Consider the following 272016-nt stretch of genomic DNA (forward strand, 5'->3'; position numbering starts at 1 on the left):
TTATCATCCAATATTTAAAAAATCTAAACCACACAGTTGTTAGACTTATTATTAATCTGTGTCTCTCTGAGTATAACCTTCAATTCTGTGGTTTTAATGAAGGGGTGACTCACATGACATGCCTCACCATTTACAGGGCAGCGTTTTAAAAACAAGGACAACAGAACAACCTCAAAATATCTTCAGTAAGATGAAGAGTTTTAATTCCACCATCAAATACAAGAAATAAAAAATAGCTTGTTGACATATCTGGAATGAAAAAGTAACTCTAATTAGCTCACAGCTAATTATCCTGATGGACTTGACAGAAATCATCATGTGGAATACTTAAGATATGCAGAGTAAATAAAAAAAATATTTTGTAATTATGCAGCAGAGGATGCACATCGGAGTGAAGAGAAGTGTGATGTTGTCATCTGCATTACAAGGGATTTAAAGGGAGGAACCTTCGCCTGAGTGAGTTCTGTGAAGCTCTCTGCTCAGTGTGCCAGCTCATTATTTTTCTGAGTAAAAAGGAGGAGAAACAAAGTGTCGTGTTTGTGAGCATGTGTGTGTTGTTGCTGTTGTTTTTTTGCAGCACTTGCTTCATGTTTGTTCTGGGTCCAGATGTGAATCACCTCAGTTTGATGTGGTTTGAATGACAAGCGGCATAATTCACCCTGGAGAGCAGGTGAGGTCAGGTGTACAAGCTGATCAAGAACAAAGAATCATCGGTTTTGGATTTGCAACCTGCAATGTTTCATCAGGACTCAAAAGCACAAGTAAAGGAAATTGCCATATCTGATTTCATGTAGCTGCAGTAAAAAAGTACCTTACAATACTATATTTATATACACACAATATTATATATATATATATATATGTGTGTGTGTGTGTATATATATATATATATATACACATATATAAAACTTGTTTTAGAATAGATAAATACATCTCACATATACATATACACATTCATCATAAATATAAATATATATATATATATATATATAATTCTACTTTTAGTTATATATATATAATCCATTGAAATATAAAAATATAATATATAAATATAATCCATTAAAAAAAATCCTAAAATCAATTCTAATTTATTTTTGTTATGTAAATAATATATAAAGATATATATATATATTTAAATATATATATATATTTCTGTTTTATATATGTATATACATACTGAAAATTATATAATTAAATTTATTTTTCCCCCCATGATCAGTGTTTGAAATTTGTACATCATTACCTTGTGCCCTTCAGTTAAAAAAACAATACAATATTGTTAATATTACCAAAGGGATTTCTGTCACACATTGTGTATTTTGTTTCGTCTCCAGCTGATGGATACATTGTCACGATGAGTCAGTGACGAGCTCGTGAGTCAGTCTGAAGCCTCCTGAACTCCACAGAGCTGCAACGCTCAGCAAACATCTGCCAGCCTGTGAAGAAAAATAATCATGCAAATGTAAAGTAGTATTTTGAGTACTGCTCGGTAAAGATTGGTTCACCTGAATTAAAAAAAATGTATATTAAAAAAACTGAAGATAGATTTGGTTTTATTTGACATATCTGCCTCTGCACCGATACACCGGAGACAAAGAGTTTTATTGGAAAAGAAAAAATCTCATTTAATAAATTCAAAAGCAAACTTTTACACAAAACACACAGCAGAAAGCTTTTATAAAGACTTTTTCTTCAGTAGAAATTGTTTCTATGAAAACTGTTCAAAGGTTTGTATTGTGATGGAGACAGAAGCTCTCGGATGGAGTTTACTGAGGTAGGAGTAGCAATCATGAACTGTAAAAAATACTCTATAACCAGAAAGCCCTGCATTGAAAATGTTGCTTAAGTAAAAAAAAGTGTTACCAAAAGGGGGAGTTTAGATTTTTTCAGTGTGGTTGTATGATTTACTTATTCATCGTCAGTTTGTTACCTGCAGTAGGTGGTATAGGGATGTGCATTTCAGGCAAAAGTACTATTCGATAATCATGGGGTACTAACCAATTAATATTCAAATATTCGATAATAATAACTTGTCCCACCGTGGAAAACAACCTTTCCTCGGTTTGTTTCTTCTTCTACAGCTTGGCATCTAGCCCGCCACACTGTGTATCATTAAATGCTACTATGTTTTTTTCAAGATAAGATGAAATATTAAATTTTTTTCTATGATTTAACGGCTATTTGAATGTTTGAAAATCGATGCCCATCCCTAGGAGATGTTCCAGCTTGGAGAAACTTGGCAGGAGTACCAGCACAGAAGCTTAACAATGTATTGCTAAGTGAGGAAATAACATGTATTTTAGACCCCTAAAAAATCAGTATCAGTTTATGCTATATTTACAATATTTTCACTTCCTTACCCTGCTGTCAGACGGCCCTTTTCGATGGGGAAATTAAACTGTTATCTTCGCTCTCTTCAAAGCCACCAGACAAAACAAACTTCGATAAAATTTTAAGTTGGACAATTAAACTAAATATTTTAAGTTTTGTTTTTGAGTTTGCTCAACTCTGAATTCAGATTTTTGTCAACTAAACTATAATTTTTACTAACTTATAATTTTACATTGTAATAACTTTAAATCCTTACTTCTGCAATGTGCTGAAGTGGCAGGATTGTAACGCCGCTATGAAATGTCATAGTGGGGCGGATTAGCAAATTTGGTACACTCATTGCTGAATACATGTTTAATGAATCTGGATATTGGGCCATCGAAAAAAAAAAAATTCTGATGGCTGTGACCACCGGTCACAGCCATCAGGCAGTAACCACGGCAGTAACCACCGGCGGCCATTTTTACAAATGGCCGCCGGTGGTTACTGCCGTGGAATGCTTTGCCTACCCTACAGCTGCTGTTTCATGTTTTCAGCACCAAAAATATAATTTAGAGACATGTTAAAGTGACAAAAGCTTTATTACAGTCTAATAGAAAAGAACATTAACTTTGTATAACATAACACAAAAAAGAGGACAATCGGCACGGCCTCGAGACACAAATTCAGACAGGCTTCTCAGAGGTTGATGAACATGCTTTATTATGCTTCAATGGTGCAAAATTAACTTCTGTAATAAAATAAAATGAAATCTGTACAAACTTGTAACAAAATAATAGCTCTCGTAGACTCTTTTCAAATAAATGAATAAATAATATGAAATAATGTTCTAAATATGAACTCTTCTGTTAGAAAATCTAGCTTCAACAATATATCTCTTAATAACTGCAATAAGATAAATAATAGAAGAGTCTCACAAAGATCACAAAGAGCTTTGAGATCTCCAGCACCTTTATTAGACACTGAGACATATGTGCCAGCATTGCACACGGTGCACTCCGCCTCCCACCTGTCCCGACCGGGACGGTACGTCGGAAATTTTTATTCGTGCACGTGTACTTGTCCTATGAAAAACAGGGAACACTGGACATTTTCATGAATTTATAAAACCCGGCCAGACGCCCCGGACAGGACGTAAAAAGTGGACATGTCCGGGCAAAAGAGGACGCTCTTTTGGTCACCCTACATTCACAGGCTACGGCCTCCTCTTTGGCTTGTATTCTTCTGTTGCTCCTTAAAAAGAAAAAATAATTTTCAATATTGTATGACCTGCAACAATAAAAACAAAACACATTTAGACAGAGAAAAAAATCATACATTTTAAAAATTCTACTAGGGTCACTTGTAGCAGGTTACTCTTTCTGGCAAAATCCTTGTACTGAGGTGTGTGACTTAGTCAGGCGGCTTAGCCAAATAAACACGCCGGACAAAAGCACCACATTTTTCCCACATACTCTCTATCATTATAGGTTTAACTTTTTAGTAGGAGACACTTCATCAAGATTGCGGTGATGGCAGCCATATAAAGTCTATGAGAAATGCTATATTTTCCAAGCCACTTAGAAGGTCAATCTTGGTGTCAAAATATACATTTTCTGGGTCCAGGAATCATTTAAAGCTATTGAGAATATCACTATGATTATTTGATCAAATAGATATGTTAATTTTCACTCAGACTGGGCAACTCGCTTCAAGTGCTGCAGCAGGAATCCTGAGTTGAAAATGTTTGGAATCAATGGTCACAGGAGAGTGTGGATTAGCTGCCATGTACACTGCTCAAAAAAATCAAGGGTACGCTTTCATCTCATGTCAGATCTTGATCAACAAATTATTTACAGTGAGTCATTTAGTGACATTCTCAATAGCTTTAAATGATTCTTTGACCCAGAAAATGTATATTTTGACACCAAGATTGACCTTCTAAGTGGCTTGGAAGATATATTGGTTCTCATAGACTTATGGCTTATGGCTTATATGGCTGCCATCTCCTATCTGCAATCTTGATGAAGTGGCTCCTACCAAAAGTTGAAACCTTTGGTGATAGAGAGCATGTGGAAAAATGTTGGTGCTGTCCGGCTTGTCCCCTTTCTTCTCAAATCTTGTCCTAAGCCGCCTGACTAACTGTGATGGAGTTATAAAATAAAGAAAAAAGAAAAAAAAGAAAAAAAGAACCACATGGGCAAAGGAGACATATGACATGTAGTGCATGTGTTCGTGTGTGTGTGTGCAGAGAGAGATGTCCCCATTCCACAGGACATAATTTAACAGTGTCTTAATAAGCTTTCACACCCAACAGCCACTGATACATGTTCCAAGCTAACTAGCTAGCTTAAGTACCTATTTTTGCTATCTTGCTAATTTACTTTTCCGCCAAGGCCCATGATGATTGTTTTTCTCTTTAGCCTTTATGATGTTCATATCATATTTTATTCATAATTATAACAGGTGAAATAAAATATTTAGACATACCTTGATGGACAGTCCACTGCACTGCTTGTCCCAGGAAGCAAATGCTAGCTAGCTCATTTGCTAGCTAGCTCGATGGCTAGCCGGATTGTGGTGGGGCAGGAAAAATAACTGAAAGAGTGTCTAACTGGATTATTGTTAATTTAATATGTGTATTTACATTTTTAATTTACGTTTGTATATTTAGTTTACATTTTCTAAATATTTTAAGAAATAATTTAAATATTTTTTGTAATTTTAACGAAGAAAATGACTGCTATGGCCACTAGGGGGCGAATTTGCGATGGCCTAATATACAGATTTGTTTGAAACATATCCACCAACACATCCACCGAATTGTGTGCTTCTATCACAAAATAAGCAATTCTTGTGATTTATTGAGCTAATCCGCCCCACAGGGGATGCACATTTTTGGGCGGTGCTACCCACACGTTTAGCCCCGTTGCTCATTCCATGAATGCACGATCCTTACAAGCTGTACCTCGTTGTAAAGGTGACTAATCAGGCTTTCCAACAATATACAATTCATCACCAGTTGGTATTAATAAAAGGGCATTTTTTATTCATCATTGATTTATTCGAATAACAAATGCCTGCCACGGCCACTAGGGGGCGCTTTTGAGGTGGCCCAATATCCAGATTTGTTTGAAACATATTCACCAACACATCTACCAAATTTCATGCTTTTATCACAAAGTGAACGATTGGTGTAAAATATTGAGCTAATCCGCCCCACTATCAGCAGATGTTGCAACCACAATTTTAAGTTAGCATTGATACGCTAATGGCTACTCTTGTAGCTGTAACAAGCAGCGCTGCTAGCATCAGTTAGCCGCTAGCATCAGTTAGCCGCTAGCTTTCGCTTATGAATTTCGCGGCTTTCCCGCATTTCACAACAAAGAAATAAGAGTTAGCAGAACTATTGTCCCTTGTTGTGAACCGCAACTTAAAGATATAAGTAACAACAACTCACAAACTTGTTTTTGAGCATACAACTGGCTTCCTTTGTTGTGCTAACTTACATTATTGCCCTAAATGTCAGAAATTTATATTTCAAAGTTTTACCAACTTAAATCACTGTTTTAGGCAAAAAAATACAAGTCCGCTTTTTTTGCAGTGTAGAGCAATTACTCTTTGGAATAATCTGCCTCACTACCTCTGTTGCACTGAAAGTAAACAGGTATTTAAAAAGAAACTGAAATCTTATTTTATACAAGCTGTAAATTGTTAAATGTTGTTCTTACCTTTTCTTAGATTTTCTTGTGTATATTCTGTGTTGTTCCTGTGGACCCCAGGAAGACTAGCTGGTTACTAAGGTACCAGCTAATGGGGATCCTTAATAAATAAACAAACCTCAGACTCTCGTGTACTGCAGGCTAAAATTACTGTTTTTGTCAATGGTGTCTGGTGGCTTTGAAGAGAGCGAAGAAGTACCTCTTCAAAAAATCTGAACTATCCCTTTAAAGTATCAAATATTAAAGTACTTCATGCAGAACAATGGCCCCTGTGAGTGCTTCAAAATTATTTTCAATTTAATATTCAAAGTAGGGATGGGAATAATTAATCGATTATCAATTAATGGTCGTTAAGAACTTGGTCGATCACATGGAATTTATTTATTTATTTTTGTAAACACACTTTATTGTTTTTAAACACATTAACAATACAAAACACAGAAACAGAACCCCCAGCCCCGTTCCGACAGACAGCACACGCTGTACAAAGTTAGGCAAAAAAAAAAGGGTGAAAATAATCATAATGACCAAGACAATAATAGTGACATAATCATTTATAAAAAGAAAGAAAGAAAGAAAGAAAGAAAAAATACAGTTCTAGTTTGTCTCCAGTCTGCAATAGGCACTCATGATCGCCAGTCAGAAAACTGTCCCATCAACAGCAGATTTTTCAGATCTGCAGGTATATAATCAAGGAATGGTGTCCAAACCATTTGCCTTTACAGCAGCTTGTAACCTTTCATGAGGGAGTATATCAAAGATCACCACGTGGAATTTTTAATCGATCTGCGTAGTTTTTAATTTTAATTTGATCTATGACTATTTTCTTTGAGCAAAACTAACTTACTGTATCAAACCTTGCTAGCATGAATTACTGAGTTAAATTTTATCCAAAACTTATTTAAACACAAAACAACTAACCTGAAATCTAACCTCATGCCTCTTCGGGGGCTAAAACATAAAACATTTGACTCCTTGACGTTATCTTTACAGTTTAATCTCACTTGAGTTAGTTTACGATTGACAGGAAGTCTCTTTTCAAAATAAAAGCATCCTTTATCAAAACAGGCATTTGCATAGTACTGTGTGTGTGTGTATATATATATATATATATATATATATATATATATATATATGTATATAATTTTATTTTTATTTGTATTTATTTATTTATTTTGCCCATGTATGCATGTTTTTATACCTAGTTGAGTAGGTATAAAAACATAGCCATTAATCGATTAATTGATTGTTAATGCGTTAATGTTATAGATGTTCGAGTTGGTAGGTTTCTTCCAAATGTCCATCCCTAATTAAAAGTAAACTTTACTGTATTTTCAGCTGAAACAATGCAACATATTCTTATCGGCTCATTATAGGTTTGATATGGATTAAATGGCTGGATTAATCAAAATGTATTAAAGAGTACAGCATGTTGCTCTGAGTTGTATTACAGTAGAAGAAAAAAGATGCAGAACATGAACATAAGCATTCTCATGAAAGAACTTTATGATTGTTCTAAATTATGATACAGTGTTTGAGTAAATGTACGTCTGCTATTACCTAAATAACATTAGGGGCAAAGTGAGAAACTACTTTAATAATTTGGTTAAATTAAGCCTAAAAAAATGAAGTAGGCATGGTATTAGAGGATTATTTTTGCACATTTCTGTTTCAAAGTACCTCTTGTAGGCATGGAACTAAACCATGAAGCCAGCGATCACAAACACCTCTGGGTAGTTTATTTTAGTTTTTGTTTCAGGTACATACAAAGCTTTCCTGGCAGCAGAAATCAAAGCACGAGAGACAGAAAGTCACTTTTAAACTTCCAGGTAATTTTACAGAGTTGAATTAGATGACAAGAAAAGCTGCAGCTCCGACATTGTAGCCTTCTCAGTCAGAAATATAAAAAATATTGATTCTGATAGAGCAGCACAAAAAGAACAGACTCAATCAATGTTACAGAAAAAAAAATTCTTGTAGTGTTGGATGCCGAAAAATTGCACTCAATTGATTCTCTCCAAATAAAGCCATTCAAGGCTTTTGTCTGTGCTCACTTCTGAGAAAACCTCCACTGAGTAAGTCAGCAGCTAGGAGGGTGACGTCAAACCCTCCTGAAGATTTAGATTGAGCCTTAAAGAGCAACTTGAACGGGTTTAACACTCGGTGGAAACCTTTTATGCTCTCACTCAGGTACGATCTGTACAGATGTGGAAACCTGGCACACAGGATAAATTGCAGCATAAATCAGAGACAAGGTGAGCAAAAGTGTCCTGGTGTGAGATTAATTTACACTCCTCCCTTCACTCCACCCCCCAGAGTGCTGAAATATCTATTCAGTGGAATTACACAGAGGCTACATCATGGTTTTTCCTCTCTGAGAGATGCTTGTAAATGCTCGTATGTCATCTTGATGCGCCTGTGTTTGATGGATTTTCTTGGACCAATTTGTCTGACTTAAACTGTGAAATTTGTGCATAACACTGGCCCTGGTTTAAACATTAACATCCCACTTGTTCTATCAGTTTGATTCATGGTTTAATCAGTTATTTGCAACAGTATTTTAACAATTTTATGCTTTTTATTGCACATTCCTCAACATAAGTTATTGATGTCAGCAGCAGAACCCCTGAGGGTCTGTAGCTGTTATGCTCTGGATTTTATTTTCTTATTTTATGATTCTCCACCAAAAGCTAAAATCTCATTCATGCAATTTGTATAATAGTATATTTAATATCAGTAGAAGTCATAACCTAGTCAATTAGGTTCAGAGTTTGCATTTTTGCATCTACTGGAGTGAAAATACAACAAAGGAGTTCTAAAAATAACTTCCAGCAGGGGTGCAAGAGTTAACATACATTTACATTTGCTTACAAATAATGGTGTTCATACTTAAAGCATTTCTTCATATATTTTATATTTAAAAAATGATAGTGAAGTAAAAATAATAGTACAATAAGCAGGTATAAGCAGAAGTTCAAATCCAATGAAAATGTTTTTTTCTTGCACACTTAAAGGGATTCTGTGTGTATTTTTAAATTAATTTTGTGTTTCTTTCACTTTCATTTGGCATGTACCGTAAATATGACACATGTATCACAGTGACGTTGACCTTTGACCTCTTATCAGTCTAATCACAGTCCAAGTGCGCATTTGTGCCAAATTTAAAGGAAATTGCTCCTGAGATATCACATTCACAAGAATGGGACGTACTGTACGTACAACCTGACTGCATGAAAATCAATCCTTTCCTCTACGCACCAAAAATTATTTTAGTTTGAAAAATTAACTGGACAAAAAAAGGCAAAATTATTAATTTAACTACTTAAACCACAATGCAAATATGAAAGTAATTGAACTACCAGCACGCCACTGCAAAACATAATAGGCTACTACTTATTAGTGACTATTCACTGTGGCGGACCAGAAAGAGACGTTCTGCTGTATTTTAAAGGGATAGTTTGGATTTCTTGAAGTGAGGTTGTATGAGGATCTTACCCACAGTTGATGTGTTACCTGTAGTAGATGATGGTCAAAGTGTTACCTGTTTGAGGAACCAGAAACTCTCCAGGCAGGAAATACACTGCAGACGGGGCCTGTCATAAAACATATTTTAATCACCTAAACAAAGTCCTACCCTAAAAATATGATACCCGATGTACACTATATTAACAATAACTGATTTGTGCTATCCACAGCTGTTTCATTTGGGACTACTTTTTCTCAACTGTAGAACTTCCATGTTCCTATGACTAAGAGCAGCAGATCGTCTGTTTTGATCTGAATGCAGTCGCTGGTTTATGTAAAATAAAATAAAAATGAGTGATTATGACAGCGAAGATGAAATTCTGTTCAATTCTGACAAAAAGATATCTTTATCAACCAGAATATACAGTCATGGAAAAAATTATCAGACCATCCTTGTTTTCTCCTTGCTTTCTTGTTCATTTCAAGCCTGGTACAACTAAAGGTACATTTGATTGGACAAATATAATGATAATAACAAAAATAGCTCATAAGACTTTAATTTAAGAGCTGATATCTAGTCATTTTCGATGGTTTTCTTGATAATGATTTTGGTTATTATCAAGATAGAGTGAGGGGAAACTTCTGTGGAAACTAGACCCCAAGATGAAGCCCAAGAAAGAGCCCAAGTTGCGTTGCTACTATGAGTGGGACTTGAGTCAGTCCCCATCTGCAACAATACATTCATTCATTTCCTGCCTGGAGAGTTTCTGGTTCTCCAAACTGGTAACACTTTGACCATCATCTACTACAGATATTACAACAAAGGTGGGTAAGTGCCTCATACAACCTCACTTCAAGAAATCTGGACACTCTTCAAAATACAGCAGAATGTCTCCTTTTTGTCCGCCACAGTATATAGTCACACTAATGAGTCATAGTTTTACTATGTTTTGCAGTGGCATGCAGGTAGTTCAGTCAATCAATCAATCAATCAATCAATCAATCAAGCAATCAAGCAATCAATCAATCAAGCAATCAAGCAATCAAACTTTATTTCTATAGCACTTTTCATACAGGAAACACTGGAGGCAGGTTAGAAATTAATTAGAAAAAATAAATATTATTTTTTATTTTAAATAAAATAAAATAAGTTAAGATAAGATAAAATAAAAACAAAAATAAATAATAATAATATTAATATCAATAAAAAGTAATAAAGACAGATAAAAATATTAAAATGATAAAAATTTAGATAATTAAAAAGTAAAGCATGATATATATATATGTGTATAAATATATATAAAAGAGAAGATGTTGTAACACTAAAATGCATGAGGAGAAAAATATTTTAAAATGGTTCATGTTTAACTCCATTCATATTTGCATCGTGATTCAAGGAGTTAAATTACTAGTTGTTAAGTTAAGTTAAGTTACTACTTGTGCAGTTAATTTCTTAAACTACAAACAATTTTGTTGCATAAAAGGAAAGGAATGATTTTTCTGTAGTCAGATTGTCCGTACAGTACGCCTAATTCTTGTGAATGTGACATCTCAGGAACTCTTTGAGGGAATTTCTTTAAATTTGCCACAAATGGACGACTGGACTTGGACTCATAGATGAATTGATTTGATTTTGGAGGTCAAAGGTCACAAAGGTCAAAGGTCAAACAGAATACATTGACTGTGAGTAAGTACCTCATACCTCCAAATAATCTGAGCTATCCTTTTAAGGTACAAAATCTTGATATAAACAAATAAATTGGTTAATTGGTCGACACTATAACATTAAATTCCTCACTAACTCAGAGCTGCAAATGAATCAGAAATTATTCTGAGTGCTATGGGTGGCTTCGTTCCCTGTATAACGAATGATTTTTGGTTTGTTTTCAACAACAACAAAAAACACAAGATGAGACTTGAATTCCTCCCTACACCCCAAATAATGTCAGAGAAAGAAAAGCACATCAGAGAGTTTCCTGCTCTCAGGAGTCCTGACCCAGGTCTACCATATCTGTATGCATAAAAAAATCTATAGCTGAAAAATGCTGCGCTACAGTGAAACCACGCTGTAAGTAGTCTATTCAGCAAGTCAGACTCCAGCTCCATGTTTGATCTCAGCAGAGCGCGGGCTTGCAGAGGAGGTATTTTCTCTTTTCTTACATTTCTGAAGATGTTTGACAGGAGACAGACCGTGACAGCACCTGACACGTCTACTCAAATGAAGTGTGCAGTTAAAAAAGGGAAGCTCTTTATTCGGCGTATAATAGAGGGGAATGTGTCAGTTTCCACTCACTGCCAAAGCTGCCATTACACTGGCAAATCAAAAGAAGAGCGTGTTTAACTCCCTCACACTGAGCCAGGCATGTCTGCGTAGCAACAGGCTGACCCCGTTTCTATGGTTATGGTGTCCCTTCTGCATTTCTTCCAGGACAACGATGGCAAGAGGAAGAAAAAAAAAAAGAAAAAGGGACATGAGCATGTGGGCGCAGCTCAACCTACAGCAGGTGGTTCATTTAATCACCACAAACAAAGAGAGGAAGATACGAGCAGAGGTGCAATGTAACTAAGTACATTTACTCCAGTATAGAAAACATCCAAAACAAACATTTAGGTTTTTTTTACTATATTGGATTCATTTGTACCTCTAGATTTCCCCTAAATTCACTAAAAGTTAGCGTTTTATTCGAGTGTAGTCTAAACCTTGCACCATATGATATGTTTCACATGTTCTATATTGTTGTTGCTGTGAATAAGATTCATACTTTTGTCTTCAAATACTAATTTCCATTAAGAATGTATAAAAACCTTTGAATGACGTTTTCTCAAAATTATTTTTTTCTCATGCTCCGAGCCATAAATCTCAACTTCAGCTCCACTTACAGACACCAAACTGACCAGTTTTTATTCTCAAAGTTTTTTACGGAGAGGTTTGTCTATATATCATTCATACCCTGTTTTATTGAACATTTTGTTCCTAAAAACATGATGTGAATTGTTTTTTAATGGCTTTTGACATCATTTTCTGATATATGAAATGATAAAAGAAGATATAACAATTTCCTCCAGGAAAAACAAAATTAAATACTATTTGCTTTAGCCAATGTTCAGATTTATGTCCTGAAAACATATGCAAATTAGCACATATTTAATGAGCTCATGCCTCATTTGCATATCAAAATATAACATTTCAAAAAACTCATGATGCAAAAAAATATCATCTCAATGTAAATAACAAACTAGGCAAGGCTTTCATGGTGATATCTATAAGTTTAAAAAAAAAAACCAACCGATTCACCTGTAGTGTCTCCTTTTGAGTAAAATATTGAGGTATGTGTACTTTACTTGAGTATTTCCACTTAATGTAACTTTATACTTCTAATTCACCACATTTTAGAGGCAAATATTGAACTTTTTTCTCAACTACAATTGGCTGCCAGCTTTAGTTACTTTTCAGTAACATTTCTTCGGAACTTTTCGCTCGACATTTAGCATGAAAACAATAATCAATTTAAAATGATTTTAGAAATTAAACCTCATAACAGTTAAGTAATAACCGCTGCTTACATAAATTAATAAAAGAAAAATCTGATAATATAATTAGAATCTATAAAATAATCTGAGTGGGTCCATTCTGCATGATGAGTACTTTAACTTTGGATACTTTAACCCTCTGGAGTCCATGAAAACACCTGCACATTACTTCTTCATGACGTGAAGACATAACAATGAAGCAACATTGAATCTTGCCATCAGCTTCTCTCTAAAGTGTTTGAAACTCCATGCCAGATTTTTTTTTTGATGATATTCGGCCAAGAAAAACCAGAGATATTGTCAAATATATTTAGTATAAAATATTTAACTAGATATTATCCTCATTTTACTTGTTATATGTTATATATGCAACCTGTATTCGTACTTGCAATATTTAAAATTCTGTGTTTTGAAACATAATTTTCAAGATGAGATTTTATGTTTTCCTTAGATTCTTTTGGGTTCAACATTTTGATCAAGTAAGTCTAAGTTAAAAATTAATTATCAGTACATATAGGTGAGGAAACGGTGAAAAAACTGATACCAACATGGCATGGTGAAGATTTTGAACAGACATAATAGCCGAAGATTTCAGAGGGTTAAGTACATTTTGATGCCTATACTTTTGTACTTTTACTTCAGTAAGTTTTGAATGCAGGACTTTTACTTGTAGTGGAGTAATTTCACAGTGTGGTATTAGTAATTATCCTAAAATAAAAGATCTGAATACTTTTTCTTCCTCTGGACACGAGCAGCTAATAAATGTGATTCAGCACAGTTTACATTCTGCTATTTTGAGTTAAAGGGGTTGAAGCGAGTTCAAAAAAACGATGATTCAGCTCTTAAACTGAAACTGATCAGTGAGTACCTCCAGGTACTTGACTTCTCTTCTCCTCCCAGAGTGTCAAGTTTAGATGCAGCCTTCAGGTGTATCCGCCTCGACGGCTTTCAGCTCTGAAAACCTCCTGAAAGACAGCTTGAAAGGAGGGACTGTCAGTTTGTGCAGGATTTCGGGGTTTTAAAACCTCTGAGTTGAATGAATAAAGCTGATAAATGATGTGATTTTATTTCCAAGTTGTTCCTCTACGTCCCCTCCTTCTCTCTCTCGGCTCAGTCCTTTCCTTCTTTCTTTCTTTCTTTCTTTGCCTGCTGTTGCCATGCAACAATCAGAGTAACGAGAATCATTATTGAATAAGTCATTAACTTCAGGCAATAGTTCAAGAGGGGCATTTCAGACCTGCAGGCATGATCTTACTCTTAATTTATCAAACCAACTCAACGCAAGATTGTGTGATTTTTTCCTCCCGTGTGCTGCAGCCGGCGCTCTGTCAGTCTGTGTGATGAGTGGTTATGACAGCTGATAATAAGTGGCTGCCAGACGCTGATGTAAAGAACCGCCGCAAAGGCTTTTCTTCCTCCTGGTCCCCTGTGTCCACTACCACACCCAAGCTCTTGACCCTGAGTGACCCCTTCAGCAATCCAATTCCATTTCCTGCTGCCAGCTGCCCTGAATGATTACTCTGACTAACTCCATTCATGGAGGAAGGGGGGAGGAGTGTGTGTGTTAGTGTGTGTGTGTGTGTGTGTGTGTGTGTGTGTGTGTCTGTCTGTCAGCTGAGAGAGTGTGTGTCTACCCGTCTGTCAGGGTGTTTTTTTAAAATGTTTTTTTTGCAGGAGACGCTCATTCTGTGCACAAGCCTGAGCGATTGGCGGTGTGTTCGTGTGCGTGGGATTCTGTTCGCTGCTGTGTGTCGTTTTTTATTACAAGTTTGATTTTGTGTCTGGGAGAGTCCCCTGGCAAAACAAACACAGACACCAATTAAAGCTGCTGCAGTGTCCCAGCCCTTTTACATCACTAATAATGCGCCTGTAGAAGAAGAAACACGGCGCTCTAACCCTCCTCATCCTCACCTCGGCTACAAAGCAGCGAGGCCCGACACGAACACGCTATTAGACCCAGACTGGTTGTTACACGTGTCTGTGTTTGTGCTACGAATTTAACCAACAAAAATAAAGAGAATCTGAATCTGATAGCAGCTGTTGCATTGTTTGCTTGTGATGCCACGGAAATGCTGCTGCCAATCAAAGCCCGATCAAACCGCACAAACACAGTCCTGCTGGTTGGCCTAATTAAAAATGTGTTTACTAAGTGGAGATTAACACACCACTAAATTAAAAACAAGTTGCACCACACAAACTAATTCTTACTAAATATTTACACCGACTAGCTGGCAGGTGGAACAGATGCATATTTAAAATGAAAGCAGTTGGCCGATAATGCTAGCTTGCTAATTAATGACCCCTATAAATCAATCAAAAAGCTTTTAATATTAACACAAACTCAGAATATTTTAGGTTGCATTTCCTCCTAAAACCTCCCAAATAAGTGAAGCTAATGTGGAATGGTTTAAACCTGCATTCTTTCTACTAACCAGCAGGGGGCGACTCCACTGGCTGCAAAAAGAAGTCTGATTGTGTTGAAGTATATGAGAAAATTACTCTACTTCTCATTTGATTTATCCCTTCAGTAAACATTTTCCTAACGAGTTTATGGTCTCAATCGTTAGTTTTAAGTCTTCTTTAGATTTTAAGCTACATTTCCCCTAAATGGCAACCTAAAACCTCCTAAATAAGTGAAGCAAACGGGAAAGTGCTTTAAAACTGCATTCTTTCTAGTGTCCAGCAGGGGGCGACTCCACTGGCTGCAAAAAGAAGTCTGACTGTATAGAAGTCTATTAGAAACTTACTCTAATTCTCACTTGATTTATCACTTCAGTAAACATTTTCATAATGAGTTAATGGTTTCAATCGTTAGTTTGAAGTTTTCTTTAATACAACATGATGTTTATTTAGTAAATGATGGTCGTATAGAAGTCTATGAGAAACTTACTCTACTTCTCACTTCATTTATCACTTCAGTAAGCATTTTCATAATGAGTTCATGGTCTCCACTGGCTGCAAAAAGAAGTCTGATAGTGTCGAAATCTATGAAAAAAATTACCTGACTTCTTACTTGATTTATCACTTTAGTAAACATGTTCCTAACGAGTTGATGGTCTAAATCGTTTAAAGTCTTCTTAAATACAGCATGATGTTGATTCTGTAAATTATGGTCCCATTTAGAGTAAAATAGATGATTAAGCAAAATATATGTGTGTTTCTGTCCTTTTGACCCTTTCACAGTGTGTGTTTTTTCAGTTAATTGTAACATTTTGGTCACCTAAAGCTAAACTAAAGCATTTGGTTAGACTAAAAGACACTCAAAGGAGTTGATTGGCTGTTTGTTTTTGCACTTTGCTAACCAAGCTAATGTTAGCTGATTAATTAACTCTACCCTTTAATCTAATTATGATCACTTCTGGTGCAAAAAAGAAAAAAATCAAGATGGTGAGAGTCAAAATGGCAAACTTGAAGCTTCAAGACAACAGTCCACAAACCACTGGGTGAACATGGCGGCCACAACCACTTCCTATATACAGTCTATGATTTCCCACTCCCCAAAAAAAGATCAAATTATTGGTGCTAATAACATTAACATAAATTACATTATTAAGGTTTAAGATATCAGAGTCATCTACACTTAATAAATACGACATATTCTGAACATTCATAGTTCTCCATGAATGCTCATATAACACAGACTAATTCACTGTTGTGTTGAATAAACCTTTTTCTTTGGACTCCAACTGTTCTCCTTTGAAGTTATGTTTGCCACAGCTCAGTGACTTCCTGTTCACACTGTTTCCTGGCAACAGAATACACTTTCTAAAGTCTTTACATGCAAAGACATATTTCAAAAGTTCCCATGTTGAAAAAAAACTATGAAAGTATCACACAGAGAGAAACTGTGAAAGTACCAAAACCCTTAATCTACGGAGAAATGAACACAAACTGTGACTTCAAACGAGCCGTCGGGACTTCTTTAAGGTTCTGATGTTTCAGCTGAATTAAATATATGTAGAAAGTTCAGCTACAGTGCCGTTAAAGTCATTCCCCAGCTGCAATGATGGTGCAGAGATGTGAAGAGTGCAGAAGGAGAAGACCCCGAAAGGCAGACTGGGCCTTAAAGAGACAGGCACTGAAACAGAGCGTTTTAGAAGGAGGATGAACACAGTAATATTCAGATAATCTGTTTGAGAAAAAGTAATAGAAATACACATGTATTAAAGAAGCCCAAACTATGAATACTTGTATGAACCTAAAAAAGCAGTTTAATATGTCCCCTTTAAGTTTTAATGGTGCAACCACTCTAATAGTGAGATTGCTGAGAACTTTAAAGAGACAAAACATTTAGAGATGATTCATGAATAGCTTCTGCAACAAAGCAGTTTATACATGTTTTTAAATTGAAACTACCGTTATTTTATGAATAAGATTATTTTTCTTCTAATTTTAAATATGTTTGTACGGAAGCATCATTTGAAGCAGTGATGCAGCAGTAAACGAAAAGGTCCTACCGTCTCATCCAACAATGTAAACAAAATTTATATTTCAAGAAAGCTTACTTCATGATTTTGTCAGCTGGATTACAGGAAACCTATTGGCCCAATTTTCATAAAATTTCAAGATTGGGTTTGTGTGATTTTGCACAAGAACTTTTGATGCACGATTCATTTGATATCCTACCAAATATGGCACCTGACAATCGGTTCTTAAATGTTGGAGACACTTTACGATCACTCTTTAATAACATTGTTAAAGTTGTAAAACACTTAAGTTTAGGCAACAAAAAGAGAAGTGGATTAGGGCCAGAAAAAAACAAAAAACATTATGCCCTTTGAGAAAAGAGTCGAAATGGTGAGATTAGAGTCAACTTTTTTAATTTTGGTAAAGTAGACTGCAAACTGCAACCTAATTATCCTCAATACGTCTAATATATGTCTAACATAATTCAAATTAATAACATAAAAGCACATTTCCCAAAACAATAGTTGTGGTAGCTACTACCAAAAATATCTCATTTATGTGTCGGAGGATTTTAGCTCTACTACACCCTTAAATATTGTGGTTATTGCTCATTTTATGACATTGATGAAAATCAGGTTGTAGCTTTTTCAAATTTATTCTCAACATTTCGACTTTTTCCCGAACTGCATAATGAAAAAAGAAATTCCTCCTCTCATTATTTTTTTCTCCTACCTGGCCCTAATCCTCTTCGGTATGCTTGTTGCTTATTGAGTCACATATTTTAAATAATTTGACAAAACAAACACGTTTTTTTCAGGTTAAAGGGACTTTTCACACTATAATCTAAAAAACAAACATTTTTTCCCTCTTACCTCTTGTTCTATTTATGACTCTAGACTATTTTGGTGTGAGTTACTGTCGGCTGTAGAGATATCTGCCTTCTATGAAAATAATGTAACTAGCTGGCACTCAGCTTGTGCTGCTCAAAGTGCCAAAAATACATTTAAAAAACTCAAAAGAAATGTCTCTTTCAGGAAACCATGACCCGGTTACTCATGTAGGAACTACTTTCTTTTATCCAGCTCCACCAAAACAAGCTGGAAAGATGAATAGCACTACAGGTCAGTAGGGAAATCTGTATTTTGGATTGATTAGTTCTTGAACTCTGAAACAATAGTTGCTCAATAACATGAGATTAAATAGACTGCTATAACTATGGCTCAATGGAGCTGAGGTTTCTTTATGATGGAGAAAATAGCTACTTCGTGTTGTGAAAAAGACTTTGTTTTTTATTTCCAGGGCCGTTGTGTTGGCTGTAATTCCCATAAACACAGACAATGCTATAAAAGGTGCATGAAAATTAGACATTTCAAGCGTGGTTACAGACAAATCTCCAATTATCTGACTCCTCAGCGGTAAATGTCAAGTGTTGCATTGTCAATCCCTTAGAACAGAAGAGCAACATTCTCTCTCTCTCTCTCTCTTTGAACTGAAAACAAAAGATGGGAAGAATGGTTTCCCCACAGACGGACGCCTCGATAGACCGGAGTGCATCGCAGGTTGTGTTTTTTTTTTGTTAGAAGGCCTTTTTGCTTTTACTATTCTTTACCACTCTCTCCAGTCCCACATGCAACAAGATCCCAGCTGCTCTCCTGATGACAGAAAGAGGCAATCTGGTAAATGCAAGAAATCACCAGATGAATCAGGTTGAAACCCTTCAGCAGAAAAAAAAAGCACTTTTTTTTCTCTCATGCACGCTGGACACCTGTGATGTACCCCGTCAGCATTAAACGAGCACAGACTGATAATAATGTTAGCTTGCTAATTAGTTAGTATAAATGAATCAAAAAGCTTCTTTAATATTAACATAAACCAAGATTTTAAGCTACATTTCACCTGAATGGCAACCTAAAAACTCCTAAATAAGTGAAGCAAATGGGGAAGTGGTTTAAAGCTGCAATCTTTCTAATGTCCAGCAGGGGGCGACTCCATTGTTTGCAGACACTTGACGATCGCTTCACACGATCACATTGTTAAAGTTGTAAAACACATAAGTTAAGTTCTTTCTAATGCCCTCCAGGGGGCGACTCCACTGGTTGCAAAAATAAGTCTGACTGTAAAGAAGTCTATGAGAAACTTACTGTACTTCTCACTTGATTTATCACCTTAGTAAACATTTTCATAATTAGTTTATGGTTTCAATCGTTAGTTTTAAGTTTTCTTTAATAGAACATGATGTTTATTTAGTAAATGATGGTCGTATAGAAGTCTATGAGAAACTTACTCTACTTCTCACTTGATTTATCACTTCAGTAAATATTTTCATAATGAGTTTATGGTCTCAACTGTTAGTTTTACGTTTTCTTTAATACAACATGATGTTTATTTAGCAAATGAGGGTCCCATTTAGAGTAAAATAGATGACTAAGCGAAATATATGTACGTTTCAATGCTTTTGACCCTTTCACAGTGCGTTATTTTCAGTTAACTGGTCACCTAAAACTGTTTTTCTTCAGCATTTGGTTGGACTAAAAGACACTCTAAGGAGTTGACGGGCTGTTGGCTAACATTACAGATTAGCATTAGAAATCAAGTTAATATTTCATTAAGAGGTCAGCTGATTCCACCTATTTAATTACATTAACGAGGCGAGAGTGAGGGAAGGTCGTGTGGAGGATAATGCGATCCTGCCGGCCGTAAGCACTTCCACTCTCAGCCTTTCTGCACACTGTAAGCATTGGATTGTTCATTCACAGCATCTTCTGTCAGAGCGGTCGATCCATTACTTCCTACACCCTCCAATGCAACATTTCACTCCAGCGTTGCACCTGGAACTGTTTGGTTTTTGAGAAGCGGGTTAAGTGAGCTTGATTGAGGCAGTTGTTAAAATGCTCTGGGATTTTTTTTTAAACTGATTCACAAGCCTCCCACGAGCAATTAAGTATAACACCAATTACCAGGAGAGCTTTCCCCCAGGGGTTTGTTGATCCTCTCTCTGGCTCTCTCTCTGTATGCTTTTGAACATCTGCAGTCAAAACCCCCGAGTGTATTCAGCGTAAACTGAGCTTCCCCGACATCGGTACTCAACCACAAAATCTAATTACACCTCCTGTGGTATTACTATTTGCGTTTCAACAAGCAAACACAAGCATCTCTTCAGCATGTCACAATTATATTAAACAGAATTTCTTTGGAGTTGAACACGGATTCATGCAATTGTTGCTTTTTCTTGTAAAAAAAAAAAAAAAAAAAAAAAAAAGCCCACATCTGCACAGCTTCGTTAGTTGCAATTCAGTGAAGTGCTTTTTCTGACAAGGTGGAAAACGAAGGCGGTGGCAGTGACACCGCTCCCAGTTCAGGTTTGATTTCCTTTGCAGCTGCGGTAAACACACAAGCCTTCAAAACATAACAGTCTGCACCAGCATGTCGACACGGATCCACCGAAATAGCAGCATCATTAGAAGCAGTGATGCAGCCGGTAAACAAAAAGAGTGGATCAGAGATCATCATAAGGCAAACCACCATCCCATCCGACAATGTAAACAAAATAGATATTTCAGGAAAGCTTATTTCATGTTTTACCTCTTAAAAAACATAATGACTGTGTACAGCCCATCACCAGGTACTTTAAACTGAATGTACAGGTTCAAATCTTAATACAATACTAATGCACGACAAAGAGTCATCACCTCCGCTTTCATCTGTTTGTCAGCTATTGGCCCAATTTTCATAAAATGTTATGATTTTGCACAAAAACATGGCAACATGGCAGCTGATAATTGGTTATTAAATGTTGCAAACACACTTGATAACTGCTAATCTCAACACATTGTTAATGTTGTCAAACACTTAAGTTTAGGCAACAAAAGCACTTGGTTAAGGTTAGGAAAAAAGAACAGGGTTAGGCTTAAAAAAAACTTCCAAGAAGGAGACGCAAACACCAGGCACCTGCTTGGAAGTCATCGGTTTGTTTGGGCCATCCACGGTAGCTGACCTAAGTGGCTTCATCAGTGTACAAGATTTAGTGAATTTTAGTGGAAATTTAGTTACAACTTCAGTGCATTACTTTTCAATTGGATTAACCATGAACTGTTCATGAACCCTTTAGATTTTGGAGTAGATCCGATTTTTACCTCTTTTTTTTAGCTATCAATGAGAGAAAGGTTTTGGCCTTGGAGGAGTCTGTGTCCTTCTAGTAGTTGCTGTAATTGTTCCTCTTTTCCATTTGGCTTTGAAGAGGTTTATTCCAGTGTCCACAGAGCTCTTTCTGTGGCGGAAATAATGCATTTCAAAGTAAATCTGAAGATAAAATTGGGCTTTTGTCACCTGGGTTCACCAAATTAAGTTGTAAGTTAAGTTGGTATCTTTCAAAACTACAGGCTTTTTAAAACAAAATTCCCTCCGTGTGTTTTCCTGCTGGTGTTTCCTTGCTGAGTTAAAGTGGAGGGACATTAACAGATAGAAACAACAGGAACTTTGAGAGATTGACATCACTAATGCCACATTCATAACAATTTTAGCTCTGCATGGAAAACATGTGGCCTCTGTTGACTGCTGCGACTCGCACCACAAATAACAGTGCCGAGTCGTAAAAAGCTGTTAAAGCCTTTTATACAATAAATCTCTCTGCAGGCTTCTGATGCCTTCAAACTCATGAATCTATCACTAAAGCAACAAATCACCACCAACTGAATATCCTTTTGTATGGAATGAACATTGTGTATTGAAAGAAAACTACTTGGTAATGTTAAAGCAACAAAACAACTTAGGTAGGTTTGGGAAAAGTGTTTTTTTTTTGTCCAGCCCGACACCCCAAAAAAAAGTTTTGCAATATTTTGTGTGGCAAAATTGCCAATTATCAATATATTATTATATGAATTATTATTTTTCTAATTTTTTAAAATTTATGACAGTGGTAGTCAGTTGCTCTACTTTACAGTTATTTATTGCATTTTGCTGCAATAAAAGTGAGATGAAAAGACTGAAAACTTTATCTTCTAGATAAAATAAACACATTTTTCCTTTGGAGACATAATAATGTATATATTGCAATAGTCAAGCTGCAACATGGCAATAATATCTTATTGTGACAGATAATTTTGCATTGTACTGTAGCTACTCCTCACTTGGACTTTCTGGCTCTTTATACTACATCGACTGACCTTCAGAACATTTGCTGTGAACGTCTAATGTTGTGGCGTGTAAATGCCAAGTGAAAGCCAGAAAATACTGATCAATAACATGTGAAAATGGTTAAGAAACTGGCAGGTTATTCACAAGCAATCTGGTGATACCAGGCTGTCCAAACTCTCTGCTAAACCCTGATTTTAGCTTTAGCTGCACTTTAAAATGCATGTTTTCCTTTTACATTGAAACTGGATTAGGCCTGGATCTGTTCAGGGCTGGTATAGACAGACGGGATGATTACAGCGAACAATAACTCTGTCAATGCACAGATTGATGTCAGTATTGTATTAAGACAGGATTGAAAACATTGAAAAAATGTCCATATCAAGCTCAGCTGTCAGAAATAAAAAAGGCATTAAACCCCATTACATCCCAGATAATAGGACAGCACGAGAAGGATTTTGCTGAGTCTTTTCCACTTGTCCTGTCCATGAATTCAGCTGATCACTTCTAAATCCTCATCAGCCGCTGACAAATGTGAGCAGGATTCCCGAGTCGGGCTGGAGCCTGCTCTCAGATTGATCGAGCCGTACAACTTGGCTGCGTGTTTGGAATATGCGAAAGCTTTCCTCCTCATCATCTCCCCTTTCCACATGGAGATCATGAGCAGGGTGGAGAGCAGCACGCCCCCGAGGGTGAGCAGGCACAGCCCCGCTATGACACAGCGGTCCAGATGGGCCCCCACCCTGGCTTTCTCTCGCTCCAGGCGCTCCATCTCCCGGGCGGACACGCTGTCCGGGTCCACCCTGACGTCCCTGGGGACCGTGTAGGAGATAGCGACCAAAGAGATGCCAGTCACCAGGCATGTCACTGCGATGATGAAGCCATAATCCACTGACTTTCCCGAGCCTTCGGAGGAGAGGTCGTCATCGGAGAGCAAGTAAAGTTCCGGGATGTCCTCTTCCTCCTCCTCCTCCTCCTCCTCGTACAGTTCACTGGAGGAGCTCTGACTCAGTCTGCAGGTCTGTGGACTTGTCCCTATCAGCTCATCATCATCTTCATCACCCCTGAGTTTGCAGGTGAAGGATGTTTCCGTTTCCTCTCTCTCTTCCGCTCTCCGGCTCTCTGTCCGCGGTGCTGACGCCGCTCCTTCACCGGGATCCAGCCACTTTCCGCGGCTGATCTCCTGCTCCTCCTCCTCCTCTTCCTCCTCCACCACACTTTGCTCCTTTAAACCCAGGGAGGCGTCTCTCGGATCGGGTTGATCAAAGTAAAACAGTTCGAGATCAGCCATCTGAGCACGGGGCTGGGTTTCCCTCTTTGTCAAGCCCATGCGTCCGCCTCTGTCAGTAAAACATGCACAAAAAAAGATAAAATAAGATGTTTAAACTACCTGAGATTATATTTCCTGCAAGCTTTTGCCGCTGCCAGCCACTTTATATCTGTGTCTGAAGTATTTGCACATGCACGCATCTTTCTCCTGGCTGCACCGCAAGCATTTTAAAGTACAGCTAAGCAAGTCTTAAATTAATTCCCACGACAATATACAGCAACACAATGCCATTTCCTGTGCTCACTAACACTTTGTGGCTTCTGCAAATCGCCGCCACTAAAACACTTAGTAACCATGCGACACGCTGATGAATCTAGCGCCTAATGCGCTTCAGTAATCTGTTATTAAGCAATAACATGCGGCTTGCAGAGTACCTCTGTCCCCGGCTGCGGCTGCTCGCATCTCTCCGGCAGCTTTCTGCTCCCCGGTCAATTAGAGGGAGAGCTTTGGCAGACCCCTCCCACGGACTGAGCTCCGGCAGACCGCCTCACATAGTGCTTATTACCGAGCCAACTTCACTGTTCCCCGACACACGCACACTAATCAGAGGAGAGTCTGCAGGCGGCGGAGTCTGCACGGTGCGCAAATGAGTGCAGATATATTTCACATTACTGTGCCACCTCCTCATATAAAAAGAGGTTATTACGAGCAGCTGCTAGTGGAACAATCATTAGTTTATAAATGCTTCATAGATCAGCTGTAAGACATTTCACAAGAGCAACTTCTGAGTTGCCAGGTTGCAGGGGAGGCATTTAGTGGTGGGGTTATCACTTTTTTTTTTTTTTTTAAATCAACAGCACTACAGACTGTAGTTAAGTGCAAAAGAAGTTAAATGTTGTGTGAGGCAATATTGCCAATAAACCAATAAACAATATTTTATTTTATAAATTATAATTTTTACCAATAAAATGGTAACTTGTTGTTATTTGAATAATAAAAACAATTGCTTGTTCAGCCCACTCCTGCTGAGTTAATGTTTTTTTTTGTTTTTAATATTTATGACAGTGGTAGTCAGTCGCTCTGCTTTACAGTTATTTATTGCATTTTGCTGCAATATAAGTGAGATGAAAAAACTGAAAACTTTGTCTTCTACATAAAAGTAACAAACATTTCCCTTTGGAGACATAATACACAGCTGAAAAAGGGAAATATATCGGAATACTCATACCGCTATGGCAATAATATCGTATCGTGACTGATCATTTTGTATTGTACTGCATCTACTCCTCACATGGACTTTCTTACTCTTTATACTATGTCACTTTTTTAATAAACAGCAAGACTGTAGTTAAATGCAAAAAAAGGTATGGGGGCAAAAACATAAACTCTACAGCTCTTTGTGTTATTTACGCCATTATAAAGCAGCATGATGTGCTCACTTTGTAATAAACCACCAACACAAATAACTAAACGCTACATTTTGCATACTAACATGGTGTTTAGCTGGTGCAGTGGTGACAATATTCACTATCTTAGTTTAGCTTGATAGCATTCAGACTTTTGCTAATTACTGAGAAAATTAAATCTGAAATTAAACCTGATGATGGCACTGAATGTACGGGACCGTTGTGGTGAAGAAAGAGCTGAGCCTGAAGGCAAAGCTCTCGATTTACCGGTCCATCTACGTTCCAACCCTCACCTATGGTCATGAGCTTTGGGTATTGACCGAAAGAATGAGATTGCGGGTACAAGCGGCCGAAATGAGCTTCCTCCGTAGGGTGGCTGGGCTCAGCCTTAGAGATAGGGTGAGGAGCTCAGACATCCGGAGGGAGCTCGGGAGTAGAGCCGCTGCTCCTTCGCGTCGAAAGGAGCCAGTTGAGGTGGTTTGGGCATCTGGTAAGGATGCCTCCGGGGCGCCTCCCGTTAGAGGTGTTCCGGGCACGTCCAACTGGTAGGAGGCCCCGGGGAAGACCCAGAACATGGTGGAGGGATTATATCTCTCGCCTGGCCTGGGAACGCCTCGGGGTCCCCCAGGAGGAGCTGGACGTTGTGGCTGGGGAGAGGGACGCCTGGAATGCCCTGCTTAGCCTGCTGCCCCCGCGACCCGGCCCCGGATAAGCGGACGAGAATGGATGGATGGATGGATGGCACTGAATGAGAAGCCAGAGGAACATCATAGTATATTGTAGTTCACCCAGAGGGAGACATGAGTTTTCATTCATAATCCATGCTGTGGTTGCCAATCAATGAATCCATAAATCAACCAATCTTATTTTTCTTACATGGAAATGGTTATTTAGCAGATACCTTATTTTCAAACAGGGATAATGTAGAGTAAATATCTGTATGTATGTATGTATGTATGTATGTATGTATGTATGTATGTATGTATGTATGTATGTATGTATGTATATATATATATATATGATGTATATTCTTTATATTTTTTTATATAGAATTCACTTTAATTTAACATCCAAGACCATTAAGCAATTGATTAAAATTGTAAAAAGAAAATAATTATATAAAAAAGTCCCATTATATAAATTTAAGATATTTTTAATGGCATTTCCATTCAAGAAAAACCCTGTAAAATAATGCTGTTTTTTTCTCATCTACCTTTCAGCAACAAAGTAAATAAATGTATAATAATAATATATATATATATATATATATTATTATTATTATACTATATTTTAATATAATAGATATAACATGTAATCCTGTCAATTCCTTTATTGAAAAAAATAAAATTGTTGGACCAAATTCTTAAAAAAAATGGCTTCAATTGGTAACACACAGATGAATTCAGTTTCTCTGACTTAATTTCGGAGATACTGTGTTAATACCACTTAATTTATTTGAATGTTACCAAATCATCGTCATTATTGAAATTTTTGTTTTTTAGATTCAACTTGTGCATTTTTCACCACTATACTCACGCCTCCTCCTTTTTCTGTGAAACAAGGGACAACACAGCTCCTGATGTCTCATTGGAGATCTATGCAGGTGCTGAGGTCGTCCTGTCCTCCATCCAACTCCGGCACATGGAAATCTATCTATCTACATAAGAGTCACACAAGCCTGTCAGAAACATGACATGACAAGTATCATGAGCATTAATGCCACTTTAAAGTGTCATTAATGTTCATGACACATCTCGTGTCATAAACATGACGCGGGATGTGTCACTCTTATGTAGACACCTTCAAAATAAAGTGTTACCATATCTTGCTTAAGTCATAAAGGCATGTTCAAAAACTTGACTAAGTCACATTTTATTTTGACTAAGGCATAATAAATCCGCGTCAGTCACACACTTGACATAGGCCATTATCTTGAAGGGGTAAAATCACATTATCTGATCAACTGAGGATGTAGGCGATTTTACCATAGGTGGCTGGCATCATTGATATGATTTAGGCAAAAAAACAAAACAATTTTGACACAAAATGACTATGAAAATGGTGATTATTTTAACAGTGTGACGATATTTCACTCATAACCTCAACTGTTAACCTCATGGTGGCACTAGAGGAAAAGACATTGGATCATTAAATTTATTAGGATTTATCCTCTTGGTACCATTAAAATCTGCACCAAATATCATGATAAAAACCCATCAATAATTGTTGAGATTTCACAGCTACAAGACCAGAGTGGTGGCCTGATTGGCCTCCATGCAGCCATGTAGCTAAAGTGGCTAATAAGGGCTATTACAATAAATCAGCACATCAGCAGTTTAAAAATATCAATAAATAATAGATTAATGAATGCCCTGCAGCTGTCAAAGGTCAAGGGTCCATTATAAATCATCAACTAAACTGAGCGTCCTGCTGCGGGCGGAAAAACACAAGTCAGAAAGATTTTTCACAACCTGGCAACCAAAAGTCATCAGAAAGATAAATATGTGTTATCTGTGACGTATCAGTCAATAATTTATTAACCACTAATAGAGTCATTTCTTACCAACCCTTCAGGGGTTCATATGAAAATGTATTTAAAAGAAAGAGTAAAGTCACTGTTCTTTCTCATGACGAAGGAAGAAATGTTAATGAGTTTACTATAATAGGTTATTTGCTTTATTGATCACTGAAGAGAAAGTCTTCCTCTTTTTTATTAAGGTCAAAGGTCAGCCAAAGGGCAGGAGCAGCTGATGCAACAACAACAAAAACTCAAACAAAATCCCTTCAGCTGTAGACAGGATTTTAGAACAATGTCCTCATCCTCAGATTTTTCATTTAACTTTCATTTTAATAGTTGTTTTTCAAGGTTTAAACATGTTTCCTATTCTACTAAGACATACTGAAATTGTTGTCTTTTTTTTCCTCTTAGAATTAAATTTACAAAAATACGCTTCCTTTCTCACTGAGAGTAAGACGACTGTATTGAAATCACTCTTGTGTCTCCAAGTTGTTAAATATGCCAGCCAGCAGCTTGTTAGCTTAGCTTAGCACAAACACTGGAAACAGAGGGAAACAGCTAGCCTGGCTCTGTCTTAAGTTCTCTACTTAACATGTCAATATATCTCATTTGTTTTAATCGGTAAAAACTGATGTTGGTTGGTTGATTTTACTACCTTTAGACAGAACCAGACTTTTTTGTTTTATTTCCAGTCTCTATGCTAAGCTATGCTAAGCTAAGCTAACTGCACGGCAGTTAAAAAAACGGGGGGAAAAAATGACATTAAAAAACAGTAAAAAGTAATTTACTGACAAATAACACACACATTATATGTTAAGTTTTATTTTTATAATTATTTTAATTATTAAAACCCATAGAACAACATAGAATTCACTGTAATTTAACATCCAAGACCATAAAGCAAATAAATAAAACTGTAAAAAAGAAAGAAAGAAATAATTTTAAAAAGCTAAAATGTCCCATTATCTTAATTTGAAGATTTCAACTTCCATTTTTTGGTTAATATTTGTAATAATAGTAATTTACTAAAAACATTTTTTATAAATGTATTTTTATTCATACAATTTATTTTTACAATTTATTTAATTATAACTTTACAATTTTTGGTAAAAAAAAAACAACAACAAGAAAATCCCTGCACAATAATACAGTATGTTTCTTGAAATGTAATTGTTAGTGTTATAGTTGTGTTAGTTTATTAATTCTTGAATTATTATTTGTTTTATTATTAATTATTTTTTTTACAGTGCAGCTTTTAAAGAAACAAACAGAAAGACAAGTGGCTTTGATTTTCTCATCTCACTTTCAGCAAGAAAGCAAATAAATGTGTTTCCCAAAATGTTGCAACACTTTAAATATAATGGGTGTAAAATAATCGAATCACTCTTACACCAGTTTGCTAAATCAACCGAATTCCCAGCAGAAGGAAAAAAATGTAGATGACTTGATCTCAGTGTGCCTCAGCGAGACGGGATCCTCTGGTGGGAGAACAGTCTCATTAATCACCGAGCAGTCTTCCTTCTGGGAACGCTCTCAACACCATCATCGCTATAAGATGCATTCAGACAGTATCACTGCAACAGAGAAACTGATCCAAGTCCAGGGAAAGAACGGGATTCTCCTGCTTTGAAACTGAGTGTTTGCAAATCATTTCCCTGACTGGCCCATTTTCAGAGCAGCACCGTGAAGCTGGAGGAAAACTTTGATAATCAAAACCATGTCAAATCCCGTACAGGCAGCTGAGTGAGGAGCTCATATCTCCAGACTGGCAGCTTTTCAGGAACTAACAAACACATCAGGTTCAGACGACATCATCGTGGTCTTTTTTTAAAAGTTTAACAGAGAAGTAGCCTCAAGAAATATCATTTTCTGACCCACAAGAGGAGAATTTCACCCCTCTGAAGATTAAAATTAGAAGAAAAAAAAAGGTTTTTAAATGACAGCTACAATCTGCAGGCATACAGATATATCCCACTTTCTGATCCCCTTACAGAAATCCTGCAGCTCTCACACTCTCTGCAGAGCACTGGAGCATATGTAGGCTATAGGTAGCCAAAGGTTATGATTAGAAGCGCTTCAATGCTTCGCCGTTCAAGGTCATTTGCTCTGTTTACTGAGATCAACCGCCCGGATGCTTGTGGGCACCGGACACGAACTGTGCGCTCTGCACGCTGTACATTTAGCGGTCAGGACCTTTTCAGAGGGAGGAGAGTGTGAAGGGGACACGCTTCAGGGTGGCTTTAACATTTCTGACAGAGAAAAGGGGAAGGGAGACAAGTTTAAAGCAACATATTTCACAGCTGTACAACAGCATATAAAAGTCCAGTCTGCAGAGAGAGGAGAGCTGGAAAAGACCTGTCTGTGTGACACTTTAAATACCTTATACAGAATTAACTTTGACTATACTAACTTTATATAGCACCTTTTTAAACACAGGTTGTAAAGTGCTTAAAAAGAGCATAAAAAAATAAAATGAAACACAATAAATACAAATACAAATATTACAATAAAATACAAATAACATACTAATAAATAAAATTTAAAAAAAATTAAATAAAAAAAATGAAATGAAATAATAAATAAAATAGAAATAAAAATTCAACCAATGATTGATTAATCTCACAATTGACTGAAATCTGAAATTTTTAAAATCTGTTTTGAAGTCAATTTTCTATTTAAATCACACTTTTTTTGTGAGACAGACTGAACGCCTTGAGAAGCAAGTGAGGAAAAAAAACACTTGGTGATCCATTTTCAAAGTGATATATATTGTTTTTTTCTTCTGTGTTTATAACAGTTGAGATTTTGCCAGGATCATGTTTGAGTGTCATTTTTCATCTGTGAAAACAGGTGAAATTTAGCTTTGACAGGTAATTTTTTAGTTTTAGCGGGATAATTTTGTTTTTGTTGTTGTAATACCAATTTCAGCCACAAGGTGCTGAAGTGCACCACTACAACATGTTCTTAATAATAGGGCTGTTTCCACCACCGCTCAACACCTGGAATGAGGCGGGTCTCACTCCCCGAAATGCCCCAAATTTGAATACGAGCCGTCCGGAGCGGACTTTTGTCGGGACTTTTGTCGGGACTTTTGTCTGGACTTTTTTCATCCCTGTTGAAGAGCAGGGCCTTTTTTCTCCCCTGAAAAAAGCCCGGTTACTGATTGGATAGATCGCTATAAGTGGGATGTGACGCAGTAATCGACTCCACAACCACATGCACCATTTGTAAAAGCCAGTGAAGCAGTGTTGGCAACTTAGCGACTTTGTTGTGTAGTATATTTTATGTTACTTGTAATATAAGTGTTCTGCTTTACTAAGAGAAGCCAGAGTCTGGCCTTTTGTTCAGAACAGAACTGTAACAACTGGTTCAAACCAGAATAATGAAATATAGGATCTGGGATTTGTCAGACAGTAGAGGCGTTGGAATTTGAATATAAACAGGTATAGATTATATCCTTTTAAGGTTAAGAAGGAGACTTAGCAGCGTGCTCGTGCCCGGTAAAACTTTTTTCAGAAGCCTTTGAGATTGGACAAAGTTCTCCTCCGCTGTACCTAGGCAGTGTATTCTGATGTTTGATAATAAAGAAAACCAAAAGGAACTTCGACTTGGTCTTTAAGCCATTTTTTCTCACTCAGAGAGGTTTTACACTACAGTTGCTATAATTTCCAACCTAAAGGAAACACAGTTAATAGGAAGAAACATTCCAGGTGAGTTTTAATTTCTCCTCGTACTCTAAAACACAAGGTTTTGTTGCCAAAATGAGTATTGCAGAAAAAAAAAACAGATCTTGACCTTGATCCTGGAAAAAAAAAGTAATAATAAAATAATCACTTACTGAAACATTTGTTTCTCATCTGTTTGTCATGTAATGTTGGAAAACAATGTGCCTGGCAAAACTTTTTTTTTTACCTGGTAAAACTTTTTCCCACACCCGTTCACAGATTTTAAAAAATTAAAAAAACATTTAAGGAACTTGGAAAGATCACCCTGACATATTTTAATCAGGTCCTAAATCATAAACACAAGAGAGAAAACTATTAAGAAAATAATTTTTTCTCACTTGCCTTTCAGGGCTTTAGACACAGCCTTCAAAAATTAATCTATTTCATGCCACATCGAGAATGGGCCTCACTCTCCCCTCACATTTGTAAGTACTAAAATCTTTAATAGCTGATCATATTTTTAAATCAAAGCCTGAGCACCATAAAAACAACTCGAGTAAGCAGAAAGAAAGAAACACACAGGACGCTGCTGTCCATATCCTTCGTTGTACTTTTTGCCACTGATTTTATGATTTGGTCGAGGCGTCTTCAACCCAGTGAAGGGAAATCTTAAAGGTATACTATGCAGGAATTGTCGTTTTGGAGCAGGTTTTGTCCTAAATGGCTATATTTGCATTTCCTCAGTGCCGTGTCCACTTTGTGCGAAAAGGATGCCCAAAAACTAAAAAAAATTGCAGAAAAGAGAAAATACAGTCATGGAAAAAATATTGGACCATTGTTTTCTTCAATTTCTTGTTCATTTTAATGCCTGGGACAATTAAAGGTACATTTGTGTGGACAAATATAATGATAACAACAAAAACAGCTCTTAAGAGTTTAATTTAAGAGCTGATATCTAGACATTTTCCATGGTTTTCTTGATAATGATTTTGGTTATTATTAAGAAAACCATGGAAAATGTCAAGGGTGGTCTAATAATTTTGTCCATGACTTTACAGGGTCTCTGCAGAAACAGACATCACCACACACTTGTAGCTGTAGATAACTGATGATAATGAGGGATTGTTTTTGTATTAATCACTAATATTTCAGTGTTTTAAAGCCTGCTTTCGTCACATAAGTGTCATCTTCAGGTGTCCACATACTTTTGGCCAGTAGTATATCCCTCAGAATGGTCTCAGCCTTCGTTATGCTGATATTGTCACATTCAGACACACTGACAACGCTGAAAAAAAAATGTTCCCAAAGCAGTTGGCTTGTCTGAGTTTTCTCTGGCTGCATTCTTTCATCTCCCTGACATATTTTTCACGCTTTACTCTTCTGAATGCTATAGAAAAACTTCTTCTCTTCTGCCCAGTGATTGAAAAACGTCTGACCGTCAACTCTTTTCTCGCCCGCCGTCTCTCCAGGCGGCCAAAGGAGACGTGGTGATGCTGATGCTGATGTGGGCGATAAACCGAGGTTTGATCCTCCTCTCCAGGCACTGTTTGACTGATGGAGTTAAAGTTGCTGTACTGTACACACTGCCCACAGTCTGCTCAGTGTTTACTGTACATTTGTCCTACAGCGTTGTCTTTAGTGCAATATGTGCAGCACTTTAAGATACAAGGTTTGGGAAAACAAACAGTTTTATTGTTGTGTGTTTAAGGCCAGCAGTCTGTGTGTTCTGCAGTAAGTATTCTGCAGACAGAACAGTTCGGTGCGATACTGATAGTAAACCTCATATCATATGGCTTATGTGTGTGCTTTTGTTGCAGAAACTGTGTTTAATGTGATGTTTTCATTTTTGGAAAAAAAAAAAACCTTTTACCCTCCCACTGTCCCTAAGTGGACCTTTTTGTTTTTTTGTACTCCAGATCTTCACTTCTGCCTTTGTTTTGACACTCAGAACATCATTTTAACTAATGCGGCCACTAGAGGGCGCTGTAAACTACAAACATATATATGGGGCATTTTAAGAAGCTGCATAAATGACCTTTGGGGTCTTTTGTGGGGGGGGGGGAGCATCTCATGTGAGTGCTTACCTCTATGGAGTCTTCAGCTATTTTGTCCATTTTTGAACCCTTTCCATGTCTTTTCGTGTCTTTGTATGTCTTTTTGTGTCTTTTTTGGTCATTTTGTGTCTTTATGTGTCTTTTTTTGTAATTTTGTGTCTTCTGCAGGTTTTTTTTTGTCATTCTGTCTTCTCATTTTGTGTCTTTTTTTGTCATTTTGTGTCTTTTTTGTCATTTTGAGTCTTTTTTTAGTCATTTTGTGTCTTTTTTTTGTCATTTTGTGTCTTTTTTTGGCATTTTGTGTCTTTTTTGAGTCATTTTGTGTTTTTTTTTAGTCATTTTGTGTCCTTTTTTTGGTCATTTTGTGTCTTTTTTAGTCCTTTAGTCCAACATAAAATGGGATTTTGAATCTTTTTTTTACTTTCAAAACACTATCATGTACAATAAAAAATTGACTCCAGAGTTAAAAGGTTAAAGGGACAGTTCACCCCAAAATCAGAACCGTGTACCCGGTGTAGATTGGTAGGAAGAAAATAGTTCCTACTTGAAACTTGAGTTTTTCAAATGTTTGCTTAGGTTCTTTGAGCACCGTAAGCAAAGTGCAATTACTTTGATTAAAATATGGAGAAGGCAGACATCTGTAAAAATTTGACAACTTACACCAAAACATTCTAGTTTGTTAAATATAACTAGAGGAAAAGAAGATAAAAAAGTATAATTGATTTGGGGGTGATTGAAATTGGAAACATTAGTTCGCAAAAATAATCTCAGCCAAACAATGTCAAATTACGACAAATACCACTGCATGATGTAGAGATTTTTTTAAATCTAGTTTCATCATGTGGTAAACAAGTTATTATTTTATTTCCAGGGCCTTTGTGCTGCCTGTAATTTCAATAAACACAGACAATGTGAACAATGATATTTGAAAATTAGACATTTCCAGCATGGCCATAGACAAATCTAAAATGATCTAACTCCTCAGGGATAAATGTCAAAACATCTCATCTAAATTGATATACAGCACTACAGGTAAGAGCAAAAATAGTGAGTCAGTGAATCCTGGAGCACTGACTCATAATATAAACATGATGCTGCAGCATTAGAGGCACTACAGTTTCCTGCCATCCCGCCTATAGCAACCTTTAATACATAACCATGATTGTGCCATGTCAGAAAGAGTCATGCATACTTTCATAACACACACACACACACACACACACACACACACACACACACACTGAGGGCCTGAGGGGCCTGAGCTGTCATCAGTCCGATTCTAAACATGGCACGTAACATGGTCCACATGACAAACTGCAGCTGGAGGTTGAGGAGGAAATGTCGCTTCATTAGTCCAATGTGGACCCAGAATTGCAAATATATATATAAGAGTACATACTTTGAATAATTATGCAATAAAAAGTCAACATGAGCAAATCAATTCTGAGCAAAAACATATTTATATATGGTCTAATTTCAAAATAAAATAAAATGTAGAGATGTAGTCCTCTGTTGCATTAACCCTCCTGTTGTCTTGGGGTCTTTTTTGACCCCAAATCATTTCCCTTATACCATTAATAAAGGTTAACTTCCATATAATTTATTAAAATTTTCAGCAATTGTGCCCCTCTGCATTCTTTATAGATAAAATTAATTTTTACGCGTTTTATCAATTTTTTATAGCACCTGTGGTCTTCAGGGACACAAAAGGAACAGCGAGAAAGAGGTCGAGGTCAAAACGTACATTTGCACAGATTGTCCATTATGCATATAAAGGCACATGCACACACTCACACACACACACACACACACACACACACACACACACACACACACACACACACACACACACACACACACACACACACACACACACACACACACATACACACACACACACACACACAGGCACACATAGTCATAGACACATACACACACTCAGATAAACACGCACTCACACCAAGTTAATCAGACACTCACACTCAGTTAAACACACACTCACAGGTACATATCTTCTCACAAGGATGCACAAACACACACTCACAAGCACACATGCATGTACACAGTCAAACTTGTGTGCTAGTCTAATGTCATGGGCTCCTTTTTGACCCCCGAGGACTAAAGTTGCATGGTTGACGGGAGGACTACATAAGGGTTAACAGGTATTTAGTGGCCGCTGAGTGTATGAATTGAATATAAAGTGAAGTAATACTACACATGGTAGTGAACATCCTACACCACATAATGTTAAACATGACATTAAACATTAATCTAGTATTGCCCAAATATTGCATAAATGTCAAATAGAAATGATGCTGATCTACCTGCACAGTGCTCTGAGTGCCTTTGAGCAGAGCAGCAGAGCTTCTCCAGCTGCAGCCTCTGTGCGGCTGACTGCACAGTGTTTTGGTAGTGATGTGTTCTCTTGAGATGTTTGTGTGTGTAACCTAATCTCCCCTGCATCCTCATCCCCCAGGCAGTAAACAGAAAAAGAGGAAGATTCATCTGTCTAACTACGACTTTAAGTGCAGCGTCGCAGCGAAATAAAAACTAACCACAGAGAGACGTATGGAGATGAGAGATTCTGCTCCATCACAGCCCGAGAGAAACCACCAGACTATTCTCATGAGATATTTTTCTAGTAACACTGCTGCTCTGTTGTTTATGATCTAAAGTGATTTGTCATTTCCTCCAGAGATGCTCTGAACCAGCAGGGCCCGTTTTATTTACGCCATCCAGCGAAGTGTGGCATTTTACACTGACGGATCCGCTGTGAAGCCAGAGCACAAGTAAAGCTAAGAATAGCTGATGGGAAGCCAGCAGCAGCAGAGGCGAAGACGCAGGTCCAAGGTTAGACTAGGACACAGCAGAACAAGCGTACAGGAAGACACGACAGAGTCAGGCGGCCTTTCAGCAGGAGGGAGGACGTCTTTGACTGGACGCACACACACATGCGTACGTCTGCAGGATGGCTCGTGTCCTGTGGTCACTAATCAGAAGAGCTGAGTCAAGCTGCAATGCAAAGCTGAGCTGAGCAGTCTGACTCCTCTCTGTGGTGTCACTCAGCATAATGCTCAAACAGGTAAATCATAAAACAACATCAAGCAAACATTCGCCCCGACAGCAGAAGCACTGAGAGACATTATGAGCCTGGACATGGACGTCTTTCATACAGAGCAGCAGGACACACACACTTTGCAGTAGTGTAGATGCTGTTTTCTGTCTCTTTGTTGTAATGTTGTGTCTCCCTTTATCTGGTAACCTATCAGCTATCAGTCTAATGACAACTTAGCCTCTGGGGGAGAGGGCCAATATGTATACCTGGGTTTCCGGTGTAGCCAGCAGATAGCAGATAAAACACTGGTGGACACAAAGGTGAGGCAACATTGGTGCCTGTTTGAAAAAAACAAACAAAGAAACGACATAAAAGTGCTCCCTTGGATGCCTATGGTTAATAAAACATCATAAAGTGCCCTCTAGCGTGTCCTTCTAGTGGAGAAAATTTGATGAAGGCTGCTCTAAGTTAGCTTCTAGAAGAGAAAACATGATGCAGTGCACTTAAGTGAAAACATGAAGTATGAGGGGCCGTATAGGCCATAATTCATAACTTCCCTCTCAAGTACACAAAAAATACCTCATACATTCACTTATTACCTCTCACATACACCTTTTTAGCTCTCATATACACTTTTTTTGGGAGACTAAAAAATAGTGTATGTGAGAGCTAAAATAAAGTGTATGTGGGAGCTAAAAATGTGTATGTGAGACCTAAAATAAAATGTATGTGAGAGCTAAAATAAAGTGTATGTGGGAGCTAAAAATGTGTATATGAGAGGTAAAAAATAGTGTATGTGAGAGCTAAAAAAAATGTATGTGAGAGCTAAAATAAAGTGTATGTAGGAGCTAAAAAGGTGTATATGAGAGTTAAAAAATAGAGTATGTGAGAGCTAAAAAAAAAAAGTGTATGTGAGAGCTAAAAAAGTGTATGTGAGAGCTAAAATAAAGTGTATGTGAGAGCTAAAAAAAAGTGTAGGTGAGAGCTAAAAAAAAGTGAATGTGAGAGCTAAAATAAAGTGAATGTGAGAGCTAAACATTTTTTTTTCAGAGCTAAAAAGGTGTACATGAGAGGTATGTTTTGTATATCTGCAAAGTAAAAGAGTGTATGTGAGAGGTAAAATTTGTTAAGAGACGTATGAGAGGTAATCTTTGTGTATGTGAGAGGGAAGATATGAATAATTGCCTATATGGCCCTTCTTAATAAAGGGTGCGTTGATACATCCAATCTAACGCCTTACTCTAAAATAAGAGACATTTACTTTGAAGAGCACTCTATTTCCAAAAATTATGAATTAACAAAAAAAATGTAAAAACAGTCACAGAATGCCCAGAATACGCTTTCTAGGATTATCTTAAATTAAGAAGATGAAGAAGAAAATACAGAATATTGTGAATCTGAACCTATGGACAACAGAAATCAGAGCCTCTCTAAAGTCCAACTCCTTGCTCAAATTCAAGTTGTTAATCAGACTATAAACAATGACACAGAGGAGGAAGTCTATGACTGGATTGTGTCTCTACATAAGAATTCAGATACACTTTAAAAAGCTAGCTGATGGGTTCCAAGCCTGCGTTTCACCAAATGTTTTCCACTTCTTTTGCTCTCCACATGAGCTGCCGATCTGCAACGAAAGCCTCTCAAACGTGATTGTTCAATACTACTTGGACTAAAAATAAAAACCAGAACGAAACCAAAATATGATTCTGTTCTTAGAGATTACTTTGCTCTCATTCTGTGTCTCTTTGTAATCGTTTTGGTCTTTATCAAGTCAGCTGTTGTCTGTGTGTCTGTTTCTTGTTAATTTCTGTCCCTTTCTGTCGTCATTTTGAGTCTTTGTGGCTGTTTTGCCTCTCTTTGCAGTCATTTTCTGTCTCTCTTTAGTCACCCTGAGTCCTGGGCACAGACATGCAGAAGGCCTCGCTATATTACCTACAAGTGACACAGACTTTACAGTTATCTAGCCTGGTTTTATTGTTGTTTTATGTGTCTTTATAGTCATTTTGAGTCTTGTCTTTGTGCTTGTTTTGCACCTTTTTCAATATGAATCTTGTTGTGTGACTTTACAGCTTTTTCTGCATTGCTTTTTTAGTTGTTTTAGTCTTTTATAGTAGTTTAGAGTCCCTTTTTTGTGTTTGTTTTGCACCTTTTCCACGTTGAATATCTTTGTGTCTTTGCAGCTTTTTCTGCATTGCTTTTTTAGTTGTTTTAGTCTATTTGTAGTTATTTTATGTGTCTTTATAGTCATTTTGAGTCCTCTTTTTAGGCTTGTTTTGCACCTTTTTCATTATGAATCTCTTTGTGTGTCTTTGGAGCTTTTTCTGCATTGCTTTTTTAGTTGTTTTAGTCTTTTGTCGTTATTTTATGTTTCTTTGACTCTGTCCCTGGGTGGTGCATGCTTCTTAGCATGACATTTTGCAGGTGGGGGTGTGCCTGTTAGGCCCATTAATTAATCCATCCTTGAGCTAAACTGCAAGCACAAAAGAAGAGTTAAGGCTTCTGTAAACTTCTCAGTTCACTTCACTGTTAATTCATCGAGAACAAACTTCCCCATCCACAAAAACAGCAAATGCAAGTTCACCCATCAATTATTGGACACGTTCCAGATTAAATTTCTGGGTTTTTGGAGCAACACAACTGAACTTTCCGCTGCAGTTGCTTGTTCGATATCTGTCGAGGGAGGGAAGTTTTGTTTCAGCTTGCACAGAATAAATCGGGCCAAGCTGTGTGTGTGTGTGTGTGTGTGTGTGTGGTCTAAACAGTTGCTGCATCATATTTCTGGGAAGTTTTTTTTATTTGCTTGCAGTTTTGTAGAATTCAGACAAATCCTGCTTCAGAAGCAGGACAGTGTGAAATGGAAGTGTTGGTAACAGCTTACAGCGAGTGATGAGGAGTGTAAAAACATGCCAGAGTGTGAAAAATGTGCTGTTTTAAACAATGGATAATAAATGTTTTATCATTTCTTTAACATCAGCCATGATGTGTAAAGAGGAACTTAACGTTGTCGGGTTGTAAGCCAAGAAATGTATAATTTTCCACGTTTTTTGACCTGAAACTACTTTGAGGAAACTGCAAGATCGATGGTTTCATGCAGTTATATCGCCTAAGTGAATACTCCACTACAAGTAAAAGTCCTCCATTCAATCCATAAATTAAAGTATTTAAGTATCATCTGCAGAATTTACTTAAAGTATGAAAAGTTAAAAACAATTATATCAGACTTTTTTTTGCAATAAAATTGCTGCTTCAGGAATGTCTATGCTGCATTTTTCTGCTGTAGATTTTTATGGTTTGTGTTAATTTTAACTCCTTTATACACTTTTGGGTAGTTTAATCTGCAGCAATGCATTATAATCTATGAAATCATCATATGTTTGCAGCATTGGTGTTCTTGCATCTCTAAAAAGTAAAAAAAAACAGCCTGACGAGCTGAAGAAGTAGGAGGATTTTCTAAAAACATACAGGAACATTTCAGCTATTAGAAAAAAAAGCCAAAAAATAATTTGAAAAGTTCTGAGTAACTAAAGTAGTAGAAATTGGAATATTTGCCTCTGGGATATAGTGCAGTAAAAGTGTTAAGTTGCATAAAATACTGGGTACAAATAGGTAAAATTTGTATTTAAGGTTCACCACTGGTAGTCCATATTTTTTATTTCAACATTTAAGGAGAAACTCATATGTAAAACTGTTTTTAAACAGCATTTTTCTCATTCAATTGTGGGGCTTACAGCAGCTGATTTTAACACTGATTCAGCTAAAAAATAATTGATGCACCAATTTACAGGACTTGAGACGTCACTGATGTTTTCCACACATGATGAACTTCATTTTGTTGCTGTGAAGGTGATCGCCCCCTGTTTGTGTTTGTGAGGCATGCATCTGTTTAGCTGTCAAATCAACACTGCATCTTTATGTTGTTAATCATAACTTTGTGACATTAAATTGCACATTAATTGAGATTCACACCAGCCTTGTATTTACATCTACAGTGGAGCTGTGAGAGATAATGTAAGCTGTTTTCCTCTCTCTAGCAGAGTGTGCAGCTTGAAACAACACAGTAACTTCACGGAGCTTCGCCCTCCCCAAAGACAAACAGAAACCACAGGAAATAATATTCCAGCTGATTTGTCTTTTGGCAGCTCTTCAAACTTTACTTTTATGGACCACTTGAGCGTTTCAGGCAGGAAACTGGAGAACATCCAGGTTTTTACCAACATTTTTGACGCAAGTACAAGAGCAGACAAGAGGAAAAAAACTTCACTACAAGGTCCATTTAGTAGCTGTTCTGGAGCTTTCAATCATGTCACATTATCAAATTATTTAAATTTTAAGTTTTTTTCTCTTTGTGAGCTTGTTAAGAACTTCTCATTCATGCTGTCTGGAAAGCTGCAGGTTTACAGTTTATTCTTGTCAATAAAACAGCAGGTGAGAAAAGTTCTGACTTGATAAATATTTTTTGTGTCTTGTAGCGAGACACTGCAGTCAGTTTTCGTCTATTTTGCTTCCAGAACATGTTTTCTTTCAGACTAGTGGAAAGAAAACACCTCAAATAGATTTAGGTGTTTATTTTATTACACTTTGTCTATTTGTGACTGTAGATTGCTCCTAAATCCACCAAAAGTAAGCATTTGATAGTGCCTTTTTGGCATATTTAAACATGACATTTCAGAAAAGTTTTAATACAAGATTATATTGTCTTAATAAAAAGTAATCAACTGGGGAAGTTTCATGGTGATGTTGTATAAAACTTAGACACTGGTTTATTTGCACTATTTCTGTTTACATCTGACCACATTAGGCCTTCTGTGTTTTTTCCTATATATACTGTGTATATATCTGCATATATTTAAATATATTTATTCATTGATGTTTATACCACTACATGCAACAACTTATTTAACCAGTTTAACATGCTAAAATATATTTTCTCCAATGTGCCAAAAATGCAAAATACTCTCAGGAAAACAAACACAAAAATATATATGAATAATAAATGCCAAATAGCATGCAAAATGTATGTACATGTCTTATTTTTACATTCTTTATTCTGTCTTCTGTATCTTTGTGTTTATATCTTGAGCTGCTGTGAAGACTAAATTTCCCCACTGCAGAATACATAAAGTGATATCTTATCTTATCTTATCTTATCTTATCTTATCTTATAATGACCTTACAAAGGTAGAAGATACACAGACTTGCACTGTGGCGCCTCAGTCTGGCTGAAAGCTGCAGAAAACATTCTCGATTTCTCTCAGCTCTATCTTTTCTGATTCATCCTTTTTTTAAATTTGAACGAATATAAAATGTCTGATTCAATACTTTGATTCTATACTTTGTTTTGCAATGACTTGTCTCTGTGGAAACAGTGTCAGAGATGTAAAGCTGCAAGAAAAGATATAAATACATATTAAAGGTATAATATGCAACTTCCCTGCATTGAAATATCTAAAAACAAATCAACCTATGTTATATATTTGTGTAGTAGTGTTTCAAGCAACTTTTTATCCAGTTTCAAGCCATTTTTTTATGATGCACTTTTTAGATCTTGGTGGGTTTTTTTAAAATTACTTTATTAGTCCCAAATTGGGGAAATTCAACCTCTGCATCCTTTTTTATACAACACAACACTGGTGATTTAAAATGAGACAGTGTCTAATATGCAGCAGCAATTTGTTCCAGTTTTGGAGCTGCAATGGCATTTCAGTCATGGGACGTGTGTATTTTAAGTTATCAGAGAAAGAAACTTCCCCCTTTTTTTAGTTGATTTTTTGGCTGTTTTAAGTTTTTTTTTTTGGTTATTTTTCAGAGGGATTGAGAGATACAAAGTGAGAGGGGGAGATAATGCAGGAATGGGTCTGAGCTGGACTTGTAAACGGGTCCACTGCTTACGAAGACTAAGACTCTGTGGTATGTGACACAGTTTTTTGCCAATTTTATATCATCTGGTTGTTTTTTTTTGCAGAGGAGACCTCATCAAATAATTGGCTTCCAGTTAAAACCTCCTGAACAATGAACATTGAAGGAATCATGAACGGTAGAAGCTGACTGCAATGATCACACACTACTGTACTTAAACTTCCTTTATTTCAGTTTTAACCCATTTAGGCCTAAAACGCCTGGGAAAAATGCCTTTAAAACCTCTGGGCGATTTTAAAATAATCCCCTAAAACCTGAAGGTTTTCTGGAAATTCAACGGAAGTGTCAACGTCTACTAGATAATCGATTTTTCAGCCTCTGTAGCAGATAGAAATGAAAAATATTTTAGAGAGCTTATACCTGTTTTATCTGAGCTCCCTCCGCTATAGTCGTCTTCCGCCATGATTTCAGTTCTAGAAAAGTCTCATGTTGCATTGCGACACTCCCACTGTATTGTGATGCATTTCATTGGCCAAGAGACCGAAAATAGGTGGAAAAAACTACAAATACTACAAAACAATGTATCTGCTTTCCCGGCTTTAATTGTAGAATAACGCAAGATCGCCCTCGGTTTTAATGGTAGAAATGCGATAATGCTTTCCTGGCTTAAATGGGTTAAATGTGCATTAAATTGCATAAAGTGCATATTGTCCCTTTAAATGTTCCCCTTCGATTGCATTTAAATGAGTACTTTCCACCTTTAGAATCTTAGTTAGAATTTCATGAATTATACATGTGATTTCCACTGCCCCCCCTGCAGCTGAACAGCCTTCTGCTGCGGCCGTGAGCACACACTAGGGCTTCCCTGGAGTTTGCACAGTGACCGTCGGTGTGTGTCGTGTCCGGGAGCACCGTGTGGACTGCGAGGGAACAGGTGGTAGGCGTGAAGAAGACGGAGAGCTGTCTTATCTGCAGGACTAATGGTTTCTGTCAGGGGAGGTTATGGACCGGACCCCACAGTGTACTTAGTATTAATAGAGGGAGGTCAGCGGGCAGCTTGTTTATGGCCGACCTTGAGTCACGACTGCAGTGTGGGTGTATGTGTGTGTGTATGTGTGTGTGACAGCCATATGGGTCTCTGTTGACTCGGACTGACTTCCTTTAAAATGACCTGCCAGCGTGTCAGTAAATCAGAGCAGCCAAAGGTCATTTCACACTTTAAAGCACTGTTACGCTTCTGCACAACAGTGAACGTCTGCAGGAATTCAACAGCAATGTTTGTTGTTGTTATTGTTTTCAATGAATAATTATTTTTTGATTTACTGTACAATATGAGAGTAAGCGTATGTGTTCAATTGCTGTGCACATTGTTTAACAGCAGCATAACTCAAAGAAACTGACACATTTTATGGCTCTTTGGGAGGAGACACAGGCGCTCTGATATATATGTTATGGGCATAAATGGAGCACAATATCATCAGGCTCAGTTTATCCATATTCATGAAGTACCTGCAGAGGATATCATCGTCTTTCTGCATCTTTATGGCTTTAGACCTGAGCACTACTTGTGTTGAATATTAGAGAACCGCAGCAGAAACATGCAGCTCTGACTGTTTTTATCGGAGGTAATGGACTGTAGACCTGAGCGTCATCAAGTCCTCCAGCTCTGAAGGGACACATGTTCCCCCTGCTGGCTTCAGGTTGGAAGCAGGCGCAGCTTCATCTGCACATTCGTCTCGTCTGTTTCTTTCTAAATATAAATCTGAAAGAAACAGAATTATTGTGCAGAGAGCATTACAGAGAGCAGTTTAACCCTCTGAACCCCAAGCTCACACTGGCCTTGTATTTTAATTCAAAATATAAATTATTGGGTCTCTACATGTTATACATATTGGACTATTTGCATTTTTGCAACCTGTCCTGTCCTCTCCCCTCTGCTCTGTGTAAATAGATTTCTGTCCTGCAGCTCTGTGGTATCAGCACAATCATGGCTAGAAGTGGGAACAACTCAAAAATGTCTTTTGTGGACAATAACACAGTTATATTGACATAAATCATAATAAAAATTTTATTAAATTGAATCTATACAAAACTTTTCCAAGTGCCCACAAGTTTCATGAATTAAACACAAAAATTTGTCATGTGTCAACCATGACTTCACAGTGTCGCTGAGGAGCAGAATTTAATGTTTTTAACACAATCTAGTAATTACAAATGGTTTATTTTTGGAGACGTTTTAACTGAGTGCAGAATGTTACAATAATTGATTATTCTCTATTGGTAAATTATTTGATTGCTTGATTTCTGCTTCTCTGTTGTTTGACTCCCTGGTGTCTGTCCCTGTGTCTGTCTCTGTTCTCTGTCGCTGTGCGTGACGCAGGTCACTATCAGGTCAGCCTTGGTAAATATCTCTCTCTATGCATTTATATTAATTAGGCAATATGATTTTGATACAATGATTATGTTTGTGTGTTAATGTTGATTTAGAAACTGTGATTACTTTGATTACATATATTCCATTTGCTTAAACTGATTAAGATTCTATAATCACAAAGAATATTATTGTCTGTTTTATCATTTTTAGACTTTAAAATAACAAGTAGAATATTTGGGCTCTTGTTATATCTCTGTAGAACATAACAAGGCAAAATGTTCGTCATAACAAGTTTGTTAGCAGGTCAGCATGGCCTTGCTCTGGGCAGCATTGATTGTATGCCCAGGTGGCCTGACGTGTGACTGTGACAAAGACTGGCGAATCAGCGGATGAAGAAGGCGGAACTTCCTGGAAGAAATCGACCAGCATGTTTTGTAAACAAATGTTAGTATTTTAATGGGTTCAGGGAGAGAGACGTGGTTCAGACTTCACAAACTGAAACCCATCTGTTTGTATTCAGGGACATGGAGAGTGAACCCGGAGATCTCTGTATAATGCAAATTTTTTGACGTATTGTAATAAAACTATGTTAAACTGAGAACTTGGACGTCCTCCTGCTCATCATTTCCCCATCAACGATCTGCGCAGAAAAATGGTGAGGTTTTTCTGTTGGTGACAGATTATTTAATTTTCAAGGTTTCCTCATGTAATTTTTCTAACAAGAATTAAGTGATTTTGACAGAAATACCACAATTTTAAGCTTCATTTTAGTTACTTATTTTAACTGGAACTTTCTTAACATATGATCTCCTCAAGGGAAGTTCAATTTTGGACAATAATGCCTTTTTCAGTTTCTTCCAAAATAAACAGCATATCTTTTAAAGAAAACATACGTGGGATTCAAAGGTTAAGGTTGAGGTTTTTAGAGGCTGATTCATACGAGTGACTAAAATCATGATATAACTCTTTCTGATTCATCAATTTCTGACATCTTGTTTTGATTTTTGTTTTTTTAGTTCCGTCTCTCACAAGTCTTTCAGTTCTATGGATGTGTGACACTGTTTCAATGAATATGAAGAATTCAGATCCTTTATTTAAGTAAAAGTCCTAATACCACACTGTTAAAATACTCTGTTCAAAGTCTTGCTTAACAATGTTTCTCAAACAAAAGTAAAGAAGCACCGTCAGGAAAATTAAAGTATTTATAGTAAAAGTACTGAATGCTGATTTTTTTTATTATCACTCATGCATTAATGGCTTCACTGTTGTTTTGGTTGAGGTGGAGCTCATGTATAAGTAGAATGTATACTATACTGTATGAGAGTGCATCTAATCTGCTGATCATTTTCTCTATCAACTGTTTGGTTTGTAAAAATTCTAAAAATATTAAGAAATGCCATCACATTTAACCAATGGTCCAAGACTTCATCATTAAAGTAAAAGCAGAAAATCCTTGTTAAGCTGGAAACTTGTTGTGTGGGATGTTTTTCTTTAAAAATGACTTAAATTGTCAGTTAATTTCCACAGATGTTTCACACCAAAACAGTGCAGATTGATAAATAGTTCTACAGAAAGAGGACAAAATGGATTTTTGATTTCAGGGTGAACTGTATCTGGGATGAATTTATGCAATACTTGTAATGAGAAACTGGAAATAACGGACAGACTCTTAATTAAAAAAAATACTAAGGTATGCATGAACATTTTGCAGGTTAAAAGCATCTTCAGCCTGCACATTTCTGTTCTGTAGAAAGCCTTTATACTACACGGTCGCTGATAAAGGTGGAATAAAATATTTTCTTTTTACCTCTTTCCATGAAATTATGTTATAATTCTGTATATCTTCTCAAACTTTACCAATCTTCCAAACATATCACAATGAAAATTAAACCACAAATAACGGAGTATTGTGTCTGAAAACAAAATTATTCTAACTTTATGTGTGACCGTGTACATTAAGTTGCATTGTTTTTTTTTTTTTTTGTTGAGAATTAATGCAGTTTTTCTTTTCTTGTCTTTTAGCCTAAATAATGTGTCTTACAAGCTTCAGACTTTAAAAGTGTATTTGTGCTGCAGCATCTTCATTTTGGGTTGCACTATCCTTTCGATACAAACTAAAATACAGTGAATTTTCTATTAATCTCAGTGTGGATAGCATAGTCTTTATTTGTTTACATCTCTTTCCAAAAATTAAGCAATAAGCCACGAGAGACTGGGTCGTGCCAAACAACGGCCCTCCAATAGGACTGTAACCCGCCGCCTCTCGGGACTCATGGGTTTATTTTACAGCAGCTTTAAAAGCAGCTCAGTCAGTCAGAATCAACTATCAGTTTATGATGCTCATTTAGGAGCGAAAAAATTAATTACAATTGTAGTTTAGATTATTAATCTGTATTTATATTACCGATCAAAAGTTTGAGGTCACTTAGAAATGTCCTTATTTTTTTTAAAGAAAAGCACACATACAAACATACAGTGTAGACATTGTTAATGTGGTAAATGACTATTAAATATATTGTCATGTGTTCCAGTGGCACATTGTGTTAATCCACGTTTATAGTGCTGAAAGGCTCATTGATCATTAAAACACCTGAGCATTAAATTAGCGCAGCTGAAAAACTGTTTTGTGTTGATTTGAGAAGCAATAAAATGATCCTTCCTCAGTCTGGTTGAGTATCTAGAGGTAAAGTTGGAGATTTGTACTGATTAAAATGATTATTTCTACCCTTGTCAATGTCTTTTTCATTTTTTTTTTTTCGATTCATTTTTCTAACTCATTTCATGAATAATGTTAATAATGTTGGTTTGTTTTCATGGAAAACAACTTTTGAGCGCTAGTGTAGATAGTCATGGAAAAAATTACTAGACCACCCTTGTTTTCTCTAATTTCTTGTCCATTTTAATGCCTGGTACAACAAAAGGTTGTTTTCAAAATGGTTTTCTTGATAATAACCAAAATCATTATCAAGAAAACCATGGAAAATGGCTAGATATCAGCTCTTAAATAAAAGTCTTATGAGATATTTTTGTTGTTATCATTATATTTATCCAAACAAATGTACTTTAATCGTAGCAGGCATTAAAATGAACAAGAACTTAGAGAAAACAAGGGTCTAATAATTTTTTCTATGACTGTATATGATCGATATCTGTCAAAATAAGGGGAAATGTAACTTTAAAAATATACATTTTGGGCTGATTGAGGTAAAAGGTGGAGTGTGAGTGTGGGTGCTGGTCAGGTGTGTCCTTTGGGTGGCAGTAAAACTCTTCCACATATTCCCTTCAGCTTGTTTTCTCTCATTGCTGCTATGATTTAAATATTGCAATCAAGCAAAGAGGTTTAAACCGGAGCTGTATATAATGGCTCTGTTAAACTGTGTATTAAAAAAAACAAAATAATAATGAGCTTCTGATAAATCAGCATTGATTCCAACATGAATAAGTGCAGAGTGTGTGCAGAGGGCCTGACAGAAGCTTCTCACTCTGTATGTCTGTGACAGATGGCTCAATGTTTCATCTCTGTCTTCTTATATGGACACTGTTAACCTCTCCACTGTACAGTAAGGACAGAAGACTCCTAATGAGGATACATTTAGAAAGTACTCCAGTAAACAAATCAGCCTAATTAACGTCTCCAGGATGAAAAAAGCTGATGAATAAAGATGAAAAGAAGAAAAACTGCGAGCTAAAACCGACTCTTCCTTCATAGCTGAGAGATAATGGGAATCATGGGAGAGGGAGGGAGGGAGGGAGGGAGGGGGGCGTCGTTATTATGTAATTCCCCGTCGTCCCGGTCCACCTGTTGCTCAGGATGGATGGCTATCAGCTTCACAGCGTGTGTGTGTGTGTGTGTGGTTGTGTGTGTGTGTGTGTGTGTGTTGGCTTGATCATCAGCACTCTCAGCTCAGTTCGTGGAGGACGAGCACAGTTGGTGTGGAGGAGAGTTTCCCACCTCCACACTGTTGTGCAGAGAACAGGCAACTGCAGAATCCCATGTTGTTGGACGGCACGGCAGCTAATACAGGTCACTGCAGATCTGTCTTTTTGTGCTTTTCATGCTGGCTGCACAACAGTTTCAGCTTCAGGACCTCACTTTAGATTAAAGCAACTACAAGGAACTTTTTGCCGGTTATTAAACAATCTCAATTTAATTCTGACGCCTCTACATGAGAATATGAGATTATTGGCGATTTCTTTGTAGTTATTCCAACTAAATCAGACAAACTCATGCAGGTTCTCCAGATCCTCCTTCAGCTCAGACTAACCCGCTGTGGACAGACCAGATCTGGCTACACAAGCTGTGTTTCCGAATTTGAAGCGGAATTTTGAAATGTTGCATTAAAGAAAATGTGAATTTAGGGTGAGTTCAGAGCAAATAAACAAATATGCATTTAACGTACTTTGGTCAGAAGCTTTTATGCACATTTTTTAAATGTTTTAACAAAATTTGGATGTTTCCATCAAGCTTTAAAATATTCATTGATGAAACACAACTCATGCCTCCTTCGACCTGCAGTTAGAGCTCCAATAAGATGCATCGGAGCTCCTGTCACCTCTGAGAAGCCAACAGTAGCCGTGTTTCCATTAAAGTTGAAACGAATGTGCAGCTAAATTTTGAAATGTTGCATTAAAGAAAATGCGAATTAGGGACGTTTCCATCAACTGGTTTAGAGCGAATAAACAAAGATGCATTCAAGTACATTTGTCAGAAGCTTTTAAGCTTTTATTTTTCTGGAAAGTTTCATCAAATTTTGATGTTTCCATCAAGCTTTACTTATGTGAATCTGCAAAATGTGCAGAGGAATTTGTTGTTGGAAACACGACTCCTTTGACCAAAATTTTGAAATGTTGCATTAAAGAAAATGTGAATTAGGGACGTTGCGATCAACTGGTTTAGAGCGAATAAACAGAGCTGCATAAACTTACTTTGGTCAGAAAATGGAAGCGTAATGTATTGCTGTAGGCTAATCTGTCAATAAACAAGAGAAGAGAAAAAAAAGAGGTTGCTAATCGGATAACTTTGGCCACCTACGAGAGAAGTGGAAAAAACGTCTTCTTCTGCTTCTTTTTGATTTTCCAGCAGAGCAGAAACAGCTGATCAGTCACATGAGTTAAATGTTTTTCGCTACATCAGAAAAATTGTTTCCCTCTCCTGTTAAGTGCATGAACTATTTTTTGATAAAGATGAAAAAAACACCTCAAGGGAGCATAAAAACATTTTCGAAGGTTTTATCAAATTTTGGTGCTTTCACACGTGTCTCAAAAATGTGCAGAGAAACTGGTTGATGGAAACACGACTAATGCTTCCTTCGACATGCAGTCAAACCTCCGATAAGAGGCTTCAGAGCTCCAACACTGACATGGAAGAAGCAGAAGCAGGACCATCAGACTCTGCTGCAGTAAATTAAAGGTTTCCAAATACCAGTCTGGTGGATATCAGGAGTGTTACGAATACTGCATGACCGTCATCAACACATTTTCTTTTGTTGGGTATTTACACAGTGTGGTATTAATACTTTAAAGAATCAGAGTACTTCTACCATCACAGACAATTAATTACGACATTAAGTTACTGCAAACTAAGATATTATAAAGATGTGTGTCAGATTTGATGGTGAAAGAACAGAAGATGTACAGAAGATGTTGCAACATATAAGACTGGAAGTGCAAAAACAAAACAAAAAACATTTCACTTAAATTTTGGTCACGTTCTCTGGTGTTTTCTGGGAATTTCAGACTTTGGAATCGTCAAAAACTTGTTGTATTGTTTTTTAAGTGTGATATTTCATAGGCTGCTTCCAGTATTTTTAGCTGAAATATGTTTAAATGTGTTTACTTTTAAGCCAACAAGCTTGGATAATAATTTAACACTTCTTCAACTGAAAGTGTTTTCTTCACAGAATTCAAATGGAAACTCTAATAAATCTAATAGAATAACTAAATAAACAGACTTTGTTTTTGGTGTCTTGTCAAAAACACTGGCTAGGACCATGATCCAAACCCTATCAACATATTTAACATACAGAGACTACTGACTGAAGTAAAGAATGAACCGTAATAAAAAAAAAATTCCACCACTACAGTTGATGTGCATATTGTATAAAATGTAAATATATACGTTTTCCATACACAAATCACAGCTTTTACTTCAAATACAACCCATATTGTTGCTTAAAAGCTTATTTACTGTTATTTGTTTCTGGTATAATTTAGTTTTCAGTAATTACAAGTAAACATTGACTCAATAAATAGCTCCATCTGTTAAAACTGCATGGGTGGAATCAAGTGCTTCTGACTCTGGACCCCAATTTAGGACATTTTAAAAAAAGCACAAATTAAAACAGGAAAAAAAACAAGGATTAGAGCTTTAAACTGAAGAACAAAAGTATTTATAGTGATGAAACACAGACTTTTTAAAAAGGATTTGTCAGTATTTTTTTTCCTAGATTGATGCCACGATCCATCAACTGTAACTTGGAAATACACCAGGGTACAATCAAATGTATAATATTTTACTAAATTATTTATGATTATGAGATGAAACAGTTGTAGTCCTACAAAAAAAGCTGCACAGGCGACTCCACCAACCTCCAAAACAGCATCAACTTTAAAATAAGAAATGAGAAACTGCCTGTAGCTTCACCTAAAGGCATGCAGCCATCGATCAGATCTGTCACAGAGACGGCACTTCATTCCTTAATGCAGCATACTTTATTAAAGTGGCAGCCTGTTGAGCTGCTGGGCATCAGATGGGAGACTGACAAACAAATCTTACAAACTGAATTCATGATTTTAGCGTCTGAAGATGCAGATAAACGACGCAGAGACTACAGAGACAGAATGAGAGGAAACATAGAGCACAAATCCATGTTTAAATCATCTTTCTAAGCAGACCTAACACTGATTTCTGCAGCATTCTGTAAGTAATAAACTACCTAAATCAGAATACCAGGAAGACACATATATGACATTTGGCGTCTGAGCAGCTTTGTTGATGGGGGAGGTCTGCTGCCGAAAATGTAATGATGGGCTAATCCCCTCGCATGCGTAATGAGAGCTCGTGCCAACAGCAAGGCTCAAAACCAAAGCGCCATCTGCCCGCAGCCACTTTGCTCTGATGAGAACACGGAGACGCGTCGCTTTTTACGCACAACGCGACCGCGAAGTGACACCAGAGTGCGAGCTGCTCTTTGTCACTTTATAATGCTTTCATGTGCAGCACACAACGGGCTGCAATTTTGAGCTTTTAAGAGATTGATATACACTTTCCATGGAGCTGCAGAGTTGACTGAGCTCTCGCTTCTGTCGCGCGTAAAACCTGTTTTTGATGCGTCAGGAGGAAACAAACCCGCTGCAGAGTCTCGTTTTCTCGCTGAAATTAAGATGGAAAACTTTACAACAGCAGCTCCGGAGCTGAACGGCACCCTGGGGGTCTGGACGGACAACAGCATTCAGTACAAAGTGATAAGTAGTTTGCTGCTTTTCGTGATTTGCGCTTTAGGAATCGTTGGCAACGTTATGGTGATCCTGGTGGTGCTCACAACCAAACACATGAGGACTCCAACCAACTGCTACCTGGTGAGTCTGGCAGTGGCGGATCTGATGGTGCTGATAGCGGCTGGGCTGCCGGCTATAGCAGAAAGCATCTTCGGATCTTGGGTGTTTGGCCACTATGGGTGCCTGTGCATCACCTACTTCCAGTACCTCGGCATCAACGCGTCCTCCTGCTCCATCACAGCGTTCACCATCGAGAGGTACATCGCCATCTGCCATCCCATTAAAGCCCAGTTTCTGTGCACCCTCTCCAGAGCGAAAAAGATCATTCTGTTCGTCTGGGCTTTCACTTCTCTGTACTGCGTGATGTGGTTCTACCTGTCCTACACCCACGAGCTGGTGTACGACAATGTCACCATCATCTCGTGCGGCTACAGAGTGCCCAGGAAGTTTTATCTGCCCATTTACTTCTTTGACTTCGGCGTCTTCTTCGTGGTGCCGCTGCTGCTCTCCGCGGTGCTGTACGGACTCATCGCCAGGATCCTCTTCCTCAACCCGCTGCCCTCCGACCCCAAAGACAAGAAGAGGAACGGACAGAACAACCACACCAACAACAAGAAGACCAGCTGCAAGAACTCCCGGCACTCCAGCTCCACCGCCACCTCCCGCAGACAGGTGGGTGCTGCGTAACTGTGTTCCTGAGGTAAAAACAGGAAAATTTACGCAACTACTGCGTTACTTAACTAAAAATATGTGGCACTTTTATTTAATTTTTTTAATTGAATACAGAAGCTAAAGCCTGTAGTTACTTGTTATTTCATAAGCACGATTTTACACAAAACGTATGAAAAAACTCAAATAAAACATATGAAATTAGAGAATGTCTATAAATCCAGATTTTTACTGCAAAATGAACGTGTGCGCCCCCCCCCCCCCCCCCCCCACATCATGATATGACCCTATCAAGATTTGAGAATTAATAAATACAAAGTTATCTTTGTGTATTGTGCATTTTGTCTCCTTTTTGGCAAATAATTTTAAAAAAAGAAAGACAAAGTGAGAATGGAATTATTAATATGTTTATTATTAACATTATATCAATATCTTTTTTTTTTATCAAACAACACCTCTAATATATATATATATATATATATATATATATATATATATATATATACATATATATATATAATTAGTTCCAATTCCACCAAGTGCAACAGTGAAATGCTCATTTAAATGCATCACTAATAATACTTCACTAAAATAACTAAATAATATAATATATATAAGTACAACACTCAATTAGGCATTTTTCCAGCATGAAGTATTTTTTTTATTTTAATACTATAATGTTTGTATGCTGCATCAATTAAAGTACTTAGTACCACTGTAAATTATTAAAAATAAACTTACTTACTGATGCACCAACTAAACAAAAGGTCTTGAAAAAAACCCAGCACCAGGAATGGAAAACAGTTCAACAAAAATGCCACAAAATTCTAGAAAATGATTGAAATTCAGCATTTTTTAACAACTGTGCATGAGACATTTTTCCTCTTAATAAAAAAAACCAAAATCCTGTTTTCTCTTAGTACCCAACTTCCAGGAAAAATATGCTTAGCAGGCCAAAAATAAACGATTTTTCATTATAACAGAAGCTTTTTAATCCGTATATTTGTTACCAAGAGATAAAAGGCAAAAAAAATAAATGACTTAAAGTCTTAAATTATGACATTTTTTGTCCATAAGTCGGCACAAAAGTTACTCCTTATATCCACATTGTTAAGCTTTTCTCTCTAAAGCTAGGATGTTAGAAGTGTAATTAAAACCAGATAATTTCAAATACTTTAAATGAATCTGCCGCAGTATACACATCAGCCAAATTAACCACAGCAGATTTGTATCTGTTAAGAAAAAACACAACATAAAAAGACAGAAAAGAGCTACGATGGACCCTTTCTTCATAGCTGAGAGATGCAGGAATCATCAGAGAAAATGGGGGTCGTTATTATGTCATTTCGCATGATATCACCACACATTTTTGCTTTTCACGTGTCATTTCACACGGCAGCAGTGCTATGGAAGTCAGGTGAAATAATATAAAGAGCAGCAAAGTCCGTATACGGAGGGATGCATGGACGGATTTGACCTCCTCTGGGAGTTTTATTGCAGCAGCAGTTGTCATCTTCTCCTGTAACGCCCCCTGCAGGTGACCAAGATGTTGGCTGTGGTGGTGATCCTGTTCGCGGCGCTCTGGATGCCGTACCGCACTCTGGTGGTGGTCAACTCCTTCCTGGACCGGGCCTACCTGGACAGCTGGTTCCTGCTCTTCTGCCGGCTCTGCATCTACCTCAACAGCGCCATCAACCCGGTCATCTACAACGCCATGTCCCAGAAGTTCCGCGCCGCTTTCCGCAAGATCTGCGGCTGCGGGAGGAAAGGCACGGACAAGCCCGCCGCCTACAGCGTGGCGCTCACGTACAGCGCCGTCAAAGACACGTCGATGGTGGAGAGCACCGATCACTTCACAACGGAGCTGGAGGAGCTCACCGTCACGGACGACCTGCTGACGGATCAGAAGATGATGTTCTCAGACTCGTGTGTGTACGGGAAGGTGAATTTCAGCGACGCATGAGGTGCATTTGAGGCGAGTCGAGCGTTTCTGCGGGTCAATAGAGGATTTAAGAGTTGTTTAATGGAGTCTGCTGAGTGGGAATATTGTTTCCTGAGTGCCTGCTGACCTTTTTAAAGCCAGGCTGCTTCTGCGAGAGATGTAAACACAGATTACAGCCACTGATGCGTAATGACAGTCTTTGAGGCTCAAAGTTGACAGTGATTCAGGACATTGTAAAGCAACAAATATCGTCAGATAAGCGCTTTGTTATTGCATAGCTGTTATCTTATCTTGGATCTACCCATATAATATACTGTGTATGAGCCAACAACACATGAATGTGAACAAAAACAACGTTCCCACTGCTGATAGATGTTGTTGTGCCACAAACCAGACCAGCAAAGACTCATTTAAAGTAGCACAGGGCAGAGTGACATGCAGGCGGCGCCAAAAGTCAGTAAAAGGTCTATGACACAACGTCAACTCCAACGCCCAGAAATCCTGCAAAGGAACCTCTGACACACTTATGTTTGCCAACACAGCTGGTCAGTGATGCTTCAACACCACAGGATACCAAAGAGATGTGAAAAGAACAAGAACAGCACTTGGAGAGCGCAGACCTGGTGCATTCAAGTGCTCCTTGGACGGTCCCATTTCTGGAGTTGTTCTTCTAACTTTGGTGTCTTAATAACCTTTATGTCATAAAGGATGCTGCAAATAAATTGTTTCCAGTGTTTACGTGGCAAAGAAAACGGATCAGGTGAACCAGGAAACTCATATTTCCCACTCATTCTAGGACCACATGAATGCAGCACAAATCTTGCAACGTTCATGAAGAGAAAAATCACTTGTGTATCGCCCCGTGATTCGAATCTGCACCAAAATTTAACAGGCTGTTCCTTTACCCATGACACATCGTTCTACCAAGTTTGATGAAAATCGGGCTGGTAGTTTTTAAACAATCCTGCTGACAAACAGACAAACCAAACTGAAAACACAACATCCTTGGTGGAGGTAATAATGCCAACAAGTCCGGCCTGGAAGAGTGGAATTCAGTCCCTAATTCACCATTTTCCAACAGTGAATTGATTGCACTGTACATACTAACATTCAGGATGGATAATTTTACTCAGAGATTGGGACTTAGGCTGAGAAAAGAAAATGTTTTTAATCCTAAACAGACTCTCACCCTGTGCAGCTTTAATGCCCTCCTGATGGCCCATTAACCAGTGCGTCACACCTGAACCTTCACGGACAGAACAGCCTCTATTTTTACTGTGAAGGACACGTACACGGCCTCGAGCACGTTGTGCAAACCGAGACAGCCTGTGCAGAGTGTGTTCTGGAGGCTCTTGATGGCGCGCTGAGTTTCTCTGCAAAGTGTTCACTAGCAGAGACGAGAAAGTTCATAAAGCACTTTGTAATTTAGATTTTAAAAAGTGCCATAATGAAGTATATTATGTGTTATTATAGCTACCACAGCACCAACATGTTCCTAATAAGGCATATTTTTTACAGGTCTGCAAGTTGTCACTGATGCTTTGCTCTTTAAAGGAAAAAAAATATGTTCTGCATTAGATATTAAATGCTTCTTCGTTCAGAAATTAACTTTCTATATTGTAGTTTACAGTGTTAGTGTCCACCTACACATAAGGGATCCACAGGACATGATGCATATGTGTAATATTGCATCAGTGTTTAATTTCATCTCACTGGAAAATCAACATTGTAGGTGGGACTAAGAAAAGGGTCGTTATTCTCCTGTGTCAAGGCCAGATCTATTTAAAACCAGTTTAGCACTGTAGGTGTGAATTTCCTTTTTCTTTAAGGTAAACATTTCATTAATTGTTCCTAGCAACCGAGTAACTGGAAGATGTGCTCTTTATTGAGTAGTTTCACCACTTTCTAACAGGAAAAAGGCTGCAGAGAATCTTCCACCTATTCCTTCCACTTTATTCATTTGTTTGTTTGTTTAAAAAAAAAACCTTCAAAGAGGACATATTATGCTCATTTTCAGAGTCTTACTTGTACTTTAGGTTTTACAGGAACATGTTTACATGCTTTAATGTTTAAAAAACACATTCTTTTTCTCATACTGTCTGTCTGAATATACCTGAATCCACTCTCCCTCTGTTTTATTGTCTCTTTAAGACCGCCTGCTCTGATTGGTTTGTGAGGAAAATTTGTCACATATCTATGGCAAAGGTAGAGATGTTTAGAGACATTTCAGTTCATTCTAATGAGCCTTTATGTGACATAGAAAAAAGTCTGAACGACTTGTTAAATCAAGTGTTTTGTCTGGGTTGTTTTATCTCAGTTTGTGGATTGGTAGGCACTCCATAACCTTTTCCTAGCAGCAGATACGACTCACTACTAACTGGTTACAACGAAATAACCTCTTTCCAAACATAAAATTAGCATAAACTGGCCAGTCGTAAGACATTTAGTAGTTCTGTCTGACTCTGGTTTAGTGGGAAGAAACATTAAAATTCCCCCAAAGTACTTTATCTCCAGACTATCTTTTTAACCAAATCACACTAATTTAGACTATTCCATGTGATCTCCTTAAAAAATCTAATAAACAATGTAATATTTTTCACTGAGCCTCTCCTCAAGCTGTTTTGATCTCACACTGTGAAACTCTGGTTTAACCGACTTTAACTGAAGAAATACAGCAGAGAATCTCCACCAAGGCCTTCTCCTCATTACATATTAATATTTACAAAAATACATGTATAAATACAAGATTTTCTCAGTTTTCTTGTAGTCTAGACTCATAGAGTTAAAGGCATAATATGCAGGAACTGTTACTCACTCGGCTTGTCCTCCCCAGCTCAATAAAGTGAAATCAAACCCAGGATTCACTCTTGTTTTGGAGCAAGCTTTACCAGTTTTGTCACTATATTGGTTCGTTTTTTGGCACTGTGTCCACTTCTTCTGTAGCTTTATGCTCGTTGGGTGACACCTAGGAGTGTCCCTAACAGAAGAAAATAAAAAGAGGAGATACAGGGTCTCTGCAGAAACCACCGCACACTTCTAGTGGCTTCAAGTGATGATTGAAAGAAAATATTTCAGTTTATTCATTATTTTTTTTACGGTAAATCCTGCATAGTATATCTTTAACCCTCTGAAACATTTTCTTTTAAAGAATACATTGTTTATTGTAGAAAGAAGCAAAAAAAAAAACAACAGGTGTTATCTTCGAAATTTGCACTTTCAGACAGTCCTTAAATGGATCATCAATTATGAAAGTTTCCGTTAGACAAAGTAACCAAAACAAAGCCTACAACTGTGTTAAATTTCTGTCTTTATTCTACATGTCTAATTTAAAATAAAGCGTTAGAATAACTACACCCTGTTAAAAATATTACATTTTGCTCCTCAGCGACACAGTGAAGACATGATTGATTCTGCTGAGACGAACGGTCACGTGACCAATATTCACTGAAAATTTGTTTACACAGAGCTGAGAAGAGAGGACAGGAGAGAGGCTGGAAACATGGTTGTGGAGACACAATTTTTGTCTTATATTCATGAAACTTGTGGGCACTTGGAAAAGTTTTGTACATAGAGATTCCATTTAATTTATTATTTTTTATGACTTTTGTCATTATTATTCTGCACAAAAGACATTGTTGAGTTGTTCCCACTTCTAGCTATGATTGTGCTGATTCCATAGAGCTGCAGGACTTTATTTTTAATTTTTATATATTACAGTGAAATACAAGGCCACAGTGAGCAGAAAACAGTCTGAGGGGTCATACGGGGGTCAACTGTTCCAGTACAGCCTTAGTTACAACTTGTAAACCTTTCTAGAATATGCCTTATTAGACAATGGTACCGCCTTCACTATTAAAGTCTTCTTCTCTAATAAAGTTAGAAAAAAGCTTTATTTTTGTTGAGCAGCAGCAGTGGTTGCACCTCAAAGCTTCACGTTAAAACAGAGTGTAAATAGTGTGACAGAGATTCAGTGTAACATAAAGAACATATTGATATATTTCACTATAAGTTCCATCAGTGTTCAAGATGAAGCAAAGTGAAGTGAACGTCGTGCTCTGTGTTTCGTATCGTGAAAACTGTGGACTTAACAAACCGCCGATTCGCTCCGTCTCGCTCTTTAGTTGTCAGTGACGCGTGGCTGGATGGACGTGTGATGTTTAGACGTGTGGATGTTGTGTGGCGTTTTCAGCCAGATCAGTGGATGTTTATGAATCTCCGAGCACAGTCTGCCTCACAGGGGAATATAATTGGGCAGCAGCAGCAGCAGAGGGAGATGTTCTCGCTCTGAAACAGTGGTTTCAATCACTACCATGTGTAGAAAATGTCAAATACCAGCTTCTGTTTAATGATTGTACCGACACTGTAAATGCCTTGAGTATCAGTAGATTCATGTGTGTTCCCCGTGTATTTAAAGTGATTGTTATTTATGGTTCTGTTTGTCAGGCGGAAGTTATCTGCATATATTTTTATGCCACTCTTGCTTTCCTTCTTGCCCATTAAAACGTTCTGAATATTATTTTGTGATGTGCAATTTGGAAGCTGCTGCCTTGTTCTTGCTTTTTAGAATAATGTGATGCTGTGAATATGTTTAATGGTTACTTAGAAATTGCTAATTTGTACATTTTATCTTTATCTTCCAAATAAAGTTGTTTCTGGAATTAGAGAAGATGTTTTTTTTTGTTTTGTTTTTTTTTTTTAGTGTTTTTTCTTTACATTTTCTCCTTCTTGAGTAGAGAATTGCATTTTTTTTCCCCATGAGAAATTAAACTGGTGACACAAGCATCCAAGATTTTTCTTTGGAAAAAAATATTGATATGAACTGTTCCTCCTGATCAACAAATCCATTTAAGTCCCTTAAATTAAATGTCTTTCTTGGACCTGTTGCTCCACAGTGACATTATCTTTATATTAACCCAAAAACTCATAATGCATATTAAAGTAAGACTGCATAAAAGAAGAAATAACCCATTCTTCCTATTTCAAATTAATGGTTAAATTCCTAACAAATAAATCGCACCCTTGCACTGCAAAACTAGAGTCTGCTAAAGAATGATAGCGACCGTTCTGAAAATATTTTAGTTTGTTACAACTGCTGTGGAAAAAATGATATACACACTTTAAAGCTGCTCTGTAAAATGCCTCGTCTCTCTTCAGCTCCCCTACAGTGTCAAAGTGTGCAACACTAGCTAATGAGTCCAACACAAAATCCATAGCCGTGTTTCCATTCGGGTAAAAAGTTGCTGGGAAAGCTTCAGGCCACGCTCTCTCAAATGGTCGCTCACTCGGCATGTCTCCATTACAAAAAAAGGCCGCAGAGGGATTTATGAAACTCCAGGTGAGGTATGGTTGTCAATAGGCACGTAATCGCTTAGCGACAGTTTCGACCATGACATCACATATGGATTTAACACAGGAGACGCGCTAAACGTAGACAATAAGGAAGGAGACGCAGCGATGGAAGGAGCAGAGCTGCTGTGTTTCTTGTCGCTGTGTTCATGCACATGGCGACAATGATCATGGACGAGAAGAGACAAATCCTCGAAGAGCAGTTCTTATTGTTGTTACTACTCGCTACTTCGCCGGCTATTAAAAATGGCGCCTGTTGTTTTGGGTTGAGTACTACATCACATCCGGCTTAGCGTTCTATCCAATCAGCAACCAGGCTTTTTTCAGGGCCAAAAAACGGCTGGTCAAACGGCGGTTTGGGTCAGCTGACATTCAAATTGGGTGCGTTTCTGCGAGGGAGACCCGCCTCATTCCGGGTATTCGTCTGTAATGGGCTAGTGAAGCCTGTGTGGCCAAACAACCAGCTAGGATCAAAATCAGTGGGGCTTTGATTTATAGAGGGACCTTCATTTGGTTTTGGTGTTCAAAACTGACCCCAAGCTTACCATTTTCCTTAATGCTATCATAATACTATCTGAACTAGGCTACAGTGGCAGGAAAAAGTATGTGAACCCTTTAAAAGGACCTAGTTTTATGCAATAATTTGTCATAAAATGTGATCTGATCTGCATCTAAGTCACAAGTATAGACAAACACAATGTGCTTTACCTAATATGCAAACATGCAAATAATTAGAATATTTCATGTTTTTATTGAACATATCGATTAAACATTCAGAGTGCTGGTGGAAAAAGTAAGTGAACTCTTAAGCTAATGACTCCAGCAATTAAAGTCAAATCTGGAGCCACACTGTATGTAACTTGGCGATCTTGCCAAATCAAACATGATATTAACTTTGGATTATGACAGAGTTGTTTTTAGACAATGTTTAATTATGTAACGGTACAGAGCAAAGGTTTGTGCTGTGATGTAGCTACGCAGCATGCATTTGCTATTGGTAGCTTTGTAATGTTAGCTCAAATAATATGCAAACCACCAGCTAGTTAGCATCACAGATCAACATCATGATACGTGAACATGAAATCAACATGATGCCAGTCAATCACTTTCAGCCTTTTGCATGTCATGCCACTGTTTTCAGATGCTCAGGATGCTCGCTCGTGCCTATACAAAGTGCAAACTTGCACACAAGCAACCGGATGCTGCAGTTCACTAAACGGCTTAACACCTTGTTTGTAAAGTAAAAACTATCTCACAGTGATGAACTGACAGAAAATGATCACTTGACTCCCACTCTGCAGTTTTTGCTCATTCTTTGATTTCTTTCCGGCCTGCAACTTGTTACTTTATACAGTTTTCATTCACTCTTACCAGCCTTGTGTTCAGCAGCAGCAGGCAGCTGTTTTCAGCAAGATAAAACAATAAAAAATACACTACACTACCTGCTTATCACCAAGAACCAGACTAAACTGCAGCAACCAAAAAGCAGCGACTGGATTGTGACCATAGTGGAGCATTTCTTTCCATATCTTTCCTTTATCTCCTGGATCACAAATTACCTGAGACTACAGTATGTCAGGTTGGGGAACTGTTTCTGGGACATTAATGAGCAGCACAGGGGCTCCACAAGGCACTGTTCTGGCTCCATTCCTGCTCCACACTGTACACAGGGGACATCAAATACAACTCTGAGTCCTGCCACATCCAGAAGTACTCTGACGACACTGCTATTGTAGCGTGTATCAGGAATGGACAGGAATCTGAATACAGGAATCTGATAAAAGCCTTCAGTGACTGGAGTCACAAGAACTATCTCCTACTGAACACCTCAAAGACTAAGGAACTGATCAGAGATTTCCGCAGGTTCAAGCCCCCTCTTCAGCCAGTGAATACCTGTGGGGTGCACATCGAGGTGGTTCCAAGTTATAAGTATCTAGGTTGGCCCGTGGGCCAATTGCGGCCCTTGTGACGATATTTTGTGGCCCCCACCTTGATATGAAAGTTTAATGTGAGTTTTATATGAATGGCACTTTACCGTGTTGTGTGTGGAAGGTCCCTCTAATTACTTTTTTTTGGTAATTTTGTGTCTTTTTTTGGTAATTTTGTGTCTTTTTTTGTAATTTTGGGTCTTTTTTGGTAGTTCTGTGTCTTTTTTTGGTCATTTTGTTTCTTTTTTAAGTAATTCAGTTTTTACTGTCATTTTGTGTCTCTTTTTGGTCATTTTGTGTCTTTTTTAAATACTTCTGTGTCTTTTTTGGTAATTCTGTGTATTTTTTATAGTAATTTTGTGTCTTTTTAAAGTAATTTAGTGTTTTTTCAGTCATTTTGTGTCTTTTTTGTAATTTTGCATCTGTAGTAAGATGCTGCAGATGTTTTTATCAGTCTGTGGTGGTAGTGTGTTGTTTTATGCTGCAGTCTGCTGGGGAGGCAGCATCAGACACAGGGATGCAAGGCGGTTGGACAGACTGGTCAAAAAAGCTGGTTCTGTGGTTGGAGCCAGGTTGGACACACTGGAGGAGGTGGTGGAGAGATGACCTGTCAACATGTTCAAGGCCATCCTGAAATACCCGGATCATCTGCTACACAAAACCTTTATGGACCAAAAAAACAGCAGTGGACGGCTCCTCTCTCTCCGTTGCAGGACGGAGAGATACAAAAGATCCTTCGCTCCTACAGCCATCAGGCTCTCTCATTCTAACAGACTAACTGGATTTCCCCTCGGGGATAAATAAAGTAATTTTGAATTTGAATTTAGCAGGTAAAAACCCAGATATTTCCCTCAGGAGTAGGTGGAGACCAAAAACAGAGCTAAAAAAATGCAACTATTGGACTTAAATTTATCAGGTGAACAGAAATATGAAACTCAAAATACAGTAAACATTAATGTTGCTCTGTATCTGCTGGATGACTCAATAGATAACTGTTGTCTGACACATTAGCCACAGCAATTGCTCTAAAAACAAATAAAGGTCAGGGTTATTTTATGTTTCCATATCCTGACTATTATACTGTTTATGATAACATTTGACATTTAATTGTAAATACTGTTTATCATTTGATTAGAGTTTTAATTATGTTTTATTTATTTGTCCCACAGAGGCAACAAATCAAATGCATGTTTTCTTGACAGCTCCTTAGACGTTTAACTGTCAGAATGGAAATTTACTGCAAGTGTTTCAGAACACGGCTCCCACCCCCATCCATCACTTTGAATTATAGACGTGACAATAACACTCATTTGCATTCAAATCAATGGACACAATTCCTACATTTACCTTCAGAGAATAATGTGAAGACATACACACTGCACTTCTCACAATAAATGTAAATTATGTTACCGTATCTACAGAGCATCATCTAATACAAATTCAGCCTGAGGGCAGTTTCTGTTAACTTCTGATTTACCACCATGGCCAGGACTAAACTGCGTGAGAGGAATTTGAAAAAGCTCCATACAGTTTCTCTGGAGTGTGAATAATGTTTTGATGTGAGCCTTCACCTACCTGTCACCTGTTGGTCTGCTACCGCCTTCAGATTCACGAGGTGAGAGGCTAAAAACTCCTTAGAAACAACTTTTTTTCTCATATCTTCTCAATATTGAATGTTAAGAGATAAAAATAAGAAAAATCAACTCCACATGACCTAATGCTCTTAAATCTGCTCTTACCCAGGTGTGTTGAATCCCACTTGATTATAATTGATTAATTAAGTCATTAAACACTATATAAGGGCAGGTGTTGTTCTGTGTGTAAATACTCTGACACATGACCAAGAACTGGACAGTTTACACCAAACAAACAAACAAAAACTCTTACTTCAGTAAAAGTACTAATACAAAAGTACTAATACACTGAAAAAAATTGGAAGGACATTTACTTAAAAAAAGCTAGGCAAGTTTTTCCACACAGAAAGTGTTTGTAATCTTTACTCAGGCTGTTTCTAATATTTATTTAATAGAACCACTTTTTTAAAATGAATATACACAAGTAAATTGCAGATTCACTCATGTCCCTCAATTACATTTTACTTGGAAATATCAACTAATTAAGCCAATGAACTGGTTTAGTGGATATTACTTGGAACAAATGATTCAATTTACATACAAAACTGAGGACACATAATAACAAACAATCACTAAGTAATGCACTACATGAAAAACTGCTATTTTAAATTAAAAGCACTGAATTCGAATTTCTTTGTAAAATGTATATAGATGATTGAAATAATAATTACAGGGCCAAAAAATATTTTTTTTCAGTGTACCACACTGCAAAATGACTCCACTACAAGTAAAAGTAAAATTCAAAACTTACTGAAGTAAAAGTACAAAAGTATCAGCATCAAAATGTACTTAAAGTATCAAAAGTAAAAGTAGTCGTTATGCAGAATGACCCACTCAGATTGTTAAATATATTATACAATTATTATCATTGATGCTTTTGTTTAATCAGAATTTTTATGTTCTCAAGCTAGGGCTCATTTGAACTATCTAATATACTGTAAAGAGGTTTAATAAAAAAATGTGTAATCATTTTAAGTTGATCATGTTTTTTATGTTAAATCTAAATCTGAAAAGTAACTAAAGTTGTAATGTAGTGGAGTAAAAAGATCAATATTTGCTTCAAAATGTAGTGGAGTAGAAGTGTAAAGTTAAAAGGAAATACTCAAGTAAATGTACTTAGTTAGATTCCAACACTGGTAACAATAATAAGAACTTTGGCAAGAGTGATATTGGCATACTGTTGAATTAACTTAAACAAAGTAAACAAGTCATTTTCCAGAGTATCAGTACTGGTGTTACAGGGAAAATAAAAAACCCAGCTGAGATATCCATCCATCCATTATCTTTAACAACTTATCTGAACTGTGGAGCCAATCCCAGCTGACATTGGGCGAGAGGTGGACTGTCTCCAGACTGTCACAGGGCTGACACATAGAGACAGACAATCACGCTCTCATTCACTCCTACGGGTAATTTAGAGTCACCAATTAAACCTAAGTACATGTTTTTGGACTGTGGGAGGAAGCCAGTGAGAACCCGGAGAGAACCTACGCTGACACAGGGAGAACATGCAAACGCAAAATTACAAATATCTATTTGTCAAATGAAAAACGTGTGTCTTTTTGCACTGGACAAACAAATTGTGGACTGTGACAACAAGATGTCTTTTTCTTATCACTACTTGTTAATTTTTTCTACTAAAGACACGAGCAAACATAAGAAATAATGTGTGAATCCTAGAAATACACAGGTTTAGTTAATCGAATTATAGTTGGTCTGTTGCTGACTAGTTTGGTTAAGAGAAGAGCACTACCTAAAAGAACTCATTAACATAAAGAAATATTTGAAAAGACACAGCTGTGCCACCAAAACTTTTAGATTGACAGGTGATTTATGGCAATTGCAGAGCAGAAACACCAAAGCAATTACCCATTAACAACAAGGAACAAAATCCACAAAAAAACAACGTGTAGATTATCACTTGAATGATGCTCTTGTGTGACAGGTTATAATTAGCTGAGAGTCTGCGGGATGCAGGTCTTGAATTAGATGAATCACATTAATGCCCCTCTGGAGGTTAAATAACAGTCCTCGCTATAATATGAAGTAGTCTGAATTTAGCTTAATCAAGTGTCAAAACAGGCAAGGTGCAAGAGGAGGGAGCGATGAAGAGCGAGGGAGAGAAGTACAGTAGAAGAGGGCAGGAGGAGAGAGGGAAACGAGGGAGGAGGAGCAGAGAGACGAACGTTTGATATAGAGGTAAAGAGAAGAAACTTTCTGCCTCATTAACTCTGAAATAAAAGTGTTTCAGCCCAATAAAAAAGAGGCTTGTTCTGTGATAATGGTGCTGTAATGTTCGTTATGGACAGAGACGGCAACAAAGACGAGGGGTGGTGTAATTACAGCTCTCCTGCACCAAGAGATCGGCCTCAGCCTTTATGAATAATTACATGTGGAAGAAAGCGCACTCGTCCTAAAGTACAGTGTTTCATGTCATAAAGCTACAGCACTGAAACTTACAATTTAAAGCTTCTGCCAGGGATTGATGTGCCTGTATATGTCAAGGACAAGGCAATACTCTGTTTTTATTATTGTCGACAAATCTCACAAAGTGGTCGTACTGTGTGTGTGTCCAAATCCTGACACACTGCTGCACTGATATATAACAGAGGAATGAGCCACGCTGTGTGACAGCTTCCTTCATTATAATGAATGTGGGAGTTTATTTTCTGTCTGTCATACATTCACACTCCTGTCGCCATAAATACTCACCACAGCCACAAATGTGTATTAATCCACATGTGAAAATAGTCCTGTGCAAATCTTGGGACCTTCTTTTTTTCTGCAAAAAACAACTCACAGCTTATTTTAGGATATTTCTAGTCCTTTTAACCTTCTGAAAGCCAAGCAGTGATTTTAAACTGTTTTTTTTAAGAAGCATCTGATCAAGAATGAAACATAAACTATAAGTTTGTTGTTTTTTGCAGGATTTTGTAAACTGCAACAGCGGTTCTTACTTTAATTTAAGCGTTGATGTCTCAATGCATTAAAAATATGTATCGTTAATTTTATTTTTATTGGAAAATCACTCACTTTCTGTTAGAGGTGTGAATCATCAGAGGCCCGATACTTGAGTCACAATACGATATTGTGATTTTGGTATTGAGTATTGCGATACAATATATTGCGATTTAACGGTTTAACTGCATTTTGTGTCCATAAAATTAAATTCAACCTTAAGTCTGTATCTGAATCTTGTTCAACCAAGATTCGGCGTCCACAGTGATCAAGATGAGCAGCACAGGTGTGTTATAGAGACATGTAGTCTGCTGTTGTTATTACACTTGCCTAGAGGGCGGAGACCTATACAGACGTTAACAGTGACGTAATGACGTGGCTCTAGTTTAGAGCCTGTGGAAAAGCAAACAGGTTCAGAGCTGCTGGTCCACAAGTTGAACCAACTGCGAACAAGCACTTATACCACACTGAAAAAAAATATATTTTTGGGCCCTTTAATTATTATTATGTCAATCATCTATATAAATTCTACAAAGAAATACGAATTCAGTGCTTTTACTTTAAAATAGCAGTTTTTCATGTAGTGCATTACTTAGTGCTTGTTTGTTATTATGTGTCCTCAGTTTTGTATGTAAATTGAATCATTCGTTCCAAGTAATATTCACTAAACCAGTTCATTGGCTTAATTAGTTGATATTTCCAAGTAAAATGTAATTGAGGGACATCAGTGAATCTGCAATTTAATTGTGTATTTTCATAAAAAAAAGCAAGTGGTTCTTTTAAATAAATATTACTTAGAAACAGCGTAGTGAGTAAAGATCACAGACACTTTCTGTGTGGAAAAACTTGCCTAGCTTTTTTAAAGTAAATGTCATTTTTTTTCAGTGCAGCTCCAAACCGGCTCTGAAACTACTTTGGTCGAAAAGGGGTATAAGTGGCTGCAGATTTATATTTACTTTACAGACATGTTGATGTTTGCAAGAATGTCAGAATAATGAGAATTTTGTGTTACTCACTGTGCATAAACTGACTATACATCTCCTGTAATTACTGTAAACATTACATGATATAAACAACATGAATCAGAAAGTGAAAACAAGGTTGTTTTTGTCTGTTTCGAGTGTTTCTTTGTCGTAATGCTCCCTGCCTGTGGAGAGACGACCGCGTCTGTGTGACATCCACAACATCTAATTACTCTCCCTGCGTCTCGCGATCACATCGGGGAGGATCTTTATTCATTATCGAAGAATGTGCAATCAACTCAATAACCATTTACCTACAGATTCTCCTACTGCGGGTTTGTTTACTTTAATCGTTTAATCATTTAAAAAGGTGATAATTACACCTGCAGAGAAAAGCATCATCATCACGAGGAGCCCAACTTTAATTACAAACCAATTGTTTTTTTCTCGAGGAGGCCACTCAGTTCTCCTTAAAGATGATTACATACTGGTCCTGAATTTAAAAGATGTATTTATACTAAACTAAAAGGGTGAATATTTTAATGTCCACCTTGGGTGTTAACATGCACCCTGATAACCCAGGTTTGATCATATATATGATATACTATCCTTTAATTTCTATGCAACACAGACAAAGCTGCTTATTCAGTTTCCTGCACATGTAGTTTAATATTCAGCAGGTTTCTCTGCCACATGCAGCCCGTCTGTGCTCAGCAGCTGACCATGAACAACAATACAGCGTCTCCTCTGCGGCCTCCACCATTACCGCTCTCACAATTTCACTTTCATGCCAGCATGATCACATTGTCTATCCTCATATCCTTTTCTGACAAACGACCACATCACTTGGGTGAAAGAAGCACCTGCACACACTGATAGACACTAATCAGAAACACAGAGGAAGATAAATTATGTTTACATGGTGTATTTTCAGTTTTCTACTGGGAATGCTCTTTTTCTCTCCTGATATGGATTCAACAAATGGGCATAAATCTCCATCAGTCAGGCTTTAATTATAATTATAATTAACAAAGTTATAAAACTAAATGAATTAAATTTAATCAGCTGCATTAAAGCTGCATTTTTTTTATTTCATTGACTCATTTTGTTGCTGCATAATCAGTTATCGTCCTGATTTAATTACGTCTGATGCATTACTGTAATATCTTCCACAGGAGAGCTGAATGTGTACCTGCATTATGTGAAAATACAAACACCGAGCCAGCTGCACGTCATCTCAGGAAACTAGATTTTTAATTTAGTGCCAGATCATGTTTCCTGACCCTGCAGCCGCTGAAACTCACTCAGAGGGACTGATTAAATTTCTTTAAAAAGCACGGCCGTCAATCTTGAAAACGCTCTTTTAATAAAGTCCTCGAAAAGTCAGTTTTTTAAAAGACATGTGGTGTTTACCTGAGCGAAGCAGTGTGGAGGTTTGGGAAATACAGACACCGAGCGGTAACTATCCTCCATTACTCAATTCTCTGTGGTGAGATGTCTTGATAAAGTGTTTTTCTTTTTCAGTGCCAGAGTAAAGACAGAGGCCGTCCTCGGGGGCATCAGTGCCTCTGACAGAGCGCCTTTAAGTAATCTAGGGATGCTGGGAGAGCTAATAAAAACAAGCAGTGCAGCTTAATGTGATTGCACGCCAATAATCAAATAAAAACTGAGAGTAAAACTGGATTTTCTTGAGCAAAACAAAGACAGAGAAAAGGGTGATTACCCAGCAGCCTGTAGTGTGGTTGAGCAGAGGAAAACAAATTGCCTCAGAAACTGGCAGCACTCGGGGGAGCTGGGGACACACAATTGCAGATAGCCTGCAGAAAATTGCCCGTCCTGATGAAGACTATTGAATTGTGAAGCCAAACCGCCTCCGACTGCGACTCACACTGATGCACCGTTTCAGTTCGCACAACACTGGCAATTTCAAGCTTGATCAATACATCGGTTAGAGCGCCTCTCCTATAATTTCTGACGATCTGCAAGTTTTCAGCAGACAGCAAACACAGACTGGCTGCATTCTGTTTACGGTCGCCTCGGGCCGAGCATGAAAAGGCGCAGATATGGATCTATTTCTTGCAGGAGTCGGAGGTGATGTTGTGTTTAAGCCTCTCGTGCCTTTTGGGATCTAATCCTGCAAAAAAAAGCCTTCATCCCTGTATCTCCCATGCTGGTGTCTCTCTCTTGTTTTCTTGTGGTGCAATCAAAGAAAACATGTTTTAAAAAAGAACATATTTTTCTTTTTACAATAAAGTCCATTAGTGTCTCTCTTGAATCTTTTTTTGCATGGTCGATTGTATGACTGGGCTTCTTCTGGGTTTCTTAAAATGAGAAAGAGAAAATGTCTCTGCTGAAGATGCAAAGAAGAAAGCAAGATTCTGGCATAAAGATGTGAATAATAGTCGAACTCTAGGCACAACATATACAAATTGTTATAGCATTTTTTTCTCTCCAAGCATTCTGGACCCCTCTTCTAAATGTCCCTTTTTATTATTTTATTTTTTATTGTATTTATTTATTGTTTATTAGGCTACTGTTCACCCCTCCTGTTTTCCTTTGAGGGGAGAGAGTTGTGTTTGCTCATTATCAGTAGTATTTATTGTATTTTGTTTATTTTATGTGAATGTGACTCTCTAGTTCTGGGTGGGGGGGGATCTAAAAGGGGGAACAATGGGTGAAATGTATCTGTACCGTTGAATATGTATTATGTCTTGACAACCCAAGAGATATACATGAAAAAAGAAAGATGTGAATAATAATGCAAATCTCTGTACTTTCTTTCCAGGTTTCTAAGATGCACTCTTGTTCAATAGCGTCTACAGTATGTGCAAACATTCTCAGAGCACGTATGAGAAAGTAGCATTCCCATTTCACCCTTCACCTCCAGCAGGAAAAAAAGGAGAAAATTAGAAAACTGGCAACAGCAGACATGATTGAATATTAAGGCCTTGAGATTTGAGGCTCCGAGTCCGTCTGATCCGTCCTCGATCGAGGCGAAGGCAACAGGAGCCAGCCCGATGTGTGAAACATGTTTATGCAAATTTATGGAAATGACTGTTCGCTTCTTTCTTTCATACTTCCACAGTAATGATTGTAAAACGAGCCAAGGAGAGGGATTTCCTCAGCGTCCTCCTCCTCCTCCCCACCGACCATCTGACAAAATACTACAAACAAACCGGCGGCGAAACACAGCCAGCGATCAGGAAACCAGTTGTTCATTAAGAGGAATGTATACAATTATATTTATGAATGGGGATTCATTGCGTTACAGATGTGTGGGTATAATGCATCAATAGGGCGCCACAAAGGTTAAATTCATATTTATGAAACATCCAGAAGCATCAAATGAGACTCAGCCGACAATTAAGCAATTAAGGGAATGATTTATTTTCTTAATGAAGTCCTGGAAACATTCAGCTCGGGTGAATCTCATTATTATAATTTGTCTTTCAGAACATGATTCCTATACGTTTTTGTCTTCTGGATATTTTGCAACACAGAAGACTTGAGGGAGGTACAGACTTAAACATAAAGAAGTTTCTTCAGAAACGAGGGAATGAGATGACAGCTAACGAGTCCCAGATCTAATTGTTATTGACCTTTAGAACAAAGAGGTTAGTGGAGGTCAGGATGTAGAGTCTCTCGTTGGTCGCCCTGAAGCCGAGGATGGGTTTATCAGAGTCCAGGCTGGCCACCTGCTGCTTGGCGACCTGACCCACCTGCCGGCCCTGCTTCCTGTTAAAGAGGACGGTTTCCACCGGCGCCGGCTGTCGGTAGATGAAGGCGCGGCGGAGACACTCGCACAGTGAAGCGTAGGAGAAGTTTGGAGCGCAGGTCGCAAACTTTTTATCCCGTTTGGACGCCTGGACGTAGCCTAAGAAATAAAAAACAACAGAATGGTGAGATGAGAGACATGTAATAATCACTCAAAATAAAGTGCTGCAGGAATGAGTCCTACAACCTGAAAATGTGTTAATATTTCTGCATTTTAAGTCAAATGGGGGTTTTTTAACACCCAATATACAAGTGCATCTCAATAAATTAAAAGTTTATTTATGTCAGTAATTCAATTAAAAAAAATGTAAATAACACATTATATAGATCCATTACACACAGAATGAAACATTTCATGTCTTAGTTTATGTAATTTCTTCTAATTATAATGATTATGGCTTACAATTAATGAAGACCTAAAATTCAGTGTCTCAAAAAAAACACAAAAACAAATACGACATAAAACATGTCAGCAGAAACCCCTCATGTGCATTTTGAATCATTTCCATGTCTAACAACTGACTGAATGAGACCACAGAAGTTGTCGGGGACGTTAAATGTCACCCTCAGTTTCATGGGGGGACGTTAGAGGCATGTGCCTGATTTTTACTTCTGCTGCTTACACTCACCGGCCACTTTGTTAGCTTGCAAGGTGTACCTAATAAAGTGGCAGTGAGGTCTTCTGCTTAAAGGTTGTATCAAGTGGCTATTTGAGTTATTGTTGCCGTTCCATCGTCTCCAAAAAGTCTGGCCATTCTCCTCTGACTCTCTGACCATTCTCTGTAAACCCTAGAGATGGCTGGTAGATCAGCAGTTTCAGAAACACTCAACAACAACAACCATGCCACGTTCAGACCTTTCTTTCCCATTCTGATTAGTGGTCCACCGATATGTTTTTTTTAAGGCCGATGCCGATGCAGATTATTTTGACATCAGTCTTAACCAATCCCTGATATGTGCTGCCGATTTTTTTGGGCCAATTCTTGAAGCCGATATTGCCTTTCCTCCCTCCATTTACAATGATAACAAATGTTATACAAGTGTCAATTTAAACAAAAAAAGAAACATTTATTCACAAAACAAACAAATCATATTAAAAGTTGGATAGCAAACAATGTGTGTGTTGTTCTAGGCCTGGAGGTGGTGGCGCCTCAGATGAGTCCACATATTTGATGTGTTTTTATTTTTTCCGGTATCAGCAGCAGCTCACCAGAGAATGGCAGATGTTGCACCGAGCCTTGCCTGGTGTTGGCTCAGTGAAATGGGCTAATTGACCGGCGAACGCACGCACGTATCGGCCGATGTCGATACAAGTAAAAAACGCAAATATCGGCACGATATATCGGCCGTCCGATATATCGCTCTACCTCTAATTCTGATGCTCGCTTTGATCTTTAGCAGCTCCTCTTCACCATGTCTTCATGCCTAAATTGACTGAGTTGCTGCCATGTGATTGGCTGATTGGATACTTGCATTAATGAGCAGTTGAACAAGTGTACCTAATAAAGTGGCCAGTTACAGTACAGAGAATATCTTGCTGAAGAAAACTTCTAAATAAACTTGATAAACTTTTATTTGCCACAGAGTTTATTTTCCGCAATAATCCAAAATCCAATAGAAAAATCCCACAGGCTTTTTGCCGAAGGAACCAGGAGGATGTTAACCGCCGGGTTAGCCGACAAAAATACATCATCCTTGCAGCACTCTGTCAGGAGCTGCCTATAGCAGAGGAACAAAGCTGTTCCACTAGAGCAGTTGGGGTTAGAGACGTGGATTCTGACATTTTTTCGCTCATCAAGTAGTCATGTAACAAACAATACCAGATTGAGTAATCGTATTGAGAGCAAATCTACCATGTTAAACAATACTCTTTATAATTGTACAAATAAACATCAAATGATAAAATCAAGGGCATAAAGTAAAACAGTCTCTTTTTAGATGTTTGATTCAGTTTTGTTTTTCTCTATTTTCTCTCTTCCACTATTGCATTTATTTCCTCCAGAACCATAAAAACATGTTATACAGAGCGTCAGAAACTTCCTAAACCCATTAGGGTGACTCTAAAAATAAAACACTATAAATGGACTTGGAAGAAACTAGCTAGCCTAGCAACCATAATAAGACTTAAAACTACCCACAACGTGATGCTGAGTCGTTCCATTTAAAAAGAAATAATCTGATAATGTGAAGGATACAAAACATTAATTGTGTCGTCCTTGAATGTACATAAACGTATGCATTTAAGAAAAAACATATATTGAATTCATACAAAGAAAATACAGTATATTTGACCTGCCTTGGATAAGAAGCACCACTTTAATTATCCATATGGGAAAAAATGCACAAGGGAGCAAAAAATCAATCTAGTTTGTAAACAGACTGCATTCAGATCTACACACTTTAATTTAAACAGCCCATTACACAAACTGCCCTTAAAGATCCTTGAGTGTCTCTACAGCATATGGCAGCATCTGTCCTTTGACCCTTACATTGGAGAAAGAAAAAAAAAAACCTTTAAGAGGAGGGAAAAATGGAAGAAGCTTTGCCAGACAAATCACTTTACAATTGTCCTCTTACGCAGTAATCCATTCATGCAGCGATGGAGGCGGATGCCCTTCAGGAGCATCAGTGTCTGACTCAATGACACCAGTGGTCAATGAATCTATAACTTGTGACAAGTCCTATTGGAAGTATCAAGAACAAACTCAGGGGCACCTTGTGGCGATGAGGCCAGCTCTGCCCTTTCACCGCTCGGATTTATTCGTCCAGGGATTCAACTTGGATTGTTATTGAATCAACCTTCCAGGAACAAGTCAATTTATGGGACGTCGCTACAAGGTTGAGAGAACATTGGTTGAGCCACAAATATGATGCGTTTGATGATCGGGTGCATACAGGTACATCTCAAAAAATTAGAACATTGTGAAAAAGTTCAATATTTCTTGTCAATTATTTCAGAAAGTGAAACTCAAGCCTGTATTTCTTGTAATTTTGATGATAATGGTGTCAGAATATTACTTTTGCATGAATTGCTGCATTAATACGGCATTGCAGATCAGCCTACGGCACCATGTTGCTTTGATAGCAGCCTTCAGGTCATCTGGGTCTGGTGTCTCTCACATTCCTCTTGACAATAGCCCATAAACTCCTATGGAGTTTGCTGGCCAGTCCAGCCCAGTAACACTATGGTCATTGAACCAGCTTTTGTTACCTTTGCCAGTGTGGGCAGGCGCCAAGTCCTGCTGGAAAATTAAATCAGCATCTCCATAAAGCTTGTGGAAGCATGAAGTGCTCTAAAATGTCCTGGTAGATGGCTGCATTGACTGTGGACTTCAGGAAACACAGTGCACCATAAGGACATGGGACCTCAAAGCACCACTGACTGTGGACTCTGGACTTCAAGCTACTTTTTCACAATATTCTAATTTTCTGAGATGTACCTGTAGTTGCAAAAGCTGGAAGCTTTAAATTGTACTTAAAAACAGCAGGAAGAGGAAGAACAGAGTCGTTTCTCTTGTATTTGGTGCAGCAGGAGAGGAAGATTTCAAGTGTTGTAAAGCTACCAAGGTCATGATGTAGCTGAAATAATAAGGTCTTAAAGTTTTATTCACAAGGAAAAAGTGATCGGGGGTAGAGAAAGGAACGCAGCAAATGTTTCAATCCTTCAAACTTGCATCATACTTACACCTCAATTAAACTTCAATGAGTCTATCGCATCAGGTCCTGAACATAAGAGTTAAACAACACAGAAGAACATTCATGAATATTAACAGTTAAATGAGTCAGAGGAATGTGATAAATACTGAAAAGAGGTGTTTTTATGTAACGCATCACGTAACGCATACAGTAAAAAACCAATTAGCGCTGAAATAATAAATTGGTGATTCAAGTAGTTGATGAGAGGGAGAAAATAAAACAGCAATGTTTGTAATGGATTCTTTTGCTGGTTCTAGTTGCTCAGATGAGAAGATTTGTATTTCCTTTCAGCTTTATATCAGTGTAAATTAAATATCTTGGACTGAACAGATAAAACAAGATGTTTCATATATGGGGGAAAAAAACACCTTACCCTAAAAAAAATTCTAACAAAAGGTTTCTCAGCTGTTTCTTGTAGTATTAGATGTCCTTAATAACAAACTAAAAGTTTACCAAAATCTGACTACAAGAAACGTGTCATTTTCCAGATCGCGTCCAATATGGGCAGGAAGCCACCAACACTAGGCAAAGCCATATGAGAAAGAAGAAATATGGAATTATTAAGGGAAATTGTAAATGTAAGTAATAATACAAGTGAAGCTAATAAAGTTCAATTAAATGTATGCATGTTATTCATTTTTCAGAATATATGTACTGTATGTGACCTATATTATTGAGTTGGAAATTACGTAAATATATGGCAAAAATGAACATATATTTGATCAAATAATCATCTAGTGGTATTCTGAATAGCTCAGAATGATTCATTGACCCAGAAAATTTATATTTTGACACCAAGATTGACCTTCTGAGTGGCTTGGAAGATATATTGGTTCTCATAGATTTTATACAGCAGCCATCTCCGATCCGCAATCTTGATGAAATTGAAACTTATTGTGATAGAGAGCATGTGGAAAAAATGTGAAGCTTTTGTCTGACGTGTCCCCTTTATTTAGCTCAGCGGCCTGACTGAAAGGAGTAGTGGAAATGGGGCATTTCTTGGAGACAACAATTGGTAAACTTTTAGTATGTTTCTAAGTACATCTGATGCTACTGTTAACCACTGAGAAACCTTTTGTTAGAATTGTTTTAGGGTTGAACCATATTTGCACCTGGCCATTAGTTGCAGCCTAACAAATCAAATTAAAACGGCATCACTGATGAGGCTTTTCAGTCTTTTTCGTTTTCCCTAAATTCCCTAAACTTTCATTATTTGCCGCCAGTGAGCGATCGTCATGCTCGTCAAACGAGAGAAAAGGCACAAAAGACCTGACGCTCGATGAACCGAGCTTTTGTTCACCGAAGGTCTCCATCGCTGCTGAAAAACAAATTATCTTTCACTTTTAAAAGCTGATTAGCCACTTCCTGTGTGCTGAGATTTCCCATCTGACACCAGGGTATTTCAATAACAGGAGAAAGGACATTTTTTTTCTGTACGGCAATTCAACATACTCATTCAGAGTAATAAGATTTGTTTTTATACAAAATACTGGTGCGGAGCGTAGCCTTGACCAGCAGAATCAATACCAAACCAATTACTGCGTTATGTAACTTTGGCTCTAAAAATAATATTTCACTCTTAAATGCCTTTTACACATGAACTTAATGTTTGTTTCACCAGTGCAGGACATATATTGATCCATATGGGGATATACAGACTGAATGATCCACTATAATGCTGGTTATGTTCAAGAGGTTCTTTCTATTGCACCTTAAATAAATACTTCACCCACAGAAAGACCATTTATATATCAATTATTCATTCTGTGGTACTCTAAATTCTTGAGGTGAACTAGAATTTATTTTTTAGTGTTTTAAATAGTAAGATTTAGCAAAAATGCATGAAGTACTGAGCATACGACTGGAAAAATACAACTTGGATTTTAGTGAACGAGTTGTGGAAGAAGATGTTTCAAACTCTTTGAACCCCAACAAGCTGTTTCAGGATGTTTCTTGATGTGTTTTCATTGTACTCACTGTGGCCTTGTATTTCACTGCAGTACATGAGTCCTGCAGCTCTGTGGAATCAGCACAATCAAGGCTACAAGTGGGAACAACTCAACAATGTCTTTTGTGCAGAATAACACACTGATATGACATAAATCATTAAAAAAAAGGGGGGGGGTGGAGTTTAATTTCTCTAACTAATTCTTTTTTTAAAAATTGGAATTAGATGGAATTTATATATACAACACTTTTCCAAGTGCCCATAAATGTCATTAATATTGGGGGAAAAATTTGATCTCCACATTATACATATTGAATATTTGCATTTTTACAACCTCACCTGTCCTCTCCTCTCAGCTCTGTGTAAACAGATTTTCAGTGAATATTTGTCACGTGACCGTTGGTCTCAGCAGAATCAATTATGGCTTCACAGTGTCGCTGAGAAGCAGAATTTAATGTTTTTAACAGGATCTGGTTATTCCATAGTGGTTTATTTTTGGCAATGTTTTCAATTGGAAATGATTTCTACAGAAATATCACAATTTTTTAAAGCTTTGTTTTGGTTACTTTTTCTAACAGAATCTTTGGTAAACTATGATCCAGAAAGCTCAAATTATGATAAGAATTCCTGTTTTCATTTTTAAACCTGCCAGCGGGATGTGGGGTTCAGAGGTTTATATGGTTAATATGGTTGTTGCTCAGTGACGGCTGACAAAAACGTTGGAGGAGCCTTGAGCAACGGATGTGAGTGTTTATGCTGCTAGAATGGTGAAAGAAAATTCAGTTGAGTCCGTAGAAAACATGCCTTCAACTCTGAGTTTCCCTTGTAACATTCACCTCTTAAAGAGCCTGGGGCTGATCAGTCTGAAATCCAACAACAATCGAGGAAGAAGAGACTGATTTCCTTCCTACTCTCATCAGCAGGTGGGCAAGACCTGCAGCTCAGAGGTGAGATGGAAGCTAAATGTGCCTTGTTGGTCTTTTTACAATGTTTTTTAATCAAAACAGAGCTGTACTGTGCAAAGAAGTGAGCAACATTCCTCAAAGTAGACCCTATATGTGTTAATCACTGCACCATGTTAATTTGCATTGTCCTCATCAAATGAACACATACATTGGTAAAATAAATAGTTTTTCTTACATTATATAAATCATTCTTTTATAATATATCGTATATTGACATATTATTGATCTATAGCCTATGCAACTATGCATTGTATTATGTTGGTGCATTCAGTTTTTAGGATTGTGACACTATCTTGGGCCAATTATTCAGGCAGTTTTCGCTTAATTAAGTAATTTATACAAATTTTAGTATAAAGGATAGTTATTATAAATATTTTTTTTACAGTTTGAAACACCTAAATTGACCTTACCTAAGCATGTTTTATTACGAGGAGCTGTATTGAGAGTTAAAAAACAGTGTATGTGAGAGCTAAAAAAAAGGGTATATGAGAGCTAAAATTAAGTGTATGTGAGAGGGAAGATATAATTTATGGCCTATACGGCCCCTCATATTTTATCATAAGAAATGTTAAGGAAAATTAACCAAATGTATTTTAACATTTTAATGTATTTAAACACATTGGTGTGATACCTCAGTAAAGGTTTGCACTTTTTTTTCTTCACATTTTTGCTATAATCCCACTGGAGAAAACCACACTGCTGCCAATGGTTTTTCATTAAACGAGCCCTAAATTTACTTCAATCAATCAAGGATTTCCTCCTCTTTCTCTGTTCATCATTGATGCATATGTGAAAAACACTTCCTTCAAGGAAAGTAAAGTTTCCTTCAACAAGCCTGATTGTGATGTTCCAAGATGCAAACAGTCAGTTTTCTCTCTGAGCTGCAGTTTGACTCACTGAGATCATTTCTGAAAAGACTATCACCGGGGATTCATCTACTCTCACAAACTGGATGTTTTCCAAACAGAGGGGGGCAGATTGGCAAAAACTCTGCAAAGACAAATGAAGATGTCACACCTGTCAAAGCTGAATTAAAACTCGCTCCAGATGCTGTCGGGAGATGGATGAGCAGATAAATGAAACGAAGACGAAGATTGAAAGAGACGCGACTCCAGAAATGAGTTCACTGGCTGATGGCCCGAGTGTTTGATTTGAGATTTGGAGTCAAATTAAAACAACAGTCTCAACACATCAGTCAGCGCCGGAGCTCAGAGACACAATATAATCCAGTTAACTTCTATCACCTAGACCTCTTTGACTGGTTTATATGCAGAGCAGAACAGAGATCTGTTAATGATCCTGTTCTTAGATATCACTCTTTGTGTCCTTGTGGGCTGCAACCCTGTCAGTCAACTCCCTCTTGTCGTTAACTGCAGTTTTATTGCTGCCATTTAAAACCTTTTTTCTACCGTGCAGCGCTGAAGACACAGCAGCAGCGTGACAGCGGATGTAAACAGAGTTAATAGCTGTAAGAATGAATTATTCAACTCCAGTTGTCATAATTCATCAAACATGAAAATGAAGGTGGGCCTCTGCTGAGACTCTGACACACTGTGACGAATGTACGGGCAGGAAAACCAGTTAAAAGGTAAAGAAGGTGAGATAGATGTGTGAGCAGAGGAAACTAAATCCCGTTAGGGGGTCCGGTCACACGCTCCCCTGAGAATATGATCATTTCTACTGACTCTTATGATGACTCTGGTGCTGCTCACAAGCTAAAAGAACGACAAGGTTGAGCAAAATAAAGCACAAAGTATTAAATTAAGAGCTGATATTTAGCCATTTTCCATGGTTTTCTTGATAAAAACCAAAATCATTATCAAGAAAACCATGGAAAATGGCTAGATATCAGCTCTTAAATTAAACTCTTATGAGCTATTTTTGAGCTATCATTATATTTGTCAAAACAAATGTACCTTTAGTTGTACCAGACATTAAAATGAACAAGAAATTGGAGAAAACAAGGGTGGTCTAATCATTTTTTCCATGACTGTATCTCCTGCTGTATCGAGAGTAACGAGTAACGTTCACAACACGGCAATTCACACACGGGTATGGTGCATTCAATAGCACAGAACAGCTATGGTGCATTCAACAGCGTGGGACATATGAAATCTTACAGAGAAACAAGTTATTACTGAATGGAACTTGGTTCAATAAACAAGTTAACAAAACATTAACAGTGTGGGCTTTCTAACAACAACAAATCTCATAACTTGTTTAATTTGGGTCTTGCATGCCTTAAAAACACTCATATACATTTGTTGTACTGTTGAGTAAAAATATTTTCTATATTCATCTCATTTAATTTGCTTTGTTATTAACTTTGTATGTTAATAAAGTATTGAACTAATCTCTTGTTTTTTTTTCGTTTTCAGGACAGATGCTTTAAAACTGGCAGTTTAAAAACAATATAAAAAACCGTGATAGCAATCGAGATTGGATGATATGAAAAAATATATCGCAGATGTACCTCCACATATAACATGCTCACAAATTAAGTGTGCAGCCCTACCAGGTGCGCAACCAACAATTAACAATTATTCTCAAAATGATTATTCTTCGTATCTGATCTGTGCCTGAAACCATGTAAGCACCTTTTTTGGATTAGATTCGTGGTTGGCATGGTCCATCGTGGCAACTTCGTGTCCATTTCTTCCACACAGCAGGGGACAGACTGATGGTCTGGGCTCGCTCTGCACTCTGACTACACAATTAACTGCCTCCGTTTCTACAGTCGATTGCTGCCGTTTGTTGACAGTCGATGCACGTCCGTCCAAAACCGTGCAGAAGAGCATTTCTCCACGCTGGTCAATGAGAGATTCTGGTCTTTTTCTAATCACACACAGAACAAATCTTAATCATCTGCCCGTCTGCATGCTTGTATGTGTGTGTGTGTGTGTGTGTGTGTGTAAATGTGTATCTCTCGCTCTCTGTTTAGCCAAAACTGACAAATATGTGGAAAATTATAATATAATAACAAACAGCTATTTCTAATAAATACTGTGGATAGGCAGATAACGAAATTTCATCATGGGAATTGAAACTGAAATGGTAAGTTGCACATTATTATTATTATTATTATTTTATCATCAGAATCAGATCATTTATTACATATATAATATATGCTAAATATTGTTTGTAATAGATTCAGATGTGTGTTTCCTTGCCAGATTTACTGAGCAAACAGACCACACACAGAAACTCCCTGAAGATCTTTTGTGATGTTTGTGCTCCATTATCTTTCCTTGTTGTTGTTTTTAGTCGTTGTTGTGGTTGTTTGTCTCTGTTTCTGTGTTCTTAATCATCTTTTTTTAATTGCTTTTAGTCATTGTAATGTTCGTTTGTATTATATTGTATTGTATTGTATTGATTGTCTTCACTCTTCACTCTCTATGTCTGTATTAGAGTATATTGTTGTGGTAGTTAGAAAGCAGAACCAGGGAAAGGTCTGCAAATAAGGTACAGCTAGAAGATCTACAAACACTGCATTGCTTGCATTTTATTCAATATAATAATAGCTGTGTTTCCATTAAAGTGGAAGCGAATTTTGAAGTGAAATTTTGAAATGTCGCAATAAAGGAAATATGAATCAGGGACATTTGTATCTACTTGTTAAGAGCGAATAAACAAAGCTGCAGTAACATACTTTGGTCAGAAGATGGCAGTGTGATGTGTTGCTGTAGGCTAATCCATCAGTAAACATTAGAAGAAGAGAGAAAAAACAACACCAAGAAGAGGTTGTAATCGTGAGAAAATGGAGAGAGGTCTTCAGGAATTAAATTTAATTGCAATTTTATAATTGTTCTTTCATGTCAGAGCAGTAACAGCTGATCAGTTATGTGAGTTAAATGTTCGCTACATCAGAACTAATCAGTAAAATCATTTACATCCCTTGTTTAGCACATTAACTATTTTTCAAAAAAACAAAAAACACCTCAAGCGAGCGTAAAAACTTTTATGCACATTTTCAAAAGTTCAAGTTTTAGTTTCCATCAAGCTTTTCTCATGCAAATCTCTAGCCTGGCTAACGCCAGACTAATCACAAATGAGATCAGTCTGGAAACCAGCCTTTCATTTCTCCGTAGAGGAGGCGTGGTTTACGATCCTCCAGAGCCGTTTATTGGGCGCTACTATTGTCTATCAAAAGCGTCTGTAGGAAGCTCTTAGCCAATCCTATCAGTTATTACCAGATGACGTATGTAGAGCGACAGAAATAGATCTTTACATAGCCAGGCTAGCCCTCAAGCATCTCTACTTTGAGACTAAAATGCTCAGTTGAGCTTCTGCAACATTCTACCGGCGGTGTTGGGGTGTGTGTGTCTGTGAGAGAGTGTTACTGCTGCTTTGCTTCTCCATTTCTCGCTTTCTGCAAGATTCTTTATTTTTATGCCTTATTCCCCCTCATGTCATTCAGCCACACACATCCACTGATTTTATGGTCAATAGATGAGCTGCTGCGGGGCTCTCGGTGGCTCCGCTGTCCCCCGGCTCGTATCGAGATCACCGCCGTTACAGCAGCGATCGGTAGCGGGGCTAGTTGGTAGATTAGGCTTTGGCCAAATCCTGTCGGAAGCAAGGCTAAAACATCCTTTTTTGCGGTGAAACAAGAGTGTAAAGGCAATTGTTGTTTTTCTTTTAAAATAAACTTTCGCTCTAAACTATTTAAAATGCTGTCAGCTAGATCGAAAGAGAGCTTCGCGTCTGCTGCAGCCATGTTGGATCCGTAAGAAAACTACAAAACTACAAACTTCCGTCTGCCAAGTAGTACGCGTTATCGTCTTGCCGCCCCTCCCCGCTCTGTGATTGGATCCCTAAAACAGGGCTAAGAAACCTCCGTAGTTTCCAGACTGTGTTGCAGTTCGAAATGAAATCGAGCATGCAAGGCAGTATGGGTATACCCAGGCTAGCAAATATCCAAAATGTGCAGAGAAATTTGTGTTTATGTGCATTGTTTATCTTTGCTCTTAGCCTCTATGCCTGTATAAGAGCAAACCAGGGACAAGGTCTGCAAATTAGGTACAGCTAGAAGGTCTGCAAACATTGAACTGGCTGCATTTTATTCAATGCCTCATTCATCATCCCTGTCAAAAAATAATTGAATAAATAAATACATTTCTATGGAAGTTGAAGGTTGGTAGGGTTCGCATGGAGGGTGCAAATGGACACAAACAGATTAAAAGGTTTAAAAACATTATTCTGCAATTGATTCACGAAGGAACAAGTGAGAATTTATAACAGCTGTGACCACGTTTGTGCGAGTATTCACACAACCTCACGAACACCAAATTCAGTGTCCAAGGGCAACAACTGTGGCTGCCAGAAGGGCTATCAATGAATTCAATGTGTTTCTTACTTAGTGTGTTAGAGTGGAAAGTACATCATTAATACCTTAACAAAGGGGACATAACCTATTATATCCAGATCCAATGTATATTATCAGTTGGTTTAACCAGTAATTTTTTTTTCATAAAAATCTGATATCTATATCTATATACAGGAAAATAAAAGTGAACTAAAATGAGAAAAAAAATCAATCAAAAACATAACACATTTTACATAATTTGTCAAAACTTTTAGGAAACAATGGTTGTTTTTAGAATATGTTCTGCTCAATATTGACGAAATGTGTAAATGTAGAAATACTCAGAAATCTTTTTTTTTAAATGAAGTTATTATATGTATAAGTCAAATTAAATACACTGTAGGTGGGAAAAGTATTTCATATTTATTAGTCTTTTGTGGTTACACCATTTGACATTTTGCCAACCCTTATTTGTCACTGACCCATATGTTGTGTTTTCTGTGCGGGGGATGCTGCTGCAGATGCAACAAATACATTAATGAGTCGGAGGTCTTACCCAGGGCGTTGAACGTGGCAATGTGCTCCCACATGTTGCTGGGCTGGTCGGGGCGCGGCTGCCACACCAGAGCATCCACGTCGTGTCTGAGGCAGAAACACGGCATGTCAGACGGGTTCACGTCCACCGTGAACAGGTACTGATGGCTGCCCAGGTTCACCTGCACAGACACGGACAGAGTTTTACTAAATGTTAGTGAAGATTTTTCAATGACATATAATGAAGGAATTACTTTACGATTTGTCCTGATGTAATCAGTTCAGGGTTCGTACACTTTAGCAGTGGTCAAATTCAAGCATTTTTCAAGGACTTTCAAGTTAAATTTTCAAGCTTTTCCAGTATCTTACACCTGTTGTAAATACTTACAACAGGTGTAAGTGCTTACATACTAAACGAGGGAGATTTCACTTAACCATGCCAACAGCGATGGTATTACACTTTTAGGAGCAACGGTCTTCAATTCAGATAGACTACTCATTATTTTTTACATTGAACATGTGATTATCTATAGTCTATACATGGATATAGTCAGATTGCAAGAGGAATACAGTAAGAATTTCAAGCATTTACAAGCACTTTATCCAAAATCCAAGCACTTTTTAAACTTTGAAAAAACAACACTTAAATTCAAGCATTTTCAAGGATTTCAAGCACCCGTACGAACTCTGTCAGTTGTGTGGTAATCATATATCCTTTATTTCCAATTTATCTTGTTGTTTCCTCCCTTAACTTCTTTTTTCTTCTTTCCTTACTATATGCATTTCCTTCTTTCCTATCTTTCTTCCTTTCTTCTTTGGTCCCCTACTCCCTGTACTTTCTGTACTTCATTCCTTTCTGTCTTTGTCTTTCACTTCATGCTTCCGTTTTTCATTACTTACTTATTTGCTTCATTCCTTATTTACCTCCTCACTTCCTCCCTTACTTCCTTTTTTCTTCTTCCCTTCCTTCTTTCCTTCTTTCTTCCCTTTCTTCCTTCATGCTTCCTTGACACTTTCCTTTCTTCTTTCCCTTCTTTCTATCTTCTTTCCTTCCCTTTTTAGTCCCTTACTTTCTATCCTTAATCTATTTCCTTTCATTCTTCATGCTTTCTTTTTGGTACTGTACTTATATACTGTACTTCCTCCCTTGTTTACCTTCTGGTTCTTCTCTTTTTCCTTGCTTCCTTTCTTTCTATCTTCCTTCCTTCCTTCTTTAGTCCCTTACTTTCTGTTCTTTTCTGTACTTCATTCCTTTCCTTATTTCCTTTCATCCTTCATGCTTCCTTTTTTCATTACTTACTTATTTACTTAATTCCTTATTTACCTCCTTGCGTCCTCCCTTACTTCCTTTTTTCTTCTTTCCTTCCTTCTTTCCTACTTTTCTAACTTTATGCGTTTCCTTCCTTTCATCCTTCATGCAACCTTTTTGATACTGTACTTATATACTTCCTCCATTATTTACCTCATTGTTCCTCTCTTTTACCTTTCTTCTTTCCTTCTGTTGTTTCTGTCTCCTTTCCTTCCTCCTTTAGTCCCTTGCTTTCTGTTAATCTCTTTCCTTTCTTTTCTTTCATCCATCATGCTTTCTTTTTGGATACATACTGTACTTATATGCTTCCTCCCTTGTTTACCTCATTGTTCTTCTCTTTTTGTGTGCTTCCTTTCTTTCTTCCTTTCTTTCCATCTTCCTTTCTTCTTTAGTCCCTGTACTTTCTGTACTTCATACCTTTCCTTCTTCCCTTTAATCCTTCATGCTTCTTTTTTTAAAATTACTTTCCTTATTTACCTCCTCACTTCCTCCCTTTCTTCCTTTTTTCTTCTTTCCTTCCTTCTTTACTCCTTTTCTGTACTTCATTCCTTTCCTTTCTTTCATCCTTTTTGATACTGTACTTATATACTTCCTCCCTTGTTTACCTTGTTCCTCTCTCTTTTACCCTGCCTTCTTCCTTTCTTTTTTGCTTCCTTTCTTTCCATTTTCTTTACTTCCTTCTTTAGTCCATTACTTTCTGTACTTAGTTTCTTTCCTTTCTGTCCTTTCATCCTTCCTTTATGATACTTTACTTGTATACTTCCTCCCTTGTTTACCTTCTTGTTCCTCTCTTTTTCCTTGCTTCTAGTTTCCTACTTCCTTTCTGTGCTTCCTTCCTTTCCTTCTTCCCTTTCATCCTTTGTGTTTCCTTTATTAATTACTAATTTTATTAGTAATTTATTTACCTGCTTAGTCCCTTCCTTATTTCCTCCCTGATACTTTCTTTTTTCTAAATGTTCTTCTTTACTTCCTCCTTTCTCTCTTATCGTCTTCCCTTCCTTAATACACTTCCTTTATTTGTGGCTTAAAGAATAAACTTAACTATTTAACTATACTATCTATTTTTGTTGATTAAGAAGTCTAGTTAGAAAATCCAGGTTGCTCTCCATGTTTCTCCCACATGGTTAAAAATATCATTAAATTGCGAGATCACGATTATCGGCTCTGTCAGATCTTGAATCCAGCAGGCCATTACTTGTGAAATAATCCCCTACTGAACAGAATGTGATAACAGCTATAAAAGTCCATGTATTTGCACCACATTCTCTTCACTCTGATGGATGTACTTGACATAATTGCATGTGTGTGTATGTGTGTATGCACTTTGAAGCTATTCTGGTCTGACTCTAGTTGTTTTGGAGAGAAAATGACCGTTGCTGTGACATAATCGCTCCTCGACACCTGACTGTTAACACCGATCCGTCAGTCGGAGTGAACCCACACCCAGCTGCCAACACGTCTCGGAGGCTGTCAGCCGGCGCTGTCCTCCCCGCCTTGACACGCACTTGACAAGCATTGAAAAAACTCAGCATAAACCGGCACATATGTTGGTGGTTGATGGCTGTGCACAATGACAAGTCTTTTAGCGAGCCATCACTCCTCCACTCTAAAACTCATTTTCTTGCCACTTGTGTTTCGACAGCCGATCGCTAGCTCTTGAGTGGAGCCTGAGCGTGTGAGAGTGGACTGACAACGACACCAGTGACTGCCCGGGTCACGGTCTGTGAACAATCACAAGAAACAACAACACATGAAAACAATCAATAAGCACAATGCTGACTTAAATCTGATGATTATATCCATCATGGAGGGCAGAGTGTGTGCAGGTTTCATGCAGCCAGGGTTTCCAGGGTTTTTGCTGTATTCATTTATTGGCGGCACCAAAGACTGCATACGGGTTAGACTGCCTGTTAGAGCGAAAGGCTAGCTAACGTTACTGGAAGAGAACAAAGCACACTGCGGCCAGTTAGCCTCCACTTGTTTTCACGGTGCTTGTATTTACTAATCGTTACGGTAAGCAGTGTCAGACTTGCCTTCAAAATAAAAGCAAACAAATGTAGCTTTTAAAATAAGAGCAAGTGGATGTGTTAGCAGAGTGCACCACATAATTTACAAGAACACTGTCAAAATATGATGCCTTAAATAAAACATAGATAAACCCTTATTCTCCTTCACAATAATTCTCTAAAATATGCAATGATTGAGAGGAAATAGTGGCATTAGAATGTGTGTGTGAGAGGCCAACAAATTAAGGCTTTTAAGGCGTCCCTACTTTGTTTGGGTCCCCCCATAGTCTGATTTAATCCTGTGGGAAACACCATTTTAAAGCTTGTTTTGTAGTCAATTGTCCTTTTAAATTGCTGATTGATATTTACATGCACATACCATCCAGAGGACAAATAAGCCTTTACCCCCGCTGCTGAAAAAAGTCCTTGAGGAAACACTCAAATCCTCATCAATCAGGAGAACCAGCTGCAGTGAAATTGTGAACAGCTAGCTGTTGATTATTATTTTATTTAGATTAAAGATAACACTGTGGTATGTCAAGATTTTGGGATCTAACTTTTTAAGATCATCACCAACATCTGCCACCAATAAATTTGTGATGTTTCATTCATGCTCCTCAGAGTTAAATGTCTTTCAGGAAATAATTAATTGATTAACAAATCAGAAAAAATACTATCATGATTCATGTGGAAATTGAGTTTGAGAGCCGATTTCTCATCTCAATAACACAATGGCTCGTCTTTTATTCATTAATTCCCAACAACCAACGAACATGTTTTAAACAATCAAGGTGCGGGACCTTAAAGAGACAGCGTCCCTATAACATAGAACAAGACGCTACATTTATGTGTCATGCAAAACGCACCTTAGATAACGTATAACTCACAACACAGAACACCAAGCATGTATAGCTGAGTAAATAACACAGTATGGTGAATTATGTCCATAGTTTCCTCCACAATCAATTAATTGTAACAATTTGAAGGTTTCAGCATCTCAAATCTGAATAAAACTCAGATTCAGGAAAAAATTTAGACTCTGCTGGCAAAATAAATAAAATCTGACCTTTGTAAGTATCTCTGGATGCTCAAACATCAAACAAAACATAAAGGTTTTATAATTTGAAGATGACATGCAAAACATTCAAGAGAAATGCTTTTTTTTTTACTTAATTGCCATCTGTGGGTGGCACATCCTACCCACGGGTCTTCCACTGAAACACTGAAAAAAAGACAGCTGAAAGCAACACAAACACATAGATTTAACTCGTTTTCACCACAAGTGTTTTAATTTTCAGAATCATTTAAAGATCATTTAAAGATCTTTTCATTATGAAAGAAAAAGTACACTTTGTTGCTTTCAAAACTTCAAGAGGAAGTCTTACTTTTGATGCACTTAGAGAAGGAATACAAGAATGTGTCTGAATGTTTTAACACAAAGATGGAGTTATGTATAAGCCTTCATACTTTCAGAAAATCTTCTCCTTCAACAGAATAATGTTCTCAGCTCTTACTCACTGGTGCTGATGCTGCTGTGAGTGGGCGTGGATAAATTCTCTGGTATTACAGTTATTGATTACTGAAGCTGGAAAGTCTCTGCCACCTTTATTAAGAATGACATCAGCCTGAAGCTGCAGGATACTTTGAGATCACTTTGTTTTCCTTCTCCGTGTCAAGACCTTTCCAGAGTCGGTGACTCAGCATCGTTCCTGTGTGACTAACACAGTGCTGCGTCTGGCCTCCGTCTTAGAGGAAATGGTTTCATATTCAGATATACTGCAGCTTGTTAATGGTCTCATTCTAAAAAAGGAAAAATCCAATCATAAGGTTGTTTTTTTTAATCTCATTATTTTACAGCACACCTTTTGCAGCAGGTCTGATTTATGTGTTGAACATGTACAGCAGAAGGTTCAGGTCTTCTCTTATAAACCAGTGCAAAACCTGTATAAAAAGTTAATAATCTGAGTCAAACTAACAAGATGCACATAAAAGAAATGTTTTTAGTTTCTATTCAAAGCCATTTAAATGAGGAGGATTTGCTGTCAGCAGCAGAACAAAGCATCGGATTAGACTCTAGAAACCAGAATCTAAATTCCTGTTAATTCCTTTTGTTACCTGCTTAACCGAGATACGCTGTTCAGAATGGAGAGTGATCAAAAACATGAAAGGTAAGCTCACTTATTAGGGAACAGGGGATTTTTATTAAAGGCTGTGGATGACCTGAGCACAGCAACAAAACCTCAGGTGTTCTCCTGCATACTGCACGACTGTTCAATGGATTTAACGCCTAAACATATTGTGTAAAGCACAACATAAGCTTGAGTGAATTGTAACCTCTTTCTGTATAATTACTCATTCACTCATTCACATTCAACTCAGGTTGCAAGGACAGGTCTCCAGACTATCACAGGGCTGACACAAAGAGACAGACAACAATTCATGCTCTCATTCACTCCTACAGGCAATTAAGAGTCACCAATTAAACCTAAGCTGCATGTCTTTGCTGACACCAGGAGAACATGCAAACTCCACACAGAAGAGCGGCAATCAAAGCTTTGACTTTGATACTTGAGTCACGATACGATATTATTGCAATTTTAAGCATTTGCGATATGGTGAGTATTGCGATACAATATATTGCAAATTTACTGTTTAACTGCATTTTGTGTCCACAAACTTAAATTCAATCAACAATTCTTTTGTCAAATAAGAGAAAATGCTCAGTCTGTTTATCTCACTTAAGTCTTTTTATTTCTCCACAATGAGAGTCAAACCCACAGACTGACCAACAAAATATTCAGTCAAACTGAACTCAACTGAAATCAAACATGTATGCACGACAACAACTGCAGCATTTTATCAAACTTTCCTCAACTTTCACATATCTGGTTCCAGTGTCTTTAGCATGTAGCTAAAACCATTGTAACTTTGCAGCTTTATTCCGACAACTTCCAACTTCCCGACATTTGCTGCCTATAGATTCCTTAGATCTTCTTGTTTCATATGATACCAGTCTCCCCAGTATATCCATAAAAATGAGCCCGCTACGCTACGGTCGTAACACTGAATATCGATACTTGGCGGCCAAGATTCGATACAATATCTCCACACAAAATATCGCGATACTAATGCTGTATCGATGTTTTTCCCCACCTCTACCCAGTATAAATAATAATGCAATTGCAATACATTAAAGAAGTAGGAGTTATCCTTCAGGGCTTTCTGTTGGAAAGGGTCTGTTTGAACCTGAACCATCGACACGCAGGTGGCAGAAAGCACATTTAAAGTTGGATTGCAATCATCATAAACGCATATTAAGTAAAAACTGAAACATCTGATTTTACAGATTATGTCAAACTATTTTATTAGAATTCTTATGCAAAACAAAATTTAACAGCCAAAGTATGTTGTGCAGTTTTGATACTTTTGGTACGTTTACTAAAAAATAAAAAGATCGTTTGAAGAGTCAGAAGTGTTTTCATGTCAGTTGGTTACAGTTTAGTCAGAGCTATGCAATATTAAATCACCCATCTTTGCTCACTACATGTGATCCTTTACGAGTGTGCATAAACTACAGGTTCTAAAACTTCTTTTTAAAGTTCAAAAAGGGGAAATTTGGTTATGGGCAATGAGAATACTGCAAAAAATCCACATTGTGCATCCCTAGTTCTGTCAAAATAAAATGTTAAAAATGTGCTCATCTTTGGTGTAGCTGCAGGATTACTACATTGAGGATGTAGTCATGCGAGTCACTTCTGACAGGTCTGACACACAATTATATGTGTGGCTTGGAGAGACATCGAGGCTTTAACCATGTATGAAGAGCTGCGTTTAGAGCTCCTCCAGGCTCAAAAAAGATTGGTGAGATTACATATGAAATGTGATTAAATTCTGTTTTGTGGTGTTTTCTGGTGTCTTTTTATTTGTGGTAGCGCTCCTAGACCGCCTAACACGTCACAGTAATGGCAATAATATTTGTTTAAAAAGGTCATTTTAAGCCTCAAGAACTTTTAATAATTCCATGTTTTTCTGTTCATTTGTGAGCAGGGTTGCAAAGGGGTGGAAATATCTGGTAAATTTCCAGAAACTTTACATGGGAAGTTAAGCTGGGGAATATGGTGAATTTTGAAAAATGGGAATTATGGAAATTTATGGGAAATGTATGGGAATTAACTGGAAATTGGGGGCAATTTAAACAAACTGTATCATATCCAAACATAAATATAAACAACAACAACAACAAAAAGTTCAATTCAAAATGTTAAGATGTAACTTTATGAAGTCCAATTTCAGGAATTCCAGGAATTTTTAAAAGTGGAAACTTTCCATGGGAATTAACAGGAATTTATGGGAATTAACAGGAAAAAAACAGGTATTTTCAAAATTGAAGGTCGGCCCTTAACAGGAAACTTAAATATAGTTTATTTATGGGCCATGAGAGCTGCGAGAGTACTGAAAAAACCCCACAATCATGCATCCCTAGTTCTGTCAATATTAAATGTTAATAATGTGCTCATCTTTGGTGTAGCTGCAGGATTACTACATGTGAGTCACTTCTGACAGGTCTGACACACAATTATATGTGTGGCTTGGAGAGGCATCGAGGCTTTAACCATGTATGAAGAGCTGCGTTTAGAGCTCCTCCAGGCTCAGAAAAGATTGGCCTGATTACATATGAAATGTGATTAAATTTAATGACATGTTGTGCTTTTATATTGTGTGTCTTCTCTTTCATTTCTCTAGCTGCGGATCCTCCAGTGAGACTGAAATACAGGTGGTGTTGATTGAAAGACACTATATATATTCTTGTTGTTTGGGTTACATGATTGATGCACTACTACTGCCGACTCTGTACAGGTAAATACACAGGATGGATGACCTGTTGGCAATCTGGAAAAAATAAAAAACCTTTTAGTGTATACTTGTTCCGTTCCATCAAAGGGTTTATAGGCTTTGCAGGTGGAGGAAGTGAGAAGTTTGCTTGACGAAAGCCAAAGCGAGGCCAGACGTCTGTAATAACAGCTGAAATGCCAACTATCTGTCATCATTATCATCCAATCCGTCATGTTCCCGTACGGCTGCTGCTGCTGCTGCTGAGGCTCACTCGCCTTTGAAGCGAAAGGACAAGTTGTTGTTTATTTAGACTCTCTGCTGCCCGAGACGCTGAACTTTGTGTTTTGTTTGAGTGTAAAGAGACGAGTTGAATCAAAAAACAGTGGCACACGGTGACCTTTGATATCACTCAGTCTGTTAGAGATCATAAATTTATGATGTTCACAGTAAACCTTATCTGTATAGCCTTAAAGTGCGTTCACACAAGATAGAATCGTATACACATAAAAATGACTAAATATAAAACACAACACCTGATAAAAGATTCAATAGATTTACTGTAAAAAGGCCTTATTGTAAGGAGCGATTTAACCCTCTGGAGCCGCTTATCACACTGTTGTGCCAAATCACATGAGCTCATGAAGTAAAAACAAAGCAGCGAGGTCAGTGTGTCAGTTCAGGAACCCAGACTTTTTTTACTTGGTCTATACCCAGAGGGGCATAACCAAAATCACCATGAACAAGTTTTTCTTAATTTTTGTTTGCTACAGGCAAAGTGAGTTATTGCATTAACCCTTTGATGCACAACATGGGTCTGAAGTGACCCGACTACGTTTTTTTTTCTATATCTTTGCATTAAATTAATTTAATCATTCCTTCATTCATTCAGTATTCCAGGTTTTCCTCAAATAACTTGTTTTTGATCATCATACATCCTAATTTTTTGTTTTAATTTCTTACTTAATACAAAAACTATTTTTCTTCATAAAGTATGAACGGAAAAATGGATATCATGATCTGTTGTAATAATTAAAAAAAATTCAAACACACAGCCAGCATGAAAGTACATGGGAAATTAATGCGGGTCATTTTTGACCCATGTTGTGCATCAAAGGGTTAACATGGAAAAACATTTGTAAACCAAGTACGTCACAGTGGTTTAAGGAATTAGCTTTATGTTTACCCCTAGAAAGAATTACATATACACTTAAGAATAAACAAGAGGTGTTTCAAAGAGTATGGGGATGATTTATACATTATATTAAGAACAATAATCTGGCCCATTTAATGAACAAACCTGAAGCAGAATAACTATACCCTCTGCATATCTATACTTATGTCCATTTGCTCTACACTGTTCTCTTAAAGAATGTTACCTTTGGCCGCCATGTTCATATATGTTTGTTGTTTTGTATTTTTCTTGTGACCTATGTGCCAATTTTGTAAAATAAAGCTCAATTAAATGTTGTTGAAAAAAAACAACAAAGCAGCTTGTTTTCTGCCGACAGCTTCCCTCAAAAGTACCAACTTGAAGCTCCACGCCAGTTTTTGTTTGATGATGATAGTCGAGTAAAACCGGAGATAAGTTCAAATATACAGTGCTTAATAATATAACCAAAATCATTATTAAGAAAACCATGTAAATGTCTAGATATCATCTCTTAAATAAACTCTTATCAGCTATTTTTGTTGTTATCATTAATATTTGTCAACGCAAATGCACCTTTAGTTGTACAAGGCATTAAAATGAACAAGAAACTGAAGAAAACAATGGCCTAATATTTTTTTTCATGACCGTATACACTCTGAATTAACATTTAAGACAGCAGCCAAACTTTTTGGGGAACCGGGGTTGTAAAATAAATAACTAATATTCGATTTTCAAAGTTTCCTAAATCTCCTTTTTGACAGAAGGTGGGAGTGGAGCCTGCAGTAGTTACAGTTATATATGGCCGGCGGATGTGACTCAGCCTCCCTCTGGAGAACGCACATTAAAACCTTTTGTCGTCTTTTCAAGCGGGATCAGAACCAAAGAGAGAAGCACATCGACAAAAGTAGAAAAAAAATAATAGGCAGTGCCACAATTTCAAGCTGAAAGGTTTTCTACAAAAAAGAGGTCAGCGTGTGTCCTAGTGGGCAGGCGAGCGACTGAAGCATTAAGGCGGATACAATGAAAGAGGGGAAGTGAAGAATAGGAAGGTAAGGCTTCCTGGATGAGATAAACACACACACACACACACACACACACACACACACACACACATTTATATACTCACATGTCCACACACATGTGGAACAAACACAGTACAGCTACTATTACAATCCAGCTTATTATAGGTTACTAAATGGAGGGAGAAACATTAAAGGGGTTGTGTTGAAATAAAGCCACTGCACCTTACATTCAATACTCATCATTAGCCTTTCATTACACCATGAAAGGGCTCGTTTCTGACTGTTGGGAAAGTTTTTGTGATGGGAACCAAAAATTATTTTGTGCAAATGAAACAGAAGGAACTGAAAGAGAAGCGTCGGTGATGAACAAACACTAATGTCCACAACTGAATAGAGCCGCTACATGTCTGCTTTTGGAGAAGAAAAACATTCACTCATGGCATTTACAAAATACAGAAGTATGGTTGTTCCAGCTGCTTCTGGAAATATTACATCCCAAGCATACAAAATGACGATTTTAGAGCCTGTGTTGTCAGCTGTGGACGTTTTTTTGTTTTTGACAAGTTTTCCGGTCTAACACGTCACATTACAACGTAATTTTAAGCCCTTAAGAATTTTTTAATAAATGCATGTTTTCTGTTCATTTGTGAGTAGGGTTGCAAAGGGGTGGAAAATTTCCAGTACATTTCAAGAAACTTTCCAAGTTAAGGTGGGGAATTTTGAAAATATTGAAAAATGTGAATTATGGAAATTTTGGTGAATTTATGTGAAATTTGTGCGAATTGACTGGAGATTGGGGGTAATTTAAACAAACTGTATCATATCCAAACATACATACAAAACAAAAAAATAAAAACAGTCCCATTCAAAATGTTAAAATGTAACTTTACGTAGTCCATTTCCAGGAATTCCAGTAATTTTCATAGTTTAAAAACCTTCCATGGGAATTAATGTGAAACCAGTAATTTACAAAATTTAAGGTTGGCCCATAACAGGAAAGTTAATTATAGTTGGGGAAAATATATTTTAGCATAATTTTGACTAAAACAACAAGATTTCATGCAAGTACACTTGAATATATGCTATTCCTCAATCACATACACATAGCACAAGGCAGGGCGCTGAGACCACGCCCCCTAGTGAGACCACGCCCCCTAGTGAGACCAAGCACCCTAGCGAGGCCACGCCCCCTACATGCACTGTGCATTCCTCCATCACATGTTCAATTAATTTACATGTTGAGGGAGGGAGAGGGGCTCTTTTCATTCATTTTTTTCTTTTAAAATTTTGAATGGGACTTTTGGGGATTTTTGGAGGAGGGAAGGAGATTAATATTTAACTTCAACATTCATGTTTTTGTTGTTCAATGAAATAATTGATTGTTCAATAAAATAAATAAAACTTGATAAAGTTCTACTAACAAATAAATTTGTTGACGTCATGTTTTTTTAATTGTAATATTTTGCATGGATGTCTGCTTGTGACAAAATTTAATCATATTTATGTTTGAATATGATACAGTTTGTTTAAATTACCACCAATTTCCCATTAATTCCCATACATTTCCAACATGGCCAACCAAAGTTTCCAATTTGGAATACTTTCAAAATTCTTCAGCTTAACTTCCCATCGAAAGTTTCTGGAAGTTTACCTGAAATCTTCCACCCCTTTGCAGTCTTATTTGTGAAGCTATTTCCTCTGACTGAAATAGATCACCTTCTCTTCCAAGGAGGCTGCAACATGTGACTTGAGTATTTCACCTTGGGGACAAATAATGGCTTCTCAAGATTTTTCCTCGTACATTATGAATGGAGGGACGAGGCAGGCTCCCATCTTCATCAACAATGGCCGTTTTTGAGCAAAAAAAAACCTTAAACGATTGCGGAGCCTCTTTACACTTAGAATCCTTCTCCTAAAGGATGCTAAAACTATTGTGTCTTTCTGAGTTCACCTGCATTCTCTTGTTTAATGACGTAAAGGACAAGTCCCTCAACTACTTCCTCAAGGATTTCTCCCTTTTATTCTGAAAATCACTCAAAAAGCCATTTTAACTCAAACTAGACAATGTCCCACAAGATGCAAACACACGTACGATGAATAAAGAGAGAAGTATAGTGCTTAATGCTTAAATAAACAGGAAATTCTATTCAATATATATCAGTATGCAACGCTAAGCCAGCTGTCCTGAATCATCAGCACCATCCACACAGGAAGCACATTAAAAAAAACACCTTCTTGAGGAGAGAAGGTCAAACATCATCCAGCTTTAGCCATGACCACCTCCGTCTGCACTTCCCACATCCCACAACAAGAGCAGCACTTTCTCTTCTCACAATTCTCTTATCCTGAAAATGAATGCAGAGCTGGATGCTGAGAGCAAAACAGCAGGATGAACAAGTTAACTCGTCAACTGCTATTTGTTTTTTAAATGTGCATCAGTAGTTTGACCAATATCGTTATTGTTGGCGTCATGGTAATGTCGACCACAGCTGCTAGAGGTGTGAATCAACAGAGGCCCCATGATACCATTTTATCCCAATACTTGAGTCACGATACAATATTATTGTGATTTTGAGCATTTTGCGATATGGTGAGTATTGTAATACAATATATTGAGATTTAACTGCATTTTTTGTTCAGAAAATTTAATCCAATCAGGAATTGTTTTGTCAAATGGAGAAAATTCTCAGTCTATTCATCTCACTTCAGTCTTTTTTATTTCTCCTCAATGAGGGTCAAACCCACAGACTGACCAACAAAATATCAAACATGTATGGACGACAACAACTGCAGCATTTTATCAAACTTTCCTCAACTTTAAGCTTCACTGCTCGGAATTTTTTAGAATGAAACATAAAAAAAGTCTAACTTTGCAGCGTTATTGCTTATTGCTTTGTTTCATATGATACCAGTATCTCCAGGATATTCCTAAAAGAGAGCCTGCTACGGCCTCCGGAAAAAAACAAAAACGGCAAAAATACTGAAAGACAGCCAACCGCCGAAATGCTTGATATCGATACTTGGCGGCCATGAATCGATATAAAATTGCCACGCAAAAAAACGTGGAACTATGCTAATGGCCCTCTAAGAGCTACTGTAAATTAATGCCCTTACATATTCTTTTACATAATGTTTGATTATCTTCAACTTTTCTTGCCGTACGGCCAACGAAATGAATTGGATCCATCAACTGTATGACTCATGGAAATCTGAAGCTGCTCTGACACATTATGCAATGACATTAGTGTGACAGTAATACTGAACAATTTATTGGAATTTTTATCAGAATCCCAGAATGGATTTGTGAAATATCCACATTGCAGGAGACACAAGTTTTGATAAAGGTAAAATATGTGTAAAAAAATATATAATTCTGGGTTATCAGGCTGCAGAGATCATATTTAACAGACTTAAAAGAGTCTTTGTTTGATATCACACCATGAACATTTATATATATTAAGAAAAATTATGCGAAATGATAATCCTTTGAATGTTGTGAATCATACCGAGTTGAAATATAAGTAAAAATAACTGCAATAAGAGATTTTTTATAATAAGAAATTCTTCCTAACTGGTTTTCATGATACTAGAATTTCAAACTTTGATACAATACAAGTATTTTAAAATTTTAAGTAGTTTTTAAAAAAGCAACAAATATCACAGCAAAAAAAAAAAAAGTCCAAGTCACATAAAATAAGCTTTGTTTTTTCTTCCTGTAGAAAATAATGTAACATCCACAGGTTGACAGGTTAACTTTCCTCCCTGTTGTTTCATCTGTGCAGCCTTGAGCTGATTTCTATTTTCATAGCTTCAGTTCTTCCAATACTATCAAATGTTTCATTAACAGAGATTGTATTGATTTAAATACGTAGTGTGGACAGAGTATTGAATTATTCATTCAACCTGAGTCAACTGAAAACTTTATCTCAAAGCACTTCTGTGCACAAGTTACACAGCTGTTGTCAACATAAAGAATTATTGTTTGTTGGAGTATTTATTCTGAGGACAGACTGTAAACACTATTATAAATGCCAACAATGGATTTTATAAATCTGCTGTGACCTTTTTGCGTAAGAAGCAAACGCTTACTGCAGCTACCCAGAAGAGTTTGATCAGAGGATTGTAGGAAAATATCTATTTCAACACGTTGATAATGAATAAAAGGCTTTTTATCAGATGGAACGATATGCTCCGATAAAGGTCAACAAGTCCACGCCTTCCTCTGCACAAAGAGTCGCTATGAAGCTCAGCTGCGACCTGAAGAACAATAGAAAAACCTGGAAACAACAACAATGTAAAAAAAAAAGGAGGCGGAAAAACAAGAATGTAGACTTCAAAAAGAAAACCTGATGCTTTACACTCAAAACTTTGGCTTTTGATGTGACTTTTCAATTACATTACAGCCTCTATAACCAGTCGACAGCCTGCCAAGTGATGAATACGTTCTCAGAATGAGCATTTATAAAAACAGACATCAGCTACAATGGTTCAGCTTCTTGATATTCGAGTCATGAGGAGGGTTGATGGAAATTCCTGCCTGCTTCTTTTTTACTCTTGCAAACAGTTTTTTTTTTTGGCATAACTTTGATTTTGATTTTGATTAAATATCAGAATTTCAAACTTTGGTTTGCCTACTTTTACTGACTGAATTTTTCCTCACACATGATGCATTCAAGAACCATTGGAAAGATGGAAAACCAGCAATTATATCTGTTTTAACAGTTTCTGTCTATAGGCACATTTCCATTAGATACATTTCCCTCTAGTGAGCCACTATGGGTGTGGCTTGCTCGGGAAGTTACTTTCTGAGCCGCTATCTTAGCAACTACTAACTAGTCGACGCTGATTGGATACGGTTGAGGCGGGATATGACGCCAGTAGAACTCGACACAACCACAATTATTATTATTTCAACACAGAGGCCGAGGGGAACACCTAGTGGGCGGAACCACAACACTCAGCCACTTTCCAAAAAGTACTCAGAAAGTACTCAAAAAAGTACTCAAAAAGTACTCAGTGGAAACACGTCTTATGGTAAGTGGTCTAACTCTCAGGGTTCAGAGGATTAATTTCTGGGCACTTTTACACTCAAAATGTTTTGAAAAAGGCAGAGCTACTCCACTCAGTTTGGGCTTTTTTCATGCATGTGAGGCAGCTTTATCAAGATATTCGTTTTAATGACCATAACGTTTAAAAAAAGGAGGCAGAAAAGCAAGAATCTAGACATTAAAAAGAAAAACCTGATGCTTCACGCTCTGTTTAAAACTTTGACTATTGATGGAAACGTGACTTTTAATTTACATTAAACGCTCTATAACCAGTCGACAGCCTGCCAAGTGATGAATACGTTCTCAGAATGAGCATAAAAACAGACGTCAGCTACAATGGTTCAGCTTCTTGATATTCGAGTCATGAGGAGGGTTGATGAAAATTACCAGCCTGCCTTTTACAAGTGCGAACAGTTTCGCTTTTGGCATAAATATGGCTAATTTATGGGCATATTTGCACTCAAAATGGTTCGAAAAAGGCAGGGCTACGTCACTCAGTTTGGTGTATTTTCATGCATTGGAGGAATGAGGAATCTAGAGATGAAAAAGAAAAACCTGATGCTTCACACTCGTTTGAAACTTTGGTTATTGACGTGACTTTTCAATTACATTACAGCCTCTATAACCAGTCGACAGCCCTGCCAAGTGATGAATACGTTCTCAGAATGAGCTTTTATAATAAAAAGAGATCAGCTACAAAAGTTCAGCTTCTTGATATTCAAGTCATGCTTGCTTCTTCTTTACTAGGGCAAACAGTTTACTTTCTGGCATACATAGGACATGTATAATAAAGGGACTTTGATTTTGATTAAATATCAGAACCATTGGAAAGATCTAAATCAAGCGATAACTCATGTTTTAACAGTTTCTCTCTGTGATACATGGTGTCGTCTTTAAAGATTCTTAAAACTAAAACAGGCTTTTCAGACCCACTGATTGACTCGGGCTCAGAGAGTTCATTTGTTGGCACTTTTACACTCAAAATGGTTCAAAAAAGGCACGAATACTCCGCTCAGTTTTGGGTATTTTCATGCATGGGAGGCAGCTTTATGAAGATATGTTTTTTTAATGAAGATAAAGGTAGTAAAAGAAAAGGAGGCAGAAAAGCAAATATATAGACATCAAAAAGAAAAACCTGAAGCTTTAAAACTTTGTTTATAGAGGCTGTAATGTAATTGAAAAGTCACGTCGATCAATAACCAGTCGACAGCCCTGCCAAGTGACATGTTGCACCCTGGTGAATACGTTCTCAGAATGAGCATTTATAGAAATAGACGTCAGCTACAACGGTTCAGCTTTTTGATATTCGAGTCATGAGGAGGTTTGATGGAAATGAGGAGCCTGCTTCTTCTTTACTGGGCCTTTGTGGGGCTCTTTGGTCAAGTGGCTTGTTAAAGGGGCACTGCCGGCGCTGGCTCGCCCGCTGGGGGCCGGGCTGAATAAGAAGCTGGCTCTCATAACGGCAGTGAGCATCAGGTAGCCAGCAGCGTACTTGAGGGGGAATGAGGGATGGTAAGGAGTCAGAAATGACTCAAAAACGTGAAATGTGAGGGCTCGGGCTCGAAGGATTGGAGCATCAGAGTGTTTACAAGTGAAGGAGAGAGGTGTTACTCACCACCTGAGTGGGCTTGAGTGATTCTCCGTCAAAGTGTGTGAGGCTGGAGCTGTCTTCTGGGAACCCATCACAGTCCTCCAGCTCCTGAGAGTTACAAGGGGGCTTGTCCCTGTCAGGGTTTCCATTCTGGGATTAAAAGAAAAGAAGAAACAGGAAAACAAGACTACAGTTAAACTTGTTTAGCATTTATTAACATGTAAAAAGGATTGATTTGCACTCAAAGCAGTGAGTGGACCCAGATGATACTCGTGAAGGGTAAAGGCGAGAAGGAGAGGATGTGGCTAAAAAATGCGGTGCAAACATGAGACCGGAGGCGACTCTGGAGACTCGAGTGTGACGATGTGTAAAAAGACGTCAGACAGAGGAGGAGAGGCTGGAGAGGGAGAGGACGGAGACGAGAGGCCTCAGTGGAGGGAGGGATGCTAAAAGCTAGAAGAGAAATGTCTGTGAGGTCATGAGAAACCCTCCTGAGAACACGAAGCAGAGCCGGAGCCCTGCTGCATCAAACTTTTATGTTGGAGTAATCAAACACATACTGCTGACTGATTTAACAGCGCTGTGACTCAGGCAGACATTTATCAATAGTGCAACAACACATACTGTGGAGATTTATGATGTTATACTAAGAAATGGTATTTATGGGTGTATTTATCTATCGCAGGCACCGTTACAAATCAGTTAGCAGGACTATTTTATCATAATAAAATACATATTTGTACATATCTCTACATTTACATTTACATTTAGTCATTTAGAGCAGCAACTGTAACAAAAGCAATTTCCCCCCCAGGGATCAATACAGTATTACTGATTCTGACTCTGATAATACAGTGATTGTTCTTTTCATAATTTATATCTAATTCACTCTGCAGAGATAGATAAGGAAAACACATTTCCATCTTGTTTTTTTTAATTAATTAACCAGTTTCCAATTTTGTTTCTACTACATGAACCATATTGACTATATATTGAAATTGAGAAATTCACTTAGAAAAAACACTTAATATTAAGGGTGTCCAATTCCTGATAAATTCCTTATCATTTCTATATGGGTTTCCATGGAATAATTATGTAAAGTTCCACTGAATATAGAGAAATTGAAGATGATATTTAATTGGTGTACTTCCAATTAAGTTATCTTAATTAACAGCTGGTGATACCTAGTTTTTTTTTTTTAGTCAGTACAAAACAGATCAGCTGACAAACAAGCACATAAATGTGATACAATATGGTTACCGATAATAAATAAATAGCAAATTAATATTTATTTGGGGTTAAAGGAAACAGTTACCCTATATTGTTTTGTTCGTTTATGAAGTTACATACATCCATACATTACATTGCCAAGGAAATTAGTCATAAATTCATTATTAGATTAAATAAAATCTTTTTTTGATGATTACTAAAATATCATTGATACAAAACATGTATTTGCCTATTGGCAATTTCAATCAAATATTCAACAAAAAATTGTATAATATAATAAATGTCTTTTTAATATATAAAAGATATATATACAGTACGATGCAAAAGGCTGTTTTGATAAAGAGACTTCCTGTCTATCGTAAAACTAAATCAAGTGAGATAAAACTGTAAAAAAAAAAACCCGTCAAGGAGTCTTTTTTGTTCGTGGAAAAAAATATTAACAGGGTATGCTTAGTACAAATGGTTAGTTTTTGGCATAAATACATGTAAAATAACATGACTTTTACTTTTAAATATCACTGTTTTAAGCTTTGGTTTGGTTAATTTTACCGACAGAAGTGTTCCTTACAAATGATGCATTCAAGACCCATTGGAGAGATGAAAATCCTGCGATAATTCCTGTTTTTACAGATTTGTCTGTGGTAAATGGTGTAATTTTAGAGATTTTTAAAACTAAAACAGGCTTTTCACACCCACTGAGGCTCAGAGGGTCATTTATGGGCACAGTTTGAACAGTTTTGGTTTTTTTCATGCATTGGAGGCAGCTTCATCAAGATATTTGTTTTAATAATGACAAAGCATTAAGTATCACATATCTATAGGAGTCTTATGAAAGACACATCAGACAATAACTCTCATATTAAAAGTGAATGGGATATGGAACTCAATACAATGACATAATTACACATGGGAAGATATATGTTTAGCAAGTCATAAAGGGATCTGAAGTCAGATGTGGAAAGAATTTGATTGGAAGGTGAAAATGAGATTCTTTAGGACATCTCTTAACCCATTAGGCCTAAAACGCCTGAAAAAATGCCTGTAAAACCTCTGGGCGATTTTAAAATAACCCCCTAAAACCTGAAGTTTTTCTGGAAATTCAGCAGAAGTGTCAACGCCTACTAAATAATAGATTTTTCAGCCTTTGTAGCAGTTAGAAATGAAATTCAAAAAGTATTTGAGAGCTTATACCTGTGGCTTTCATGAGAAATTGAGTTTATTTGTCCAAACCTTCAATAAAGTTTTTTATAAAATCAACAAGTTGCATTGTGACACTCCCACATGTATTCTGATGCATTTCATTGGCCAAGAGACCGAAAATAGGAGGAAAAAACTTAAAATACTACAAAACGACGTATCCGCTTTCCCGGCTTTAATGGTAGAATAATGCAACATCGCCCCCGGTTTTAATGGTAGAAATGCGGTAATGCTTTCCCAGCTTAAATGGGTTAAGGTATTAAGGTTTAAAAACAATGCCCCCAACATTTGCTGGAGAAACTGTGGCATGGTGGGGGACCATACCCACATATTCTGGGATTGCTCTGTGATACAGACATAAGACATTAAAGAGGAATTGGACAACATTTTCAGGATGGATATCCTTATGGGCCCCTTCATTTTCTTATTGGAGAAATTACCTGAAAACTTGCTTTCTAAGGACCAATGCCACATGTTACATATTGCAATGATTGCAAGAAAAATCATCACTATTAACTGGATGCAGCCTAGTACCCCTACAAAAGCTCAGTGGATACAAAACATCAAACAGGTCTATACAATGGAAAATATAACTGCTATTTTACAGTTGAAAGTACCACTGTTCATAATGAGATGGACCCATCATTCTAGGCCTTAATTAAGAATAATACTTTAAACTTACTGTGTGAAAAGTGGGATACCATTTGGTCTCTTACTAAAAAGATTTCAATTTGTACTCGGACAAGAGCAACACAACTTATGATTTTACACATATATCCCCTCACCGCAGACATTTCTTCAACCGTGCTCTCCCCTCTGTGTCTCAAGTGTAAAACTGAAGTGGGAACTTTAACTCATTGTTTCTGGTCTTGTCATAAACTTCAAAGATATTGGGCTGAAATTATAAGAGAAATGGAGAGAATTTTTCATAGAGGAGGGTATGATCAGATCTCACGTCTGCTCTCAGCTTGTGTACGCAAATTTGAGTCAGTGTGAAGTCCACACGTCTGAGTCGGAGAATTGACCTTAGATTATGGTATCGATGCCTGGAGCTGATCAAACTCTGTGGTGTTTTGATTTTTTAAGGTGATAAAGCAAAATTTTTCATTAAAACATAATCCAAAAATAAATACACCCTGCGATCGTGAAATTCTTTAAACAGAATACCAGCCGAGGATATTAAATGTTGTTGTCTTCTGCTGTTTACTGTTATCCAGCTCCGACACCGGAGCGTCAGCGCCTCTTTTACCAGCGGTGCTGCCCGAATAGAAACATTTCCACTCAGCGCTGCCACACGCTCCTCTGACTAGGACATCATTATTAGTAAATGTAAAGAGGTGAATAATATATCTCCATCATAATAATAGCAATATTTGGATATTATATAGATTATTAGGCTTTATATATCACAATGTAATTACTTAAACCTCGTGTTTAATGGTCCGCTACTTTGCTGACAGCACCACTGATTTCCTTCTTTTTCACTTTTTATGCTGCCAAACAAAACCAGTTTGTTCTGATACAGCTGTTGGACGTCAGCGTTTCACTTTCTGCCTCTGAGAAATTCCTCTTCTTTTGGAATTAAAACTTACTTTAAAACATTGTTTACCTCCTTCAACCAAAAAGCTGTGAAAACTTCTAAGTCCGTGCTCCAAATGTAAAATATTCAGTGTACTTTTATTTCATAAACCTCCGTCACTGCATATGTCTTTATTATGTCTATATTGCCCCTATTGTCATTTGTAACAGTGCATTTTGCAAATAAAGCTGGCTTTAGGGGTGAAAAAATCCTCTTTTTGGCCGTATTGCGCCCTTCGGTGTCGTAAACTCTGAAGGCGAGCCTTCTGAATCGGGTATATATTAGGCCGTGGTATTTAAATTACGCTTGTTTCGAGCCGCCACATTTATCAACAGCCGATCATTTTTACGATGTGATTGGCGAGATACAATTGTTTGATAAATCACACGTGAACCCTGTCGTAAGACGAAATATATACTCAGATCTGCGCTCGCTTGATAAATGAGGGCCAGTGAGTGATATGCAATGGTTTATCGACTCTGATTCTATGTAAACAATATGTGTTGAAGGTGACCTTTTTATTTTTAACCTCTCATTGAGAGTGTTAAAGTGTGTGTCTTTGTGTTTGTATTGTATTGTAATGCTAAAATTGCCTGCAAAAAAATAATGACAAAGATTAAAAAGATTAGTATCTGAGTTCTCAGCAGGAACCTACCAGGTCTTCCGAGGTGAGGAACGTCAGTCTCTCGTGGATGAGAGCAGCTTGCTCTTCGCTCACCACGTACTGCCCTCTCTTGTCACCCATCACCAGCTCCGTCCACATCGGCCCCTCGCTGCGCTTCTGCAGGGTCACCTCCAGGCTGAGGACACAAACACAAATAAAAACACGTCCCTTCTCTTTCAAAGTGCTGCTAATGGCTGAGTCATATATATGTAAATGATGAAGCTTGTGCAAAGACATGCAGCGTCAAAAAGCTCACGTACTGATTTATCGTTTGTCACAAGCTGCCAAAATCAAAAAAACTTTGGTTTCACACTTTAAGAAAGCGCCTGAGAGTGTGATTTTTGTGGACCATACAGAGAAAACGCTGCACTTGACAATGAGAATGATGCAATCAACCAGTAAACATCACATCAGGAGCAGTCTGGTGGGCTAAGATGCAGTTTTGATGAGAAAGGTCAGAGCGGAGCTTGAAGAGTTATTCAGGCTGACAGGACTGTGGCCGCTCTGCTTTTGACACAAATTATGTTCCTCAGCAGCAACTGGGAAGTGTTTGAAGTTGAGCAGAAGAATAAATCGAGGAAGACGGTACAAAAAAACCCTTAAAAGAAGCCTTAAGATATTACTTTCTGTCCTCTACACACCAACTTTTTGTGCTGATATTGAGACTAAAGTGATTTATAAAAAAATAAATTCAGTTTCATTATCTGCAAACATCTCAGAGAAGCATGAGCAGCTCTTACAATAGACTCTTAATGGTACCTATGGAGGTTAACAAATCAATAAAAAAAGATGACGAAAGAAGAAGAAAAGAAGACATTTTAAAAGGCTGCTTTAAATGTTTCTTATTGAAAATAAATCCCATTCAATTCTTAAGAAATAAAGAAATAATTGGTGTCCTTGATAGTTGTCTTTTTTTTCAATGAGATTCTTCAATGTAGGTTCTTCATTGTGTTTTATTCAGTTGGAACTCGTCACCTCTCAGTCTGATGACGACAACGGTTCATATTTTAAGGTTTCCACTACAGCCAGTGAATATCCAGATAACAGATAATGGATTTCCCAGATATCAACGTGCTGGTCATTGTTTACACTCCAAGAAGCGCCTTGACATGTGAGAACAGAGTTCAGAGATGACATCTACAACTGGACTGATTCTCTGATAATGAATGAAGAAAAATAAAGGAAAAAATGACGTCAACCAGATGATAGCCGACGTTCCAAGATTGCATTTTCAACCGTGCATTCAACCTTTGTTGTTCTCCTCATGGCTGGTTTGTCTGCATGCAACCAACACCCACTCACACGTGATTGGTCAACACTTCTCAGACTACAAACAGATACCAGAACTAGGGATGGGCGTTTGGAAGAAACCTTCCAACTCAAGCATCTGTAACGTTAGCGATCAATTCATTGATTAATCGCTATATTTTTATACATCCTCCAGGATGTATAAAAACATGCATACATGGGCAAAATGAAAGATAGATATGAATAGTACTATGCAAAAGGCTGTTTTGATAACGGATGCTTTTATTTTGGAAGAACGAAAAGAGGAAGTCTCTCTGTCAATCCTTAAACTATGTCCAGTGAGATTAAACTATAAAAATAATGTCAAGGAGTTCAATGTTTTAGGTTTTAGCCCTGAAGAGGCATGAGGTTAGTTTTCCCAGTAATCTTCATATTTATACAGCTTTGTGTTTAAATACTTTTTGGATCGAATTAAACTTAGTAGTTCATGCTACCAAGGTTTGATACAGTAAGCTAGTTTTGCTCCAATTAATCTTGTATTTCTGTGTGTTTTAAAATTGTTATTGCAACTTTCACTTTGCAAACTGTAGCTTTATCCAACTTAATTCTCAGCTCATTGTCTTATTGACGTATTGACGCAGAACTGAATACTCAGCTGTGTTTCAGTTCAGTGATACTGATACGCAGTCAGATATACAATTAAATAAAAAAATACACAGATCGATTAAAAATTCCATGTGATGACCAAATTCTTAATTGTTAATCTATCTATATATCCATCTATCACTCCATCCAACTGCTGAACACATAGTTTTGTTATTTTAACTGTTAGAACACAACCACATTAACACACAAGTACTTTAATTTTTGTTGCCAAATTATGAAAACCAAAGCTCACATCTCCCTAAAAACCAAGGTCCAAGCAAAGAAAAACAACTGTGACGTAGAGAGTCATTGGAACAGTTTGCCGGGCTTTTTATTTCAAGAATCTAGAACAAAATGTTTTTAAAAGCAGCTAAAGTTGCTGAGTTTTACTCCAATGGTAAAGTCAAATTTGAATATGGACTCCTGGAAGAGTAGAAACAAACCAACATTTCAGATGATATGCTTCTCATAGGTTGCAGCTGTGGAATTTGCATCATATTATTTTGTCTTTCTTCAGATTAAATATCGTGTTCCACTTTAAATTCACTACCAGGACACCTTAGCCTGTTCATTAACTGGCAGCGTTTCACTAAATTATGGAAACGAAGCCAAAATCTGAATAAATTAGAATAGAATCAGAATAACATCTCCTTCCTTGTTTAACATATGTTTGCATATATGCATTTTGGCCAGAGCGATTTCATCTCACATCTTTCTGTCAGCTGAGTTTATTCAGTCACAGTGCACCATTTGGATCTTTCCATTAGGCAACGGCAGCATAATGAATGAATGTGCTGCATGCTGGTGCTTTATCATGCTTTTTGGTCCTGAATGTATGAAGTACTGATGCATTATGGTCCGCTGAATAAAGCTGAATGGTGAAAAGGTAGACTGTATCGTTGTAGCCGCAGGACAGGAGTATAGGAGTACATGGGGAGACTATTAGAAGCATCGGCCAGAAAATTAGAACAACAGAAGTTATTAATTATATTACTTTAAGTCTACAGTCATGGATTAAATATTAGACCATTGTTTTCTTCAATTTCGTGTTCATTTTAATGCCTGGTACAACTAAAGGTACATTTGTTTGGACAAATATACAAAAATACAAACAAAAATAGCTCATAAGAGTTTAATTTAAGAGCTGATATCTAGACATTTCCCATGGTTTTCTTGATAATGATTTTGGTTATTATCAAGAAAACCATGGAAATGTCTAGATATCAGCTCTATTTTTGTTGTTATCATTATATTTGTCCAAACAAATTTACCTTTGGTTGTACCAGGCATTAAAATGAACAAGAAAGCAAGGAGAAAACAAGGGTGGTCTAATAATTTTTTCCATTACTGTATATTAGGTCTATATGCAATAAGAATGTGGTTTTGAAAGAATTTAACTGTAATAATTGTGTAATTTTGTACACTATGTGTCTCATTGTGTATCATATTTTATCATCTTCTTCTATCTCTCCTCTTCTTTCCCTTTCCATCTTCCTGTAAAACAACATCTCTGTGCTATAAAAAAAAGGTTTATTTCTGCCGTTATGTAAACCAACAGTTAACACAAATCTCTCCAGGGCACAGAAGTCCAGATAAGACTCTGAAATCCCACAACGTGCCACGTGAAGGCATTGGCAGATGAATGTAGCTAAATATGTGATCAGAAGAAAGCTTTCGTACTGTAGCTTCCCTCTACATTTTAAAGAGCCTTGGAACTATAGTTGTCTTATTTAGTTACTACAGTATGAGTCCGGTCTTTATTACCTTAGCTAATTTAATAAGGTTTAACTTTGGAGGTTTACACATCATTTTCGTATCTTATCTTTATCTTTTGTTCTTTCTTACAGATTTCTTATGTTGGCTGAGTAGGGAGAAGCACAGTTTTAAGTAGTTTATAATAGAGATATTATTATGAATAACATGTGTTGCACTTTTAAACATTATTCTTCATGATCCATTATGTATTCAGGCAATTAGACAACAGCCACACATTTTCCCCATTATAGAATTATGGTTAACTAGAAAGGCGTCCCTTGAGTGCAGACCACCTCCATGGCCAAGTGCTCTATCTCAAAATGTTGACAAAAGAGGAAAATGATTGCTGTATCTGCCTCATGAATTGGACCAACTCTGATATTCAATGGTTTCTTCGTTGACCCGTGCTACACTCTTCCACCAAGTTTCATGAAAATTGAACCAGTAGTTTTTCTGTAATCCTGCTGACAGACAAAAGAAACATAACCTCTTTTACTTGGTGGTGGTCATCACATTCAATTTGGCACTTATGTTACACTGTTGTTACATATATACACATTTGTACATATCTCTATTTACTTAAAATGTATTTCTAAATGTATATTGTTATTTCTTGTTGTATGTATCTCTAATTATTTAAGACTTGTTGCATTTGTATGTTATATTGCTGTTGTATATTTAGCATTGCGCTCTTTTTCGTCTTTATTTTATTTACATACTTGATTATTTCTAATTCTATTTCTTACACAGCAGCAACTGTAACAAAAGCAATAAAGTATTTTCTGATTCTAATTCAATTCTTTGCTCATTAAAAAGCGTGAGGAAAGATGAAACATTCAATAAACTAATTTGTTGTTATCAGAATTTTAACTAATATTTTATAGTAGATTTGACCTATAAATTACCGTACCAGTTACCTGAACAACATCTCAAAAGTCCAGTTATATATAATTATTCACTTACTGGATTGTTGGTTTTTCATGATGCACAAAATTCAAATTAATTTCTTATTATCAGTGTTAGTTTCAATTAAATGGACCATAGTGACGATGGGCTATATATTGAAAGTGATAAAAAAATTAAATAAATCATTAAATATTATAAAGTATATTATTTGGTAACACTTTATATTAAGGTGGTCTAATTTCAGATAAATTCCCTATAATTTCTTTATGTATGTATCATGTAATAATTATGTAAAGATCAACTAATTATAGAGAAATTGAGATAATATTTAACTGGTGCACTTCCAAGTAAGTTATCTTAATGAACAGGTTCTGTAACGTAGAGAGTATTTTAGTCAATACAATCAGATCAGCTGAAGATGCAAAAATGTTAAAAATAAATAAATAAATAAAATAAAATAAAATAAAATAAAATAAAATATATAAATAAATAGCAAATTAATATTTATTTTGGTTTAAATGAAACAGTTCTTTGAAGGGCATTCCTATTTTTCATACATTTTTTAAATTATTTTGATAAATTACATAGTTCCTCCACAAACCTTCCAAGGAAAATAATCATAAATTATTTATTAGATTACATAAACTAATTATTAATATAGAATTTATTTTAATCAGTGTTGAGGTTGTCACAAAAATATATATATATATTTCACATTTAATTAATTACTCCCTGTAAAAAAGTATTTTATTTCACGACTTGTCACATAATCGCCAGTTAATAATTTAACATTCAACCTCACATATGCCCACATATAAGACTGAATCTATTGTAAATATTCTGAATCATATCGCGTTTGCAGTATTAGTCAAAATCGTAGCAATTACATATTTTTTTCCAAATCGTGCAGTCCTAGTGATTACTGAATTTATTTGTATATTTATGCATTACATTACTGAATGACAGACAGATTAATGTGATTTCAGTAATACTGCAAGTAAATGCAGTGCCTGCCTTCATGCCTCAGAAATGTAATAACTCTGGGTTTCGGTTCAGCAACAGAAAAAAAAAAATGTTTTTTTTAGGTATAAAAATAGCCAACCTACTACGTCAACCTGTGCACATGCTGCAGCCTCAATCTAAGAATGTGAACATGGGCCTTCAGAAGCAAATATCATTCATACTCTATTGTGCTGCTGGATGTTATGAAATATGTCCTTTTTTGGAAAACAATGACAAGATATGAAAGAGCCACAAAGGGCAGCTTCTTAATTCAGTTCCGGACGGAGGAGAGCAGGATGATGCTTAGATGTCTAAAAAGAATAAGCCACTGGTATGGAAAAACATGCTCTATACACACAATAGGAGTGCTTATTTTCTAAGTATTTACATTGTGAAAGGACATCCAGATGCAGTCTGCATGCATATACAAACACACACATAAATCCTTCTCCCAGGTAGATTACCATCTAGGAAAAACTGTCTATTTTACATTCTGTTTGGCCACTGTAACATCCTTTGTGTATCTGCTGAAAAACACAGTCAATACCCAGAATGAAGCTGTGATTTTCTGAGATATTCACAGCTTAAAAGGGCATCTAGATATGCAGAGCACAGAAAGAGAGAGGGCCACTGTATGGAGTTATCTCCCACCAAGCACCAAATGTCAGTAAAATGTTATCTTTGATACATAAGAAGGGGATAAGCTTGAAGAACACAAGATAGAAAAAATAAAAAAGGATAAACACTCATGTCCACCTCACATTCACCACAGAATCAGATTATTTTTCCTTTCTGCACAAGCCTTTTCAAACCTTTATATTGATCAAGGATGATCAGAAATCTAACAAACAGGCCATGTAACATGTTTTTACTTTCTAAATGGAGCATCAAAGGACTCGTACTGAAGAGACAGGAAGCAGATAGAGACACAGATGAAAGGTCTTTAAGTGGAGGATATGACTCAACTCGTACTGACGACTGGTTTAATAGATCCATGGCCTATTAGGCTTCACTGGCCTTCTTTTGTTGGTTGTTGTTTGTGACACTGAATCACAGTTGATGTAATTCGAAAAGGCAGAAAAACTTGAAGTTCAGCAGTACGGATCCAACTGACGGATCCATTTCTTTCTGAGCAAGTACACATTTTGATAATCGGAAACGGATATCTACAAATATTTAAATTTGTATTGAAAATTGAAAAAAATCAACATGTAGAATAACAAACACTACAAATTTTTTTTAAATACCATGAATTGGGGCTGCACAATGGTGTAGTGGTTAATACAAATCCGGCTCTACTGTGTGGAGTTTGCATGTTTCAAACACATGTTGCTTAGGTTTAACTGGTGACTTTAAATTGTCCATAGGAGTGAATGAGGGCATGAATAGTTGTCAGTCTGTAAGTGTCAGCCCTGTGACAGTCTGGAGACCTGTCCAGTGTTGTATAGTACAGTCACAAATTCTTGAGTCTGAGTCAGTCCTGAGTCTGAGTCACCAAAGAAGAGCCTGGGTCGAGTCTGAGTCCAAGTCCTAAGTCCCCAGTGTTTGAGTCCGAGTCCCAAGAAAATCCTTCAAGTTCTCCATTCTGGCACCTTCAAAGAGCTGATACACAAATAAAAAAGGTCTATATTAAGCATGATGACACATTGCAGGGAGTTAATTTAGTTCTTCATAACCCACAAAAACTGAAAAAGCCATTGGCAAAGTCAACTTTTATCATGTGGTTGTTCCATTTCTTTATATGCATTGTTGAAAAAGTTATGTTTTAAATATGCTCCAGTCCCAGTCCAAGTCTGAGACATTAATGTGCAAGTCCGAGTCCATCCCTGTCCAGGGTGTACCTGTTCCCGCCTCTCGCCCAATGTCAGCTGGGATCGTCTGCAGCCCCCAACTAAGTGAATGTTTAATTAAATGCTGCAAAAGACAACTGTTACTGCACTTATAGACCTTTTCTTTAGTTAATCCCTCGACAGAGAGAGAGACAGAGACAGAGAGAGAGACAGAGAGAAAAACTCTCCTTTAACTGAAGCCATGTGGGTGATTCTCATGAAGCCAGTCTAAATTATGTCCGTGAAGATAAAGGACATACTTTATTAAACTAAATATATTTCACTTTTATATGAATGAACAATATAACCAAAATTAGGTAAAATTCATTGTTTTGTGTTAAAATAATATTTTCTATATTTTTAAACATGTTTTTGATTCACAATTTCATTACTGTAATGCGTTTAGGTGAAAATGTTATGGTTTCCCCACACTTATATACAATACATATTTAATAAGTTTTCTAAAAATAAATATACATTTGTTTGAAATGTATAATTTAACAGAATATAATCAAACAATGGTTTTTGACAATGTATAAAGAACAAAATCTGAATGAAAATTGATGAGAAAAAATGGCTATGTGTTACGGTAATGAAAGAATTGTTTGCATTAAAAATGTGTATATTTTAATAAAATACATTTTGGTGATACCAGCTACCATTGAACACATTTAAGTGCTTGCCAAGGAAAAAAAACAAAAACCTTTCGTTGTTTTGTTTTTATTTAAGAATGTGTTACGGTAATGAATTTACCTCACAGTGTCTCTAAAAATGTCAGAAAATACCTTAAAATTATTTAAAAAGATTATAAATTCATATTAAACAGTGCCTTTAGATTGTATAGGTTATAAAGGGTCAAAGAAAATATGTATTCAATGCTCTTGGGTTATTGCTATGAGCTGCACCATGTTCATGAGAATCACCCAGTTGTTCCTGTATAAATCTCTGGTTTATCACTGTAGTGTATTAACTCCCCTGTAGACTGAACACTGACAGACAGAGTGATGTCTGACACACACACACACACACATATATATATATATATATATATATATATATATATATATATATATGACCGACTCCAACGCCGGCTGCACATCAGTGAGTTCACATTATACACATCTGGTGTATCGTCCCTGAGCTGCATTCATATAATGTGGTCACATCTCGCCCACCTGCAGGCTGCGTCTCACTCCGTCTTCGTCTCCTCGCAGTCATACAAATGCACGCCCAGTAACTACTAATAGCAATATTTGCTGTTTTATGTTCGACACACAGCTTCACTTGTTCACTGCAGCAGCTTTGACCGTGAAAGCCACAGCAGCAGCAGCAGCAGCAGCTACAGTGGTGTTGATTGGCAGATGGTGTCGTGAGCGGGACAGAGTGAGCTTATACCTATTATATCTGAGCTCCCTCCGTCGTCTTCTAGTCGTCTTCCACCGTGATTTCAAAGTTCTTGAAAAGTCCCATGTTGCATTGCGACACTCCCACATGTATTCTGATGCATTTCATTGGCCAATTTGTTCTCTTCTTTTGGCCAACAATGGCTCTTTTGTTAGTAAAGGTTGCCGACCCCTGTCCTAGACCATTCTGATATTCCTAAAAATGCTGACTACTGCAGCCGAGTCCACCACACACTTCTAGTAAGTAATAAGTGAGAGGAATGACTTTCGTGTGCGTCTGAAAAATGTTTTTATTTTTTCCCTCTGCCTTTAAGTAGTAGGTGAAAAGCTAAAGCTGTGCTCCACTGTCCTCTCTGTCTGAAGCCTGTTTTCTCTCCACAGAGGGCATGATAACTGTTTCATAAGTTTCTAAAGTTTTCCCTTCACCGACTAACTGTATCCCCGGTCAGGGCCACCAGAAGCCTGCAGGAGTTCGTTTCAGTCTTTCAGACTCTTTCCCAGTGGTGTTGATTTAATGTATACGGCTTCTTGAAATACATGGGGTCTGGCTCATTGCCTGAGGCCAATTTACCTCGAGAGAGCGTACGAGGACACTGTGACCAGATTCACACAGACACACAGTGGCAATTTACTCGAGCTGCACTGAATATAATATTTCATTCTAAGGTTCTGAGCATCAAGGCTCATAATCTGTCTCAGGTCTCTTAAATATTCAATATTCCACACATTCATAGAGATGTGGAACAAGTCTCTGTTCAGACTATATACAGTTATATTAAATAACATCTATTTCTTTTCTTTTTTACAATTAGCTCTTGAAATGATGAAGACACTTGCAAATGACAAGATAGTAGAAAACGTACTTTGATGTTTAATTTTTACCTGTTAATCTTAAGATTTCATTAAACTTGTTGTTGTTTTTTACAAAATTAACCGAAACACTGATAACAGGGAAGATCTTGGGTCGATAATAATTAGAGTAATTATGAAACAAAATTTAAATCTAAACTGAATATTAAATTAGGTTTGAATTGAGATCAAACACTAAGCTTGTTTAATCAATGCTGATCTATGGATATTGGTGACTCTAAATTGCCCATCTGAGTGAATGAGAGTGTGATTGTCTGTCTCTATGTGTCAGCCCTGTGATAGTCAGACGACCTGTCCAGGGTGTATCCCGCCTCTCGCCCAGTGTCAGCTGGGATCGGCTCCAGCACCCCACAACCTCTAAGCCACGGAGTGCCCAATTAACTCATCATGAGGTTTCCCTTTTCACTACAGCTGTTTTAAACCTCTGAAGTCCAGGAGATTTTGGTTCAAATTTGTCAACTTCCTATGCATTCATTTCTGTCTCTGTTTAGCATCTTTCAGTCTGTCCTTTGATCACATGCATGGTTCCTTTTTCTCCACACAAACTTGGCTATCAGTGAGATTTTTCATTTTATTTTAACTTGCAAAGTATAAAGCTTTCATCCAAAGCGTCTGCTAAATTACATTGAAGATTGTAGACATTGTATTTGCATGTAAATTAAAAAATAGTAATAGTTTTCATTGTAGAAAGAAAATTCACAATTTAAAAATGGTCTAGAAACATAAATGGCACACTGTGAAAGCTCCTATGATTGCACTTTCAACTGGCTTTCTAAGCTTGTCTACATATCATATACAAATAAATAAAGTAATCACTGTACCGAAAACATGTGTATTTTCAATAAATAGGTGGACTCCAGAGGGTTAAAATACGAAGATCAAAGAGCAACTCAGAAACTTTGCACACCTTTTATCATTCTTGATGATCCAGGCGCTGGCCTCGGGGTCTACAGACGCGTGCAGCTGGCCCTCCAGTAAAGGAGGGAAACCCTGAACTCCGAGCCTGATGTGGTCCGCCTTCAGCCTGAACTGCACCTCCTCCTTGGTGACGCCCTCGGGCATGCGCACACACACGGTGATGTCCTCTGCAGTCTGCTGCCAGAAGTAAATGGGATCTGAATTCAAATAGGAGAGAAATATATGGTGCTAAAGTTAATGACAGTCCTGCGCCAGCTGTAACAGAGTCATACATAAAACATCTAATACAGTGCAGGAGATGAAGGGACTTTCTGCTGAATATTCAGCGACGCTGCAGATGGAAGACTATTAAAATAAATGAATTAGCATCCCGCCAAGGGGACCGCCAGGGCCAAGCTCGGAGTGAAGCTATTAAGCCAATTCTGCTGCACAATTTGACATTTTAACCTGCAGTGCTGGGGAGAAATATCTTGTCAGACCTAAACTTTTGCAGATTGTGTTGTGCTGCTTGTAGTAATTTACCCGCAATCATTCCTTTGCTGGTTCATTTTCAGACTGAGGTTTACCACTAATGGTCTGAATTTGTAGGAATTGAATTAGATATAAACAAAATATAAAGACTGAAATCATATTAGATATAAGTGACAATTTTGGGTAGCAATTCTAGACTCTGTACAAGATGATTTTCACAGAAAAATCAAAATTCACACTGAAATACGGACGTGCAGGTACTGTTCAGGGAATCTAAATGCTCAGATGGTTTTTAAATCTGAAGATGCAGATTATAAGATTTAGGTAGAAATTAGATCCCCTTTCATAAACAAATGTCCTGAATTCAAAGCCCCCTAAAACTTGAAAAAAGTATTTCTTCATATCATTTAATATTCATAAGCAACAATCAACCTTAAAGAAAATAAACTCCTTATTTAGAACAAAGTTGGACAGTGGAACATAAGCAAACAAACACATAAAGTTTTGTTCAGAAAGAAAACAAAGCAATTTTCTTCCTCGCATCATTCATCTGAATTTGACCGCCGGACTGTTTGTGTTTATATAACAGCCAAAAAAACGTAAGGACGTTAACTGGAAGACCACAAACAGAGGACACAACGGCCGCGTGTGTGTGTGTGTGTGTGTGTGTGTGTGTGTGTGTGTCTGTGTGTGTCTGTGTGTCTGTGTTCGACCTCTGACTGAACCGAGAACTCACCAGAGACTCTGCTTCGTTCTCTTATTTCCCTGCAGTCTTTGTTTCCTCTCGTCTTTGTTTTCTTCTCGTCTCTCCTTTGCTCTGGTCTTTGTTTTGTTTATCAAACAGACTTCCATTGAATCTGAATGCAATCATGCTACCTCTTATATATGCTTTGCATTTTGGTCTGCAAATACACTAAGTGTCAATTTTAAATATAAATATCTCTGCTGCACAGAAGCACATAATGACCTCTTCAGACCAGTGAAAAGAGCACAGACAGAAACACAAATAGCGAAAATCTCTCCTGTGCATAATAACCGTAAGCATAATAACTGCTCTGCCAAAACAATTATTGCTATGCGCAACAGTAAAAAAGGTAATTAAAAAAAAAAGGTTTAAGGGCTATTTATTTACGATATTTTGAAACCCACAAACACCACATTGCTGTCATTTGTTACCTTGTTACCCCCATCAGTGGATCTGTGAGGTTTCAGTCCCGTTTATCTGCTGGTGAGAATAATATCTCAAATCCTGTTAACAGATCTTAATTAAATTTGGTGCAACGTTAGGCCGACAGCCAAGGAGCATGTTAGCCTTTATGTGGAGCCAGGTCAGGTGCTGAGTCAGGATTTTTAAAAAAGGATTTCTCAATTTTGTTATGGCAAGTAAGCATTTCTCTGATGAGCTGCTGCTGTTACTTGATTTAAAACAAATCTGTCACAAGCGTCACTTCAACGTCTATTATTACTATAGTATATATATGTGATTCAATCAAGATACAGATACAGATTTTTACATTTTTATAATTCAAATAAAAATGAAGAGGGTTGTGCAGCACTGGAGACTGTATGCAATCTACTAAAAATAATACAATAATATATAAATAATAATAATAATAATAATAATAATAATAATAATAATGATAAATAAATAAATTACTTGATCAATTAATTAACATGCCAATGAATGTTCCAAATATAAATAAATGTTTAAATAAATGTTTGTATCAACTAAATATTTAATTCTTATTTTTATTTCCTTTTTAATTTGACATTTTATTAATAGTATTTCTTTCTTTCTTTATTTTTTTACATTAAAATTATTTTTAAATGTATTTATTCATTTTTTTCAGTTAAAGTTAAATATTTATTTATGCATTTATTTATTTCTGTATTTCATTATTTTCTCTATTTTCCCCATATTTATTTTTTTTTTAAATATTATTTTGGTACAAGAATAACATACATTATTTATCAAGTTATTTATTTGTTTATATTTTTTCTACAGCGTATACCCTCCTATCATAGTGCTTTCTATTTATGAAAGTAATAGCTAAACATTAACTAGAGTGTAACAAGTTAAAGTTATGGATGTTTTAAAATGCAACACTAAAGTAGTCGATGCATTGGCACATAAATACATCTTTTATTGACCCTTTTCACGAACATGACAGCTGCATTTCCGCTTCTTCTTTATAACAAATCGAGCGAATCTGTTCTCACCATTGCCCACATTGTTATGAAGCCAATTTCTTTGCTGCCTCTGACTCAGCACTTCCACTGGCCTCCAAAATCAAATCAGTTCTACTTTGTGGTGCGTGCGCTTTGATAAAACACTGAATAAGTCGTCACAGAGAGAGCTGTTTTGTAAATGCTGCCGGTGGTGGTGAGGACAGATTTATACCGAGAATGGAGCTGAAGTCGGGAGACAATTTTTGTTAAAAGTCTTGAACTTGTGTCCAACAGTCCACAGCCTGATGAAACGACTTCAGCTGCCAAGCACATAATCATAAATGGAGCAAACAATCCCATCTCCAATCTGATCGCAAACTATTTTGCAGATTGAATCACATTCTGAAGGACGAGAGAAGTTGTTTCCTGTTAAATATTTGGAGCATAAAGTCCCTTCGAATCAGTCTTTTTTCCACAAAGACCTTTTTATCTGCTGCTGATCTAAAGGGAGATTCAAGCATATTTTCTTCCAGGCTACAGTTTTTTTTCCTTTTGTCTGAGTCATTGCTTCAGGTTAAAGGTTTTCTCCTTGCTGTATTGTTGCCTTGAGGCATTTACAAAGAAGCAAAGTACAGTGAACCCCTCACTGAACAGTTCACCTCACCTCATTTAATTCAGAAATACTGCTTCGTAATTTCTGAACAACGTACGGTCACCACCTGCTACAAGAAAGACCTGAGGGCTTTTAACAGGACGGGACATATCAGAGAGGCAGAGAAGATCCATCTCCCTCACACTGAATTAATAGACACACTGTAAAAAAAAATCAGCAGCTCTGGTTGCCAGAACTTCACCGTAAAAAAGTCATGGAAAAATGACTAGACCATTGCTTTCTTCAATTTCTTGTTCATTTAATGCCTGATAGAACTAAAGGTACATTTGTTTGGACAAACATAATGGTAACAACAAAAATAGCTCATAAGAGTTTAATTTAAGAGCTGATATCTAGACATTTCCCATGGTTTTCTTGATAATAACCAAAATCATTATCAAGAAAACCTTGATATCAACTCTTAAATTAAACTCTTATGAGTTATTTTTGTTGTCATTGTTATATTTGTCCAAACAAATGTGCCTTTAATTGTACCAGGCATTAAATGAACAAGAAAGCAAGGAGAAAACAAGGCTGGTCTAATATTTTTTTTCCATGACTGTATATGTTAGTCCACCATGGTGCTGTTATTTATGTCAAAATAGACATAGACAAAACACGATTTATTGTGAGAAACCAAACAACTCTATGTGAAATCAGACATCAAGCAGAACCCACAGAGCCTGACAGAATGATCCTTTGCTCCCTTGCCACATTTTCCGCCACTGTGACAATCTGACTTTGAGATTTCTCGTCACATCAGACTCCTTACATTAAATTGTCAAATAGTCAGGTAATCATGGTCAGCTGTAAACTAAACAAAGTTTAAAATGCTTTGAAAAACATAATGAAAGAACTATAGAAGCTATTTAGATAAGACCAAAGGGAAAAAAACCCTGAGGTGAAGCGTCTGACTCATACATAGACAACTGCTGCCAGTTTGCTCATATACAACACTCCTATAGAGAGTATGTACCAGAACCGTCATATACAACTATCACTCTGTGATTGCTGGCAAAGCCTGAGTGCTGAAAAAGGTCCAATTATGATGCTCCAAACCAACAAACCTGCTCCAGATCTGGCGGGGACGTGAGGAGCCGAGACGTGTTCATTATCACCTTTTGTTGTCGACTGAATCAACAAAGGAACTAATGAGACGGGGAGAGAGGAACTGCCAGATCGCCCATTTTATTTCCCAAACCTTTCCGATGTTCATCATTTTATCTTCTCTGTTGGCCAAACTGCTGTGCACACTCATCTAATGACAACTACTTACAGAAATGATCCAGAGTCACACTTCAGTACTTTTAGCATTGGTATATTTATTCTGAGTGTTTTTTGTTTGCTGTGAGACTTTCCTAACATTCACTTTGCTGTTTTCTGGATCTATACAGTGAATATATACTATATCTGCCCCTCCTCTCCATCAGTAAGTCACCTCCACCTCTCCATCCTCTCTCATCACTTACAAGCTTTGAAGATGCCTCCTCTCTTGACATCTAATCCACTCCTTCCACTTCGAAAGGAGAAAAACAGAGCGCTGATAAAAGGATCGGCTAAAAAGCTGCCATTATACTGCTTCTGAACCATCAACACACACACACACACACACTTTGCCCTGTCTCGACCACCCGAGGTCTTTATTAATATCTTTTAAGAAAGAGGATGGCTGTCTGTCTGCTCGGTATAACTGAGTGTAGAAACAGGAAAAAGGAATAAAAACCGGTTGAATATGCACATGTGGTTCAGTTCAAAAACTGTTTTTTGTGAATTTAAGTAAAAGTTATGATGTTAAATTCCCTGAAATAATATGGTTGTAAGGTAAAGCCAAGTCAAGAATCTAACTTTGTAAATAATCATAATTACTGCTGAAAGATTTGTGTTAAAAGAATAGTTCAGCATTTTGGGAAACTCCCTTATTTGTGAACTCTCATATCGGCAAGTGAGCTTAGCTTAGCATAAAGACTGGAAACAGAGGGAAATTGCTAGCCTGGCTCTGTTGAAAGGTAAAACCTTGGGCTGCCAAAGTTAACGTGATAATGCAAATCAAGCAATAATGGCTGAAAATGCTGTTTTCTGCCCCTCAAATATGAGATTTCCAGCTTTTTTCTGATTCATATCATATAAAACTGAATATCTTTGGGTCTTGGACTGAAAACAAGACATGGCCTTGACTTAAGAAGCTATCTTAAGGAAACTAGTTTTTTTATTACTAGACATTTTATGGACACCTTTATTCATCCATAAATTCAGAAATTAACTGGCAGATTAATCCATAATAAAAATAATCCTTAGCTACAGTCCTACTTGAGTCAATATATAAAGTAATAATATTTTTAATTGAGTACGATTTTACTCACCAATGATCAATCTTATTATTTCACGGATTAGAAATAAATTATTGGCAATTTCAGAATTGTCTAACAGTCATTTAACAAGTATGAACAAACTAATATTGTTTTGTTCAAGTGTCTAAAATGTGAGAAAGTGCTACTTTTCACACATTTGGTTTTTGGACTGTTGGTGAAAGAGGAATTTGAAGAAATCATTTTGGGCTCAAGTAACAGGCATTTATCATTAGTTAGACATTTTTAGAGCAAACAGTTATCAACTACAAAACAAATATATTCAGTAGTAACATTCAGCATTAGAAAAACTAAACAAAAATTCCCAATTCTTATGATTCTATCTGACTAAACACAAACTAAAGAGCCGTTTTAATGCACCATTGCCTGCGAGTGAAGAAAGATTATGCTGCGGTGTTGTAGCTGACACACAATGTGAGTACGAGCAGCAATAAATAGCCTGGAAACACGTCCATGGACAGACACAGATTAGCAGATCTGACAGAGACCCGGTCTGATTGGGAATATTCTGCAGCCTCCTCGGGCGTTTCTATGGCTACAACCCAGCTATTCAGTTTGTGTCTCTTAGAGGTAATGAGCAGAAAAAGCAAACGTCGCTTGACTGAAAACAACCAGATGCAACTGAATGATGAATCTTAACCGGAAACAGAAATGCAGAGAAGTGAGTTGAGATCGTATCATGGAGGCCAGATGATGTTTGCCTTTCACTCTTTCTCAGCAGTTTAACAGACAGGCTGGGCTGCTCTGTGGCCAGTTTCACACTGTGATCTTAACGAGACAAAAAATTAAAAAGCTGGCACTTTCTCGCTATAAATATGATCAATGCCAAACCGTGTCAAAATCTCTGTCAGTGTTTTCTCAAAGTCTGAGGAAACATGAGTCAGACTGTGTCGAATCCTCTGATGTGACATCACGACTTTTTATAAATGAGTTTTCTGACAAAGACAGAGCCAGACGCTGAAAAGAAAAGAGGGCCTTGAGATATGCTTGCTGCAATTAGTTCTTTGCAAAAGGTTATAAAAATATCAGAATTATATCAAAACACAGTTACATGTACAAGAGTTCACCTTTACACAAGTGTGTGAAACTAGAACACCTACTGACTTATTTGACTTGATTACACGTAAAGGCAAGCTATTGGTTTATTTGTTATAATATAGTAGCACATCATTATGAAGGTTTTTATATACAACTTGACCTATGGATTAGGGAATATTTGGACCTAAAATCCTATTTCAGCCTTAGTTCAATGTCCTTAGGCTCTAATCTAGAGCCTGTGTGTATTTGAGTCTGAAATTGTTCCTGATATCAGAAGGTTAAAATGAATCGATTAAAACAATACTTGATTGAATTTCATTTTGTGGACAAAAAATGCAGTTAAACAGTTAAATCGCAAAATATTGTATCACAATACTCACCATATCGCAAAATGCTTAAAATTGCAATAATATCATATCGTGACTCAAGTATCAGGATAAAATCGTATTGTGGGACCTCTGCTGATTCACACCTTTAGCTGATACAGTAATTTTTTTAACGGAAATTAAAATAGACCTTTTCAATGTGGATTTTTCACCAAATATGAATTTTGGAAGGAAAAAAAACCCTGATATTTTTGGTGGTGGAGACCAAAACAAAACAGAGCTAAAAGAAGAGTGAATAGTGGACTTATACCGGTCAGAAGGAAGGAGACAAAGATCCAAACAAATATCACTAAATGATTGCTAACACAGTATCCATAACAACTTTATAAAGTAATAACATGCCAAGTGATCCTCTCACCCCATGTGCCAAAAAAGAATTCCTGCAGATCTGCAATGGCTTTGCTTTTTGGAGAACTTTGGTCATAATACCCGGTAGAGTTGTGATGTAAAGAAGATAAATCTATCACACTGTAATTACTTTTAAGCAGCGTGCTGGCAGATTTCCCAGCAGCAGCTCTGACCCACCTGTCTTCTCCACCTCCATGGGCTCCGGGTCAGGCAGCTCCACAGGAAGTCCGTCCACGTGTGTGAAGGTGAACGGTTTCTCCGAGGCCACCATCAGGCCCTTCCCCTTCGGCTCCACCGCTGCATAGTGCGGCACCGACTTCCCCCTGAGGAGCCTCCTTTTCTGCACCTCGTACTTCTTCTCCTGACCTGCACATGGAAACCAAAGGATAAAATGTGTGAAGCAATCTCGTCTTTCATTAAACTCTGACAGAGAAAAGAGACACTATCTTGACACGTTTCATGTCGGAGCTGAAGAGAGCTCAGGTAATTTTTCCTGGAGTCCCAGGAGTTCATGTCGCTTCCCTCAGGGCAGAGACGAGGAATATACAATCTTTGATTCCATCAGTTATTAACTCTTAAAATAACTGTGGAAATAACAAATTGGATACATGAAAAATATAGCAATAAATTAATATACACACTGAAAAAAATAGATTTTTTTGGCCCTGTAATTATTATTTCAATCAAATATATAAATTCTACAACGAAATATGAATTCAGTGCTTTTACTTTAAAATAGCAGTTTTTCATATGGTGCATTACTTAGTGATTGTTTGTTATTATGTGTCCTCAGTTTTGTATGTAAAATGAATCATTCGTTCCAAGTAATATTCACTAAACCAGTTCATTGGCTTCATTAGATGATATTTCCAAGTAAAATGTAATTGAGGGACATGAGTGAATCTGCAATTTACTTGTGTATTTTCATAAAAAAAAAATAAGTGGTTCTATTAAATAAATATTACTTAGAAACAGTCTGAGTAAAGATTACAAACACTTTCTGTGTGGAAAAAGTTGCCTAGCTTTTTTTAAGTAAATGTTTTTTTAAGTGCAGAAATACCTAAGTAAATAATAAAATCAATATATGTTTTGGATTTATATATATATATATATATATATATATATATATATATATATATATATATATATATATATATATATATATTTCTACATTGTTATTTATTATTTATGTTATTTCCACATTTATTTCTAGAATTCAACATGCTTTTATTTATTTGTTTATACATTTTGTAATTTCTTTTAACTTAGAAATTTAGTAATTTTTTATGTATTTATGTACAATGTCAGAATGTAAATAAGCTGAGCAGAATATAAATAAGTAAATGTGGAAATTAATACATAATAAATACATTTTGAAATAGATGCATACATGAGGGAATGTTAAAATTAATGTGGAAATAAATTAAATACATGAAAAATGTTGAATTAAATGAATACATGTATAAATAAATAAAAATATATAAATAAAGGCAAAAAAAACATGGAAAATCTTCTTTTACATTTATTTAATTCTTCATTCTGGCATTCCTGCATTCATTCATTCATTTTTCCCTAAACTTTCATATATTTATTTCCAAAATTAATTATACCTATTTGACAAAATGTAAACAGTCTGCAGCCTGCATCGACTAGTGTATAGTGTGGGTTTTTTTCATTAATTGCTATTGTTTTATTAATAGCTGTATTTCTCACATTTGTTTTTTACTTGACTACTGAATACAAACAAAACTGCTCACTAATCTACTTTTTAATGACCTCTGGATGTGCAGTTATTGCAGGGATATCTCTGACTTAAAAAATCCTTTTAAGTCAAATCAATAGGAAGCTAATTCTAGCAGAAGTTTAACAGAAATGTGTAGAAAAGAAGTAAAACATTGCAATGCTCTATACTGAATTGGCTTGGGCTGTATTATGGTGTACCAGGCTATTAGAAACCACAACGTTGTGAGTTTCAGCGCCGTCAAAATGAAATATGGTGCTTTTTCAGTCCGTTTTAGCTTGTCGTTGTGTATTTTTTTAAATATGTAATATTAACTTTTAAAACTTAAATGACTCTGTCCTTATTTGGGTTTAACTCTGATGATAAAAAAGAGCCAGCCAACACAGACCAAGCTTCTATTTGGGCAATTTTTGTCATTTTCTTCTCGAATTCTACCTCGGAAGAATAACAGAGAGCAACTGAACACAAATACGTTCATATATACTGTATAACTCCATAATGTCAGAAAGGTATGACAGCATGAAAAAAACGGATACTGCCCAAACCTAATACTGAAGATTAAGATTAAAGCTGAAGCTAATAACTCATTTTAATCATCTTTAAGTCCAAATTTGTCTAAAAATAAATATTAATACAATTTAGAGAGTTTTACATATAAGAAGCTGAAACCAGCAAATATGTTTTTGCATACTTGCATATATTTCCTGACCAGTTACTCATCAATTAATCAGCCCTTTATCTTGGTTTTATTTAAGTTGTTTTAAGCATTTATAGCTTAGTCTTACTGAATCTCACTATTCAATGTCTCCCAACCACAGATGGACGATCTCATCTAAATCTAAATAATCTAGAAACAGATGAACGGATCTAATACTGTCTCTGTATAAGTTGTTTATTTTATCACTTTTTTTAAAAGCTTGTTGGCTTCAAATGATTTTGTGTCACCACCATTTCTTCTAATTATCTGAAGTTCAACTAAATAAAATATAGATTTTGAGTGGGAAGCCAAAAAAAACCCCAAAAGACCAGACTCTCTTGATGTTGCTGTCACAACAGATTGGACAGCTGCTGGCACTCCAAAACAATTTTCTATCTTATACCTGCAACCAACAACTCATAACACTTCATACAAACATCCACAGAGCCTCTTGTGAACTCGGTGTCACGGGACGGGAGAAGCCTTTAATATGATGCAGGCATTATTTGTTTTTCATGTTAGCAAATATGGCATAAATCCTCCTTTAAGAACACTACACAGGCATATTGAAAATGCTAATACTTGTATTAATCCTTTTGTTGTCTTAACTTCCTGTATACACCACTTGTCCTAAGGGTCAAAAAGGGTCACTAAACCTCTTAAATAAAACCGATTGATTGAATTTTAAAACTCAAATCTATTTTGCATGAAGAAACAACCTGTCAGTCATCACAAACCTTGTGAATATATAGGGTTTACCCTATATACAGTGCAGAAAAACTGGATTTCATCAGTGGAATCTACTAGTTTTTATTACAGCACTTCTGTAATTTTTGGTTTACTGTTTTACCAAAGGGGTTTATTTTTATTATTTTTATTGCTAAAGATACTGCATAGGTATAAACATATTTTTTTAGCAAGCTTGCATGAATATGTGCCCGCATGCATGCTTGCTTATTATGGTTTTTGTAGTATGAAAATGATTTAATAGCTGCCTAAGACGAGATTTGTACCCTGTTGGTGTGCAGCTTTCATGGAAATATTAACAAAGGCAATGTTTTACTTTTTCTCATGTTGGGGTCATTCTAGATAAAGTTATTTAATTTCAAGTTGAAAAAAGAGCATTGAAGGGGGTTTCCTCTGCTGTTAAACATAGTGGCGGGTCATTTTTCTCCCCTAAGACAACACAAGGGTTAAAATATATTGTTTGACAAAGTTGATTTTGGAGACTAATAGAGTCAGGGAAAAAAATTATGAGACCACCCTTGTTTTGTTCAATTTATTGTTCATTTTAATGCCTGGTAGAACTAAAGGTACATTTGTTTGGACAAATATTATGATAACAACAAAAGAGTTTAATTGAAGAGCTGATGTCTAGACATTTTCCATGGTTTGAAAATGATTTTGTTTATTATCAAGAAAACCATGGAAAATGGCTAGATATTAAACTATGACCTATTTTTGTTGTTATCATTATATTTGTCCAAACAAATGTACCTTTAGTTGTAACAGGCATTAAAATTAACAATACATTGAAGAAAACAAGGGTGGTCTAAACATTTTTCCATGACTGTAGTCCCCTCAAATAATGCTGTATAATAAAAAGGTAAAGCTAGATTAAAAGTGAACAGCAGACAGAGCTGATAATCACTAACAAAATGTAGATTTAGTCAAACCTGGAGACACTAAACAAACAACAAAAGATTACTCCACAGCTCGCAGATATCAGAGAGATGCATCTTTAAATCCAACTTAATGAGGAAGCGACTCTCCAGAGGCTGCTGGGTTTTTTTGTCTATACGATCTTTGAATCATTAGTTAGTGTGTTGTTGTTTTTTCTTTTTCAGCAAGAGCCAAGAACTTTAATGAAAATTCTTCTTGCCAATGTTTGCTTTAGAGTACACTAATCTCATCTGGGACATAATAATTAAACTGCATTAATGGCAGACCATGACTAACTTCCTAGTGTGGTTTAATTAACAAGGATTTCTGTCGTCTGCTGGGTTGAATGCTGTAAAAAGGGAACATGGAAATGAAATAAGCTTGAAATGTAAATCCTAATTCAGACCTAATTATATATGACATGCTTGTCTTCTCTTGTTCGACTTCATGCTCAATTACTAAAATTATGATAAGCCAGTACACCACCCACCATGTCCCGCAGTGTTGGCGACTGTGATCCATTCCAGAGACACCGAGTATCCACTTCCTTTGGTTTCCTGTGGGTCTTTCTGGATGCGGAGCAGCAGGACCTCCATGGTGTGGACTTTATCCAGGACATGTGAGATGCTGTGGAGGATGGTGAAAGGCTCCCCCATGTCTTCAGTGAACAGTGGCTACGGGGACAGAACCAACAAATACATAAATACATTTGAACAGTTAACAGTGGGCAAATCTATTAGCTGGCACTAGGGATGGGCATTTGGAAGAAACCTGCCAACTCGATTATCTATAATGATCAATTAATCGCTACATGCATACATGGGCAAAATAAAAGATATATAAGTAAGTAAGTAAAGTTTATTTATATAGCACCTTTCACAGATAAAATCACAAAGTGCTTTACAGAAGATAAAAAGAAAGAAATAAGATAGGAGAGCATAAGACAATTAAAACACAGTTAAAACACAACTTAAACACAATTAACAATTAACACAGTACCATGCAAAAACCTGTTTTAATTACGGATGCTTTTATTTTGAAAAGACGAGAAGAAACTTCCTGTTGATCGTTAAACCAACTAACGTGAGATTAAACTGTAAAGATAACGTCAAGGAGTTTATGTTTTAGCCCCCGAAGAGGCATGAGGTTAGTTTTCACAGCAATCTTGCATATTTAACTGTGTTTTGTGTTTAAATAAGTTTTGGATAAAATTAAATTTAGTAGTTCATGCTAGCAAGGTTTGATACAGTAAGCTATTTTTGCTCAAATTACTACTCTTGTATTTCTGTGTGTTTTATAATTGTTATTGCAACTTTCAGTTTGTAAACTGTAGCTTTATCCAACTTCATTCTCAGCTCATTGGCTTATTGACGTACGGCTGCAGAACTAAACAACGCTCAGCCGTGTTTCAGTTCAGTGATACTGATACGCATCATCGCGTCATAGATCAAATTAAAAAATACACAGATCGATTCAAAATTTCATGTGATCGACTAAATTCTTAATGACCATTAATCGAATATCAATGAGTTATTCCCATCCCTAGCTGGCACCAATGTTAATGTAATGAATCTAACGTTTTCATGCGAGTAGAAGCGAGATTTGGTTATCTGCGACACAGTAATATAAAATAAATGGAGATTCATACCCAGTCAGCCGCATACAGAACCACTGAATGCAGCTGAATGAATTGGTGCATATTGATCTCCAATAATAACCAAAAGTAATTAATGAGCATTTGCCAATTTATTTCTCTTTGAGGATGTAGTGGACTCAGTTTTAAGGCTACCAAGTAAGGGTGGGCAATATGGCCCTAAAAGAATATCACGGTATTTCAGAGTATTTATGCGATAACAACATTCTTGACGATATTACAAAATACTGAAAAATAGAGAAAATGATTATTTTTTTAGTCTGTATAAATAAATAAAAATCGTACAACAACAACAAAAAAATCAACCATAAATCTAAAATGTAGTGTAAAGTGCAAATCTCAACAGTTGCCAAATACAAAATAATTTACTCTTGACTCTTGAGTATTAGTAAATAATAAAAATAACCATCTTGGGGGTAAAAAAGTAGGAATGTTGCAAATATCGTGCTATGCATTTTTTTACTCATATAAAAAATATACCAGTATTATCGATGCAAACAATACGATATGGCACACCCCCCCACTACCAAGTCATGATATCTTGTCAGGTAGATTGTCGTGGATTTTTGACCATTTTTATTGATTCTCAACTAACAAAATTTAGCAACAAATCTGTGTGACAAATGGGATTAACCCAAAAATTGCTGCAAAAAACAGCATGTTCTGAACCTTTATAATCAATTCATATTTATTGACTTATTAATTTTTATTACAGATCTATGACTAGAACAACTAAATACACTGCCTCTCAAATAAGTAGTTAGTATAATAATTCTATGTGGCTTCCACTGTTGACCTGCTGTCCCCCCCTAAAAAACCTATCAATTCTCTAAAGCTGCTTTTTTATGTTGAATATCACTGTAAATTGAATATCTGAAGTTTTGCACAAAAGCAGGAAAAAAATCTATTAAAACTTCGACAGATAAACAAATAATGAAGACAATCAGTATTTGCAGCACTTCTGATTTGAAAGGCTCAGAGCAATTCTGTTTTCACCTTGAAAACCTGTTTTACTTTGCTTTATTCAGAGACAGGAAGCTTGTTCCTTTTGAAATGAATAGAAGAAGAAAAACAGGCTACTTAGCATGAGTAACGGTGACTGATCACCGTGTCAGAGGAGTGGTCCACCTCACCTACAATAAGGACCACTGCCATTAACACCACACTGACTTTATAAAGTTAAATAGAAAATGTTTTAGAAAATAAAACTTGTCTCTTCAAGGAATAAAGGGCTGAGGTGCTATCACACAAATTAAATACATTTAATGAGCTCATTTGACCTACAGATGAGCTATATCCTGTGAGATGGAGTAATGCTTACAGAGAACAGTAAATATAGGCCAGATGCAACTGAGTGATAAATAGCATTCAAATACAAATAGACAAACTTTTTAGCTTCCCACGCTGTGAACCCCTATTTTAAGTTTTCACCCTCAAGAAGACCAGCAAGTCGTTCCTTCCAAATACCGAATGCACAGCCTCCTTTAAAGAAGTGTGAAAGACAGGGGCATCACAACTCTGTATACTTATCGACTCTTCCAGCTGCGTCTGTTTATTAAAGTCATGTTTGTTGATCTTATATCTGTCTTCAATCATATTTTTAATATAGGCTGCGTTTAGTGTAGCCAAAGACACCTCTGTGGATATTAAAGCGAGACACTGTTTTTTTCTTGCAATGGTCAATTTTGAGGTTTTTGGCTATTTTTCTCCCATTACACATCTTCTTTTAGAATAGTGGAAAGAAAACATCCAAAACAAACATTTAGGTGTATATTTTACTATATTCGCGCCTGTTGATTTCTCATAAATTCACTAAAAGTTCTCATTTTATTGCAGCTTGTAGTAGTATGAACCTTGTCATCACAGAATTGTTAGAAAGCTCCAACTCTCCTGCACAATATTATGTGTTCTACATGTTCTATATTGTTGTTGCTGTGAATTAGATTCAATATTATGTCTTCAAGTAGTAAGTACCATTAAGAATGTATAAAAACCTTTAAAGGCCGTTTTCTCAAAATTAGTGTTTTTCTCATTAATCTCAACTTCAGCTCCACTTACAGACACCAAACTCACCATTTTCCCCCCTAAATTATATTCTGAAGGTTTTCACAGAGAAGTTTGTCTATATATCATTCATAACCTGATTTATAGAACATTTTGCTCCTAAAAACATGATGGAAATGTATTTTCTGTATGGCTTTTAACAGATTTATGAATTGATAAAAAGGAGATTTACTTCTTTAAAAAAAAACCTTTTAATCTAATTTATCAACAAAATAAAATAATTACTTTGAGATTTGTTTTGTCCAATGATCAGATTCATGTCCTGGAAATATATGCAAATTAGTGCATATTATATGAGTTGACACCTCATTTGCATATATAAACATAACATTTCAGAAAACTTGTAATGCAAAAAAATATTGTCTTAATGTAAATAAACTGGGGAAGCTTAGAGGTGATATCTATCGTTAAAAAAAATGACCCGGTTCACCTGTAGTGTCTCCCCTTAAGGATTCTAACTAAAAACTAAAAACTGTGAAGTTATTGCTGCCAAAGGAGGTTCGACTAGTTATTTAATTTAAGGGTTCACTTACTTTTTTTACCAGCACTATGAAGTTTAATGGATATGTTCATTAAAAATATGAAATATTATAATTGTTTGTGTGGTATTAGGTTAGGCCCACTGTGTTTGTGTGTACTTGGGATGCAGATTTTAAGACATTTTAAGACAATTTAAGGCAGAAAACTAGGTAATTTCAAAGGGTTCACTAACTTTTTTTTATCTGTAATCAAATAAAACTATTAAAATATTCATTATTATTATGACGCACCACCTCTACTGTATATTATATGCGAGAAGAGAGCTTGATTTATTAACCTAACCCAAATGTAACATACTATAAGACTTGAGGAGATTAAAGATATTGTTGAATGTTAATATAAAGTTTAGAATAGCCTTTAATTCCATTACAAAAATGAGGATTTATCCCTGCATTATCCTTCTATGCTTCAATAAAAGGCCACAGCATTAACTGTTTGCGTCAGCTGGCTTTAAACGGTCTAAACTGTGCATCAGTGAGGAGATATTTGTCCTTATTATATCAATAACATGCTAATTCAAACTAGTATTTCTAAATCAGTGTCCACAGTTGTCTGGTTGAAGGAGGTGATGTGATGCAGAGATGCTCGACTTCCGTGCGACTGCATAAAGATTTCTGGTTCATGAGTCTATTTATTACCGGTGTCTTCATAACACACACGCACACACACACACGCACACACGCACACGCACACACACACGCACACACACACACACACACACACACACACACACACACACACACACACACACACACACACACACACAAACACAAACACACACACACACACAGCCTACAGTGAAAGATTCAATACGGCTTGGCAGGGATCCCTGAGTGCTGAAACTTAAAATTAGAACATTGGAAGTTACTGACTCGAGGGCTCAATTCTTCATTACAAATTCCACTCTTGAACTTTGCTTTCAGAAGTGCATCAAGTGTGCTTGTTCAGAGAGCGAGCTCTCATTTGTAGCCAGTCCCAAATGCAGCCTGTTAACAGGATAAAGTGCACAAAGACTCGTCTTATCAAAGACAGCGGCTAAGCTTTATGAACACAGAAACGGCTTCTGAAGCTTTAATTTGCATAACTTTTTTTTTTTTTAAATCCTTCTTTTGACGAGTTTATATACTGAACAACAGGACAGGTCACAATGCAAGAGCACATTAAAAGGGCTGCACACCCTCTGAATCTCCAAATATTATGTAACCACACAAAGACAAATTTTCGGCTTTTGATTTGGACAACTGAAATTAAAAGCTTATTTTGATGGGTTAACAATTCAGTATAGAAATCGTGAAAACCTCTACGAAACAACCTACTCTTGGTTGCTTGGGTCCGTTAGTTCTATAACTGATTTTTCTTGATTCAATGTCTCTATGGTTTATATTAATACTTCTCCCTTCAAATACACAATATGTACAGTTCTTTAAAGGTGCCAATATTGCAAAAAGTGAGATACCCACGTCTTTTAATTATCAAGCAGGTCTAGGTGCTATATAAATACTGTTATACTGTTCATTTGGTTCGTCCGAATCAGAGTGAGATTTATATATTTGGTTGACTTTGTATTTAGTCTGGTTTTCTTTGACAGTGCATTAAAAAAAGATTTGCAGAGGGCGTGTATGAAGGTGGAAGGCTGGAAATATCTAAGCACTATTATTTCTTAATGGTTGGAAAGTTGGTGGTGGAAATTGCAAACACAGAAATAAACAAAGCAACACGGAGCCGATTGAAATACTGCTGTCGAAGTTTGTTTTCACCTCAACTTTGCACTGATCTATTGTGCACATGAATCCTTTCTCCTCCAATTATTTTATAAACGTCATGCTTTTGTGGATTTTATTCACCATTGAACCACACCAGAGTTCGATTAGAAACCGTGCCTTTAAACGAGCTGCCAGGACTTCTGTAAGGTTGTGATGTCACAACTACAGGTGCTGGTCATATAATTAGAATATCATGAAAAAGTTGATTTATTTCAGTAATTCCATTCATAAAGTGAAACGTGTATAATGATATATTTCTGTGTCTATGTGGAATGAATGTAGGCTATGCATTATACAAGTTTTACTTTTTGAATGGAATTACTGAAATAAATCAACTTTTTCATGATATTCTAATTATATGACCAGCACCTGTACATATGGGTAGAAAGTTCTGCTACGTTGTTGTGACAGTCATTCTCAAGCTGCTATGACAGTGCAGAGATGCTGAGAGTTCAAATGTGAAAGACCCGGAAACACCGACCAATCACACCGGACTTATTTGGAAGGGAGGGGCTTAAAGAGACAGGTGCTAAAACTGAGCGTTTTGGATGGAGGATGAATAAAGGTGTATTCAGACAGACAGTAAGAAAAATGACAGTGTTTTTTTTAGCTATTAATGCATGTAAACATGTTCAACTTCTCAGGTCTGAACATAAAAATTAACATAATATCCCCCTTTAAAATGTGCACACAGTACTAGAGTAATAAACTATTTATTCTTTATTTTCTGGAATAGGAATCTACTGCATCGTACATGTCAGGTTAAATAAAACCAGTCTGGCGATATTCTTTATTTGTCTTAAGAGACTTAAACCAACAACCATTCGATTGTCTGTTTTTCAGTATTTTTCTGAACAAAACGACTCAATGAGGAATAAATATGCATTTGGTGAGGACTATTTTCTACCACAAATTAATATAAATCTCAGTATGTCGGATGGATTTATATAACCAACAGGGCCTGTGTTCATCATACTGACTAAACATCTCTACAGCAGTGTGGCTCAGTGATGTATTTTTAATCTTTTCTGGATAACAATGGAGCACTATGGCACGGGGAATTAAGTGATTTAAGCTTTGGATACACAGACAGATGCCTATCAAGACGTTCTTCTCCCAGACAGCGAAGATTTTTAGAAATGAAACAACTATCAAACGCTGGCTTGTCACCAGCTAAAGTGTCTGCTGGCATAAACAAACTTATTTGTCACTGTCAGGATGAATTACCTTTTTATTAAACTAGTAACGCTCCTGTGGGACCTTGATGGTGTTATTTAGTGACTCAAATATTATATCACCAGTTGTTGGGATATCTGACATAAGACACTCACTTTCATGACATTCAAAACATCACTTATCTGGCCCAAAGTTGGCTTCGTTTTTTGTGGACAACTCATCCATTGAGTGGCATTATTAAAAGTAAAAATGATAATTAACTGTTGTGTCAAACCAAAAAAGCTGATGAACAATTTATTAAAGTGGTGCATGGTGACATATCTCCTTTTCAACAATATATATATAAATATAAATGAGATACAATATGCAGGATTCCTGCTTAGCTCAATGCATATTTTGTCAAATAGTTCATGTCAATTTTAGACTGATTTTAGACTAATTCATGGAGATAGTCAGGGCTTTAGTACAAAGTAATTATGTTCATCTTTGTTGCTGCTATTCCATTTAGTCACCAATACAAATCAATAAAGAGTCATGGATTAGTTGCTGTCCTTTTACCGTCACACTGACTGCTAGATTGCATTGAAACCAGGGTTACAAAGTTGGAAACTTTCCATGCGAATAAACTGGGAAATAATTCAATTGAAGGTTGACCTAATAAATATAGTTGGGGATATATACTTTATACGAGGAAATCCGGTCGGTTGAGTCAGTGATTCTCTTTTAAATCTCTTCTTAAAACATACTTTCATCAGAGAGCCTTTCCTGATTTTACCTGAACTTTACCTTCCCTTGAACTGTCTTTTAATTGCACAGAACTATGTCATTTTCTAACATTATTTTTATCTGTTTTTTTATGTCTGTTTTTAACTTGTCTTTGTAAAGCACTTTGTAACATGCGTTTTGAAAAGTGCTCTTTGAATAAAGATTATTATTATTATTATTATTTAGCATAATCTTGACTAAAACAACAAGATTTAGCAGTAGGGTGAGTATGTTCATGTTGTTCAATAAAATAATTAAAACTTGATAAAGTTCTACTTATAAATAAATCCGTCAAATGTTTTTCTTAATTGTATTTTGCATGGATGTCTGCCTAGGGCAAAACAAAACGTTTATATTCATGTTTGGATATGATACAGTTTCAGTTAATTTCCAGTTAATTCCCATTAATTTCTACAAATTTCCATAATTCCCATGGAAATTTTATGATTTGGAATATTTCCAAAATTCCCCAGCTTTACTTCCCATGGAAAGTTTCTGGAAATTTACCCGAAATGTTCCACCCCTTCACTGAACATCTTTTTCACTGAAATATACCTTTAAAAATGCCTTTTTAGAATAATTCTTTATGAGACATAGTTTGGAAAACATACAATTGGTTTACCGATTCTGAAAGCTGAAGATCTCATGTTTTCAAAAAGTATAACATTTGTATCTTCTATAAATAGATGACTATAATGTATCTAAGTATGTTTGGGGCTGTGTGAATCCTAACAATTTCAAAGAAAGCTAAAACGTGGAAAGCACAAAACATAATTTGAGTATGTGTTTGTGTATAGCTTAAAGCATTAAACTCGGCTGTTACACTTACTTCCCACTTCATATTGGAGCTGCCCTCTCCCCTCTTGCCGGTGCGGAGAAGGTAGAGTCGGCCGGCACCGTCAGCGAGGGCCGCCCAAGTCGCCGAGGTGAGGCTGAGGGACGCGCAGAGACGATCCTCACGCTCGCTGGAGTCAGCGGTCACACGGTAGACCTCTCTGGGCTTCCCCAGGGCCGTGTCCTGGAGAGACAATACAGCAGAGCCATCAGCGTTAGCAAAACACACAGATACTACAGTTACTGCATCAATCTGACCTTTGATTCATGGTTTTATACAGGGTTCATACACTTTTTCAGTGGTCAAATTCAAGCACTTTCAAGGTCCATTTTCAAGCTTTTCCAGTACCTTACAACAGTTGTAAATGGCATGTTTTAGATGAGTACTTCGATACTAAAAGGGGTAATTTCACTTAACCATACCACCAGCAATGATACTACACTTTTACCAACTAAAAGTAGTTCTCTTTCATAATATTTCGTTCGATGTCTCACTATCACTATGGGATGCACGCCCCCGCTGCAGACCTCAGAAGCATTAATCTCAATACGCCAATCCTGATTGGCTGGTAAACGTGTCCGTCCGTCCGCCCGCGGTAGTCCCACCTCCTATAAGTACCGCCTGCGGACGGGAACACGTCATTCAAACACCTCTTCTCACCCGGAGCATATCTTGCGTCCAAGGCTGGCTAGCTTAACTGTCTGTAGACGGATCTTATTTAGCTTCTGTCGCCGGGCGCTAGCTAGTTTTTTGGACATTTTATTTGCTTCGTCGATCATACCAGATCGATTTCAGTGCTTCCTAGCCCCACCACGGTTTGGTCAGCACTGTCCTCGGCGCCACACCAGGCAGCTCGAGTACCGAGTGTCGGCACACCAGCCGGTCCCTCGGTGCAATTAGCGTTAGCACACCAGCTAACCATCCTCGACTCCCTGCCTGCACACCAGCTCGCACGGAATGGAGGTGAATACCCCTCACACCAGAGGGCACAGAGACTCAGCGGCCCGCTCGTGCCGCTGTGGGAACAAGATTGCGAGCAGGGATCCACACCAGGTCTGCTCGGGCTGCCTAGGGCTGGAACACGCCCGGCTAGCTATCGACGTCCCCGGCTCGTGTCAACACTGCGCGGTGCTCACGGTCAAGAGTCTCCGCCGACGGCTAGCCCGCCAGGCTAGCTTGTCTGGATTCGACCCCTATCTCCCATCCGACGGCGCCGCCGGAGACGGAGAGGAAACGGGGGTCGCTGCGGTGGCGGTACCGGAGGCTTGTGCCAGCTGGGGCTCCCAGGCTGACCTCGCCACGGTCTCCCCGCAGGAGGAAGACGTCCTGGAATTGGACTATGGGGACGATGATGACTGCGCCTCTGAACTCCTCATATCAGAGGATGAAGAAGAGGACGACGTCTTCATCACTCCGGCCGGGGCTGCAAAGCCCGCGGTCTCCGTTGCCTTTCGGGATGGAGATGAGAGTAGCTTACCAGCCTCTCCCCTCCCCAGCTCGGACATGCTCGACGTGTGCAAACGCGCTGCTGCCCGGCTGGCCATCCCCTGGCCTGCTGTCGTAGCTGAGACCACCAGGTCCCGCTACGAGGGGAAGAAATTGCCCCTGGCCAGGAGCGCGACAAGGCAACTTCTCCCCGTCTTCCCAGAACTGCTGGATGAGGTGGCGCGCTCGTGGAAAGACCGCCCCTACAGCAGCAGGAGCCCGGTCCCCGGTGCCTCGTCCCTCGACTGTGAAGCGATGGAGAGCCTGGGCCTGCTCCGTATGCCTCCGATGGAGCCACTCGTCGCGGCGCACCTCCACCCGCGGCTGTCAGCGTTGTCCTCCCGGAGCCCCAGCCTGCCGTCTAAGTCGGACCGTTTTCAGTCAGCCCTGACTGAAAAGGCCTACAAGGCAGCTGCGCTTTCGGCCAGAGCGCTCAATGTCCTCTCCCTGCTCACGGCCTACCAAGCTGAGTTGTGTGAGGATTTTGTGCAAACTCAGGACCCGGCTGCGTGGGAGGAGATCCCGGTCATTACCGACCTGTGTCTCCGTGTCCAACGCTGCGCGGTCCAGGCCACGGGGAAAGCGATGGGGACCATGGTCCTGCAGGAACGGGCGCGGTGGCTCAACCTCGCCAACCTGTCGGACAGGGAGAAGGACGACGTCCTGGACATGCCCATTGTCCCGGAGGGGATTTTTGGCTCCGCGTTGGCCTCAATGCAACGGCGGTGTAAAGCCAAAAAGAAGGAGGATGAGGCTCTTCAGCTCTGCCTCCCCCGTAAGCCCCCTGCGCCCTCTCCACCTGCGCAGCGTAAAACCTTCGCACAGGCTGCTTCCCAGGTTTCACGGTTTAAAGTGCCTAAGCAGCCAAGACCCCAGCCTGCGCCGCCTTCCCAGCCAGGTCGGCCCAGCTGGCCCAGAAAACCCTCGGTCCCGGCCGCGGCTTCGCCGGCCGCGGCTTCGCCGGCCCCGCCCGCGCAAGCTACCGGCCAGGCCAGGAAAAAGAAGAGAGCGGCCTGACCGCCCCTCTCTCCACCGGTGATGCAGCTGGACGTTCCCCGTTCTCCAGCCCCACCTGTTCGGCTTTTCAGCGTGTGCCCGGGGGCCCCCCACGCCCCCGCCTCCCAGCCGCCACGGCCTGCGCCAGAGCGAGCCGGGAGAGATGGACGTTTGACGGCGGAGAGTTCATCGGTTGCCCCTGTCTTACGTCCACAAGCACGCACACACACACACATTTTTTCAAAGAAAATAAAGTGTGTCCCGCTGCCGCATCCAGGCCGAGTGCCGAGGGCGCAGCTAATAAAAGCCAAAAGAATCACAATGAGCAGCGCGGTGGCAACGCTCGCTGTTCCCCTTCGGGTAAAAGCCGAGGCGGGGACGGCGGGGCCGCCGCGCTGCCCACCCGGACGGCCGTCCACTGTGCCGTCCGGGTGCCGTGCCACTGTTCCACCACAGGAGGCCGCCACCGCACCGCGGCTGGGGCCTCTCGTGGTGGAGGGGCTGCGGTGCGGGACCACTCTCTCCCTCAGGTGGGAGAGATGGGCCGCACTCGCAGCTCCGCCCTGGGTGTTGAGGACGATTTCGCGGGGTTACAGGTTGCAGTTCGCCGCCGTTCCTCCGCGATTCGCCGGTATAATACACTCTCAGGCTCGGGGGGAGTCAGCTCGTGTTTTGCAGGAGGAAATCCTCTCGCTGTTAAACAAAAGAGCAATTTGTGTCGTTCCCCCCGCACAGTGTCAGAGCGGTTTTTACTCCAGGTATTTTCTGGTTCCCAAACGGGGGGGGACCGGTATTCGCCCTATCCTGGATTTACGTGCTCTGAACAAATTTCTCAGGAAATACAAATTCAGGATGCTTACACACGCATCCCTGTTGCGCCTTGTGCGGCAGAACGATTGGTTCACTTCTGTCGATCTGAAAGACGCGTATTTCCACGTCCCGATCTATCCTCCCCACAGAAAGTATCTGAGGTTCGCTTTCCAGGGGATCTGCTACGAGTATCGCGTACTTCCCTTCGGCCTGTCTTTAAGCCCGAGGGTGTTTGTGCGGTGCACGGAAGCGGCGATAGCCCCGCTGAGACGGCAGGGCATCCGCCTGGCCACGTATCTGGACGACTGGTTGCTGCTGGCACAGTCGGAACGGGAGGCCAGAGCGCACACGCGTATTCTCATGCAACACCTGGTGGATCTGGGTTTCGTGATAAACGCGGAAAAGAGCGTGCTGTCCCCGGCGCAGGAGATAATCTTTCTGGGATTATCCCTGGACTCGGTGTCTTTCACGGCGCGCCTCTCGGCGGAGCGTGTGAGGGTCTTCAGGACATGTCTCGCGCTTTTTCGTCCGGGGAAATCTGTTCGATTCAGGTTGTGTCTTCGGTTACTCGGGTTGATGGCGTCGGCCATTCTCGTAGTCCGTCTCGGTCGCCTCCACATGAGGGAATTCCAGCTGTGGGTGGCCTCATGTGGGCTGGACCCCGTGCGTCATGGCGCACGGATGGTGCCGGTCACGCCGGGGTGCGCCAGGTCGCTGCGCCACTGGCGAGTCCCGTCCTTTCTGACCCGCGGGGTACCCATGGGCTCCGTTCTGTCCAGGAAGGTGGTCACTACGGACGCCAGCCTGACGGGATGGGGCGGGATTCACGAGGGCCGGTCTGTGAGGGGCGTCTGGAGTGTGGGCCTCCAGCGGTCTCACATAAATTTTCTGGAGCTTTCAGCGGTGTTCCTCTCCCTGAAACATTTTCTTCCGTCTCTCATGGGTCATCATGTCCTGGTGAGGACGGACAATACGACGACGGTGGCGTATATCAACCGTCAGGGGGGTTTACGCTCCCGTCAGCTGCACATGTTGGCACGCAGACTGATCCTGTGGAGCTGCGGTCGTCTCCTCTCCCTGAGAGCGACGCATGTTCCGGGAGTCCTGAACACGGGCGCGGACCTGTTGTCCAGGGGCGCGCCAGTGTACGGGGAATGGACTGGAGCAGTGTGTGTGGAGCAGTTGTGGTCCCGTTACGGTCGGGCCGCGGTGGATCTGTTCGCGTCGCGAGAGAACGCGCAGTGCGCGCTGTTTTACTCTCTGCGCGGCGTGGATGCTCCCCTCGGCATAGACGCGTTAGCGCACGCCTGGCCGCACGAGCTTCTTTATGCGTTCCCTCCCCTGGCCTTGATACCCCCCACTCTGTCCAGAGTGAGGGAGCACGGCCACGCGCTGATTCTGGTAGCTCCGCATTGGCCTGCGATGCATTGGCTGGCGGAGATATATCGGTTGCTGTGCACCCAACCCTGGCAGCTCCCGCTGCGCAGGGACCTGCTGTCGCAAGGGGGGGGGATGGTCTTCCATCCGCACCCGGAGCGCCTGGCGCTCTGGGCTTGGCCCCTGAGTGGCTCAATCTGTCAGCTGGGGGTCTCTCACAGCGAGTGATTTCCACTATTCAGAGTGCTCGAGCCGCCTCCACTAGGTCTCTGTATGACTGCAAGTGGAGGGTGTTTGAGGAGTGGTGCCACAGAAACGGCCACGTTCCTCTTCAGTGTCCGGTGGGGGTGATTTTGTCATTCTTGCAGGACCTGATTGACAATCGGAAGGCTTTCTCCACGGTTAAGGTGTACTTGGCGGCTGTTGCCGCGTGCCACGTGGGGTTTGGGAAGCTGACGGTGGGCCAGCACCCGCTCGTTTGCCGTTTTATGAAGGGGGCGCGCAGGCTTCTCCCTGTGTCCAGGCCGCTGGTGCCGCCTTGGGACCTGGCTGTGGTTTTGGAGGGGCTCAAGGGCCCTCCGTTTGAACCACTGGAGGGGGCCGACTTGAAACACGTGTCTCTCAAGGCGGTGTTGTTACTGGCTCTGGCTTCGGCGAAGCGGGTTAGTGACATTCATGCGCTCTCGGTGCACCCGTCGTGCACTCAGTTCTTCCCGGGGGATGTGAGGATGACCTTGAGGCCCAACCCGGCTTTTGTGCCTAAGGTGGTGGGCTCATGTTCTCCTATTGACCTTGTGGCCTTTGCTGCCTCATCTGGTGAGCTGCGGTCGCATGCGTTATGTCCAGTCCGTGCTGTGCGCACCTATGTGGATAGGACTGGGGGGTTCAGGAGGAGCGATCAGCTGTTCGTCTCCTGGGCTAGTCCTCATAGAGGGAAGCTTATTACGAAGCAGCGCCTGTCCCACTGGGTGGTGGAGGCGATTGCTTTGGCCTATGCGGGTCAGGGTTTGCAGCCACCTGTGGGTCTGCGAGCGCACTCGACTCGGGGCGTGGCTACATCCTGGGCCTTGTTCAGGGGAGTGTCTGTTCAGGACATTTGTGCGGCAGCGAGTTGGTCCTCGCCTCTCACTTTTGTCCGCTTTTATATGTTGGACGTCTCCGCTCCTTGCGTGGCAAGCGCGGTGTTGATGTCCTGATTGGAACAGATTGTTTTCCCTGAGGGTTGGTGGACGCTGGATAAGCTTGTCTGGCAATACGGGAGCAACCATATCCCATAGTGAGACATCGAACGAAATATTATGAAAGAGAACTTTAGGTTATTTACATAACCCCGGTTCTCTGAGTAATATGAGTGAGATGTCTCACCAGACAACCCTTCTTGCTTGGGCGGGTGAGAAGAGGTGCTTATCTTGAATGACGTGTTCCCGTCCGCAGGCGGTAATTATAGGAGGTGGGACTACCGCGGGCGGACGGACGGACACGTTTACCAGCCAATCAGGATTGGCGTATTGAGATTAATGCTTCTGAGGTCTGCAGCGGGGGCGTGCATCCCATAGTGATAGTGAGACATCTCACTCATATTACTCAGAGAACCGGGGTTATGTAAATAACCTAAAGTTTGCTAATCTCATAAAACATACTGGTATGGGAATCTAGGGGCTAGGAGCAAAAGTAAGCTCACAAAAATCATCAACTGGCAGCTGGTGGAACTAAACACGACCCAAACTAGAAGTAAAAGCCCCACAAATACTTCAGGACCCCCCACATCCACTAGGAATTAGAAAAACTCCCTTCAGAAAGAAGATTCAGGGTAGAGCAACAAGAAACATCTCAGAAACAAGAAGACGCAGGCGAGACGCAGGCGGAGCAGTCTTCATTTCAGATAGACTATACGCTATTCAGGTTATATACTTTTTTCCATTGAAAATGCTGTTATCTATAGTCAGATTGCAAGAGAAGAGTAACAGTAAGAATTTCAAGCATTTACAAGCACTTTATCCAAAATCCAAGCACTTTTCAAACCTTGAAATTCAACAAATTCAAGCATTTTCAAGGATTTCAAGCACCCGTACGAACCCTGTTTATATCTATGGGTGCACGATTTATATTTTTATGCATTATTTCGATCATTACATTATAGCTGATAAATTATCAGCCAATAATTCAAAGCCAAATTGCTCTACCAAAGCTTATACAAGTATGTTTATGAGGTTTTGATGCACTTTACTATACTGTGTTTTGGTTAGATAGAACTTTATTAAATATTTAACATTGATATACATTACAAACATTGCACAGTCAATTTTATAAATGATAACTGAGAAAATAAAGAATAAATAGAAATAAAATAAATTGAAAAATAAACAGCATTACTGTTCAGTTTCAGTCAAATGCTGAAAAAAAAAATGAATAAATGAGTAGTAGCACCATTTGTAAATCACGGCAAGCAACATTTTCTGCATTATATATCGTATAAAAAAGGCTTCCATAACGGCACATATCGAACAGCATATACACCGATATCAGCCGATCTGTCGGGCTCTAGTGACTAATTTATCAAAGTCGTTTGTGTCTCTTAACTAATAGATTAATTCATAAAAGCATTGGAATAGTAAAAAAAAATGCATTTTGTCTCTATGACTAAGGGAAAAGGTTGTCAAATAATGTAAATTGTGTGATAAATATGGTCTCCCATAAAGTTGGAATAAAATATATTTTTTAACCTCTTTCAATGAAATGATTGTGACAATGTGATTTATTCTTGACAGATAAAGAGTATATCTTCTCAAAACTTTAGTAATCAATCCCTTCCAAACATATCACAATGAAATTGAAACACATTAACAAATTCTTCTTGCTCACCAGGACATGTATGGATGGACACAATGTTTCAGAACAACAGCTCTTGTTTATTTTCTTTAAACTTAAACATTCAAGAGACTCCCAGTTAAACTTTAAAGACATTAAATGGGTAAACATTCAGGTTCTCTCTCCCGAGGTAAACTGTGCAGCATACAAGCATGAGCAAATAAGTGGCACAATATAATATTATAATATTCTTAATATTGTAAACAAAGTGACTTTCATGCACCTCTATACTACCGTCTTTTTTTCCCACTATTTGTTTTCTTTTTGAGATATTATAAATAATCGATAATGTAAAATTGCACATCGTCTAAACCAGTTGTGGAAAAAGTATTCATATCCTTTATTTCAGTAAAAGTACTAATACCACACTGTGAAATTACTCCACTACAAGTTAAAGTCCTGCATTAAAAACTTACTGAAGTAAAAGTACAAAAGTATCAGCATCAAAATGAAGTATCAAAAGTAAAATTACTCATTATGCAGAATAGCCCCACTCAGATTGTTTTATTTATTCTATATATATTATTAGATCATTTGTATTTATGCATTTATGTAAGCAGCGTTTGAATTTTGTAAAGTTAGGCCTCATTTTAACTATGTAATATAGGCCTACTGTTATGAGGTTTAAAATGCATAATAACTTTAACTTTATCATGCTTTTCATGTGAAATCTCAGCCTGAAAAAGTAACTAAACTTGTCAGCTAAATACAGTGGAGTAAAAAGTACAAGACTTGCCTTAAAATATAGTGAAGTAGAAGCATAAAGTTACATAAAATTTAAATATTCAAGTAAAGTACAAGTACCTCAAAACTGTACTTAAGTACAATACTTGAATAAATGTACTTAGTTACATTTCATGGCTGGTCAAAACAACATTAACGATATTATTGTAGACGATATACAGTCATGGAAAAAATTATTAGACTACTCGATTTCTTGTTCATTTTAATGCCTGGTACAACTAAAAGTACATTTGTTTGGACAAATATAATGACAGCAACAAAAATAGATTTAAGAATTTAAGAGCTGATATCTAGACATTTGGAAAATGGCTAGAAATTGAAGAAAAAGGGTGGTCTAATAATTTTTTCCATGACTGTATGTCACCCACTTCTCGTCTGAAAACAAAAGTATTCCAGCTTAATGGGCGACAGTGCATTTGTCTTCCCAGCTCCCAAACTATCACATGGCATTGTTCCATCAGTCCAGCCATGACTCACAAAGACTCAAACAGACAGTTAATAAGAGAGGGCTTTGAACTACGGGGGGAAAAAAGAGAGAAAGGTCACTGCATTGATATTGAAAGGGACACTTGAATCCCATAAGAAAATTAACTTAGCGATTAACATCTAATAAACACAGCAATACTCTTGTTAAAAGGCCACAGAATGAAGAGCTGAGCAGCATGAAAACAACATGGACTCATCAAGGAGAGCTGAAGTTACCAGCTGTCATGTGGACGCCCATGTGGCTCCGTTTCACATGATTCACGACTCTGTTATTAGTAATAGACAGATATGCCACCACATGAGCATCAATTACTCATTGCGTGAAGTAACAGTGTTTCAAAAGGACTGTGCAGCAGCTGCCCTGTTGTTGCCATGGAGCGTGACACTGCGTATTATATCGCTACCTAATGTATGATGCACCTTTGAGATCATTTGCTCCAGCTTCTGTGCCGTTAATGCCCGGCGAGATCCGCCTCTGTACAATGTACCGGGGCCACACTTTCCCTGCAAATGTACGCAAAAAGCCTTCTCAGGGACGATAATTACCATGTGATGGTTGTAATTAGAATTTGAGCAACGCATTTTCATAAAGAGTAATTTACTGAGGCCACTGAAAGCCAGAGATACTGTCTCACAGGATTACAGCCTGATGATCATCATTCGGGCCAGTTCTGACATAAAAAAACACTGATGTGGCACCAATTACCTCTAATCATGGTCAATGATGTCTTCGACATAAAAGGAGTCTGTGCTGAAAAGGTCATTGGGCTGATTTTGCTCCTCGTCTCAGCATCTTAGGTTTTAGGTAACAAACCTGGATCAGCAGCTTGAGTTAATTATGTGATTAACCAAAGACGTACAAGAGCTTCTTCAAAACTTTATCTTCTGTACACTTTTATTCCATCTTCTTCCCATTGTACGAATCAGAACAGAACATTGTTTCTTCTCACTTCCTCTCTAAATGTCTAATTAAGCATCTTAAACAAGATTTAAGACAATTAGTATGAGCCACATTAATACTGCAGCTTGTAAAATGTTAATATTGTGAAGATTTTTTTTTTTCACCTGCCAGAAATGCATCGTGGGCTGATGCTGCTATTACACAAGTATTGAGTCACCACCTGCTGGTGTGTCAGCTGCATTAAAGCCCACCAACGACTCCACTGTCACAACATCTGAATCACAACCGGTTTATCTGACATAAAGAATAATTATACAGCAAATTGGCCTTATTTGGAGATACTGGTGGAAGGATATGTGCAAAAGGAAAAACCAGGAGGATTTAAAAAGCTTACCAGGGTGACAGTGAGACTGAGAACTCTTCCTTTGCAGTCCACGAACAAAACGCTGTCTTCGTACCACGGGTCTAAGTGGAGGTAGTTGTACATGCCAAAAGCACGCATGTGTTCCAGCGTGTACTGAGTGTCCTTCAGCTTCACTTCCTCCACAGCTGCAGCAGAGAGGGAGAGCAAAAAGTTTAAAATAAGGCATAAAAATGAGAGAGCACTCGATCATCTTTGCTTTAAACAGTGTACAAAGCAGATTACCATATCTACTGTTACACAATAAAAAGATACATTTCACCTCTAATAATCTCAGTGTCAGTCAGACTTCCCTTTTTTATTTTGTACATACTATTTTACGGCAGTATTTTACTGTGTTGTAAGTGTTTTCAGGTAACAAGCTACATTAAACATATTATTTATCCATTATTACATTGAAACAAATAAAAATGTTTGTTACGTAAAAGAGGATGGATTTTCAGCATTGTAATATGATGATTACTAATTTTGATTTCCAAGAATTTTCATGTGAAAGTAGCCTACAATAATGTGAAAACATCAATCTAAACTAACTTTATTATAGAGTATTTATTATATATAATTATTATCAGGTTAACACCACTAAGGTCACCATATTATCATTTTAAAATCCAAATAAGACAAGTTTCGGAAGGAGATTACTAGATCTACTGTTACACAATAAAGGGATACAGTTCCCCTCTATTAATCTCAGTATTTTGATGACAAATAGGTGGCAGATGATGAGGCTGGATTTTTTTAAATCATTTTTTGTACACACTATTTTACGGCAGTATTTTACTGCCCGATTTGTGGTTAATACACATAAACTTCCATTAGTGTTTTCACTCATATAATTTCTCGATTATCACCTTGATACAAAGAAAAATGTTTGTAACATAAGACATTTTCAGCACTGTGATATAATGATAATATTGTGATTTCATGTGAAAGTAATGCACTGATACTAGCCTAAAATACTGTGAAAACATCAATCTACACTAACTCTGAGTATTTATTATATATAATTATTGTCAGTTTAACGCCGCACTAGTGTCACCATACAGCCATTTTAAAATCCTAATATTAAGTCTAATATCACCCAGATATGCCCATTGTGCCTGGTGTTGCCTACTTACCTACATGTATCGACTTTTTTAACATATTCATTAGCAATCTCAGTGTCAGTCCAACAGTATTTGGATGATGAATAGGTAGCACATTGCATTTTTTAATCATTTTTGTGTGACTTATTATGTCTAATAAGATTTAAAAGTATCTAAAGAGCTGTTTGCAGACACATTGTTTTAAGACTCTTGAAATGCATTTCTGCAGCTGTGGACAAATTAATGGAAAAACATACCAACAGCAGAACATCCCTTCCAATCAGCCATTTATTATCCAATTACATTTGTCTGCTTGTACCTTTACTTTCATGTCCTGATCCAGAGTTTTTCACTTCTTCACAATTTTGTGTGTGTGTTATATATGGACACGTCAGCGAGCTGTTATACATAAGTGAAGGCAAATGTAATCAAAACAGTGATGCATAAAACTTTTAATATTTAACATTTTTAATATTTAGTTTTTGGGCACCCCAAACTGCTGGCTTTCCTATTTCTATTCCTATATTTTATGAAAAAAATAGTGTTCCAATGTGCCCAAAGGCTAAACATAGTTTAAGAAAAGGGCTGAACAGGAAGCTCAAATAAATATTTGTTATATATGAGCTCATAACATATTAAATATCAAATATATGCATGCATATGCAAGGTGAAAAAATAATAATATGTGGGTAGTTAATACACACAATGTTAGCATTTCATCCCCTTATTTTCCTGACACTGCATATTGATAAAAGTCTGATTTTTCATGTGAGCTAAAATGTTCAACAGCTGGAGTTGCATACAATACAAGTCTCTGTACTATACTTAAAGCCTTGACAGCAGTCAGAATTATTCTCATGGCATTTTTTAATTGTCATACTAAATATATTAGTAATTTAATTGATAATATTTGGGCACAAGAGGGTGTGTGGTGAGCCAAAGGGATTTTTCCACATGAAGGGCATTATAAATCCCTTACTACCACTGCTGCATACAACATGAAGTCATACCTGTATGTTATGTAAACATTGTTGATACGTATTGAATAAAACTAATTATCTTGATAGTTATGTTAAACTTAATGTTCTTATGGACCCTATGAACCCCCTAAAGTAAATGAAAGACCTTTAGCTACTTGGCTAAAGCTAGAGCAGCTTACAGTGTCATTACTTATTACTATATTATGTTGCAATAGCCTTCTATGAAATTAGGAAATCAAGTTAAGTTGAACTTAAGCATGTTAATACATTTGCATTGAACATCATGGTACATTTTATGTTTACCTTGTATACTCTTCTATAATCATGTAACTCTTTTATAATCATGTCTTGTACTACTTAATATATATTATAATCATGTTAATATACATTATACTCATGTTAGGATGAATTACTTCATGTTATTCTCTGTATAAATGCTGTAATGATGTAATTGTGTAATAATTGTTTGATTTAATGTGGACCCCAGGAAGAATAATCTTCATCTCTTTGAAGACTAATGGGGATCCAAAGAATACAATAAACAATACAATTACTTGGCATAACAACAGGACGTTTTAAATTATTAGCAACCAGTATATGATAACAACTAAGCTTGGTTATGTTAGTTTCCAGCTGTGACAGAAGTGAGCTCTCAGTGAGGTATCAGTGCTAAGCTAACACCTGCTAACTGTCCTGTAAGTTAGTTTCTCACCTGCATCCAGCTCAACGTTGTACGTTGGTATGGCGTCCAGAGATAACCTGTAACTCTCAAAGCTGGGGTCCAACAGCTCCCTGTTGACCTTCAGGGAATAATTCGACGCAGCCATGTCTGATAAATATGACAGGCTTGTGTCTGCAAGTTGATGAGAAGCAAGAAGATGATGTTGAAGTGAAGAAGTCACACGTTTCCTGTCTGGGCGCACCCGGAGGCATTTTCACAGCGGACACGAGCTGCCCCGGGTGCTCATGGGAGTTTGAGTTCTTTGAATTTCTGTTGACGAAAATGTTGGTAATTCTTAAATTTAAAAAACAGCAATGATACATTAAGTTGTATTAACAAAGACGCATTCATGTGGAGAAAACGGCGATATCTGGGCGATTTTTTTTTAGCAAAGACGTTGTCGGTTTGTGCTACCAACGGCTGCCGAAGCGGAACCGTTCAGCTTTAAACGTTTCTAGACGGGACGGGTAAGTGAAGGGATTGCGTGTCCACCAGCTGATCCGTCTCGACAAAAAGGTAACGTCCACTTGATAGCTAGCAACATAAAACCAAATTTCTCGCTAAATTCACCTGAAATCGTTGAATACAAATGGAAAGTGCTGCTGTTTGTGTTTGATTCGAGGCAGATCATGAGCAAAGACTCCCAGATGAGGGCTGCAATAAACCAGAAGCTGATAGAAATGGGGGAACGGGAGCGGTGAGTGAAGCTTTTCTCTTCAGTGGTTATGTTAAAGACAGCAGCGGCTATTTACATGTCGTCACCCTGTCAAAATAACTCATTTTTTCAAGTTTTGCAGGAAACACAAAAAACTTCACCAAAAGTGTAACATATGACATTTATTTCACTCAAAAAGGATGTAACAAAGGATGGCTATTGGCATTGTAATAACTCTGTGTGTAAATTATGTAACCTAAGAGAAATAAATAACTTAGGCAATTTTTGAACATGCCTTTGTGACTTAAGCAAGATATGGTAACACTTTATTTTGAAGGTGTCTACACAAGAGTCACACAAGCCTGTCAGAAACATGACAAGACAAGTATCATAAGCATTAATGTTACTTCAAAGTACATCCCATGTCATGTTTATGACACGCTCATGTCACTCTTATGTAGACACCTTCAAAATAAAGTGTTACCATATCTTGCTTAAGTCACAAAGGCATGTTCAAAAAATTGCCTAAGTCACATTTTATTTTGACTTAGGCATAATAAATCCACTTAAGTCACCAACATGACATAGGCCATTATCTTAAAGGGGTAAAATCACATGATCTAATCAACTGAGGATGTAGGCGATTTTACCATAGGTGGCCGGCGTCATGAGGAGATGATTCAGGCAAAAAAAAAAAAACAATTTTGACAAAAAATGACCTAGGCTATTATTTTAACAGTGTGACAATGTTTAAATTATGTCAACTTTATTGTGAATGTGTGGCTGCAGGTTGAAAGAATTGCTCAGGGCGAAGCTGGTGGAGTGTGGATGGAAGGATCAGCTCAAAGCACACTGCAAAGGTATTATATGTGTGTTTGTAACACTGCTTCCCTGAAACTGCATCTAAATATAGTATTATAAATTTTAATAAACACTTTTGTGCAGATGTGATCAAAGAAAAGGGTCTGGAGCATGTCACAGTGGAGGACCTGGTCACAGAAGTCACACCAAAAGGCAGAGGTACGAAAACTCAACAGCAGGGGGTGCAGAAAAGTCTATTTTTATTCATATTATTAATTTGTTTACTAATTTATTTTCCAAGGTATGAGGCTCATTTTCAGTTATGCTTTTTTAAAATATTTCTTTTCTTTTTTAAATATACTAATGTTTTAATGGAGCGTGATCATTTTAAGCATGTTTAACTAATTAAAAGTTGGGTTTTTATGTAGTAGCAAAACTAATGGCAATTGAGTTTCGTGTGAAAATAAACAAGTTTTCTTAAGTCTTAATAAGAAAAACAAAAATGTACAAAAATAATAATCCTACTCAAGTAGATGTGCTGTTAAAGTGCAGTTTGCTTCCCTGATTTATGATTATTACACATAAACTACAACATGTTTTTGTCCGTGTAATCATTATGCAGCTTGACGTTTGGTTTAAAATGACTTTAATATTAGTTTATACATTTTCTTAGTTATTTACTGCCCTGATTCATGGTTATTACACATAAAACTTTTACTTTACTGCTGAAACGTTTAAAAACAAAATAGAGGGTAACAAATACAATAGTCACCAATAAACAATGTTCCATTTAATGTAATCGTTCAGTCTTGGTTTTGAATATTTCAGGCATAAAATTGAAAATGCATGATACTAAAATGTGTACCTAAAATTTAGTCTCACATCAAAATGTATTCCAGTACAAAATCACAAACGCAGACAATATATACTAAAATGTTGATGATAATAGAATGTGTCACTGTATGTTTACATATCACCACTTTGTTTCTCTCCCGTGTGCAGCGCTCGTACCCGACAGTGTGAAGAAAGAGCTCCTGCAGAGAATCAGAGCTTTTCTAGCTCAACACGCAACCTTGTGAAAGAGACGATTCCCGTCTAGACATTTTTTTACTCTCCGTAGATCCACAATTAAAATCCAAACTGATGTTTGTTCTCGTTGTGAGCAATGCTGAAGTGTTATTTTTATTTTGTATTGTGTGTTTTCATATTGATTTTAGTTTTGTTATGCAGCAGTTTTGGAAAAAAATAAAAGTCATGCCTATTTTGGTCACTCAGGTTCCCCCTTGTCTTTTTATTTAAGACCTGTTTGACTTCATGTCTTTGTTCAACAGAGAAATGCAAATCTATTTTTCCACTCTGCACCGACAGCTTCATGATGGATTTCTGTTTTTCTACATGACAGTAAGACAGAAATGTTACAGAGTGCTTGATTATTGCATCATTTAGTTCCCTCACTGACAAGTTGTACATTGATCTTATATATATATATATATATATATATATATATATAATATATATTCATAAAAACGACGCCACCACTACGGTGAGAACCCAGTAAAAAGTCTTTAACATGCCCAAATAAAATTTCCACAGCTTCCAAAGATTAATGACATTTATTGTAGTTTCTCAAGTCAATCGCATTTGTGCGGTCAAAAACTGCTTCTCCCAGGCATCTCACTAACAAATTAAGTAAATGCACATATAGAGGTGTGTGTGTGTGTGTGTGTGTGTATGTATGTATGTATGTATGTGTATATATAGATATATATATATATATATCTATATATACACACACACAAGAAAAAGAAAATCACCTTAACTCTTTACTTGAAGATTTAGCTGTCCAAGGAAAAACAGAAGAAAATTTGAGGGAAATTCTAAAAATCAATATTTGTGTGTGTGTGTGTATGTATATATATATACATATATGTATATATAAAAATATATATATACATATACGTATATAAAAATATATATACATATGTGTGTATATATACATATATATGTATGTATATATATATACACATATATGTATATATACACGTGTGTTTATATGTTTGCACACAAAGTAGGAAATGTAAAGAAAGATCACTGAACATCTGATCAACATGTTTGTTAATTAATAGCAAGTAACGTGATTAATTAGTTAAAGTAACACTAATTACTTTTACAACTATAAAAGTAACAAAAAAGGAATTACTTTTCCACTATTTTGTGGTCTTGAAGTAATAAGCATAACTAATACCAATTATTTTATTAATAAACAACTTTTAAAAGGTTTCTTTATAGGCCTACACATTCTTTATGTCGTTATTGTTTTTTGTTTCATTTCTTGGGTTGAAAATCAGATTATTTTTTAAAGCTTCCATGCTTCTGATACTATTTAGTGTTTAATTAAACATTTTTAGGTTTTTAAACATGGTTTCAAAAAGTATTAAATTGTTGATACTTTTGACAACCTTTGTATATTTCAAGTGTATTTTTGTATTTAAAGTGTTCACAGTCGTCCAGTGCAAACTTTTACTTTCTGCATAAATCAGTATATCGCTGTGGCCAATGAGCTCATGCTGCTGCAGTTATGCAATGTGTCCTTTCAGGAATTGTATTTTTAGTTTTTTCAGAGGAAGTTGACGCTCACAAGCCTTTCATCACTGTCTGAACCTGCCAGACAACATATCTGACTTCATGGAAAGAATTTGTCCCTTGATGTTGCAGACTTTAGAAAACACCAACAGTTAAAGGGTTAATTACACTATTAGACTGTTCCACGTGTGCAGCGTGGGCAGTCAGAGAGCTTGTGTTTGTCCCTGCGTGTGGTGGTTGTTGTTGTTGGGCATGACAGCTGTCAGTGCCTGTTGTTTTTCCAACATACTGGAACATTTATTGTGAGATTGATTGTGCAGAATCCTGCTGAATGCCAGTGAAAGAAAAAGGGAAACTTGATCATATATTCAGAAGATTTTGGCGCAAAACATCTCTTATCTAATTTAACTATTTGCTTGTGTCATTAAAAAAATGTCTAAAATATTGAGGTTTGAAGTTTCCAAGTTAAGGAAATTATTTAATATTTTGGGGATCACATTTATTCACTTTCTTGGTGACAGTTCTATGAGAACAGCTCTAAAACCCACAAGCTAACATTTCATATTACGTTTTTTTTATTCATACAAAACTCAAAGTATTGTCATAGCTGTCACACTTACTATCATTTTTATGGCTCAATATTTCATTTGACTACTTTAAACACTACAGAAAGCATGAGATTCAAGAATTCAAAGGTTTTGTTTGTCGCATATACAAACAGTATGTGTCATGATATGCAAAGTAGCATAAAACGGTCCAATTAATATTCAATTATTTCCCCATAGTAATCTCTCTCTACCACTTGAGGCTGCTAAAGCTGCAAAGTTGACCTCTCGTTTTATTTCTCTCACTCATCAGCTGATCAGATTTCTGTCTTTAAAGTGATTTGACACTACATCGCTTTGTTTGAGCTCATCTGATTCAAAAGGAACCAAAACTTTTTTCTTCTTTGAATTTCTGTTGATTTTACTTATTCTACTCAGTAGGGGGGGTTATGTTCCTGTGTTATTTGCCCTCATGCATCTATTTGTTAGGGTTTCATATACAATTTCATATTTGTAATACTTCCCAGTATTTTTTTTTATATTCATAGCTCAGTGATATCAGCTCCACTGTGAATCCTGCATTAATTCAGACGTGGCCCTTTCTCATGATTATGTTATTACAGACAAAGAAAAACTTCCAACATTCAGACTACCACCCTGTGATTCAAACCATAAATAAAATGAAAAAAGGTTTATATACTCTGCAAAACTTGAGGCAATGCATCGTATCCGTTTTTGTGCAGGTTTTTTTCAAATCTCTATCCAACAGCCTGGATTTTAATTTCTCACTAAAAGACGAAACACAAAAAGAACAGACCCAACTTTATGCCACAAGGCAAGGTCAGAAATCAATGTGAATTTGGTGAGTTAGTCTTAATGAAAATAAAGTGACTAGTTATTAAACCACAAATTATAACTGTAATTTTAAATGCACTGTACTGTAGACATTCTGCAAAAAATGAATGCGTGGCATGCTATGTTCACTCAGTTATGCAGGTGTCTTTTAAAATCATGGCAATCAAAGACTAATTAAACAATTACTGATTTTCATTCATCACTCAAAAGTACAAAGTAATAAAGACTCAACAAACAGACTCACAGCTTCATATGGCACAGGAACTTTATTTAGAACACTTGAGCAAAAACACAGACATTTCAGGAATTTTATTCATAACACAGCCAAACTGGCATTTTACAGCATAAACATTGGGATGTATTTAAGACCACAATGAGATTATCTGTCCTGTTTAACATGTTCTTTCTAATACGCCTCACCCTCTACTTCACTCTCACCCTCCACAGATTCATCTCCAACCTCCTCATAATCTTCCTCCAAAGCTGCCATGTCAGAGAACTCTCTCTCTCCTCCATACCCTCAACCTGTACATCAGATCAAACTTGTGATCAACCTGATCCCAGGCCTCTGAAATGGCAGTGGTGTTGATCAGCATGCACACGGCCCTCTTCCTTGGCCAGGTCTCCACTAGGAACTACAGTGGGAGGCTGGTAGTTGATGCCCACCTTGAGACAAATGGGGCACCAGTCCACAAACTGGACTTGGTCTTAATGGTCAAGTGGCTTAGGACCAGATTTGAGAAGAATAGGGACATGTCGGACAAAAGCACCAAATTATTTCCACATGCTCTCTGTCACCAAAAGTGTCAACTTTTGGTGATAGAGAGCATGTGGAAATAATTTGTTTCAACTTTTGGTAGGAGCCACTTTGTCAAGATTCTGGATCGGAGATGGCAGCCATATAAAGTCTATGAGAACCAATATATCTTCCAAGCCATTTAGAAGGTCAATCTTGGTGTCAAAATCTACATTTTCTGGATATTTTCATAATTTAGAGCTATTGAGAATATCACTAGATGATTATTTGATAAAAATGATAAGTTAACTTTCACCATGTATTTAGATAATTTCAAAGTTTCTAAGCGGTTGGACGTATATTGATATTAGGTCATATACAGTGCACGTATTCTGAAAAATGAATAACATGCATACATTTAATTTCAACTTTATTAGCTTTACTCATATTATTTGTTACATTTACAACTACAAAGATCTTTGCAATTCCATTGTGCCTTCATGCATGAGCACCTTGCACCAAAACCGCTTGCACCTTTACAACCACACTTGACCAGTTCACTGCAAAGCTTAGAACATATCTATTTGATCAAATAATCATCTAGTGATATTCTCAATAGCTTTAAATGATTCCTTGACCCAGAAAATGTATATTTTGGCCCCAAGATTGACCTTCTAAGTGGATTGGAAGATATATTGGTTCTCATAGATTTTATATGGCTGCCATCTCCGATCCGGAATCTTGATGAAGTGGCTCCTACCAAAAATTGAAAGCTATGGTGATAGAGAGCATGTGGAAAAAAATTGGTGCTTTTGTCCGACGTGTCCCCTTTATTTAGCTCAGCTGCCGGACTATAATGGTGGAGATGGCAGCAATAACATATTTGGGCACCACATCACCAAGGCAGCAGGCCATGTATTTGCCATGGTGAGGGCCACATTTCCCCATCTGATAGGTTGGCTCAAAGCAGCAAGTTAGTGATTTCTGACACTGTTAACTGCTCATGGGAAGCCTTTTCAGCAGAGATGACGGTGGTGGCCAGAGGGAAGTGGATACATTGGTATGGCACCAAGTTGGTCTGGAACTCATACCCAAAAAGCTATAAGGAGTCTGGTTGTTCTGCAGGAGTGTTGAAGGAAACAGATATATCCTACCAGAGCAGGGCGTCCCTCTCTACCTTTAATAACTCCTGAAGACCCAGCTCTTCAGAGAGCATCTTCTCTCCTAGCACCACACGACAATTCAACTCCTTAAAGAATTGTCACAAGAACTAATGGCTCTTATTGCACTATTCCTTGATTGTTCCCATTTTTTCCTGTAAGTTGCTTTGGATAAAAGCGTCTGCTTTTGACTAAATGTAAATGTAAATATATAAATGAAAAGAGCTCATAAGACAATGACAAAGACTGGCAGTGATGATTAACACTCTCATCATAAACTAATAATACACTGATACCTTGTATGCTATGAAATCACTTCCTGTCTTCGGTTTGCTCCGATGTTGTTGCAAAATACTGTGTTGAAATCAAAACGTCTGTAAATATTTTTAAGCTGCAGAGTGTCATAACTCAGATTGTTGCCACAAGAGTCCCGATTAAGGAGCTGCAGTACCGGGCAAAAGTTTGGACACACCTTCTCATTCAATGGTTTTTCTTTATTTTTTATTATATTTTCTACATTAAAGATTAATATTAAAGACATCAAACAATTAGGAATTATGTAGTAAACAAACAAGTGTCAAATAAACCAGAATATGTTTTAGATTTGAGATTGTAGACACATTTAGACAACAAATTCTGGTTTGTTATTATTGGTTTTATGCATTTATGATGTGGTTATTTCCAATTTAAAACATCTAGGAATCATATTTTTTACAGCATGTTTCTAAACTTTGAATAAAAAGGCTGCAGACAAAATAACAGGAACAATATTTTCCTGTCACCATCCATTCCTCTGCTGCTCTGCCAGTAATTTTCCACTCTCCTCCCCTCTGCTCACTCTCCCTGCTGGCCACGCCCTTCTCATCAGCCAACTCTGTTCACCTGTGCACTCAGGTGCTCCTCATCAGCATCCAGCCACTATTTAAGCTACACCAGCCCAGCACTACAGCGCCAGATTGTCTTTGTAGTATGCAGAACTTTCCAGCGCTTTTCCTCGGCTTGATTTCCTGGTTCCGACCCTGCTTGTTCCTGACCCAGAATCTTCGTCTCTGCCCTGGATATCTAACTGCCTTCCGTCCCCGACTCCGAACCCTGCCTGTGAGTTCCTGGTGTTATTTTGTCTGCTTCTGTTGCCACTCCGGCTTCTCCGTGGAGGATTACTCTTCGGCCAGCTTTTGCTTTGGACTTCTGGACTGCAGCTCTGTCTATAGACTTGTCAAGAAATACTGTGTTCCTGCCTGCTGCCTAGTGCAGTCATCTGTTGTTCACTGTTGCAGTAAAATAAAGAACATAAAAATCACAGTAGGACTGTACTGCGTTTGGGTCTTCCTGATTTGTGACATTTTCCAATGCCAGAAAAAAATAAAAACTGAAGAAAAATTATCAGCATTCTCAGGTTGTATTAATATTTGTTTTTATCCTCATGTGAGGCCACCAGGGTCATGATGGTGAACCAGTTTCTAATCTTAATAATTGTGCTTATTCTTGGGCCTGTTTTTGCTGTTCTTGTTTTTTTCTTTTGTTATTAGGTAGACTGGCTCCTTGAGATGAACCAAAACTCAGTGTTGAAGTAATCTATTTAAAATGATTGGCAAGTTTATTGTAAAAGAGTAAAGAAAAATAAGTAAAAATGTAACTACATAAAAATATATTAAGTAGTTACAACAGAAAATGCTGTTTACATAGATAATCAATAATAGTAGTACAATAATATATTTGTAACATATAAAACAATCTCAGTGGGTCGATTCTACTTTTTACTCCATTTAGCCACCAGCTTTTATTACTTTTCAGGTCCAGCTTTATAAAAAAAAAAAAAAAAAAGACATGATACATTTAAAGTGATTGGACATATCTTATAATTAAACCACATAACAGTATATTAAGTAGTTAAATTAGCCCAATACAGTGCATCAATACAAATAAACTTATAATATATTTAGAATAAATAAAAAAAATCTGAGTGGGTCCATTCTACATAACGAGTACTTTTACTTGTTATACTTTAAGTACATTTTGATGCTGATACTTTTATACTTTTGAATTGTGAATGCAGGATTTTTACTTGGTAAGAGATCTGGTCACTTTTTCCACTCTTGTTTACTGGTTCAACACATATTTACATCCCAAAAATTGTTCAGATTATCTTACATCATGCAAATCATGCATCACTATCACACCCTTGACAAAATCACTTTTTATAGTTTCACTACTTCCCCTTCACTTCCATTAATATTTTGTATTTTTAGATTTCCATGAAGCCGTGTGACTCATCCTACTTTTTGACCCAGCTTTGCTCTCTGACGGGAAATGGACAAATCTGTCTGTGATTTCAGCAACACGTTCAGTCTGTGGTGGTGGTTTAATTGCATGACTAGCAGCAGAGTCTCCTCCTCCCAGCTGCAGGTGAGAGGCGGGACACTGAGCAGCTCTATAAAGAGTCAGTGCACGGAGCTGTGTGCTAACCTGAGCGTCTCTATCTCTACCTGGACACCTCACACACCCAACAGGCAAACAGCGTTTTTAACAGGTGGGCTTTTTTCATTTTTAATCACATTTTAATGCAAAAAATATACTTAATCACAATTTTGATTGTGGAAATATATATTTTTGGAATATAATTACAATGTGACTGTAATCAAATGTGTTTTGGTTTGGGGTTTTTTTTGTTTGTTTTTTAACTTTTTTAATTTGTTTTCTCATTTCCTCTGGATTTCCATTTCTTTCCTTCAGATTTGTGTGTATCATAACAGCCCGAAATGAGGCATGAAACTGCCTTATTCTGCCGTTTACAGATATTACAATGAAAATAATTATTTCTGTTGTTAATGTTTGGCCCATAGACTGTATGATTCATTATTATTATTATTATTATTATTATTATTATTATTATAGTCTTTATTGAGAATTAAGGAACATTACAATCATGAGGTCAGGCAAAAAGTGAGTTTAAGAAATAAATGTCATGAAACAAAGAACTAATCAGGAGAAATAGTAGTAAAAAATAATAATAATTTAAAAAAAAGAGGTAGGCTACATACATCACGTCACGCAGAGAATATGAAGTACATAAAGTTCATATAGTCAAAATCATATAGTTATTAAAAATTAAGGTTATACATTCATCAGGCTGTCATAATATTGAAGAAATAATTCATTTTTTTTGTCTTTTAAAATTCTGTGAGATTTAAGAAGATAGTTGAATTCAAGGAGAAACACCTTAAACTTTGGCTTAGCTTTGAGAAACTGTATGATTTATTGTTATTTGACCCAGCAGCTCCTCCACAACATCAGGCTGCAGGTGAAGCAGCAGGGAAACCTGGGAAATCTCCGGGATGGGGTCCCCGATGAAGTCGGCGGCTCTGCTTCTCGCACTTTGTTACTTCTGCAGTAAGTAGAAACTTAAAAAGTACCTTTATTGTGAAAGTTTGTTAAAATGTGCATTTTTTTAATGGAGTTCCTTTGGTCTATCGGTAAGTTTGCGCCTTTTTAAAAGGCGTAAATTGTGCAAAATTCCCTTCAAGTCACCGCTTACTCACTCCTTTTATTCTTGCATTGTCATTTTAAGTTCTTATATTTATTTATGTATATTTCAGGTGCTCAACGCGTTGACTACGTAAATCCACGTCGAGGCAGCATCAATGGAGGAACACGACTCCATATTCAAGGACGCGGTAAGAAACTGAGGCCTAAAACAGGATAATAGCTTTGTTAACTTTTAATCCAAAACTGTGATGCTCAAATTTTGTTATGGACCATTTATCAACAAAAATAAATGTGAACAATGTTTTTTTTAAAGAAGCTATTAGAATTTAAATATGACACATGCATTTATAAGCTATTGTGTCCACTGCAAACAAAAATATATATATATTCCAGAATTGTACTGTATTATTTCACAGGTTTTTCTTGTCCCCCCCCCCCCCCCTACTTTTAAGTGCAAATGCTATATAAAAATCCTTTTATTACAATTATTAACTATAAAATGGAGTTTGAAATTAATATAATGATATATTATTGATTTTTTTTACAGTATTATTACATTTCTTAATGGCCTTGAATGTAAAATTACAGTGAATTCTATGTTTAAAAAATACACATCATATTGTTGAATGTAAAATTAAGTTTTTGTTTTCTTACAGTTACAGATTTAATATAAAAAATGTAAAGAATTGTAAAGGAAAAAAGAGAGAAAAAACCCCCACTGTCAAATAACAATTAACAACTATAATTTATTTTACAAATAATTTCTTTAAATACAGATAATATAGAGTAAATATCTGTATTTAAAATATATATATCTGTAGAATAAGTGCTGTGTATGATCCATATTTTAAAGACATTTTCTGTAAAATAGCATACAGTTGTTTACTGTTATTTGACAGTAAGTGTTTGGCAAGTTTTTTTTTGCCAGACTTTTAACCGTTTTGTTTTTTTATGATTTCATTTGTTTACAATGTAGTTACAGTAGTTGTGGATTTTTTCTTTCTATACTGTCAACTACTTATCTAAAACTTGTTGGACTTTAGCTTTTTTTCATTATATTAAACATTTTCTTGAGTAGGACTCATCCTATTTGCTTATTGACTCCTTTACCCAGAAAAAAAACCATTTTGAATTTATCAGTATGCGTTTTTTTTTCCCCCTCAGGTTTTGCTCAGGAGAAACAATTCCAGCTGAATCCAACAGACGACACATTCGGGAACCGTGTGACCCTGGTGTCAGATACCCGCTCGATTCCTTGTGATGTAGAAAGAGACTCAACACACTACAACCAGATCATGTGTTACACCAGGTAGGCACACTTTTTATTGCATTTTCCATAAATCAAACCAACATAAAGAGGTCAGCATGTAGAATGTACAATAATCTACAACATAGTGGTCAGAAATGGTAAACTTCGGTCATAGTACAATAAGAGTAACGCAATAAGGTTCTGGGAGTCAGGTTATGTATTTAGATGGGATAAAGAGAGTGTAAGTTTGTAAACTAACAATAGAAAGGGAGCTGATTTAGAAGGGGAAAAATGAGAAAAAATGCATTTAAAAAAAGTAAATAAATAAAATATAATAAAAAACATAAGTAAAACAATAAATACGTTTTAAAAAAGTAATAAATAAATTAAATAAAAATAGAAATAACATTATGGGGGAAAATAAATACATAAAAAAATAAATAAGTAAATAAATTAAATACAAATAAAATAGCATTTGGGGAAAAAGTAATTCAATAGAATAAAATTATAATAACATTTGGAAAAAAATAAAGAAGTAAAACAATAAATACATAAAAAAGTAAATTAATTAAATACAAATAACAATAATAATAACATTTGGAAAAAATAAATAAGTAAAACAATAAATACATTAAAAAAAGTAAATAATTAAATAAAAATAAAAATAAACATAACATTTAGAAAAAATAAATAAGTAAAACAATAAATACATAGATAAAAGTAAATAATTAAATAAATAAAAATATATAATAACATTTGAAAAAATAAATAAGTAAAGAAATACAAAAAAATAACTAAACAGATGAACCGGCCCCGGATAAGCGGAAGAAAATGGATGGATGGATGGATAAACAGATGAAATACAAATAATAATAATAATGATAATAATAATAATAATAATAATAATAATAATAATAATAATAATGATAATAATAATGTACAAAAATAAATATTAAGGGAGTCGCTGTAGGTTCTCGAAGTACGTCAGAAAAAGGGCCCCACACCATTTCAAAGTGTTGGTCTGAGTTACAAACTGAGTTTTTGGGTTAAAGTTAGGTGCACTCCAGCGAATATACACATTTTAAATAAGTTACTTGGTGGACTCAGAATATCTAAAATGATGATTTGGTCCATCTCAGAGCCATGCCGAAGGGTAGATACTTGGTCCATGTCAGCGTGAACGGTATTCCCATTCCTGAGAACAGTCTGCGTCATAACAGCTTCAATGTAAGTATGCAGCGGTTACAACAAAGCAGTAAGCTTCATTTACAATCAAGCAGTCACATTCAGATCGATTTATAACAGGTTTAACAACAACTTTTTCCATTCTCACTATAACTGTTTTCAGACCGTCTGGTGGCGCACGCCTACGATCAAGACACTGAGTCCAGTCAGCGGTCTAGCGGGTACAGTTTCTTTTCTATAACATGGAGTTAATTTACAGAGTGCTTTTTGTATTTTTTATTAAACATACTTCAAAATCCCTGCAGGCTCCGAGGTGACGGCCCATGGAATGATCTTTTCTGATGTCTACGGAAGCAACACAGACAAGAGCTCCAACGGCCTCAACGTCAGATTTCTGAGGTACTGAAATAAAATAAAAGGGTTTACTTGAAATGTGGACATTACTATAAAGATTTAAAAGTGGGAGGCAGAAAGACGAGGCAAACGTCCACCTCAACCCAAAGATAAACTGACTTGATTTTAGTGGTGAAAGGTCAAAGGTTAGAGATACTTCCAACTCCTTTATAGTGTACTTCTATTCTTACTGTGTATACTTGTACTCAGTTGTATACTTTTACTCTTTTTGTGTATTGATCTGCTTCATTTGTTTATACGTTTACTCCTTTAGCATATACATTTAATCCTTTTGTGTATACTTTTACTCTTTTTGTGTATACTTTTACACCTTTTACTCTTTTTGTGTATACTTATACTCTTTTTGTGTGTACTTATACTCTTTTGGTTTATACTTGATTCTTTTTATGTATACTTTTATTCCTTTTGTGTATACTTTTTCCAACTACTTTTGTGTATACTTTTACTATGTTTGTGTATACTTTTACTACTTCTGTGTATACTTCTTCCTTTATATATACTTTTACTCTTTTTGTGTATACTTTTTATCCTTCTGTGTATACTTCTTCTTTTATGTATACTTTTTCTGGTTTTGTGTATAATTTTACACTTTTTTGTGTACTTTTACTCCTTTTGTGTATACTTTTACTCTTTTTGTGTATACTTTCCAACTACTTTTGTGAATACTTTTACTAAGTTTGTGTATACTTTTACTCCTTCTGTGTATACTTCTTCCTTTATATATACTTTTACTCTTTTTGTGAATACTCTTGTGTATACGTTTTCTCCTTCTGTTTATACTTCTTCTTTTATGTATACTTCATCTACATCTACACTTTTGGTGAATTTTTTTTTTGTGTATACTTTTACTCTTTTCGTGTATATTTTTACTCTTTTTGTGTATACTTTTACTCCTATTTTGTATACTTTTCATTTTATTCATTATTTTCTTTTATATTTTATTACTAATTTGTTATGTGTTTGAAATCAATAAATTGGTCAATATGCTCTTGTAATCAATCAAAGAAAATGATCCTCTGTGTTTTGCAGAAGCTACATGGGAGGGATGCCATGCGAGCTGCTAAAGCCAAACTCAGATGAGCTGTAAGTCTGGATGTGCCGAAGATTTCATTTTAGTAATGAAACAAAGAAAAAACCCCACTGCAAAATAGACGGCTCTATAGAGAATAAACATTTTCAGATATGTGTCACAGCAACTTCAGCTTCAGAGAAGTGAAGCTATGTTAAATAAACTGATGTAAAGCTAATAAAAATGCTTTTCCTATTATTTTCTAAAGATATGGGTTAGAGCTGGACTCTGAAACCTCTTGGTGGGGACGCGTGACCTGTAAAATGACCGGGACGTATGTTGGTAAGCTGTTTTTGTTCAGAATTTCAACTTTTATCAGTCAATTTCAAAACTGTCATTTATTAACAATGTTTTGTTTCCAACAGGGCATCAAAACTTAAGCTACATTCTTGACAATGATTTTGGAAGGTAAAGCACTATTAAAACATTTGAACATTTGAAATTTCTGCACCTCTTTACATTTTAACTTTGGTTTAACATAATAATAATAATAATAATAATACACTTTATTTATAATGTACTTTAGATTAAAGGAAATCACAAAGTGCTACAGGTTAAAAGCATAACAGTCTAATTATAAAAAGCATTTTAAAAAAAGGATAAAAAGGATATGAAACAGCTAAAAAAAGAAAGAAAAAATAATCTAGAAACCATCCACATACACGCACCTTTAAGATTTGAGAAAGATCTCTAACCACTAGGTTTATTCAACATGAAAGTGCAGCTATAAACTGAAAAATGCATTGATATAAATCCTTTTTTTTTTTTTTTTTTTTTTATCTTTAGGAGTTTACCAGAAAAGAACCTGTACAGAGTTTCATCTGTGGGCAAGCTCTACATGTTTCAGACCTTTGCAGGTAAATTAGACAGAAAGACATTTGTTCACAATGAAGTATTCCCTCTGTTTACTTCATTTCAGTGACGTATTTGTTATGTTTCTTGTTCAGAGGTGACAGCAGTCTCCCCGTCCATGGGCAGCGTCGAGGGAGGAACCCTGTTGACCGTCAGCGGCCGTTTCTTCGACGAAACTGATCGCCCGGCACGTGTTCTTGTTGGAGGTAACCAGACTGGAAACAAAAAAACTCCCCAGCTAAATCCAGTTTCAGACACCATGACAACTTTTCTGATATTGTTCTCACACGGTACAAAATGTTCAGCATGAATGGATGAATGTCGCGCATCTCCACAAAAGAAAAAAACCTGGCACATTGTTGGGTTGATGGTGATAATCCCTTTCAACACAAACAGAATGTGTGAATACTTTGAGACACAACAAACAAAAGGAAATCAAGAAATCAAGGAGTTGTCACACGATAGATGAAAGAATCTCCTAGAGACATGACAGAACGTGACAAACAAGCTGGTGTTGTGTTGCAAAAGGCGTCATGAGTCGTTTAACATGTTGTAACAGTACGTGTCGAACAGATGATGATTGTACTTGTATAAGTGTTCTTGTTCTGACACAATCATCATCGGAAGGAAAACTTCTTAGATGATGAACTCTGACTAATTCAAGGACTTGGTTTTAGTCAGTCAAAACTACTTTTATGCTGATATTTTCATAATTAAGTTATGAATATATTGTTTTGGTTATACAAAGGGCCCTGCACTGCATTAAGGTAACTTCAACTCTTATGGCCTCCTCGAATTTACTACCCTCTGGTGACTTAGTGGCCAAAAATGTCCATGCACACAAAAAAAAACCTGCTATTTAATCCCCATACATCAATATTTTTAATGCTTTTTTTCCACAAGTCTCTTAAACAACTTTAGAGTTGTTCAAAACTACTACATTCAAACATTTTAACTCTTTAATAATAATTATAATAATACATTTTATTTGGAGGCGCCTTTCTTGGCACTCAAGGACACCGTACAAAAAAGATAGAAAAGAAACAGCAATAAAATTCAATAAAATACACAGAATTAATAACAATACAATACAATAGATAGATTGGACAGGGTAATTGTCATTAGAGGTAATAGACAGTTTTAAACAGATGTGTTTTGAGTTGTGATTTGAAATGAGGGAGTTTATATATTTGAATTATTCCATAATGTTTTGTTTTTTTTTAAACACAAAAAATGAATTATTTTCCATATAATAAATAGTAGGGGGCTGGGGTTTTGATGGTGATTAGAGTCTTGGATATGTCAAAGATTAGATTAAATTAGATTAGATTAGATTGGATTAGATTAGATAAAAAGATTTTTTTATTTTATGTAATGCCAGATACCCCCTCTGGTGACCTACGGGCCCAAATTGTCCTCACACACAAAATCTGCTATTAAATCACCATACATCAATATTTATTTTTTTTATTTTTTTTCATAAATCTCCTAAACACCTTCAGACTTGTTCAAAACTACCAAACATTCACATCATTTTCAGAATTTTAACCCTTTATTTGCCAGTTTATATATTTGAATTGTTCTATAATTTCTTTGAAAACAAAAACAAAAACAAAATTATTTTCCATGCAATAAATAGGTGGGAGCTGGGGTTTTGGTGCCGATTAGAGTCTTGGATATGTCATAAGCAACAAAATTGATTTGATGGCATTTTTTTTTTAAGTAGTGCCAGATACTCCCTCTCATGACCTTTGTGGCCAAAAATGTCCACGCAGACAAAAACTGCTATTAAATCACCATACATCAATATTTTTTTCTTCTTTTTTTTCCATAAATCTATTAAGTCTTAGATTTATCAAAGTCTGACAAGTTCTTAAAAAAGATTTCCTCTCCTTATTACAAAATGTTCAGAATTTTCTCGAGCTGTAATATGATCTTTAGATCCCAAAGTCACATTTAAAATGTAGAAACTGTTTCACATTTCCAGTATTGCAGCTTTCTGGCTAACATATCGGAAGGTAAATAGCCTCAGCCTGAGTCAAAACTACGTTAGGTCAGTTATCTTCTTCAGTAAAGAAATACTGACGGAAATAAGAAACAAAAAACGATCTGAAATAAAAAATAAATATTGGCTTAATCTAAACCTGCAATCAAGATTCTGATCTTGCACTTAGACAGAGACTATAAGATGAACAAAAATAAACAGACATACTCATAAAGGCAACAAACATGTAGCCACACTCCCAGAAAAATATGCACATACACATAAACAAAAAAATCCCAAAAATACTCTTTGTGACTTTTTGTCTCTGTAGATTTCTCTCAAATTCACCCAAAAATACCATAAGATAAGGCCTCATTTGCATATTTAAACATAACATTTCAGAAAACGTGTAACACAAAAATGTTTTGATGTTGGTCATCAACTTGGGAAGTTTCATTCAAATGCTTTACCCGGGACGCAGCGAGACAAAGTTTGAATCCGGCTCATAGTTTTCTCCATTCATTCACTCTGTCTCTCTGCCTCTATCAAGCCATAAAATGGCCAAAAATGTCTTTAATTCACCTGTCGTGTTTTCCCTTGAGCACTGGAACACAGCAGTGCAGCATGTCACTATACAATGTGTATTATACTCTCTCTCTTTCTCTCTCTCAGTGCAGCCTGTCTGTTATTGTGTTTGTGTCTGTTGTCGTGAGCAGCTTTCATTCTCTGATGTTTTCCTCCAGGCCTGCCGTGTGAGATCGAGAGTCTGTCCGACAACAGAATTACGTGCAGGACGCCCAAACACGAGATGAACAGCAACGTGCCTGTCTACCCAGGTGAGACACACCTCCCTGTCTCCTCTCCCTTTGTCCTTTTGATGTGCTGAAACAAAACGCTTGTCTTTATTTTTTTGCTGTGTCATTATCGGAACAAAGCATTAACTCCAGGTGACACGTTGATCACCGGAAGAATTTAAAGCATCTGTCATGCTCGTCATCACAAACAGTGGTCCTGCAGGACTCACGCCAACACTTGTCACAATTCATCAAGACTCAGGACTTTGATGTGCTGTGTACCATGACAAGATAACTTGTTATCTGACTGCGACACGAGCACATATTTTTGATGGTACATCATACAAAAGACCTTTGATGGAGCTGATGTCAGGAGCAGATACCGGTTTCTAAAACCTTTTGTATCAGGAATTCCATCAAATAAAAACATCTTATGTTTGTATTATCATCTGAGCTGCTGCATCAATTTCTTGATTTTTGTTTAATTTCAAGATTGGAAAAAGCACAACTCTCTAAGTCGGGATTCGATCGGCACACCATTGGTCTCATCAGATAAAGGCTTTGAAATAAAATATCAGCATCAGTGAGAAATACAAATTTTCGCAGATATGATGCAATGTTACGTGTCTGCCCAATATCAGCGGGGACCATCATGATAACAGCAGGCGTAATAGTAAAACCTGCTGACGTCAACTGTGACGTCTACAACATCAAAAGTTGTCTAAATACTTCTTTTTTTTTTACGTCTCTGGACTGAAAATGAAATTTCAACGGCAGATCAGTGTTCAATTGTAAAAGAAGCAAAATAATCCTTAACCCTCCTGTTATGTTGCGGCTCAAATTGACCCATTTCAAAGTTTAAAAAAAACAAACAAAAAAAAAAAACAGTTAAACGTTTTTTTTTTTCAGGATGAAACTTCTTCTGCTTGATTTAATAAGTGTAATCAACTTATAAAATGAAAATAGTTCAATTCACATATTTGTGTGTCAATCAATATTATCAATGTTATGTTATCAATGTTATCAATATCACTCCATAAAAAGTAAAAAAAAAGTATAATACATTCTTTTTGATCAATGTCATGTAAAACTGGTAAAAAAAAAAAAAAAAAGGTTAATAATGGAGTTAAAAATGAAATATAAACAATGTTTATTGGGATATTTTAGTTTCTGACACTTTTGGATAATTAAACAAATCAAATTGACCCAGGAACATTATTTCTGTCACTGAGAAACGAACATAACAAGGGGGTTAAATATGGATACTTTTTATTCCTTGTGTGGTTATTCATATGATTTAAGAGTTTCACAGTTTGCCACACATCCACTGGATAATAATTTCTAATTTGAGATGCATTTACATCCGAATATTCTTTTTTATAAAATGTCAGAAAACTGAGAAAAATGCCCAAAGTGCGGGAACCCAAAGTGATGTCTTGGAACATTTTATATTGTCTGAAACCACAAAATCCACAAAGATGTTCAGTTTAATATCATCAGTGGTGGAAGAAATATTCAGATCCTTTACTTCAGTAAAAGTACTAATACCACACTGTGAAATACTGCACTACAAGTACAAGTCCTGCATTCAAAACTTACTGAAGTAAAAGTACAAAAGTTATCAAAATGTTTTTAAAGTATTAAAAGTAAAAGTACTTGTTATGCAGAATTGACCCACTCAGATTGTTTTATATATTCTAAATATATTATTAGATTATTTGTATTGATGGATTTATGTAAGCAGTATTTAATCTTGTAAAGGTGAGCTCATTTTAACTAGTTAATGTGTTGTTATGAGGTTTATTAAAAATGTTTTTCATGTTAAATCTCGACCTGAAAAGTAACTAAAGCTGTCAGCTAAATGTAGTGGAGTAAAAAGCACAATATTTACCTCAAAATGTAGTGGAGTTCATGTATAAAGTTATATAAAAAATACAAGTAGCTCAAATTTGTACTTGAGTTAATGTACTTAGTTACATTCTACCACTGAATATCTCATTTCAAAGAAAAGCTGCAAGTTCCTACATTTGAGCAGCTGAAATCCATGAATGTTTAGCTTTTTTTAGCTTGAAAACCGATTATCAAACTGTTTGTTTAATCGACAGATAATTTCATCTTGAACTTTTTGATTGATTGATTGATGGATTGATTGAGAATTTATTTGAACACAAAATAAAAGATGAACATTTAAAAACAAATGAACAACTTGGGAAGTTTCAAACAAATAAATACAAGACAACAACACAAAATGAAACAACAACGAGACTCAACACTTATTTGTGTTCAAAAGGAGTGGGAAGAAGCCAAAGCTTATTAAATCCCACCCCTTTAACTTTAACTTTAATACCACACTGTTTATTTCTGTGTCGTATCCTCTTCAGGTGGAAGAGGCTCTTGGATGGAGGTGTGGAACGACACACGACCCAGATACCTGACGGACATTTGGGACTTGAACGAGAACTCGACAGGGTACTGGGCGGGCTGGGTCGACACCTTTCCCCACGTCTTTCCTCATGAAATCCAATATTTCTGCTCGCGACTCAGAGGCTTCTTCGTGCCTCCAGTCACCTCCAACTACACCATCTACCTCGTTTGTGACGACCGGTGTGAACTCTACCTCAGCAACTCCAGCCGCCCAGAGCACAAAGTATGAACTCCTGTTATCATCTGAGAGAGACATTTACATGTTGTATGGAGGGATGGTCGTTAAGAATTTGGTCGATCAAGTGGAATTTTTAATCGGTCTGGGTATTTTTTTTAATTTTAATCTTATCTATGACACGGCCGAGTGTGTAAAGGTTAACGTCAATAAGACAATGAGCTGAGAATTAAGTTGGATAAAGCTACAGTGTGTAAACTGAAAGTTGCAATAACAATTATAAAACACACAGAAATACAAGAGTAGTAATTTGTGCTAAACTAGCTTACAGTATCCAACCTTGCTAGCATGAATAACTAGGTTTAATTTGACCCAAAACGTATTTAAACACATTTAGATATGCAAGATTACTGTGAAAACTAACCTCATGGAGTATGTATAAAAACATAGTGATTAATGGATTAATTGATCGGTAACGTTATAGATGCTCGAGTTGGCAGGTTTCTTCCAAGCGCCCATCCCTACTTGCTGCCATGAATTACTTGGTTTCATTTGATCCAAAACTTATTTAAATACATTTAAATATGCAAGATTACTGTGAAAACTAACCTCATGCCTCTTCGGGGGCTAAAACATAAAACATTTAACTCCTTGACGTTATCTTTACAGTTTAATCTCACTTGAGTTAGTTACGATCGACAGGAAGTCTATTTTCGTCCTTTCAAAATAAAATCGTCCGTCAGCAAAACAGGTATTTGCATAGTACTGTATTTGATCATGCATCCAAATAATTGATCGTTACCGTTATAGATGCTCGAGTTGGCAGGTTTCTGCCAACTTTTAGTTTAGTTTAGTATTAGTTGTATGTAATATTCTGTGAGTAAATCCTCATATATTGTTTTTTTCCCACAACCTCCACTTCAGGTTAAGGTTGCCCACCAGACGAGTTATACTAACTCATTCTTAAACAGACCGTCACAGAAGTCTAAAGTAATGGCTCTAGAAGGAGGAGAACAGTAAGTACACCGTGCTGCATTTAAATTAACTCTAGCTGTCTCTTAGGAATAAACATTTTAAAACCTTTTTTGTTTTTTTTCTGTAGCTACTACTACGAAATCCTACAACAGGATTATGGCGGTCCAGGTAGTGTCAGCGTGGCCTTGTTTCGAGGGGAGAGCGACTTCACAGAAGAGCAGACTGACGACGCTGTCAATGAGGTCCAGAACATCGTGGCTGACTATGACGTGAACGATGAGGAACAGGTGTGTGTTTTATTCTGTCAAACATATTTTGGGAACTCGTTTAAGTCACATGAGAATTTCGATAAGACTCTTATCTGTCAGGAGACTGTTAGCTTAGCTTAGCATAAAGAATAGAGACTGGTGGCACACTATATTCTTGTGAACTGGTGGTACTGTAAGCTGACTTTTCAGTCCTCTAAAAAATGACTCTACACTGTAAAAATAATGGTAAAAAAAAAAAGAAGTCTGGCAAAAAAAATTGCCAAACACTTCCCATCAATTAACAGTAAACAGTATGTTATTTTACAGATAATTTCTTTAAAAAATATGAATAATATATAATAAATATATGTATTTATCCATAAATAAATGTAATTATATATTTAATATATATAGAAAAATATATATCTGTATAATAATAATAATAATAATAATAATAACAATAATAATATGACAGTAAGTGTTTTAAACTTTTGCTGTCTGATTTTTTACCGTTGTTTTTTTTTTTACATTTTGGATCAAAAGTTTTACTGTAAGAAAACAGAAAGTTGCCTTAATTTTACATTCCGCAATATTATGTGAATTTTATCTATTTCTACAAAAAAAATCACTGTAATTTAACATTCAAGACCATTACATTAAGCAATTATATAATACTTTTAAAAAAATCTATAAAGTCCCATTATATTATTACATATTCATACAGATTTATACTTCCATTATGTGGTAATACAAGTAATAATACAGTACTTTCTTTTATTAGTGTAGTGCTTTCCTTCTTTCTGGTTGTTTCTACCTTTCCAGTTGTGATTTTTGGAGCTAGAGATTCCTTTATCTGTAGCCACTTAATGCATTTTAATCCGAGGATGCAGCTTTTTTTTACTGACGGTTTGTGTTCTCCTGCTGTTTAACTCACATCTTCTCTCCATCATTGGTTAAAAGTCTTGGAGAATGTAGGAAATCTCTAAATGAAGTCAAAGTGAATGCAGCAGGTTGAGGGAAGGTGGGTGCAACATAAAAATGCCGATATCTCGTCTCTGTTTCTCCACCAGGTAATCAGCTTTGACTCGTGGCCCGGCAGCATCGCTGCAGTCCAAGAGGTCCAGAGAGTCTCCGTCAACAGCAGCTGTGCCAGCCATCTCTGTGGCAGCACCTTCTTCAGCCTCAGCTACGGAGAGGCAAAGACAGGTACTGTACTGGTGTTTTGGGGTACATTTGATAACTAATAATTTGTTGTATTTAAGGATGAACGTTTGTCTCAAAATAAGAATTCTCCAAATAAGTTGCATTCTGTGATATGGTGAGTATGGCGATACAATATATTGTGATTTAACTGTTTAACTGCATTTTGTGTCCTCAAACTTAAATTGTTTTGTCAAATTGAGAAAATTCTCAGTCTATTCATCTCACTTCAGTCTTTTTACTTCTCCACAATGAGAGTCAAGCCCACAGACTGACCAACAAAGTATTCAGTCAAACTGAACTCAATTGCTATCAAACATGTATAGACAACAACTGCAGCATTTTGTCAAACTTTCAAAAACTTTAAGCTTCACTGCTCTGAATTTTTTTGAATGAAACATAAAAAAAAGGCTAATTTTGCAGCATTATTCCGACAACTTCCCGACACGATATTCTGACGCACATGGTGCCTATAGATTCCTTAGATCTTCTAGTTTCATATGATACCGGTATCTCCAGTATATTCATAAAAATGAGACCGCTACGGCCTCAAAAACGGCGAGTCGGAACGCTAAATATTGATACTGGGCAGCCATGAATCAATATAATATTGCCACGCAAAATATCGCAATACGTTGCCGCATCAATATTTTCCCCCTCCTCTACTTAAAATATCACAGCTTTTGGAGCCACAAAAGTAAAACTGCACTCTTTAATCTCATGAAACTACAGTGCACTAAATTTGCACATTATGTTTGTTTTCAATCTTTTTTAGCGCCGATTCCCCTCAGCGCCTCAGCAGACGTGGTGGAAGCATCGCTGAACGACCTTTGGTCCATCAAACCCGACACGGTCCAGGTCACCAAACAGGAGGACAGCGACGGATCTCACTACACCGTCACCTTCCAGTCTGGCAGAGGTACGAAGAGTGTGTGTAGCTGATCATAACACTACATGGTGTCCGGTGATGAAAGTAGATTAATGTTCTTGTTGGTATTATGACTCCAACCTTCACAATGTTCTCCGGCCGCCAGCTTCCATTCAAACACCTGCATGTTATCAGAAAGGCTTGACATCTCATTTTTTATTTAAATTGTGCCACAGAGTAATTTGTGAATGTTTAATTACAACTAAATTTATCGACAACAGTTGAACAGTTTTCAAGTCTCTCAAGTCTTTGAATTTTCAGAACATTTGGCTTATAAATAAAAGAAGATATCAGTAAAATGTAAACCATCTCAGCATTTATTTAATTTAAGAGCTGATATCTAGCCATTTTCCATGGTTTTCTTGATAATAACCAAAATCATTACCTTTAGTTGTACCAGGCATTAAAATAAACACACATGCACCGTTATGATGCCAAAGTTACAGAAGTTGCATTTGTAGTTTTAGCAGCAAAAGTGCAATGCATTAATTAATTATCTGCATTTTTCTTTGGTGGCAGGCCAAAAGAAAACACTCTGGACTCTGAACCCTCTGACCCACATAATGACTGTCTTTTCACACTTGTGTCAAACAGAAAACTTGCACTATTGCAACTTCTAACTTACACTTATACATAACTTTGCTGCTACTTTTTACATTTACACTGTGAACTCTTTTTCTCTTATTGTTTATTTTAGTATCAGTAAATGCCTTCATCTACTGTGCACTGTTAAACAGAAACAGTAACTGCACCTACTCATTTAATAGCCTTAAATCTGGTTGTTTACAGGTGTATACTATTTCAGGGCACAGCTGTGGTTGGCTTGTATCGTACAGTTTGTGTTAATTTTCTGGAATAACGAAGGTGTTGCAATATGGGCCCATGTAGAAATAAATCATTTTATAGGGAAAAAAAAGGAAAAAAAAGAAGAAACGTAATTTAGATTCCTTTGTATGTCTACTACCTGTGAAAAATTGACAATAAAGCTGACTTTAACTTTGACATTACAGGCGATTTCAAACCTCTCGACTCGGAGGTTTTTGGCTCCGACACCGACGTCTCTGTCACTGAGGTCACAAAGGGGGAAAGCAACATGGAGACCTTCACACTGCTCTGGGACGGGATCCCGACAAAACCCATCGCCTTCAATGCAACTGAGTCCGAGGTACGTCTCTACCTACAAACCTCAGTTCATCCAGTCATCTTGGACTGATGTTGCTGCAGATGTGGAGACGTTGTCCGATGTAGAAACAACACTAACATGCAGCTTGTGTGATTGTGAACAGGTGCAGTCGGCTCTGGAGGACATGATGAAAGCCAAGTGTCCTGATGAGATCCTGCTCGCTGAGGGGACTGACGTGAAATACGCCAAAGACTATGAAAACGACCACTCTAAGGTCTGTTGGGACAAAAGATTGACTGATTTATACCTTGAAATACTACAAAATAAAAGCATTTCTTGTGTTCATTCATGATTGGCTTACTTCATTGCACTTTAGTAACTTTAACTTTTAATTGAGTCTTAAATCTTTGGAGATTATCTGATTTCAGATTCTCAGTTTTCTTTTTCTTTTTTGTTCAATCACCAGTTCACCAGTGCTAATGAAGGGACTCCAGAGAAAAACTCTGCTTTCTGCGGCCTGTGGTCTCTGAAGAACCCCATGGTTCTCTTCCATGAAAAATACACCAAAGAGTCTGGAGACATCTACGGAACACTTTCACTGGATAAATATCCCAATGTAAAGTTCATTTTTTTGTTCTTTTCCTACAGCTAGTTAGAATTTACACTCTAAATGCACAAGTGGCTGAAAAACACACTAACGCTCAAAATTTGGGGTCACTTAGAAATGTCCTAATTTTTGATAAAATAACAGACGTACAGTGTAGACATTGTTAATGTGGTAAATGACTATTAAAGCTATAAACGGCTGATTTTCTTATGAATTATATATTATATATTGTCCTGTGTTCCAGTGGCACATTGTGTTAATCCATGTTTATAGAAAGGGACACAAAAATGGAAAAAAATCCTGAAGTGGAAAAAAATATATATATACTTTTGCCGGATATTGCAGTAGTTTTGTGAGGCTTCAGATGTCTGACACTTATGTGAAAATGCTACCAACTGCCATGCATTAAAATCTTAATATCTTTATATTCAAGGCAAATCTGAAAATAACTTTCTATTGAACTATATTTTGTTTGTTCCCCATTATTCTTATTTCCTTCCAACTTTTGATCTATTTTTTTCCCACCATTTCCTGTCTCAGGTACTAAAAGGTTATTGAACAGTGACTTACTCTGAATTTTTAATTATTTTTATTCCCTTTCTTGCAGCTTTGCTTTGCCTACAAGGGAATATTGAAGGGTGAGGTAGGAATCAAGTTCTCGTACCGCGACAGCAAAGGAAAAACCCTGACTGAGACAGCAAAGATCAGCACTGTCTTCAATAAGGGCCACAAGTCAGTAAAGTCCTTTTAATCTGACAGATATATTCAAACTTTTTTTAGCATCTTATGACTGTGATTATTTATTGACAGATGGAGCTACAAATGCATGGACATGCAGAGTTCTCTGCAGACAGAATACATTGGAAGCCAATACAGTCTGAAAGAGTTTCACCTGTACAAAGACGAGTCTGGTGCAGATTTCTACGTTGATGCCGTTCACATCGGAAAAAATCCAACCACTATGGATGTAAACGGTACCCAGCTTTATAGTAATCCTGATTTTAGGGGAATCATCTTTAATGTCTGTTTCTGCACATATTTTCACAATTAAATGATTACATTTTGGTGCATATAGATACTTTTCTTTGCATTAACTGCAGATGCTGCTCACAGACACCAAGATTTACATGTTCAGCAGTTTATTTCATTCTTCTGGATTATTTTCTTGCAGCTCTTCCCCATAAGAGGAGGCCTCAGCCCTTTGAGGGCTCCGGTCGCTCCTTCGAGACGATCGATGTCAGTAAAGGCTCGTCGACTTCACAGATCAGCTACGAGATCAAAGCCAAACCGGTTGATTGTGCCTTTGGGTTCCCGCTGCTCAAACTCGGCTTCCTGCAGGTAATAGATTCATGATATTTATGTAACATCATATTAAAGACTTATTTTTAGGGCTGCTCCTCTCTAAGGGCTCATTTAAACTCAATACTAGATACGTATGTGGAAGGAGGCTTGTATTTGTGTTAATTTCTTCCATTTTTATGGACGTTTTCTAAAAGCTTGTGACCATGGATGAAAAGCAGCAGAAATTGTAGCTTAAAGCAGGACACAAGAAAGACATTTTAAAAATGTTAACTTTTCAAGGAATTATTAGTGAAAAATTGGGACTTCATCAACCACTGCCATCTATAATGCCTCGGCTTTTTCCTCCAGAGGTACTGTACATCATTATGACCCAATGTTGTCAGACATAAACCACGTCTTTGAGTCTCAGCATTTTCAAAATTCTCACCAGCACAAGTATGGAAGCAAGTCTTTTGTTATCGGTTAAGATCTTAACCTTTTTACCAGTGTTGAGTTATGTAAATGGGAAAAGACGGGGCTTCCTCATTCACTAAGCACAGTCAGAGTCTGTTTGTGCAACAGTGGGGAGTTTCTAATCTGTCCGGCTCTTGTTCCTTGTGAAATGAAATCCATCGGTTCAAGAAATCAAACCTGAGTCGTAATGATGTGATGCAAATGTACTAAACAAACTGAGTCAAGTTTAAAAAATACAGACTACAAGGTGTCAGGGAGAGTGGAGCGGGTGGGAAACACCAGAACTTCAAGATATAAAAACAATATACAACAGGCAACGCAGAACCAAAGGATCAAAGAGAGTGAAGTGAAAACCAGGACTTAAATAGAAAACACACTAACAAGGAGATGAAGTGCAGGTGGAGAATCTCAGGTGAGGGGAAGGAGGTGATGAGGCAAGAAGGGCTCTGATTGGCTGGTGAATCTCAGGGACTTATATAGCAGATACAGAACAGGTGTGTCGATAGGAAACACAGGCACACAGGAGGAAAAACAGTCACAAGAAGTAAAACAAGAATTCACACATGACATGCAAACAATAACAAAACTGCATTAAATCCAAAACTGAGGCCACGTTTATACATAGCATGGTATTTAGAGAAACGAGTATCCCCCCCCCTCCGTTTTCAAAAAAGTTGTCATTTATATCAACCCGCATAAATACACCGCTGAGCGCCATTATAACTATGCCAAACCTATGGGCAGCAGTGTAGGGAGAAGGATAAAGCCATGCAAGCCAATCAGAATCCTCAGAATCAACAACAACGAATAACACGAGCGACTTCCTGTTCCTTTCAAAACAACTAGATAGAATGAGCGTGAGAACCTAAAACCCTGTTTCTCCCAGTCGACACGACAACACATAACCGGAGTTTTCCAAATTCTCCACTTTGGCCACTAAACGGGGCCTGAGAAAACAAAAGCCTTGTGGCAAAGAACACACCAAAGGGGGAAAAAGGACAGAACTAATAGAGGCAACTAAATACATACAGTGTGAACAATCAGTCTTAAACCATGACAACTTATCGTCGAGAGAAATGGGAGAAATAGACGTTACACCTTACAATAAGACCACTGGATCAGTCACAGGAATAAAAAGGTTTTGTGAGGACACGGCAATCCATCTTTCTGTGATATAAAAGCAATAAAACAAAGTATCTGAATAAAAAAAGCAATAAAAACCATCCTGATAATGCGTCTTTGAAAAGCACAAAGAAAGACAATGACTCCCTAAAGGGAAACCAGGAGTCAGATTTAAAGCAGCGTGACTCATTCGAACAGAGGAAATGTTCTGTAGCCCTCGGCCGTGTGATGTAACTTACAGTTCAGAGAGGCGCCACAATGATCCAGTATGTGCCTCGACATGCTCATCATTTGCCTAACAGACTGTGGTGGAAGCAGTGACCGGAGGACTGTGAAGGGCTGGCACGGAAACATTTGACTGCACCGTGTAGAATGTTGTGACATTTGCATGCATCCCAATACAGCCAATGTTTTCCTAGCTAAGCTGATTTATTTAAGGTTTATTTGTAAAGGGACGGATGTAAAATGTACCTCATAATGCTCCACAATATATCTACAGTATTTTGAAAGGTAGATCCCTAGATCGGCCTTTATACGAATGCACAAAACTCAAGAAGAATATACAGTAGGGGAAAAAATGATTAGACCACCCTTGTTTTATTCAAATTCTTGTTCATTTTAATGCCTGCTACAACTAAAGGTGCATTTGTTTGGACAAATATAATGATAACAACAAAAAAAGCTCATAAGAGTTTAATTTAAGAGTTGATATCTAGACATTCTCCATGGTTTTCTTGATAATGATTTTGGTTATCATCAAGAAAACCATGGGAAATGGCTAAATATCAACTCTTAAATTAAACACTATTTTTGTTGTTATCATTATAATTGTTACATCATCACAAAAAAGTCCATAAACGGTTGCCATTTATTGTAGAATTTGCTCAAGTTTCCCCTTCTTGGATATATGATTTTCTCTATTTTTAAAAAGGACATAGCCTCTTTAATCCATCGCGTGCCGGAAGGAGCTGTTGTGGATTTCTTTTTTCAGAAGGAGGTGACGTTTTAATCATTCTTTCCATGACTGAAGATATAAAACTGCTCAAAGCACAAACAATGACACAATAAAATGACCATGAAAGTCAGTGACAAACACCAGATCTTTCAAGTTTACGCGGCTAATCCCCCTTTTCAATTTATAATGATTTCATTCAGGATCGACTCCCTGATACATACTGACTCCCTGAAGCCAAAGAAATCTGTCCAGTTACATCAAGGGTTTTTTGGTTTCGACACAAACAGTACAGTGACTTTTTAATTCTCTAATGCTTTTTCTCCACTTGTATTCCACAGATGTCCGACAGCAGCGAGGACGCGGCTTCGTTTAGGGACGGATCAGCCAACGTCAGCATCACTCGCCCTCACAGAGCCACGCCTCCTCTGAACGGCACCTTTGATGTGGAGATTTATGGAGGCCGAGCTGAAGGTAGCTCAGAACGAGCATGTGCAGTATTTGCATTGTAACGACTCTTAACTGTTCTGGATGAACACACGCTGTTCCACAGATAGCATCAGAAGGAAGGTCCTGACCCGAGATGGACCGCTGACTTTAAAGCTACCTGTATGCATGTATGACCTCCAGTTGGAGTGATATGAACATACCGTTTTTCCTCAATTTAAAGCCAGGCCCCTATTAATGACCGGCCTCATTTAGTAACCGGGTGTAAAAACAATTTTTTTTTCTTACCGGTGTTATGTCAAAGTCTGTTCCCCCGTCGATATGTGTAGCCCTTACCTTAACCTGCACCAACCTGACCCCTGACCCCAACCAGTCGTCCTAAATCACACAAATAGTCTTTCTTTTCAGATCTGGGTAAAGAAAAAAAAGTTTCGATACTATTTGGTTGGTTATTTTGGTTAATACCTTAAAGGTGCCGAGTACCGATACCCTGAACTTATTATGTCCATCAATACAGAGCTGATTAAAGGAGAGGTATTTCTTATGTCTTATAATTTAAAATAACTATAAAACTATAAGGAAAACACACAACACCTTCAAAATAAAGTGTTACCATATCTTGCTTAAGTCATAAAGGCATGTTCAAAAACTTGACAAAGTCACATTTTATTTTGACTTAGGCATAATAAATCCGCTTAAGTCACACAATTGACATAGGCCATTATCTTAAAGGGTTAAAATCACATGATCTGATCAACTGAGGATGTAGGCGATTTTACCATAGGTGGCCGGCGTCATGAGGAGATGATTTAGGCAAAAAAAAAAATTTTGACCAAAAATGACTTAGTCGATTATTTTAACAGTGTGACGATATGTAACAGAAGAAGCGGTGTTTGTTCTCAGGTCTGTCGGTGGACATCAGCGAGCAGGACCTGAAGTACGCTCTGGAGGGGATCGCAGGGATGGGTCAGGTCGACGTCGACTGGCAGGGGACCTGCAGACAACCCAAGTGGAGGGTCGAGTGGCTCACTAAACCTGGAGACCAGCCTCTGATGGAGGTCGTTATTTCATCATTATTTTATTGATTTTTAACTGTTAATACTGCTCAAAAACACTCACATGATCTTCATAACTAAAGATTGTATTTGCAGAAATAGTAGCTGGAGCAGCAGTTGTAGTGATAATATGGGGGAAATATTCAAGAGATGTGTTTACATAGCATTATATTGACATGATAATCGAAAAAGACAATAGTAATTTAACAATTGGAGACAAATGTATGCAAGACAATAAAAATTATTAATTTAATAGCGTAGATTTAAGAGTTAACAGAAGAGTTATGATTATGAAACAGACTAAAAATAAAATATTTGATTAAATTAATTGAAAAAGAGACAAAACTCATAAATTCATCATTTTTCAAATGTCTGGCTGAATGGATAAATTCTAAGTTTACATTTAAAAAGGAAAAGAGGGAAATAAAATGTTAAAAAAAATAAAAAGGATGTCAAACTAATCTTGTCATTGTCCCTGTTACATTATTTTGTTTATGTTTATGTGTATTTTCAAAGGTACTTTCTTTTACTTCAACTGTCTGTTTTTAATGATTTGTATGATGTTTGTATAATTAAAAGTAGTAACCACACTGAATGTCTCCAGTTCCAACATTTCTAACTGATTTGACTGATTGTGATTTCTTCTCATCACAGATCGACGACTCAGCGGTTGTCGGCGACGACGTGGAGGTTCGAGCTGATGAGAAGAAGAAGGGAGGATTATTGATCCGAGGCCTGACCGGAGATTTCTTCCGTGTCTCACAAAACAAACCACAGGTAGAGCAACAAAACGCCTCGGGCACATCTGGTTTTAGGTTTCAGCTTTATCTGTCTGTCAAACGTTTCCTCTGGCTGCTGCTGTACAATAAATCCAGAAATCCAGTCGAGCAAGTTCTATTCTTGTCTGCAGCGTTGCATAATGCAGCTGGATTTGTATCTATATCGTGCCTCCAGGCTGGATTTGATTGATGTTGTTATTTAATGCTACTGAACCAGTGATGTGTGTTAAAGTGACTGACAGCTACATGCCTCTTTTATTCTTTTGTTTTGTCTGTTGTTGCAGTTAATGTCACATGTTAATTGTCGTTCCAGCCCAGTGTGTCGCTTTTTATGATGTCAAACTTTCTCCTAAACTTGACACCTTTTAAATGAGGAGTTTTGTTGTTGCTGGTTGCAGGTGGAGGTTTTAATTAACGAGATCCCCTCCATGTGTTCTGGTGACTGTGGGTACGAGTGGTCCGAGGACAAGACGCCAGCAGTGACAGGAATCAGCCCAACACAAGGTGTCCTTCAGAAACATTATTCTTTATTCTACATGAAGCATTACAGGATAATGATTTATTTTTAATGTGAGACATTACAGATAAAAATTATGATAAAATTATTTGAAATACATATTTAATTTAAATAAAACAATTATTTAATGAATAAAAACAACCACTTAAAAAATACATGTAAATAAAACATTTATAAATTTGATTGTTTTTATTTAAATTAAATTAATAAAAACGACTTAATATTAATTAATTAATTAATTTAATTATTTTATTCAAATTTAATTAATAAAAACTTTAACACTTTACTTAAAAATACTTAATTAAAAACTAAAATCAATAAATTAAATTGAAAAAATATTATGACACATTTTTTATTAAAATGTTTAGAAATTATATGTTTAAATATTTTATTAATATGAGGCATCTTATTAAATATGTGCAAGTTCTCGTACATTTCCAGAACAAAAGTCTGACGATTGAACAAATTGTAAATCAATGCTTATTGTTGTGCAGCACTTTGGTCAATGCTGTTGTTTTTAAATGCGCATTATAAATACATTTATATTGTATTGTATTGTATTGTATACTAAATATGTGTGATTTTCTTCAGGATCCGACGGCCTGGGGACTCTCCTGACTGTGACTGGAACCGGCTTCAGCAGTGAAAACGCCTCCATCATGGTGGGAAGGACCCCGTGTGTCGTTGAACAGACCACCGGTGAGCGAGAGACGTTTTCAGGATTGAATCTTGTTGTTAAAGTGAATCGAGAGGAAGGAGTTTAATCAGAGTTGGTGATCTGTATTTCAGCTACCACTCAGGTGTGCAGACTGGGCAGCTCCAGCGCTGGAACCTTCCCCGTGTCGGTCAACTTCCCCTCTCTGGGTCTCACAGCGGGAAACATCTTCCACTTCACCTACCAGCTCATTGTTTCCTCTTTCTCTCCGCTGGCTGGCAGCGTGGCAGGTAAGAGTAAAGAAGATATGTCGAATGGCTGCACTAAACTAAGTATAACTATCTATTTATGACAAAAACAAAAGTAGAATCTCTTTGTCTCTTTTGGCACAATTAGTGACTTTTATTCATTTTATTATTTCACTTTTTTTGTCAGGTGGCACGCTGCTGACTGTGAGAGGTTTCGGCTTCAGCCGTGACGCCAGAGTTACTGTCGGCGCTGCAGAGTGCAGCGTGCTTCACGCCAGAGAAACTGAGCTGACATGCAGGACGCCAGCAGTAAGTGTCCAGACTGCAAACTGCCCGTTTTTATGGCTCTGATTGTCCTGCAGAATCTCTAAAAGCTCAAAGAGCTGCAGCACAGGGCACAAAGCAGTGGTGGAAGAAGGATTCAGATCTTTTACTTCAGTAAAAGTACTAATATCACACTGTGAAATACTCCACTACAAGTAAAAGTCCTGCATTCAAAACTTAAAGTAGTAAAAAGTACAAAAGTACCAGCATCAAAATGTACTTAAAGTATCAAAAGTAAAAGTACTCGTTAGGCAGAATGGACCCACTCAGATTGTTTTATATATTTTGAATGTATCATAAGATTATTATTATTATTGATGGATTCATTTAAGCGGCATTTTAGGGCTCAGTTTAAATACTTAATATACTGTAATGTGGTCTTATTCATAATAATAATAAATGCATAATGATTTTTAACTAATGAAGGCAGAGATGAGCCATTAAGACAGAAAATATGAACTCACTTATTAAAGTCACACAAAAAAAGAGTAAAGTTAGTTAATATTTGCCACATATACATTAAGCTAATACTCGACCAAATAAGGTTGCATTAAACTCCAGAGGGTTGTGTTTCTTGCCTGAGCTCAGGATACAGCACTTACCGTAAAATTTGATGTATAAGTCGCAGGCTGTTTCTCAGGGTTTCAAACTGGGAAAACAAGGTTTTCTATTGCTATTTGTTAATAAAAACATTATTCACGTTATTTCAAGACTGTTTCCCTTTATTTTCATTTGAAACATTCAAAACATAACCTGTTAAGTAGGATTACTTTTCAGATTGCGGTTTTTCAAATGCATTAACTTCTTAAGGAAATAGTACAACATCTAAGCCATGAGCTTAAATTAACGTTAAACTCTTTTTTTTTAACCAAGTATATTAAACTTTTTTTCCTTTTTTTAAATAAAAAGACTGTTCCTGTTCCGCAATCTTGTGGCTCAAATTTTCTATGTCAGCATTTACCTTGGTCTATAGGTCGCACCGGTGTATAACCCGAACCCAACTTTTTAGATGAAAAAAAAATCAAAAAATGTGACTTATACACCAAATTTTACGGTATTTTAATTCATATTTGTGGTTTCAGGGGACGGCGGGGTCAGCGAGCGTCACAGTGATGGTGGGGAACATGAGTCAGACGGCCAGCAGCTCCTTCACCTACGATATGAACCTCACTCCGCTGATCTCAGGCCTGAGCCCCGACACCACCACTGTGATCGGTGAGTTTATAAACTCTATTCATGCTCTTGATAACCTTTCATTGAGGTAGCATCATAATAAAATGTTACTGAGATGGGCGAACAAAAGAGAAGTTTAATGGGATTCGTTTTGTCCTGAAAGGTCAATAGACATCTGATCTGTCTACTGAACGACACAATATATAATCTGCTTTTTCTTTGTTTATGAAAAGAAAAAAGATTCAATATTTATTGTTTCAAAACCACGCCTCAAAACGTTTTCTATCTGGTTGCTTTCTCTTGCAAAAAGCCACTCAGTTATCTAAAGGCATTGTGCATTCGTCTTTATTGATTTATTTCAATGAAATTGTTTTTTTAAAGACTTTACCCTTTTAATTTCATGTTAAAAGTTGCTCTGATGTCCTTGGAGGAGAAAAGTGTCTGTGTCAAAACCTCCCATAAAATTATATATTAATATTATTATCTACTTTAACTCAGTAAAATCTTCAGTCGTGATAATAACTGACAAATATTCATAATTTTTCCGAATTTTAATCCTTTAAATATCAGGGTTTATTTTTACAGAACTCCACTGCTGATTTATGAACTAAATGCTTCTTTGAATTGGAATTTTTATGTTTTCACAATCTGTGACAGGTCGATGATTTGCATCTATTTGGATACATTTTTATTTTTTGTGCTGTGTCCGATTAAAAAAAAATCTTTTAATTGTTACCATTGAAGACAAAACACCTCCCTTCCTAAAACTGCTATAAAATACTTCATATTCATATTATTTTCCAGTTATATTTCAAAACCTAAACTTCAGTCCTTATCATACCTACAATATTTAATTTTTTAGAAACTTAACTTAAAATGCTGTTTTGTTTACATAATGACACTGTTGTTGTTTTGGTTTTTTATACATTTTATTTCAAAGTTTTTCACATGAAACAAACAATTAAGGACAATTACAATAATAGTGATAATGATGATTGTTAGTTGAATTTAAAAAGATAAAGAAGGAAAAAAATAATTTAAACAAAGAAATGATAATCATAATAATAATAATAATAAAATAGTAATACCACTTGTTTTTTTTAATCAAAAAATACACAAACATACAGTTTTTGTATAATAAATTCTAGGGGGAATTTATATATATATATATATATATATATATATATATGGTTTATGTCAATGATTCGCAACAACAATGTAAAATGGAAAGTTTTATCTGAATTTTGGCTACACAGACTTATTATAGGAGCTGAAGTTCAACTTAGAAAATTGAAAGAAAGAAAGAAAACTCTCACCCTTTCCAACATTCATGTAATATGCATCAACACAGCCAAAATGACTGAAACATTTGAAATTAAAAAGCTCAAATGAGGCACAAGATATCGAATTGTCAGCAACTTTCGCAGGTATTCCCTGTTATAAAACCACATATATAACAGGTTACTAACTGTCAGCACAGACGCCACACAAAGTTACACAACTGATGCAGTAACTGACGTCAGTGTGAATTTGTGATTATAACCAGCTTGCACTCTTTCTATTGTTGAGGCACATTATATATATCTGATATATGCAGCATGTGAGAGATAACATGATGTGTGTGTTTTGCTGTACAGATTTGTTGTGTGACTCCACTGTCATCAGCAGCTTAAAGGAGTGCTGACTGCTTTTGTTATCACTGTCACATCATTAGTTCGGTTGTTGCGTCGTGTAATGTCGACTTACAGGTTTTCTCAGGTTTTTCCCTTTTGTGCTCACTTAACCTTAAAAATTCTGAGCATGAGAGACTGAACTGTGTGATTGTAGTAAACAACAGAGAAGCATCCAGACAACAAGAATCAAAAATAATTAAGCAGGTGACATGTGCTAATTAACCCTGACACCTGACTGACAGGAGCTCTTCTGATCTGTTTCCTTTTTTAACTTCTTTTGTGTAGGACGTGAAATTCTCACCATCCACGGCTCCAACCTGGGAGTCGGAGACAACAACAGTGCCGTGCTGGTGGGCGGGGAGGAGTGTGTGACCGTGCAGTGGACGGCGACAAACATCACCTGCCGTCTGCCTGTGCTGCCGCCAGGCATGCACAAGGTTCACGTTAAGGTTGGAAACAATGGATACCCACGGACAAGGTAAAGCTGCTGTCACACACTTCATCTGTTACAAACAGCCAAACGTGAGCTTTTATAACACATTGTTGCAACAGCAGATCTGAAGAAAAGGATTTCTATCAAAATCTTTACACATAATACCATAGAAAATGTCTTTTGATGTTTTGAGATATTTAAAGATACAGAAACATCATAAATCTTAGTTTAAGGAATAGTTCACCCCAAAACAATATAAGGCGTTTTTACTAGAAAAAAATCAATTCAGCATAGTATCGCGATATTTTGCATGGCAATATTATATCGAATCATGGCGGGCGGGCTCACTTTTATGAATATACTGGATATATATATATATATATATATGTATATGTATATGTATATATATATATATATATATATATATATATATATATATATATATACTGGTAACCATTAGAAACTAGATCTAACGAATCTATAGGCACTTGTGCGTCAGGATGTCATGTCGGGAAGTTGTCGAAATAACGCTGGAAAATTAGGCTTTTTTATGTTTCATTCAAAAAAATTCAGAGCAGTGAAGCTTAAAGTTTCTGAAAGTTTGATAAAACGCTGCAGTTGTTGTCGTCCATACATGTTAGATATCAGTTAAATTCAGCTCAAACCTAATCCGACACCATGTTAACTACTTAATTTAATGATGTGAATGAAACCATTCAGCTGTGTAAAATGTATTGAATACTTTTGTTTTGTACTCCTCCACATCCAAATGATTTATACACAAATATATTACACACTGGACTGTAAACTCCTTCAGAAACACAGTGCTTGACACACCACACACTGGCTTGGTTGTAGTTTCTGCAGGAGTTAGAGTTAGTTAGATCTGGGGGGAAAAAAGGATCAAATGCAGGTATTGTTTTACTGGACAAGTTTCAATACTACTTGGTACTGTGCTATTTCGGGCAATATAGTATGTAATTAAAGTGGAGGCTGATCAGATCTGAGTGTCTTTTGGGGGAAAAAATCCAGATTGTTGGCTCCAGATTGTTCCAAAGCCTCCAAAACAATTACAAAAACAATGAACAAAATAGTTAACAATAACAATATATAATACAAATATAAATATAAATATAAATATAACAATATCATTTAAAAAGTGTCTAAGGAGTAAAGTGAGTACAGATGAGATGGCAGGATATAGTATACAGATAAATTGCACATGATAATGAACATAATATAGCCTGTGGTGTTGAAAATTGTATTACACATGTTAAGATACTATTTTCCTTCTAAAACAGACAGAAATGTGGTTAATTTGTGGCTTAATTTGACTCTTTTCTGCTTTTTGGTTCCACAGCAGCGGTGTGAACGCCACCGTCGAGTGCATCCTGCAGGTCAGCAGCGTCTCCCCGCAGCTCGGCTCCTTGATGGGAGGCACCAGACTGACTATTTCTGGATCTGGTTTCAGCACCAACACTTCTGACAACCAAGTCTCTGTTGGTAAGCAACATGAAACCCAGCAGTTTTAAAATAGACTTATTGCCACAGCAACAATCTCTGCCAACAACCATTCAAAATGATTTTAACAAACATCTCATCCTGTTATCATCCTGTTATGTTCGTTTTTTCAGGAACAGCAATAACCATGTTTAATTATCCAAAAGTGTCAGAAACTACAGAATCCCAATAAACATTGTTTGTATCTCATTAATAACTTCATTACTAACCATTTCAATCAATATTTAGTGCAAAGGTGCTCTTTACCTCTCACAGATCATGGTTCAATGAGGATAATTCACTTCATAAAAAATGCATGTTAAAACTTTTTTTTATGTACATTAGAAATACCTACATATAAAATAAAATAGTTTTATATGACATTGATTTTTTTTTACATTTTATATGTCACATTTTAAATGTTTTTCTTTTTATGAAAAATACTTTTAACTACTTTTTTTTCGGATTATTAATCTTTGAAATGAGTCAGTTTGACTAGCAACATTAAGAGGATAGTTATTAAGGGTTGAAGGGGACAAGTTTGGCTCCAGGGGGTGATTTTATACAGACATGTTACTACTCATGCATCTGGTTTCGTTCATGATCTCACGCATGTTTTGTGATGCTGTTTGTGATGTGACAGGAGGGACTGAGTGTGAGGTGAAGACCGCCTCGGAGAACGAGCTGCAGTGTGTAATGCAGTCGGACGAGAAGACTCACATCGTAACCAACCAGGGATCTCACCACAGTAGGTTTACATTTCGATCCTTTAGTCCAGGTGTCAAATTAAATCTGAGTTGGCCAAAATAGAGCACAACAAAAAGAGGATTTAGTTTCTGGAAAACTGCTGCGAGCGAAGGAAGCTGTCACCTGTGGATCAAATGTGACTCGTAACAAAGTGTTTTAAAACCAGTTTGACCTTCCATGATAAGCCATATTTAGAATAGAAGGTATTTTTTAATTGCATGTTGCTTGAGCTATTTTTGTCTCAGGGTTCATACAGGTGCTTGAAATCCTTGAAAATGCTTTTGTATTTTGCTTGAAAATGCTTGAAATTCTTACTGTGTTTCTCATGCAATCTGACTATAGATAATCACATGTTCAATGAAAAAAATAATAAATTGAATATTGAGATTAGCAAACTGTAATTTTGGTTGTTAAAAGTGTAAAACCATCGTTGTTGGTAAGGTTGAGTGAAATTAGCCCTTTTAGCATGTAACTACTCATCTAAAACATAAACCTTAAACCATTGTAAGGTACTGGAAAACCTTCAAAATGGACCTTAAAAGTCCTTGAAAAGTGCTTTAATTTGACTACTCAAAAAGTGTATGAACCTTGTGTTCTGTGTGTACCAGGTTTTGGACAGGGGTATGCGTGGAGTCCTGCTTCGCTGACGCTGTTTGTTGGAGACACAGTAATATGGCGTTGGCAGGCACCAGCCTTCCAGAAAGTCGGGTACCGGGTCTTCAGTGTGTCCAACCCAAGTGGCACCACCTACAAGGGAGGAGCGTTCAACAGTGGAAACACCAAGACAGACACAGGTGAATAATGAGTCACTTGTTATTTTTTGTACTTTTTGTGATTTTGTTTGCACAGTGCAGATTGAGTCGTCACATATTGGGCTCCTGTTTCAAATTAATTTTGAATTTAAGCAGCAGTCTGTACGGTACATGTAGTTTTATTCAATTTGGGTTTAATTGCTGTACAGTTGCACTTTTCACATGTTCCCAGTGAACACAGGTCATGTTGACTTATTATGTCAATTGGGAAATTGGCCAAATTTGCCCTGATTGTGGGTGTTAGTTGTGCGGGAAAAAAATATCAGTATCGGTAATCGGCTAAATGAGTTGTAAAAATCGGCATATCGGATATCCAATATCGTGCATCCCTATTCTTTTCCCTTTTTTCCTCAATTGTTGTTGAGAAGTGGGTGAAATAACTCTTCAAAGTAAAGGCTACGTTTTATCTAGGGAAAAACTGACATGGCCATTTTCAAAGTTTCCCCTTGACTTCTGACCTCAAGATAAGTGAATGAAAATGGGTTCAGTGGGTACCCACAAGTCTTCTCTTTACATACATGCTATTAACATGCAGTTTTGGGCAAAATTCATGCAGTACAAATGTGTTATTTTTGCCTATTATGTGAATTTGAGTCCCCATAGTAGCATTTCTTTGCAGTGAGAGCATTTTTTAACCTTGCTGTATAAAATGAGCTGCTGTGACCTCTAGAATAATCGCAGCCCCATGAAACTTTACAACCACAAACTAGAGACTTAAAGCATTCAGGGGATGTATAGCTTTCATTGACAAAAAAGGGTTTCTCAGCAGGTTACAGAACAGGAATTGTCGCCATCCAATAGCCAGAAAAATGCAGTTCTTGCAGAAATCTCCAAAATGCCATAAAGTTTTTGAAACCAAATCACAGCCTGGATTTTTATAGGTGTTCCTCAGGGTCAGGGTCATGTGAATGGACTTCATATACTCATATCATAATGTTCTAAGCCCTTATCACTCCAAACTTTAAACATTTGGAGAGGCTCTTAACCGAAACTTAATTATTACAAATCAATGACTAGAAAAACCTGACACCACTCAGTGCTGAGCTGCATGTTGAAATAATCTTCTGGTTCCCAGTAAAGATCCTCTCTCCACCCACATCAAAGACAAAAATGGCTCTGTGTGGGTCTCAGCCCTCAAATTTTTCTACATTGTAAACAGTAGATATATTCAATTTGTGGTGTTCAGTGTCAGTGAAGCTTTATTTTGTTTTGCAGGTTTGTGTTGGTTAGGTTAGGTTGAATTAATCAGATTGTGACATGTTTTTTAAGCGAAAAGTGGCCAAAAAGGAAGCTTAAACACAGTTATGACAATAAATACATACAAAACAGTCCCAAATTGCACAGATATAATAATATAGAGTTAAGATGCACATGTGCTCAGTTGTAGATTACATTCAGGATAATGGAGATAAGGTAATAATAGCTGTAACTGCAGCTCGTACTCTTTGAGTTGCATTCTGGTTCATCATGTTCAACTGTTTCTTTGATGGTTGATGTTGTTGTTCTACTTCATATTTCATCAACTCTGCTGGAGCTGCAATACATCAACATGATCTCACATGATGTTTGACACATGATGTGGGGAACGCCAAGTGATGTCTCAGATCTGTCAACATACGTGACAGACAAATGCACAATGTGTCCAAGAACTCTGCGTGATTTGATGTTCTCTCTGTCTCTCTCTCTCTCTCTCTCTCTCTCTCAGGCTCCTTCAGGTACCGTTTCACTGCTCCTGGTGTGTATTACTACAGCAGCGGCTACATAGACGGCGCTAAAGCGAAGACGCTGCAGGGAGTCGTTAAGGTCGAGGCTCGGATGCAAAAGAGCAGCACGGTCTCTGTCAGCGTGGGAGGCATGCAGGCAGCACACGTGGCAGCAGGTAAAGGTGGAGTAGAAGTGGAGAGCAGCTACAGTAAATTTAAAAATGATATACATGACGAGCTATCTGCTCATCTGCTCATGACAGCTCATCAAAGTACAGTAATGTAATTATTTATTTTATTTGATGTGTTTAAGTGGAAATAAATAAGATAAGATAAGATTTCCTTTTTTAATCCTACAACGGGATAGCAAGATAGAGAGGAGCTTTAATTAAAAAAAAAACAATAAACAGTAAACAAGCAGTATAAACTAGAAATATAGTACAGGTATTAACAAATAAACAAATAAAAAAGTATTGAAAAATTACAATTTAGACATGTATAAATATAAAAAGTATTGACAATTTAAGTGTTTATAGTCAATTCAAGTCAGATCAGGTGAATAAAAATGATCTTTTAATATTTTTAAAGAGGAAGGAAACTCCAGCAATTAACCTTAATTGCTGGAGTTTCTCTCCTGTTCTTGTCAAAATAAAGACAATTTTTTTCCCTTTATATATTCTGCTTTTTCAAGTATAATTTGAACAAAAATTACAACATGGGGTGTTTTGTATATAAAAAGGAAAAAAATACAGTAATCATACATTTACACTCCTTATATTGCATACATATGGAAAAACATTTTTTTTAAATGAAGGCGTTTTGAGGATATATACACTTTCCATTTCCACCATATCGCCTCAAATTTATTTACTTGGAGCTTCAGGGAGAAATTGATTCCTTCCATTACAAAAATGTCATATGTTGTATTGCTCCACTCTCCTATTGATGGAGTGTCTCCCAAATTGAAAGAGTTTTAGGTTTGCAGCTGATAACTGAATGAAACTGTCTCCCCTCCAGGTTCACGTCGTGTCTCCAGGTCGCTGCAGCAGTGTGTCGCCTCCCCGCTGTGCCCGCAGACCAACAACACGTCGAGCAGCCTCTCCTTCAGCGCCCTCGCCTGCTCCACCCCCACCGTCCACTCCATCTCCCCCAACCAGGGATCCTACCACCAGGTCATCCACATCCAGGGCCAAGGCTTCGGCAACTCCACCTGCGCTATAGAGGTGAGCAATCCGCAAATATTTTGATCAATTAATGGTGAAAATGCTGTTTTCAGACCCTCAAATATGAGATATTTTTCTGTTTTATATCATATTGAACGGAATATCTTTGGGTTTTGCTCCAAAAAACTGACCATTCCTGACAGTTTGAGTAACTCTCTGAACCCCACAACCCACAGGCAGGTTTTAAAGCAGACCTGGGCATTGGGCTGCCCGTGGGCCACATCCGGCCCGTTGGCTGCCCTCGTCCGGCCCGCATGAGGTTACCCAGAAATTAGTTCAATACAACCGCAGTGCTTTTATTTTGAAGGTGGTTTACGTACCCACCTGCAAAGACTCGACTCTTTACTGATAGTTCACAAGATTTATTTAAAATCGTAGCTCCATGAACATAAAAATAAGACATTCCTTGGTCACCTTGACTGAATCCACCGTAAGAGCTAACAAACAACAAAGACAACTAAGACAACAAATATAGCCATTAATATATATGACAGAAGAAAATAAACTTTAACAAACTTTGTGCCCTGTCAGCCGCCACTATAGAAGCCTTTTTCATACTTTACTGTTATATCCTGTCACTACCTTTCAAAATAAAAGCACCCGTTTCACACTGGATGGCGCCTTTTCAAAATAAAAGCATCACAACATTGTATTCTCATCAGTAGCAGCTCAAAACCAGATAATTTACTGTATTTTATAAGGCGATTAGATTAATATTAAGCAGAATTTAGTTCCGAGTTTTGGTCCGGCCTCCACAACCTTCGTGGTATTGGTCATGTGGCCCCTTAGGAAAATGAATTGCCCACCCCTGTTTTAAAGTCATAGCTTCTTATTTAAAAGATCCCCAAAACTAGTTTATCTGCTTTTGCCACTGACTAGTCGGTTATTACGACCAATATTAGCTATTATTTTGAAGGAGACCTAAACCTTTTCTTCTTTTTTTTTCTCAAATGTATTCATTTATTTATTTACATAGAAAGGAGATCTTGTTTAATGGGTTCAATACACAAAATCTTGAAATTCGTTAAGGTTTGTCACAGTTTAACAATAAAGTGTGTTTATCAAAAGAAAATCACACAAAATTTTGACATTTTGGGTTCTCCCAACTTGTAGACATGATTGTGCTGGACTTACTGCAATACTTGCAGTGAAAAATTAGGCCACAGTGAGTAAAATGCTACAGGAGCAAAGAAATGAGGGTTAAATGTAAGATATTGGAAGGGAAGGTATAGATTAAAATCTAACGCATGCATTTCATGTCATGTTGTGGTAACTTTGCCTTATTGTAGGGTTGTCACGATACTAAAATTTTCAACTCTATACCAATACTCAGGAAAATATTTGATACTCGATACCATTTTCGATACCACAAGGATAAAAACAAAGACCCCAAAATTTAACAGAAATATTTTCATTAACAAGAAAAATGTAACATGTAAAAATGAACAGGACCACAGATTAAATATTTATAATAAAAAACAGTTGTGCAAAAAGAAACTGCAACTATGATAACAAGCTTCAGGTCTGAGGTAGTGCAAAAAATAAATAAATACAATAAACAATAACAATTAGAACAATATTTTGAGGTTGTATGCTGTGCACGGGGGGGGTGGGGGGGGGGGGGGTATCGATACTTTTGAAAATGAGCATCGTATCCGGATACAACGTTTTAGTTTTGATACTTTTTTGAGTATCTATACTTTTGACAACCCTACCTTATTGTATCTTTCTGCTCCAGATGCTTCATCGTCATTGTTGTTTAAAGCCAAACTGTGTTTTCTTCAGTCTTGACTTGAGTCTGCAGTGAGTGTTTGTTGCTGTGTCTGTGTGCAGGTGACGGTGGGAGATGAGCCCTGTCAGCTGATCAACAGCTCTCACTCTGACATTAACTGCCAGCTGAGCGCCGCCAGCGAGCTTCCCATCGGCGTCGCTCTCCCCGTCGCCGTCACAGTCAACAACCTGGGCAGCGCCATCATCACAGCCCCCAACGAGCTGGACCGCCGCTTCGTGGTGCTGCCGGTGGTCGACTGGGTCTCTCCTGCGATCGGCAGCGCCACCGGCCACACGCGGCTCCTCGTCCGCGGCTCCGGCTTCTCTAAGGGAGAAGTGACGGCGGCCGGCGAGCCGTGCTCCGTCGTGTCCGTCAACTACACCGGCATCACCTGCGACACCGCTCCATCTCAGCCGCACGCCGGTGACGTGGTGTTCCACCTGGGCAGGATCCAAAGCTCCTGTCACTCAAACTGCTCCTTCAGGTACTCGTCCTCCGTCACGCCCGTCCTCTCCAGTGTTTCCCCCGACAGCATCGACGGCCTGACCTCCGTCACCGTCTCCGGCGCCGGGTTCGGCAGCAGCGTGGGCGACGTGGTCGTCTCTGCCAGCAGCTGGGAGCTGGAGGTCACCGCCGTAACCGATAGCAACATCACGCTGAGCGTTGATGCCCTGCCCGCCGGCGCCCACCCACTCAAAGTGATAGTGAGGAGCAAAGGCCTCGCGTCCGGCTCCGTCACCCTGAGCAGCGTCGCCCAGGCCTCCCTCAGCCCCGACGTGGGCAGCCTGGCGGGAGGAACCCCGCTCGTCTTCAGCGGAAACGGCTTCGCTCCGGGGAACACCAGCGTGACGGTTGGCGGCAAAACCTGCGAGATTCAGGAGGTGACGCCGGGAATGCTTCGCTGCATGACGCCGCCGCACAGCGAGGGGACGGTGTCCGCCATCGTCCAGGTGTTCTCAGTGCAGTATCCTCCGCTCAGCTTCAACTACTCCACAGCACAAACTCCTGTTGTCAGCTCCATCAGCCCCTCCACAGGTAACTACCATCCTCTACATCATGTCACGATTTAAAGCTTTTTCTAACAGGAACATTCATAACCGAACTGGAACTCACTCCCACCGGACATCCATAACACCGACTCTCTCCCACTATTCAGATCCTGATTCAAAACTCATCTGTTCCAATTAGCTTACTGAGTATGATTGCACCACACTCTTTTTTCTTTGTTTTATTTCTTGTGTCTTGTTTTCATTCCCTGTTTTGTCTTGTTCTAATTACTGTACAGTGTCCTTGAGTGTTTAGAAAGGCTCTTATAAATTAGATATATTATTATTATTATTATTATTATTATTATTATCCATTCAGGGGCTCTCAGAAAGGTTTTATAATTTAATTCTTATTTGTTAAACATTGCACTTTGGTCATTTTTTAAAAAGAAAAAATACTCTTCAAACCCAGCCCAATTTCTCCATATTTTTCTTTCTAAGTGGCTTACAGATTTTGAACTTGGTGAAATGTTGAGCGAGACCGGCAGCTGCAAAATGTATCACTTTGACTAATTTCTACATTTTGATTGTCAACTCCAAAAAGTAATCTCTCTGAAGGGACATGGATCAGGGCTGCAATCTAGATGGGTTAAGAACAGGAAGTATTTTATTTTCAGCTAAATTATTCACAGCTTTGTGCACAAAAAAGGTTTTTTAAAAAGTGCTTAAGATTTTCTGTAGTAATTTAGCTTTTTTATACACCTTTTCCCCAAAATGTACACTTTGCTCACTTAAATCATCTTATTGCTGTCATTTCAAAAGTGTTTCAGGATGTGTTTTGTAATCCTTTGCTCAAAGCACCTGGAATATAACTTGAATTGCCAGTAATAAGCATTTTAAAGTTGAAGAAAATCAATTTTTTTGCAGATGGATAATGCTGTGTTTCAGTTTTAGTAAACCAATAAAATAAATTAACTTGATTTTAATCCATACTTCAGTGGATCTAGCTTAAGAAACTGCTCAGTTTCTTTGACTCAGTGTCTTATGTCCCTATATGACGGTCCTCTCACGTCCTCGTCCCCCTCTCTGTTTCTGTCCCACAGGGCCGAGCGGTGCCGTCGTCACACTGACTGGTTCAGGATTCGGCAGCGACTCTCAGCTTGTCTCCGTCACCATAAACCACGTCCCCTGCAACGTGTCCACGGCCTCCGACACGCAGGTTCAGTTCACCGCGGGAGACAACCCGGGGGGGACGTACCCAGTCATGCTGCATCACCAGGTCAAAGGTTACGCCCAGTCACACGTCATGTTCACGTACGAGCTGACTCTGAGCAGCGTGACACCCAACGAGGGTAAGCAGAGAGGAAGTCTGAACAGTCTGTTAGTGGTCTGGGAGGAAGTTAAAGATGACAGTGTTAATTATAAAGAAGGGTGAGGTGTTCATATAGGCCTCTTGAAGTCCATTTCACCTATTTTACAGGTTAAAAGTACTGTCATTTTTATGACAGTACTTTTTTTTATCTTTTATGATAAAACAATATGTTTCTGGTGCTTTTATGCAGCTTTTATCTTGCATTTCTTGTTTTTTGTTGCCGTAATGCATCGCAATTCAGTTTAATGATGTCTGAACTGAATAAGTTATTTCTCTGATGATTCAGGCAGTTTTGGCGGCGGCGCTCTGCTGTCGGTGCACGGCTCTGGGTTCGACCCGCACAGCTCAAACGTGACGATCTGTGGGGAGAAGTGTGACGTCCGCAGAGAGATGTCCACATCGTCCCGTCTATACTGCCTGTCTCCCTCCGTAAACGGTAAGTCTAGTTAGTTTGACTTAGTTTATTTCACCAGTGTAATCCATTTAGACCACGCAAATATCATAACAACAATAAGACGACCCTCTGAAAGCCTCAATATGTTTTTTAAAATTATATAATTTATCTTAGCCAGAGATTTGTCAAAAATCAGATTTTTTAATTTCCAACCTTCCTAAATTAATCATGTGTAATGAAAATGAATCTAATTGAAGCTTTAAACAGAACATTTCATCAAAACCACTTTATTCTACATGTTTGTGTTAAAAGTTTTTTACATCATATATAATGCAGAAAACAATATTTAAATATTCAGCAGTTGACTGACGATGAACATACAGTATTTTAATTCCAGCTCAAAAAGTATGATATCGGCCGCCATATTGTGAGTTTTTTCTCCTCTAAAATTGGTATTGGTCAGGCTCTAATCATATCATATGCATTATATATTAACATCAACATGTTTTTAAGTAGTTTAAGCAGTTCATGGAACAATCTCATCACAAAGGTCCATATTATCTGTTGTGGACATTGTACTGATTTTAATTAGTTAGTAAATGAACAATGCAGAAATATACACTGAATTCTAATTTAGTCATTTATTATAATATTGCCATTATTACTTGAAGCACACTGACCAATTTCATGGTGAGCTCTGACACCAAACTTCTTTTAAATACCCAAATACACAAAGCAAAGTTTTTTCCCCATTATTTTACTTCTACATCTTTCTAGTAAAGGTCAAGGGGTTTAAAGTTTTTTCTTTGGCGAGAATGTGTTCCTGCTGGTTTATGATATTCTTAGTTGACCAGTCAATGTGACAAAACCAGTCCATGAATTTAAATGGAACAAAGAACATACGAGGAATGCTGTCGAGTCTTTCATGAAGGAGAAAATGTGAAGCATGTGGGATCAGACAACAAGTCGTCATGGACGATGAGACATCTTAAACTGTTTATTGTCTCTGAGCATCTCATCTTGATGCTGCCTGTCCTTTTGTTGTTACATGTTTTGTTGTGTCTGTCTGTCTGTCTGTCTGTCTTCCTCTCAGACTCTCAGTCGACGTTGAGCTGCGAGGTCGTGGTCATGAACCGTCTGGACTCCGTCAACATATCAGATGGCTACACCTACAAATCTCTGCTGACTCCGGTGATCTCTGAGGTTTCTCCTCGCCGCGGAGGCACCGCCGGAGGCACCCGACTCATAATCACCGGCTCCGGTTTCAGGTAGAGACTCAGCAGAGCACAGAGGACACAAAGAGGAGCCCCACCCAGATTATAGCCCGCTGGTTCAGAGCTCAAGTTACACAATGCAACAGCTTTTGTTTCATTGGACGTCTTTGCTTCCATTGGGTTTAATGCAAAGACATTGATTTGTATGTATAAGTGTATAATGTTTGCTCACAAAAAACATTTCTAAACAGTCCAAAAACAATCCCTTCCAATGAAACAACAATCTCTGCAAAAGAAGAAATAAATAAATAATCATTTTTTAAAAATGTTACATTAAATAGAATAATAAATCACATTGTCACAATCATTGCAAGGAAAGAGGTTAAAAAATGTATTCCAACTTTATGGGCGACCGTGTATAATAAAATCATTTAAATGACATCAATATAATATAATAAAATCTGGAGTTATGGTACATGAGAGTATAAATATGTATTGTGGTTAAGTGGTACATTGTTAAATGTTTTATGAAGAGTTAATTTGCAGAAACGTATTTCTCTATTTTGATTTATTTTTGGCACCTCAGCCTTTTTTAATTTTGCTCAATTGTTACTTTTTAGTTAAGTTAAAATGAGTTGTATCAGTTCTTGCAAATGAACTCTTCATAATTTTCTATTATATTCTATTTACATACAGTATATAATATGTGTATGTCACGACACAATGTATTCAAGATTCAAAGTGTTTATTATCATATGCACAGTAGAAAACATGTTTCCCTGTACAATGAAATTCTTGCTTTGCTCTCTGCAGAATGCCAACCAATGTAAAAGCAAAAAAAATATACAATATATATACTAAAAGAAATTACAACATGACAAAATTTAGGGCAGCATGTGATTTAAAATAATAATGATAATTAAATCTGTAGGAGGAGTTTGTTGATGTATGCAACGTCGAAATGGTAAAAAAAACTGCAGGAAACGCCATCTTCGATTGAAAATGGCCGACTTCCTGTACGTTTTCGGGTATGGGTTCTCAAGACTTTTTGGTGCGTCTTCCCACGATACGTATGTACTAAATTTTGTGTCGCTACATAATAATATAATAATAATACATTTTATTTATAGAGCGCTTTTCAGGGTACACAAAAACGCTTGAATGCTACATGAAAAAATCCTATATTGTGAGGCTCTTTTGAAATTTTCTAGGGGGTGCTAGTTAGTCATTTTGCAAAGTCCATTCCCGGGACAACTAGAATATGTAAATTTCACAGGATTTCACGAGATTGATGTATATTCCAAATATGGTAAGTTTTGGAATATGATAAAGCCCCCAAATCAGCGATTCATTACCTGGAAAAATAATAATAATAATAATTCCTTCAATTACAATAGGGTCCTCGCACCATTGGTGCTCGGTCCCTAATAATAATTTAGATTAGATTAGATTAGTTTCAACTTTATTGTCATTGCACATTTCACAAGTACAAAGCAACGAAATGCAGAAAGCATCTAACCAGAAGTGCTTAAGCAGTAATTAAGTGAATCATATTGCAATACATACAGGAATGTATTGTATAAAAATGCAGTGTATATATAGGTATAGATTATATAATAAATAAAAATAAATAAATAAATGCAGATCTAACTGTACATTCGTGCAAGTAGATATATATATACATATACATGCATACATATACACACATATATACATACATACACACATATATCTATAAATATATACATATTAGTGCAATTTAAGCTTTTATTTAATCTGTGTGTACAATGTTTCCGTCACTCATCAATGAAAGTATCTATCTGTTGATTCGCTCTGCAGCACCAACATGAACGACGTGAACGTGACCATCGCAGGATCTGTGTGTGACGTTCAGTCCACCAACAACACACACATCGTCTGTGTGACCAACGCGCAGCGACAGTCTCAGGAGGCCAAAGTCAGAGTCAGCATCGGAGACCGCGGCATCGCCAAGATGGTTAGAGAACCTCGTCCCTCATACATCAGGCTGATTTAATATCTTTTTATACATGTTTGTCTTAAGGCCTTATTTGTGTCTTTCTCCAGGATGATGCTGACTTCTTCTACGTTGACGTGTGGTCGTCCAGGTTCACGTGGGGCGGTTTGCCTCCGCCAGAAAGAGGCACGTTTGCCGTCATCACTAAAGGCCAGACTATCCTGCTGGACACCAGCACGCCTGTGCTCAAAATGCTCCTCATTCAAGGTACAAATATCACTTTATCTCTTAAAAATACACAATATCTGTAAGGGAAAGTGCCTAAAACCACAGATTTTAGTTTTTTTTTTTTTTTGCATAATGTCAGATTTTTCTAAGTGGTAAATGATAAATGGACTGCACTAATATAATAGTATTGTTGTTGTTGTTGTTGTTGTTGTTGTTGTTAATATAATTTAAAAAAGTTCTACTTTTTAAATGTTTTTTCTTGTGTATATTTTTTTCCTCATCTCCCAGTCACTCCAGACATTTTCACAAATATATTTTAAATATAAATAAATATTTATAACTTTTGGGTGCAAAGTAGGGGTGTCATAATATACTTGTATTGATGATAAAAGTGATCTTTAAAAAATGAAATCCTGATAATGCACATTCAATTATATTCTCTAATTCATTTTTAGGGTTGTTGTGTTTTTACTATTTATTAGGAGTAATTTTTTTTTTGTAAGTTTTTATACAGTATACACCTCCCTACACTATTTTAATTATAATTTGCCATAAAAAGAGACAAAAAGCACAATAAACAAAGTTAAGGATGGATTTCATGATTTTATTTATTTAATTTTAATTTTTTATTTTTCCAAAGATGCTGCAATAATATTATTGTAATGTGATATCAGGAATTTAAAAAAAAAATATATATATATATATAAATATATATATATATATACATTGACATAGCACATACAGCTTATAAACAGTGTTATTTCTCCAAACAACTACATGAGACATTCTTCTCTCTTCTCTTGCCGCTGGTTTGAGTTTCTGTCTCTCTGTTTCTTCGTCCTCAGGAGGAACGCTGGTGTTTGATGAAGCGGACATCGAGCTGCAGGCAGAAAACATCCTGATCACAGACGGCGGGCGCCTCCAGGTCGGCCAGGAGGGGGCGCCGTTCCAGCACAAAGCCATCATCACGATGCACGGAAACCTGCGCTCACCTGAACTTCCTGTTTATGGAACCAAGACGATCGGTGTCAGAGAGGGCGTGCTCGACCTGCACGGTATGAACTCAAGACAGAAACTCATTCAAACAGACGAGAGGAACAATGTCACTGTTAGCTTAGCTTAGCATAAAGACTGGAACCAGGGGAGAAAGTTTGCATGGCTCTCTGAACCTACGACAACAATATGCTGCTTACACATTAATGCCTCAGGGATGATATATATATATATATATATAATATTATATTTATATATATATATATATTTATATATATATATATATATATATATATATATATATATATATATATATATATATATATATATATATATTATATTATATTTATATATATATATATATATATATATATATATATATATATTTCAGTGGCGGGCGGTGCTTTTCACACTTAGGCCTTCAGTGATGTCCAACTTAGTCAATAAATACCTTTCATTTTGCCAGCATTTATAACACCAGGACTGGAGTAGTTAGAAACACACTTAAGCACTACTAGGCATTGCATCACCTCAGTTGTTTACAAAATGGGCTATTATCCGGCGCATTTTAAAAATCAACAATACCGCATCAGCAATTAAAACATATCTGATATGCTACTGTCAAAACTTAAAAATAAAAGGGTCTTTAAAATTATCTTTCCAAAAAGTTTTATTAAATGAGTCCACAAAGAATATGCAAGCTTTAACAAGATTGTACTATACATTGCAAAATCGCAGTTTAATATCAGAAAGACACTAACAAGACGGCCATACTTTGGCGACAGCTACACAATAAACAAGTCTGTTTGTGAAAAAACTTTTTCATGTCAAAACGTGACGTATCACGACTTTCTGTGACCTGTTGCTTTGAGTACAACCACACAGCTGCGCCAATGCGCCAGATTATTGACATACCGTTAACAGTCCCGGGTGTGACTCTGTTGATCTGCATAGCACTGCCGTGGCTCAAACTAGTAAGTGGTAGCAATATCCAATCACAGGACGCGTAAATGTCACGTTCAACGTGAGGCCAGCTAGAGGGCCTTACTGACACAACTCGTGATCTGATTGGCTATTGCAACTATCTATCAACTGTATTTGCCCGTTCACTTACAGTGCACAGACGCCCGCATTGTTGATTCTGAAGGCCCGGGCAGATTTCATACAGCCTGGCAACATAAGATAGCTGAATTCTGGTTTGATAAAAACTCTAACCTAACAACAACAGCACTGGAAGGAGCATAATATGACATGAAGAGAATATGAATACTTTTAGATATTTAGGGAAAGATTAAATTAAAAATTAAATTAACCTTTATCATAATTATGATCATGATTTCTGGTTATGTTAGGCCAGCAGAGAAGGCCTTGCTGGCCCTGACGGCCCACCACTGATATATTTATAGGGAGACATTTCTGCCTCAAAGCTTTTAAAAAAGTACTTAAAAAAGATTTTGACAATATAATTAATTGTGAGGAAAACAACATTATCTCAGGATAAATAAAATAATTAAAGAATAACAAAAATAAAAAATAAAAACAATTGGAGAATATTCCATTGTGGTGGGGACAAATTTTTTTTTAAAGCAACAACATGTTTGTAGTGAGCATTATTTTGTGTTTGTGTTATAAAGAAGACCTTCATCTATATTTTTTAGCCATTTGTGATAAATATTTGACCCATTTTGAAGGAAGAATGCTGCTTTATGACAGACCAACAACTCTAGTTTTAAACTAGTTCTTTTTAAAAGAACTTTAAGTTTGGGTTGGAGTGGTGTACGGGTATAAAAAATAGTTGGTAATTTGCTTAACTAAAGTATTGAAAAAATGTATTTTTTATTTATTATATTTGTTTTTAAAAGGAGACTTTTTATGCATTCTTCCATTTAAAAAAATCTAGTTTTTAATTGTAATAATAAATCGTTTGTTCAAACAAAAATAATTAAATCTTTTGTTTGCATTGCTTTAAGGGTCATTATAACTGATAAAATAATAATAATAATAACTTTGTAATACCATAATGTTTTCTGGGACAGTTATTGAACTATAAAAAATAATAAGATAATAATAATATTCTTACTTGCAATTAAGCGTTTTTACTTTGTTTACTTTCAGAAATTAATCAGCATAACATTCAGCCACTAAAACTCATTTTTCTGTTCAGGAATGCAAGTAAATAACTATAATTTGATGTCTTAATCAAGAAATAATAATATGCTTTGTTATTTTTACAGGTTTTTTTGTAAAACAGTAAATTTGAAAATTCATGGATGACAATAATAATTATTTTTTATCATTAAAACTATCATTTGGGTTAAATAGCTTCTACATACTGGTGTATTAACCATTACAGAAACATAATAAATGCTTTTGGTAATTACTAATGCTGCAAATTTAGGACACTGAGGCACAAACTGCTGGTCTAATACATTTGTTAAGCACTGTATATATTATTGTAATAAATAATACTTCTTCTACCACTGAATCACAGTCATCTATGTTAAGCAACAGTTAACTGAAGCAGTCGTGTCCTGCTGACATGTCGTTATGTGAGGTAACGGTGAGCTGATGGAGCCATTTGAGTCTCGTGTCCTGGAGGAATGTTCTTCCTGGTGACATCTCAGCCGCCCTCCTCAGGTGCGACTCATTGTTGACGACCTGTTTCTCCAGGTATCCCCGTTCCCGTTCCCTGGACCCACCTGGCCCAGACGGCGGCCAGCGGCTCCAACACGCTGACTCTGAAGAAGGCGGTGACCTGGAGGGTTGGAGACGAGATCGTCATCGCCTCCACCGGAAACAGGTGCAGTGTTCAAAGTACAAAGCAATTTGCAAACTGAAAGAGAGGATTAATTTGAGCAAAACTAGCTTACTGTATCAAACCTTGCTAGCATGAATTACTGAGTTTCATTTTATCCAAAATGTATTTAAACACAAAACACATTTAAAGATTACTGTAACATAAAAACATAAAACATTGAACTCTCTTTTTGTCCTTTCAAAATAAAAGCCTCCGTTATCCAAACAGGCTTTTGCATAGTACTGTATATATATCTTTTATTTTACCCATGTATGCATGTTTTTAAAACATAGCAGTTTATCGATTAATTGATCGTTAGCGCTATAGATGATCAAGTTGGCAGGTTTCTTCCAAACGACCATCCCTAGTTCAAACAGAAAGTTATTAAGGATCTTTTTGAAAAATACAAAATCAAAACAAAGTTACTACATGTTTGATCAAAATTGAATAAAGATAAAAATCTGACTTCTTGGGAACAAAATAAACAGCATGTAGGGTCCTTTATTCCACTGAGGTTGGGACATTGTCTAAAATGTAGATAAAACAGATTGCAATAATATGCTAATTGTTTTTAACAAAATTTCTATTAAACTGTACAAAACAGTATATTTTATGTTCAAACTGATCAACTTTTTTCCGTAAATATACACTGTATTCTAACTTTGATTCATCGCCTTTTTTTATTTATTTTTTATTTTATATAAAGCATCCAACTTTTTTTGGACTCAGGGTTGCAATATCGCCTTTATATGACACATTAACAACATTTTCAAGGGTTTTTATGTTTCAGCAATGTTTTTTCTCTCATAAAAATATATGGAAATCACCACTTCGCAAGCTAACCTTTCCTGTTTTTTATTTTGATAACCTAAACATAAAGGAAAATATTAATTTCTATATTTTGTTTTTAACTGTAGCACCAAAAATTATGATAATTAGAGCTTACTGGGGAGCTCAAGTCTCCTCTCCGTAGCTTACCTGAATTTCAAACTCTGGCCTTATTTAGAGAGAGTGACAATGATAAAAAATCAAATAAAAAAATCAACTTGAAAGGCATAAAATTATGATTTCACAAGTTAAAAATGTCGCACAGTTTGGATAAGAGGCTTAAAATTTTAACCACTTTTCCCTCATCTTAAATGTTTCTTCACACACACACAGCACTACGAGTCAGTTGTGTGACAGGTTGTTTCATAATGTCAGGATTTTAACTGACATTAACTTAATCCTATAAAGTTAAAATCTCAACAGTGCAGCATAAAAAAATGAATGGAATGATGGAAATTACTACCTTGTAGCCCACATTTGCCTCCTTTAAGAGATAAAAAAAATCCAAATCAAACACCACTAAAATGTATGAGATCAAATATTTATGCAGCAAATATTTTCTGTCTAAGGAAAAATACCACAAAAGGCACAAGTTGTTAACTTTAGACAGTTAAGGTGGGAAAGGTTTATTGAAGTGGAAGGCTGGCATTTAACTTAATCCTTTATTATTTTCTCTTAGGTTATTAAGTTTACTGATATACTGTATGTTTTATGTGGTAATTATGTTTGATGTTTGCTTGTGTCTAGTTTAGTTTTAATGTTATTTAATTTGTTAAAGTTCTTATTTATTATTGTTGTTTTATTTATTTAGGTTGGTTTTGTGATGTTGTTGTTGTTGTTCTTTTTCTTTTCATTCTTTTTTTTACTGTGTTTGTCCATTGGTGATTTATGTTGTGTTTTGTTTAAATTAATAATAAAATAAATAAAAACTTTACACAGTTAATATTTAGTCAAAGCTTTGCAGCAGTTCTAACATATATACTGTATATCCGACACTGACACTGACTGTTGGAGCTGCAGGTAGAATTGATTTCTTGGTGTTTCCAGGCACAGCCAGAGAGAGAACGAGGTGAGGGAGATCGCCGCCGTGTCGGCCGATGGAATGACCCTGACGCTGACCGAGCCGCTCGAGTACACTCACCTCGGGGTGAGCGTCACTCTGGCCGACGGGACGGTGTTCGAGGGCCGAGCCGAGGTCGGTCTGCTCACCAGGAACGTCGTGGTTCAAGGCGCAAAACACCAAGAGTGGGAGGACAAGATCGAAGCCTGCCCCGATGGCTTTGACACAGGTACTGGTGACTTCATTTGACTCTAAATGCTGTGGAGAAATAAAGAATAAGAGACTTAAAGTAGCTGTTAAGTAACTGTATTTTTTCTATATTATATATGTCATATACCACTTATATGTTTTTTATTTAACCTTTATTTAACCAGGGAATATCCCATTGAGATTAAGAACCTCTTTTTCAAGGGAGCCCTGGCCAAGAGGCAGCAAACACAAAATACAGTTACATATTTACATAAGACACAGACCTTAAACGCATTATGAGAAACAAGTGCATGTTGTGGAATTGGCCTCAATAACTCTCAGTTTGGATTTAAAAGTGCTCAAAGAAACAAAGTCAGTTAGTTTCCGGTCTTTCTGTAGCATATTCCATGCATAAGGTGCAGAGTAAACATTTAAATATATTTATCCATTGATGTTCATACTACTACATGCAGCAACTTAACTAACTTATTTAACATGCTAAAAATATATTTTCTCCAATGTGCAATATCTGTAAAAATGCAATGGACTTATATGGACTTTTATGGACTTATCTGTCAGTTGAAATCAAAACACAAGAACTTTGCATCCTTTTCTCACAAAACCTGGAGTAATGTCACTGCTTTGTCTTTAGGTTTAGGGTTTAACTGGACATTATGATCAGTTATCGTGCTAATTTCGTGGCTAAAACAAAGAAAATCAGGGAATGATTACAATTTTAACAGCCGGAACTAGGCCATGATGACTGTTTTTGTCAGACGATACATATTGTCCCAGAAATGATTGCAATGAATTAAATTGTTGCAATTTTAAGACAAGATACAATGACCAAAAAGCTTCACTCTTTGCCTCAGTCTGCTAAAACACGCTCTGTCAGATCAGGACTTTGGATTTATTTTGATCAATAACAATATGATGTATGTTATAATCCAGGTATGCAGTGTAAACACCCTTCTGTCTCTGTGCTGCAGGGGAGTTCGCCACCCAAACATGTTTCCAGGGACGCTTCGGAGAGGAGGTGGGCAGCGATCAGTTCGGAGCCTGCATCATGTTCCACGCGCCCAGACCCAATGAGAACCTTGCAGTCGGCAGGATTGAACATACCGAGGTGAGACGCTTAAAACAAAACTTTCTCTCCTTTTTTCAGATTTCTCCTGTTTCTTAAATCTTCTTATCTTCACAATCTGTCAGATGTTTTGCCTCATCCTCTGTAGTTTCTTTTAAATTTTATATTGAGTTTTTTGTGTTTTTCACTGTGAGATCAATGAAAAGCTCATTTTACAGAAAGAGTGAATCTTATTCCTGTGTTTACAAACAGTCAGCAACAAATCCTGCATAGTATCCCTTTCAATGTATTGCATGATTAAATCATCATTAACCATCTGAACCCAAAAATCAGATTTTCCATTTTGTTTTAAAGAGTGACAAAATTACAGTTTTTCATAGAATGAAACTGTAAAAACAGTTTCCTTTCAAAACAGTAACCAAAACAAAGCTTAAAATTGTGATATTTCTGTCAAAATCACTTCATTCTAAATGTCTTATTTAAAATGTTGCCAAAAAATAAAGCATTTGGAATAATTAGATCCTGTTTAAAACATTAAATTCTGCTCCTCAGCGACACTGTGAAGGCAGATTGATTCTGCTGAGACGAACAGTCACGTGACAAATATTCACTGAAAATCTGTTTACACAGAGCTGAGAGGAGAGGACAGGAGAGGTTGGAAATAAGAGGTTCTAAAAATGTAAATAGTTTAATGTGTATATCGTGGAGACACAATTTTTTTCCCCAGTATTCATTGCACTTGTGGACACTTGGAAAAGTTCAAACAGCTCCAACAGCATTGTTAAAAATCTGATTAACAGAGTGAAACCTGAATTCTTTCCCCAACTGTGCTGGAAAGCAGCAAGAATTTTCTTTCTTGGGTCATGTTCTTGCAAGTGAATTGCCATCAATACGTCATTACCTGTTACCTGTAAAACTAGCCGTCATTCAATATCATTTATCCCTTCTTCATCTGACCTTTAAAGGCTCTGTTGTTTTGTTTTTGTAGAATCTTTGCAAAATAATTTATAGATGTTATCCCACATTTTAGCTCCTTGGTGTATTTGTTTGTTGTGTACATGCTGTTTGTAACTTATTGCATATGCATATTGGGATTAATAAAGTATTTTTGCTTTTGTGCCACAGGTCCGCCACGCCGGACAGGCCTTCAGGCTGGGACGTTACCCCATCCACTGGCATCTGATGGGAAACATCGACTTCAAGTCCTACGTGCGGGGTTGTGCCATCCATAACACCTTCAACAGAGCCGTGACCATCCACAACACACACCGGCTGCTGGTGGAGCACAACGTCATCTACAACATCATGGGCGGCGCCTTCTTCATCGAGGACGGCATTGAGACGAAGAACATCCTGCAGTACAACCTGGCCGTGTTCGTCAAACAGAGCACCAGCCTGCTGAACGACGACGTCACTCCCGCCGCCTACTGGATCACCAACCCCGACAACATCGTCCGCCACAACGCCGCCGCCGGAGGCACGCACTTCGGCTTCTGGTACCGCATGCACGAGCACCCCGACGGGCCGTCCTACGACCGAAACATCTGCCAGAAGAAGGTTCCCCTCGGGGAGTTCTTCAACAACACCGTGCACTCTCAGGGCTGGTTCGGCATCTGGATCTTCCAAGACTTCTTCCCCATGAAGGACGGGACCTGCGGCTCCAAAACCCCCCAGCCCGCCGTCTTCCGCGGCCTCACCACGTGGAACTGTGAGAAAGGTGCCGAGTGGGTCAACGTGGGCGCCGTGCAGTTCGTAGACTTCCTCATGGTCAACAACGAGAAAGCCGGAATCGAAGGCAAGCGCATCATGCCGTGGGCCGTGGCTGGCTTCGGAGAGGAAGGAGGGGCCACGATGGCCAACAGCACCATCGTGGGCCACGTGGACGAGCTCACGCTGGGGAGCGACTACTGCACGCACCGAGGCATCATCGCGCCGCTGGACGACGGTCTGAGCGTCCTGAACACCAAGTTCATCAACTTTGACCGCAGTTCGTGCGCAGCCATCGGGGTGGCAAAAATCGATGGGAAATGTGTGACTCTTTGCGGCGGCTGGGCCGTCAAGTTCGCTGGCATCCAGTACTTCAACTCGCCCAACAAGGCCGGCTTCAGGTGGGAGCACGAGGTGCAGCTGATCGACACCGACGGCTCCCTCACAGGTACCAGTACTCCACTTTATTCATAGTCAAGTCAAAGTTTATTCACAGAGCACATTTAAATACAACCTCAGTTGACCGAAGTGCTGTACAGCTAATAAAATACACAAATAGGTATAAATAAAAACAATGAAAACAATAAAATACTAAAAACAATAAAATAGTAATAAAGCTAATATAGCTACACTGTGTTCCTAAAATCCCTCTCAAGACTCACTGATGACCCTTGAAAATCACTAACAAAGCTCGTTTTACAGCAAGAGGGAATCTGAATCCTGTGTTTACAAACATTCAGATACAAATGCTGCATCGTATCCCTTTAAATGTATTGCATTGTTAAATCATTGTTATTAACCCTCTGAACCCCACCATACAATTTTCCATTTACTTTTAAAGAGTGACAAAATTACACAGTTCTACAGTTCATAGAATGAAACTGTAAAAACAGTTTCTTTTTTTTGTGATATTTCTGTCAAAGTCACTTTATTCTAAATGTCTTGTTTAAAATGTTGTCAAAAATAAACCGTTTGCACTAGCTAGATCCTGTTAAAAACATTAAATTCTGCTCCTCAGCGACACTGTGAAGACATGATTGATTCTGCTAAGACGAACGGTCACGTGACAAATATTCACTGAAAACCTGTTTACACAGAGCTGAGAGGAGAGGACAGGAGAGGCTGGAAAAATCTAAATAGTTCAATATGTATAGCATGTGGAGACATAATATTTTTCCCCAATATTCATGACACTTTGATATGTGTATATATATATATATATATATATATTCTATTTTATTCCAATTTTACAAACATTCTGACATAAGACATTCAGTTCAGAGGGTTAAAGGATAAATGTTATGGTGTTATTCTCATTCTTGTTTTGGTTTAAAAATCCTCCACCAGACTTCATAATATTAATAATAATAACGTAATTAATAATATCTACAGGGATTATTAACTGCCAGCGTGTAAAAACCAGTAGACAGCAAATATGACGTATTATTTTAAGGGATTATATTTATATACATTAATAAAAAGGCATACATCAGTTTAAAGAAGTCAGGTTACTGCAGCTCAGGTTTCTCTTCATCCCTGCGTCCGCCTGAACCCGTGTTTGTTTCTTTGTTTTCAGGAGCGGCTGACAACAAGGTTGTGCCGATGAGCGCCTTGCTCGACCCGGTTCACTGCTCCCCCAACGTCAACTGGAGCGTCGGTTTCGCCGGCGCTGTGTGCGACCACACCGTCACCTTCAACCGCCTGTCGTTCAACAACCCGTCACCGAGCTCTCTGAGGGCTAAAGACGCCATCTTCACCAACGAACACGGTAATTTAAATTACACAGACTCACAACTTTTAATGTCAGTTTGTTGTTGAAGAAGCTGAAACTTCTCTGTGATCTTTACCGACCTCTAGTGGTGATTAGCAGGTAGTGCAGCACCTCTACTGCAGAAACAAAACATGTAAAATATAATAAAACAAACTATCAATACTATATAACACAAACAATGTGTTATGAATAAGTAAAAATGAGAATAATTCAGAAACTCATAAGGTGTAATAGCAAGTAACAATTTCAGTGTCAGGTTGGAAAACACCAGTGGTGGAATGTAGTTTACTCAAGTACTGTACTTACGTACAATTTTGAGGTACTTTACTTGAGTATTTCCATTTATGTATATTTATAATTCTACTTAACTACATTTTGAGGCAAATATTTTACTTTTTACTTCACTACATTTAGCTCACAGCTTTAGTTACTTTTCAGGTCAATATTTAAAATAAAAACATGATGAATTTAAAGTGATGAGACACTTTTGTTTTAAATGAAATCTCATAACAGTAGATTAGGTAGTTAACCCTATAAAGCCAAGTGTATCATGTTTGATACATACGTTTTTGAGACCTCTATATCATCAGTGTGATATTTTTTTCCTGAAAAACCTGATGAATACATGAATTGATGATTAAAAAAACTGAGCAACAAATTTCACAAAAATACCAGATGTAACAGCTCTGGTTCCACTGGTGGATCTGTCATTGCTGCGTGAAAACTTCATATCAGCAGATGTATGATGTTGTTTTATATGGAAAAAAGATTTTGTATGTTTGAGGAAAATGTTAAAAGGAAAGTCAAAGTTTTATTTGGTTAAAAATATTAGGTTTTATGTGATTATGTGAGTTCAAGAAAAGCAAATTGTGAGCAAAAAAATTGCACAAAAAGACCTGATGTATCAAATATGATCCAAATTAAATTCATATATGAACATTGATATTGAATTAAAAAAAATGTTAGCTGGTTCAACAAAAACTCCAGTTTTGAAAATTTAGAATTTTCTGGCAATTATTTCACGGTTCAGGCTTTATAGGGTTAAAATGAGTCCTGTCTTAACAAAATTAAAATTCTGCATACATAAATGTGTCAATACAAATAATCTAATAATAGATTTAGAATCTGAGTGGGTCCATTCTGCACAACGAGTACTTTTACTTTTAGTACTTTTTGATGCTGATACTTCTGTACTTTTACTTCAGTAAGTTCTGAATGCAGGACTTTTACTAAGAAAAACAAAAAAATATTGTGCCACTGTAAAAGATTTTGCAAAAAAATATATATATTGCACTTTATTTTCTTAGCTCTAAAAGTTGGTTTCTGTCTCACTTTAAATATTTATTAAATGCCATTTATTTACATATTTTAACATGATAATATTTAGAAAATGTATTTTATGTTATCCTCTATGAAACAATATCATATAATAATCAATTAAAATACTTAAATCACATTGTTTAGTTAGTATTTTGCTTTGTCCTTTTTATTTATTTTTTATTTTTCATAAATAATTTTGTTAAAAAAAAAAAAAAAACAGCAGAAGAATTGTACTGTGAGATGACTGTATGAGTTGCTAAAGCTTAATAAAAACTAAGTTTAAAAAAATGACTAAATACTTAAATTACTTCCAGAGCTGGTAAATGGGGGGTTAAAGTAAATCATAACTAAGAACATCTAGATGTACCTGCTGTAATAACAGAGTCTATTAACTTATAAATTGTTTTTAATCCCACTAACAGGCACCAGTGTGGTTCCCTATTTGAAGAAGAGGATGACTCATCCGTACGGCTGGATGGCGTTGCTGCCCTCCAACCAGGAGTACAACTGGTACTTTGACAACATGGATCAGATCACCAACATCACTTACGATGCAAAGTTCTACGGATTCAAGGTACAGGAAACATCGTTCAACTAATACTAATAAAAGGACAAATTGAAGTTTATATTTGATCTCAAACTTAACAGTATACTGATGTTTTTTGTTCTCTTCACTCAGTCGGATCAATACGTGATCATAAACCACAACCTGACCCAGAGTCCGGACAGATTCCGCATCATCGACGAGAGGAACGGCTCGGCGGCACCGCTGAGCTTCGGCAGCAGCAGCAACGGAGACTGGTACTTCGACGACAGCTCCAACAACCTCGACTACATCAGTGAGACTCTCTTAAATGTGGATATATTTATCACGATGCTGATTTTAACCCTTTGGTGCACAACATGGGGCCAAAATGACCTGCATTCATTCCCCATGTTATTTCATGCTGGCTGTGTGTTTGAATATCTTTGTTTTATTACAATAGATCATTATATCCATTTTTCCTTTCATACTTTATGAAGAAAAGTAGTTTTTGTATTATTACATCAAGTTTACACACATGGGTCAACAATGACATTGTGCATTATACAAAAAGTGATACACTAAATTAACAATTTGAGTATAAGTGTAACTATGTTTGTCTTATTTTTAAGGTTTAACTTTAAAAGAGTTGTTAGAACCACCAGATTACATTGAAAATCACATATTTTAACATTTGAGACTTATTAGAGCCACCAAATAATAATTTTCATTGGAAAAACACCAATTTAACAAAATAGGATATTTAATATTTGTGTCTTCTTTGTCAGGTTTTAAATTGATGAATTGATGACAACATATAAACATCTTTTAATGCACAACATGGGTCAAAAATGACCTTGTGCATGAGAAGCGTAGGGAAGAAGTAAAGGGGGGTTTATTCAAAAAGTAAGAAATGAAAACAAGAAATTAGGATGTATGATGATCAAAAAATTTGAGGAAAACCTGCAATACTGAATGATGAAATGAATTTATTGCAAATATATAGAATAAAAAAACTTAGTCGGGTCACTTTAGACCCATGTTGTGCATCAAAGGGTTAATGATAAATTAATAATTTAAGCTGTTTTTACTGATTGTAGCTTCTCAAATGTGGATTTGCTTCTTTTCTCATTGGGGGTTTGGAACTGTTTGTTGATTAATTTCTTGTGTCGCAGTTTCTGGGAAGATGAGCATGCGGCGGCGGCGTGCCAGCGTGGACCGCTCGCTGAAGGACTTTGGGGTGAACTTCAAGGTCTACCGCTGCTTCTTCCCCAACTGCATCACTCCAACACCTCCACCTCCAGCCACACTGCCGCCCCTACCCACCGGCCGGCCCGCCAACTTCATGTACGTTTAATCCCTTCTGACAAGCTTTAGTCCAAAGTGATTAGATCAGTTATTTCCTGTACTTACTCAATTCAATTCAATTCAATTCAATTGGCTTTATTGGCATGACGTAACAATGTATATATTGCCAAAGCAAGCATCAGAAAAAAAGATAACAAGATAAGGAAAGCAATATTTACAATAAATTATTATAATTCTATTATTCATTTTAAAAGAAAAGAAAAACTAATAACAATAAAAGAAAGCAATATTTACAGTCATTGAACAATAATTACAATCAATATATAATTCATACAATCTAACTGTCCCAGCAAAAAAAGAAGAAAAATTAAATTTAAAAAATCAAATAAAAACAAAACAACCAACAGCTGTGTGTCACTCGCTGTCTCTCAGTGTGTGACAGGCAGAAACATAGACTGCTGCTAATCTACAGCTCTGTGACTCTTCCCCGAGGAGGAGCGGCAGTTTTTCCTCATCTGACCATTTAAAAAAAACTTTTTTTACTCTCTCTCTCTTTTACATACAACTATGGTGTTAAAATGCTGCAGTCCTGCATAATATTACTAAGTGTCCCCAGCAAAATAAACCAAAAGTAACAGTTTTATATCGTTATATATACGGTATATTATATGTTTTTTTTATCATGGATGCATTAGTGAGCAGTGTTCAAGTGTTGGGTATTATAATATGCAAAAATGTATAAGTCTAAAAGTGAATTGTAAAAAAACCCAATTCTACATTGTAGTCTCAATATTTCATATTCAGTGTTTAGAAAATGTTATAGAAAGAATAAATTCTGCAGGTTGTGGTACAAGAATTATAAAAAATGTAAATATTAGAACATTTTAAATGTAGTTGAAATGAATAATTTTCACTTTTTAGAAGCAATAAAACTTTAATTTCCTGATTAAAACAACTCGATAAGGGAGATAATTTTTCAATTAAAAAGTGCATCTAGTTTTTAATGTTTTTATTGATTAAACAAATATAAAATAATGTATTTACAGCTGTAAGAGCAAAATGCTGGAGAGTTAAAAGTTTTCAGAAAATTCCCAGAATTTTAGTGGAAATGTGGAAATAAATAATTAACCTTACACCACTGCTGTTCATTTTGTCATTCAGAATTTTTAACCTTTACAAAACAAAAATACAAAATAAAATAATTTGTTACATCAAACAAAAAAGTCACCAGACTGTTGGTCTGTTTTTTTCCTTCTTAACACTAAAAATAATGTTTGTGTGTGTTTCTCTTCAGTCTGTGGTCTAATGCGTCTTTCTGGAAAAGTTCAGCTGAGAATAACTTCAGTGCACCAGCAGAGGGCGCCGACGTGGTCATCCCGCCAGGTAACGACAAGAAGACATAAAAAAACATATATTTACTTTATTTTAAGAGCCAATATCTGTAAATGTTTGATTCAGTTTGATCAGGATATTATAGCAGTAAACTGTTATATAATACTTTCTGTCCCTGTGAACATCAGGGCAGTGGGTTGTTCTGGACGGTGACACTCCTGCACTCAACAAGCTGACGATCGTCGGAGTCCTTGAGATCCCCGACTCCAACAGCTCGTCCTCCAGACCGGCTCGCAGCACGCACAACACGGTGGTGATCGACGCCGTCTACATCTCCATCCAGGTCAGTGACAGCAGAACTCTCTCTCACTTTATATTTTTCTTATTTATCTTCAACATGTATTTCAGGAGGGTGTTGAATCTAACCTAAACTAATCTAATCTAAAACAGCTTTCTGTGTTTGTATATGTCAGGTTATATCATCAATAATTAGTTAAATACGACAGAACAGAGAAAAAGTAGAGTCTCGTCTACATAACATCAAACTAAATCAACCAGTGTCGGTAGAAATATTTAGATATTTAACTAACTAATTAAATAAAAGTAACCATGCTATATGGCAGAAATGCTACCTAGTCTTACTTACATTACATTACATTACATTACTTAAGTGAAAGTGAGAAAGTATAAAAAGTAATCAAAGTAATAAAGTACAAATAAGTCAAAATACTGAATGTGCAGAATGGCCAATTTCATATTTTACATTTTATAATTTAGCATCATTTTAATGTATTTATCACTTTAATGTTGCTGCTGGTAAAGATTGAGCAAATTTTTTTAATTGTAGGTGCAGGTTGGCTAAATTTATAATAATATATCATAATTAATGAATTTATTTATACATAGAGGAGTAGAAATACAAAGTGGCATAGAATAGAAATATTTAGGTTAAGTACAACTATTGGACTACATTCCTTCACTGAAATCTTGAGCTAATCTGAGTAAAAGCAGAGATTTGATGATGTTTCAGGGCGGCCAGCTGATCGCAGGACGGGACGACGAGCCGTTCAGAGGTCAGCTGCACATCAAGCTGAGAGGAAACCACCGCACGCCTGACTGGCCGCTGCCCAGCGGACCCAACCAGGGCTCCAAAGTCCTCGGTGAGAAAACTGCACCAGGACTTTACTTCACATTATAACATTCATAAGTCAGCATGCTGTGTGTGTGTGTGTGTGTGTGTGTGTGTGTGTGTGTCTGCTCTATTCAAAAGATGATTGAAATGTTGATTCTTGGCTGTGAATATCGCACCAAAATTGACAGTTTTCTGTCACTGATAATAGTGATATTATTATCCCCAGTGTGGAGGTTTGCTCTGTGTGGTGTCTCATGTGTTTCTGTTGGATCGCAGGTGTGTTTGGGACACTGGAGCTCTACGGACAACCTCACAACGTTTATCACACCAAACTGGCTTCTACTGCAGACGCTGGAACCAGCAGTCTGAGTCTGTCGCAGCCCGTCGACTGGCAGGTCAGACCGCTCTCCTTTTATTTAGAACTGTTTATGTGGTTGAGTCTGTACTGAATTAAAATCAGAAGGCTCCTTGTATTCAGCTGTGTGTGTGTTTGTGTGTTTGTGTGTCTTGGTGCAGGTTGGAGACGAGGTTGTCATCTCCACCAGCAGCTACAGCGCCTGGGAGACGGAGAAGCGTCACATCAGCGCCGTGTCAGCAGATGGCCGTATCCTGACCCTGAACCAGCCTTTGAGCCACACTCACATCGGTCAGTTCAACATCTGTCTCCACAGCTGCAAAATAACATTAAACGCACTGCAATCATTTGTGACATTTACATATGAATTAATATCCAGGTTGCTATTTCTCAGCTGATGTTCCACTTATTGTCACGTTATAAAAGTTTCTACGTTTATTATAAAATTAAATTTAGTTTATGTGATTTAAACTGCTTGTTCCAGATGTTATATTGAATAAATGACTAAATGTTCGGAAAAGTCAGTGGTGGAATAAGTATTAATTAAATGTTAAGTACTCTACTTCAGTAATTATTTAAGGTACTTGTACTTTACAGGAGTATTTCTTTTACATCTCAGTGGGAAATGCTGTATATTCCTCTATATCCATTTGATAACTTTAGTTACAAGTCACTTTGCAGATTAAGATAAATAATTAAAAAAACAATTTGCAGCTGAATTATGATGTGATATAACCCGTTAAGATCAGACTTTATTGATCCTTTGGTGAATTTCACAAGCTTCCCAACAGTAGATATGATTTTTTTAAATGCACGGTTTTATCAGCTGCGGCATTAAAGTAATACACAAATGAATGCATCAACAATCGTAACCCACTATTATAGTAAACATTAGTTTGAAATGGGACATTCTGCATAAAGACTGCTTTTATTTTTCACCCTTTAAGTTCATTTTGATGCTGATACTTTTTTACTTAAGAATACTTTTTCACTGTGGTATCACTACTTTTACTGAAGTAAAAGATCTGAGTGCTTCCTTCACTGACTGAAATAAGCTGAAATAGTTTTCCTCGTGTCTCAGACTGACTCTTGTCCTCTCTGTGTCTCCAGGTGAGACTCACTCCGTCTCGGGGACGTCGTCCTCCTACACTCTGGCGGCGGATGTCGCTCTCGTGACCAGAAACATTAAGATCATCGGCGAGGAGTACCCGGAGATGATGCAGGAGTCGTTCGGAGCCAGACTCCTGGTGGGCTCCTTCTCCGCGGAGGGAATCGACTATAAAGGTGAGCAGAGTCTCAGATGTAGCTGAAACATGAAAACATAACAGATGGCTTTCCGTCTCGTCTTCTTGACTTTAAGGCCGCACTTCATCACTTTGTCTCAACTGTACGGGCTCCCTAGAGCAGTGGTCCTCAACCTTTTTGAGTCGCGACCCCCCAATTTAACATGCATGTTGCCCGCGAAACCCCACCCCAGTTTTTTTTCTTTTTGTTTGTTTATTTTTTCTGCTGTGCTCACTGAACAGATCATACAAACTCAGTTGATACGACGAATTTCTGACAAATATTGAAGAAGACAACAACCTAACCATCTCCCTGTCTGAAATTATGTTATTTAATTTTCATTTTGTGCATTTATATTCTTTCCAAAATGATCTGGCGACCCCCAGAAATCATCTCGCGACCCCAATTGGGGTTGGGACCCCAAGGTTGAGAATGGCTGCCCTAGAGGGTTATCTTTTTTAGTTTAAGTACCATAAATGGCACTTTATCATATTTTACTCATTTCACAGGCTCCCTAAAGGGACTTTATTATGTTAAGGGGCATCTATGGGGCCTTTTTAGCTTTTTATTCCAACATGGATACCTCAAGAGTCCACCAATGTTTAAACCATTGTGCCTCTCAGGATAGTTTTATACTCTTGAGATACAATAAGATTTTGAAGCACATAGTGCATTTTTCTGTCACCAATTAGAATTTAACCATTTTCCTTTTAAACCTTTAAAATTTAATCTGTAACTCAAACTGAGTAAATATATTTTTATTTAAGTTTTTGAAGCCAAAAGAGCTTGAATTAAATCTGTAAAATGCCACCAGTTTTATCCATTAACACCAAATCTTTTCATATCTTAATGAATTCTTAAAATGTAAGATATTTATTACTCAAGAGTTGTATTAATCCTTAATATAATGTCTATTTACATTATTTGAAGGTTATTTTATTTATATTTTAACACATTAAGCGGCATATAATTGTGTGATGTTTTATTCCTGAAGGCAAAGCTCAGATCAGGAACGTGGAGTTCTTCCGCTCCGGTCAGGAAGGCTGGATCGACGACTACGACCCGCGATACTCTGTGGCCTTCCTAAACCTGGGAGAGGTACACACACACACACACACACACACACACAAACGCACACACACTTCCCCCTAAGGAGCACCTGACGCTAATTACTCAGTATTGATTTCATACTGTCATTCTTTTAAAACTGATCACAGATTGAGGAGTATTGCAGAAATAGATGAAGGTAGAGGAGAATTATGGCTCTAAAAAGTAATATACTTTTGTTCTTTGGTGTTGTTTTAATGCAATTTAATGCAGCAAAAGAAAAATATAAATGGTTATGGTAGTATCAGGTTTTTACAGAAGAGGATTTGGGCAAGGTAGGAGAAAAAAATAATTGTTTTTTCATTATGCAGTTTGAGGGAAAAAAAGTTGAAATTATGAGAATAAAGTCAACTTTTTGTGTTCGGTAGTTGCAAAGATATTCACAGATTGGTTGTTCCTGTGTCAATAAGTCATCAGAAGAACATTGTTTTCTATCTGAACAGTTTCTGCGACCTGATTGTCATCAATGTCGTAAAATTAGCAATAACAACAACAATATAACCACAACATTTAAGGGTGTAGTAGTTTAAAAAAAACCCTGACGCATAAATTAGATATTCTTGGTATGAGGCTACTACGACTATTGTTTCGGGAAAATCTGCTTTTATGTAATTTTAGTGATTTTTTTAGACATATATTAGACTTATTGAGGAAAAGCAGGTTGCAGTCTACTCTACCCAACTCAAAAAGTGACTTTATTCTTTTTTTTTCCCTCCTCTCATTAGGTTTTATTTGTTTTTTATATCAGAACAATAATTGGATTTAAGTAAATAAATTGTACAAAAATGATGACTCAAAGAATGACTTCTGCATCATCGAACTGGATCACAGAGTCTTTGTATTTTATTTCCAGCAACATTAAACAGTTTGGAGTTACTGCTACAGTAAAAAGTATGTCTTTAAATGTGTTTGAATGTGTAACATGTATTTTTTTTGTGTCTCTGTTGAAAGGTTTCAGAAGAAGACTCTTATCTTCAGGGTTGTTCTTTCCACGACGGCTTCTCTCCAGCCATCGGAGTCTTTGGGACGGACGGACTGAAGGTTGACGATAACGTCGTCCACCACACTGTGGGAGAAGGTAAACTCATCCACTGTTTCTTACAGATCCTGCAGTCAAATAATTTCCCCCAGCACTAAAATATCACCAGTAAGTTACAGGACTAATATCACTCTGTGAAATTACTCCACTCCAAGCAAAGGTCCTGCATTCAAAACTTACCGAAGAAAAAGTACAAAAGTACCAGCATCAAAATGGACTTAAAGTATCAAAAGTAAAAGTTCTGCAGAATGGAGCCATTAATCAGATTATTTGTATTAATGCATTTATTCATTTAAGATCATTTTAACAACAGTTTCATAAATTGCTGTATGTCATCCAGCAGATACAGAGCAGCATTAGTGTTTACTGTCTTTTGAGTTTTTTTATTTCTGTTCACCTGATAAATCTAAGTCCAATAGTTTCATCCTTTTAGCTCTGTTTTTGGTCTCCACCTATCCTGAGGGGAATATCTGGGATTTTAGCTACCAAATGCTCCACTATGGTCACAATTTACTCGCTGCTTTTTGGTTTCTGCAGTCTGCAGTCTGTTTTTTGTGCTGAGCAGGTAGTGTGTAGAGTGTTTTTTATGTTTTATTTTGCTGAAAACAGCTGCCTGCTGCTGCTGAACACAAGGCTGGTGAGAGTGAATAAAAACTGTATAAAGTAACAAGTTGCGGGCTGGAAAAAAATCAAACAATGAGCTAAAACAGTGATAATTTTCTGTCGGTTCATCACTGGCAGTGGTGAAAGAAGTATTCAGATGCCTTACTTCAGTAAAAGTACTAAAACCACACTGTGAAATTATTCCACTACAGTAAAAGTCCTGCATTCAAAACTTACTGAAGTAAAAGTACAAAAGTTTCAGCATCAAAATGTACTTAAAGTATCAAAAGTAAAAAATCTCGTTCTGCAGAATAGACGGACTGATCATATTATTTGTATTGATGCATTTGTGTAAGCAGCGTTATAATCTTTGTTTGCAGGCATCAGAATTTGGGGCAACAGGGTGACAGTGAGGAGGAACCTGGTGATGATGTCGCTGTGGCCTGGATCGTATCAGGACAGAGAGGAACCCTTCAACTTCTTCTGGAACGCCGCCATCGAGGTCTGTTCTCACACAGAAATACATAAAATACAAGATATAAAACACCAGAAAATCTGTTGCTTCATTTCTGATTTCTGCTGTTTTTGCAGGTCTCTGAGGGAACAAATGTTGTGCTGCAGAATAACATCGTGGCAGGTTACGAGAGAGTCGCTTATCGAATCGACGGGGAGCCGTGTCCAGGTAACGGAAATCATTCTGAATTTGTTTGAAAAAACTCACCAAACCTCTGCTGATTTTAAAGTGAAGATAAAATCATAGGTAAACACTGACAGCTTTTGCATCTCAATGTTCAATCATATTATATTCTCCTTTTTTTCTACCACCTTTTATGCTACTTGTGCTTTAATTATATTGCACCTTTTCTGTTGTTCTTTGTGTCCTGCCCAGAGACTATGGATGAAAATGAGCTTATAGCTAACTCTAGTACAGCTAAGAGTCAAATAAATGAATAAATATACGTATAATATAATATCTTTAGTGCTCTGACTGAGGAGAAATGTGCACAACAGAAGTCCTGAAAGTTTTTTTCCTCTGTGCTTTCTGCAGGTTATATGAACGAGAATGAGAAGTGGATGCACAACGAGGCTCACGGCGGTCTGTTCGGAGTCTACCTGAACAAAGACGGTCTGCCCGGTTGCAGCCACATCCAGGGCTTCTTCGTGTGGAGGAGCTTCGACCACGCCATCTACTTCCAGGTCCCACTTAACACTTTTTACTTGACTTTTTACTAAACTTAACCCTCTAAACACCAACAAGCCGTTTCAGGGCGTTTTACTCACTGTGGCCTTGTATTTCACCGCAAAACTGTATATAAATCCTGCAGTAAAAGTGATTTTGACAGAAATGTCACAATCTTTAGATTAATTTTGGTAACTTTGGTAACAGAAACCTTCGTAACTTATGATTCATTCGAAGACCGTCAGAAAGTTAAAATTTCAACAAATAATGCTGTCTTCAATATTGGTTGTATGATAAACTGTGTTTGGTTTTTCAAGTTTTCAAACAAAGCAACGTTCTGAATTGAAAAAAGTTTGGAGTTGGGCCTCTTAAACGTGAGGTCAGAGGTCAGGAAAACTCAAGAACCAGGCATTTTTACTCATCTACAACAATAAAGACCCGATATACTCAGGTTGCAAGGCATCATTCAAAGCTTCAAAATTTCATTCAAAACACTGACAAATTCAAATTCTAAACCTAAATTAAAAAACTTAGGTTTAAACAGCATCTGCAGTCATGCACAAACTAAGATGCCACACTGATCATGATATAATCATTTCCAAATCAAATTCAAAAAGATGTGAGTAAAAGCAGAATATTTTGTTAAATAAAAACAATTGTAGGCATTTTGCATTTTCAAAAACAACATTTTCACTGCTTTTTCGCTGTCATTTTGACATATTTAATTTAATAAACTTGTTGAAAAACAACTTTTTTTTCTCCTTTTTTTGTAAATGTGACATTTGTTCACAGCAAACTTCTTCTGTAAAACAGACACCTTAGTCTCTGCTGAAGCTGAAAGAAGGTTTTTTTTCATGTCTGCTCCCTTTTTAAGACACATTTTGCATATTTACATGTAAAAAACTTTTTGTTTACGAGAGTAAAGTTATGGCAGTGATTTTGGTCATTAACAGCTTGGAGCTATAAGAGCACAGTTCAGGATTCAAAGGAAAGGATATACATGATCACAAGCTCCGCCTTGTTATTATTGTCAATAAATAACAGTTTCTCCTCCTGTCTCCCTCTCAGATCACCATGAGTGTTGTCATCTCCAACGTGACGCTGGTGGACAACGGGCTGGGTGTCATGCCGCTGATCTACGGTCCTCCGTCCCTCTCACACAAGTTCGCCGACAAAACTGTCCACGTCCAGGTGAGAGGGCTTCTTCTGCCTCATACTCATCACATTTCATCTAGTTCTTTTACACAGATTTCATATTCCTCGTGCTCATCTTTTCCCAGAATTCCTTGATTGTTGGCAGCAGCCCGAACTTCAACTGTTCAGCCACTTTGCCCGGCAGCGACTTTAACATGAAGATCAGCGAAGGACATCGAGCCCCCAGACCCCCCACAGGTAACCTTCAGACACTAATCAGTTTTTACACGATCACTCATAAAGTTGGATTAAAATATTTTTTTACCTGTTTCTTTCTTTTTTTCTTTTTTCTTTTTGTAGCTTTTCAACCACTTTATTGTTCATATATTTTCTTTTTTTGTTATTAAACTTTTTATTTGAAGAAAACAAAACAGCACATACATGTTGCTCTACATCTTCTAAACATGTCAAGTCTTTTCATCAAAACATAAAAAGAAAGAAATGGTTTTAAAAAAATAAAAGAAATTAAAAAGAAAAAAATATATAAATAAAATCAAAAAGCAAAATCCCATCCTTGCAATAGCATTTAAAACTCTATCAAAATACTCTTACAAAGACATACTTATACCTAAATTGATAGGCAACTTGAAAAATCAGAAAAAATAAAATAAAAATAATAATGACAATTCGACAATCACAATAATAGCCTTAATAATAGTGAGTTTATCTGCCCCATGTAAACCTTCCTTCATCCATGTTTTCTTCTGCAAACGGAACCTTATCATGGGGTGATAACATTGATGACAAAAGCAACATCAACTCAAATGATAATACTAGTAAATTAAATAAAGATAGTTTGCTACATACATGTATAGCACTGACTAATACTAGTATAGTTATTGGAACAGAAACAAAAAAAACAAAAAAAAACAGAACCAGATGAGTGGAGTCAAGAACTTGAGAGGGGGTTTTGTTCATATGTTTTCATAATAGTATTTCCATCAGTGGGATGACTGACTCACAGTGTCAGTAAAGACAAGTGGTTGTATCCACAAATGGACCAGCTGAGGTGCATTTTGGGCATCAGCCAAGATTTTACCTGTTTCAATGAAATGATTCTTTACAGATAAAGTGTATATCTTCCAAAACTGTATTAATCAATCTCTTACAAACATTTCACAATGAAAATGAAACCACAATGAACAGAGGACTGTGTGTATAAAAACAAAAGTATTCCAACTTTGTGAGGGACTGCGTATTTATTTAGGGATATCCTGGCTTTCTTAGGTTGAGAAAACTGGCATACAGCAGGTTTTTAAAAAGCCTTGAATGTTTTTTTGTGTTTTTTATTCTTGTCTTTCTTTTAAGTTAATTAGTTTTATCACACACATCACATCACATCCTGCTGATAACGCTACGGTGGAGATTTGTGTCGATACAAAAAATTGTTTTAATATTGAAAAATTGGACATCTGGACTTAAAGCAATATTATCAAAGATTTAAAATGAAAACAATAAATCATTATCTATGGCCGACTATAAATGTAGCGGAGTAAAAAGTATAAAGTTGCGTAAAATGGAAATACTCAAGTAAAGTACAAGTACGTCAAAAAAAGAGCGACGACTTCAGATGATGATTGAACCAAGTAAAAAAAACACACCTGCAGTTAACGCTTCATCATTAAAGCAGCTGACAAAGAGAAATAAATGAAGATATTTGAGATTGTAACTTCCACTAGAACCTTAGAGGTCTTTAAAATGTATCAATAAATTAGAAAAGAGGTTTTGATTGTGTAATTTTGACCATTTAATTTAACCGAGAAAGAATTTGAACGACAAATTTGTTTAAAACTATGATAACCAATAACTCTGCCTTTCACTGTAATGTTTCTGCATGTGTGTTTTGTCTGAGCTGTTTCATGTTGCCCTCAATGATTCTTGAGAAAAATAAATAAAGGATAAAGGATAAATGAAAAATGAAATGAAAATATATCCGGGCTGGTTAAAGTCCTGATTTAGTGACTTTGTTTTTCCGTCTGTGTAGGTGGCAGATCTGGAATCGGTTGGCCGACTTTTCAATCTGGACACAACACGGCTCCGGCCAAGCCCCATCACCTGAACATGAACTACAACGCCATCAAAGGCCTGATGACCGTGAGGGGTGAGTTCAGGCTCTGAACCAATCATCACAAACATTTAAGGATTTAAACATATTCAACATTTCTGTTACTTCCTTTCCTTCCAGACACGACATTTGTCGGTTTCCGGGAAGTCTGCTCCGGCGAGATGAACTTCATGTTCATCACCAACCCGCTGAATGAGGACCTGCAGCACCCGGTGCAGGTTTCAGGATTAACGCTGAGCGACAGCACAGAGGAGGCCAAGGTCTTCGTCCACAGGCCTGACGTCAGGTAAATCACAAACAGACCTGTCATATCTGCACTGCGTCATTTTTATTTAACCTTGAGAACCTGGTGCTCCTTTAAAGTAGCTTCTGCTTTGTTTTTTATATAAATGTGTTTCAATGTGTTTTCTCTGGATGTTATGTGTTTTAACCCTGAACCCCAAATGCAAGTTTTCTTTCGAAGATCAACAAAAGTACATCTTTTATCGTAGAAAGAATCTGTAAAAACAGCCATTATCGTCGAAATTTGAACTTTCTTATAGTCCTTGAGTGGATCATTGGTTACGAAAGTTTCTAAAACAAAGCTTAAAATTGAGATTTTTTTTCTGTCAAATTCATTTTATTCTACATGTCACGTTTAAAACGTCCCCAAAAATAAACAGTTTGGAATAACTAGATCCTGTTAAAAACATTAAATTCTACACAACACTGTGAGGCCATGATTGATTCTGCTGAGACAAATGGTATCTGGAAATCTGTTTACACCACTCAGAGAGGAGAGGACAGGATGCGAATAGTTCAATGTGTATAGCATGTGGAGACACAAATATGTTTTTTCCAACATTCATGACACTTGGAAAAGCATTGTATATATAGATTACAGTTTGTTCATTTTAAAAATAGAAAAAATCAGAGATATTCAACTTGCATTTTTTCCTTTTTTATGATTCATGTCATTATAACTGTGTTATTCTGGACAAAAAAAAAACATTTATGAGTTGTCCAGAGTCCATAGAGGTGCAGGACGTATATGTGTGTGTGTGTGTGTGTGTGTGTGTGTGTGTTATATTGCAATGAGATACAAGGCCACAGTGAGTAAAATGTAAAAAGAGAAAGAAACGCTCTGAGCTTGGTATTCAGGGGGTAAATATTAAGGACAAATTTCTCACTTTTGCACAACTTTCTGTTCTTTTGTAGAGATAAATTAAAATCAGTAACTCTGTTTCTGTGCTTCAGCAAAGCGAACCCGGCCGATTGTGTGGACATGGACTGCGATGCGAAGAAGAAGACGATGCTGAAGGACCTGGACGGATCCTTCCTGGGTGCTGTGGGAGACGTGGTGCCTCAGTCTGAGTTCGAGTGGGGGGGCGACCCCCGCAGAGGCCTGGGCGACTACCGCATCCCCAAAGTCATGCTCACGTTCCCCAACGGGAGCCGCATCCCCGTCAACCAGATCGCTCCACACAAAGGTAACGAGACCGAGGGAGGGAACACAGATCATGAAAATCCACATTTGAAGTCCTCAACTCAACAGTAGCTGCTAAAATAATAATCTGTACCACCTTTAACTAAATCTTTGCTCATTTGCTTTTCTAATTTAAAGCTTTTCTAATTAAACTAAACTGCAGAAGGAAATTCATCCATTGTTCCAACTTTTATCATTAGTTTATGGATTTTTATTCTCAGTGCAGAGAGTCAAACATTTTTTTTTAAGTTTAGAGAAAGAAGAAGAATTATTGAACCTCTGATGACAGATATCATCACACTGTTAAAATAATCCCCTAAGTCATTTTTTGTCAAAATTGTTTTTTTTGCCTAAATCATCTCCTCATGACACTGGCCACCTATGGTAAAATCGCCTACATCCCAGCCTACAAATAAAATGTGACTTAGGCAATTTTTTTGAACATGCCTTTGTGACTTAAGTAAGATATGGTACCGTTTTATTTTGAAGGTGTCTACATAAGAGTGACATGAGCGTGTTATAAACATGACATGGGCTGTGTCATGAACATTAATGACACTTTGAAGTAACATTAATGCTCATGATACTTGTCATGTCATGTTTCTGACAGGCTTGTGTGACTCTTATGTAGACACCTTCAAAATAAAGTGTTACCATATCTTGCTTAAGTCACAAAGGCATGTTCAAAAAATTGCCTAAGTCATTTATTTCTCTTAAATTACATAATTTACACACAGTGTTATTACTATGCCAATAGCCATCCTTTGTTACATCATTTTTGAGTGAAATGATCAATAAATGTCATATGTTACACTTTTGGTGAAGTTTTTTGTGTTTCCTGCAAAACTTGAAAAAATGAGTTAGGAAATTATTTTAACAGTGTGACAATATATCAGAAAATAATTAATAATAACACGTTTTGCTTATGCTTTAAGGTGTGATCAGGGAAAACTGCACGTACATGGATTCTTGGCAGAGCTACAAGTGTTTCGGGCTGAACTACAGGATGCTGGTGATCGAGAGTCTGGACGCGGACACAGAGACCAGACGTCTGTCCCCCGTCGCCGTGCTCGGAGACGGGTTTGTGGATCTGATTAACGGTGGGTTGCGTCCCTTAGTTCTGATGTGATTAAAACTCAGAGACATAACTGATCAGTCTTTAATCCAGGCGTGTGTCTTTGCGTCCAGGTCCTCAGGATCACGGCTGGTGTTCGGGCTACACCTGCCAGAAGAGAGTGTCTCTCTTCCACAGCATCGTGGCCACCGGACGCTCCGTCGACGTCTTCTTCTCCAGCGTCAGCCCGCAGAAACTTCGCCTCATGATGCTGAACTCTGATCCGTCTGAGGTCAGTGCACAGCCAGGAGGAATCTAAATATTAGATTTACATTAACCCTCTGAATCTAGAAACATGTTTTCTTTAAAAGATCGCCAAAAATGCACCATTTATTCTAGAAAAGAAACTGTAAAATCAGACTTCATCGTCAGAATTTGAACTTTCCGACGGTCCTTGAATGGAGGTTATGAAAGTTTTCATTACAAAAATTAACCTTAAAACTGTGATATTTCTGTCAAAATCCCTTTATTCTACATTTCTAATTTAAAACGTCCCCAAAAATAAACTATTTAGAATAACTAGATCCTGGTAAAAACATTAAATTCTGCTCCTCAGCGACACTGTGAAGCCTTAATTGATTCTGCTGACCGAACAGTCACGTCACAAATATTCACTGATAAATGTGTTTACACAGAGCAGAGAGGAGAGGACAGGAGAGTTTGCAAAAATGAAAATAGTGTATAAAATGTGGAGACACCATTTATTTTTCCCAAAAAAGTCATGACACTTGTGGCCACTTGGAAAAGTATTGTAAATATAAATTACATTTTATTCCAATTTTTTCAATAATTTATCAGAGAAATTCAACTTGCATTTTTTCTTTTTTTATGATTTATGTCAGTATAACTGATTATTCTACACAAAAGACATTTTTGAGTTGTTCCCATGTCTAGCTATGACTGTGCTGATTCCATAGAGGTGCAGGACATACTATATATATTGTATATTTATTTTATTTAGCACGGTAAAATACAAGGCCACAGTGAGTAAATGTTGAAAAAAAAGAAAAGAAGCAAAAAACACCCTCAAACTGCTTGCTGAAGTTCAGAGGGTTAAGTGATGATTTTTTCTGATTTTCAGTCACAAATTAAATGTTTGTTTTTTTAATGGAGTTTTCTTTTAAATGTGGCACTTCTGTTACTTGTTTCACTTTTCACCAAGACATCTTTTGTTTTTTGTTTTGTGCAGAGCATCATGGTGTCAGTCTTCTACTCCAAGCCGCAGCGGTTGGATGTTTACTTCCAGAACAATCTGATCGCTCCAACTAACGCCAAGTGGAACGATGAAAACACAGACTACACCCTGAAGGAGCCCTTCACTCCAGGTACTCTACCTGCACATCACTGTCCCACATGGATCAGATAACAGCATGTAGAAGCAGCCTCAGTCTCACATACCAGCATAGCAGCATTTCGTTAGCCTAATAGCATAACTGCCTAAGTCATTTGTAACTTACTGTTACAATTTTTTTTTTTTTAAAAAGCAATGTTCTTAAAAATGTATTTTTGTCTTGTTTTCTGAAAACGTTCAAATATGACTTAGGCAACTATGTTATTGGGCCAACGATTTGTTTTTTCAGAGCTTAAAGAGAGCAGAAACTGTAAAGTTCAGTTGAGTTCACTTCCTACAACTAAACTTGTTAGTTCATAGATAATTCATTTTTCCTTCTTTCTCACAAACACCTGAAAGCACTGACACTTTTTTATGCTGTCATTTCTTTCAACTTCATTAAGAAAATTTGGAAATAGTTTTTTTTTTTTCAAACCAGACAAGAGGCTTGTAATATTTTTTCAGTCTAAATCTTTTCCTTCAGTCTTAAAATTGATATTTTAACAATTATGTGCAACTTTACTGTCAAAGAACGCCACTAATTTTTAATATTTGCACTTATTGTTGCAGATGTGTTTTTTTATTTTTATTTCATCCTGACAGAGATTGAATCAGCTCTCTTATTTCTGCAGGAATAATTAAACAATAAATCAATAAACAATAATGTAGATCATGTAGATTTACTCTTTGCTCCTGGATGCATTATGTGAAGAGAAGGTTTAAGTTATTATTCTTCATGTGTTTTATCTTCAGATCAGTACGTGCCGCTGCTGAACGCGTCTGCAGGCACCAACTACTTCGACCAGGACAACAAGATGCTGAAGGTGGTGCTGCGAGGCTCCGAGCCAGTGGAGATCCGAACCTCCCCGGTCCTTTTCATCTCCTTTGAGCTCCCCGCCATGACCGAGGAGGAGTTCTTCGGAGACAGCCTGATCGGGAACCTCGCCGCGTTCCTCAAAGTTCCCCCGAACATGATTCGAATCTCCAAAATCATCCGGGAGGACGGCGGCAGCGCTCGGCGCAGGAAGAGATCGACGGGCGGACTGAAGGTGGAGATTGAGATCAAGAAACCTCCAGTACAGCAAACCTCCAACAGCACCAACAGTAAGAGGATCCTATTTCATCTTTTAACCCTTTGATGCACAACACGGGTCTAAAGTGACCCGACTAAGTTTTTATGTTCTATATCTTTGCAATAAATTAATTTCATCATTCAGTATTGCAGGTTTTCCTCAATTAACTTGTTTTTGATCATCATACATTCTAATTTTTTGTTTTCATTTCTTACCTTTTGAATAAAAACTCCTTTTTTTAATCACTACGCTTCTAATGCACAAGTTCATTTTTGACCCATGTTGTGCATTAAGAGGTGTTTATATGTTGTCATCAATTCACCAATCACCAATTTAAAACCTGACAATGAAGACACAAATATTAACTGTCCTTTCCAATGTATTCTGGAGGTTCTAACAACTCTTTTAAAGTTAAACCTTAAAAATAAGACAAACATAGTTACACATATACTCAAATTCTTAATTTAGTGTATCACGTTTTTTCATCACTACGCTTCTAATGCACAAGCTCATTTTTGACCCATGTGTGTAAACTTGATGTAATAATACAATAACAATTTTTCTTCATAAAGTATGAAAGGAAAAATGGATATAATGATCTCCATCCATCCATCCATTTTCCTCCGCTTATCCGGGGCCGGGTCGCAAATTATATATTGTATAATGATCTGTTGTAAAAAAAAATTAAAAAAAAATAAAAAGATATTCAAACACACAGCCAGCAGGAAATTACATGGGAAATGAATGCGGGTCATTTTTGACCCATGTTGTGCGTTAGAAGGTGTTTATATGTTGTGCATCAGAGGGTTAGAGTCTTATATGTGAACGTTTTTTTGAGCATCTCTCTGTTGCCTGTGTCGCTTCAGATGAGGAGGACTTCTCGCTCCTGAAGGACATCGCTGACGATCTGGGTCAGGCAGCCGTGTCCGGGAACCTCAGCCAGTCCATTGGCTTCAACGTGTCCTCATTGGGCGTCATCCCACCTCCGCCTTCATCATCTGACCCCGACTGGCAAGAGGTGAGAGTCCACACTCAATGATAAAACTACACTGGAACTTTTATATAGTAATAGACTTCTTCCACTAAGATGTACCACAGAACACCACAGAAAGTCGTTCCTGTCTGTGTCATCCCTCACAGCATCAATAGACTGAACCTGCCTGTTAATCATGGCAGCACATCACACCTCATGTCTTCATTCATTATAATTCATTGTCGCCTGTCACCTGCTTACTGCTGCTACTTCTGCAATAATATTATTTTTTAAGTCTGTAAATTTTTTAAGTCTGTATATTTTTTAAGTCTGTATTTTTTAGTCTGAATATTTGTTAAGTATATATTTTCTTAATTTATATTTTATAAGTCTATATTTTTAGATCTGAATATTCTATAAGTCTATATTTTTAGGTCTGAATATTTTTAAAGTCAATATTTTTAAGTCTGAATATTTTTTTAAGTATATATTTTTAAGATTGGATATTTTTTAAGTCTGAATATTTTTTAATTCTAAATTTTAAAGTCTGAATTTTTTTAAGACTGTGTATTTTTTAAGTATATATTTTAAATCTGTTTTAAGTCTTATAGTCCTAAGTCCTATATTTTTATAAGTCTGAATATTTTTGCTACTTTCTACTATTTATATACAGTATATACACTTCTATTTACTTCTTTTCTTGTTGGAATAACTGCAGTGAAGAAAAAAAATCCCCCCAGGGATCAATAAAGTATTTCTGATTCTGATTGTGATAAATGTCAGGAGGCCACAGCGGAGGTGACGAGGGAGGAGCCGAAAGTCAGCTACGTGTCGAGCGTGGACGACCTGCTGCTGATCGAGGAGCCGATAGCCGCAGAGTTTGTGGGTCCTCTGTCCCAGCAGCCCAGCCTCATGGCTGTGGACGAGCAGGTGAGGCGACGATGCATCTCCAGACACACTTTTAACACAGTTCAGCTGCTGCAACATCAGGAAAATGACGTAATTTACAGCAGCTCAGGATCAGAAATCACTGTCCTGTTGTAGGTTAAGTAACCAACCACAAACTGAAACTTTCCAGTTTGAATCCACCAGAGACCTTTGTTGTTTTCCCCCTGATTTCATATAATAACAGCGCTGACTTGTGCTGCAGGGTAACTGCGTCTCTGTGGGAGTGACGACGCTCACGGTAACAACCAGCCTGAAGGACGCCAGCGGGGAGAAGGTCGACGGGCTGGAAGGAAACACCACCATCCTGTTCAGCACCTGCTGGGCCAACTTCACCGACCTGTCCATCCAGAACGGCGGTACGTCTGCATCAGGCTCCTGACATTTAACTTCACATTCACCGGACAAGGAGGAGGCGTTAAAACATCAAAACAACATAAACACACTAAGACAACTGAAAGATTATAAATAATGTCCAGAAAATAAGACAACAGTGGGAAAATAAGATTTAATAAAAATGATAAGTAACCGAGCAAATGCAGCTAAGATAAGAAGCTGGTTGGAAACAACTTCTTATTATCAATTACTTATTTCAATTATTCTGATTCTTGCAGCTTATTTCTGTTTTATGTCAACCAAGTTGAATATCTTTGTGTTGTGTAGTGATGTTTTAGTTTTAATTTGCACGTTTAAAAGAAAAGTCATAGAAAAAGCAACTTAAATAAATACACTATAGGCTCATCTAAAAGCCTCACCTATAAGAGAGGAAATATAAATATATTCCTCTACATATAAATACAAATTTTTGAAAAGAGTTGCTCTATGACACGTCCTTAAAATTCACTTTTCTGTTTAATGTTGTTTGTTTAATGGGCCTGGAAGTATATTTTTTATGAGTGGGTGTCTTTTTTTTTTTTTATACATGTTTTGTCAATAGTTTTTTTCTTTTTATACATCTCCTCTAATCTGTGTGTTGAATCTCCTGTGGGAGGTGCATGCTCACTGAGCCAATTTGACCCATTTTCTAATGTTTTTTATCATCAAAAATATGTGTTTTTATTATGTAGTTGCCTCAAAAAAAGGATGGCTCCTTACCATGCTCTTTGCAGAAGAAGAGAAAGTTAATAATCACTACTTTCATTTAAATGTGCTTGTTAAATTCAAATGTAAAGCATCTGTGGTCTTACCCGGTGGAGCAGTCAGGCAAAGTTACAGTGTATAAACCTGATTTTGTCAGAGCTTTTACCCTAAATGAGGATCAGAGCTTCCAGACAACACACACACACACACACACACACACACACACACACACACACGCTGTTTGTTATGAAAAACAACAGTTTTCTATAGACACATAAAACTTAACATAAAACTTGTACTTGAGTGTACTTGAAGTATCAAAAGTAAAAGTACTTGTTGTGCAGTAAAGTCTGACACACACACATGCAGACCTCAGTGACACAAGTGAGCTCTGAACCCTAACCCTTTCTGCTTATTTACTCCAAAACAAGAGGTAGAATTTAATGGAAATGAAGTCTATTGACCACATAATTATAAAAGGAGTGACACAGAATTGTTGGATGTGATTTATATTTTATTCTTCATAAATAGAAACCAAACCAGGTTCATTTTGACTCAAGAGGACAATAGTTATAGTTGCATGGTCGAAAAATGGAAGAAAATGAGGATTTAAAAGACCAAAAGGGTGTTTAAAGTGTCTGTAATCTCCAGGTCTCCCAGTACTGCAGAAGTATTTCAGGTTGTTGACTTCAGATGGTCGTGTTGCATGAATGACAGTGATGAATAATGTAATGACAGTACTGACTTGTCCTCTCGCTGCAGGTGAGAACCTGACCATGGTCTTCACTCTGAAGGAGTGGGGCGCACGCTCCCGCACCTTTTCCGTCAAAAACACTCCGAGCACCCAGACCCCGTCCACCAGCAGCAACGCTACACAGCCGGCCACTCCGACCACGAAGAAACCAGCCACCACAGAGGACGGCAGCATCTTCAGCTCCAGCAGCGCCGTGTCTGCAGGCAGCCTGTGTCTGGTCAGCGTCATCTACGCCGTGGCGTGCTGCTCAGACAGCGTGCCCATATGTTAGACGGCTCTGAGAAGGTTTTAATGAAGGATACCTCAGCAATTATTCACCTCAAAACAAACAAGTCTGCTGAATATATTACACACTCATGCTCTGTTTTTAATCAGTAATAATAATAATAATAATAATAATAATAATACTGGGATACGGGTTCAAATAACGCACAAATCAAACTTTAACCAGAATATAAATCCAAAGTATTCAGCTCGACTGTAAAGACTATTTGTGTCTGTTTCTTTCTCTTGTTGTATTTTCTGTAAATGTCTGTCTCATGTGATTATTCTCCAGGTGTTTAGATTTATATATATATATATATGATATAGATTTTTAAAACAGGTGCAATAGGTTCTTAACTTGACTCTGTAAGAAAATGATGGGACGTTTTTATGTTGTTAAAGATTTCTTTCTTTTAAAGCTTTATTCTCCTTCCAATAAAGTTTATTTTTCATTGATAAAAATCTTAATTGTGTCAGTGTTTTTCTTCATAACAGTTTTGTTCCCATTGCTTTCAAGCAAAAGTCAATACTGAAGCAGCTTTTTAAAAACTCCTCATACAGTCTGAATCACCAACATGAGCTTTATCTTCCAAATAATAAATTTCACCTCCAAAAAACGTCATACATGTCTCAAAATAAACTCATTGGACCAGAACAATGGCAACAATCCTCAGTCAGAAAGCATGCACTCATAAGAAACTCACCTTAAAAAAACAAAAATTGCAGGGAACATTACAGAAATTATGAACTTTTATATTTTAAGATTGAACTGTTTTTTTAATTAACACCTTTTCATTCATATTTCACCTTTTTATAGGTCGTATTGACTGCAGCAAAGATTATTTAGTCAGAAATTCAACAATTATGCAGCTGTAGCCTTTTTTATATATATATCTTTACATAAAATACAAATTCCAGGACTGCAATAATAAAACAACAACAACAATTGTGAAGCTGTCTCCTTTTGTCTGTTTGGTAACGAGACAAAAACAGGACCCCTGGGTGGCTTTAAGCTGGAATTGCAATCCGCTGTTTGGAATAATGATTATTGCAATTTATTGTAACCAATCTGCTAAAACTTTCTCTGTCTAACATAGGCTATTGTTAGTGTTTTTGATAAATGTGCTGTAGATAAATGGTGTTTTGCAAAAAAAAAAAAGTGATCATTTAATCATTTTTCACACAAAATGCATTCACAGTCTGACCAACTCTGACTTCTGTTTTCTCTGACTGTGTGAAGAGTTTTGACGATGTGAGCTCAGTTGTGACTAATGCATGTAATCAATCATAAAAAACACATTTTCTGTTGACTCTGTCCATGGTGCTGAAGGCTGCTGATTGGCTGGATGTCTGTCCTCTTCCTGCAGCAGGACGATCTGTCTGCAGCTCACTAGAGGGCGGGAGACTCCGTGATAAATCTGACTTCAAGAGGCACAGCTGCACTCTTATTTTAAGTCCTACTTGAATTGAAAGAAACTTCTAAAACTGAGACAAAAAAAAGAAAAATCAAGAGCACATTTTGTAGAAGAGGAAGAGAGTGTGCGCAAATGCGGCAGAGCGTCTTTTCAGCGCACATCTGCGTCCCCGGAGGGAGGTGACGGCCGACAGAGGAACAATTAGTTTTACAGCCTTAATTTGCGCCCCTCTATTTAGCCTTAACGATAACAGTACAATGTGGGCGTGTTCTCGCCCCCTTTTTTTTAAACTTTGCACCGCCTGTCCTCCGGAGCTGTGCGCACTTTGCATCCACTCTGCAGCAAGTGGCTGCTCCGCAGAGTTCAGCTCCGGCTGGTCCCCCCCCCTCCCCCGGCCACAGCTCTGACTCAGACCCGGAGGATGGATCTCTATCACCTGGCTTCTCTCTGCGGGGCTCTGCTGTTTGTCTGGGGAATCCCCTGCTCTCACACTCTCGCTATTTTCCCTCCAGCTGCCCCGAAGAGCAGCAAGGTGTCGAGGATCTTTGATGGACAGGAAGCCTCCAAGTACTTCAAGGAGTTTTACGCGCCGCCGTCCATCGACAGGAACAATAAAGCGACTTCTAAAGAGTCAGTGGAGCCTCATGACTACATGCTGTCTATTTACAAGACCTTCTCCACGGCGGAGAGGCTGGGACTCAACGCCAGCTTCTTCCGCTCTTCTAAAGCTGCAAACACTATTGCGAGTTTTGTGGACAGCGGACAAGGTATGTGGAGCTTTATGAGTGTTTGTGTGTGTGTGTGTGTGTGTGAGAGAGAGAGAGAGAGTGTGTGTGTGTGCATGCAGGTAGCAGCCCTGACTCAGACTTTGTCTCCCAGATTAATTCAGTGCAGACACTAGTGGGATTTTTCCTGTCAGACTCCACATCTCTGTGGTATGCACACCGTCCCCGTGAGGTTTAATCTGACCCTGCTGTTTTTAATGTTTTCCACAGATGACCTCCCACTCTCCCCTCTGAGGAGGCAGCAGTATCTGTTCGACGTCTCAACGCTCTCCAGAAAGGCGGAGGTGCTGGGAGCCGAGCTCAGGATTTACACCAAAGTGTCTGGGAATTTCAGGATATCGGAAACAGAGCCCGTGGACATCCAGCTCCTCTCCTGCCACGACCGGCAGCTGCTCGACTCCAAAACACTGGACCTGCAGGACTCCCAGAGGCCCAAGTGGGAGGTGTTGGACGTGTGGGAAATATTCAAAGAGCAGCAGCACCTGAGCCAAGGGAAGCACTTCTGCCTGGAGCTCAGGGCCATGCTGGACAACCCCGAGAGGGAGCTGGACCTGCACCTCCTGGGTCTGCACCGGCACGGCAGGCCTCAGCAGAAGAAAGCCATCTTGGTGGTGTTCACCAGGTCCAAGAAGAGGCAGACGCTCTTCAGCGAGAGGAGGGAGGGGAGGGCGCTGCTGGGTCTGGAGAGGAAGGCCAAAGAGAGGGGCCCCGGAACTAAAGCCAGCAGGAGACGGCGGACGGCTGCTTCCAAAACCCGCCACGGGAAGAGACACGGCAAGAAGTCCAAGTCCAGGTGCAGCAAGAAGCCGCTGCACGTCAACTTCAGAGATCTGGGCTGGGACGACTGGATCATCGCCCCACTGGATTACGAAGCGTACCACTGCGAGGGGATGTGTGACTTCCCTCTGCGCTCCCACCTGGAGCCCACCAACCACGCCATCATCCAGACTCTGATGAATTCAATGAACCCCAGCAACATGCCGCCCAGCTGCTGCGCCCCATCCAAGCTCAGCCCCATCAGCATCCTCTACATCGACTCAGGGAACAATGTGGTGTACAAACAGTACGAGGACATGGTGGTGGAGTCCTGTGGCTGCAGGTAGTCCACCTCCTCCACCAGGCTGCCGGTGGCTGGGCTGCACCTGACGGGAAGAAAATTTGCCTGATTTGTTTGGCAAGAAGATCTTAGTAATGCATTTCCTAACAAGGTTATGTTTAATACCTCAAACATTTGTTTTCTCGTTTCTTTTCTGGCCACTTCAACATGACAGTGACTGCTTATTCATGGATAAATAATCAGATTAACGTGTTAAAGAGTCTCCTCTGTGGCACCAAAACAACAAAATGTTTAAATGATGGTTCAACTTTTGGGCAAATAGAGATGGAAATACACTTTCCTGCAGAGTAAGATGAGAAGATCAACTATCACTATTCTCTTGTCTGAGGCTGCAAACTAGAGGCTATTAGCTTAGCTTAGCATTAAGACTGGAAATGGGGGAAGTGTTAGCATGGATTTGTCCAAATGTAACAAAATCTTGAACAAAGTCAAAAGGTGTACCTTTGTTTCAAGAGCCGATTATCCTCACAAGTTCTTCTCCTCTCCAAAACAAAGTGATTTTTGATTAAAACCAGAAAAAACACTAAATTAAGCAGTTTCCGCTGAACAAAATCATTGTTTCTATGACGCTGTTTGGCAGCTGGCTCTGATGTTTGCTCAGCTTGTTTCTCTGATAACTTCAGATCCTAAATGACTAAAAACCTTCACCCTGTTAAGATATTTAGTTAAAAACTGTGACTTAAAACTGGTTAAAAGGCAATTCATGACAGCGTTTGACAACAAAGGGGATGCAAAGCCGTTTTGGTTTCATACAGGACACAAACATCTGAGCATTAGGTGGCCCATGGGCCACATCCGGCCCGTAGACATATATAACAAAGGCTGTTTATATATATACATCTATGGTTGGCGGTACCTGACCAGCCCGTGTAAGGTTACCCCGAAATTAGAAATCAATGCAACTGCAGTGCTTTTATTTTGAAGGAGATTTGCATATATGTGCATGCATGCACACGCAGCTGCACAGAAATGCGTTAAAATGGTAAAAAAAAAATCAATGGAAAAGTGAGATAAAAATAGTTTTTACTATTTTTTTACTGCTATATTTGACTTATTCAACATTAACACATTCTCATCATAACATGTATTCTTACCAGTAGCAGCTCAAACCCATATAATTTACAGCATTTTACAAAGCTATTAAAGTAATATTGAGCAGAATTGAGTTCAGAGAATTGGTCCGGCCCTCCGCAACCTTGGCAGTAACTCATGTGGCTCCTTGGGAAAATGAATTGCCCACCCCTGGTCTACAGGGTGAAAGTCTTGTGTATGTTTGAGAAAATGCATTTCCTTTAATCTGTAATTGATGAGTTGTATGTTATATATTTAAAGACCAGGCCATTTTTTAAAAAGCTCCCTATGAAAACAGTCTTCCTGGTGTCAAAACAGTCTGTGAATCCAACAATATAATCAGTTTTAGTTAAAGTCTTGGACACTTGTGTGGCCTGTTTCTTCTTCTGCTTCCTTAGAAACTGAATGATAAACATCAGGTAAACATTTTTTCCAATAATGGACATCTTGGGTGACTTCTCTGCAGGATTTCTCAGCAGATATTCAGCACTTGACATGGCCTACGACTCAGGGAACGTCCTCAAGTGCTGGAGAGAATGTGAAGTCTTTTTATTTCTTTCAGATTTGAACCGTCGGTACATTTTTCACCAGCGCAGGGTTTTTCTCACCAGTTTACTTTTCCGTCGAGGAGATGCATAATTTTGTCTGTGATGCACTGATGTTCAAAAGGTACCATGTGTAAATATTTGGAAAATAATAATTTATGTTCTATGAATAAGTTATTTCAGTTTTTATTGTCCGCTTTGTTCCGTTATAACTTCCAGACGGCATGAGTCACACATCTGGACGTTCAGGTTCAGATAAACACATATGGGTAATGTTTTGGTAACGAAACATGACAGCCATGTTCTGCTCACAGACTGTGAAATACTGGAGTATTATCAGTGTTTTTGTTGTATATATACATAGGAAATAATTATTCACCAGCGTTGTCATTGTTCGGTGAACTCTTTGTTTTCAGGTGATACTGTTTGAAACATTAATAGCACATTTTATCCTCTTTATATTTTGGGTTTTTTCGCATTATTTACTGGAATCTGAAAATAATATATTATATTAATGAATGCATAATTCTGTGGCATCTCTTTGCTCTCCTGCATCAAACCGTATTACAGCAGAAAATGAAGTGATAATGTATTTTTACACAGTAAAATAATCTGTAAAATTGTTTAACCAAATGAATCTATTCTTATAAACTGTGTGAACTGTAACGTGTGTAGAGTAACAGGCAAATTAAAATGTCTTGAACTTAAGATCTTGTTGAAGTTAAATTTACTACTATACTTATGTTTTTTGTCATTTTATTACTGCTAATACTGCACTTAGTTATGATGCTTGTTCTTATCTTTACTGTGTCGCAATGTCATACTCTTTCACTCTTATAAATTGCAGACAAGTTATGTATCAGTTGAGTCATTATTAGCTTTATTAACATCAATTAAGTCAATATTTGGTGAATTGTATCTTTAAATTATGGATTATTAAGGACTTTATTTTTAGTTCAGTTTTTTTGGTCCTACTTGATATCCAGCTTGTATCGTGTAGGAAAAAAAAAAAAGAATAATCCAAAACAAACTCATGCATCAGTCTCATATCTCTCCATTAGTTCGTTAGCTTAGCTTAGCATAAAGACTGGAAACAGAGGGAAACTGTTAGCCTGGCTCTCAAAATACAGCTACAAGCAGCTTTAAAGCTTTAAGCCCCATCTTACACCGATCAGTGCTAGCTTCAAAACGACACAAGTTTTTATTTTCATGCCCCACACCCAGGTTGTATTAGGAGCAAATTCCACCAATCTGTGCACCCATGCACCAGGTGCATCGTTGGTGCATTGCTATCTCAAGGCAGCAGAAACCACAGCCCTGGTCTAAAGTCAATGGTGCAGTATCCTGCTATTTAACTGGTGAATTATTCAGTTGGTAAGTTACCAACTCGACAAGCACGTAAACTCTTCTTGTTACACACACAAGGACATGCAGCAGCACCTCCTCCTCCTCATTATTATTATTATTATTATTGGTGCATTTTTTATGTGCAGTAAAATGAGGTTAGTTGTTGATGGGACAGAGGATCAGGCGACAGTGGAGTCAGCAGCAGCATCCGTTCAAAGATTTAAAAAGCAAAGTGCCAGGTGAAGGCTCGTCTGGCTTTTGTGATTGGTTTAATTAATGTTACACTCAAAGCACATCAATGATTAATGTAGAGACTAAATACAATCTCTTTGCCCCTTGTGCCTTACTTTGCACCCAGGTTATGCATTGTTTAACTAGCGCGTTGGATTGGTCATACATTTGCTTGCACTATGCACTTTAGACTATATATCATTAAATTGTTTCATTTGTACATCAAAACATAAAAAGCTAAATCCATACAAAAAATCAAAGATGTAAAGGTATTAACTAGACTTTATAGATGCTTGTAGGTGAATTTGGATTCTTTTAGACAGAGCAAGGCCAGCTGTTTCCCTACTTCCTGTCTTTATGCTAAGCTAAGCTAACCAGCTTGATATTAATGGCACAAACCCTGAAATACCTCAAGCAAGAACCACTCGTATGAACAGATAAGTTCATAAGTGGTTATAGAAGTGATTTAGGAGAGCTTGCAGACTCACTAATGTTATCATATTTTGAATTTTCTCTGAGGCACAAACAAATAGTCCAGACCTGTTGTAGGAGTGATGTGCCGTTTTTCACGAATGTATTGTATTTTTCATTACTCTGTTGCAGTGGTGGAATGTAACTAAGTACATTTACTCAAGTAAAGTAATTTACAAGTACTTTAATATGTTTGAGGTACGTGTACGTTACTTGTATTTCCATTTAATGTAACTTTAAAGATATTTGCCTCAAAATGTAGTGGAGTAGAAGTATAGTTACTTCTCAGGTCGAGATTTCACATAAGAAAAAAGTGATTAGCCATTTTTTAACAAAACCTCACAACAGTATATTAAGTAGTTAAAAGGAGCTCTACCTTGAGAAAAATGCTGCTCAATAATAATCATCCAATAATATATTCAGAATACATAAAACAATCTGAGTGGGTCCATTCTGCATAACGAATACTTTTGATACTTTAAGTACATTTTCATGCTGATACTTTTGTTCTTTTACTTCAGTAAGAGATCTGAATACTTTTTCCACCACTGCTTTGATGCAATTTTATAAGTTACTAAGTATGAAGTGAGAAGATAATAGAAAAACGTCTTGCATGAGGCCTAGTAACAGTGATGTAATGTTTTCATCAACTCTCAGTAAGAAGGTGAAGAAGCAAATTTCCCAGAATGTCAAACTTTTCCTTTAAGGGGCGTAAAGTATCTGTTTTTAATGCTTTCTTCCAGACATGTAAAAATGTCTTGGACTGCTGTTGTTGACCTCTTGATGTCAAACCTGCTGTTGATCAATACAAACAAGCGATCTGGAGCTTACAGGCTCATTAGTTTCTTCCTCTGCGGCGTTAACGGGATGAGAAGGGTGAGTGACAGTTTGCAGGGTGAACACAGGGTCAGCAGACGAGATGAGAGAGCGCCATCTTCCCTGGGTGGCCTGTGTTTCTGTGTGTGACAAACAAATTGGTGTGCAGATGTAGTGACTGCCCCCCCACCCTCCTCTTCTTTAGTCTAGAGCCACATTGGGTCCCCTGCCCCACAGACAATGGCAGTGGAGGATCTCAACATCAGATTAAGCCTGGCTTTCCTCACCGGGGTCAAAAGTCAAGTGGGGCATTGTCTTCGGGGGCTGCAGACATTAAACAACGTACACGTCCCCTTAGAAAAGAGCGGCAATCAAGAGGGGAGGCAGGGGGAGGAATGTGTGTGATGCTCTCGGAGGGCCTCGCTGTCATTCGGCCCAAACAACAAGGTGAGATATAAAAAAGGGGCGGCCGGTCTGAAGCAGCTGCTCCCAGCAGCCAGAGGAGGACAAAGGGCTGGAATGTGCCGTCTCTATAGCGGCGTATGGAGGCGTTTCTGCACCGCGTCTCGCTGTGGCAGATTTGCTGTGAGATGGGGAGAAAATATTTGCAGGGGAAACAAAGCCGGGTGTAAATCCAGTGCAGGATTGTTATCAGAGAGGAGAAGAGGGGGGGGGGGGGATAACTGGGAGCTCATGTTTTCCTGTTTTCTTGCTGAGTTTTTCTGTGATGTTAAATGTTTCACACATGTCCACAGTGCAGAGAAGGAGGACTGGCCGAGATCTGGAATAAGATACTACACAACATGTGATGTGTGTCCAAAAAAACCTCAAGACAGTCACAGCAATAAGAGAAAACTTTCCCCTGAAGTGTTTACTCCAACACGTGTCCCTTTTGTTAGCAGGAAAAAGTTTTGTTTTGTCATCTTGACCTCTGTGTTTGCTCTGCAGAGTGGAAATCCTCTCTGAGGAGTCGGATGGCAGCAGCTCAGAGCCCTCTGACCGACACCAGGGAAGGGACTTGTTACTCTGTTTGTTTGTTGAGTAAACTGAAGTGACTTCTTTATTTGTCTCTGCTGCAGTTTTTTTGTTTTTTTTTTGCCTTCCTCTGATTCCCAGTTGGCTTTTGATATCTGGTTTACAACTGGGCTAGATGTGATCAATAGAGAAAAACACATTTAATATCTCAATGTGATGCAGGTTCTACAGAAATGTTGAAATATAGTCATTAAAATCCGGTTCAAACTGAAAAAAAATGACTTTCAAATCATCTTAAAAGTGAAATGTGTGCAAGAAATTAATGATTTACTAATTGCAGCAATGATATTTTGTTTCTTTTCACAACCTTACTATTATTTTGTTATTAATTTATCTACTTATGTACCTTCTTGTTTATTTTAATCTAAAAAAATGTAAGTTACTCACTACAAAAATATATAAAGTTGAAGGAATGCTACAATTATGAAGAACATGACATGTAAACAATGCAAATTTCCTTTAAATCCTGCAATAAAGAATTGAAAAATGTGATGGAGGTTCTACATACGTGTTGAAATATAATCATTAAATCCTGTTAAAACAGAAAAAATTGGCCTTCAAATCATCTTAAAAGGTGCAATCTGTGCAAGAAATTAATAATTTACTAATTGCAGCAACGACACTGTTTAAGATTGTGATTGAAAATGAAAAATATGAATTCGGCAAGTCCTAAGGCAAGGCGGGTTTATTTGTACAGCACCTTTCGACAACAGAGCAATTCAAAGTGCTTTACACAAAAAATAAAAGCATTTAAAAGAGACATATATAAAATTACATTCAAATATTAAAATTTAAGACTGAAAACGAGCAGATAAAATATTTAGGAAAAATATAAAAGTACATTCAAATATAAGATTTTAAATTTGAAAGAGAGCTGATAAAAAAATGTTTAATCAAATAAAGGTATAAAAGTCACAGTGCAGTATTACTGAGAGGCAGTGGCAAACAGAAAAGTATTTAGTCTTGTTTTAAAAGAGCTGAGTCCTTTTTACAAGCCAGTTAATAACGAATCATCTTTAAGTTCTCCAAATTTAAAAATCTAATTCAGCACAATTTAGAAATGAACAGTTAGCATCACACAGTGGCATCTAGTATTCATGAAATACTGGGCCTTTAATCTCACATGTTGGATGAAACTAAATATTTAAGACCCCTAACAGGCCATTTGTTGATTTCAGCAGTGAATATTTCTAAACATGCACAATAAAGATTTTTTTCGTTTGTTTTCCCATTCCCCCATGAAATGTGTTAAGAAATTAAATAAGGCTTTTGTCACTGAGCTGTTCTTTAGTATTGTTCTTTGAATTTCTGGGCATTTTGCGCAGATTTAAATGCCATTTAAGAGACATTCAGTGATCTCTCCGGCTGCCTGATGCAGAGAAGAGGGATTACACAGTTGAGTGAGAAGCAGAGTGATGGAGGAGGAGGAGACAGGTGAGAGCTCTGTGGGTCACTGCTGCTGACAAACAGCGTCTTCTGAAACAACAGAAGCTTCTTGGGGTCTTTTGTTGTGGTGATATTAAACAAGCACATATAACAGGTAAGAGACTCTTTGCAAGACCGTGCACAGTGCCAGAAATCTAGTTTTCCTGGAAATAAAGACAAGTTGTGCAAATGTACAGTTACAGTGTAATGCTGGAAAGCCCCTGCCGTCCTGTAAACCTGACATATAAAATGTTTTCCCTGCAGCTGGTTGCTCCGCTGCTCATGATTTTTATATTGTAATCTGTATCAGCTGTAAGGAGTTTCCCCATGTCTGTGTTACATTCATTTCACTCAAAATAAGAAGCTGGACCCATCTGCAGGAGACAGGTTTTAAAAAATCAAAAGGTCTTCAGTTGAAAGAAAAGTTGGAAGGCTGTCGTAGAAATTAAATATTTTTTCTCTGGGGCAAAATAAACAGAAGTAAGGCTTTAAATCCTTGAAAGGTTCGAGCTGCTCGAGAAACAGAGTGACACAGTATCAGCAAGCAAATGCAAAAGAAAGCAGCGAGCAGCTAAAATTGGGGCTTTAAATAAAAGGCTTAACAAGGTTGGATTCAGGTGTGGCAGAGACTTCTGCTCCGCCGTCTGAGCTGCTGGTTTACTCCCTGCTGACACCCTCTGATCTGGTTGGGCCATGAGAGTTTGTCCTTGTACTGCAACACCACATTAAAAAACAACAAATAAAGCAAAACAAGTGATTTTAACCTGCATGGCAGCATGTGTAAATGTATATAATCAGCTCACTACAAGCTGAAAACACAGATTTTAGGCCTCGTTCAGACTGCCAGCCAAAATCCGATTTTAGCCCATCCAGATTGGAACTGGATGGCTCTTTTGAAGTCTGAACAGTCACAAATCACATGAAATCCGATTTTTGCAAACCGGATCGAAACCACCTTTGGGAGGTAGTTTCAGATCGCATTTGGACAGATGCGTCTCAGTCTGAACCGCTCCAAACACTCAGATCGGTTCAGACTGCAGCCAAAAGTGTCTCCACCCTCCATCTCTCCCTCAATCAGCAGGATGACTGACACCTGTGCTGCTCCTCACCTCTCTGCACAGGTGGAGGCAATCAGTCGCTTCTTCTGTGTTTGGTTGATAGTTTAGTTAGGCTGCGTTCAGACTGCAGGTGAATCTGATTCAAATCAGATTCCTGCTCAAATCTGATTTTTAGGGTTGACTGTCCACACTGTTTTTAGCAAGTGTCCAAATCGGATATGGCTCTGTTCAGACTGGGCCACATCATTGACTGATCTGACAGGTTGCTGTAGTAACGGCGTCAGATCGTCTGACGTCACATAATTGCGACAGCGACAAGAACAAGAACAACAACAAACACGATGGAGGCAGGTCACCTCAATATATTGGCTTTATCACTGTCCAGTAGAGGTGCAGAACATCTCAGACGCACCAGGGGAGAAACCGGGTGGATGGACGCCCCCGTCGGGCCCGGCTGCCGGTGGACACCTTGTCTCCACCCTGCCTGCGCTACCCGTGCCGCGTAGAGTGACGTCACGGACAGTCAAAAACGATCTGAGTGTTTGGAGCGGTTCATCTGTCCAAATACGATTTGAAACTACCTCCCGAAGGCGGTTTCGATCCGGTTTGCAGAAATCGGATTTCATGTGATTTGTGACTGTTCGAACTTCAGAAGAGCCATCCAGTTCAAATCTGGATGGGCTAAAAATCGGATTTTGGCTGGCAGTCTGAACAAGGCCTTAAGGCAGTGAAGTGAACAGGCAGTATTTAATTAATTGCCAATGTTAGATTCCCTGATGTTTGGCGATGTCAGTCTAGCCCCACTACACATGCAGAAGTAAACAATCAAGGAATCAGCACCCAAAATAAATGTCATAAAAAGTCATGTTTCAGTGCAATAAAGATTTGGGAGCTTTAATCACATGTGCAGATTCTCCATTTTTTCCTTCAGATTCAACATAAACATGGTGAAAATGTCTCATAAAACCAGAAACTTCCCCTTTTCTTTTTAAGTTTCTGAAGCATGTTGAGCAGGTGTGAAGTGTAAAGAAAAGTCCTTATGTTTCAGTGCAGCTTATTTTAGTGCTTCGTCACAAGAGGAGCTATCTTTTCCAGGCTTTGCCTTTATTGTTCAGTTTGTTTTTGTTGATGTATGAAACTCAACTGAGCTACATTTGTGGCTGAGGCTCATGTTCATGAATCAAAAACCGTGCAGGAGGAATATGACAGAATAACTCAAGGCTTTTAAGACTACAATGTCTTTTATGTTCAACAGGTGGTCCTTAATGTTTCCTTAGATCTCTTTGTCACATAGCGTTTGCATTATTTGTTTTGTTGTTTGAACAACTTTATCAGCCCCTGTTCTTTCTTTCAGTGAGATGAATTAGATTTCCGAAGCTTGTTGTGCAATAATCCCTCTGTTCCCCGTCTGAAGCCTGCTGTCTGTCTCTTATTTCCCCTCGCTGTAACCTCTCTATCTCCATATCTCTGTCTGAACACATGCACTCTGGATACACATGTTGTGTTTCCGCACTTTGAACAAGATCCGCTGGTTTTGTTCCCATACTTGATCTCTCTGGTCTCCTACAGATTGTGGCCCCAGGTGAAGGTTTCATGAGAGGGCGGCTGGGGCAGATCCACATTTTTTAGACGAACATTATCCACAACACCTCGTAATGGTGAAGTTTTATAGAGACTGGAGGGGTCCTGATAGCACTCCTTCTTCTTCTTCCACTCTGATGCAGGAGAGACAAGAGCAGAGGTGTGTGTGTGTGTGTGTGTGTGTGTGTGTGTGTGTGTGTGTGTGTGTGTGTGTGTGTGTGTGTGTGTGTGTGTGTCTGTGTCTGTGTCTGTGTGTATGTGTGTCTGTGTCTGTGTGTCTGTGTGCTTGTACTCCCTACATAGTGAGGACCGGAACAAGTTTTTAACCAAGTGAGGACATTTCGGCCGGTCCTCATTTCTTTAACCCTCTGGAGTCCACGAATAATGTATAATGTTTTTTTGTGTGTTATTTGTCAATTTTTGTGTGCTTTTTATGTGTGTTTTTTGTCATTTTTATGTGTGTTTTTTGTAATTTTTTGAGTGGTTTTTGTAAAAAAAAAAAAATGTTTTCAGTGTGTTTTTGTGTTTTAAGTGGGTTTTAATGTGGGTTTTTTTGAAAAAAACAAACAAAAAAAACTTTTTTTATGTGTGTTTTCGTAATTTTGTGTGTGTGTGTGTGTGTGTGTGTGTGTGTGTGTGTGTGTGTTTTTGTGTGTTTCTTTGTGTTGAAAATGTTGATCCAGTAAGTCAAAATGAAAAAAACAATCAGGTCATATAGGTTAGGATGAGGTTGTGCTGAAAACAATGATACCAATATGGCATGGGGAACACTTTTTTTAAGTCGTTTATACAGGCCGACAAAACCGACAAAATAGCCCCAAACTCCAAAGGGTTAAAGGCTTGTTTGAGGCTTCAGACTTACAATTAGGTTTATGTTAGGATTAGGGTTGGACATTTAGTTGTGATGGTGAAGGTTAGGGTAAGGGGCTAGGGAATTCACTATTCCAATGAGTTGTTCTATTCTGTGTTTTTTTCTATTGTTGTTTTTATTTATGCTACCTCAGTATTTTATTTTATTTATTTTATTCTATTGTATTTTACTGTACTTGAATACCGGACTGCTGTGACAACCGAATTTCCCTTCGGGGATGAATAAAGTAATCTATCTATCTATCTATCTATCTATCTATCTATCTATCTATCTATCTATCTATCTATCTATCTATCTATGAGGGCCCTCACAAGGATAGAAGTACAAGGAAGTGTGTGTGTGTGTGTGTGTGTGTGTGTGTGCGCGCGCGTGTGTGTGTGTGTGTGTGGACTTGAGCTAAATGCTCATTTTCAACATAGTAACATCTGCATAATGGCAACAAATACATTTAGCCATGGGTGTGGCCCTGTTCATTTCTATGAAGTTTGACTATAATAGAGCCTTTACCTGAGGTTATGTCTACCTTGTTTACGAGATGAGCCCATATGAAAGCCATATCTGAAAATATCTGAAACCTTTCAAGAGTTAAAGAGTTGTGACGTTTATGCTGTCGTTTTTCAGAAAATAGCGTAGGTGATGGATGTAAATTTGTGTAAATGTGAAGGGGTTTTTTGTTATTTTTGTCATATATAGCTTTTTATTCTTGATTTTACAATATGCAATGTGATGAGAAAAATGTTGATATTCCGAACAGCTATTACGCATTAAAATTTCCTGCATTATTGTAATTTAATCCACTCGCCAGCTTGATAAATTGTCAGCCTCAGTGGCTTCCAGACATGTTGCCGTTGTGACATCAAGGCTGTGAATCTCGTGTACACAACCTCCCATGTCCAATTACGAGTTCCATTTGAAGGCATGTTGTATGTCATGATCGCTGTTTCAAACACTTTGTTAATGCTTGTTATGTGATTGGTTTTACAACTTGTGAAGTGGAAAATATCTGAAATAGTAGTCCGTATTTTGATTCTCGGACTGTTCCAGAGGCCTGGCTGAAAACTAAGGGGGACAGAGCTTTCGTAGTCAGGTCCCCGAGGCTCTAGAACAACCTGCCTGAGGAAATTTGGTTGGTTGAGTCAATGACCTCTTTTAAGTCTCTTCTTAAAACATAATTTTATCGGAGAGCCTTTCCTGATTTTACCTGAATTATACTTTTTTGCACAGAATGTTGTAATTTTCTGACGCTATTTTTACCTGGAGTTTTATGTCTGTTTTTAACTTGTCTTTGTAAAGCACATGCGTTTCAGTCGAACTCTGGTGCTCTTTGTTACGTTTTTTTTTTTCGCTTGTGAACAATCCAATTGCACTCTGGTGCACCAAAAACAACCGGCCTAAGACCACCTACAAGAGTCTATTTCCAAACAAAACCTAGTGCGGTTCGATTGCACAGTGAACATAATCTGACCCAATTACCACAAATTAACCAAAACACAGCGGATTGTGGGCGACCTGCAACATGACTAGGAGAGGACGGACTTGGACTTCTACTGAAGTCTGAAGTTTGTTCGACATCTGGACCATCGTTTGGTCCGAACACCAGAGCAGATTACAGCCAGTTTAATCAGAGATACTAGGTGGTGCGTTCGGCTCCATGTTGCTTTGTTTATTTCTGTGTAAATGTAATGCAAATTTACATTTTTCATCTTCAACTTTCCAACAAATAACAAATAATACTGCAAGTATTTTTCCAGCTCTCCGCCTTGGCACAGGCCCCTCTGCAAATCTTTTTTTTTTTGGTTACTGCTTACATTAATGCACTGTGAAAGCAAACCAGACTAAATACAAATCAAACAAATACAAAGCGTTTCCATCTCCTGTTTAGTGTATTAACTATCTTTTCGAAAAAGACAAAAACCACCTCAAGCGAGTGTTAAAATATTTATGTGCATTTTTGAAAATGTTATCGATTTTAGGTGTTTCCATCAAACTTTTCTCATGCAAATCTTCAAAATGTGCAGAGAAATTCACTGAAGCAAATATGACGTTAGACTTAATTTCCCCAAATTCTTTAAAAGCAGCAGTTTGACATTCTGGGAAATTCAGTCATTTGCTTTCTGGCAGAGAATTAGAGATGAAGTTTGATTCAACATCAAAGACCGTAAAAAAAAGAAGATCAGATAGCCTTGGGGTGTGGACACTGAAGCCACTGCAGAAGTGCTTAAACCTGCATTATTTCTCATGGCCAGCAGGGGGCGACTCCACTGGCTGCAAAAATAAGTTTGTATGAAAGAATTAACCTGATTCTCACTTGATTTATTACCTCAGTAAACATTTTCCTAATGAGTTTATGGTCTCAATCGTTTGTTTCAAGTCTTTTTCAGTGAAGCTGTTTACATTTCTGCACTGTGAAAGCAAACCAGACTAAATTCAAATCGAACCAAAAGTCTCAATTTCACTCTGATTCGGAAAAAACATTTTCCCAAGGTAAGGAAAAAAAACAGGATTAGGCTTAAATGTCACTATTACCAGACATAAGTTCCAACAACTGGACACAAAAAGCCAGCCTGCTGGTTAAAAAGGCAATAGATTTGGTCTCCTCTGCACTGTGAACAAATCCCCACCTGAGAGAAACCGAAATGCTTCAGACCAGGAGAGAAAGAAGAGGTTGTAGACTGACATATCATAAGGTATAAACTGACTCTTTAATAATGGTTATGCCAGTGGTGAGAATTTGAAAATGAATTTGAGGGAGAAAGTGAGAAGAAAGCCATGAAATCAAGAGAAAAACACAAGGGTAGGGAAGTGTGTGTGTGTGTGTGTGTGTGAGCTTCCCAGAGCCCCATCCGTCAGGCCTTTTGGCAGCAGAACAAACCGGGCAGAGTTACTTTTTAGCGGGTGTTCCCCTCTTCTCCTCTCCGCAGCCTTTTACTGTCACACAGGGATCTAAATGATGAGGACACGCAGAACATGCAGATGTTTGCAATATCTCTAATATGAACTCTCTCGTACGGACGCACCTGGCTCTGATTTGTCTGAGATAGAGCATGTAGCGTGTGCACTTGACATCAGTTTTTTTATGTGTGCAGAATGATACTTAAAGGAAAGAGAGAAGAAGAGGAGGAGGGAGGAGGGGGATGTAAGTAAAAACAGAGGAACTGTCGCTCACATGCCCGACACAGAATGATAATCAGGGACCGGGCTGCTTTTGTACATGAGCAGCTTTGGTTTTGGGTGACAGCGCTGGTAGTGTTGTTTTACAGTCAGTCTGCAGTTGGAAATAAAAACCAGACGAGGTGGGCTCCGCAGCCAAAATCAGTCCCCCCGGTAATTAAAAGTGCCTGCTGAGAGCTCTTTACTACACGCAGCCAGATCACTGATCATCACTGGCCGATCACATCAAAAGGAAATGACACAGGACACAAGGCGGGCCATTAGTGAGTCGATTTCCCAAAAAAGATCACAGGCAGTCATTGGGCGGTTGATTACCTACAGATTGTCTGTTCTTTCTCCACCTTTCCGCCTGCAGGGAGAAATCTTAAAGTCCTTCTTCTGTGCTAAAACTCCACAGAGGTGAACTATTTAATGCCACGATGATATAATTTGATGCATCATCATATCTCATTTAAAGCTAAATTTAATAACCTTTGCTAAATAGCGGCCTCTGTGGCCACAAGTGGTAAGGCTGAAAGCATTAAATGGTTGTGTTTCCATTAAAGTCGAAGTGAATTTTAAAGTGAAATTTTGAAATTAAAGAAAAATGCAAATTAGGGATGTTTCCATCAGCTGGTTTAGAGTGAATAAACAAAGCTGCATACATGTACTTTGGTCAGAAGATGGCAGTGTAATTTATTGCTGTAGCATAATCTGTCAGTAAACAGGAGAGGAAGAGAGATTCAACAACAAAGAGGTCATTAATCGAGAGAAAATTGTTGTTCGGGAATTGGATTCAATTGTTCAACTTATAATTGTTCTTTCATGTCAGAGCAAAAAACAGCTGATCAGTCACGTGAGTTGAATGTTCGCTACGTCAGAACTTATTCAGGAAAAGTGTTTCCATCTCCTGTTTAGTGCATTAACTATTTTTTGAAAAAGACAAAAACCACCTCAAGCAAGCGTAAAAACTTTTATACACATTTTCGAAAGTTTTGTCAAATTTTGCTTACATTTTTTCCTCATGCAAATCTTCAAAATGCTCAGAAGTGCTTAAATCTGCATTCTGTCTAATGGCCAGCGGGGGGCGACTCCACTGGCTGCAAAAAGAAGTTTGTATGAAAGAATGAACCTGATTCTCACTTGATTTATTACCTCAGTAAACATTTTCCTAATGAGTTTATGGTCTCAGTCGCTTGTTTCAAGTCTTCTTCCATGCAGCATGATGTTCATTTAGTAAATTATGGTCCCATTTAGAGTAAAATAGACGATAAAACAGGATAGGCTTTGCTACCACAGGGACTTGTTAATCAGGATAGAGGCTTGGCAATACTGATTTATGACACTGTGTATATTTTAATAGTTGTGAACTTGTTTTTCTGTGTTGCATTTTTGTCTTTTGAACCTTTCACAGTGTGTTTTCAGTTTCAGACCTAATTAAATATAATATTTTGGTCTCTTTAAAGTGTATTGTTCCACAGAATTGTCTGTTTTATGTCAGTAGGCCTTACATTTTGTTTTAATCCTGTTTTTAACAATTAATATTATCACAGTTAACTTAAATTGCAGTTGTACCTTACTAACCAAGCTAGCTAGACAACTTACAGTACCTTATGAATATATCTAAAAGTTAATTGAAATATTATTCAGTTAATAAGTCTTTCCTTTGATGCAAATTTGAATCAAACAGAACCAATTTGTGCATAAGCATTGTAATAAGCATTTTATTTGACCGCATTTATAAACTATTTAACATGTGTTTATGTTTTAAATACTACTGCAGAAAACAAACCGAACTTTCATGAATTCAAATGGCTCATTAACCTCTATAAGATGATGCAGAAACGTCCAAGTAGAAATGGTCAGGACCGTTCATTTAAGCACAAATTTGCTGTTTCTGCATAAGTGGCTTGCTGTGGATTGGGTCGTGACAGTTTGTCATTTTTAAAAAGTGGATCCTCTGAATAAAGTTTAGGAAACATTGTTGTCGAGGAAACCTAAATGTTCTTAGTTACTTCTCTGCTCTGTTAGTCGGTGCAGTGATGAAAGTTTTTTTTAATCAATTTTAACTTCTCAGTAACTTACAACACCTCCAGTGTTTTAGACGAGGAATTCACCCTCTCTGTCTGCCTGTCTCCTTTTCAGACATTCAGTGATGCTCGCCGGACATATTTGAACACCTTGTTAAATGAGTTGCAGGTGCAATCAGCGAGACAACGCCACCTTCAAACCTCGACACAATCGGCCTCCTTACTGTAATTTATTCCCCTTAAAGAAATGTGGGGGCGAGTGGGCAGACGGAGAAGGGGGAGAGCCGAGTCTTTGGGTCAATAAAAATCAAAAAAGCAGTTATTGACTTTGAAGCCCTTTGCCGTTTGAGGGAAACCTGAACCGGGCCGATTGTGGCGAGTCGCTCTGGTTGAGGCCGGAGAGGAAATGCAGGGTGACACTAACAGGCTGAAGGAGGAAGTGTTGATGGACTGAATTAAACAAGGAGGGGGAGGAGGGCTGAAGGGGTGGTGGGTGGGTTTTGTGGGGGCATGACACTAATGTTTTCCATTGACAAGACGGAAAAGCCCCGCTGCTATGCCACACACACACACACACACACACCCAGAGTCATAAATTCATGCATTTATTCACAGGGAACGCTCGCTCGGAGCCGACAGCGGGGCCACTTTCCCATGCATACTTTAAGGAAAACATACACAAACATTTGGTTTAAGCTGAAGCTCGAAGTCTGATTGAAAGGTGAAACATCCATCCAATCAACATTTACCAAACTGCTCCGGCACAAAGTTTCCCAGAGCTGTTTGATTAAAGACTAAAAACGTCCGTCAGTCGCCCAGATTGAAAGAAAATAATAAAGATTTAAACATATTTCGGGCTACTGTGACTCAGAGGTACACAAGCTGTCTGTTTCCAATTATGGCTTTTAAAGCAGTTTGAGGAAATGTGTGGTAACTTCAAGAGGAAATATTTTACATGTCATGGATGTAATAGAGGAGCATTGTACTTTGTATAAACTGCAGGATCTGGGTTTTATCTGCACACGGACAGAAAAAGGCAGCAGTGAAAACAAAGACGGAGTAAATGTGGAGGGGTGTTGATGGAAAAAACAAGCAGAAAGTGAACAAAAACACAAGCACAAATATGTTTAAATGGGGATTATCACCTTTAAAGGTTCATTTATTTAACAAAAATGTGCCGTCGAATAGATGCAACAAGAATCATCAAAAGCAGCATTGTGTACAGGTCAAAGGTTTTATTTTTTAAAAGGTGTAAAAGGTAACATAAATATGCAATATTTCTAAGTTTGTTTTATGGATGGTAATACACAGTGGGCCTCATGCAACAACATTCTCTTATGTTTTCTGTTAGGAGAGAAAAACAGAAGTAAACTCCAGATACACTACATGTTTTTAACCATCCAAATCTGATCTGACCCAGTGCTGAATGATGAATTCCACTTAATTATTAATTGTTAACTAGCAGAGTTAATGCCCCCTGAACACTATAAAAGGGTAGAAATGGGCCCAACCCAGACGCCAGAATAAATGTTGGCACTGTATTTTTCTTTTTAACCAAAAATACATTGAATGATTGTTCGTGAGCTGCTGCAAACACATGATTATGACAACACAACTAACATGTGACAATCGCTGTTTTAAACACTGGAAACACTACACATTTTTGAGACTGATGATGATATACAAGTAGCGAAAAGCTCCACTCAGGGGAGAGGGAAAGGATGTGCATGGGTCAAACACCTTGGACTTTGACCCTAACCGTAGTTATGTGTTTTTTTGTGCAAAGTTAATCACCTTCCTGTGAACATGGAAGTTTATTTTGAAAAGCCAATATGCTATCAGAAAAGTAAGCCACGGTCGACTAACATAAACTAAAACCAAAACATGGACGTCTTTATCACACACGGAGTCGTGACAAAACGGGTTGGGATGAGATGTTACTTACTGACTTACTTTTTCAACCTTAAATCAAAATCAAATCAAATCAATTTTATTTATAGAGCCCAAAACTCCTTAAAAAACCCTTTTAGCAGGGGGAAAAGAAGAAGAAACCTCAGGGAGAGACAGAGGAGGGATCCATCTCCCAGGACGGACAGACGTGCAATAGATGATCTTTTCCTAAATCTGACAACCATTTCCAAAAATTAACCATGTGTTAATGTGTTAAAACTGCAAACCGCGGCGTGTGGATCTCCTCCAATAGGTGGGGGTGCTACCTTAGAAAACAGCAAGATCTCCAAACTTAACGACAGAACAGGTCGTCTGGCAGTACCACCTGGAATAACCCAGGTGATCGTTTGTCATAACGACCCAAATGAGCGCTTCTAAAACATAGCTTTCACATTGTTATACATAAACGTAAGGTTCGCTGCTGATCTAGGTATAAAAAAAGTTCCTGGTAAGGCATTATGAAAGACAGGTTTAAAAAGTAAATAAATACACGTAAATGGCTAAAGTGAAGTAGTAATGAGGATGACATGACTACCGGAATTGACATAGTTACGTAAAGACATGATGCACGGATGTTCAGTGACGTTTGAATCACATCTCAGAAGTCCCAGGTTTCCACTAGTGATGTGTCGGTTGCGAACGAGCCGGTTCAAAGAGCTCTTTTAAGTGAACGATGGGAGCCGGCTCACGTCCGTCAGCAAGCCGCTGTATTTTTATTACTATTTTTTTACTTTTCTCGTTAAAAAAAATACCTGCGGGTGCTGCGGACGCTGACGACAGGTGTCACGTACATGCTGTGCGAACCAATCATGTGAGGATTGACAAGGATCATACCACCAAGCAGGGAGGGGCGGGGGTGTTTTTTTTGTTTTTTTTGTTTTTGTTTCTTTCACCTTTGTCAATTCTGTATTTTATTGCACTTTTATGTGAAGCACTTTGGTGCGGCTCAGCTGTCTGTAAATATAAATAAATTTGACTTTGACCTAAAACTGTTGGATGCTGCTGATTGGCACCTTGTATTATATTTCTTTTTATTATGTTGTTTATTTATTATTATTTTTACTCCATACCAAAAATATTTTGTTTTTTTTTAAATCTAGATTTCAGTAGTCGGCATTAACAAAGCACATTTACTTGATTGCTGTATTTAATTTCTATTTTTTTCAGTACTTTACTCGTTTTGTTAGGTGTGTGTGTTTGAATAATGAAAATAAAATATCAATAGATGTCCTTTTTTAATTTCTATGCTGAGGTTTTTAGAGGCATTTTCTATCTGCTCTGTGATTGAGAGTGGTTCTTCAAGCAAGTTAGAGAGTAACAAGGGGTTTTACAACTGTAAATGCAATTGGCTACAGCAATTTATTGAAATTTAAGTGATACATGTTCAAATACAAATCACAAGTCAAAACAGTGCTGAATTTGGCTGAATTATAAAAGGTATAAGTGGTCAAATGAAGAGCCATTTGGGAGCAGAAAGAGCCGGCTCTTCTTGGTGAACTGAGCCAAATGATCCGGCTCACTAAAAAGAGCCGAAATTCCCATCACTAGTTTCCACCACCCTCCGCCTTGGCATCATTCATAATTATTACATCCACTAGAGGGCGATGGAGGACATTCTCAAAGGTAAATTGGGGTCGTATTTTGCTGATTGTGCAATGGACCAATGGGGTGTTTTTGAGAGGAGAACAGTCTAGTGGGTTGATTAGAGGGTAAATGGTACATACGGGTCGGAGGAATTTCCACCCATTTCCATCTAAATATGGGATTTTTCATACGGTAAACTTGTTCATTGATTGATTGACTGATTAAATGGCTTTACGTGCAAATTAGTGCAATAGAGGAGCATTGTACCTTGTATAAAGTGCAGGATCTGGGTTTTATCTGCACACAGACAGAAAAAGGCAGCAGTGAAAACAAAGAAGGAGTAAATGTGGAGGGGTGTTGAGGGAAAAAAACCAAACAGAAAGTGAACAAAACACAAGCACAAATATGTTTAAATGAGGATTTTCACATTTCATCAGGGATTTTTCATATGGTAAACTTGTTTCTTGATTGACTGATTGAATGGATTTAAGTGCAAATTATCAAACATTTTAATGTGCCAGAGTTAGCAAAGAGGTTGTCCCTGGACAAGTCACCCTCAAAAAAAAAAAAAGAAGATGTTATGCTGCATTCATTTATTGTTCTTTCTCCAATTCTTACCAACTACAGTGTCATTTTAGAGACTTATTTTCTTCCAAATGCAGGTTCCGGCTCTTTTTTAGCAGCCTGTATTTCCTCCCTGCAGTCAAAACCTATCTGCTCCACATGAGTTACTGTAGTCGACGTTGTGATTCTACTGAGACGTAGTCAGATTATTTTCCATCCTTTCTCTCTCTCAGCTTTTATCAGAGTGAGCGCGGTGATGAAAGCGTGTTTTGATCCGTAAGCCACTTTTCATATCTGGATTTGGGAGGCACATGGCATGGGAGAGGTCAGTGTTTGTGGGCATTAACAACAAGTCAGACAGACCTCCCACCACGCGTGCATTCATCTAATGAAGCAGGTTTCCTCGAGGTCCTTCGCTCCTCGCGCCTTGATAAGGTTGTCAATCACACATTTCTGCAGTCTGGAGGTAGCGGCTGCATTTCTGAGGCCAAATCAGAAACTGAAGAATTAACAGAGAATTACAAGATCAAAATCTTTCATTAAGTCTTTCATCCAGCCTCTCTTTTAAGTCGGCGATTTCTTCAGTGTTATTCTTTGCTTTAATTAACAGGATTAAAGTGAACTTTGATCAATATCATTTGAAACAATGTCTTGTTGTCAAACCTCCGTTAATCCCCCCAAACTGTCAGATTCTATCACGTCCGCCGAGCACAAACTTCAGCAAAGTGGATTTTAGGAGCCTGGAGTCACACGCTGAGGCTCTGCAGCCAAAAATGCAACGAACAAGTGTTTTCAAATATTCTTGAGGAGTCAAACTTTCCTCTTTTTACGAGCAAGACTTGATTTTTGTGGGGGTTATGAAGTTAGATGACCCAATCTGTTATATTTTTACCATATAAATGAACATTTACAATTTTACACACACAAATATATAGGTCGACTCTTCAGACTCACTGAAGAATTTTAAAGTTAGGTTTGTTGCTGTAGTGTGAAAATCTTAATTTTAGTTGTGTCTGCATTTATTATATGTAGCACCTCTCCCTTCAATAATAATGAGGTTTTTTTCACAGCAAGTTGCAGTTAAATTTCACGTATAGTGTGCATGATCAAGAATTAAAAGGAGCTCACTTATGTTCAAAAGAATTTACTCATATTTTGTAGGTTTTTCTATGAAAAGGAATCACTTTTTGGTGTCTTGTTTTGCATCTTAAAAGGTGAAATACATGGGTCACCCCACTGCAAAACATTTGATTTAGTATTTTATAAATACAGTTGAAAATGACTGAAGGTTTTCTATTTCTTTTATTTTGCTTGTTTGTTTCTGTTTTATTCACTTTCACCAAAAATCAAGCAAGTTCATTTTATAAAAAAAAAAATAGAAAAAAGAAGACTTGAGAAATGTAAATATAACCTCTAGTTTCCAGGTATGTTCACCTTATATCTACTTGTGAAGTTTACACAATGTGGGAATTGTTGCAACATTCAAACAACATTTTAGTCCATGAAAAGGACATGGAGCTTCATGGAGGTGATGTCCTGATTATTCTTTAGAGAAAAGTTGTACAAGACTTAAATCAACAATGCTAGAAATGATGCTTCAGTGCAATCTGACACAAACATTAAATGTACCATTATATACCTTGAAATTAGGAAATTAAGAGAAATAATCAAGTAAACAGTTGAACACAAAAGATTGTTGTGAGAAATATAAAAAAATGCTTTTTTATTTTGGATTTAAACATTATTTTTAGCCTTTTTTTATCCATTTTTAACCTTGTATTTCAGCAACTGAAGTAGAAAATGAGATATGATAACAGTGAGCGGAGTTGTTGTTTGATAAAAAAGTGTTTGTGCGGCTCGTTGCGTCTGAACAAAATTATCATCATCGCCCCCCGACTGGATCAGAGCGATCTGGTGGCAGTGACCCCAGCTCCCCTCTTTCACCTTTAGGTGTTGATTGCTTTTAGAGCCCTAAGTCTAGATTGAGGGCTTTTCCCATGGAGATTAGACGATCTGGTTTAAAGCTGTTTCAACAGGTCGCTTGTGAGGGGTCAGAGGTCAATTACATAGTAGTGCCTAATGGTAGCAAATAACGTCAATCACCTTAAACGGACCAGCAGCGAGACTTGTGCCTGACTTTGGGCTGGAATGTGGAGAATCCAGGGGTTAAGCTGGTGGCATGGAGCGGCTGACCGGACACACACACACACACATACACACACACACACACATTCTTGTACTTCTATCTTTGTGAGGACCCTCATTGGAACAGTGAATTCCCTTGCAAGGTTATAATAGTTTGGATTTTTCATTAGTTTCCTTGTGAATTTTTGTTTTCAAATTCAGTTTTAATGAGTTTTTAAGAGTGAGTTTGCTAGTTTTAGTTTAGTATTTTTTCTTTTGAAATACCTTAGTTTTAGTTTATTTTTTATTAGTTTTAGTTTTTTGTAATGGGTATTTGTTGGGTGGGAGATTAAAAGAGGTCACAGAAAATTTTGCCTTTATTTCCTTTGCCTTATCCATCTTCATTATGTATGAAAAAAGACAAAAATGAAGGACATTTCACTATAATTTTAGTTAGTTTTGTAACCACACAATACAGTTTCAGTAAATTATCATTATCATGTCACATTTAACCCTTAAAACAAAGTCTGAAATCTCAAAAAAGCCTTTAAAGAAGTGAGGACCGGCCAAAATGTCCTCACTTTGCAAAAATGTCCTCACTCTGTTGGTTAAAAACGTGTTCTGGTCCTCACTATGTAGGAAGTACAAGAACACACACACACACACGCGCACACACACACACACACACACACACACACACCACATGCTCAGTTCCTCGACTCTAAGCTGGCCGAGCTCACTCAACATCAGCCACCAATGGCAGGCTATCAATCTTACAGTGACCTCATTCAGTCTGTGGAGATCATGTGATCAAAAATAAACCGATCGTCTCTACGGAAACAAAGAAAAGATGCAATAAAATACTGGAGCTGCAACTATCAGCTGATGCAACAATCAAAAGAAGATTCAATCAGCAACTTATTTAATAATCAATTCAAACAAAACTTTTACAATTTAACACTTTTTTTTAAGAATACACCTTTTTTTCTCCCCACATCATTCTTATTGAAAGTATTTTAATAAACAGAATCGTGACAGTAGCTGCGTTTCCATCAACAAATTTCTCTGCGCATTTTGAGGATTTGCATGAGAAAAGCTTGATGGAAATACCAAAATTTGATAAAAATTTCAAAAATGTGCATTAAAAGTTTTTACGCTTGCTTGAGGTGTTTTTTGTGTTTTTTGAAAAATAGCTAAGGTCCTAAACAGGAGATGGAAACACTTTCTGAATAAGTTCTGACGTAGCAACATTGATCAGCATTGATCAACATTGTTTCCTCTTACATGAAAGATCAATTATAAGTTGAACAATTGAATCTTGCCCTATCTCTGCTTCTTCTGGGGCTGTAAACATTTAGGAAAATATATTCTTACTGAAAGTTTGAGGAGAATCGATTCAACACTCAAACACGAGAGTAGCCATGTTTCTATTAACGAATTTCTTTGCACATGAGAAAAGCTTGATGGAAACACCAAAATTCAGAAAAACTTTCAAGAATTTGCATAAAAGTTTTTATGCTCACTTGGTTTTTTTGTTTTTTTTGTTTTTTTTTAAAGATTATTATTTTGGCATTTCGTTGCTTTATTGATAGTGATAGGGAGCTCAGGCCGGATTCGAACCCGGCTCCGCCGCAGCAAGCACACGGCATACATGGTTAGCGATCTACCAGTGTGAGCCACCGGGACGCCCGCTCACTTGGTTTTTGTCTTTTTTGGAAAATAGCTAATGCACCAAACGGCAGATGGATAAGCTGAATAAAGTTCTGATATAGCGAACATTAAACTCACATGACGGATCAGCTGTTTCCTCTCTGACATGAAAGAACAATTATAAGTTGCCCAGTTGAATCTTATTCCTAAATACGTATTTTCTCTCGTGGTTGGCCAAAGTTGTCCGATTAGCAACCTCTTTTATTATTTTTCCTCTCTTGCTCGATCTCTTTTTCTACAGTTTTGTTTCTCGCACACTTCTTCTCCTGTTTACTGACAGATTAGCCTACAGCAACACATTACACTGCCATCTTCTGACCAAAGTACGTTAATGCGGCTTTGTTTATTCGCTCTAAGTTGATGGAAACGTCCCTAATTTGTATTTTCTTTAACCCTTTATATGGCACTCCTGGAAATTGAAAATGTCAAGCCTGAAGTGTTATTGGAGGATATTACAAGATATTTTGCAAAATGTTTCAATTTCATATTGCAAATCGAGGTCAATTGAGTCATTATTATTATTATATTTATTATAGTCTCTTTCCCACAGCAACCCTAAATAGACAATAACACATAATTTGCATCCATCACCACTTTATCTTTTACCTTTGAACTATTTATTATCTTTTTAGACTACTTATTACATATGCGTAATGTCTGAATGTCTTTTTTAAAGCACCTTATGTATGAGAAGCACACGTAAATTTAGTTGCATACTTTTTTAATACAATGACAATAAAGGAAAGCTTGAATCTTGTTTGATTTACTGATTGCTCAGTGATGTAGAAACCCATGTGGTTCTATGAGCTCACAGATAGCGGGGAGACCTGTTATAGATGTCCGCTCAAGTTACCAAATATGGTTCTTTGCCTGATAATGCAACATTTCAAAATTTCCCTTCAAACTTCATTTTAATGGAAACACGGCTACTGTCAGAATGTTTCGTGCCGTCAAAATGAACACATGAATGAGAACTCTGTTGGCATTCACATTCAGTCCATGGTTTGTTGAGGCTGTCCCAGATTGACTCAGTAATTAATGATCTTGCCCAGAGGCGCACAAACACATGACGCTGCTGCGTAACAATTACAACAGAGATGACTCATGCCCACAGCGGGCCCCTCACCTGGCCAATGAGCCGTCTGGGCCAAATGTGGTTTCTCCTGTGTGTTTGCCAGTAGCTCACACTGAACCAGAGCTCATAATGCTTGAGTTTGGGTTGAAGTCAGAGCACTTTATCTTGGTGTTGATTAAATATTATAGATATATTAACATTCTAATCATAATATTTTCATGGGCATCTCCTAAAATGGAACTGATGAATGATGAATAGAAATCTTCAATATTTTAATAGAAGTACACTGTAAAAAAAAAAACCTGTTGTTTTTACGGTAAAAAAAATCGGCAGCTGTGGTTGCCAGAACTTTACCGTAACATATACGGTGCAACTTTTTGTAATAATACAGTAAAATTATATTAGCACTGTTGATTTCCTGTGTAAGATTGCCATTCTATTCCATATTTTTTCCTGTAAAAAATAAAAACTTTTTCCATCAAAAGAAATGCTGTTCTGCCATATAATTGACAAGAAAATACTTTATGAATGCTGCACGAATTAATGATTTTACCATTAAATATTACAGTATATTTCTGTTAGAGATGTGTTTAGTACATTTAACAGTTAGAAAAAGTATTTTTACAAAGAATAAATGCAAAAATGATGGCTTGTGTATATATTACAGTATATTTTTGCTACAAACACGGTGCCAGTGTATTTTACAGTGGAGTAATGTATTTAACACTGTTTTGGCTGATATATACATTTACGGTGTTTCATTGTTTCTGAAACTGAATTAACCCATTTATCATTTTTCGGTCTTTTACTGTCATGTTTTAGCAGTTTTACTGTAAAATCTACAGACATTTTTTACAGTGTATAGATCAAACGCCTCTCGCCTACTTCCTGCCCCTCTACGTACAATGTACATTTGTTTGTTGTGCAGTTGTTTTTTGATATCTTCAATTCAATATTCTTATATACACTGTAAAAAAATATTTTTAATTTACGGTAAAAAACTGGCAGCTGTGGTTGCTAGAACTTCACCATAAAAAATACAGTGAGTGGGTTTTATACTGTAAATTTAAATGTAAATATCAGAAAAATCTGTAATTTAGACTGATTAGTCCCTTTATTTTTAGGGTTATTGTGTCCTTGTGACATTATGGTATTTCTCCTTTAATTTTACACGGAAAAAAAAATGTTTTCTACAGTTTAAGTTTTGTACTATTCCTTGATTTACGGTAATTAAAAGTGCCTAATATGGTGATATTCAATTTTAAATTTTACGCCCTATTTCTGATGCAATTTTGACAGTGTTTTACTATAATTTCTACAATATTTTTTTACAGTGTACTTTTCAATATTTTGTATGGTGTGCTTGGTGTTTTAATTTTTGCTGCTGCCATAAAACAGTAATTTCGCAGTTTGGGATCAATGAAGTATATCTATCTATCTAAGACCAGGGTCAATTTTTTTGTTTTTATTTTGTTGACATTTTGGATACAAAGGTTTTTCACAGAAGGAACTTTAGATATTTCTTTTAATCCACTCCATGAAACAGAAAATACTGTCAAAAGCCTTTAAAATAAACAAAACGTTTGGCAATGTTTTTAGGAATAATCCATAAATCTGGCTATGAATGACATACAGTATTAACAAAACCCCACTGTTAAAACCTTCAGAATATAGACTGGAATTAAACTGAACTGTATATATGAAAAACCATGAGAATATGGCTTTTAAGGATATGCATGTATGCAGATGATTGCAGATGCAACTAAAAGACATAATAAAAAGTAGCATCTTAATGTGTATTTCTGATGGTTTCTATCCACTAGTGTTAAAGTGGATTAAAGAAATCGATCAGGTTTCGTTTCATGATTAAACCATTCTCCACACACACACACACACACACACACACACACACACACACACACACACACACACACACACACACACCTGCTCCTCATTCACCTTAATCAGCCACTCTGTCTGTGCATCACCTGCCTCACTCCGCTCCTCTGCAAGATACTGCTGACCTGGTTTGTAAACATCAGGCGTGCTGACTGCAGCTCTTTGTTCCAGCACACCTGATTTGACTAACCAACTATTTGAAGACTGAGATCACTTGATTAAATGAGTGGAGCCTGGTATGCTGGAAACCTGCAGCCACACAGCCCTTTTATGGAAGAGTTTGGACTTCCCTGGTAAACATTAATCAAGTACGTCTTGTTTTTATCCACACAGACACTCGACAGAGAAGAAGCCAAACATACAGATCAGCAGGGATGGAAAAAGTATTCAGAACGTAAGTCGAACGAAAGTCCTGCATTCAGAGTATTCAGAGTAAGTATCAAAAGTAAAAGTACTCGTTATGCAGAACGCATCCATTCAGACTGTTTTATATATTCTAAATATATAATTAGATTATTTGTACTGTATGTAATTTATGCAATTTTGTCTTTTTTGTGCTAATTTTAGTGACTTAATATACTGCTATGTGGTTTAATTTTTAAAAGCATAATTTAAAATTGACCACATTTTATGTTTAATCTAGACCTAAAAAGCTAAAGCTGTCAGCTAAATGTAGTGGAGTCGATTTATACAATTACATAAAATGGAAATACTCAAGTAAAGTACAGTTAAATTGTATAAATTGACACAAACATTATATAAATTACAATTACATAAATTGTACAATACTTATGCTACCTATACACCAGAAGACTTTGAAAAGATTTGGAAAGACTCCTGCAAGACTATCAGCTCACACCTGCTCACATCTAAAGACAAGTGTTTAGAGTTTTTAGTCCCAGCCTAGTCTCACACTGAGATTCTACAAAGACTGTGAATCTTGCAGGATCACTATTTACAAGACTACAACTAGATTTCCTTTAGCATTTTTTACCTACCATGCAATTTTTGTGTGCGCAGTGGTTTGTGTTGAAAAAAAGAAAAAAAAAAAGAAGAGAAGACGCCCTCACAAAGCTGAAAAAGGATTTCTGTTTTTCTGAAAAGTTGACTATTTAACAGTAAAAAATAGATATAAGGAAGAATAAAGGAAAGGAAACTGTAGAAAAGAATTAATGATATACATTTATGTCTTATTTAATTATAATTTGTTTAATTGAATAATTATACTTATCAGCTCTATCAACTTTCATTTAGTTAATCACACATTCATCATCAATTATTTATTACTTATTTATGTATACATTTATTTATACATTTTAACTGGGTCTGCTTACTGTTCACTTTACTAAGAAACAGCGCCCCCCAAATCCCGCTTGTGGCCGTAAATATATTACATCTCTATATTTGTATTTAGGACTGAGCTTACTAACATTATTGTGATACTATTGTGATGATACTGTGACGATAAGTGGTTTTACTGCCGGTCTGAACCGCTCATCTATTGGTTGTTGATTGTGTTACGTCACTGCGACTTGCGATCATATCAAACATGTTTGATATGATCAAACATGTTTGATATGATCGCGAACCAAAGACTAGGAAAAGACTGATAAGAAACAGCGCCGATTACTACCTTACACTTAACGATCGGGATGACGGGAGCGCGCTGTGACTCCAGTAAGACTCCTAGATTTACTAAAGACTTTTAGTTTTTAGTCTGGGACTGTGAAAATCGTTTGGTGTAAGCCCAGCATAAGCTGACCTGTAGTGGTGGAATGTAACTAATGCTGGGCTTACACCAAACGATTTTCCCAGTCCCAGACTAAAAACTAAAAGTCTTTAGTAAATCTAGGAGTCTTACTGGAGTCACAGCGCGCTCCCGTCATCCCGATCGTTAAGTGTAAGGTAGTAATCGGCGCTGTTTCTTATCAGTCTTTTCCTAGTCTTTGGTTTGCGATCATATCAAACGTGTTTGATATTATCGCAAGTCGCAGTGACGTAACACAATCAACAACCAATAGATGAGCGGGTCCAGACCGGCAGTAAAACCACTTCGACAGGAAAAAGTAACATCACAATAATGTCAGAAAACTCAATCCTAAATACAAATATAGAGATGTAATATATTTATGGCCACAAGCGGGAATTTTGGGGGCGCTGTTTCTTAATAAAAAGAACAGTAAGCAGACCCAGTTAAAATGTATAAATAAATGTATACATAAATAATTGATTGTGTGATTAACTAAGAGAAAGTTGATAGAGCTGATAAGTATAATTATTCAATTAAACAAATAATTAAATAGGACATAAATGTATATCATGAATTATTTTCTACACTTTCCTTTATTCTTCCTTTATATCTATTTTACTGTAAAATAGTCAACTTTTCATGTCAGAAAAACAGAAACCCCTTTTCAGCTTTGTGAGGGGCATTTTGTGGTGTCTTCTCCTCTTCTTTTTGTTGCTTTTTTTTCAACACAAACCACTGCACACACAAACATTGCATGGTAGGTAAAAAATGCTAAAGGAAATCTAGTTGTAGTCTTGTAAATAGTGATCCTGCAAGATTCACAGTCTTTGTAGAATCTCAGTCTGAGACTAGGCTGGGACTAAAAACTCTCAACAGTTGTCTTTAGATGTGAGCAGATGTGAGCTGATAGTTTTGCAGGAGTCTTTCCAAATCTTTTCAAAGTCTTCTGGTGTATAGGTAGCATTAGTGAGATTTAATTAGATTTTTTTTTTTGTTGGACTAAAATAGTCAAATGTACATGTAGAGTCTAATTAACAACAAGTGTTTAATTGTTGACTGTAAATCACCGGAAGGTTTCTAAAACCCAGAAATAATACATTTGACCTCAGTGTCCTTAATACATGTCTGATTACCAACTGGGCGTATCGGCTATTTGAGTTTGCCTAAATTGTGGTTAAGCATCGCTGGTTTAGAGTACTTCAACTGTACATAATGTGTCTGTTTCCCTCAATCTGAGACCTGTTGTTGTTTGTTCACACTTTTTAATTGGTTTCACACATTTTTATTCCAAAAAGGGATAATGGACAATTCTCACACAAAGACTCCAAAACTCTGCTTGATCAACAGGTGCTTACTGCGTCTTACATGTCAACAATTTATGGGCACAGAAAGATGTAGACACAAGAAGAAACTTCTTCTGAGAAGAAATTTAGCCCTTTTACAGTATTTCAAAGTTGAATTTTTTTGTAATTACATTGAAAAAGTCCCAGTGTGGTGTGCAGCAGGGTTTGTCATCTCTAGAAAACTCATCTTTGGGGTAAAAAGTAAAATTCAAGCTGTAATTTGATTGCTTGGTATTCTTGGCACATACTCTAAGGCTGCAGCAACATATATGTGAGTTTCACATTGGCGAATATTGGCCTCCCACTCACTTCCATTCTATGTGGACTAAGAGACGAATAAAACATTTGCTTCCGGTTGCAAAGCAAACTTGCACCTTTGCATTTGTTGTAACTCGGCAGGCGAGAGTCACTAACCTGCATTCAGGTTTGTGCGACCGCAGCGTTAAACAAATGAAAATGAAAAAATAAAACCTTTTTTTACAGTATTTCAAAAGGAGCATTTTTTGTAAAATGTTGCAGATTGCAGCAAGATTTTTTATCTCTACAAACATCTCTGGAGAATAAAATAAATAACACACTATAGCAGCGATAAAGGTCGAACTGGTGCATATTTAAAGATGTATTATGTATTTTATTGTTCATTGTGTAATGGTTGATTTAAATGTCAATTTGACCACAAACTGTGTTGTTTGGTGGAAAAAAAATGCTTTTGTTGCATGTTTTAATGCTTTATAAGCATTTAAGAATAAAATGATGTCATTTTGGTTCAAGCTTTTTTTCCATTTAATTCATCCATTTATTTCTCGAGGATTTACAATGATGACAAGAGCACAGAGAAAACATAATGAAAGAGACAAAACACTTGAAAAACATTAAAAACAGTTACAGTGAAAGGCAGATTTATTGGTTATCATAGTTTTAAACTGGCCCATATTTATGATTGTGTTTAGTTTGAGTGAATGTTGTCAGATGTTCCAGGTAGATGCAGCAGATAAACTGAAAGCAGTTTTTCCAAAACACAATGAGCATTAAGCAATCACTAGTGAGATCATGATGTGACCATAGTCAAGTGCTGAGGTATGGTGGTATGTCTAGACTTTATAAATTTAAAAAAATGCATATCTCGTTGCGTAGATAAAGGTTCCCATCCCACCTTGTTGCATAGAGCTAATGAGAAAAAATTCCTTGTGCAATGCTGGTGCAACTAAACCTTCCCACAGTGTGGCACAGTTCTGAGTCCCACACACATTGTTTGTATCTGCAGGGTTTTGTTTCCATGCCTCCCTTTTGGCTCTGAAAACTCTTCCGCAGGGAACAGCACACTGCAATCAGGCCTGGTTTATGGCAGCCAATCTGCCATTCACTGCAGACTAAGATTGATGAGGCCTGTCCTGAGTGACTGCTGCTCAGAGCGAGATGTCGCTGTCCAACATGCACCGCACACTCATAAACCTCAGTCCATCTGGTCGGAGACAAACAAGGAAATAATGTGTCCATAAATTCTTAACTTGCTTGAGAAAATCTGAATGTTGGAGCAGTGAAGAGAGAAACAACACGGTGCTGTGAATCACGTCTCAAACAGCTGGAAACCGCTGCACATCCTCGTATCCTTCAGTTGTGTTGCCCTTTTGACCCGCTGACCAGACTACTTACATTAACTAGACACAATGTATTCTCCCATGAATGCAGCGTTAACCACCGCAGGCTCCCATTGACACTCAAACGGAAGTATTTTTACGGCCTCCAGGCACCACTGAACAAGTTTAAAGCAGCTTAATTGCAGCGTTGACCTGATTGGCAGCTACATGAATGTGTCTTGGTGGGGAAGAGGCCACAGACTGTTAACTGCAGCGAGGTGCTAAGAAGAAAAAAAGGTTAATGAGCTAAACGCTGCTCTGCCAGTCCAGCTTTCAAGTCAGGATTAATTTCTTTATACAGACTAATAAATGTGTCTTATGAGAAATGTACGGTGGCCCCGATGTGCAAAACCAAGACTGGATGAAACACATTAGCAAAACATTAGCATTTTTTATTTATTTTCTTTGACACTACAAATCATAAAACAACACAATAATGGGTTAATTTCACCCAGAATCTATGGTTAAAAAAACATAAGGAGGTTTTTTTAGTTGCAAACTTTTAAAACCTACATGTCAGGTTTCGGGTTTTTTTTAATGTTTTTGTTTTAACATGTGCACTCTTTGTACTTTTTTGATGTTTGAAAATGTGCATGATTTTGCACAACTAACAATAAATATTAAGGTAAAACTTAAAAGTAAAGGTAGGCAAACTTATGCAAATGTCTTTTTTGTTTCATTGTTTTTGTTTAATGTCAGGGAATGTTATGTTAAAAACAAAAATAAAACTGTTTTGGGTCGGGGCTTTGATAATCTTAAATTGGTCGATTTCTAACCCAGTTATTTTTTGTGAATTGAATTTTAAAAAATTAAGCAAGGTAAGCAATGCTGTTTGGAATAATTCTGATTTGACTTAAAAATGTGCTTCCGTTGTTTCCTCCGCTGATGAGACTGTTTTCTGTTTAATTTGTTTGTCGTCATTACAGAAAAACTACTTGTCTGATTTTCATGAAACTTGGTGGAAAAGTCGGTGAAGCAGATCCGAATCACTGGGCGGATATACAAATCACTTTTCTCTATTGTCAACATTGCGAGAGGCATTTCTTCTGCATTCATGTGCTGTTGGAATAATTGGAAAGATTTGTTTCCGATCATATTTTAATGGCGCCCCTGGTCCTTTTCGGTTGCTTTTATTTTTATGCAAATACAGGAAACAGCTTCATTGTTTTTTAAACACTCAGAACACACAGAAAAATACAATGCATCTTTGTAGTGTCCGTGTTGTTTCCACATCACATATTAAAGCTCATGAAAAAAGTCAGAAGAACGACTTCCCAACTCAGGAAATGGAATGAGCCATCAGAGGAGCGTGTGAAAGCAACACTGGTCTTAGTTGATGGGTTTCCTGTAACGTTGTGTTTTCTGTTTTGTAATAAAATAGTTTGCACTTCAGAGCCCGCAATGAAAACTGCTAATTTTAACTTGTAACTGAGCTTAGCACGCTCAAATCCACAAATGTTTGATTCCAGAGTTTGAAAATACCATCTGCAACAAACTTTAACCAAACCATGAGATTCAAATGCTTGACTGGTACAGTAGTTACAGGAAATGAGGTAACGAGGGCCTCTCTGGGAGTGCACAGCATGGAGAGCGATGCACTGACCCGTGGCAACCCAGACAGGTCCACTGAACTTTAAAGGTGAATTGGATCAGGGCCCCTGCCCGGCCGCTCAGCCAAAAACCCCTGATGAGGGCTTAGCGGCGGCAGTGAAAGCAACCTAATGAGTGAGGAGTAATCAACACTATTACCGGGCCTCACAGGCGCACCCAGGCTTCAGCCCAGCAGGCCCTAATGCCGTTTACAGGCTGATTCACTGTGAGAGCGACTTAAAGCAATATTACTGAATTTAATGGCGTTAGTATAAATCTTTGCCATTTCTAGGCCAAAGGGGGAAAAAAAGCTCTGATTATTAAGCTGAAGTCTCGGGTCTGTAACCATCTGGGGCTCTACCTAAACTGATGACCTCACTGCATTTCACTGGCTGCAGTCCATCCTGCAACATGTCCCTGGTAATCAAAGAGCAGAGCCAATACAAAGGCCAAGTCAAGAGCCAAACCAAGAGGTCACAGTGAAGTAATCAGACAATCTGTGTTTGTGCAGTTTCTTTTTAGTTGTTGTAATGGTTTGAAGTATTTGTAATGATCCAGATTGTGAGGAGGACAAGAGTATTTCAGTAAATTGTTCTCCATTAATGATACTTTTTGATTGCTAGCAGTACTCAAGTTGAAGCTGGAGAGCAAGACTTTTTATATAAATAACATTCTGTTACAGTTGAATCCTTATCAAAAAGTTAGGTGGTGTACAATACTTTTTGTTTTTTGTAAAAGATTGTTTGCAGAAATGACTTTGGAAGAAGCCTGAGAACCAGTTTACAACCCTACAATATAAACAAAATGCCTCTTTGATAATAACTTGGTGTGTATTTAGGGGCTTCAATGTTCAATGTTCTTCATTGGGTTATTTTTTTTGGTAAGGCTCTGTTTAGAACTTTCATTAACTTGGGTCTCAGGAGATTTGATCATAAGTGTGCAGGTGTGACTACACCTATGTAAAAAATAGGTTCTTGAATATTAGCTCAACCTTTTTGAGGTTTCAGAGTGCTCTAAATCCCCCCTCAAGTCTCTAAAGGGCCTAACGACCAGTTTCTGACTGCTAAAATGAGTTCTGCCTCGGTCGAGCAGTTCTCCAACTCTCTTATGCTTTTAAGAAAGGGCGACGTCACACACTGGCCAAGAGAGGACACGCACCAAGCTGCTCTAAATTCCTAATCAGGAGCCAGTTCCCCCACACACAGCCTGTGCAACAGGTGATCTCAATCACCTTATGATTAACTCAGAAGAATTATAACATTCAGCTAGGAGTTTTCCGTTGGTGAAAAAAACATTTTACACAACAGATTCAATGTATAATAATATTTGAGCATGGAGGCTCATTGTTGAATGCATATTGTAATAGAATATTCCTAATTCAATGTTTACTTACTCGCTATTTCTGGAGCTTTCAACCATGAATCTTTGCCCATAGACAACCACATGTTGTCACACAGGGACGTGCAGAGGATGTGAGGGGCAGCTGTCCAAAGTCATAAAAGGATTTTTTGAAGAATATATAATGTCTGGAACAAACTAC

General features: G+C 37.4%; 7 protein-coding genes across 9 annotated transcripts; 4 read left to right on the plus strand and 3 right to left on the minus strand.

Moving 5' to 3' along the window:
- Positions 1–21793: 21793 nt before the first annotated feature.
- Positions 21794–25250, minus strand: LOC131985288 (transmembrane protein 74-like). Its single transcript, XM_059350337.1, has 3 exons — positions 25246–25250; positions 24270–24362; positions 21794–23905 (listed from the first exon to the last, which is right to left on the minus strand). Exons 1-3 carry the CDS (start codon positions 25248–25250, stop codon positions 23059–23061), a joined length of 945 nt encoding a protein of 314 aa, XP_059206320.1. The 3' UTR covers positions 21794–23058.
- A 25930-nt stretch (positions 25251–51180) lies between these two features.
- Positions 51181–59529, plus strand: trhrb (thyrotropin-releasing hormone receptor b). Its single transcript, XM_059350548.1, has 2 exons — positions 51181–52932; positions 54467–59529. Exons 1-2 carry the CDS (start codon positions 52147–52149, stop codon positions 54890–54892), a joined length of 1212 nt encoding a protein of 403 aa, XP_059206531.1. The 5' UTR covers positions 51181–52146; the 3' UTR covers positions 54893–59529.
- A 10828-nt stretch (positions 59530–70357) lies between these two features.
- Positions 70358–149629, minus strand: nudcd1 (NudC domain containing 1). The gene is made up of 10 exons (XM_059349929.1): positions 149319–149629; positions 146515–146669; positions 136448–136636; positions 128147–128330; positions 123734–123922; positions 116116–116323; positions 105542–105686; positions 100905–101030; positions 83944–84103; positions 70358–71573 (listed from the first exon to the last, which is right to left on the minus strand). Exons 1-10 carry the CDS (start codon positions 149431–149433, stop codon positions 71284–71286), a joined length of 1761 nt encoding a protein of 586 aa, XP_059205912.1. The 5' UTR covers positions 149434–149629; the 3' UTR covers positions 70358–71283.
- A 78-nt stretch (positions 149630–149707) lies between these two features.
- Positions 149708–152053, plus strand: LOC131984952 (transcription and mRNA export factor ENY2-2-like). Of its 2 annotated transcripts, none has more exons than XM_059349931.1 (5): positions 149708–149843; positions 149950–150024; positions 150772–150842; positions 150928–151002; positions 151786–152053. In XM_059349931.1, the coding sequence occupies exons 2-5, from the start codon at positions 149957–149959 to the stop codon at positions 151860–151862; spliced, it is 291 nt and encodes a 96-aa protein (XP_059205914.1). In that variant the 5' UTR covers positions 149708–149843; positions 149950–149956; the 3' UTR covers positions 151863–152053. The 2 variants fall into 2 exon arrangements, with proteins under 2 accessions (XP_059205914.1, XP_059205913.1); XM_059349930.1 differs by having other exon boundaries at positions 149954–150024.
- A 3119-nt stretch (positions 152054–155172) lies between these two features.
- LOC131985289 (tubulin alpha chain-like) lies at positions 155173–159207 on the minus strand. Its single transcript, XM_059350338.1, is given in 7 exon segments — positions 155173–155284; positions 155286–155378; positions 155380–155467; positions 156342–156474; positions 156476–156580; positions 158942–159062; positions 159149–159207. Coding segments are annotated over 7 exon segments (711 nt in total).
- Positions 159208–160142: 935 nt separating this feature from the next.
- On the plus strand, positions 160143–234764 carry LOC131985532 (fibrocystin-L-like). 2 transcript variants are annotated; one of them, XM_059350690.1, is made up of 75 exons: positions 160143–160336; positions 161313–161457; positions 162537–162624; positions 162746–162803; positions 162888–162981; positions 164026–164079; positions 164274–164347; positions 164431–164473; positions 164852–164922; positions 165013–165123; positions 167645–167737; positions 170077–170342; positions 171219–171310; positions 171397–171556; positions 172588–172723; positions 173493–173636; positions 174656–174810; positions 174932–175042; positions 175235–175384; positions 175983–176107; positions 176186–176349; positions 176547–176713; positions 179546–179678; positions 180555–180709; positions 181361–181483; positions 181884–181989; positions 182594–182701; positions 182792–182947; positions 183093–183214; positions 184312–184444; positions 186361–186553; positions 187869–188011; positions 188652–188756; positions 189364–189549; positions 191273–191446; positions 192288–192493; positions 194327–195299; positions 196354–196602; positions 196909–197058; positions 198110–198284; positions 200070–200226; positions 200316–200472; positions 201279–201488; positions 204097–204226; positions 206099–206340; positions 207290–207426; positions 208510–209539; positions 210668–210859; positions 212605–212756; positions 212862–213021; positions 213881–214052; positions 215308–215396; positions 215534–215688; positions 216376–216505; positions 216754–216872; positions 216994–217123; positions 217943–218116; positions 219111–219214; positions 220175–220301; positions 221246–221367; positions 221457–221547; positions 221914–222062; positions 223114–223236; positions 223326–223437; positions 225224–225340; positions 225425–225590; positions 226541–226773; positions 227705–227869; positions 227958–228115; positions 229073–229208; positions 229967–230317; positions 231153–231304; positions 232043–232189; positions 232410–232563; positions 234047–234764. In XM_059350690.1, the coding sequence occupies exons 1-75, from the start codon at positions 160246–160248 to the stop codon at positions 234307–234309; spliced, it is 12588 nt and encodes a 4195-aa protein (XP_059206673.1). In that variant the 5' UTR covers positions 160143–160245; the 3' UTR covers positions 234310–234764. The 2 variants fall into 2 exon arrangements, with proteins under 2 accessions (XP_059206673.1, XP_059206674.1); XM_059350691.1 differs by having other exon boundaries at positions 162537–162605; positions 162703–162803.
- A 1374-nt stretch (positions 234765–236138) lies between these two features.
- On the plus strand, positions 236139–239973 carry gdf6b (growth differentiation factor 6b). Its single transcript, XM_059350234.1, has 2 exons — positions 236139–236484; positions 236713–239973. Exons 1-2 carry the CDS (start codon positions 236139–236141, stop codon positions 237603–237605), a joined length of 1239 nt encoding a protein of 412 aa, XP_059206217.1. The 3' UTR covers positions 237606–239973.
- The last annotated feature ends 32043 nt before the right edge of the window (positions 239974–272016 follow it).

This window comes from Centropristis striata, chromosome 14 (assembly GCF_030273125.1).
Source record: "Centropristis striata isolate RG_2023a ecotype Rhode Island chromosome 14, C.striata_1.0, whole genome shotgun sequence".
NCBI lineage: Eukaryota > Metazoa > Chordata > Actinopteri > Perciformes > Serranidae > Centropristis > Centropristis striata.

Bases quoted from the DNA above. Each gene is read 5' to 3' on its own strand.
- LOC131985288 (XM_059350337.1), bottom strand. The intron at 23,906-24,269 runs GTACTCTGCAAG...TTTTACTGACAG, and splicing joins AGCCGCAGCCGGGGACAGAG to AGGCGGACGCATGGGCTTGA.
- trhrb (XM_059350548.1), top strand. From the start codon at position 52,147: ATGGAAAACTTTACAACAGCAGCTCCGGAGCTGAACGGCACCCTGGGG. The intron at 52,933-54,466 runs GTGGGTGCTGCG...CGCCCCCTGCAG, and splicing joins CCGCCACCTCCCGCAGACAG to GTGACCAAGATGTTGGCTGT.
- nudcd1 (XM_059349929.1), bottom strand. From the start codon at position 149,433: ATGGCTGCGTCGAATTATTCCCTGAAGGTCAACAGGGAGCTGTTGGAC. The intron at 128,331-136,447 runs GTAAGTGTAACA...CTGTCCCCGTAG, and splicing joins GCTCCAATATGAAGTGGGAA to CCACTGTTCACTGAAGACAT. The intron at 101,031-105,541 runs GTAGGTTCCTGC...TTTTAATCCCAG, and splicing joins TCCTCACCTCGGAAGACCTG to AATGGAAACCCTGACAGGGA.
- LOC131984952 (XM_059349931.1), top strand. From the start codon at position 149,957: ATGAGCAAAGACTCCCAGATGAGGGCTGCAATAAACCAGAAGCTGATA. The intron at 150,025-150,771 runs GTGAGTGAAGCT...GTGTGGCTGCAG, and splicing joins GAAATGGGGGAACGGGAGCG to GTTGAAAGAATTGCTCAGGG. The intron at 150,843-150,927 runs GTATTATATGTG...ACTTTTGTGCAG, and splicing joins GCTCAAAGCACACTGCAAAG to ATGTGATCAAAGAAAAGGGT.
- LOC131985532 (XM_059350691.1), top strand. From the start codon at position 160,246: ATGTATATTTCAGGTGCTCAACGCGTTGACTACGTAAATCCACGTCGA. The intron at 181,484-181,883 runs GTAGAGCAACAA...TGCTGGTTGCAG, and splicing joins TCTCACAAAACAAACCACAG to GTGGAGGTTTTAATTAACGA. The intron at 182,702-182,791 runs GTGAGCGAGAGA...TCTGTATTTCAG, and splicing joins TGTCGTTGAACAGACCACCG to CTACCACTCAGGTGTGCAGA.
- gdf6b (XM_059350234.1), top strand. From the start codon at position 236,139: ATGGATCTCTATCACCTGGCTTCTCTCTGCGGGGCTCTGCTGTTTGTC. The intron at 236,485-236,712 runs GTATGTGGAGCT...TGTTTTCCACAG, and splicing joins TTTTGTGGACAGCGGACAAG to ATGACCTCCCACTCTCCCCT.